At 33.6% G+C, this 249,043-nt stretch overlaps 3 protein-coding genes, 1 long non-coding RNA gene and 1 pseudogene across 6 annotated transcripts; 3 read left to right on the top strand and 2 right to left on the bottom strand.

Moving 5' to 3' along the window:
- Positions 1–9,821: 9,821 nt before the first annotated feature.
- LOC140051751 (lysosomal alpha-mannosidase-like) lies at positions 9,822–153,205 on the bottom strand. The gene is made up of 24 exons (XM_072097051.1): positions 153,103–153,205; positions 119,687–119,795; positions 117,773–117,946; positions 97,361–97,554; positions 91,393–91,596; positions 78,587–78,658; positions 76,793–76,909; positions 76,392–76,592; positions 70,840–70,909; positions 70,610–70,649; positions 66,698–66,767; positions 65,105–65,218; positions 62,354–62,470; positions 61,201–61,327; positions 57,140–57,225; positions 50,498–50,719; positions 49,289–49,407; positions 47,380–47,481; positions 46,883–46,970; positions 46,483–46,563; positions 32,669–32,896; positions 32,341–32,490; positions 13,252–13,375; positions 9,822–12,990 (listed from the first exon to the last, which is right to left on the bottom strand). The coding sequence occupies exons 1-24, from the start codon at positions 153,193–153,195 to the stop codon at positions 12,896–12,898; spliced, it is 2,997 nt and encodes a 998-aa protein (XP_071953152.1). The 5' UTR covers positions 153,196–153,205; the 3' UTR covers positions 9,822–12,895.
- Positions 15,377–20,279, bottom strand: LOC140051717 (uncharacterized; annotated as a pseudogene).
- Positions 33,181–34,482, top strand: LOC140051504 (uncharacterized). 2 transcript variants are annotated; one of them, XR_011845528.1, is made up of 3 exons: positions 33,181–33,482; positions 33,843–33,962; positions 34,121–34,482. It is a non-coding gene; the product is annotated as an uncharacterized lncRNA (long non-coding RNA). The 2 variants fall into 2 exon arrangements; XR_011845529.1 differs by having other exon boundaries at positions 33,184–33,482; positions 34,153–34,482.
- Positions 153,206–165,556: 12,351 nt separating the features above from the next.
- On the top strand, positions 165,557–248,198 carry LOC140052322 (glucosidase 2 subunit beta-like). The gene is made up of 12 exons (XM_072097830.1): positions 165,557–165,720; positions 206,387–206,503; positions 213,770–214,041; positions 214,647–214,710; positions 217,024–217,174; positions 217,271–217,349; positions 217,664–217,759; positions 218,007–218,292; positions 218,597–218,756; positions 219,185–219,259; positions 223,318–223,417; positions 247,464–248,198. Exons 1-12 carry the CDS (start codon positions 165,615–165,617, stop codon positions 247,617–247,619), a joined length of 1,662 nt encoding a protein of 553 aa, XP_071953931.1. The 5' UTR covers positions 165,557–165,614; the 3' UTR covers positions 247,620–248,198.
- On the top strand, positions 181,159–184,069 carry LOC140051312 (uncharacterized). 2 transcript variants are annotated; one of them, XM_072096482.1, is made up of 5 exons: positions 181,159–182,130; positions 182,356–182,567; positions 182,670–182,912; positions 183,012–183,203; positions 183,319–184,069. In XM_072096482.1, the coding sequence occupies exons 1-5, from the start codon at positions 181,860–181,862 to the stop codon at positions 183,523–183,525; spliced, it is 1,125 nt and encodes a 374-aa protein (XP_071952583.1). In that variant the 5' UTR covers positions 181,159–181,859; the 3' UTR covers positions 183,526–184,069. The 2 variants fall into 2 exon arrangements, with proteins under 2 accessions (XP_071952583.1, XP_071952584.1); XM_072096483.1 differs by having other exon boundaries at positions 183,326–183,430.
- Positions 248,199–249,043: the final 845 nt, after the last annotated feature.

Raw genomic sequence — 249,043 nt, 5'->3', positions numbered from 1 at the left:
GTTTGTGCCGGCTATATGTCAAAGATCAAAATTAAGGGTTAATTAATGTATATGCTCACTGACTACAAAGAAAAACCGAAAAAATACGTAGGTGAATGTGACAAGAAGTTTGTGGACTCCTTAAACAAATTTTTCTGCAGATTTGATGATGGTCAATATGAAACAGACATGTTGGCTACCAGTGAGAAACTTAACAATCTTAAAGATAATGAATATAATAATAATAATAATAATAATAATAATAACAATATTGGTAATGATGAATAATAATGTTGTTGTTAATGAAGACGAGGTTTTAAGAGAATTTGCACGTGTAAAAGTCAATAAGGCAACTGGACCAGATGGGATTTCAAACAGAATTTTGAATTTTTCAGAATTTTTTGTGCAATATCCAACTATGTCCAATTTTTACTCATATTTTTAATATTATTTTTAGAAATGGTACTGTTCCACGCATATGGAAAACTTCTATTATATATATATCCATTGCCTAAAGTTAATAAACCTAGTGTACCAAAAGATTTTAGACCAATTGCAATTACTTCAAATTTAATGAAATGCTTAGAAAGGTTGATTGTTTCTAGACTTAAGGAAAATATTGGTAATGCAGATAAGAATCAATTTGCATACAAGAAAAATAGAGGGGTTGACGATGCTGTTAATTCTTATCTCCATGATGCATATCATCACCTTGATTCAAAAAGAAATTATGTACGGTCTATATTTTTCGATTTCTCCAGTGCTTTTAATACTATTTTACCACATGTTTTAATTGATAGATTATTAAGTTTTAATGTCTCACCTCAGCTCGCCAAAGCTATATATAGTTTTTTGATTAATAGACCGCAGATGGCTAAGTGCAATGGTATCCTATCCAACAAAGAATCTATCAGTGTTGGAGCCCCTCAAGGATGTGTTATTTCTCCAATTTTGTTCTCTTTTTATTCTAGCAGTTTTAATATTTTAAGTAAAGATTGCAATATTGTAAAATACGCTGACGATACTGTAATTAGTGGTTTTCTTTGCGATAGTAAGCATAATGTAAATGAATTTGTTAATGAAGTTGGAAGATTTGTTAATTGGTGTGAAGATATGAACTTAATACTTAATATTACTAAAACCAAAGAGATGATAATAGATTTTCGTAAAACCGCAGTTGAACATAATGTAATAACTATTAAAGAAACCGAGGTTGAAAGAGTAACCCAATACAAATACTTAGGTACTATAATTGACAACAAATTAAAATGGGAGTCAAACTCTCTCATGATTTCCAAGAAGGCATCTCAAAGGCTTTACTTTCTCAGAAAACTCAAGCAAATTAGAGTTGATAACACTATTTTAATTCTATTTTATCAAAGTATTATTCAAAGTATTTTATCTTTTAGCATTGGATGTTTTTATGGTAACTTTACTGAAAATTATAAGAAAAATATTGAGAGACCACGTAAAATTGCACAACGTATTATTAAAGCTGATCTAAGGCCTTGTTCATTTATCTATGAAAAGAGTATTCTAAAAAAAGTAAACAATATTATGAAAGACCCCACTCATCCGTTACATTACTGTTATAACTTAAATAGATCAGGCATTAGGCTATGACCTCCAAGAGCAAATCTTTGTAGAACTAGAAAATCCTTCGTTGTAAATAGCATTCATATTTTTAATTCTAATGTAAGACGTTAATGCAATTTTTAATAGTTTTACATTTTTAACAGTATTTTTAACTTTTTATCTTGTATTTTTAATCTGTTATTATACTGCACGTTTTTAAATTGTTGCAATATTGTTGTTTTAATCTACCAAGCAAAGTGAATTTCCATTTTTATGGACAAATAAAATTTCTTGAATCTTGAATCTTGACAGTTTTATGATTTTTATTACATTAGAACAAATATTAACATATACTTTGTGAGTAATTTGAGACCACAATTATCACTTTCTGATGAGACATTCATATGGCCAATTTCTTGATCAGTGGTCAGAGTGGGGGTTTCTGTCCAATTTTCCCATTAGAGTGAATAGAAATATGGGTCTCCTGAGTAAAAAAAATATATATAAATAAAAATATTCCAATACACCCAGTAGTTACCAAGTTATATAAAGTCTTAACTTTGACCATAGTGACCTTTTGGCCCCAGTACTGACCAAGCATCCCAATTTTTTTTCGCCCAACAGCAAAAAATTTATTTGTATTGATATAAAGAAGCAAAAAACATTGTTGGCATAGTTCGCTTTCTGGCTCCCTAACTAATGTTAATAGAGTTCTGGGGTGCTGGCGTCACGACGGTTGCTAGCCAACCAAAAATGTGTTCAACCTGCCTGAGTGACTCCAAGGTCACCAATGGTTTGGAATAGGCTTATTGAAGTACGGTAGTCATTTTAAAACTTAATAATTTTCAACAAAACTAAAATTTCAAAATATTACTATTTGTTTTTAATATTTATCTATTTATTCTTCAACTACAGTTTAAGTTTAAAAAAATCAAGCTAAGATACATAATTGATATGTAATTGATACATGATAGAAATACAGATCTATACGGTTTTTCTATAATGTATACATTAAGAAATAAAATTGAACAAACAATATGGATAATAAAAAAAATCGTCTTTCGTTTGGTTTCCCAAGGTGAAACTCAATCTTGGTACCTTGAATGGCATAGACCACCGAGCCATACACAATTGACTAAAAGTTGTAGAAAGATCCCTCCATGTATTTACTATGCAGTAACCACTTTGGTGCAGATTATTACATACCGCAATGAATTATAATTTTTTACTATGATGACATCTTTAAAAATTTAAAAAAATGATGCACTGTCAAACTATATACTTTTAACTTTAATATATGAAAATTATAAGGAAGAAAGTTAATGTTAAGTTTGTTATTTCGCCCTTAGAAAATGTTTGATTGTCGAAATTAATTATTTAAAATTTAATATGCAATTAATGACGATTTAATCAACATTTGTTCTCTTAATTTCATAATAAATCATAAAGAAATGAAAAATAGGTGTTCCCGAGGATTCTGACGATCTATAATAATTTAAAAATTTCGCATATTTTTACCATTTTGTTAACTTACACATGCATTACATAGCCTGTCACTTTTGACGTGCTCATGTACCGCAATTTCACGTTGAATTAAAGAATTATTAAAGAAAGTTTGAAAAACAGAAATCGAAAAAAAATAGTGCGCGACGTTTAAAGCACGTGCAAAAATCTGCGCACTTATGGCAATTTTTTAAACGTTTAAAATTGCATGAAACTTACTCCAATTTCATCGAAAATAAATTTCGACAAACTTTTAAGTGCGCTGCGTAATATGCGCTACGCACATAATTGTATTGCCATATGATGAAATATGACCTGAAATTTATAAGTACCAACATTTTGTTTAATTGTGATTCATGCTTGTGAAGATATGATTACAAACGTGATTTTGTTAAATCGCGCGTAGTAAAATCAAATGGATGAAATAGTTATATTTCTTTATATATAGTCCGGTGGCAGGAGGGGGTAATCACCACCAAAAAGAGGACAAATTGCCATCCAATTTTTCTAGACCAGAATTTTCCGTAGAATATGGAAGGTAATTGATCAGGATAGGAAGCGTTTTCTAGATATAATGGGTCAAAGTTCAAAATTGACCAATTACAACAATGTATTATGTATATAACAAATTTGGTCTTTTATTACATTTTTATGATTATAAGTGTCTATTCAATCACCTTATAAAAAAAAATCCTTTGTGATTAAGGGTCAAATGTCAATATTTACCAATCATAGAACTAAATAAAAACTAATATTTAATAAAAATTGGATGGTTTCTCATCTACTCAAGTAGCTACAGTAGATCAACTTTCGTATGCACTTTGAGGTCCAGAGAATTTGACTTCAGAAATTGGTTAAGGATGGTCAAACAATCATTATTGGCTTGGTTACACATTTTGAAAATGTGGCAAAAGGTCAAAAGGTCAGGGTGAAAGGTTATAAAACTAAACACCAATAGGTCCTTAAATCTTGGCAACCACTGGTCACAGCGAGGTAATTTTGGTCTCAAATTGATCAGAAGGTATACATTTATATTCAGTCTAATGGGACATTTTAGTCAAAAATGACCGGAAATGCCATTTCTGACCTTTGACCCACACTCCAGGGCATGTGTATCTCCGTAACTACTGGTCATAGACACTTGAATTTGGTCTTAAATTGTTTGAAGAAAACATTTTGTTATTTGTTGCACATTTTTAAAAATGTTACAAAAGGCCAAAGGGTCAGGGTCAAGGGTTATCTGAACAAATAGAAGTAGATACTTGTATCTCGACAACCACTCGTCGCAGCAAGTCAATTTTAGGCCCAAAATGTTCAAAAGGCATGCATTCTTATTCAATCTAATGGGACATTTTAGTCAAAAATTATCAGAAATGCCATTTCTGACCTTTGACCCACATATCATGGCATCTTCATATCTCTGTAAGTACTGATAGTAGAAACTTAAATTTAGTATCAAATTGTTAGAAATACATATATTTACATTCATTCTAACAGAAAATTTGGATAAAAGATGATCAGAAATACTATTAATTACTAATGTTTAACGAAAAACATATCTCTTTAGTCTTACCCAACTTATCCTTAGACAGTAATGTTATGCAATAATTGATGCTTAATGATTTCATTATAGGAATTAAAACAAATCCTTTACTGTTTGTAATAATTGTACTTTTGCTTATAATAATGCTAGAAAGTATTATTGACCCCCGAGAACATTCAAACATTTTGATAGAAACGTCGAGCTCAACAGTTAAGAATGCTAGAAGTAATTCTTACCGTAGTTACCCAAAAAGCCCCGGGCATTTATTTATTTAGGGAAGGCGTTTATTTTGTTTAGGTTTAATAATGCGGTAACATGTATAATCAAATAAATACACCCCAGATATAAAAAAAAATTAATATAAGAATAATAACTGGATTAAACCTCATTCTATCCTGGTGCAAGTACAATCATGTAATAAAAGGTATCAGAGACAACTATAATAGACCAATTCATTGTCATTATTCTGTAACACTGTTGCATAATATTTTTGAATGTCACCGACAAAACTTATACATATACACGTCTGTTCCCAGTGTAGATAATAAAACAATATATTTCTGGAGATTTATTATCAATGCCACTAGAAACTTTGACTTGTTTTAGGTACGGAATGCATTGACAATAAAAGCATCAAAAGTTATCATGATAAAATCATACTACAACACTGTACTACAGTACACAAGGGTGTTTTCAGGAAAGTTGGACATATTGTACAATAGTAATGAAACTATGTATTGGCATTTAAAAATATGCAAATGATTGTTGTCAAATTGTAGTCACAAACAAACAGATGATAGAATGAAGATCCATTATGAGTGCAATCGTGTCAGGATAATGATGTGTCATTGTTATCATTATACTGGCACCTAGATGAGAATATCCATTTAAATGAATCTATCAACTTTATTCTAAAAGACGGAAACATTTCGTTAAAAAGCATAAAGAGGAAAACGAATCATGTAAAGTACCTTTTATCAGTTGAGAAACGAAATATAATTATTAAAATTAGAGTACTTATTCGAATAAACACCCGCTTTGAATAAAAGCCTCCCTCAAGTAAACGCCAGCATTCCCTCCAACAGAACATCATGTGGAATAAACGCCCCGTCATATGCATTTACACAATAATTGTATCACGTCAACACATTTCATTAATTACCATAATCTACAATTTACCAAGCATTTTGACATAATTTTATCACTTTTTTATATTAATTGTGCTGTATTTTTTTACATCTAGGTGGTATTTATTTGATTATACATGTTACCATATTATAACCCAAATAAAGATGCCTCCTTTCCCCCTAAAAACCCTTTTGAACAATAAATGCCTGGGGCATTTAATCGGATACATATGGCAAGTTACTTCTAGCATTCTGAAAAGAACTGTTGAGCTTAACGTTTCTATCGAAATGTCCTCGGGGACAACAATAACTAGTACTTGAAATTGAAATTAAAGTATCAGTTTATTGCATAACATTACTGTCTAAGGATAAGTTGTGTACATATGTTTTTTGTTTGAAACATAAGTAATAGTATTTCTGTTCATCTTTTAACAACATTTTCTATTACAATGAATGTAAATATGTATATTTCAAACAATTTGATACCAAATTTAAGTTTCTACGACCAGTACTTACAGAGATATGAAGATTCCCTGGTATGTGGGTCAAAGGTCAGAAATGGCATTTCTAATAATTTTTTACTAAAAAGCTCCATTAGACGGAATATAAATGCATGCCTTCTGAACATTTTGAGACCAAAATTGACTTGCTACGATCAGTGGTTGCTGAGATACAAGTACCTTTTTTTATTTGTTCATATAACCCTTGACCCTGACCCTTTGACCTTTTGTAACATTTTTCAAAATGTGTAATAAATAACAAAATATATATTTCGAACAATTTAAAACCAAATTCAAGGAGATACATACATGCCCTGGGTTGTGGGTCAAAGGTCAGAAATGGCATTTCTGGTCATTTTTTACTAAAATGTCCCATTAGACTGAATATAAATATATACCTTTTATTTAAGACCAAAATTACCTCGCTGGTTGTTGAGATTTAAGGACATATTGGTGTTTGGTCTTATGACCTTTCACCCTGACCTTTTGACCTTTCGCCACATTTTCAAAATGTGTAACCAAGCCAAAAATGATTGTTTGACCACCCTAAACCAATTTCTGAAGTCAAATTCTCTGCACCTCAAAGTGCATACGAAAGTTGATCTAGCTACAGGAGTAATCCTGTTAATCAATCATACGCAATGTAAAAGAGCGCATACATCATTTCATCAGTTGACATAAGGTCAATTTCATCAGTTGACATAAGGTCAAAGGTCAACATTTTAATACGCGTATTAGTTAACAAATAAATGCAAAGTTGTCCAAACTATGATATTGATGGTTTTACAAGTAATTAAATCATTTGATTAGTAAAGTTATGTTATTTGGTTATCCGCAACGAAGTTGCAGGATAGTGATTGTACGAAATCAACATCATCTTTTTATTTGTCTACTTTCTTTCTGTATGATTTTTGTCTAACGCTTTTTTCTAAAACTTGCAAACATAACATTTTGCTAACTATCATTGACATTTACGTAACGTCGTCAAGCGAAGCTTTTCATGACGTTTACAATTGCGCAACGTGACTTATGCGCGATTTAACGATTTTCTCATTTTTAACATCGGTCCAAAACCAAATAACATTTCAAATTGAAACTTTGCAAAAGTTTAATTTATATCATGCGCTAACTTTCTGTAGAAAAAAAATTGCATGTTTTACACAAAGTTACGCGTGCAGTCGCATTTAAAATTTCAAAATGCGCAAAACTAATTTTCTACGCGTTTCATGTCGTTTTAAGCATGTAAAAAATTCCCGCGTGTGCGCAAATTTTTACGTGTGCGGTGCGCACTTAGCATTAAAAACATATTTTTTCGCGTGATTTGTTTTACCAGCCTTTTCTAGTAATTTTACCAACTTTTAAACAATTTTGACTTAAAGTTACGTCATACGAGCATGTCGAATTGGACAATTTGCGCGCGTTTTTGATGAAAAAGTTCAAAAATTTGTCAAAATTATGCCTTCAGTCTCAATTTCTAAACTGCACGGTCAACTTTTTGTGGATGACATATTCTGGAAGTTGATGAGTTGTAGATATAGGATCATGTATTAAAATGGCTAAGCGGACATTGTGACGTCATCACGTATTTAAATTTCTTCTACACGTTAATATGTTATTGCTGAGATAATTTCCTTCCGAAATTGCTACCTTCGCGTTTCATTTTGAAACCGTCAACATGTTAAAAATTGCAATAAATAGCGGGTCCCGTAATTTCACCTATTCTACACTGTATGTGATATGGATACAGATTATACTGTGCATAATATATATGAATCAAAATAATAGAATTCAGCAATAACCAACATATCATATTCTTCAGTTCAGGTCATAATGCCAACGTGAACACTTCCTTTTGTCCTCAACCTAACCCCTTAATGTTAAAAGGTACGTCGTTACACGTTCATGTTGCACCACTTGCGTGGCGGATAGCCAAACTCGTCAAGGTGACGAGTTTCATGTCTAGTTCATTACAATTTTTATTAATATAATTATAATACTGTATTTAATCAAATCAGACTTCGATCAGGATAGGAAGCGAATAAAGGGTCAAACTTCAAAATTGACCAATAATAACAATGTATTATATACATATGTATTATAAGTTCAATTTGGTCTTTTAATACATTTGTATGGTTATAGGTCTATAAAGTCGCCTTATAAAACAAATACTGTACTTTGCAATTAAAGGTCAAATGTCAATATTGACCAATCACTAAATTAAACATTTAAGACAAAATGTTATGTTTTATCATTCTGTTAAGACATCTATCAATCATACACAATCAAAAGAGCACATTTATCATTACACAAGTTGACATAGGTCAAAGGTCAACATTTGAACAAGTGATATACTAAATAATGCAAAGTTATTTAAACTACGAGATCGATGTTCATAATGTAATCACGTTATTTGATCAGTGAAGTTATGGTATTTTTATATTTTTTCTAGTGTGCATTATTTTAAATGTATTAATAATACTGTGAAATAAATAATAAAATTAATATTACGACGGTTGAAATGTTATGTTAAAATGTTACGCTGACCTTGAATGATTTGCCACTACACAGTTGCATTTATTAGGGCTACAATATTCGTTTTTGGAAAATAAACTACTATTCATCAGAACCAGAGAACACCAATTCGTCTACAGGATAGGGCATTGGCAGATCCAGGTCGCCAAACTCAATCCACAACTCACTACACAGACAGGCCACCATTTTTATATAGCCACAGATAGTTTGGCCCATACAGGAAAGAGTTCCCTGTACACACAGGATTCTAAAATAACCCATATGGATTTGCCCGAACGACCCTGTATTAGAAATTAATATGGAGTAAATAGTTCATAGATGAACTATGGAATAAAACTAAATGTGCACCCTCAATCTTTAAATAACATTTATGGATTTGCCCAAATGAACCCAAGGGTCGATCCTTCATGGACCTTTCGGGGTTCTCTATGTGGGGCTACAACAGACCCTATATTGGAAGTACTGTATGTGGGTTCATAGAGATATAATAAATATCCCTGTGCACCCTCGATCATCCACCATAAGAAACATTTTATGGATTTGCCCAAATTAACCCAAAGGCCGGTCGTTCTCCATGGATGGACATTAAGCCCCATAATGGAAATATAAGGGGTGACACTGTGAGTTCATATAGACAGGCACATGGAATAAAGCTGCCTGTGCACTCTCGATCCTTAAGAAACCCATTTGGATTTTGCCTAAAATGAAACAACAGCAGGTCATCTATTTAGACCTAGTCTGGGCTCCAGACGGAGTTTTGTCTTAATATTAGTAAAAATATAAATATTTTTGCACATATGGCGTTTCATACGTGTATTACTTGAGTTTGGATACTCCGTCTGGGGAAACACGCACAAGTCACGTGGTTTGACACCAAGAATTCTTGGTGCATACGATTATCCGGTTGACTAGTTTCAGCTGCATGTGATTGGCTACTCACTCGTACACTGTTTTAATATTCATATTTCAGAATTTCAAAGACTCAACATCTAAGACGATGCGCATGCGCTATATTACGTTTAGACAATGTGCACTTGTTGGGTACATTGATGACAGTTTCTGAAAGCTAGAAATGATTTTATATGCCTAGTAGTCTGGTAAACATTTGATGGGATTTTTCCCAAGAACATGAAAACTCGTCTTGATATGATAGGCTAGCTTCTCCGCAAATCAAACATTGAATGGATCATTTATTATGCGGAGATAATTTAATTTATTTCCCACCCAGCCATACCCTGTCCTGTTCTGTATGGTGGTGTAGCCCTGTTGTGTGCCGGTGTAGCCCTGTTGTGTGCCGGTCGGTGGTGGTATGTACTTTATTGGCGTTCTATTTGGCAGGTCATACGTACGAGTTGAGTATCCCTACGAAGGAGGCCTAGGCCAGGACTAAACAATTAATAAACAAAACAACTTGGCAACACGATTTTATATTTCAACAGTTGTTCAGTCTCGATCGTACATTCAGCACTGTACGTACTCTATCTTTTTCATTTTGAAACAAAATGATCATTGGTTGATTCGAAATCCATATTTACATACCGCCCGCCCCATATAGCCAAATACGGTATGATAACCTACGTCATTCTTATCGGATGTTTGCGGTCTCCAAATCGATTTCTATACGTGTTTCACAAGTCTGTATTTTCAGAGAAAAATCACGGTCGAAACAAAAATAAATAAATATAAAAAAAAGACAATAAATACAGACTTGGGGCAAGTCTAATTTAGACCCTTCTGTGGTTCTCTACTGTATGTTCAGTTCTACATTTGTCCCCTGTATCGGATCAATGTATTTGGCTACATTTAAAATAAGAAATATATCGGGTAACTAAAACTGTAGGTTCCAATATTAAGCCATGGGAAAAGCCTGTCTGTGCACCGTCAATCGTTTTAAATGAAACCCAGATGGATTTGCCAAAATGAACCAAGGGTAACTTCTAAATTCTCTATGAGCCGTAAATTCCGTTATTGGAGATACATGGATACCTGATTGAAATTGCTCAAATGTTTCTGAAAGACATTGTACTGTATAGTAGTAGTATTATTCCCCTTCCACACCGCTTTGAATTAAATCCGCCCCGATAAGCTCTTATGTACAGGATTTCAAAGCAATATCACACTTGTATTTTTCTTTTAGATTGAATAAAAATATCTATTATAAACAATTTGCCGTTAGAAAGCTCTATGCCATGTCGTTATTTAGATGAGAAAAACAGGTCAAAGGTTAAAATTACAGAAAAATAGGTGTTTCAGTCACTTTTTGAAAAAAATGTTGCATTATGGCAAGTATAAACATATATTGTGAACAATTTGACACCAAAATTGGCTCCTTACGACAAATATTTATTAATTTATGTTTTTATAACTTTATTCAATTATGTCAAAAGTTAATAACCACACTTCAGGTCATTTTCAAGCAATATCATCTGTTACACTGAATATAAATGTATATCTTGGGAACAATTTGCTCCTATTTTTAATTCCCTTCGAGCTGCCATTACAGAAAAAAGAGGTCAAAGGTCAAAATTGCTAAAAATGGGGTTTCCGGCCAATTTTACAAAGAGAGTTCTGTTAGAGCTAATATAAACATATACATTGTGAACAATTTGAAACCAAAATTATCTCACTACATCCAAAATTTCTAGAGATATAGCATGTTTTATAAAAAAATAGCAGCCTTTTTGTTTATGGTAATTATGCAAATTGCTCAATGCTGACAGCCGTCCAGTAAAAAAAATCTTCATTCTGATGGTATCGAGAATCAAAATCCTTAAAAAAAAAAAATAGAAAACATTGCAAGGTTAAACCCATTGGCTGCTGGACTATATGTACATTCTATGATTGGTCAATATTGACGTTTGACCCTTAATCACAAAGGGATTTTTTTCATAGGTGATTGAATAGATACCTATAATCATAGAAATGTAATAAAAGACCAAATTGTGCTTCAATACATAATACATTGTTGTAATTGGTCAATTTTGAACTTTGACCCCTTATATCTCGAAAACGCTTTCTATCCTGATCGATTACCTTTCATATTCGTAATCTACAAAAAATTCTGGTCTAGAAAAGTTGGATGGCAATTTGTCCCCTTTCGGGTGGTGATATCCCCACTTTTGCCACCGGACTATTACTATAATTGTGTGTATGTATTATTATGTGTCTAGACTAGCCTGTACCACCAGTAAATTATTTACTGAAAATCTCATCACATCATAGAAATAACTCCCCCCTTTAGTGGTAATAGAATAATCTAATTCTAACCAATAAAAAATTAATAAAAATACATTACCCTTGATATAATGGTACAACCCACCATTAAAAGATAATCTTAGTTTTCTAGATCTACAAAACTAAAGCCTGGTTTCCATTAAAATCGCTACACGCGCAGATGTCGCCGACGCAATCGGAAGGCTTCCCGATTCATCGCAGTCAAATCGGCAAAGTTCAACCATGTTCAACTTTGCCGATTTTGTCAGCAATGAATCGTATACAAGTACCAAAGAATATTTAGCGCTCGCGTACGAGATCCCAGATAAATTCTAGCGTTTCCATAGAATCGCTACGCTCTGTCGTGTAGTGATTTTATGGAAACTAGGCTTAAGATATCTTAGGTCTTAGTTTACTAGACACCCATGTTTGTCCACCAAATACCTTCGTTGAACAGTGATTTAAGATTTAATAAAAGCATTGAAATTCCACAAATGGCTTTGTTGTAATAAAGCGTTAAAATCCACCAACTGGTTTTGTTTAACTTGGTATGGTAAAAACAAAGCAAAACACAGGGTACCACTTAGAAATGTTATAAACAGTTCTAGCGGAGAAAACAATACAAACTGCATCATTAGAGGGATGTAAATCAGGTTCAGTACTGTATAGAACTAGAGTAGTAAGAAATCCTAGTATGTATGTTGAAGAATGTAATTTGTTACAAGGAGTGATTGTGGTAACAGGAACGAGAGTAATGGTTGAGGGCAGCAATAAGGATACATAAACTTGTTTATTACTACATTGTTGTGCATATTTGTGGACACTAGATGTCCCTTAATATTACATATCAAATTTTAATTAGATGCCATAAAATATTGCATTTGATGTGAGCAGGAACAACTCCCTGATTAGAGATTTTAATATTAATGTCCTTTTATAGTTGCTAGGAAACTTCTAATTTGCATAGGAGACAAAAGTACATTCAAGGTTTTTGGTGAAACTGGGATGGGCTTTTTATCTGAAAAAAAAACAAAAAAAACAAGAAAACATAATGTACTGTATGGTTATCAATAACATAATATAAATACTAAAATATTACACCAAATGTTTTACAATTCTAAAGAAATTGATTATAATAGTCATTATTAATCATGAACAGAAATAATATTTTCCTATATTGTGTACAAACAATCAACAATTTTAATAAATCAAATCATTTTCTTATTATTATTATTGTGTAACTTCATCATCAACAAAAACACAAGCATTGATAACTTACTAGATGGCATCATCTGATCACTGTCCATCACTTTCCATTTTAACCTTGTAGCATCCTCCGCAAATTGGTTGGCTGACAGTGAAACTTCTCTCACAGATAGAACATCAAATGATACAAATAGATTCTGCAAAATGAATTAAAAATTTTTTAATAGTAGTTGTTTAATTTGTAACAATGACATTATATTTGTTACTGTTATATTTTAACCCCTGCAGTACAAAAAGCCGTAGACAATTCAACTGCAATACGTAATACAGGGTGAACCATCGATAGTTTATTTTGGATACGGTCTTTTGTTTTAAACTTCACTTATAGTAAGATAATTGTAAATTGTACACACACATATGGGTAATACCAGGAAACATTTACCATCACCACATATTTTTTATCTGTAATGAAATTTGCATAAATGATTATGTAGCAATGTGCCACCCACTTCTAACCATCCAAATATTTGTAGCCTATCAATTGAGCAATGCCTATAATTTACATGGGAGGAGTAAGTATGATAGAGCACACTCTTCCCTGATAAAAGTACTCTGACAAATTATTAAAAAAAACAAATTGCATCTAGAAAAAATTTGGAACAATTTACAGCCATTGATTTTGTTATTACCGTATACACAAAATATTCCTTCGCTTTGAAATATTTGTAAGTTTAAAAAATTAAAGCAATACTGGATATGGAACTTTATTTTATTAAGCACCTTACGAAACTAAAAGATGTACATTTTGAATAGGATAGCAAGAAGTTGATGAGAGACATGCACGTTGCTTAAAACATTTCAATGATTAGAATATGGGAATATCTACAGCTGCTTACGAACTTGAAATCAACACAATATCTATATATGTCCAAAGGCAATGTATATAGATATATGTATATAAATCCAAAGGCAAATTACTAAACAAATGACAATGCTGTGGGTATCAGTGGCTGGATCTCAATGGAGATACAAAAAAAAAAGAGAAAAGCTAAATCAAAACGATAAAGTAAAACAGCCAGAAAAATTAGCAGAGCTTTCGGGCAACACTAGCCCTTCATCAGTGCAAGTGAAGGAATTTGGATAACACCATAGTATAAAAACTGGCAAGTGCTGCCTGGGTGGACAGACGTTCCAACCTAAATGAATTAAAAATCGGGAGGGTATACCGCCACCAACGTTAACACTGTGAAGTCTGTCGCCAACAACGTTCAAGAATAAAAGTATACTGTACTACCAACACGAATCTTTGCAAATCAGAGGGAGATATTGAAGTTGACGCATTGTATATGCATGTACGCACGTGTATCGTAATTAGTATTATTTTTATTGTTATATTATTACATCGGTGACAGTACAGTATTTCAGTTATAATGTATTATTTATTTATCTGTAATAATAGGCCTTCAGTATCATTTAACCACGTCACCATTACTAGTTACAATCAAAATTAGAAAGCCACTCCGAGAGTGCATACCTCCGCCTACTGTAAAATTCTCCTACATAAGATTTCTCCGGGAAAAAATATATATCTGTGTGTGTCTTAATGCTGTTTGTGATTTAGGATAATTTCACTACAAGCATGTGTATGCGAGTTTGGTGTAATGTAACAAGCCTTTCAATTAACAATAGCTTCAGTTGACTAACAACAGAACAGCAACGCGAAAATCAAATGAGTGAATTTGAAAAGAAATAGGTTTTTTAAATGACTCGCATCAAAAAAGGTGCACATTAAATCAAATTATGTTTTAAAATTACAACTCGCCAATTATAACTCTTGCCTCTTGTACAAAAATGAAGTTTTTTGGACAAGTAGTTTTCGAGAAAATGCAATTTCAGTTTACTTAATACTGCTCGCCGGCTTTTGAAAAATTCTGTCCTATCTTTTAACACTAGCAGGTTTGAAAAGTATACTAAAAAGTTGTTCAGAATTGGGACCATGGTCCCAAATGGTCCCAAAATTATCCCACATATCTATCTGTATATTCATTTTGGTAAAGATCTTGTAATTACTTTTTGAGTAATCCTGCTAACAAACAAACAAACAAACAGACAAACAAACAAACGCGATCGATTACATATACCTCCTTGGCGGAGGTAAATAACAATTAATAAAATAAAAGAAACGATCTTATTTTTCTCTATTCATTTATTTTTAAACAACAAGAAACATCACAATTTTTGTGTGTATAATTTGATTTTGAAACATCTATGCGTGCTGTGTGCTCGGTTGTACTCCATACATACATACATTTTTGCAGGAGGTCTTCAGATGGTTTGAAGCTATGGCAGGGCACAAGACTGGAGGGCATATTCATTTTAATTCGAACGATTGAACTCAGCGATCTTTCAAGGTCTAGTGTAGGCGGAAATCGGTTTTATTTTTTCTGATTAGCGAAAAAACTCTTTCCTCACCAGCGTTGCTATGAGGAATTGTTAATACCGATAACGCAACTTGACTCAAAATTGGGAGTTTCCCTTTAATATAACCCCATACAACATCCATTCGATGGAATGTTTGGGTATCTCCACTTTCTTCGTCTGGTCTTTCCATTACCTTGGAATCTAACCATATACCAGCCGGAATATCTGCGGTAGACATAGCCTGATATGCAAGAAATTCTTCTTCCAGTTCATCCATGGTACGCAGGTCGTTAATCAGATCTTTATGAATGTGCTCAAGTGATGTTAAAACATGTTCAACGTTATCCATGCTTTGATCCATTCTTTGAAGGAAGTCAATGAAAACACAATTTTTCATTAATGGGTCATCAAGTGGAAGCCACTCAGAACAGTATTGGAATGCTGTACTATAGAAGCTTCTCACGCCATCATAAAAAGCGTCAACTTGTCTGACATCGATGTCTCCATCCGCCAAAAGCCGTCTTAGTTTCGCTGATAGAGAGACTTTCGTCTGGCTTCTGATTTTCAAGTGAAGTGTTCAAGTATTTCAAAGTTCCAAACTCTTCCCTGGGCTTCATAACCTCCTCTAGCTTTACAAATTTAACTGCCAGCTTATTCATAAAATTTTCCATCTGCTCATGCAGGAGATATATAAGCGGGTCTTCTCTTTGAAGAAACCGATTAAACTTAGTAAACATAGCTATTGTAGACTGAAAAAACAAAAGGTAAACCTCACTGATTGGCTCACTGAATGCAGATTTTAATCTGCCATCACATTCGCTTTCTGATAAAAAGTATGACTTAAGACCATCAAACTTCTTAAGTTCTCTGTTTAAGCAACGCTCCAAAGAAAGCTACCTAACAGAAATATACTTCATTATCTCAGCATACTCCATGTCACAAAATTCAAAATATTCTTTTAGAGCTCCTTTTCTTTTGGTTGACTTGTCAAACCAGTAAAACAGATCAACGCAATGATCTTCGACGTCAAATTTGGTTGCAACGGCGAAGGCACTTGATGCTTTGCCTGCTGCATTGTGTACCGTATGACATGGGCATCCCGCAATGACAATAGGTGGTTCTTTTTCCAACACACGACTTTTAATTGAATTGTGTTCTCCGATATTAGTATTGGTGTTGTCAACACCAAGTCCGGTGACCGAACTCCAATTAAGTCCCTCTCTCTGAAACAGAGCATCTACGTGCTCGTAGATTGTTGCAGCTGTAGCACTTGTACGACCTTCTATCAGATTGATATCCAGGAACTTGGTCATTACTGTAATATAATGTTTGCGTTGTTGAGGTACTAATGAAAGACTCTAACTCGCTTGACTGTCGTAACACTATATTGTTTATTCAGTATAATACTTCAGTACAATATACAACTATAAGTATAGATAAGGAACGCGGAGGATCAATGATGCTGTCGGTGAGGTGTGAAGTGTGTAGGTCTGCCGTGAGGTGTGTGCTCCGTGAGGTGGCTGTAAGGTGTGTCTGGGCCCTTCTGAAACTTGGGAGTATATTGGCTCAGTTCATTTGCATAATGTCATTACATCATCTGTGAGGGTAACGATTGGTCCTAAGTTGATCCAGGGGTGTTTAAGTGGGAGTGATTAACGGTATAATAAGGTATTTCTGTGATGGATGACACTGTCAAATCTGTACTTAAATAGTGTCGATCACTCCTGGTTTAACGATGGGAAAGTCACAAAATTAAGCTAAGTGTTTTCTTTAGGGATTCTATTATAAACTAAATGGTCATTAAAACATCTGGACAAACTCTCCTTTGGACTTTCTGGGTCAAGTTTGTGAACCTATTTGAATTCCGATACAAAGGTCGATTTCTTAAATATAACAGTATATCATTATATCACATCCCTCTGTTTCCCTTTTTTTTTTCTAATCTATTTAACATATAAAAATGGTTGACTCCGAAGTGTAACCTTATCACTTTCACTCTCTCTCTCTTCTCTCTCTTAAAAAAAAATGAAATTAAAAATGAATTTGGTATAAAAATTCGCGTAAATCAAACATAAATCAGTTAAAAATAAAATTACAAAACTTAAAAATAGTATGTTACATTGAACATACGTCAAATCGTGCGACAACTCATCGCGTTCTAATGGTCTTCAAACATAAATCATCAAATTAAAACATAAAACTCAAGAAACTGTGGCTGATTAGCCTAAAATCAAAATATCAAACTCAATCACTTAAAACTTTAAAGAATGTGTGTGTCCCGTTGACACAAACTTATCCACAATATATCGTTATCGTCACAACTTTATCGATTTAAGCATTTATATTCACAGGTAATTACGATTTCAATCAATCGACAAATTCGACTTTTGTACTCAATGTCAACAAAATTACAATTAAAAGTACCAAGAAAATCTCCTGTTATTGTATATCAATTAATTAATGCTTGAGATTAACGACTCAAAGGTTAAACAAAATATTTGTTACAAAATGATTGTCGTTCTTTTCAATATCTCAATATATCGATCATCAAAATTCAAAATTAATCTTTATCAAAAAACTCGTTACAAAATCAATACATAATCATAATTTCAATTCTCTTTTAACTGAAATCACATTATTATTAAACAAATCTCATCAATAACGTAGACTATGCTATCGTTAATTTAGCAAATGTCGTAATTAAAAATAATCTTGCAAAAAAAAAATTAAATCAGTAACTTGTTGCATTATACAAACGTTTTATGAATCGTTTTGGCGATCCACTTATCGGTATCTGTTTATCATTAATGATCTCTTTAATTAATTTATCTGTATCGTTATATCTGTCAATATTCCACCAAAATTTGCGATCATTAGATTCGTGTTTTGTTTTATCAGTGTTGCGTTTGACTGAAGTCGGTTTAGAATACGAAACTAAAACTTGGAAATGTCCTGCTTTAAATCTACCTCGGTTTAATGTCATATTTAAATCATTAGGTGCTGTCATAATTAGATTAGTTTGTTCCTTGATTTGTTCTTCTTTCATTTGGAATGGGGCTGCTAATCCCATGTTATTCTCTACACAGTCAATGTAAGGTTGCAAGTTAAGGGGTTCTATCCTAGTTGGATGTGTAAGGGTATCTGATTGCAATTGGGCTGGTGTCCTGTCATGTTCGTCGATAAATTAAACATTGTTTTCGTTATTTACTACGTTAACGGTGTTCTGAATTTTCTCATTATTATTATCGGCGGGTTTATTCAACAATTATTTTAACAATTTAAAAAACAATTTTAGTGTGTATATATGTAAACTCTCACTTTTCAATCAAGGTTACAAATCAAAATTCAAAATGGTTTTGACTTACCCCAAATGCTTCGGATCCAATTAAAAATGAATTAAAGGAATGCAAAAAGTGTTCAAAAATGTTTAAATGTTCAAACAACGAATTAAAAAAAATGCGAAAGGTGTTCATCAATGTTCAAAAAAGTAAATGTTAAAAAAAACGATCGAAAAAAAACGGCGTGAAGTTGAAAGTCTCTAAACGAAACAGTTCTTGTCCGCTTGCTTCTGTTTTGATTCTTCTTGGGTCTTCCTCGATCATCTTCTTTGTCTTTATCCAATGGTTATAATTTGATAAAATTTCTGCTTGTCTCGATCTCATTCAAATATATAATTTCAGCTTGTCTTTTGTGTCTTCTTCGATTATCTTCTTTGTCTTCATCCAATGGTAATAATTTGATAAAATTTCTGCTTGTCTCGATCTCATTCAAATATAATTTCAGATTGTCTTTTGGTTTTCTGGTTTTCTCCTTTCAAACAAATATGGTTATTTTTGTCTTCGTCTTCGTGTCTTGTTAAGTGTTTATTTCTTGTTTTCTCACTCCGTTCCTTATGAAATTTGGGTCTTCCACCATGTAATATAATGTTGGGTTGTTGAGGTACTAATGAAAGACTCTAACTCGCTTGACTGTCGTAACACTATATTGTTTATTCAGTATAATACTTCAGTACAATATACAACTATAAGTATAGATAAGGAACGCGGAGGATCAATGATGCTGTCGGTGAGGTGTGAAGTGTGTAGGTCTGCCGTGAGGTGTGTGCTCCGTGAGGTGGCTGTAAGGTGTGTCTGGGCCCTTCTGAAACTTGGGAGTATATTGGCTCAGTTCATTTGCATAATGTCATTACATCATCTGTGAGGGTAACGATTGGTCCTAAGTTGATCCAGGGGTGTTTAAGTGGGAGTGATTAACGGTATAATAAGGTATTTCTGTGATGGATGACACTGTCAAATCTGTACTTAAATAGTGTCGATCACTCCTGGTTTAACGATGGGAAAGTCACAAAATTAAGCTAAGTGTTTTCTTTAGGGATTCTATTATAAACTAAATGGTCATTAAAACATCTGGACAAACTCTCCTTTGGACTGTCTGGGTCAAGTTTGTGAACCTATTTGAATTCCGATACAAAGGGTGATTTCTTAAATATAACAGTATATCATTATATCACATTACTCTGCCAAATTCAGGATCGAAGATACGTACGGTTATCGGGTACATTTTTGCAATGCCTGTGTCGTTGCTACCATCAATCATTATACTGAATGGTTGCTTTTTCATTTCAGTAACAAGCTGTGTTCTTAGCTCAACACCAATGCAATTAACAATTGCGGACGTTTTTGTTCGTGATTGATAATTTTTGTTAGTTGATCAGAAATATTGAAGAAAGTATTATGATGAACTATCATGCCATCTTTACCTCAGCCTGAATAGAAGGGTGAAGAGTTGGCTGATCAATTGGTCGTTGTTTTAAAAACCGTCGCATTGAAGTATTTCTGATCGATTTTTCATTCAAATTGTGCTTCTGAGTTCCTTTAGTAAGATAACACAAAAAAGGAACTTAATTGATGATGATATATTTAAACCTTATATTTTACTAACTTTAATAATAATTATGTTTGTAAGGCCTAAGTATTATTTATTGCATTAATAAAAGTGAACTATTGGCTGATTGCTTTTTGAAAACTATCGTAATAAATAAAGTGCCTTTTCTGATTGATTTTGCAGTTACGTTTTGCTTTGAGTTGAGAGATACAATTAATACAAACAAAAAGAAAAGAACTTGTTTGGTGATTATAAATCAAACTTTATTTACTAACTTTATATTGTTGTATACCCTTACAACTTTCTTTACAACTTTCTTTAGTCTCTAAAACTACGCTACTACGTTTTTCCGACACACTGTAAAACCAGAAAATTTCATGAGTGATTGCAATTCGCGAAAGTATGTACGCAAAATACAGTACTACAAGTACTTTTCCGGTACATGCGCAGTGAGAATACATACAGTACTGTACGATGGTACGATCGATGCCTGGGCATTGGAATTGGGTCAAAGAACTTGTAACTAGCAATTTCAGTACACGCGCGCCTACTACTGATACTGTAGATTCATCGCGTACTGTCGGTAAACACAAAGGACGTCGCATACACAGCAAAATTTGAAATTCTAAGCAAGAAAAAAAAATCTTGTTTTAAGAAAAAATTCTTAAAATAAGTATTTTTTTTCTTGTCAAGATTTAAAATTACTTAAAACAAGAAATAATTTTCTAGAAAAGACACATTTTCTTAAATTAAGTTTTGCAATATTCTTGAAAATGCTTATTACAAGAAATATTTTACTTAAAATAAGAAGTCAATATCATTCTCTTCTTATTAAGAATAGTTTTGCTTAAAACAAGATTTGAAAATACTTAATTTGAAAAGTATTTTACTTAAAATAAGAAATCAATATTATATTTATCCCTATCAAGAATAATTTTTCTTAAATCAAGATTGATGAATTCTAAAAATTACTTAAAACAATAAATATTTTTCTAGGTAAGACAAAGTTTCTTAAATTAGGTTTCGCAATATTCATAAAAATACTTATTTTGAGAAATGTTTTACTTAAAATAAGAAGTCAATATCATACTATCTTATCAAGACTATTTTTGCTTAAATTGAGATTCGCAATATTTTAAAACATACTTATTTTGAGAAATGTTTTACTTAAAATAAGAAGTCAATATCATACTATCTTATCAAGACTATTTTTACTTGAATCAAGATTCGCAATATTCTTAAAAATACTTATTTCGAGAAATGTTTTACTTAAAATAAGAAGTCAATATCATACTATCTTATCAAGACTATTTTTGCTTAAATTGAGATTCGCAATATTTTTAAAAATACTTATTTTGAAAAATGTTTTACTTAAAATAAGAAGTCAATATCATACTATCCTATCAAGACTATTTTTGCTTGAATTCAGATTCGCAATATTCTGATTTTGAGAAATGTTTTACTTAAAATAAGAAGTCAATATCATACTATCTTATCAAGACTATTTTTACTTGAATCAAGATTCGCAATATTTTTAAAAATACTTATTTTGAAAAATGTTTTACTTAAAATAAGAAGTCAATATCATACTATCCTATCAAGACTATTTTTGCTTGAATTCAGATTCGCAATATTCTGATTTTGAGAAATGTTTTACTTAAAATAAGAAGTCAATATCATACTATCTTATCAAGACTATTTTTACTTGAATCAAGATTCGCAATATTCTTTAAAATATTTATTTTGAGAAATGTTTTACTTAAAATAAGAAGTCAATATCATACTATCTTATCAAGACTATTTTTGCTTAAATTGAGATTCGCAATATTTTTAAAAATACTTATTTTGAGAAATGTTTTACTTAAGATAAGAAGTCAATATCATACTATTATCCTATCAAGACTATTTTTGCTTGAATTGAAGTCAATTCTATTTTAATATTCTTAAAAATACTTATTTTGAGAAATGTTTTACTTAAAATAGATTGTCAATATCCTTATATTCACACAACGGTAGAGCAGTTAGCACTTCAGTTTCAACTGATGAAAGAATCTGGGTAATCAAACTGTTTGTGCTTTGAATAATCGATTGCACTGCAACCTAAAGAAAATAATATTGATTTAATATTTTTTATATTCAAGTTTTAATATGTTTAAAAACTAAGTTGTGCTTTAGTTGGGGAGCTATGCAGCCTAACAAAAAAAATGTTATTTGTAACAATGAAATTGGTCACAAAAAAATGCAACATAAACTTAGCATGTATAATGCCTAGGCCTAGTACCCAAGTCCTATAGTTACTATTATAGCTAATAGTCCTGTATAATAACAGTACCAGCAAGGCCTAGGAAATAGACGTATTTCTCTAATAAAAAATAGTTTAAAATGCATAATTGTTGTAATTTTAAAGCAAAATGGCTTACCTGTGGAATCTTGTTTCTCTCCTTTAATTTTAGTAGAAAGAAATCAGCATTTTTTATACTATTATCTGCTTGTTCATCCTCTAGTTAGTAGGCCTTCTTGCTGAGCATCAACAAGATCATTAATATTAAACAATCATTAACAGTATAACAATACTAGAATTATCACTACTACTATCGTCAGTTGATAAATCATCCCCGTTATAATAGTTTTTTTCTTCATTAACTTCGTCAGTCTCCTAGTCTAGGCCTAGTTCTACTTCATCCTCAATTGGCATCCTCGTTTTCTCCAGGCATACTTATATACTGATGTTTCCATCGTCAACAGCAGGAGGTTGCCGATTGTTATACTCGTCCTTAAAATGGCGTCTTATGACATGCTTGTAAAACGAATTGTAAATTCCAAAGCTTGCCGGGCAGCGAACCACCAATTCCACATGTTACTCGAAAATTCGGAGTATTTCCATGAATTGAATTATAATGCCTTAGCAAATACTGTACCTACTTCAGTTTACTGGCACGAACTTATCGCTTTTTTTCGGACTGCAACAAACATGTGTCATAATCAAACAATTAAACAAAATTTACATTTAATTGTATGATTGTTATTATAAACATTGATACGGAATAAAAACATCAATCAGGATTGAGCACCGTTTTGCGTATTGTCTTCCTAAATAGTAATATTAAAAATAAATTTAGACCCTAATAATTTAACTAAAAATAATAGATACAGCCAGGCCTGTCTTTGGGATCGGTATAAACAGGGCAAAGTTTGTGATTAAAAAGTTCAAATGCATATTCCACCCACCCTTATGTCTTATAATGTAAAATTATTCTTACCACCGTTCTAATATTGCGTCATGTTTTTGTGTTTACCGCCCCAGATATAGGACTCTAAAACCACACCGTACCCAATTAGTTGATGATGTTACACATATTTTAAATACAGTAATAACTAAAACTATATTAATCTCTTTTCATTTTTAGGAACATGAATAAAGATCCAGAATCCTGGTCTTCACGCCGATCAGGTAATATGCCGGTATTGCTTTTGGACACAGAAATGGCCTACATTAAAGTTTAGCAAACAATTCTAACTACAAAGAAAGCAAAATTAGATGAGGCTCTAGTTACTCTCCTCTCCACTTTTTACCTTCTGGATTTCGATTATCCAAAATGAAAAGAAGTAGGCATCACTATCCTTTAACAGTTACTGATTTGTGATGAAAACACACCTGTACACTTGACAAAGGCTGTTGAATCATCATTAGTATACATTAATAAATTTAAGGACACCTATTAGTTTAAAGCCCAGGTGCGGGAGAAGAATTTTACGAAATTTGTATTTTACCATTTTAATGTTTTTAAGTTTTCTTTTGATGGCATTTTATTATTAATAAAAACAAGTTTGTTTTAAAGAAGTTGTATATATTATTGTACCTAATGTCATGTAAATTGTAGTTCTTAATGAAAATAACAGTAGTATTGTTAATATTATGTTTTATAACATTCTTGAATTTATTTGTTTAAGTAAAATATTTCTTAAAATGAGTATTCATTTATCGTTCTTAAAATAACTTAAAATAAATTTTTAATGATTTATATTTTATAGAATTCTTGTTTCAAGCAATTTTTTTCCCAATATAAGTAAGAATTTACGAATTTTAATTTGATAGAATTCTTGTTTCAAGCAATACTTTTCTTAAAATAAGTAAACATTTACTGGTTTTTATTTGATAGACTTCTTGTTTACTTATTTTTAAAAAAGTTTTGCTTGAAACAAGAATTCTACAAATAAAAATCGGAATATTCTTACTTATTTTAAGAAATATATTGCTTGAAACAAGAAAACTAAAAATATAAATCGGAATATTCTTACTTATTTTAAGAAAAATATTGCTTAAAACAAGAATTCTAAAAAATACAAACCGGAATATTCTTACTTATTTTAAGAAAAATATTGCTTGAAACAAGAATTCTACAAATAAAAATCGGAATATTCTTACTTATTTTAAGAAATATATTGCTTGAAACAAGAATTCAAAAAATACAAATCGGAATATTCTTACTTATTTTAAGAAAAATATTGCTTGAAACAAGAATTCAAAAAATACAAATCGGAATATTCTTACTTATTTTAAGAAAAATATTGCTTGAAACAAGAATTCAAAAAATACAAATCGGAATATTCTTACTTATTTTAAGAAATATATTGCTTGAAACAAGAATATTAAAATTAAAAATCGGAATATTCTTACTTATTTTAAGAAAAATATTGCTTAAAACAAGAATTCTAAAAAATACAAATCGGAATATTCTTACTTATTTTAAGAAAAATATTGCTTGAAACAATAATTCTACAAATAAAAATCGGAATATTCTTACTTATTTTAAGAAATATTTTGCTTGAAACAAGAATTCAAAAAATACAAATCGGAATATTCTTACTTATTTTAAGAAAAAAATTGCTTGAAACAAGAATTCAAAAAATACAAATCGGAATATTCTTACTTATTTTAAGAAAAATATTGCTTGAAACAAGAATTCAAAAAATACAAATCGGAATATTCTTACTTATTTTAAGAAAAATATTGCTTGAAACAAGAATTCAAAAAATAAAAATCGGAATATTCTTACTTATTTTAAGAAATATCTTGCTTGAAACAAGAATTCAAAAAAATACAAATCGGAATATTCTTACTTATTTTAAGAAATATATTGCTTGAAACAAGAATTCTATAAAATACAAATCGGAATATTCTTACTTATTTTAAGAAATATCTTGCTTGAAACAAGAATTCAAAAAAATACAAATCGGAATATTCTTACTTATTTTAAGAAATATATTGCTTGAAACAAGAATTCTATAAAATACAAATCGGAATATTCTTACTTATTTTAAGAAATATATTGCTTGAAACAAGAATTCAAAAAAATACAAATCGGAATATTCTTACTTATTTTAAGAAAAATATTGCTTGAAACAAGAATTCTATTTTAAAAAATCGATAAATTGTTACTTATTTTAAGGCAGATACTGCTTAAAACAAGAATGAAAAAAGCAATTAAATTCTTGGTAAGAATATTGTTCTTAAAGTATTATTTCTTGGTAAGAATAATTTTCTTGATAAGAATTTGTGTGATTCTTGTTAAGAATTTTACGATTCTTGGTAAGCCAAAAAGTATTGAAATACGGACAAGTCAAAATTTACTTGTTTCAAGAAATATTTTGCTTGAAACAAGTTTTTTTTTTCTTAAAACAAGAATCAGAATTTTGCTGTGTAGTACTACTACTACTACACTGACAATGATGCCTTCCCTGGGCATGGGAATTAGGTCAAACTTGTAACCAGGAAAAAGTTTCAGTACACGTGCGCCTACTCTACTGATAAAGCGATACTGTAGCTTTATCGCTAAAGGTAAGAATCGCGTACTATCGGTAAACACAAAGGACGTCGCCTTACAGTACGCTGTACTATGCTATACAATCTTTACATACATTACATTTTCGTTGTATCATACGGGGTGGTACGTACGATGTGTGAGATTAAATTAATTTGTAATATTAACTTTCGTGGGAAATAATACTGAATTTTATAGAAATGTGTGAAATCGGGAGATATATTTAAAATTCGGGAGACCGGGAGGTGATGTTAAAATTCGGGAGACTCCCGGATAAATCGGGAGGGTTGGAACGCCTGGGACAGGAATAAAAGAAATACAACAAAATGTGACAGGGTGGAGTCTGAATAAGAGTAGAGATATAAACAATTTTGGAGTGAAACTAAAAAACAGCTTAAATGGTGGTTATTGAAACTTAAATTTTGGGAGTTTTTTCCTAATGTTAAGTCCAAAAGGTTTTGTGGTTTTAAGTTGTAATTCCCAGTGGTTTTCTTTGTCTTTGCGAGTTTTGTCGCTCCATTTGACATCATGACCTATTGCAATAACTCTGAAATTTTTTGTGTTTTTTGTTTCAGTTTTGTTTTGGTTAGACAATTAATTGATTGTCTTATCCGAAAAATGCAGCCAGTTTGGTTACTCTTAAATTTGTCAGCAGTAAACCAATGAACAAGTTTTGCCGCAAAGGTGACTGCCCAATTTTGAGAGTTAATTTCATTCTTAAATTTGGATCTTACTAATATATCACAAAGGTTGGGAGGTCTACGAAATGCAATAATGGGTGGTTCTGGAAAAACAGTCCTGAGATGTTCTATAGACTGTAGAATGGGCATATGTTTCTCAATAATAGTCCGTAATGGAGGCTACCTATGGTGATAGGTTGTGACTAATGGCACTCTGGTCGATTTTGGCTGACGTGGTTTGTACGTCAGTGTCCGACATCGAGGAATATCTTTTGCTTTCTTTATAGCAGTTTCAATGTATTCCTTCTTGTAATTTCTATTCCGGAGATGTCCGGTGAGTTCTGTACGATTCTGAAAATCTAAATCTGAAGAACAGATATGTCAGATACGTAAATGCTTGACTGTACGGTATGTTTTTAGTACAGTGTCAGGGATGACAACTGCTAGGTAGCAGGTACATATTTTTATCCGTAGGTTTACAGAATAAGTCAGTTTTTAGTGTACCATTTTCTATGGTCACTATAGGGTCCAAAAAGTCAACGCTACTAGTGGATTTAGTAGCTGTAAATTTGATAGTTGGGTGGGCTGAATTAATATTCAGAAGAAATAAATCCAGATTATCTTCACCATGGGTCCAGATCATGAAGATGTCGTCAATGTATCTAAACCAAACAAGTGGTTTATTAGGCTGGAGGGACAGAAAATTGGCCTCAAATTGTCCCATAAATAAATTTGCAAAAGATGGAGCCATTTTTGTGCCATGAATTTGGAGGTAATGGTCATTGGCAAAAATAAAATTGTTGTTGGTTAAAATCAATATGACCAGTTCTCGTAAATGAGCTTTAGGAGTTTTGCCAAAAATTTGTTTGTAATTTAAAGTGCATGGGTCGGCTCCTTCTTAGTGAGGAATATTAGTATACAACGATGAAACATCTAATGTAGCCAGAACAGAATTATTAGGTAAATTTTGAATTTGGTTAGTTTTGCAGATAAAGTCCGTGGCGTTCTGATAGTCCGGTGGCAGGAGGGGGGGGGGGGGGGGGTATCACCACCCAAAAGGGGACAAATTGCCATCCAACTTTTCTAGACCAGAATTTTCCGTAGATTACGAATATGGAAGGTAATCGATCAGGATAGGAAGCGTTTTCGAGATATAAGGGGTCAAAGTTCAAAATTGACCAATTACAACAATGTATTATGTATATGTATTATAAAAAATTTATTGAAGCACAATTTTGTCTTTTATTCCATTTTTATGATTATAGGTATCTATTCAATCATCTTCAATCATAAAAAAAAAAAAACCTTTGTGAATAAGGGTCAAATGTCAATATTGACCAATCATAGAACGTACCTATAGTTTGGCAGCCAAGGGGTTTAACCTTGCAATGTTTTCTATACTTTTTTTGTTGTTGTTGATGGATTTTGAATCTCGATACCATCAGAATGAATATATTTTTTTACTGGACAGCTGTCAGTATTGAGCAATTTGCATAATTAGCATAAACAAAATGGTCGCTATTTTTTTTTATAAAACATGCTATATCTCTGGAAATACTGGACGTAATGAGATAATTTTGGTGTCAAATTGTTCAAAATGTATATGTTTATATTAGCTCTAACAGAACTTTCTTTGTAAAATTGACTCGAACCCCCATTTTTAGCAATTTTGACCTTTGACCTCTTTTAGCTATATCTAAGTAACGGCAGGTCGGAGAGAATTAAAAATAGCAGAAAATTGTTCTCAAAATATACATTTATATTCAGTGTAACAGATGATATTGCTTGAAAATGACCGGAAGTGTTGTTATTGACCTTTTACATAATTGAGTAAGGTTATAATAACATAACTTAATAGAGATATAGATATATTTTGGTGTCAAATTATTCGCAATATATATGTTTATACTTGCCATAATGCAACATTTTTTTCAAAAAGTGACTGAAACACCTATTTTTCTGTAATTTTAACCTTTGACCTGTTTTTCTCATCTAAATAACGACATGGCATAGAGATTTCTAATGTTTATAATAGCTAATTTTATTCAATCTAATAGATGTGATTATTGCTTTGAAATCCTGTACATAAGAGCTTATCGGGGCAGATTTAATTCAAAGAGGTGTGGAAGGGGAATACTACTATACAGTCTTTCAGAAACATTTGAGCAATTTCATTCAGGTATTATTTTTATCCATGTATCTCTAATTAAACCGAATGTACGGCTCATAGAGAATCCAGAAGTTACCCTTGGTTCATTTTGGCAAATCCATATGGGTTCCTTTTAAAAGGATTATAGGTGCACAGACAGGCTTTTCCCATGGCTTAATCTTGGAACCCACAGTTTAGTTACCCGATATATTTCTAACACAGTAACTTAAATGTAGCAAAATGCATTGATCCGATACAGGGACTAAACATACAGTAGAGAACCACAGAAGGGTCTAAATAGATGACAAGTTGTTTCATTTTAAGCAAAATCCATATGGGTTCCTTAAGAATCAAGAGTGCACAGCTTTATTCCATGGGCCCCGCCTGTCTATTAACCCACAGTGTCACCCCTTATATGTCCATTATGGGGCTTATAATGTCCATCCATGGAGGATGACCGGTCCTTGGGTTAATTTTGGCAAATCCATAAATGATCCTTATGGATGATCGAGGGTGCACAGGGATATTAATTATATTTCTATGAACCCACTTTTTCACCACACATACAGTATTTCCAATAGGGTCTGTTGTAGCCCCACATAGAGAACCCCGAAAGGTCCATGAAGGTCGGCCCTTGGGTTCATTTGGGCAAATCCATAAATGTTATTTTAAAATTGAGGGTGCACATTTAGTTTTATTCTATAGTTCATCTATGAACTATTTACCCAATATTAATTTATAATACACGGTCTTATGTAGCACACCACCAGGGAAGAGTTAAGTGACACAACATAGAGTTTCCAAAAGGGTCCTTAGAGGGTTCATTCGGCCAAATTTATATGGGTTATTTTAGAATCCAAACTAACTGTGGCTATATACAAATTGTGGTCAGTATGTGTAGTGACCTGGATCTGATTATTCTCTGGTTCAGATTAATAATATTTTATTTTTCAAAAACGAATATTGTAGCCCTAATAAATACTGTGTAGTGGCAAATCATTGAAGGTCAGCGTAACATTTTAACATCATAACATTTTAACAGTTAATATAATATTAATTTTATTATTTATTTTACAGTATTATAATACATTTAAAATAATGCGCACTAGAAAAAATACCATAACTTCACTGATCAAATAATCTCATAGTTTGAATAACTTTGCATTATTTACTTGTTCAAATGTTGACCTTTGACCTATGTCAACTGGTGTAATGATGAATGTGCTCTTTTGATTGTGTATGATTGATGATTTGTAATTGGTCAATATTGACATTGACCTTTAATTGCAAAGTATTTGTTTTATATAAGGTGACTGAATAGATACCTATATAACCATACAAATGTAATAAAAGACCAAATTGAACTTCAATAAATTGGTTATAATACATATGTATATAATAAATTGTTATAATTTATCAATTTTGAACGTTGACCCCTTATCTCTTCCTATTCGCTTCCTATCCTGATCGAAGTCTGATTTGATGAAATACAGTATTATAATTATATTAATCCAAATTATAATGAAATAACATAACTTTACTGATCAAATAATATGATTACTTGTAAAACCATCACTATCATAGTTTGGACAACTTTGCATTTATGTGTTTTTAACTAATACGCGTATTAAAATGTTGACCTTTGACCTTACGTCAACTGAGGAAATTGACCTTATGTCAACTGATGAAATGATGCATTCACTCTTTTACATTGCGTATGATTGATTAACAGGATGAGAAAACATCCAATTTTTATTAAACATTAGTTTTTATTTGGTTTTATAGGTCAATATTGACATTTGACCCTTAATCACAAAGGATTTTTTTTTTCATAAGGTGTTTGAATAGACACCTATAATCATAAAAATGTAATAAAAGACCAAATTGTGCTTCAATAAATTTGTTATAATACATATACATACTTTGTTGTAATTGGTCAATTTTGAACTTTGACCCCTTATATCTCGAAAACGCTTCCTATCCTGATCGATTACCTTCCATATTCGTAATCTACGGAAAATTCTGGTCTAGAAAAGTTTGATGGCAATTTGTCCCCTTTCGGGTGGTGATTTCCCCCTCCTGCCACCGGATTATGAATGTATGAAGGGATATTACATATGGTCTAAGTATCATCCACATATTCAGAAATTTTCTCTGTAGCAGTGCCATTGCCCGAAATAATGGGTCTACCAGGATTGCCTGCTTTGTAGATTTTAGGTAAGAAGTAAAATCTGCCTGGAACTGGATTAACCCGTGCCAAATGAGGTCCAATCTTAGGATCGATGGAGTGTTTTTTTACCATCACAAAAACAGATTTATACATATGTTTATACATATTTTTGTCTGTACTATATCTGTTAATTTTAGTCGTTGTTTTTTAGTAGGAATGTACATTTCCATTTTTTTAATTTTTTTTATTGTTATATTTTGTTTCTTTGGACGTGCCTCCACAAGTTGAAGTGTGCCACTGATTAAAAAAGTGCAGTGCCAATAAATTATTATTATTATTATATTTCAGAGTTTTTTGCGGTGTATTATTCACATTTACCTATAGATAAAACAAAAAAGTAGACATAAATCCTATGAAAAATACATTGCTGCGGAAACACAACCAAAATCATACAAATGACCTCATATTGCTCACACATTGTTATATTTATTGTTAATTAATTGTTTTCTGTAAATGTGGTGGTAATAGGTACATGGTAAGTTGTTTTCATGTTCAACAAAAATCAAGCCACTTGCATTTGTTTTGTTTGTGTGTGTTTATTCATTTACATTTTTAAAAATGTCAATGGTTTTGATATTTTTTTTGTCGGAGCTTTGTTATCTTATTTCCTACTTTTGTAATTAACTTGTGGTATAGTTTTGTTGGTAGGGTTACTTTTATAATAGTTAAGTAAAATATTAGGGTGTCCCTTTCCTTTAAGCGGTGATACTTTTTGTTTACACGTTTTGCAGATTCAAACTCGACTATACTGAGCATTGATATCAATGGCCACAGCATTTTACTCACTGAGATACTGTAACAGTGAATTATGAAATGCATTATGTTCCAGGGATACATGTAATTAATTAAAACTCCAACGATGCGATCAGTTGATACGGTTGGCCGGCTAAACACTGTTTAAATGTCTGCAAGGTAGATTTTTTGTAGTTGGTACTGTAAATACATTTTTTTTACAAACTAGCTTTATTGTAATTACCTTGAATGACACAGTAACATTTGTTGACAAGTCTGGGTCTTCATCCTTCTCATACTGATGCTCAAGACGAATAAGTGCAGTGTTACTATCCCATAATTCAAGAGTCAAAAGATGCACATTAGCAGGAAGATTTTTATGCAAGAATGAACCCTGTAAAATGACAAAATATACATCGCACAATGTATTTAATTACTGGTTTAACATAAAGAATTGTTATTTTTTTATATTAGAATTCTCAAAGGAATAGAATTGAAAAATATAAATATATATATTTTTATTATTGTAATTTGTTGACTTTTACTATTCAAAAAGGTTAAGAATGACTCACACTTAAATTGTATTTTATTTGCCAATCAGCAGAAGCCTTAAAGAAAGATATAGATGGTGCCATGTAAAGTTGTTCAGCTAAGTTACGATGAAGACTCGCTGATTTAGCCGGTGACGACAACAATACAAAGTGTTTGCCACGTATGATTAGACCATCTCCAAACTGTCCAGTCTCATTTAGTGGTTCACCAACACCTCGTCCGTCATCATGCTGTATTCTACGATGAATCTACATTCAAGACATAACATAAATAAAATTATATTTCGCTTTCCTTTCAGATTCGATTCAGTTTTTATGACAAGAATTGATACATAAATACTAAGCCTATATTAAAAATCAAGATTAATAACTAGAATTTAATTGGTCACTTTGACGAATTATAGGTGATAATTTTTTATAATTTTACTGACATTAAATTTTTTAAAACATACACATATGTTAAAGATGTATTGTCCCCCAAAAAATGAAAAATAAAGATGAAAAAAATCAAATTTTGAATAGACCCTTTTGTAGTTAACATAAAGTTATTCACTTCCACCAAAAAAAAATCCGAAAAAAATATTGATTTCGCTTATAAAAAAATCAAAATAAGTTTACCATTTTTTCGAACTCATCGGCTCAGAAATTAGGCCGGTAGAGCTAACTCATACATATGCATGATATGTTAATGAGCATCCACACAGCAGAGATCTGATCTAACAATGGACGATGCACGTTGTATGTACAACACCACCACCAGAGATCGACGCGACTCGACTGTGGGTTTCCCTGGCCTGATCGTATAAATATGTAAAGCTGAGCTGTTAATTTGTCGGTAAGTAGGCCTAGACGGTTATTTTAAATATAATAATATATATAACGCAATAATAACAGGAAGGTAAATTAATTAACTTAGCCTGGGATTTTTTCAGTTCAGGGCTAGGCCTAGAATAATTAATACATGCTGCTGCATATTACTAGGCTAGTAGTAGCAAGCAGACTGTGACAATCGGGTCCCTGCAGAATATGCCCAGCTAGGCCCTATACATTGTACTCTTCATAGACTGGCCTAGGCTATATGCCATCAATCTTAGCTACATTCCGAAAATACAGCCAGCTTGCTGTACCATATATATTTACAGTTGAAGCTTGTTTAACTAATTTTTATGATAAAAATAAAATAAACATTTTTCAGGGAAAATGGTTGCAATACAAGCCTGAAATTGAGAACCTTTCAGCAGCACTGTACAAGTAGACAGAGGGGAAAAGCCAGCTTAGCCATTTTACAACACAAACAAATGTTCTCTGTACTGTAGTAAGTCAAATGTTTATTTTCTCTTTTTATAAGTTATAACATTATAAGTAATGTGTTTTAATTACCATAGAAAGGTAGTATACTTATTTGACTATGTCAAAGTAAGCAATTTCACTAGCCCAATTTTGCACTAAATATGCATGATCTATTTTTTCCAGATTTTCATACTTTGCTTTTACTTTTTTTAAAGACGTTGAGCTGATGAAGACTGGAACAGAGGTCACCCAAAGACAACAATGATAGACTCGGTATTGGAATATGATTGGATATTGCAGGAAAAATATTTCCGACTCTCCTGCTGCATTCGGCCAATATGTTCTTGTCCAGCTTGTAAAATATTGTATAATTTTTTTTGTATTATATGTACAGTATATTATTTTGTAAACATAACATTCAATAAATAAAAAAAAACTACTACAACAGTACACAGGATAAATTCTTCAAATTTACTTACACTTCATAATTTTACTGTAAATATTACAGTGCAAAAGGAGTTAATAAAATATATATATACAGTATATCTTATTGAATTCCTGTATTGTTTTTTGTGTCAATTTGTCTACTAATTATCAATGTGTTGATTGTGGCAGTAATTACGACAGCTATAGTCTTCTAAGATCGCTCACATCCATTACAAAGTGTCATTTTAATAGTAAGAAACGTTTCAATAAATTGTGAATGTTGCCACTGTACGATACATTTTATGTTTCTCACTACTTGCTCTTATTGTTCAATCAATCAACCTAAAAAAAAAGGAAATTTGTGTCAAAATATCTGCATAAAATGTTTATTTGCGGAATGTTAATTTGAACCTATTGCATTTGATACAGAAAATATTTTTAAAATATTGCATCAGTAAAACATCCAAAACAATATTTAGATTTTCTTCTTTTTTTTAATTTTCACTGCCGAATAGATAGTTGAAATCTTTAAAAATTAAACCAATTCATTATGATAGAAGCAAAAATACATCCCTTCTGGTGGTGGTCTACTGTAGCCCTAGCTAGCAGTGTACTGCCTAGGCCTACTACACTCTACTTCTAGAGACAGAAGTAGGCAGCAGTTAGGCTACTCGAGACTGTCAGTGCTAGTAGTAGACTAGTAGTACAGTAGCAGCAAATTCGGGCCTAGGCCTTGCTAGGCCTCTCCTGTTAGCGAAACTCACCTAAATGAATAAGATTCAACATCAAAGTTACCAACTGTAATTCTAACTTAGCATTCTGCTAGCTATAGTTTTCGTGTTTTCTTCAAGATTCGTCTCGCATCACTACTCGACTCTCTCGCACGCATGCATTGCTATCGTTGTTGGCTGTTGATTTGGAAAGCATCATCATCCACATGATGTATCCATACAATATGAATATTTATGAGCTAACTCAGGTCAAGGGTTAAATTAAACCGGAACACATTTGTCTTCCAGACAAATAGCTTCCGGTTGGTTAATTTTTGCATTAAATTGCGATTTTCCCGTGTAAAAAATTATTTTTTTCAATCCAAATTGAGGTCAAAGTGAATAACTTTTATGTGCAATTAAAATGGCCTATTCAACAAAAATATTGAAAAATTTTTTTTTTTCAGGGGGACAATACATCTTTAAGATACGATTGATAAAATAATGTTGATTTATGCATCCTATGACCTGATGCATTAAAGCTTATAGTGCTGAGTTGTGCCTATATGCCATATAGAATATATACAGTATACCTATACAGTGTAACATTGGTGAAATTATGGGACACACATCATGTTCAAATTTTTTGGTATGATGAAATTATCAAAAAAAACTTGAAGATGACAATTTCGAAAGATAATGAATTGAGCAAATAAATATAAGAATTGGAAGAGAATTTGGCACGTAGAAGCGGAAAAAAATAAAAAGTAAAACCTTAATTGGAAACCTAAACGAAGGTGGAATTAAAATGCCAGATTTTAAATTACATACAAAAGCACTTAATGTCACATGGCTAAAAAGGTTGTTACATGAAGATGAAGCAAAATGGAAATTTATTCCAAAATTTTATATTAATAATTTATGTTCAGAAAATATTCTTTTTAACATGACAGATGAAAACCACTTTATACATAAAATGCCTATGTTTTATGAGAGTATGTTGAAAGCATGCATAAAGTATAATAATTGCTATAAAAGAAGTGTAGACACATATGATGATATAATGAATGAACAGTTGTGGGGTAATAAGTTAAGAGCCATTGTCTGTAAAAATCAAAGATTTGGTGGCAGATGTAAAAAAATGGATTTCTCTCAAATTTTTACCATGAATAGACATTTCAATAAAAAGCATATCTACAACATTCATTTTAATTTTTAGCCTCCGTTGCCATGACAACGGTCAATTATCCAAATTTTGATGTTTTTTGCCATTTTTCACAGATTTTCTATAGTGAAAAAGTACAAACTTGTATACTTATTTTAACCAAAAATACTTACAGTATACAGTTTTTGTTTATAGCAGTGTAAACAACATGTATTGAGTTCCATTTAATGTAGAAAAAAATAAATTACAAAATGGAGTTTGGTTGATACCATTATTTTAAAAAGGGGTGTTTTTAAAAAGTATACCTCATAAACGTACCTATAACTTCCAAAGTGGTGTTTTTAAATCAATGAGGTTTTTTAATTTGATAGTCAATAGGTTTTTCAACAATAATCAGGAAAAAAACACTGGGGTAAATTTCGTACATAGGTTTTGTGTTGCCAGGAAAATACGAAAAATACAAAAAAGATAACCAAATATCAACAAACAAAACACATGAAACACAATTTAATTATGGCTAATCCAATAATAAAATGTATATGTGGCTTGTCATAATGCAACTAGAGTCATACGAATAGTTTAGATAAAATAGGAGAATGTGTTGCCAGGTTTATTTCAATTAATTGCCAGAAAAACAGTATTTTGCATTGAAATATTTAGTTGTGGAAAATAATGTTAAACTTGGAAATAATTGCGTCAATGGTTTTTATAAATTTTTAAATCAATTTTGTGTAAAGAGATACAGAAAGACCTCCCAAAAAATCTGACCTTGTAAATAGGTCATTTGAGGTCAAAAGGGGTCAGAATGCAAAACAGGACAGGTCCCCACTTTACTACAACTATTAATGTTTTATCAAAATTTACAAGATAGTTCATAACAATTCTCAACAATTTTCATATTTTACCTATAGTGTTACCTTAGCAACCATTTCTATGTGTAACTAAGGAAAGTAATTTTTTTTTAAACGTAAAAAATGGCGTTTTTATAAATACGAAGAATTGATTGCATTTGTAATTTTTCTCAATTTTACTTCTACTGCATTCCATTAATGACAAACTTGACCTTGTAAATTCATTCATTTTGAGGTCAACATTTTACCATAGTAACTGTTTCTATGCGAAAATTTCAAAAAAATAAGGGGTTTTTCATAAATACAAAACATTTTTTCTACATAGTTTTACATTTCTACTTTTTGCCAAATTTACTTTAAATACTGAATCCTAATAATCTCAGAAAGAAAGTCTTGAATAAAGGTAAACCTGTTTACGTAACTAATGATATTTAAAAAAAAAAATTAAATATGGAGTTTTCATGACAAAAAAAATATTTTACATATTGAGGTCAAATGACATCAACATTTTACCTATAGTGTATTGTAGCAACTGTTTCTATATGTAACTAAGTACAATATTTTTAATATGGGGTTTCATGACTACAAACAATTAATTACATAGCTTTACTACCTTTTCCCAAATTTACTGAATCCCAGAAAATGTCTGATCTTGTGAAAGGGTCATTTGTTGGGTCAAGTTATGTCAAAATGTATTATTTATGTTATCTTAGAACCTGTTTCTATGCGTAACTAAGGATAATTGTTTTTTTAAATACAGTTGAACCTCCCATAAGTGGCCACCCTCGGGACCTGGAAAAGTGGCCGCTTATAATTGTAGGCCTATTATTATTTATAATCAGGTGGTTTAGTATTTTTTAGCTTTTCAGACAAATTTTAAAAACTTTTATTATATGAAAAATGGTCGGTCAAAATTTGAGTAGTTTTCTCATCTCTTCATTTTAAAACCTCTTTAAAATAAAGCTATAAAGAAATACAATAAACATGCACCTCTAATTCATAGGTCCATGCAATAAGTATCACATTTTTCGATTGGCCGCTTACAAAAAATCTCATTTTTTGTATAAAAAAGGTGCCCGCAGCTGCTTATACGGTAAGCACCAAATGCACTAATTAGATAGGAAGAACAAACAGGCTTTTCAAAGTGCGTCCGTTAAGGGAGGTGGCCGCTGTAAATAAAATATGGGGTTTTCATGAATAAAAATAATCACAGAAGAAAGTGCTTACGAATATGACCTTGTGAAACGGTAATTTGAAAATACAAAATAAGGCATGCCTGCTAATAATCTACAAATTTAAATTTGTATAAGATAAATATGCAAAATCTAAAGAATATCTCAATTTTAGTTACCATAGTAACTGTTGCTATGCATAACTAAGGGAAATTAAATAATTATCAGATAATTTATTAATTAATAATTACTACTGAATCCAACCATCACAGTAAAAAAAATATAGAATTTAAAACCAATATTTAATAATAAAGTGTGATATTTTACATGCTGACCTTAAATGAAATGAAATTTCAAATCAGGGCTTCAATATTTGTTATTAGCATTAACATACCTGAGTATATCATTGACTTTTGATTGGTTCTATTTTGGGGAGGGGAAAGTGGTGGATCCAGGACTTTTAAATAGTTAGGGAGTTGAAGGCGAGGGTCTAAAAACTTAACTTTATGTCTTATCTTTTGCATTGCAATTTTTAACTTGGGGTGGGTGGGGGCTTGGAGAAAGGGGGAGGGGGTGGGATGGAGGAGTTTGAATCCGTCTATTCATTGGGGCGATAGTAGCGGCAGTGTGGGTGGTGCTTGAATGCATGCATTTGACACTCTATAGTGGATGATCGACCAAAGTGTTGCAGTTTATCTTTTTGTGGTTATAGTCGGGGTGGGGTGGGGAGGAGGGGTGGTAGTCGAAAGTGGTGGTGGATGGGCATGTGGGATCTGCTTAGGTTAGCAAATAAAAGAAGTAAACAAATGAAAGAGGAGCTTCAAAATAAGAGAGGAGTAATCTGTTGCAAAGATTAAAATTCACAACGATCTGATAATTTATTCAACTTTCCAGAGGATATAACCTATAAAATGACATTAAAACTGGGAATTACAGAATCTATAATTAAAATTTTTTTTTTCTCACAACACAACTAGAACTATATAAAAAATTAAGAATTTTTCTGACCAATGAGTTTCAAATCAAATAATCAAAGAAAATAAAATGTTTTTACTAATATACCATGTTTTTTTTTTATAAAAATGCCTATGTTTCTCGCAACACTGCTTGTAGATTTTAAATTTACCCCAGTATTTTATTTTAGAAATCAATTAGTAAACATTAGAACTACCTATTTGTAATAAATCAGCTAAAAAAATACACCACTTTGGGCGTTATGGTGAAGTAAAGTTTAGTTGCATTGAACAATTTTAAAAAAGTGAAAAACACCCCTTTTTAAATAAATGGTATCGCCCAAAGTATGAAATAAAAAAAAAAATAATAATTTGAAACAGGTACACAATGCATTGTTATTATGCATACACTAATTATTTTTTATAATCAAATGAACAAAACAAAAATATCGTTCATCAAAGTAGTACCAATATCCATTTTAAAAAACCTTAAAAAAGGACAAAATTTGTCAAAAACACAAATTTGGCCGTTGCCATGGAAATATACGTGTGAAATAAAAAATACTTCATATTTGATTTCTCTCAACACATATATAGCCATGTGCAAAATTTGAAAGAAATCCATTTTTTAGAGTCTGCCACTCTTTTTGATATTTCTTTGATTCTTACAGACAATGGCTCTTAATACAACTTAAAAACCAATCACTATGTTATAAACATTGGATTGAATGTGGTATTATTTTAGTGAAGGATATTATAAAAGAAAATAGATTCATAACTTCAAAAGAATTGTTGGTAAAATTAAAGTACAAAGCAAACTGGTTAAATGAATACATGTGCTTATTAAAAAGCGATACCAATACAATGGAAAACTATAATCAAATACGAGAAAAATTGTTATTATAATATAACAGAAAATGTCGTTAAGAATAGATATAAGGACATCACAACAAAGAGTATTTATCTCTGTTTTGTGGAGGAAATTGTTGTCCCTCCGGTTTGTCAAGGAAAATGGGAAAAATATTTTCATAATTTGAATATTGATTGGAAGTCATGTTGGTTGTCTAAAGTTTGTAAAATGAAATATAAAAAATTAATACACTTTAATTACAAACTGTTAAATAGAATTTTAGCAACAAACAAAAGGTTGTTTATCTGGAAACTAAAAGATACTAATATATGTGGTAGATGTGGAGAGGTACGAGATGAGGAGCATATGTTTTTCACTTGTAAATTTATTCAAGGTTTTTGGACAAAAATAGAGATTGTTTTAAAAGTACAATCATATAAACATGTCTTTTCAAAATCTGGTAATTGGAACAAGAAATATTCTTACTGATTTTATATATTTATAAACAAAAGATACTGGGTGATGTTACAAATAAAAGTTATTTTAATTTATGGAAATCTTTTAAACAAGGAATTCTATTCAGAATGGAATGTGATATAGTGTATAAAAGAGAGGAAAGCATAAAGAAATGGGAAAAAGTAAAAAATATTATTTTAGCAATGTAAAAATGTATAATTGTTAAATAATAACAGGCTAAAAACACGAGAAAATATTATTACGACACAATAGCCAAGTCTCAGTCTTCAGTCTCTCCCACAGCGGATGTGCTTGACCTGAATGACTTGGCAACACCTGGGCTTTTCACTGTACGGTTAGAATTGTGACCTATTCTTACTTTCTGCAGGACATTCTGGTTTATTTGGTTAAAAACACACATTTTGATTTGCAGTATAACACTGAATTGTATCCAAAATTCACAAATAGGTTAAAAATTTGACTATATATTCAAATTTTAAAACAATAGGTCATCAAACACCAACATTAAAAAATCACCATAAAATGCAGTTATTAAGGACAGTATGGTCGGTTTACAAAATCTTTCTATGCAAAAATTGCTGGAGTGTAAAGTGAGTCCAGTGGCCGATTCGTGAGGAATAAATGCATGGCCTTCTTTCTCAAATTTTATAGTAAGTGAATGCTGACGAACATCAAGTCTAGTCAAATTTATTATTTCAAGGGCTGTGATTATGAAGTATAATGTGTTGTCTTTGTGGCAAGTTTCATGCTTTGGTAATAAAGTGAACAACTTGGCTATTTTTATGGCGTTAACTGCTCTACTGTCTGGGCTCCAGACGGAGTTTTGTCTTAATATTAGTAAAAATATAAATATTTTTGCACATATGGCGTTTCATATGTGTATTACTTGAGTTTGGATACTCCGTCTGGGGAAACACGCAAAAGTCACGTGGTTTGACACCAAGAATTCTTGGTGTATAGATTATCCAGTTGACTAGTTTCAGCAGCATGCGATTGGCTACTTACTCGTACGCTGTTTAATATTCATATTTTAGAATTTCAAAGACTCGACAACTAAGATGTAGCGCATGCGCTATGTTACGTTTAGAGTAGACAATGCGTGGAGACGTACACACGTGTGTACTTTTGTACATTGATGAAAGTTTCTAAAGGCTAGAAATGATTTTATATGATTGCCTAGTAGTCTGGTAAACATTTGATGGGATTTTCTCCAAGAACATGAAAACTCTTCTTGATAATGATAGGCTTCTTCGCAAATCAAACATTGAATGGATTTATTATGAAGAGATTATTTAATTCCCACCCAGACCCTGTCCTCCTAGCTAGCCTGTCCTGTCTGTGTGGTGGTGTAGCTCTGTTGTGGTATCTACCTTATTGACGTTTTATGGCAGGTCATAGGCCTACGTACGAGTTGAGTTATCCTACTTAGGAGGCCTAGACAATTAATAAACAAAACAACTTGGCAACACGATTTTATATTTCAACAGTTGTCCAGTCTCGATCGTACATTCAGCACACTGTACATACTCGATATTTTCATTTTTAAACAAAATGATCCTTGGTTGGTTCGAAATCTATATTTACATACCGCCCGCCCCATATAGCCAAATACGGTATGATAACCTACGTCATTCTTATCGAATGTTTGCGGTATGCAAATCGATTTCTATACGTGTTTCACAATTCTGTATTTTCAGACAAAAATTATAACGACGATGTGTGGAGCAAGTCTTGGTGTTATGGTGTAAGGGCAGACAGCTTGATCCAGCTTTGGCACCTGTAACATCTGGGTGTCTACATTTCAGCAAGACACATAATGGGAGGCCAATTAGTCAGCTGGAATTTTTAATAGAAATCCTCCAAAATTGAAAATTTTGTTTAGCAAAATTGCTAATCAAACTGATTTTTTAGTCAAGAAATATAGTTTTGTATTGTATTTTTTGCTACACAATTGTAGAAATGTGTAGCAAAAAGGTTGTTTTGTATAGCTTTTTGCTATGCTACACTGGCGAAATTATTCCCTGATGTCCCTACCACCGGTCTTACAATTTTTACGTCATTTTATGCTCTAGATCATCAACTTTCTTGCAAATTAGCATTCCTTTTGGCTCTTGTTACTCTAGGTAGGACATCTTTTTTTATCGCAAGTCAATTTCCCTTTGCATTTTACCTAGCTCTTCGCCAAAGCAGGCAAGGGTTGGACACGGTATCCATTTGATTGAAATCCCAGTTTTTTCCACTTATTCACTATGCCCTGCAAAAGACAATGGATCATCACAAGGAACCAGCTATTTATAAGTTACAAATCCCTTACAAAAAGGTATGCTGTCACACACATGTCACCTGTTGAGTGAGAGAAAGCAGGGGTAGACACAACAAAGTTTAATCATGGATTCTCCTTGCTGGACATCATGCAGGCAGATGGATGGGTTTTAAGGATAGACTTTTTTCAGATTCTATCATAGGCCAGTCTAATTCCATACTTCGAATGGCTCATGATGGGTTTTGAAGTCGAATATGATATTGCGAAAGAACGGTAAAATACCCCAAAAAAAAAAATCACTGAAAAGAGAGAAGATGGAGCCAGATGGGAAAGGGGTTTGTTGAGTAACTAAGTATAAAATGGAATAGGGCTATTAGAAAATTAGTTTGTCAGCATTGCATGTTCTACCGTGTAACTGGGGTCTGGTGGGAGGAATCAAATTAGCAGAATGATTTGTAAAGGCAAGATTTTTGGCAAATTTAAGACAATGGTCTGTGACAAGACAATGATCTTAGGACAAGGGCTCTGGCATGATCATAAGATTGAAATCTTGTCCCCATAATGATAGGACTACTCTCTTATACAACACAGAAGGAGCTCAGTTCATAAGGAATAAATATAGTATTATTGTGTTTTTTGTGTGTACTCTTGTGTTGGATGAGCGATATTTTGACCTTGAAATTGACCCTGTGGAACAAGTAGATAACAGATTGTAACTAGAAAGCCACTCCGAGAGTGCATACCTCCGCCTACTGTAAAATTCTCCTACATAAGATTTCTCCGGTAAAAAAAAAAATATATATATATATGTCTTAAATGCTGTTTGTGATTTAGGCTAATTTCACTACAAGCATGTGTAGTGAAATGGTTTTGTGTAATGGTTGTATAACAAGCCTTTCAATTAACAATAGCTTCAGTTGACTAACAATAGAACAGCAAAGCGAAAATCAAACGAGTGAATTTGAAAAGAAATAGGTTTTTTAAACTATTCGCATCAAAAAACGTGCACATTAAATCAAATTATGTTTTAAAATTACAAATCAAAAATTATAACTGATCTTGCCTCTTGTACAAAAATGAAGTTTTTTGGACAAGTAGTTCGAGAAAATGCAATTTCAGTTTACTTGTTACTTTAAAGGCCAGGTGCGGGCAAAAAATTTCTATTGATCATACATTATCGATCTATAGTTTCCCCTATGTTTCATAATTTTTGGGATTTTATTTGTGTTACACAAGCTTGTTGAAAATAAGCACTTTCTTATCAGTGGGGGGATAGTTCAAATTACACAGTAAAATCTCTATTCTTTTGTACACAAATTTTGTAAATAGAGAGGCATTTTAAAAAGCTATGAAAACTAAACAGTGTGGTAAAAAATGTTATCAGATGACTAAATATAGGTAATATAACTTGAATTTTACATTTCTGGTATTTTTATTCAACTTCAGATTTTTATTTTCATGCTATAGCAAAAATTATCCACCGTATATCCACCATCTTTTTTCACCTTCTAGGGAGTCACCAGACATGTTATTACATTAGGTTAACCACCCAACTACTGAAAAAAAGTCTTCCTGGTTTTTATGGAAGAATTTTGCCAAATTTTGTATTTGACGATATTAAAGGAAATTCATGTTTTTTCGTCTTGATTTCTGTACAATTAACCAACATTTTTATTAAAATGTCATGCTTGAAGACTGCTCGCCGGCTTTTGAAAAATTATGTCCTATCTTTTAACACTAGCAGGTCTGAAAAGTATACTAAAAAGTGGTCCAGAATTGGAACCATGGTCCCAAAATTTAATGGAATGGTCCTTGACCACATATCTATCTGTATATTCATTTTGGTAAAGATCATGTAATTACTTTTTGAGTAATCCTGCTAACAAACAAACAAACACTCAAACATACAAACAAACAAACAAACACACGCTACCGATTACATATACCTCCTTGGCGGAGGTAAATTAAGCATGTTCATCTGGTTTTGGTGATGTGTGGTGAAAACCAGGATTCAGTTATAATTGCTACGTCAACTTTAAAGAACCTAGGACATATTTTGAGATGAGAGGGTTATACCCTGGTATACTAGTACTGTACATCAAAGCCTCTGATCATAACTGGGCCCTCTGCGAGACCAGTCTAAATAAAAATTTCAATTAAATTCTCCTTTTTAAGGTTTAATTGTAGTTTATCAGGTTAATGAGCATTACAAAGAATGGTAAGAATTTCCGATGTTGATTTTTGCACGACGCCATCTTGAATTTAAAATTGGTACAATTAGAGTTTTAAACGGTTTCCTATGTTTATTCTGTGCTGTGAAATTTGGCTTTTTCTTCCACCATGACTCAAAAACAAGAAAACATTAAAAATACAAAACAGAATCAGGAAACCAAGGACAGGAAAAACACAAGCGACAGCGCTTAGACAGCACTCATAGATAAGCGAACCAAATATAATATTTTGCTCATTGTACAAGCAAAGTACACAGGTGCGTCCCAGGTTGACTTGGTATTTAAAACATTCAGCAAACTCACTTTCATGTGGATTAGACATAAATATTATACAACAGATATTCCCTGCTTAGAGGTAAAATATAAGATTTGACATCCCGAGGGAATAATATTTTGCTTGAGGGAATATATATTTCCCGAAGCGCCAAGGGAAATATAATGCTCGAGAGCATATCATCATCTCCCGAGGGGATGTCAAATCTTATATTTTACCAATATAAAAGGCAATGTCTGTTATATTACATAGCCAACAACAAGTAAAATAGCTACTGGGTTGAGTAGCTAGGCCTCCTTTATGTAAGAAGCCTGGCTAGTTAGGCATTGCATTCACCTTATCTTGCGAAGAATAATATACAGATAATTACTAATTAATGATTCCTTGGCAATAAAATATTCATTTAGGCCTAGGTCTTTTAAATTAACAGAAGAATTTCCATCAATAAACCTACAGTAATAATAATATTATTATCAGGTATAGCCGAATAAATAATAATAATTCGTCTTCTTCGAGCTGAATCACCGGATGTTCAGCACGCTGCGCATACATGAGAGTATTGACCAATCACAAACAGTCTTTCATCGCATCTATAGAGGGTGAATAACAAAATGGGGGCGCTATGTATGCATAGTTTTAATAGTTTAGTTGAATTATTTTTTCAAGCAAGTTACTGTACATGGCGCGGCATGTGAAATGTAGTCATGTGATGACGAGTTTGAGTCCCAGTAGATGACTTTTGTTTTATGGCCAAACGCGAGTGTTGCCACATGCAAATTACACAGTCAATATCAACTCCTTGAGAATTTACTGGATTTTATATGTTTAATGACAGGGACACGATAATCACGCAAAAATTACTCAGTCAATCTCATCATACTCGAGGAAATATATGATTTCAATCCTCGCAGCAGTAGTCATGGGATGCAGTTTCAACCCATCATGTTCACGTATTTACATAGGCTATTAAATATAAATAAATATATCATGTATTCAAAGTAATACATAATTATTAAAAAATGATAGATCAATACAGGCTGCTTTGCGTATAATGGGTGATGTCAGTCATCCCCTAAACAATCCCAAAGTGGTAGGCTCTGTGTCCCTAAGACAAGAACAAACCGATCCTGTTACGCCTTATATATGACTTTTATTTATATGAAATATGTTTACCATTAATTCTATGGAACCTTCTTGAAGGCTGCTTCCACCTTGTGATCTGTCAGTCAATATTGTCATCTGCTTCTTGTCATCCTGTTTTCACACAAAATAAAGATAAAATTGATTATTATGATTGAAAATTATCATTATATCATTATTTAAATCTATATCAGTCTTTGTGCATTTAATTATTTAGAATTCATGCGATGCCATATAACTCGTATCACATTGCCATGGATTTTTATTTATCGGGTGATACATTTTATTTGGTGTAATATTTAATGTAAAATGTTTGATATTTAATTGTGTACTTTAGTCAGTTAAAATTATTGGTTAAAGAATATAAAAGAAATTATTGGTTTATACTTTATCATTTCACTTCAGTTATTTAATTGATTTTTACAAACATTACCTTTATGTATATTCGACTGTTGACTGGGTAATAATTACCAGACACTGGTTCAGTAACATTGTAAAACCAAGTATCACGGTGATCTTTACTATAAATGGAAACAAATAATATTCCACTGCATCTCATAGTAACGAAAGCATTTTGGGAACTTTCTTTTCTATAGAAGTCAAGGGTGGTGGGTGGTGAAGAAATATTCAGAGGCCATGTCCGGTATGTGGAGACTTCTTTTGGACTTGAGGTTATCTTTTTAGTAAGTTTTATTTAGCAGGAATTTGCCTAGGGATTGATGTTAACTTATATAATATGGACAGCAGATGGGATTTGCTCTGTTACTTCTAATAAAACATAAAAATAGTGAGTAACTTTATTCAAATCTAAAGTTATTTATTATATTTAGACATTTTAATATCCAAATTATTTCAGTTAGGCACCTTGAATGAATATCACTTTATATAATTATCAACATCATAAGAGTAATAACGCATATAATTACTTACACTCTTTCTAGAATTTCTCTTCCATTTGAATCAGTGAAAAATTGTTTGCCAGATTTAATATCCGAATCAAAACGTGTTATGATCTCTTTTCCAAATCCATCTCTTTTGGTAAAAATACAAATATACAGTACTGATCATCAGACTTTCCACATCCTCTTGTGTGCCCACCGGGTGACGTGCCCACCGGGTGACGTGCCCACCGGGTGACTTGCCCACCGGGTGACGTGCCCACCGGGTGACGTGCCCACCGGGTGACGTGCCCACCGGGTGACGTGCCCACCGGGTGACGTGCCCACCGGGTGACGTGCCCACCGGGTGACGTGCCCACCGGGTGACGTGCCCACCGGGTGACGTGCCCACCGGGTGACGTGCCCACCGGGTGACCTGCCCACCGGGTGACGTGCCCACCGGGTGACGTGCCCACCGGGTGACGTGCCCACCGGGTGACGTGCCCACCGGGTGACGTGCCCACCGGGTGACGTGCCCACCGGGTGACGTGCCCACCGGGTGACGTGCCCACCGGGTGACGTGCCCACCGGGTGACGTGCCCACCGGGTGACCTGCCCACCGGGTGACCTGCCCACCGGGTGACCTGCCCACCGGGTGACCTGCCCACCGGGTGACCTGCCCACCGGGTGACGTGCCCACCGGGTGATCTGCCCACCGGGTGATCTGCCCACCGGGTGATGTGCCAACCGGGTGATGTGCCCACCGGGTGATGTGCCAACCGGGTGATGTGCCCACCGGGTGATGTGCCCACTGGGTGATCAGCCACTGAATCTGATCACAAGCAATGACCTAATATTCATTCATAATTGATGAATGTTGTGACCATTTTTAGATTTAATGATTTCAACATTCTATAATCAGTTTTTTCCAAACTTAAATTCAAATTATAGGCTCTTCAACACAAATAATAGCCTAAAAGGCTTGTGACCAAATACATCGTCATATTTATCATATCATATATCTATCTGAAATAATGTTTGATCAAAAACATGTGAGGAAAGTTAAGTAATCATATACAGTATTTAATCAAAGATTGAAATCTACTTTGCATTCAGAAAACTAATGATCCTTACGTTTGTTACATGGGTAAATTATCAAACATATTACGAAGCATAATTGCTTCATTCAAGGTTATAACTAGAAAGCCACTCCGAGAGTGCATACCTCCGCCTACTGTAAAATTCTCATACATAAGATTTCTCCGGGAACATATAATATATTTGTGTATGATTTAGGCTAATTTCACTACAAGCATGTGTATGCAAATTTGGTGTAATGGTTATGTAACCAGCCTTTTCAACTAACAATAGATTCTGTTGACTAACAATAGAACACCAACGCCAAAAACAAACGGGTGAAATAGGTTTTTTTAAAACTACTCGTATCAAAAAACCTGTAAATTAAATCAATTTATGTTTTCAAATTACAAAGCACAAAGTACCTCTTGAACAAATATGAAGTTTTTTGGAAAAGTAGTTCTTAAGAAAGTTTAGTTGTTACTTTAAGACTGCTCGCCGGCTTTTAAAAATGTGGTCCTATATTTTAACACTAGCAGGTCTGAAAATAATACTAAAAAGTGGTCCAGAATTGGAACTGTGGTCAGGATTGCATCCAAAGTTTAATGGAGTGGTCCTTGACCACATTATATATCTGTACTTTCATTTTGGTAAAGATCTTGTAATTACCCTTTGAGTAATCCTGCTAACAAACAAACAAACGTGATCGACTACATACCTCCTTGGCGGAGGTAAATAAAAAGTATACATAGTTACAATGTTCAAGCTTCCCAAATCCAAAATTATGGAGCATTTTCCTTTAAACATGTTTACATTTATTTCTACATCTGTAAAACTGACTTATTTATCTGTATTTTAAATATATATTAATTTAGATGACTTACTGAAATGGAATTGGACCAACAGTCCATTCAAATTCTGCATGCCTCTGAGCTTTATACAATCGTACAACTTGGGTCAACCATGGACTGAATTCTTGATGAACTTCTTGAATAAGGTTACTCTAAAAAAAATCAATACTATAATTAGTGGCCCAGTTTTATAAAAATGTCAATACTTTCTACTTTAGTATACCTTTTTATTTTTTAAGGCAAGATATTATCATCAAAGTCATAACACTAAAGCCAACCCCTATTAAACGGGAGCATTAATACGGTTTGACCTAGACAAAATTAGAACAGAATTTATTTTTGTTGTATTACTTCCTAAGACCTATATGAACAACATATAAAAAATGGAGAAAAAAGAGAGATGAAGAAAAATTGCTAATTTGCATATATCTAAAATGGCCGTTTTCTCAAATATCAGTATTAAAGCATCCGATTTTTGCAAATATTTGTTCAACCACAGTCATTTAACATATTTCGCAAGAAACTATCACTGGAGATAATACAAATAAATTGTTCAACTTTTAAAAATTCAAGATGGTAAAAATACTTCAAAACGTCTTCCATTTTTCTCAAAGGAAAAAGTTTGCGAAAATGTAAACAGATGTATATAGTAGTCACTTTGACTGCCAAACACAGAGATCATTTGCTATTAATTTGTTCTTGGTACCATTGTAAAGCTAAAATATTTATAATTGTTTTAGTCTAAATTACTTATCAATCAAACATACGTAGTTTTAATCAAGATTAGTAAAAACATTGAAATTGGTTATAAACAGTCAAAGTGTTAAACCTGATTTATTAGAAAAAAAAATGGATTTCAGTGAACCTTATAATTATTTATGTAACTATTTAGGCATCAAAAGATTATGACTTGACGTCTTAAAGTTCCTTGTATTGAAGTAAGTTTTGCAATTGCATTGAATAACCTTTAGAAGAGAATCTGGAGCTGATTGTAAATCTGCTGGGAGGGGTTGAAGATGATTCTTAGCTTGAACATATGCCTAGTCTTGCGGATTCAAGTTGACACCTTTGTGTTGTCATTGTTGTTCAAACTACCACCGGAGTGGGGAACTGAAGTAAGATGATTTCAGAGGCATACAAAAATAAATTCTGTTCTAATTTTGTCTAGATATACCAATTATTTTTTACCGGACCGGACTATGTCCTGTAATTCCTTAATCAACTGGCAACATTATTTAGTACCTGATAAACTTTTGTTAAAACATTATTTCTTAACATGATTGGTATTGGATTAGTACGGTTTGGTCTGAAAATGTATGCACCGGATGCCTGAGAGGAATCTGGTGTTCCTGTACTGCTGTTGTACCATAAAAATGTTTGCTTAACCATCATTGTCAGGTTGGATACTGTGTCTATGACAGTGTCAAGTAAACCAGTGTTGTTATCAAAAGTGATTTTTAGGAACTACAGTAGAAAGGAAAGGAAAAAATATGGTTAAAATAGTATATGATTTATGACCAGCCACTTTTTACAATCACTTTCACATATTATGTTTATCACTGCTTTTTAGTATCTATATATAATTATGGTTAATTCTGACATAGACGAGCACAATGCAGAAACTTCGGTATAAATCTCCGCTTTGGATACCTACCTTATCTCTCTTAGATGTACCGCGAAACGTAGATTTGATAACATTAGTTTTCAGTACTACGCTATTGTTCCCTTTTTGTCTTTTTTTACGACAAAATTTAGCGTTACCTATCGAAATTTGTGGATATCGCAGGGTTATTTTCACACACTCGCGCTGTTTTTCAACTGGCTTCCGGGTCCGTCACTTCCAGCAAAATGGAAGTTGGTGGCGACATTCAATATTAAATACAAATATTTTAGTGGTTCAACATATCGTCGTGAACTAGGCCTACTGGAATTAATTTGTTTTAGATATTCAACTAATCAATTATATTGATTGAAGGCATTTATGTGAAATACAATTTGTTTAGTAATTTAACTATTATTGAAGGCCTTTACTTTTACGTGAACTACAATGTGATTTTAGTGATTCAACTGAATCATGAACAACAATTTATTTGTTTTAGATATTCAACTATTCATTATAAAGGCCTTTACTTTACGTGAAATACAATTTGTTTTAGTTATTTAACTAATTAATTATGCTATTTAGTAATCATTTTATCAAATTTAGGTGCGATTCAATGTTACTATAGGAGGCTAATTAAACTAATTATTTATGCTATTTATTAATCATTTAATCAAATTTAGGTGCGATTCAATGTTACTATAGAAAGCCTGGTAGGCCTACCAGGGAAAAACCTTTACTGTTTATATTATCGATTATTTCTGTTGCTTGTTGCTCTATTTATAATTATAAATGGTGTCTACGACCGATATATAAGTAGGCTACGAAAGTTGTTATTTGATCATTTTGTTCCAAAATTTACAAGATGCTGTCATGATTGTGATACAAATGTTAAAGCCCCGCTCACTGTCACCCACTTTGATAAACATGCTTTTGGTCTCTATTGGTACGGTCACGTTATAGACTGTTTCAGTGATTTATGACCCCTATTAACGGTTTCCTCCTGTGTGTAACGTTCAGATAATATATATAATAATATAATACGTATACTGTTCTTTACAATTATATTATTTGCATCTTATGTTCTTACTATATGATTAGTACCAATTACTCATCAGTCATATGCATAGGTGTCAATCGGGCCTCAATTTCCAGAGGCGTTGGTCATGTTTTCGAGGACCATTCGGGTACACCCACTAGAGGGTGCAAGAGTGAAGCGAGCGAACCCTCTAATCTATATATAAATTATAAACGTGTGCCGCTGATACAAAAGCGTTTGTTCAATAAATTTATCTTATCTTATCACAGTCAAAGTAATTTCCAGGTTCATGATGAGTTCACCTTGCAAAAACCTGGTTTCAACTATTTTCTCTCTTTTATACACAAGGGAGCAGTTAAAATAATTGATTTGACCCTAAAGGTGACTGGAAACAGGCACTTTCCATCAATCAGTCCCTTTGGAAGACTGAAGAAAAAAATCAATAGTAGGACTGGAGCTTAAGTTGCCCATTAGTGGCTATAGCCATTTCAATTTTTTGTTTATTTTAGGAACAGACCGCGCCTGTGAAGGTACAGTAATTAAAAAATAAAAATTATACTGCAAATTAATAAAGATCAAATTAAATATATATAAGAATCGGAATATATTGTGGGGAATAGTATTATAAAATTACATAGGGAGATTTGATGATAAAGACATTTTGTTTAAAATCGAGTGAAATCCCGATAGCCAAGTTTAATTGAGTAAGCTGGCAGGAATAACTGTAGGCTATCTGTGTCCCGTTAGGACCGAGATGTCTGCCCCATGTTGCAAGCCGTACTGTATCTTAACCTAGATGCATATCATGAATTGTTATATTACATTAACTTTTCTTTTTTTTAACATTCAACTGCGGTTTCTTTACCAGTGTAAATTTTTTTATTTTCCAAACTTTTTTATTTTTTTATTTTCAATCTTTCATTTTAATAATACATTATCTATATTCAATTCAAGTTATCATTTATTTCTTTCAAAACAAAATAAAAATAAACATTTCTTTTAATTTACAAATATCTTATGAAATTAAAACAGACTGGAAAAGAAAGAAGTGTCTTAAAAAAAGTCCCAAAAAGTAAAACCAAAAGGAAAAACCAAGAGAAACTTGTGTTCGGCAAGCCATAGATATCAAAATAACACTCTTTCATATGCAGTAACACAACAAAAACAAACAGAACATACAGTACACACAAATACTGAAACACAAGACACAAACAGAAAAGGGGCAAAACAAAGGCAGTTGATCGATTGCAATGAGTAGAGGTATTTATTTTTCACTTTTTCTTTATAATTTTATAAGTTGAAATAATATGGCGTGGAATAAATTACAGAATTGGGGAGGGTATAATGCAGTGGTTGAAGAAAATTATTTTGTTGAAGTATATTAACGTCTTTAAGTTTAAGTAAATTGAGAGATGAATTGGTCAGTGTGGGCTAAAGGTGGAGCGCCAGTAATAATGCGAACCACCTTCTTTTGCTACTAATTTTGGATTGATAGGTGTTGCATCAGACAATATTGCAGTAATTTAGGTATGGAAGGATTAGGCTACAGTAAAGGGTACAAAGGATATGGCATGGAATAAAGGAAGAAAATCTACAAATAATACCAATGTTCTTGGAGATCTTATTTTCAATTTCTTTGATATGGTTTCCATGTAAGACCAGAGTCAATGTTGACTCCCAAAAATGTGGTATTATTTACAATAGAAATTATAATTTTGTTTATTTTAATCTGTCCATGCTCAAAAGGAATATGCTTATTTGGAATACAAAAAAAATTGCACAGGGTTTTTTGGTATTAACTGAAAGCTTAAAAACATTGAAAAGTTCTTGATTAACAGTTTCAACAAGTGACTGAAAGTTCTAATTGCTATAAAGGGCGGTGGTGTCATCGGAAAAGGAAAAAAGTCTGAGAGATAACATTTAAAGAGATTGTTAGTGATTCCGCGAATTTCATAATTTTGAAATTTAGCTAAAAGTATTGAATGGTCTATGGGGTCGCATGCCTTTGAAAGATCAATAAAAGTACCAATAGCAACGACCTACTCACCCTTTATAAGCAGAACACAAACATCGTCCCGGACAATTGAAAACCAAGAAAGACATCAAACAACTTAAAGAACTAGCCCATGAAAGATCAGATTGGAAGAAACTGGTAAAAGAGATTTACGGAGCAGCCCAAGCGGAAATGTCGGCAGACTTTTCAGCGGAAAGGCAGTAATCATCATTATCATCATAGCAAATTCATTGTTTTCGAAGGCATCCACAATATTATTGGTGAGTTGCAAGAGGGCCATTGAAATTATTGATTCTCGCAGAGAATTTTGTGTTTTGGGATGAAGGAATACGTCTTCATAAATTATGCGTTCAAAGGTTTTAGCAAAAATTAAAAGAACGGAAATAGGACGGTAATTGTTAACATTAGATTTGTCTCCATATTTAATAAATGGTGTTATTTTGGCAAGTTTTAAGTTGTCGGGAAATACGCCTTGGGAAATGGACAGATTAAAACAATGAATAGGTTCAAATAAAAAGTCAATAAAATTTGCTTGGCATGTTTTGTTGGCAAGGGAAGAACCAATTTGTGCAAAAAAAGTATTAAAATGAATTAGAGATGAGAGTTGGGTTGGTGGATAACTTATCGTCACAGTTTATGGTTACGTCGGTTTCATTTTTCTTAGGTTTATTTAGTAATGAGTTTATAATTTTCCAGGTACCTTTGATATCATTTTTATGCTTAGAGAACGAATTCTTAAAGTGGTCAGCTTTTACGCTCTAAAAAATTGTGTTGAGTTTGTTAACAATATTGCTTGTATTTATCTTTATTCTTGTCTGATAGATTATGTAAATATTTGCCGTACAAGAACTCCAAAGGTTATGTTGTACGGTGAGCTAGCGAATTGTAAAAGATCCAAAGGACGTCCACTTTTGCGTATCAAAGATGCATGTAAAAGAGACTTAAAGGCAATGGACATCAATGTTAACACCTGGGAAAAAAAGGCTGATGACCGAAAATCATGGAAAGATTGTATTAAGGCAGGACTTGTACACAGTGAAGAAAGATATCGTATGGAAAATGAAGAAAGGTATCTGAAAAGAAAATCTAGATCAGCCACTGGAACCCACACAGACTCACTGGAAAACGGATGAAATTCTCTCCAATGTCGTCTCCATAGTCAATCTTGACTGAAGGATGCCTGATGAGTTTGCGTTTGTGTTTAATCGATTTTAGGAGACCATCGCTCATCCATGATTTCAGTTAATTTTGCGTTTAGATTTTGGAGGGTGTACAAGAGGGAAATGTTTATCATAAAGGTGTTTAAAATTTGATTCAAATGAAGTGAGAAAATAGCAAAACATACAGATAATAAAGTTTGATACATTAAATTGAGGAAATATCAAAACATACAGATAATAAAGTTTGAATCTGATTACATTATCTACAGTATATGAGAAAATAGTAAAACATACGGATTATAAAGATAAATTACATTTGATTACAATATCTGGAAAAATAGCGAAACATAGAGATTATCAAAAAGTGATGAAGGTACAGTATTTGATTACTGAAGGTTATCCCAGGCACTCCACTCTTTCCATTCCTCAGCTCTATTATTTATCATACAGCTAATACTTTTTAATTATAAAGTTAATCTTTTACAAACTTATTAGGCCGGTGGGTGAGAAGAGGAGAAGAACTTACTCTTGTATATAACATTTCAGTATCGACAAAAGTAAATTAATCTTGTTTGATTGTGTAATACTGAAAAGCAGTTCACTTTCAGATACATCTTTTAGTCAGTTGTGTATGGCTCGGTGGTCTGTGCTCGTGTCTATGGCATTCAAGGTACCGACATCGAGCCTCACCTTGGGAAACGAAACGAAATAAGGATATTTTTTTTATTATCCGTATTGTTTGTTCAATTTTATTTCTTAGTGTATAGATTATACACTGATTTATAAGGAAATCTAGATAAAAAGTAACTTATGTCTTTATTATTATGTAACAAATGTGGTATTTGAAATTGAATTGAAATATATATTTATACTGGGTAACCTCTTCAGTCAAAGACTGGTCTCCCAGAGGGCCCAGTTGGTGATCAGTGGCTGTGATGTACTAATACACCGGGGCAACCCCCTACTCGTCTCGAAAGATGTACTAGGTTCTTTAAAGTGCACACGAGCTAGATGTGTACACTGGACCTCTGGTTTATAGTCCTTATCCGAGAAGACTCGTTCTACCACCAGAACCATGGAGTGAGTGAGCTTCGAACTCCTGCCGATGTTATGGCTACGTAATTACGGTTCCACTGTCTTAACCGCTCGGCCACTCACTCACTCACTCATAATTTGACATTATACGCAGAAGGATCTTTGGTCGGATTGTGATACCGGCTATTGTATTTGCGTTAGCAAGATCCTATCATATATTATAAATAATTAAAGATTCTGAGAAAATCAATCAATATATGTTTTAAAAATCAATTATCTTTATTTAAATCAATGCATATAACCTATATAATTTGTCATAGTGACAAATTAATTCTAGTTTAGTACTTATTGCTGTACCCAAAGGATATCTAGTTGTAATTGCATCAATTAATCAATTATCGTATATTTCGGTGTATAAGTCGCACTTTTGATTAAATTAAGGCTAGCCCACACACACGTACGTGTTACACACGCAAACATGGACTCGATGTTGCGGGTGCGAAACTCATGAATAACAAGTTAGAAAGAACTTGTTGAGGCTGGGCGCGGCCGAGCCTAGGTAAGAAAAAACCTAAATAAAGGACGCCGTTGTAGATATAACAAAATGATTATTACAATAATATTGATTACAATTTTTAAAAAAATTGTTTTTACGAAATATAATGTGCGTCTTATACATCGACGATATAAAAAATACCGATATTTTACTCTCTGTTAGGGGGTGCGTCTTATACACAGGTGCGACTTATACACCGAAATATACGGTAATTATAGAGTTGTTTAAAGTTTTTGTAACTAAGCAAGGTTTCTCAATCTGACATTAGATAATTTAGAACCTTAATACACCACTCTCATAATAATTGAAGAAAATTGGAGAATTATTTATTACAATTGAATCATTAAACCATATTAATTCTTTTAATACATTATAGTTGGAACCATATTCAAAGATTGATTTCCATTTTTTTCTTCTGTATTTTGTACTGTTATGCTTGAATAATTTATAATTAAATGTTTATCTTAAATGTAAACTTACTTCATTTTCGATGACAATGGGAGATGTTGACAGTGCTTTTTCTCTCATAGGCTTGCTAAATACCATTTCTTGAAACTTCTGTGTAACTACAATGACAGATTTAATTAATTTTGGCTTTCAAAATGGTATGCAGGAACTGGGTTCTAGAAGCCACCATAACAAAATATTAAGAGAGCCAGTCACTAAAAATCAAACATTAGGTGGCAAGGGTCAAAATTTCGAATTGGCTCATATTTTGCACATTGGTAGACCTTGATCTAAGTAAACCTGATGTGTAGATTGTTTGGTAAAATATCGCTTAGTTTTCGAGAAAATCGAAAAATAACGATTTTCGGCCAATTTTGTTAATTTTTGGTGTATAATTTACATTAAGTTTAACAGCCTCTGGAAGCAAAACGTAGCAACCTAGCGTTTTAATATTTTACACTTGCGTTAACTAGCATCTTGACAATAATTTAGTAAAGTTTCAAAAAATTTGATGAAATTTTAAGATTTTGACTAATTAATTACTAATTAGCATATATAAAACTCTTAAAAAGTAGGGTAAAAACAAACGGTTTTTTTTTCATGTGCGACGAATTTTTGTAAAATAAAAAAGTCATCAATCTAAAGTTTAGATACTAATATTTATGAATCAAGTAAAAAAAATTTGGAGAAACTATTTTGCACTCCGCGCCAGAGCCACAAAGTTGTAAGAAATTCAAAGATTTTATCTGTCGGCAAGATCAATCAGATGTACCTATTGTTCTCTATTTAGCAATCTAAGTCGAGTTAAGCCAAACTTTTATTACGAGAAACAAACTTGAAAGATAAATTTTGAATTAAGTTGCAATTTAAACACAAACTAAAAATACGTTTCTGGTAAAATTTCAATTACTAACCAATATACGAAATTAAGCAATTAACTAAAAATCACTCGCTTATTCTTTGTCAAACCACATTATTATAAATTATTCCATCCTCTCATAGTTTATAGGATAAAACTGAAAAACAAATTTGTTTTAACTTGTTATCGTTTTCCTGTTTGTCGAACCTGGTCGAACTTACTCAACGAGAATGTTTCAAAACATTAACCACAGTAGACAAAACACTTTACTGGGTATATTCGATAGATAACGATATCTTCATTGACGTTGACAACGGAACAGATCTGTTATCCATTTTAGTTTATGTCTTACAATGTAAAGACGTGTTGAAAATAATTCTTATATATAATTATTGTCTGATGGCTTTAATGGAGATTTCATGTTCTTTTAAATCGGTTGTCGGCGGAGCTTGTGGATTCGATAGAAAAGACCGCAAACAGAGCACTGAAGTCCTACCTTTACAAGCATGCCAGAAGGAAATCGCTGCACACAGATACATGGTTTACGGGCATCGATAGTGAGTGGTACTATTTGTGCAGCAGGGAAATGGAAATAAAAGGCGTGAGTCACATCAACAACATAGAGTATGGAAGCAGGTCCATGAAGGTGTGGATGCCGTATGGTGTTGGTGCAGGACAAAATCTACTTTTGAGTAAATTCTGTGTGCCTTCGAAGCTACCCAATTTAATTCATAACTAAGATACAACGTCTGATTAAAATAAATCAAGTATCATCTATTGCAGTAAAAGCAAGAATACAAGCCAAGACATCTCATGAAGAACAAGCTGATATAAATGACAACAAACAAATAGAAAGAGAAGAAAGTCCTGGCACCCTCAGCAAACTGTTCTTTTGTCGCGAACAAGGTTGCATTAGGTCATATCAGAGGTACTCTTCCCTAGAGAAACACTTAGATTATGAAAATCACAAGAACGCACTAGAACATGAAACACTTTATGACAGGGCAATGAAATTAATCAACACAACTAGAAGAGGGTACTTCTAAAAATCCAGAACCAACAAGAACCAACGATTTGCCACGGTTTGACATTGGCCCCAAACTGCAAATGGGCTGGGCGTTAAAGTCCTCTGCAAAAAAACCCCGATTTTCTGTACCACAGAAAACCTACCTTATTCATGTTTTTGACGCTGGAGAGCAGACGGGACAGAAAGCTGATCCATGTGATGTCTCACGAGAGATGAGATCGGCCAGGCACAGCGATGGTTCACATCTATTTAGTAGCAAGACTGAATTTTTAACAGCAGATTGCAAGTTTTTTCTCACACTTGGCTAAAAAAAGGAGGACAGATGCAGCCGTTCATGATGATGATGATGACGAAGATGATGATTACGATAGTAATGAAGATGGTGACGAAGTCGAAGAAAATGGAGACGATTCAAAAACGGAAAAGGAAAGAGAAATTCAACTTTTGTCGCAAACCGTACTGGACACAATAGGCTTGCAGCATCCAATAATGTTTGAATGCATAATATTTGTGAACTGAAAGCTCAAGAAAAACTCTCCAGATTCTCTTTGCCAATGTTGCAAGAAATGTGTACTTCTCTTGAACTTGATACCACAGATATAACCATAAAGCGCAAGAAGCCATACATTGATTTGTTGGGAAAGATGGTTTCCATGTGCAGTTGCTCGAGTGATTAAGGTAGCAATGAAGGTAAAACTATGTCTGTAAGAATTCTTTAAAATAACAATTTAATATGTGGGACGATTCTGTAAATTTTTAATAAAGCGAAGGGATGAAACAATGGTTTACAAGTTTACAAACAATTTATTGTTTAGGCTACGAATTATTATGAAATTTCGCACGAGCACATGAACGTTATCGGATGTCACCATTCTACTCATTTGCATAACAACAGAGTTCAGTGAACATTTGCGTTAACGTACTTGCTCGTTTTGATTTCGCGCTTCGACGGGAAGTGTAGAACGCAACGCATGTGTAGCACACGCAACATACGCCACACGTATTAAAACAAATCATGGAATACCTTGGGTTTATAGAGACTAAGCCTAGCCAGGCATGTTTAATCATGTTTTGGTTAACGTTTTCATTTACGCTATTTTTTAAAAATAAGGTTCTCGACGCACGTAACTAAAGTTTTTCGTAATGCTTGCGCACGCACAGCAAGTTGTTTACAAAGTGGGCGGAGCTTGGAAAATAACGTTAACGTGCTTGTGCGAATACTCCCTATATGAGAAGATAAGAACATTATCAGCCTGTTTTCCACTAGGCGAAATTATTCGCGCAAATCAATAATAATCAAAAATAAACTGCGCATGCGCGCGTATAGTGCAAAAAATAATAATATTATTATTATTATATTATAATAATAATAAGAATAAATTCACCTAGTGGAAAATATAACAGGTGATGAAGCTAGCGAGTAATAATATTGAGCTCAGATAGTAATTGCTTAATTTCATGGGTCAGTCGTTTAAATTTGACTAGAAATTTATTTTTAGATGTTTTTATATTAAAACGTAATTCCAAATTATTCAGGACCTTTCAGTTTACCTTTAAAGTTTGTTTCTCGTAGTAAAATTTACCTTAAATCTGTAAATAGAGAACAATAGGTACATCTGATTGATCTTGCCGACAGATAAAATCTTTGAATTTCTTACAACTTTGTGGCTCTGGCGCGGAGCGGAAAATAGTTTCCCCAAATTGTTTTTACTTGATTCATAAATATTAGTATCTAAACAGTAGATTGACGATTTTCTTATTTAAAAAAAATTTGTCGCACATGAAAAAAAACGCGTTTGTTTTTACCCTACTTTTTAAGAGTTTTATATATGCTAATTAGTAATTAATTAGTAAAAATATTAGAATTTCATATAATTTTTTGAAACTTTACTAAGTTATTGTCAAGATGGTAGTTAACGTAAGTGTAAAATATTAAAACGCTAGGTTGCAAAATTTGGCTTCCAGAGGCTGTTACACTTAATGTAGATTATACACCAAAAATTAACAAAATTGGCCGAAAATCGTTATTTTTCGATTTTCTCGAAAACTAAGCGATATTTTACCAAACAAACTATACATCAGGTTTACTTACATCAAGGTCTACCAATGTGCAAAATATGAGCCAATTCGAAATTTTGACCCTTGCCACTAAATTACGAATATGTCTGATTTTTGGTGACAAGCACTCTTAAATAATAAAATTCTTACACTTTGCCCTATATACCATATAGGTATTGTAGCCAAGAGCAGGAACTGTTGCCATAAATACTAACTCATGTGTAGCTGTCCCCCTGCTACGCCTTACAGCTTTTGTTGATGCAGATACAATTGAAATCTGAAAGCATAATTAATAAGTTACAGCTAAACTTAAGAGAAAAAAAACACGAATTTCTAACAATTATGTAAAAAATGAATTCCAATTTAGCTTTTAGAATGTAAAAAAGTTTTTTTCCAACTTTTGAAGTAAACATAACAGTAAATTACTAGTCTTAATAGGGAGTTTTCGCAACCTTACGAATACGATAATGAAAACGAATACGTCACACATTTGTGAAACTTTTGAGCTGATCCCCATTTCATATTCGTGAAGCGTATTCGTGTTGACGAATATCACCAGTCATATTCGTGACTACAAAACGAGTATAGTTTTTGATCTATTTTGCACATTTTTGCATTTGAATCAGGAATGATTCATGATTATAATATAATTATACTTTTATTGAAAGTAATTTATTAAAGTAATTTACTAAAATGCCAGGTCAGTTTTGATAAATAGCAGTTTTTAAAGTCCTCACTCGCTTTGATGTTACGCTAGGCCTAGGCAACCAAGCACCAAGCAACACGTACCTGCGCTTTGCTCGAATTTACCGCAGTCATATTTTGGACGGCGGCCTCAATATTTCGTTGCCATGCGAAACAGATTTTTACTGGCTTACCAAAAACGAATACGTATCCGTTTTCGTTATCGTATTTGTAAGATTGCGAAAACTCCCTAATAACCAAGCCAAAGGAACATTAAATCACAATAAAAGAAAAACAATGCATTTAAAAAATAATAATGAAAGATTTGGTAGAATAACTTAATTCATTATCTGTAATTCTGTTGAACTTGGTACACTATTCGCAAAGAATAGGGGATCGTCTAATGGTGTGTATTTCTGGTAGGTGCTGCACTGCTGGCTGCTGTGGGTCCGTGGAGGGCCTAATCTGAATTTCCTCAGTTTGAGGACAAATATTAATACCTTTTACCTTTGTTCATTATTGATCATATTGAAGGTGAAGAGGTAACGTTTTATGTGTCAAGATAAAATAAATATGAGAATAGGAATTTTAGATTGTTTTTTATTATTATAAAACTTACTATACTTGTGATTGGATTTCCATCGGGGCCTTCAACAAGGAAATTATCACCATTGACTGGAAAACGTACAAATTGCGTCACTACTCGTCCAATTGGATTATAAACCACAACAGCAAACTGTATTTTAAAAATACAAAGAAAAATGATTGTGTAATATATATTAGGTGATAAACCACTTATCGGTGAGTGCAGTGTCACATTTGAAAACTATAGTCTAGTATAGCGCCCTCTCTAGAGTGGTAGGTATAGGACCCTAGAATATGTCAAGGTATTGTTGCGGTGGCAAAATTTGCATATCGCTTGCCCGGTGAGGCGAAGCGTCGTCTAGCGTGGCTTGCGAAATCTCTCGACATCACTGCATTGAGTCATAAATTCCCCCAGCCAATTGTGCGGGACATATAGGAGTGATTGTTTAGAGCTTATTTATCGTGGGGCGCAGTGTGCATTGGTTGCACCTAACTGTATAAAGCCTGGCCTTTTATAAGAATTGGTAGAACCATGATGCTCATATTATTGTAGTTCAGTTATAAACCGACGGACTGGGGTGAGCGCAGTATCGCGGATTGAAACTTCCGACAAGGCTCCCAGCTGAACGTGCATGAACTTCGTCGTCTCCTATGATAGCCTAAGCAGTCTTTGGCAGTGGACATTGTGAGTATATAAGTTATACCTAATAGTCGCTTGATAAAAATGTATGTTTCTTATGATAGTTCACCATAGCATTTGTTAGTATTGTTTATATATGTCTGATTTAAATATAGTGTCATCTACGTTCAAGTACACGAGGTTACACTTAACATGTAAATTGTACAACAGGAGGAAGTCTGGAAGCCACAGCCATTTTAACCATGTTAACCACTGGAAGAAGAGACGGCTAGCGTGTGGAACTGTAGCTGACACTTGGACATTCGAAAAGATAACTTGGTGTTGTAAATCCACAGTATCAGAATAATAAGCAGTAGTATATTTCTATATTATTTGAATTGCGTTGGGTAATAACAGTTGATTGTTGACACTTAAGTCACATAAGTACCACACTGGAGCTAGTATTTACTCCGTATAAGCCCTGACCTAAGACAGAAGCTAGACCTTCGGTCTAAATTGTTCATTCATGATTTTCATGGTGACATGCAGCACCTATTATTATATGCTTTCAATTTATTTTTCTTTATTCTTTCTCTTTTTTTAAAGCTTATAATGCATAAATAATAACTTTTAAATAAACACGGCAACTTCTATGTAAACATATTTAACTTTTATGTTAAATGTGCTGTTCCATTCCGAGTGGTGCAATTGTTTGGGTTTTTTCTTCTGTTTCTTTGTTTGAGTAGATCATCTAATTAGTCCACTTAAAGCTGCATTCATATCACGCCCAGATTGAGCACAAATTCGGTTGTTCGTGTCATATACATTTATTTTGAAATTAACCAAGTGGAACGAACATTGCAATTTGCAATGGAAATCGTTGACAACGTTTTAGCGATGATCTTGCAATGCTAAGCCTTTGGCTAAACAAAAAACGCGAATGACAATGGGTCAACATTGTCAATAAAAAAAGAAAGACGCATGGTCAGTTCGAAACTTTAGTCAGAGAGGATCTTGAAGTGAATCCTGACAAATTTTTACTTAATACTCAATTACTTCATTAACAAACACACTTGTCTTTTGTTAAACTCAGTTTGGATAAGCTGAAGACTGAATGGAGAAAAACATTAATCCCCTGTCACTTATGAAAAATAGGCACTAGGGTAGGTACTCATCTTGGCTTCTTCTGTATAGCCTGAATTAGCCTATAGGCCAAGGCCGATTAAACCAAAAATGAAAGAATAAAAAACAGTTGATTAATCAAAGACACTAGACCTAGGCTAGAAATAATTTAAATAAGCAGGCTTATCATTTTATTTAACAAAGGTGGTCTATCCGGGTGTCATGAAACCCAAGATCACGAAAGCAAAGACCCCATAAGACCTAAGATCACAAAACCTAAGACCCAAGAAGTAAGATTAAAATACAATAATAATTAGACATGAAAAAATAACAGTTGACATAATAAAAATAAATTATAAATAAAATGCATTTAAAATTGAAGCCAACTTGAATCTACTCATGTAATAGACTACTATTACTAATACTATCTAGCCTCTCTGGCCACCCAGCCTAGTCCTAGGTAGTAATAGCAGGCTAGGTTGCCTATTAATTACAGCTTACAAAATTATTAATAAAGACATCCATTACTGTATTAACAAGTAGCCAGGGCCTAGTAGTAGCCTGACCCTACCTAGGCCTAATAATTCTATTTGCAGTTTCCTTGTTAAATTTAATTTATAAGCATAGGGCCTAGGCCTACCTTTTAGATACAGAAAACCAAAATTCATGTCGCACATTGATTTTATGATCGGGGCGCGGAAAAAGAGAGCAGACAACTCTCGCCTCACAAAAAAGGTCATTCATGCTCGCTTTTTGTTGGTCGAAAGAAAAAAAGCAAAGGAATGGCTTCGTGATCCATCGGTACGAATTCGGAACCCGAATCAGGTACGGATTCAAATCGTACAAATTTGGTGTGAATGACCTTATGCTTTACAACTGAACCCATTTTCCACGATCATTTTCTCAGGCCACCGGAATGAATCCGGGCGCGATGTGAAAGCAGCTTTACTTCTAAGTTTAATTTATATAATATAATTTAAAAAATAAACACAGATTACAGCACTTCCAAATTAGCTTTCAATTTGAGTAGTTTATTGTACTTACTGATTTGGAATCTTCTGTTACTGGACAAACACTGATGTTCAGCAAAGTACAAAAGGTAAAAGATGGAGGTGATGTTGCCGACAAAAATGATCCCAGAGATACATTTACTAAATTCTATAACATAAAAAAAAAAAATGAATTGGTGTATAAAACAAGAAAACAAGTTAACCATTACCTTACCCTTACTAATCAGAATTGGTAATGATCTGATTTTTTAATAGTTCAGAGAGATTAATAGCTATCTTTATCATAGATAATTATTATGTGCATGCATTATTCATGATTCTGCTATCATAACGTGGCATAATGTAGGCCTCTCTTGAAGATTCACAACTTAGTAGTCAGGGGCAATCGCAGGGGCATTTTAAGGAGGTGTTCCAAGAGTCTAGGGCTGTAGACACCAAGTATTTGAGCCGCATGCTGGGACCTGTGGCGAAGCAAAATTTGTTCAATGACACCCCTAGATGGCTGGAAATAATACCTTTGCATGTAAAATTTATGTTAAATGGCACCTCTAGCTCACCAGAAATGACACTCTAGCAAACAGCAATACGATTGTAGCCTTTATTTTCCGCTGATAAAACACACATGACTAACAATTGGATAACATTTTTTGCGTTCAATACGAACGTCGGTGGGAAATCCCAATAAAGGTACTTCCGGTATGGTAATAAATTCTAATAATTACAATCAATTAATGCAAATTAATTATTATTTTATCAATTAATAATTTTAAAAAGTTGGACAAAATGAAGCTGCTGCTAAAATAAAACGTTAAATTTTATTATTTTGAAAGTGCTAAACTTGTCGGTAAAACCACAATTTCCAATATTAATTTTCATTTATCCACTATAAACTGTACAACACTGTTGGTTAAACCACACTCCAAAATTGAAAAAAAATATAATAAGAAATTTCCAGAAAGAAGCAAAAACACTGTTATTTCAAAGTTTTGAATGTCAATAATTACAAAACAAATACAAAACTACGCACAATGATTTGATGATTATGATTTGGTCTTAAATTATAGGAAACCCCAGCAAGAATTGTTACATTGTACACAGTATTGCTGACTGCTGTTTTTTATGCTGCAGTCTTTCAGTTTACAAATATTCTTTTCCAGCCCTGAAATTCAATAACATTATAAAGGATATTGTTGATATAAAGTTTGCGGTACACCACATGTATTAGTTCTGTTGAGTTTCTCTATGTTTCGATCAATATACTTTGATCGTCCTCAGGAGTGAGAATGCAGAAAGTCCAGGAAACTTGGAATATAAGTGGAAAGGGTGGGACTGGTGTGAAAGCCAGAAACAATGGCAAGTTCACACAGTGGGAGGGATTGAAACTAGCTATAGCAGAGCATTGTTTCTCAAGAACAATAGTGAATGGAAACTTGCTATAGAAGAGCATTGTTTCTGGTGTGAAAAGCAGATTCCATTTCATCGTATATTATAATATTGAAATTAAGGATGTTTTGTCAATTTTTGGCTAAAAATGTTGTTTTCGCTATAAAACATACTGGGATACCCATGGGGTGAACATTTCAGTTGTGGATGAAAAATAAAACAAAGCATCTTCCTTCTGGCATACCTGACAGTGACTTGAACCAATAGCCAATCTCTTAGCGTAGTCATCAGCCACATGCTGTTTTTCAGTGCCACTGTTAAGAAAGAATGACAAATATTATATATATAATTGTTGTCTTTAGACGTTCTAACAAAGAATCTGCACTTGTTTATGGAACAAGAGAATCTATAATGCAATTAGTCCAGTCAATTTAATGATATACCCACCACAATTTGCAATAGTAACAAAACAATACTTTTGAATTCCATATAAAGTGTAAAAAAATGTCACCGAAAATCAAAGGTAATTCTAAGTTAAAATTAATATGGACCTATATATACATATATTATAAACACAACAGGCAAAAAATATACGTACATTATTACATATAATATATTGAACTAGTATTTGAAATACATTATATTCAAGTGTGTTTCATGTCATTTTCAAAAACACAAATTTTGGCTAAAAGTTTTTGCTGTAAAACATACATGGGAGTGAACATTTCAGTTGTGGAAGATCTACATTCCAGTTTTTTTTTCAGATGGCATGTTTGTTGCCATGGTTATATAATTTATATTGGGATGTATGTATAATATTTTAACGATTTTGTAAGTTTTACCAGTAGAAATACAAAGATGTTCAACAGCAGTTTGATAATGGCCTCCATGTTTTATGACATTCGGACTGGACTAGATTGTCAACACACCTGGTGATTGAAAAGGTTGCTACCTGTATGAGAAGCCTTGAATTGAAGACAACCAGAGGTTTGACAAGAGGTAGATGAATGAATACTTCCAGACCAAATCTTCCCTGATATGAATGTAATGCCTTGCAAGAGTATCAGGGCGTTGAACAATCCATTTGGTTATGACTCGGAGTCTTCATAGCATTATTAGGAACTTTACGAAACAGGACGGGAAGCCATAGGACAGTGATCATGAATAAATGTATGCATGAGCTTTAACAAAGTGGCGGAGCTTAGCAAAAATTCCACCATCTTACTTTTTTTAGGACGATAAAGTTGGCATTTTACCGTTTTCGAAAAACGACTAGAAATAATGGCATACGTTTTGTAAAGTCTATTGACACAATAGGTTAATATTGACAATGTGGTATTAAGCATTGAATATTTTGGATGGTGTTTAGGCCAGAAGGTCTTGCAATGTATTCAGGATAAAGTAAATAAATTCATCTGTACATACAGACAATGAGACTGTGTGCAGCGATCCTACTGTTCCAGCGCCTTGCACATAGACTTTGTTATCCACCAGCAATACTATCAACGTACTACTTGCAGCCAATAAATCAACATGATAACTTCCTTCTAAATAGTCTAATACATTAACTCACTGAATGATGTCCAGAGGCCTACATCCTAGATGGTGGTACTCTACTGCACAGAATTTCATGGAATTGAGACTTATGATGTAATCTGCAAAAAAGATTGCTCTGCCATCATAGTCTTTGATGGTTATAACAGTGGCCAATCCACTAAAGATGGCGCACATGGTAAGTGGGTCAGGTGGAGTGTCCTGTACATTTTACCAATGACATGATATGTTTCACAAAAAAGGATCACTTTATGTAATAAATAACAATTTATAAGTCTTCATAATTAGCATTTTGAACAACATGACAATGAGGTATTACATGCAGCTGCTGATGCAGATGTTCTTCTCAAAAAACCATTAAAACAGCAAACACCTGTCATTATCGAAGATGACACAGATCTACTAGGGCTTCAGTCAAACATTGAAAACCTCTTGTGATATTCTTTAGATTGAAACTGAGATGCTGGAATATCAAACTGGTTCAAACAGTATTTTGGAGGCGTATGGGTTTGTTCAGCAATAATGGTGACACAACATCCAGAGTCTTCGAAATTGGAAAACAAAAAAAGCTTGTCATACACATATTTTTGAAAATAGGTTGTAGTCTTCAGATGCAGACTAGCCATAAAGGATGACATCGTGGTAGCTAGAAAAAATGTTTGTCTGTACAATGGACGACCTAGATAAACGTGGAATGCCTTTGACTCCATCCTTTCTACAAGTACAACCTTTAATATCGCCAACATCACTTTAGTAGATAGATAAAAACTTTATTGCAATTTATAAAACAAAAATTGAAATACAAATTGAAGTTGAAAAATTCAACAAATTAAGAAAATATATACAAAATTAGGAATTATATAAGTTATAAATAAGGGAAACAATCAATATAAATCTAAAGTATAAATCTTAGTACCCGATTGTGCAAGGTTAATAATGAAGTTCTTTAATTATTTGTATTGCATTTTGGTAGAGGAAATTCATTGACTGATCTAAATTTATATGGTACATAACGAGGTTGTGGAAGTAGGTTGTGGAGAATATGGCTAGGAATTTCAGTTTTCGAAAGTATTCCTTGCACAGTCAGGTACGTCGGTCCTCAAGCAAAGGATTATATTTAAAAAAAAGTGCCTCATTGAACGAAAACCATGGGAGTATAACTCTAAAAGCCCTTCTCTGAATTTGTTCAATAGCATTGATTTGTAAGTGGGTCAAACAAGTAGTCCACACAGGCCGGACAATACTACAATAAAAAAAAACTTAATACCACAACCAACGTACTTAACATCATGTTCGGCAATGGAGTGGAATTTATATGGGTACTGAGGATTGAGGATGGAAGATCAGTCATGGAAACATGGTTCCTCTACACACAGACCTAAGCCAGCACTTGAATATCTCCTTGAAGCCGACCAGGTATAACTAGACCTGCATGTGGTGAATGTACTAATGTGAATCTACCTGAACAAGAAAGTGATACTGATGACATGACAAGTTCTGAGTCCTTTTCTATTTGAATAATTAAACAATCTATAGGCTATAGTAAATCAACCCCAACAACAATTGTTGATTCCAAATTATCAAGACTCATTAATGAACAACAATAAATAAATAAAAACAGAAAAATGTAACATAGTAGAAGAACATTGAAATTCATTACCGGTATGGTAATGAATTTCAATGTTCTTCTAGCTAGCATCATTTTTCTGTTTTTTTTTATGATAGGTACAGGAAAAACATTATTTGAACTAAATATATCCAAAATTAGTTTTATGTTATTTTAAGAAAAATTGAGTTTTTGTAAAAGGTCAATGACATTATGACCTCTATAGTTACATAACAACTGTTAAAGTAGGAAATATATATTATACACATTGGTAGTTACAGTATTTAGATATTATTGGCAGGCATAAATGTTACCCACTACCTAAACCTACTACTACACTACCTGTTGTTCATAACATTTGATCAAAAAGTATTTTCAATAATATAATACATCATTAATTCAAAATACATTTTTCCTATTTCATATGACGATAGGTACAGAAGGAACACAATTTTCATTAATATAAATGCATCCATAATATGGCAAAAGATATTGCAGTTAATCATTTTGACCTTTGACCTAGTTACGTAAATAACTGTTGTATTAATTGTTTTTTAATGCATATATTAGTAGGAAAATAATTATAATATACTCTACAGATTTATTTAGATATCATTATAAAACCATAGATAATAGGCTTCTTCTTCTAGTTAGTATCATTTTTCCATTGGTGATAGGCACAGAAAAAACACAATTTTGATGAAATGCATCCACAATTATGGCATACAACATTGCAGTTAAAAATCAATTGTTGTATTATTTTTGTAAAATTGCATATTAGATATATATATTCTACACATTGATATCAAGATTATTGAGATTGGATCATAAAATTACGGTTATGGGCATAAATATTTGTAGATAGTTGTTCAGATTATGTAAAAAATAATGTGTTTCAATTTTCGGTGACATTTTTTTCAGTTCCACAAAATGGGTTTACTTTTCTCATAATTGAACTGCAATAAACAGAAAACCATGTAACCTATAATACATTACCTCACAGCATCATGATGTTGGGCTACTGCCATAGCTCTTTCTGAGAATATGATGAAATAGGTTTAAGTTCACAAAAGTAATAATAATCATGGCATTCTAATATAGTGCTGTTAAAGAATCTTTTTTTTTTTTTAATTTTCCCAAATGTTCATAACATTTAAAAAAAAACGGAAATAACATTTTTTTTAATATAAAATAGACTGACGAAATATTTCATGCTCATGACTTACTTAATGTTTTGGATTCTGATGTTATATTAATTTGACGATTTCCTGCTAAAACTTCAAGTTGTTTACAAATCTAAAAAAAATATGTACTATTTAAAACAATGTCCAGAACAAAATTCAATGTATGTTCATAACTTTCAGAATCTTGATTAAAATGTTTAAATCGTAATATTGTCATTGGAGCTGATAAGTTTCTAACTTAACTAATTGAACCTTATAAACGTATCAATCCAGTTGTATATGGACTCAATGTGTCAGGACCCCAAAAAACACAGAGGTTAAGTATTAACCAGACTGTAAACAAGATCAACAGTCTACAGCACACTGAAGTGAACTTTCGCTTGCGAAACGTCGTTCTAAAGTACCATATTTAGCACTTTTTGATCTATTGGATCAACAAAAAAGAAAAAACTCTCTTCTATAATATGCATTATTTCTAGTCTGAAATGGCAAATCATTACCATTGTTCAAAGGTTTTTTTAAAGAGCGTTCCTTCGAGAGGACATTTATCAATATGTTTGTGATTTCCTGTGGTTAAAGGGTGTTTTTGACTAGGGCCCTAGTGTTTCTGCTGCCAAGTAAATACCGTATTTAATACAGTATGTTTTGAATACCATATATATACGGTATATTTTTTGCAGCGTATACAAAAATTAAAGTGTTTGTATACCATATTTTCCCCATAAATACAATATTTACAAATTTATACCATATTTTCTGTACCCATTTCTGCCGCCAATAAAAAATACTGTTATTTTTTGACCTGTGACATGAGGTCAACATCGTGTTGTGTTTTGATTTTCTGTCCCTGTCAGCTGTTTTACACACATGTATAGTATAGATATATTCGGCGAAAATGTGGAGCAAAGACGTTACAGTATTTACTATAAATCTGTGGGGGAAGCTAAAATGTCCAGACAACTAAAAGGCAATAAAAGACATTTCTAAAAAAATAAAGTAGGATTATGGAATAGACTTAAGAAATATCTCCAAAGCAAGTAAAGCAGTACAACATTGCAAAAGACATAACTCAAAGTAGGTATCCCAATGTAAAAATTCAAATTAATGATGGTAATTTTTCTTTCAGTTAATCAAAAGGAATTTACTGAACATAAACTTTTGCAATTTAAATGATCGGAAATCGGATTATCCATTGAAAAGTTATTGTCCGTTAAAGTGCCCAAAAAATGGCATTTTTTCCAATTATATTTGGAACCATTTTTAAAGGGTTATAACTTTTATATTAATAACTTCAAAGTTCTTATTGTTGCCAAACTCATAGATATAGCAGCGTTGTACAAGACCATTTTTTTTGGGGTGTCCTCAACATTTTTTTTTTTACTTATCACCCTTCAAAATTAATCCAAGGGCCTTTTGCATCATGTTTTTTCCCAATGTCTCAAAATTAAAATGTCCACAAATTTCCCGTCTTTAAATGATTCGTAACTTTTGAACCAGTGTGTGAATTGGTTTTTTTTTTGCATTGCATAGAATGTAATATGTATTTTAGTAAGATTATTTTTGAAAGGTATGTATCTCTGAAATACAACATAAAATATTGTTTAAAAAATGCTAAAATGTAAAAAAATATACATATTGTGTTAAAAAACTGTGTGGGTATTGTTTCTTTTCATAAAATATTATTTTTCGTAAGTATACATTTTTTTATAACTGTAATATTTAAATTTATAATTATAATCATATATTATTTTAATTGATTTTCGAACCGGCAAAATAAGAATTAAGCCCATGTTTATTATGTGTTCGATTCCACTTTGAGCGCCAAGTCAGAGGTAGACTCTGCCGCGCCTACAAGTTAAGTTATACATAGGCCTATAAAGCCTAAAACACTAAATTCTGTCTAAGAAATTTTGGGAATTAGAAATAGACACATTTTAAATTTAACTGTATTTAATTGTGTTTAAAGTAATTACCTCAATAGTATAGTTGTTTAATTTTTATTTCCCTTTCGATTATTCTAACGGCAATTAGTTGCACTAAATTGAAATATACGGAATAAAATTTAGGCCAAGAAACAGCGTATACAACTCTGACCAAAGCGAGTTTCGGCCGCGGGTCCTCCTGTACCAAGACCTGTCAATTTAAAGTGTTAATTTAACGAAATATGATATATATAGACTTCTAATAGCATTTCCAACAATAAAACCTCAATTTTAGCGCGATATAGACACCAACAATTTTAAATAATCGACAAGCTTCGCGTTCGCGAAACAAACTGAGTTGATGCATACATTGCGTCACAAATGTCCGTATTGCGTCAACTAGTAAGAACTACCAAGACCTGTCAATTTAAAGTGTTAATTTAACGAAATATGATATATATAGACTTCTAATAGCATTTCCAACAATAAAACCTCAATTTTAGCGCGATGTAGACACCAACAATTTTAAATGTAGGCCTACGACTAGCTGCATCGTCGAGTGTCAGTGAGCCATACTAGTTGACGCAATACGGACATTTGTGATACAATGTACAGTATGCATCAACTCGAAGAGAAGCTTATCGATTATTTAACATTTTTGGAGTCTATATCGCGCTAAAATTTAGGTTTTATTGTTGGAAATGCTATTAGAAGTCTATATATATCATATTTCACACTTTAAATTTACAGGCCTTGGTAGTTCTTGGTAGTTCTTGGTATTTAGGAGGACCCTCGGTCACCTACATAGGTTACGGCCGCTGCATAGAAAATTCAAAGATTCTTAAATTTCTTCGGTACATTTCTTCCTAATGTACTTGCTTTATATAGTAGATTGATAAATATTCCACTTCAAAAATAATTTAATAAATCGGTAAAATTAATGTTTCGAAGCAAATATTCCATGAGAGGTGACACTTTTCGACATGCCTTGTGTGCGGAAAAGACTAGTTCCAAAAATGGAACAGTCCATTGCGGGGTATCCAACCATTAATTAACACGCTAATACATGCATACCATGCACATGCACATTGTAGGGAAAATGGTAAACACTGATATTTATGGTAGGGATTATTTTTTTCAGTGGTTGGTCTTGTTGGCCTCTTTGCATGAGGTACACGCAAAGTAAAAAAAAACAATGTGGTTTAATTATCAAACAGAAATATAAATTAGCTTCAATTCAATACTTAGCCAGATTTTGGAAATTCAATTTTTATCGTTAAAATTGACATTTGAGGCATAATAACCGATTTACATATCAAAGTAAACAGTATTTAAAGCCTGATAACATGCAACAAAAATTACTCCACCACCATGGACCTCGTCCAATCGTGTTTAGAAAATGGGTAGGTGCTTTCCAAAGTTATTATAAGCGTGCGGATTTCGGCTCGCCGGCTTTTGTACATCATTTTTAACTCGCGTTTTCCATTAAAATATTTAATAAACATAGATTAAAAATATATAAAAATAATCCCTTAAAATGGACCTGAAATGGATTTTCGATTTTTTTCATTTTAGAATGATGTTTTGGGGGGGGGCTATTAGGTGTTGCTAGAATGTATATTGTTACAAAATATAAATTGGCCCTTTTAGGGAAAGCCCTATTTGAAAATCAAAAAAATTCGCGGGTGACGTCACTTTGCGAATATATTCCTATCCCTCCAATGGACAATTTGCAGTTTTTTGGCTATAACTCTTGAAATCTATGGAGTATTTTCTAAAAAATGCTTGTGCATTTGCAGAAACGTATTTAGAATTTTTTTGGATAAAATTATTACCGTATAAACGGTTATTCATCGAGTAAATGACGATTTAAAATCTTAAAAATCAACGGTTTTTTTCTGGCAATACCGAAGTTGGCCTGGCAACGTTGTCCGGGATACAGCTCCGTGCGCAATGATGCGTATCCATATTTTCCGTTCGTGTATTTTGTATATCGTTCGTAATTTATACTGCTAAAATGTGTTAGTTTCTTTAGTTTTTAGTTTAGCAGAATTAAATTAGTAATATGAGATGATAATTTATTTGTCACGAATCAGGCAGTTCGAAAACGAATTTTATTCATATTTTACTTTGGCTTGACAATGAGCGCAGCATGTTGTTGATATCGCTTTGGTCCTTGGAGGCACATGAAACGGAGCCTCGCCGCATGATGTGAGTGGTGGATCGACTCCGCGTGCTGGATTGGGGGCCTAGCCTAGTAAAGGTTTGGGAGGTAGGCCTTCTAAATTCGGGTTTTAGAACAAACGAAGTATATTTTAGGGACCTATATTCCAGGCCGTCGATCAATCACTGACTATCGGGCGGCATACATGCTCTCTCGTGCGTATATGTGACGTCGTGAATATAGAGGCTTCCGACGGCCGTTGAAATAGAATATTGCAATGGCGTGAGTAATTTTCGCTAATTTACCATGGTATCTTAAAATTTCGTTTTTAACTCAAAATACTATACATTTTGTTTTTATTTGTATGGGTTTGTGTTAATTTGATACATTTAAATAACATGTGTGAATTTCTTGAAAATCGAAAGTCCATTTCAGGTCCATTTTAAACAAGATCTTACCAGACATGTAACTTTTTATTTGCATGGGTACATAAGAAATAGTATATTTTTAAATTTTTTGAAATTTCATGAACGTGTTTAAATCGCGGTAATCAGAATCTGCAATTCATACCTACTCTAAGTCAGGGAGGGAATGAATTACTTGTCCCCATTAGGACGTTTTGGACTGGATATTGGGCCATAGTCGCCCCTCATTACCTAATGGATCGGAACCAGGTAGTAGAAAGTGAGCCGTAAACATTTCTTCATTGCGAATTTTAATTATCAACAAAAAAAGTGAAATCAAAACTATGACGTTGTTCCCTGTTCTACCATGTTTGTCGGGAAAGCGGAAAATACAAGCACATGTGTACGTGCGTGTGGAGATCATGATTTCAAGTGGGGGAATTCCTTGAAAGTGGAGTTACAGTGCGCTCGCTGCTCAGTATACTTAGGTCAAACACAGACTGCCGGCTCATGAATGGCAGTTTAGGTAAAAAGAATGAATTTTAGCACGACCACCCAAGAAGTATTTTTAGCAGAAATGGGGTACTAAAAGATATGGTATAAAATATACCGTACTTTATACTGCATTTTTAGACCGTATTTTGAGCAGTTGAAGCAGACAGGCCCAGGTCTGCAAATTTATAAACCATTCATTATGCTATAATTTTGGAGGACACATTTTATCCTCCTCTGAGCCCTTAATTTGCATGTTAAGTATAAATAGTAAAATGTTATAGATATGACAAGAAGAAAGAATAACATCATAGTAGAGAGACGTATAGAGTAAGACAAGAAAGGTCTGATTGAAAGTTTGTATTAGTATTAATACTGGACGGACTACAAGAAAAGTTGTTATCATTGAATATACTTCTGTTGTATGCATGTGGAGGGGCGTTGAAATTGATAAAGGCGTTATTTCGCGTTTATTAAAAATGATGTTCTATGGAGGGCATTTATTCAAAGAGGCATTTATTCAAATAAATATGGTATATCAACATGTTGAGATAACTTACTCTTTGCTTTCACATCCAGTTTTTATGCCAGAAACAAACAATAAACATTTACCTGGAGAAGATTGTTTGAAACGCGTTCATAGTACTTAAGGGCAGGTCTGCTTGAGAAGTACCCTGTCCAGTAGCTGTGTGGTTGATCAGCATATGGGAAAAAATCATCACTCTTTGTTGGCCAGGTTTTGCCAGCTTCATTCAAGCTTTTTACATAGCACGAAGGGGTTGAATACAGTACATTGATCTTAAATTCGTTTCCCTAAGAAAGAAGTAGTAGTAGTATTCAACATTTTATTATTAAGGTTTGGCTCATGAAATCACATATTTTTCTGTTGGATACAAATGCAAAAGTGTTATAAAACCAGCTTAGTAATTATTTAAAGAGTACATACTGTAGAGCATGTTCATGATTGGAGCAATGATTCCATATTTTGGTTAAAAGTAATTTAATACACAAACCTTTTGGTTGACATATGAGATGAGCTTATCCATGTTTTTAAACCAAGGAATGGCATTCTCATATTGGAAGTCGGAGCCCATTGTCATCATAATGTGGTTTGTCTTAAAGCTCAATGACTAATAGAAAGTGACAAATAATACCAAAAAAATAAATTAACTTTTGAACATTAACAAAACAGAATATATGATTATAGGAACGCACAAAAAATTAGCTAAAATAAATTATTCTTAATTAAATGTCAACATTATTGTGTTGATCACTGTAAACACTGATCTCTATTACCTAAAGAAAAGCAATTATTTTTTACCCTAAAGCATTTTTATTATTGTAATGTAGATGGGAAAGATGTAATGAAACACATAAAAATATAATACATTTGTATTCCAATCAAGAAGGCTACGATGGTTCTGCTGTTTGCTAGGGCGCTATGAAGTGTAATTTCCGGCCAACTAGAGTCCCACTGACGAGTAGGCCTAGTTGTAATTCATCAGGAACTTCCCCTTGACAATCGTATTGATTGAACGCAAACAAAAAATGTCTTATCGCGTATGCTTTTATTACTATGTCCATTTAAAATTTTGAAAACAATTTAGACCTTCTCCACTTTAAATATCGCCATACGAACACGTTAAATTAGACAAATTGAGCGCGTTTTTGATAAAAAAGCTACAAAAATTGTAAAAATTATGTTTGTTTTTTTCAGTCATAGTTTCTAAAGTAAACCGTGAAATTTATTTTTATTACAAATTCTATAAGTTGATGAGTTCTAGATACCGAATCATGCATCAATAAGGCTAAAACGCATTTTTTGGTGAAATGTGTTCAATTTCAATATATTTTGTCACTGTTATTATACAAATAAAATGTTAGTGTTGATGTACACGGTTTCGTTAACTTTATGAATAAAATTGACAAATTCATCATCCCCCTTAGGGGCCTGGGTAGGTAGTGATTTTTATTTTATCGATTAATATTCTTTGAAAACAGAACAGTATCAGCAGTAGCATATTACAGCATTTTTATTGACAAAATACCCTAACGCATTCCACCAGTTTTTAGCTCTCTATTATTGTTGCTCTTTTGTGTGGTATTCAGGATAAAGTTATTTAAATTAATTTGGAGTCAAAATACAAGGCAGGTGCGAAAGGGATTTTAGGTTTCGTGATCTTAGGTCTTTAGTGGTCTTAGCTTCCGTTCAGTGCTTCTGTGATTAGATATATTCGTTTCATAATGTTTATTTTATAATCATGTATTAGTTAGAAAAATGAATAAAAAAATCCAGATTTTATATTATCTATTTGGTGAACTAGGTATTCTACTAGGCCTACAGTATGTAGAGTAAATGGTGGGGGCGAGATAAAAACGTATGCATTTGTTCCCGCTCCTCTTCTTTTAATTATATATTTTTCAGAAATATTTTATGAATCAAAAGTGCAATTTATAGACTAGACAACAGCTATTAGACAGCCGTGGTACCCTAGTTTTGTTTTCAAATCTACTGTATATGTAAAAAAAATAATTTGTATTCCATATTTGTATAAAAGTTAACGATTAACACGTCTAGTCAGCTGAACTTAAAAATTAATTATATCTCAACACTCAAGATCCTGTAGCACCAGTTTGAAAAGGGAGCATCCGTAAATGCTTCACCTTTTTTCAAAAACAAGTCACTAATTTATTATATACATGGAGCTATCCTTAAAAATAAGAAGTACCTCATTCTAACATTACAAATGATCTAAAAAACAGCAATTATCACTATGCACAGCTAAAGTTATTTGCAGTGAAATTACCTGCATCTTGGCATAGGCAATAAACTTTTTTACTTGTTCATCCACATTATAGTCATATAAATCTTGGTCATCCTAAACAAATTAAAAAAAATATTTTTTAAATTATGAAATAACAAAGCCCACTGAAAATAGTAACAATATATAGATACAAGACAATATGATAATGAATATGTACGTACCGCAGGACTATAAATACATTGTCGTTTTCAGAAACAAATAAATAGACACGATGATTAATGTAGTCAACTAAAAGCCACCTGGGAATTAGGCCTACATCCGAAGGAGAAACTTGTCTTAAAAATGAGTTCAAATTTTTTTATTTGAACTCATTTAAACAAACCTAATTTTATTTTTGTATAACATTAGAGTTGAGAGATGGGGAAGAGGATGGGAAGAACAATTTTTAAATATATTCTTTATCCACTCAGAAACGAAATATTGTTTTAAATGTTTTTATAGGCCTATCAATAATATACCACTAAACAGTAAAACATTTACGATTTAATACTTTTTTTAAACTGTCCCTGTTATAGTCTATTGAAATAGTAAAAGTACATCGATACACACCACTACGACATTTTTTATAATTATTAATTAATGCAAACGTTGAGAAGCAAACCTGTCAGTAATAACGTTTTTATTTGTATATTATGTGTTTATATACCCAGAAGTAGAGCCTACCCACAGTCACAGTAATAAATGTTCTGTGTATAGGTGTTTATATATAATTCACAGTAAGAAATCTGACCAAATCGAACATGTCCAAAGAAGAGTGTGTAACATAATATCCCCCGATGGTACCTCGTATGCTGATACCCGCAGATACCTTAACATCATCACTCTATCTGAACGCCGCGAGAAGTTGTCAAGAAAATTCTTTGATAAAATGAAAAAAGAAGATCATAGATTACACTCTCTCTTACCTAAACCTCCCACACAAAACCATCAGCTCCGACGCGTTAGATCGTTCACCCTCCCCAAAGTCAGGACACAACGCACAAAAAACTTCATTACTTTCCACAGAGTTTTCAATGATTGGTGAATGATCAGAAACTGAGTTATGATAAGCAAATTGTGAACCCCTTTTGGTTTGTGTTACTGGATGTACTATGATGGCTGATTTGTGATATATTTTAGTAACTTGTTTGGTCTGTGTTATACTATGTTTTTTTTTTATATATTTATTATTATATTTATGTCAACTTCATCACTGTTTAATAAAAAAATAAATAATAAATAAAAAATATTTCAAATGGCGACCAAAAATGGTTAATACGTATTTACAATATTGTCAAAGTATTGCAATACTATATCTCAGTTTTAAATTTATTCTCCAAGGGCCCATAAATTTACCTACTTGTGTTAAACCAACCTACCTACATTTACCCTACCTGGGAGTCTGAGAGATTGGAATGTTCCATTCATCGCAAATCAATAGATTTTTACAAACGTATATTAAATCTATCAAAATAGTATTTTTTTAAGAAAATCGGCCTGTCTTCAACATTATGATACTGTACTCGAGCTCTTCAACCGGTTTTCAGCTATTAAAAACAATTATTGTAGAAGGAGATAGGAAAATGCGAAGCATCCTCGTATTATTGTGTGCAGGTATTTTTAAAGAGGACATCCATTAGACAGTGTATACCACGATCGGAAAACACCCTTATTTGAGGCAAATCGTTTTAATTGTCAATAACTAATTATCTAACTAAATTTAGGTGGTGTTGCGCAAGAGGGTGAAGCTTTCCAACAATTTCTTGCTGGATTATAACCAGCATTGCAACTAAAATCTTACGAACATGACAGCGCATTAAAAATTGCACAACAAATCGAGAGTGCAAATGAGGCTCAACTTCTGTTATTAACTCAGAACACTATTACTAACAATTCTAGGTGGCATCCCAATCAAATTAGTCAAATAATACTAATCTCATGTGACAAACCAACCATGCTATTAATTTGAATCCACTAACACAGAACACTACGGTAATAACACTATATGTGGTATCCCCAACAGGCAGATGTCGGTTCATTCACCAGTAAAGTAAGTGATTTATCTATTCAACCAAAGGTAGATGCGATGACAGTTAAAGAAGTGTCAGATTTGAGAGCTGTTGTTGTAGAGTTAAAAGATATGGTTTCTGCCATGCAAACAAAATAGATAGTACTTAGTAGTGAACGTGAAGGCAGACAGAGAAAGAATTCCAGAACATAATTATCACTCGAGATACCACAGCAAATCTCCAAACGTTCAATCTGGTGAATACAGTAGACACAGGGATCACTCACAGGGTAGTATTGACCGTGAAAAGAGATAATACTCCTGTAAGGCAGCATGATTACTCCAGACGATCTTCAGCTGGTGGTCAGCTTTATAACCAGAGTAAGTCTTCTTAGATTATTCTAACATTTCTAATCCACGACACCAGAGTCCATACCGTAGTAGCATAAGATGACACATGTTACAAACGCTAATGTAGAAAATGCCAGCTAATGTCAAAACAACCGTTAATGTAGAACAATCCACCGCTAATGTAGTAAAATTCCTCCAGCTAATGTAGTACACCAACACCAACAGCTTATGTAGTAAATAAAAATCAACACCAGGTAATGCAGAAACGGTCAACAGGTTATGTAGTAATGAAAATTGCCTCCCAACTTATGTAGTTAATATCACCAGCTAATGTAGAAAATGTTATATATTTTACAAAAATGCATCGATCTTTACTTAGCGATCAGTCTTTCCACCTCTCGTAAGCAACCAACTTTCTAAAACTACCACACATCGTAAGCAACCATCTCTGGTAAGGTACTGCTTCTCATAATCGACCACCTCTCGTAAGGGATCACCTCCTTTCATAAGGGACCGCTTCTAATAATCGACCACCTCTCGTAAAGCAACCACCACTGCTAACGACCACTTCTTTTAAGGGACCACAAGCTCTTTCTCTCTATTAAACAACGCTTCTCATAATCGACTATCTCCCTTCAAAACGACCTCTGTAAGTGACCACCTCTATTGAACGACCACCGTCTCTTTTAAGGAACCACTTCTCATAATTGACGGGGACAGGCCTGATAACACAACAATAGAAATAGCATAAAGGCTTGTGTGTCTAGACCAGACCGGTGCAATTGTTAAAGGAAATATAACCATCAGTTTGATTTAGCTATCAAAGAATCCATGGGAATTGCCATGATAAATTGTCACATATAATTATTCCAAGGAGCTTAGTACGACAAACCTGGTTAACAATACATTTATTAATAATTATAGGATTAAATACCAACTTATTTTTCTTACAGCTCACAATTAATTCACATGTTTTATATGTTAAGCCGAGTCCATGCATGGGCCGAGTTAGCTTTATTTTGTAAGTTACTAGGACAGTTTAGACAGCCTTTCGAATACAGTAGTACCATCCATAAATTTTACGCATGGATTACCATTTAAAAGGTCATTAATCAAAATAATAAACGTAATAGGACCAATCCACGACCAATGGGGTATGCCTCCATTTGGAGATAGCCATTCACCAATTTTAACACGTTGTTGTCGGTTATACAGGAAGGCATTAGCCCATCGGATCAGGTGACCATCAACCCCCAGCGCAATGAGTTTGTTTAAGAGAATTTTGTGATCAATCATTTTGTGTAAAGTTCATGCGTAGAAATCAACGGGAGCCGATGATTCCACATAAAGTTCCTATGAGACCATGGGCTAAGCTGGGCGCGGATATATTTACATTCGCTGGCAGAGATCATCTTATTGTAGTTGACTATTTTTCCAAATACCCTGAAGTAGTTACACTCACTAGCAAAACGGCTGGGGCGATCATCAAAAAATTGAAATCCATATTCTCAAGACATGGCATCCCTGAAACATTAATGACTGATAACATGCCGTTCGCTAGCTACGAGTTCAAACAGTTTGCTAACCAGCGGGGGTTCGATTTAGTGACGTCCAGTCCGACATATGCCAGAAGTAATGGGCAAGTTGAACGTTTCGTACAAACCATTAAGCAACTCATGATGAGGTCCGTTGATGAGGGAAGTGATTTTCATCTTGCTCTACTAGACTATCGTGATTCACCAATTGCAGGGTTGAATTGTTGGGGGTGTAGAAAGCGACGACCTCGAATTGGACGACCCCAACGACCCGGGCGACCTCGAATTGAACGACCTCGAATTGAACGACCCATAACACGAAACCGACGACCCCTATAGCCTAGCCTAGCCTAGGCCTAAGTGTGGTATAACATCCCAAAGCCGAACATAGCCAAAGATCTTTAAACTATACCTTATTATATAATACTCGCAAGCAAGCAATTGATTGAAAAAATACAGAAATATCGCCATTTGATACTGATTGTGTCGACACGAACAAACGAAAAGATATGGAACGGCAAGAGTGCATCATTAAAACTGCATTCGACATATTAAAAATAAATTTAAAAGAAATAAATATTATACAATACATGGTTAAACCATGGACGTATAATTACATCTCGTCTTCTTATAACGAACACTATAGGCCTACCAAGCAGCGTAACATGTGCATGGGGGGATATGACCGGTTGGGCCGCCGACAAGTTGAGCCGCCGGTAATTTCTATGAAACGGCCAGTGCGTCTTTTACGACATTTCGCGTAGTGATAGAGTTGTGTCCTAGTAGGCCCTACATAAGTTCATGGTCTTTAGGTTTATTGTGTCATGAAAATAAATAATAATTACATACTACAATTTTGTTGGTTTGAAACAGCAAAGGAAAGTAGTCATATTTAATAATTTAATTGTTTTTAATCTTTCAAGGTAAAAATGCAGTGCACTCCATAATATTTTTCTCGCGTGTATGCCTACCACGTAAAATCACGTTGTCTCTCAGGACTAATAGAGTATTGATATTCTTCGAATGAGGTTAAATAATTATTATTTTTTATTTACTATCTTTTAATATCATATTTTATTGAATTTTACAATGTTAATACACAAAATATTTTACTAAAAAACGGTGATTTTATGCAATTATTTTACTTCAACTGCCGCCTGAGGGGGCAACATGTTTACGTCATTTTTGGCTAAAAACGATCATTTTCGGTCATGTTTTAGGCCTTATATTTTGGAATCTACAAGTCAGATATTCATAATTATTTCTCTTTAATTATAATATTTAATAATATATACTAAAAACCGTGATATATAAACTTTGGAATATACATCGTTATATCTAATAATTAATATAAATAGAACTTCTATTAAATAGAAACGAGCTCCGGCGAAAGTAAGCATTTGGCGTTTCATAGAAAATAACGTTTTTCTGGCGGCGCCTCAACTTGTCGGCGGCTCAACTTGGCCTAATCCTACATGGGGCGAGGGCCATAAGAAAGCTTTACATTTCACACATGCATTGTATACATTCAAACCATGGAGGTATAACAATATTTTTATACCTCCATGGTCAAACCATGGAGCTGGTCAAACCATGGAGTACCTCCATGGTCAAACCTTACCTGCCGCTGAAAAAGGGGCCTGATTTGCCATGTTTATGATATTTCGTGTGCTAATCGAGTCGAATGCAGTTTTAATGATGCACTCTTGGCGTTCCATATATGTTCGTTTGTTCGTGTCGACACATTCAGTATCAAATGGCGACATTTCTGTATTTTGTCAATCAATTGCTTGCTTTCGAGTATTATATAAGGTATGGTTTAAAGATCTTTGGTTATGTTCGGCTTCGGGATGTTATACTATACTTAGGCCTAGGCTAGGCTAGGCTATTATAAGGGTCGTCGGTTTCGTGTTATGGGTCGTCCAATTCTAGGTCGTCCAATTCGAGGTCGCCCGGGTCGTTTGGGTCGTCCAATTCGAGGTCGTCGCTTTCTACACACCCTGAATTGTTCTCCTGCTCAGTTGTTGATGAGCAGAAAGTTAAGGTCAACACTTCCAGTCACACATACATTGCTGCAACCACAAGTTATTGTCGGAGCTAGAGATTGCCTTCAGTCACGTCAACAATCTATGATAAAATATTATGATCGTGGTACACGTGTATTGACGAAATTAAGAAAAGGGGACAACGTGAGTATATTGAAAGGACGGCAATGGGAACCTGCTTTTGTGGCTAAGGAACATGAGCTACCCCGTTCATATGTAGTGATGACCGAAGATGGAACGTCGTACAGACGGAATCGACAACATTTATTAAACACTCAACAACCGGATACTTTGCAGAAGGGTGTACCAACTTTGCAGAAGATACCAGAAGCACCACCCTTACGTAGAAGTGATCGTGTTAGTCGTCCACCGGATCGATTGGATTATAAATAAATGTATCAATAATTAACTTCATTTTATGTTTATTTTGCAGATATCATGTTTATTTTTCAAACCATCCTATAATAATGTATGAAACATATGAATGTGATCTAAGAAACAATTTGAAACATATGAATGTGATCTAAGAAACAATTTATGTTTAAAGAAAAGTAATATTATTTATTATGACAAATGTGATATATCGTGTCTAATTTACTTTTGATATTGATTTAAAAAAAAAAACTTTAGAAATTTATTTTGTTAGAAAAGGGAAGATGTCACATTGTTCTGTTAATATGCTAATTGTAATTGTTTATTATTTGCTAATTATGCAAATTACGTTACGCTTGGTGAATTAATAAAACAGTTGAATTAAAAGAACCGTGTTGACGAGTCACACTTGTAATAGAACAGATTTGCATTTTCATGTTATCATTATGTAGTGTATGGATTTCTTTATTGTAATATACTTTTTTAAAATGAATCGAACATCTATTGACGTCTTTAGAGGTTAAAATGTCAATGACCTTTAATCAAAAATGCAATTTCTTCTAAATTAACTTATACATTTCAATTTTAAATACAAACATATATTGAGATCTTATGTTAATGTTTTCCTAAACCTATATAGACACAATGAACAAGAAAATTTAAATTTAACGAACAAATATTCTGTGAATTTATGAAGACATTTTGTCCGTTAGAATAATTTGTTATTAACAATTATAGGGCTAAAATTTTTGCTAATAACTTTGTATTTAGTGATCAAATTTGCTTTTTGTTGTATTAATATGTACTGTGTAGATTGCCTAATTGTTATATTCATTTTGAAAAAATAAAACGTAAAATATATTGACATCCGTTGTAGGTCAAACAGTCATTGAACATTAACAAAAAATGCAATTTCGTTCAAATTTAACATTCATAAAGTTTGAATTTTAAAAAATACAACAAATCTAATACAAACTGATGTTTTTTTTCCAAACCTATAAAGACAATGTACAAAAAATTGAAGTTAAAGATTAAATACAAATAAACATGTATAGGCCCTAACAATATAAAGAATTTTGACCGTATTAGTAATTTGTAATCCTTAAAAATTATAGGGTAAGGGGTAACATTTTTGCTAATAACTTTGAATTTATTGAACATATTTTGCATTTCTTGTTACCAATAAGTACTGTAGGGTACTGTATAAACTATTTAATTAATAATTGTTACATAAAAAAATTATGCAACATTTTGATCTCAAATATCACCAATAGTAATATATGTATTTAGTGTTCTTGTGGCGTAAAAATTAGTAACATTACTGTATGCATGACTTTTTGGAGGGTATACATTATTTTATTTATTGAAAAAAAAATGATTTTGTTTTAATATGACCAATAGAGCTTTATAAAAACAGTTATTTTATCGTGAAATTACAAGATGGATAAACTATTTTATAATTTATTGTGTGTATAAACTAAGTCTCATTTGAGGATTAGGGAGTGGAGTTGAAAGAGTAAGTTACAACCCTGGCACTAGTTCAGGATTAAACCATGGACCTTTTTTTTTAAATGATACTAGGGCCTACCAATTAAATTTGTATTTAAAAGATATTCTTTTCTATAAATGTTTATCTGACATTTTCCTTTGTCTCGGTTTACGAAAATGAACTCATTAATATGTAAATGTTTCAGATCTGTATATCAGCTGCAGTTTAGCAATTCACTCTTTAGGAATTAATCCTATTATATTACATCGTCAAATTCCAGTGGAGCCTCCATCATTTAAAAAAAAAGAACTGGGTATATATGGAATATCTTAAAAAGACATGATTTTATTATTGCAAACTGAAGTATGCTCTAGTGCAATGTTCCTTGACATTTTGGAATATGATACTACAAATTTGGCCACAATGATCTATGCCTCAAAAGCTCGGATGAGTTCGAATTTGAGGGGGAAAGGACATAGGTCAAGGTCACAACTAACACAAAACTATTTTACTGCCTAGAGACCATAGTTTTTATCCAATTCTCACAAAACTTAGCCACAATGAGCAATGACATCATATAAGTGTGGTAAATTTTAAAGGGTCAAGGTCAAAGATCAAGGTCAACAAAAACAAACAAAAAAGAAATTAAAAAAATAATAACAAAAAAAAACCTCAGTGGGACTTGAACCAGAAATCTCAACTGTGAGAGGCTGGATACATAACCATTAAATCAAACTGTCATCCACAACTTTGTAGTGTGCAGTTAGCCTTTACACTTGCAACTAATAAAAACAAATTTTAAAAATATATATATTTTCCAGGAACATTTTATGTAGGGGAATTTTACAGTAGGCGGAGGTTTGTACTCTTGGAGTACCTTCTAGTTCTTAATATTGTTATGCATGTTTATTCGTTATTGTTTGTTTGTGTGTTTGTGATTCAACTTCAATTTCTTGTCCATTGTCTTTGTAGGTTTTAAAAAAACACAAGTTTGTTTTAGATTTTGTTGTATTTTTGTGTTAAATATTGAAACTTTATTAATCATTTAGGTATATTTATTCATAAAAAGACATCAAAATACAACGGCAGCCAAAAGGCTGAAAAGTAGTATTTTACAAAATTTGATAAAAATATATAAATACATTATGTATAAAAGGTAAAACTAGTTTAAAAAAAAAAATAATAATTTACCACATTAAAATTGGTCCACCTGTAAGTTAAAATAGTGCCAGCCTATTCAATATTCATCATTAATGAGTCGGACTAAAAAAGGGACTGGTGAAGATCTAAATCTTTCTGTACGACCAAACGGAATTTTGAGTAGAGGCTTACTCGCAGACCTCAGGGTTCTGCTAATGTCACGAACAGGTGGAAGAATGCTTCTAAATGTATCGGACTTTATTATTCCTTTACCAAATTTCAGTAAGAGTTGGACTCTTCTGTTAACTAGCGATGGAAGGTCTGACAATTTAAGAGCAGACTCGTAGGATACATAGTTCATGCCATAAATGATTCGTAGAGCTCTTTTTTGAACTCTTTCTATTGACTTAGTTTGGTCTTTCGTAATTGAACTGTGCCACACAGGGCATGCATATTCAACTAAAGGACGTATATAGCAAGTATATACTTGTAGTAAATCTTTAGAAGGCGCCTTGGCTTTCTTAAGTATAATCAAAGTGTACAAACGTCGACATGCTTTAGCAACGATATCATGAATATGCATCTTCCATTTAAGGTTATCCTGCAAGGTGACACCAAGCAGTTTAATGTGATTTACACATTTAAGATCATGGCCATTTAGATTGAAACTGGGAGGACAGTCGGACTTTAGGAAGGAAATACGCATCACATTGCACTTGGATGGCTTGGGGAGGACTCTATTTATCAAACACCAATCATCAAATTGATTTAAAGTGTGCTGCAACAATTGGCTATCACTACTTCTAACTACTTCACTAAGAGTGAGGTCGTCCACATATTTCCACCGCCTGTCAGTTCCCTCAGCAACATCATTGACTAATACCAAAAGGAGAAGGGGGCCCAACTTCGTGCCCTGGGGCACCCCACAAGTAATATTAGAATTTGAAGAGGTGGCTCCCTTAACTTTGGTATTGCATGTGCGATTTAAGAAGAAACTACAAACGGTAGGAAGAATGGACGGCCTCACTCCTATGGATATTAATTTATTTATGACAACATTATGATCCACACGATCGAAAGCCTTCGTAAAGTCTACAGCACATAAGTTTAAATATTTGCTACCCCCCTCCAGGTCAGATACAACAGAATTTATCAAGTCTACGAGGTAGTGTGAAGTTGACGAGCCTCTACGACAACCAAATTGCTTACTATCTAAAGAATCTTTTATATCATTAGTTACCCACTCCGCTAAAAAGCTTTCAAATATCCGAGAAAAAATGGGTGTTAGGGATATAGGCCGAAGGTCATTACAATTATTAGCATCTGGAACCTTAGGAACTGGTATTATAGTAGCCTTTTTCCATTGTTCAGGAAAATTACCTTCATTTAAAGAAGAATTAAAAATGTCCGCTAATGGATAAGAGAGTTCAAATGAGAATTCCTTAATTAATCTGATCGGTAGATCTTCTGGGTGTCCTGCTTTTTGTATGTTTAACTTATCGATTGCAGATTTCACTTGTCCTGGGTAGATAACGGGTGGGGGTTCCGATGCTGGTAAGTAACTTGGTAGTTTTGTAATGTCAAGCGCTGAAAGTTCACTACAAATCGTGGCAAAATGTTGGTTAATTACTTCAACAGCCGCTTGCGTTGATAGACCAGGGATGTTAAACGTGTCATTTTTCTTTAGATTGCAGAGATTCACAATTCCTTTGTGCCATCTAGCAGGGCTATTGCTTTTTAGACACTTTAATGAGGTCGCGTAAAACTTCTCCTTCGCGTGCGTAATTGCTCTTTGTATGGAGTTACGTATCCTTCGCCATTGTTGGGTATGGTTACTAGAAAAGGCCAACTGTCGTTCTACAATCAATCTCTTGATTCTTGGCGTCATCCACGGCTTATCGGTTTTCTTATGGCAAATCGATTTCACGGGGAAAAAATCTGCAAATTTCCCATTAAGCACAGTAAGAAATTCATTTGTTTTAACACTTGTTGATTCGCTATCAAGAACATGGCACCAGTCATGGGCAGTTCTCCACGATCCAAATGATCTAACCGACGAGTTACGATACGGTTGGATAGTACAAGTGGTGTAGTTAGAGGTAGGTATAACATGGATTGGTTTCAATAGTATACAACAATGGTCGCTACGTCCTAAGGGGGCCAACTTAGTGGCTTTACTGTATCTCTCCGGTCGATTCATGAACACTTTATCAAGGATGTTATTTTTCCTATGGGTAGGAAAATCAATCATTTGTTCCATACCTAATTCAGATTGCATATAGGTAGTGTTTAGATGGTTGAAGTCACCAAGTACTATGATATTTGCCAATCTATCCATTCCATAAATACTATCAATTACATTTCCAACATGCTCTAAAAGTTGGTTGGGGTAGTTGGCAGACGGCGGGTAGTAAATAGCTCCGATATATATAGAACGCGTGTTGCTGTTCTGTGTAGAGCGATAGCTAATTTTTGACCATAGGCATTCGAATTTGCAATCAGTATGCGTAACAATCGGATGGATTTCCAGGTGGTCCGCTGCAAAGCATGCTACGCCACCGCCGATTTTATCAGTTCTGTTTTCAAAAACGCCTTTATAATCGCAAAAGTTAACAATACCTTGTGTTTCCTCTGTTAGCCATGTCTCAGTGACTATCGCTACATCTACATTATGTTTCTTTAAGGTACAGTGAAATTCGTCTGCTTTATTCTTTAATGACCACGCATTCGTATACATAATTGTCGGTGCAGCTAAATCCCCTGTGATGCATGGGATCAAATTTCCAATATTACGACCTTGGGTCACCTTATTTCCTACTGAACGAAAAGTTACCCTTGTATCAATTTTCCTTCTTAGCTTAACACCTCTGCGTTTCCTTCTTGGTCGTTTTCTAGGCCGAGAATCGCTACCGGTATGCATACAAGCCGGTCTATTGTTTACCTCCACCTGTATATGCAGTTCCTTTGTCATTGCGTACCGTACCGTGTCCAAAAAAAAAAAAACAAGACCAAACCGGCGACAAGCACAAAAACGGCTAAATTATGAACGTACAAGCACAAAAATCCATCAAAATTCATCAAAATATCATCTAAACCAACAAGCAACACTTAGTAATCGCTAAATAAGACACATCAACAAGTTAAACAACGAAAATAAGGAAAATAGAGGTGTCTTGCAGATAGCTCAGCGACACACGTCTACACGCTACAACGTCAAATATTAATTAATGTTAAATGTGGACGGTAATATTTCGATACTAAATGGATAAAGAATATTTCTCTTTGCAACCACCCTCTTTCCCATCCCTCAACCCTAATACAAAACACAAATTAGGTTTGTTTATATTTGACTCAAACATTTTGACTCATTTTGTGAAGTAATTCTTTTGGAAGTAATTCCCATGGGGCTAATTTTAGTTGACTACATAAATCACCATGTCTATTTATCCGTTCCTGTATTAACGACATGTATTATTGTCCTGCGGTATGTACATTTAAAATCGCCAGTTTTTTATGCTGAAATTACTATGTATTCGAGAACCATCTGTGGGCACGACCTAGATGGTATGCTCGCATACTATCTATTACTAATTTTTCTTCGAAATGGTTCAAGAAATGTAATCGTCCAAAGAAAAAGCCATCGTAATACATATTAAAGTTACAATAAGTTTGGTACATAGCCAAGTGTAAAGTTAATTTAAAATTGCAGCCAAACATGCAAGAAATTAATAAGTGAACAAATATATTAAAACAAAATATAATATTAAAAAGAAAAAGTATGAAAAGATAGGCATAATATTAGTCATATATCCACAACACATAAAACAACAGTGATACAAAAGAAAAGTTCTAGTAAAGGAATACAATACCTGGATTGGGGGATCGTTACAAAACTGATCATAGCAAAATCCTGGAGGTGGGTTATAATGGGCGTAGAGGGCGCCAAACAGCAAATCTGCTGTATTTCCTAAACTTGAACTGCCATGCCATATTGCTTCCATTTCTTTTTGTATCATTCGATGCTTTTTATCAGCATAATCCAAACGGGCAAAGAAAAATCCATCAAAACTCATCTAAAAATATATTAATTATATATTAATAACATTAGCAAATTAAAAAGAGCGTTAACATTAATAGTTTATTTTTAATGTAATAGTGTAACCCTCCAAATATACAAGACATAACGTCCGATAGAGGGCGACAGAGAAAGAAGATAAATAAGACCGAGCACATGTGTAGATATAAAAGGAGTGAGAATAAAACATCTAAAACCACTATACATATTTGAAGTGTGTATTTTCATTATTATTGGAGTCCGGAACATAACATAAAATATCAAGTATATATTATATGTTATAATAGTACAGTACTGTATTATAATCACTTTATATTACAGGCCATTATGTTACAACCGCATTTTTCCATAGACATACCACCAATCCTATCAAATTATGCGGTAGGCTACCGATTTTTTACCTTTCCTTCTGCTTACCGATTTAGTCCAACTGTTTCTACCTTTCTTTAAAAAGTATCGGTATTTTCATACCAGTTTAAAAAAATATATATTATCACTATTCCTACCCTTATATTAATTAATAAATAATTAAATATACGAATTAACATAATCTAGCCTATGTCTTATATATTTTATAAGCCTTATCAACCACTGTTTATGTTGTTGTGAATTGAGAGTATAGTTAAGGGGAGCCAGAAAGGGTTTACCTGCACCGTACCCACTAGCAAACTATGTTTCTTTGCTACCTTATATCAATACAAATCTAATTTTTGGTGTAGGGCGAAAAAAAATTGTGATGCTTGGTCAGTACAGGGGGCCAAAAGGTCAATATGTTCAGAGTTAAGACTTGCCGTAACTTGGTAACTACTGGGTGTATTGGAATAGATTTGGTGACAAACTACACAGAAGACCCATATTTCTATTCACTCTAATGGGCAACTTTTGCTAAAAGTGGACGGAAACCCATTTTTTGACCACTGGTCAAGAAATTGGCCATATATCTCAGCAGTCACTCATGGACACAAATTACTCGCAAAGTATGTTTATATTTGTTTTAATGTAATAAAAATCATAACAATTTCAATAAACCCCTAATTTTGACATGTGACAATAGCCGGTACAAACATTTTTGGCTTTAGTTAGCACACTTTTCATATCTCAGAAATTGTTGGGCGAATATGGTCGTAGTCATGGTGTCAAAATACTCAGAAGATACATATAAACTATTCACTCTAATGGACTTTTACCAAAAATTACCAGGAAACATTTTAATACCATTGGTCAAGAAAATGGAATACACAAAATGTTCAAAAAAACCTTATTTTGACATTTAACCTAACACGATAATCACTTTCATGAATTTTATGGATAAACACTAAAAAATGGCAAAAAATAATAGTCAATTGATGTCTCAGCGGCCATGTTTAGCAAGTTGTTATGTCACATATCAACTACGCAATTTCATCTATTGTGACGCCTCAATGAGGAGATGAAAATTTGACCATCACATCTCTGTCACTCATCCCGATGAGATGCAACTTAGCTTAAATATGCAAATTAGGGTGAAATTACAGAGTAACCATATCTCAAAAACTACTAGTCAGAGAGACTTGATTTTTTCACTGATTTATTCAAAATGTATATATATTTACTCTAATAAAACATTTTACGATAAAATGACCGGAAGTACATTTGACCATCGACTCCATTTCTCAATTTTTGCATACACAATGTGACTGAAATGTATGTAGAGACTACATTTTGTCCTCAAATGACTCAGACATACTGTAGGTTCCTAAAAGCCAGCATGGACCACTTTAAAATGAAACTAAAATGTCTGTAGAGACTTTGTTTTGCCCTCAAAAGACTTGGATACAGGTTTCTAATAGCCAAAATAGGACTGTTTAGTAATCTAAAAATCACACCTGTATCACTACCTTAAAAACCTGTATCCCAGTCATTTGAGGCCAAAACAAAGTCTGTACATACATTTTAGTTGCTAAATAAGGTATGCAAATATTGAGAAATAGGGTCGAGGGTCAAATGTCATACTTTCAATAATTTTTTCGTAAAATGTTTTATTAGAGCAAATATAATATGTACATTCTGAATACGGTAAAGCTTTATGGTCACGAACTCCCTTTACGCAAATTTCCGAGCGGTTGAAAATACTTTAAGAACTCCCTTGTGACATAAAAGTATACACAAAAAAATCCATAAAGTTGTAAAATAACTCAAAACAAAGCTTTTTAATTTCAATCATCTTCAACTTTCAACAATCCAGTAAGCACTTTAAACAACAGCTTCACAATAACTTTTACAATCGAATATCCAACAACTAAACATAAACAAATATATAAATAAACTTTATTACTGTGAGTGTGGGTAGGCCCTACTGTATACTATTATATATATATTATTATACTACTTATAAACACATAATATACAAATAAATAAACTTTATACTGACAGTTGCTTCTCAAAGTTTGTATTAATTAATAATTTAAAAATACTAGAGGGTGAGCTCGTTTCGCTCGCTCCCCCTCTAGGAAGTGTAGACGAGAGTTCTCGGAATGATAATGTTCTCCTTATACGTTTTCTGTCGGTTACCATTATTGAAAATGCTTGACATTCGTAAAACTAAACTACTTTGTTTCACAGTGTTTTAGATGATTAATAACATTTTAAGGTATAGTTTTTATTGTTTGGTAGGGCCCTTTGGGGAGGCGGAGTTCATTTGAGGGAGGTGTTTATTCGAGGGATATATGTTAAATTTTTTAGTTTTAAGAATATGGTAACATTTATAATCAAATGAAATCCTCTAATAGATATGAAAAGTGGTAAAAAAGAATAACGAATGCATGGTAAATTGTAGATAACAGTGCGATGAATTCTACTACAAATAGTATAATTGTGTTATTATAAATGTGGATGGATGTTTATTAGATAGTTGGGTTGGTGTGGGGGGAGGGGGAGGGGGGGTTATTCAAATAAATACCATCCTAATAATTATTAATACATTATTTAATTGAAACATCTTTTGAAACTAACTGCCATGACAGAGTGGGCCCAAGAAAGAAGACATTACGGCTTGCAACATGGGCAGACATCTCGGTCCTAACAGGACACAGGAAGATAGCCTACAGTTATTCCTGCCAGCTTACTCAATAAAACTCAGCTATTACCGTACTGACGCGGGTATAAGCCCATACTCGGGTATAAGCCCACCCCCGACTTTTGACTAATTTTCATGAAAAATGAGGCACTCGGGTATAAGCCCACCCATTAATTCGAAGATCTACAGTGTGTGTCTTAATACATTATTTTGTATTTGGCGACGTCCATACACCGAATACACCTACCTTTGATCATAATCAAGCTAGGCTAATATACGCTAGGCCATATGAGGCCTAGCGGTCCTGTTTTGTTTACACTCCATCGCGGTCGAAGATCGCTTCACACACGACGCTACAAGTCGCCAAAACAGAAAACCACTATTTAGTATCGGCTACCATAAACAAGCTTATTAAATTTCTTTGGTACATTTCTATTTAACGAACATTGTATACTTGCTTTTCTGCTTGATAAATTCTTGTTCAATTGATGTTTAAAATAAGATATTCTACGATAAATTACACGAACTATAAGCTTAATTTTCCGACACTCTACACCTCGTGTATTTAGAGCCAACGTCTTACATGTGAGGGCGCTCGCTCACATGGTGGAATACACAGTGTATTACATGTGCTGTTTTTGACGATCTGCATTTTTGGATCCTCGGGTATAAGCCCACCCCCCAAACTTGACGTGATTTCATGTTCAAGGGGGGTGGGCTTATACCCGCGTCAGTACGGTATTAGGATTTCACTCGATTTTAAACAAAATGTCTTATCAAAGCTCCCTATGTAATTTTATAATACTATTCCCCACAATATATTCCGATTCTTTATGGCGTATATTAAATTTGATCTTTATTAATTTGCAGTATAATTTCTATTTTTTAACTGTACCTTCACACACAAGCGGTATGTTTTAAAATAAACAAAAAACTGAAATGGCTATGACTAATGGCCAACTTAAGCTCCAGTCCTACTATCTGATTTTTTTTTCATCTTCCAAAGGGACACTGTATTGATTGATGGAAAGTGCCTGTTTCCAGTCACCTTTAGGGTCAAATCTATTATTTTAACTGCTCCCTTGTGTATAAAAGAGAGAAAATAGTTGAAACCAGGTTGTTGCAAGGTGAACTTATTGTAAACCCGGAAATTACTTAGACTGCGAAGAATTGAAATTGAGTTGAAAATCTACTGTTGGAATCATAAATTTTGTTAAAAAACTCTTTATAATATCTTCCTAAGATAGGAAATGGAACAATAGCGTCGAACTGAACACTAATGTTATCAAATCTACGTTTCGCGGTACATCTGAGATAAGGTAGGTATCCAAGGCGGAGATTTGTACCGAAGTTTTTGCATTGTGCTCGCCTATGTCAGAATTAACCATAATTTATATATAGATATAAACATTGTAGTGGTGTATCGTTACAAGTATTTTACTATTTCAATTGACTATGACTCACAGTGAGAGTTTTAATTAACAAAGTATTAAATTGCCACTGTTTTACTGTATTTAGTGGTATATTATTTATAGGCCTATAAAACATTAAAAGAATATTTTACTGAGTGGATAAGAATATATTCAAACATTTTTCCTCTTTGTATCTATCCTCTTCCCCATCTGTCAACCCTAATGTTACATGAAACACAAATTGGGTTTGTGAAAATGAGTCCAAATAAAAAATGTTGTGACAAGTTTCTCTTTGGAAGTAATTCTCAGGGTGCTAATTTTGGTTGACTACATAAATAAATTACTGTGTATTCTGTGGGCACGACCTAGATGATCTAGTAATCTAAATTTGTCATGCGACCAAACCATGCGCGTGCGCATTAGGAATGCGCATGTCTCTAAATCTAACCGATGTCGATTGATATTGTAGACCGCCCATTTTACATTGTAATTTAAGTTTTGTTAGAAATGTTGAATAGTTCAACAAATAGCTTTTCTATTTTATATAGAGGTACACAGGATATCACCTGGATTTATGTCAGAAGTGTAAACGTACTGCTATGTTTGTGGCTATATGCACAGCGGCTGTGTATATAATGACAAAATTGTATTATATCACATTGAATAAATACCATCACCAAAAATAATGATCACCTAATAAGAATTAAACTAATAATTACTAATATTATTATTATAGCATATTTTTCTATATTTTTTGTTATAATCTCGGTTTTATTGTATCGTCCTAGTAATTTTTAATTTAAGTAAGCATGTTTTACCTTTGGCCTACAGTACAGTATGTCATATAACTCTGTAACAAACTTTAAATACGTCTCAAATTAATCTAAAGGTATATGTTTCTATTCAATCTAATCTAAGAATTTTGATTTCTTAAATGTTGGCAGGTATGCATAGAGATATTTTAAAACATCTTTAGCTAGCATGCAAAAAAAAGTAAATGTTTTTTTTTGTCTATATAAATAAAATAGTAATAAATATAAAGTATTGAACATTCAGTCGTTACAGAAGGGGCAGCTGACAGAAAATTGCATTATAGTACTTAGATTCACATCGCATGAAACACACTGCCACTTCTCCACTAATTACGGCCATCATGCTTTAACTAAAACTAAATAACATATTAAAAAACAAAGAGGACAGCATGGAACTTGCATATCTTGTGACCAGAACTAAAGTTGGATGTAAATTGTCTGCATAATCAGAATGTACATGCTTTAATGAAATTTGTCTTTTACCTGTGCAAATATGGAAGCTTGCTCTCTGGAATGACCAAATGGATCTATATGCCATGCCACAAGAGGACGACCACAACTTCCAAATGTATCGTTGAGGAAACGAAGACCAATCGTCATTTGATCAATGATTGAATTATAGTGTGTTGATGCCTCATCATTCATACACCAACCACCATTGATAAATTCAAGACGACCTAGGAAAAATTATTCAAAACAAATTGTAGTCAAGTATTTTATCATAATAACCACCATAATAATATTTTGGATGTTCTATGTGCTCTAATGTGGCCAGCGAGTGCATTTCATATTGCTCACGAAGATCTGCTAAAAAAATAAAGGTTAATATTAGAAAGCCTTTGCCCATTGGTTCCAGTAAACAGGGCTTTATCCTGCCTATTACATATTTTTAAACCACAATTACTAAATGCTTTCTATGATTTTGCTGTTAAGTAAGCATAGTTTTAGGATAATAAATAATACATGTATAAAATGATAATATGTATGTAGAAGATACTGGTATAAATTAGTTAAATTTCAACAAGAAATATTTCTTACAAAAAACGCTGCTCGACATTTTAAAATTAATTATTGTTCTTTCTTCAGATATATTTATGATTAATTATTAAAAAGATGTCCTTTAATTGGTAGTGCTAAAGGGGAAAATGAAATTTGTGACCTATGGCGTCAACATTTCTCCGATTTATTTAATAGTATTGACTCATATGAGCATAAGACTTTTGTTAATGAAACTCTTGAAAACTGTACAGACGGTGAAATTGATGTTTCACCCCATAATATTAAGCTATTAATTGACAAATTGCCCAATGCTAAAGCAGCGGGATATGATGGTCTATGCAATGAGCATTTCAAATTCGCTTCTGAGCGACTTACAGTAGTATTATTTTAAGTGTATGTTTTAAGGCTATGTTTGTTCACGGGTTTGTTCCAAGTAATCTCACAAAAGTCACACTTGTGCCGGTAATTAAATCTAAATCAGGGAATATCACTGATAAAGGGAATTATCGGCCAATAGCTTTGGCATGTGTAGCTTCTAAACTTCTAGAGTCTGTAATGATACAACATTGTGGTAATTCACTGGACTCCCATGACAACCAGTTTGCCTTCAAATCTGGTCACTCAACCGAATTGTGTATATTTGCTCTTAAACAGATTATCGAGCATTACAACAATCATGGTAGCCCAGTTTATTGCCGTTTCTTGGACGCTAGCAAAGCCTTTGATAAAGTGAACAACTGGACACTTTTCAAGACCCTAATTGACAGGGGTACATGCCCCTTCACCTATAGTTCCATAACGAAATAACTAAGTAGATTTAGATAGTCTTTAATAGAAATAGCTCTATCCTTAGTAGGCTTAATAGGCCGTTAGTAGTTTTTTTCTCTTGGCTACTAAGGATTTTATCATGATTTCTTCGACTACTTTCTGACTACATAAAATAGATAGGTGACATAATAGGTACTACCTATTAAAAGTACACAGTAAGTAGTTGTATCATAGTTGATGTAGCACTATTTAAAGTAGGCCTTTAAGCTACACCATTGTTAGTAGTTTTTAATAGATATTTTTCACCTTAAGAGTTTTTATGTAGACAGGGAGTAGTCTCCATCTATCTATATATAATAGATATTTAGTAGGTATGAAAAAAAAGTTAAATGTAGTTTGTTAATAGGTTATAGATAGCTGTTGTCTATCTATTATAAGTAGACAGTTGATAGATAATACAAAACTGTGTTACTCATAGATTTCTAATAGACTTGTAGTAGTCTCCATCTATCTATATATAATAGATATTTAGTAGGTATGGAATATAAGTTAAACGTAGTTTGTTAATAGGTTATAGATATCTGTTGTCTATCTATTATAAGTAGACAGTTGATAGATAATACAAAACTGTGTTATTCATAGATTTCTAATAGACTTGTAGTAGTCTCCATCTATCTATATATAATAGATATTTAGTAGGTATGGAATATAAGTTAAATGTAGTTTGTTAATAGGTTATAGATAGCTGTTGTCTATCTATTATAAATAGACAGTTGATAGATAATACAAAACTGTGTTACTCATAGATTTCTAATAGACTTATAGTAGTCTCCATCTATCTATATATAATAGATATTTAGTAGGTATGGAATATAAGTTAAACGTAGTTTGTTAATAGGTTATAGATAGCTGTTGTCTATCTATTATAAGTAGACAGTTGATAGATAATACAAAACTGTGTTACTCATAGATTTCTAATAGACTTATAGTAGTCTCCATCTATCTATATATAATAGATATTTAGTAGGTATGGAATATAAGTTAAATGTAGTTTGTTAATAGGTTATAGATAGCTGTTGTCTATCTATTATAAATAGACAGTTGATAGATAATACAAAACTGTGTTACTCATAGATTTATAATAGACTTGTAGTAGTCTCCATCTATCTATATATAATAGATATTTAGTAGGTATGGAATATAAGTTAAATGTAGTTTGTTAATAGGTTATAGATATCTGTTGTCTATCTATTATAAATAGACAGTTGATAGATAATACAAAACTGTGTTACTCATAGATTTCTAATAGACTTGTAGTAGTCTCCATCTATCTATATATAATAGATATTTAGTAGGTATGGAATATAAGTTAAATGTAGTTTCTTAATAAGTTATAGATAGCTGTTGTCTATCTATTATAAGTAGACAGTTGATAGATAATACAAAACTGTATTACTCATAGATTTCTAATAGACTTGTAGTAGTCTCCATCTATCTATATATAATAGATATTTAGTAGGTATGGAATATATGTTAAATGTAGTTTGTTAATAGGTTATAGATAGCTGTTGTCTATCTATTATAAATAGACAGTTGATAGATAATACAAAACTTGGTTACTCATAGATTTCTAATAGATTTGTAGTAGTCTCCATCTATCTATATATAATAGATATTTAGTAGGTATGGAAGGAAAGTTAAATGTAGTTTGTTAATAGGTTATAGATAGCTGTTGTCTATCTATTATAAATAGACAGTTGATAGATAATACAAAACTGTGTTACTCATAGATTTCTAATAGACTTGTAGTAGTCTCCATCTATCTATATATAATAGATATTTAGTAGGTATGGAATATATGTTAAATGTAGTTTGTTAATAGGTTATAGATAGCTGTTGTCTATCTATTATAAGTAGACAGTTGATAGATATTACAAAACTGTGTTACTCATAGATTTCTAATAGACTTGTAGTAGTCTCCATCTATCTATATATAATAGATATTTAGTAGGTATGGAATATAAGTTAAATGTAAAATGTAAAATGTAGTTTGTTAATAGATTATAGATAGCTGTTGTCTATATATTAGTGCGTGTGTATAACAATTGTTACACCCAAATTCCCGCTTCTTTTTTGCAGCAGCAGCAGGCACGATGCAGATGATCAGAGAAAAAAGGAGCATTCGCTTGTTGTAGGCCTTTTCGATCAGACCATGAATGTTTATTTATACACAATGTCAGTTTAGTGGTAAGTGAATCAATCCATATCTTTACATTTTATTTGTTAAAGTTAAAGTGTTCCTTTTTGATAGGCTAGAAGCTAGGCTAGTAGGCCTCTAGTAGGCTCTATAACCTAGCCAGGCCTGTATTAGTTAGTAGGCCTAGGCTAGGCTACTAAGCTAGGTAGGCCCTAGCCTAGGCCTAGTCTTTTTTAAATTGCACTAGGCATTTTTCATTCAAGTTATAATTATAATAGCCTAGCCTAGGCCTAATATACTTTATAGCCTAGGCTTATAGGCCTACTACTAGTTAGCCTATAGGCCCTACATTGCCTGTTTGTTGTTCAAAAAACATTTATTTATTCAACAATGGCATTATACAGTATAATATAATTATAGGTGTGTACATAAATGAAAACATAGTAATAAGCCACAAGTTGTAGGCCTACTTCCCAGGGTTCAATTATAAAATAGATTTTTTAGTTTATAATATTAATACTAAATAGTTATACTGGGCTGCCTAGGCCTATTATCAGTTTGTTAATAGGCCTAAGCCTAGTCTATTAATAGGTTATTATTATACATAATTTTAAACACAGTAGGTTTCATTTATTACCATAAATATAATTTAATACTACCGCAAAACATAGATAAACTCACATTATTTTCGCCCGTTGAGTAAATGTATATTTTTACTTTACAACAAACAAACTTGACGGGTTGTTTGTTGGTATATATTTACTCCATTGTGTTGGTTCAGAGGATGTTTTTCTTACGCACCTGCCTTTCTTGTATTTTGACTCCAAATTTGTTGACTAACTTTATCCTGAACACCACACTTTAAAATTAGGACTTATAAGTACTTTCAGAAGGAGAAACACATAATAGCAAATAAATAAATCCTTTAAATTGATGATTTTACAGATGTGTTTCTTTGTATACTGTAATGTAACTCCTCGAGCTCCCCATGCTCAATGTTTTTGTTTCTATGGAGCGCCAAAAGAGCAACAATAATAGTACAAGTATAAAAACAGAAAGAAAACGAAACAAAAATACTTATCATGATTTTTAAATTAAAATTTATTTGCTAGTATTTATTTCTTCGTACTTGCATGAGTATACTATTATCATTACAATTTTAATTTTACATTGTTCCATCCACACTGTAGATGGACTCCACAGAGTTTTCAGCCCTCTATATAATTTTTGCTCTTTTGACGTTCCATAGAAACAAAAACATTGAACATGGCCCATGGGGTAGGCCTACTGTACTGTAGGCTAGTCATTTTGTGTGCGAGAAAAACGTCTGTAAAATCATCAATTTAAAAATGTATTTGTTACTTTTTATGTGATTCTTTTTCATGAAAGTGCCAATTCTAAGGTGTGGTATTCAGAATAAATGTTGGGAGTTAAAATACAAGGCAGGTGCGAAAGATAAATATTTGTAATCTAGGTGTTGGGTCTTTAGCTTTCGTGATCTTAGGTCTTAAGGGGTCTTAGCTTTCGTGGTCTTAGGTTTCGTGACACCCATTGTAAGTATGCAGTTGATAGATATTACAACTGTGATATTAATAATAGATTTCTAATGCAGTATCTAGGCCTAGAGGCCTAGGTCATCTAGCTATATCTACTGTATCTATTTGTAATAATTCTTAGTAGGCCTAAGTATATAAAATAAATAGTTTATTAATAGTTACTGGCTATTATCAGTTTGTTTATAGTCTGTTAATAGGTTACTGGTAGGTAGCCCTTGTATAGCAAAATTCAAATGGCATATTCAACAAAAAAATGTTTAAACAATTATTTTTTCAGAGAGACGATCTTTAACCTATACTAGTACAAATTTGATGGTCAAGTGCAAAGATGATTAATTTATGGTGAAGTGTGCTTTTGCGTAATTAATTTTTCATGTCAATAGTGACAATATTTGGTGCATTTCTTATTGTCTGGTCTAATTCCATTCAGGAATTGTTTTGAATTTTGAAGTTTAAATAAAATGTATACTGTATATTTGGATACTGTGTCTTGTTTCATTTGATAAGTCTAGATTGTTACAAAAGTGATGAGTGTTGCTCTGTTGCTCGGTATTCTTCCTGTCACATGTCCAACTGAGTTCAAACATGTGCAATGTTATGGTTAAGATATTAAGGTTTACAAATACTGTACTATCTTAATTTTTTGTTAAATAAATTTATAAAATGTATACTGTATATTTGGTTACTAATGTCTTGTTTCACTTAATAAGTCTAAATTGTTACAAAAGTAACTGTTGTTGTTGTTTGGTATTCTTCCTTTTACATGTCCAGCTGAGTTAAAACATGTGCAATGTTATGGTTAAGATATTAAGGTTTACAAATAATGTACTATCTTAATTTTTTGTTAAATAAATTTATAAAATGTATACTGTATATTTGGTTACTAATGTCTTGTTTCACTTAATAAGTCTAAATTGTTACAAAAGTAACTGTTGTTGTTTGGTATTCTTCCTTTTACATGTCCAACTGAGTTAAAATATGTGCTTAAAGTTTTCGGACTCGCATATGTATGGACAAGATTAAGGTTTACAAATACGGGAAAAAAATTAATTTGTTATTTTTTTAATCATTATACATTTGTTATTTGCCAATAAGATGAATTATTGTTCTGTATCTGTATTTTAGCCAGAAAAGATTAGATTTTTAATTTCTGTAGATTTTAAGTATCTAAATTAACATTTGTTAATTTATGTAGATTTTTAATAGCCAATTTATATGTAGATTTTTAATAGCCCAATAATATCTATATGTAGATTGTTAATAGCCCAATAATAGTTATATGTAGATTTTTAATAGTCCAATAATATCTATATGTAGATTGTTAATAGCCCAATAATAGTTATATGTAGATTTTTAATAGCCAATTATTTAGTAGATTTTTAATAGCCAAATAATGTAGATATTTAATAGCCCAATAATAGCCAATTTATGTAGATTTTGAATAGCCAAATAATGTAGATTTTTAATATCCCAATAGTCGCCAATTTATGTAGATTTTTAATAGTCCAATAATAGCCAAATAATGTAGATTTTTAATAGCCCAATAATAGCCAAATAATGTAGATTTTTAATAGCCCAATAATAGCCATTTTTAAGTAGATTTTTAACAGCCCAATAATAGCCAAATAATAGTGTAGATTTTTAATAGCCCAATAATAGCCAAATAATGTAGATTTTTAGTAGACAAATAATAGCCATTTTTAAGTAGATTTTTAATAGACCAATAATAGCCAAATAATGTAGATTTTTAGTAGACAAATAATAGCCATTTTTAAGTAGATTTTTAATAGACCAATAATATCCAAATAATGTAGATTTTTAGTAGACAAATAATAGCCATTTTTATGTAGATTTTTAATAGCCCAATAATAGCCAAATAATGTAGATTTTTAGTAGACAAATAATAGCCATTTTTATGTAGATTTTTAATAGCCCAATAATAGTCAAATAATGTAGATTTTTAGTAGACAAATAATAGCCATTTTTATGTAGATTTTTAATAGCCCAATAATAGCCAAATAATGTAGATTTTTAGTAGACAAATAATAGCCATTTTTAAGTAGATTTTTAATAGCCCAATAATAGGCAAATAATGTAGATTTTTAGTAGCTGAATAATAGCCAATTATTTAGTAGATTTTTAATAGTATATTAATAGCCAAATAATGTAGATTTTAAGTAGACAAATTATAGCCATTTTATGTAGATTTTTAATTGCCAAATAATAGCCAATTTATACAGATTTTTAATAGCCCAATAATAGTCATTTAATTAGTAGATTTTTAATAGCCCATAAATAGCAAATTAATGTAGATTTTTAAAAGCCAAATAATAGCCAATTAAGAATCCATTCTAGATAGATTATTGGTAGTCTAATAATAGTTGTATTTAGTAGGTGTCGCCTACTAATATCATCGCGAAATATGCTAATGAGGCAAAAATCTACTAACGACTATAAAAAATCTATCAAATATCTATCTACTAGTAGGTGATAAATAGGCGACAGCTCTATATCTACTAAGCCGGATAGACTATAAGGCTAACCGCTATAGAGCTATAACTACTAAGACTTTTTGTTATGGAAAGATACTGAGGTCATGGTATAGGAATCATGAATTTGTTGTCAGGTGGGGTAGTTCCGTTTCCGATTCTTTCACTGTTCGTAATGGGGTTCGCCAGGGAGGCGTTATGTCCCCTCTACTTTACAATGTGTACACTGATCCGTTAACTGTTGAACTGACTAAGTCAAAAGAAGGTTGTGAAGTTAACAGTCTTAAACTGAATTGCCTAAGCTTTGCCGATGACTTGGTCCTTTTGTTTACAAAGCCTAATTGGACTCTGAAGGTTTTGCTAGTGACCATGATATTACTTTTAATGAAACCAAATCCAAATGCTTGCTATTTTGCCTGAAAGTCCGCAACCTCAAAGGTGTTCCACATATTACCTTAAATGGGGCACATCTAATCGTTGATAATTCAATAACCTATCTTGGTCATGTGATCAGTAATAATCTGAGTGATGAAAGTGACATCAAACGTCAAATATCGATCTATTTAAATTAGGGCCAACTCTCTAAATAGAAAGTTTGGAAAATGTTCTACTAAGACTAAATGTTATCTATTTAAGAGTTACTGTGTCAGCATGTACTGTTCAACCTTATGGTGTAGATATAATAACAGCACTCTGAGATAACTGAAAGTATGTTATAACAATGCCTTACGTTTGCTGCTGAAGCAGCCTAGACATTGTAGTGCAAGCATGATGTTCGTCTTAAATGACGTCTCATCCTTTGATGAGTTCATTAGAAAATCTGTTTTTAGTTTTAAAAATCGTGTGAACGCAAGTAGTAATTCCTTGATCATGGCCATTAATTGCCACGTTTTTAATGTGTCAAGAATGCACATGTATACAAAATGGAATTCTTTGTTGCATTGACTTTATATATTTACATATCTTTGTTTTTGTTCTATGAGCTGTTAGATTAAGATTTTTTTTTTCTCTCTTTTGCTATGGATATAATATTATGTCACCATGATATTCCGAAATAAAAAGATAAATGAATGAATAATTGCAAAACGACATACAAATCAAAGATAGCTTTTAATTTTAAAATGGTCAATTTTGAACTTTAATGTGCTGTGTGTGTGTGACCTCTAGAGACAACGTGACTTCACAGCGGTACAAGTGAGAAAATTTCTTTCAGTCTGTTGAGACGCGTCAACCAATCAAGAATCCAAAATTGTTCAACCGTGAGCCCTCATAGACTCTCTTTTCCCAGATGTTTTTTTGGGTCCAGCGGCTGGGATCTATAAATTATAGTCGAGTTTACAAAGTCGCAAAACTGTCTGCCTTAGATACTGTAACGGCTGCTGCTTGCTTTAGCTTCTGAATGAGTAGTCCTTAAGCAGCATTATAGGCAGAATTTGTTTTTTTTTTCATATTTTTTGCCAATAGTTAGGGCTTGTACAGTAGCAAATTGTTCACAAATCTAGGAATAAATTGCTTACCAATAGCTTTTTTCGCCAAAGTGTTCAGATACATGTATACTAACATATATCAATTAGTTCCAACTCAACACCTAGAGGAATTTTTTTGGCAGCCATTTTTCAAAATGACCGCCAATAACAACAAATTCTCATATATTTCGGTAACCAATAAAGATAGAGATTTATATTTGGTCTCAAAATGTTCATAATTAGACATTTATATTTACCCTAATGGAAAATTTTTTCCAAAAAAGACTCGATTTATTGTTTCATGACCAATTGACCCTTGACCTGACCTAATCAGTATCTCGGTAACTGCTGGTCATAGACACCTCAAACTGGTCTCAATTTGTTCAGAATATTCATTTTTATATTTACCTTTACAGAACTAACTAGAAATACCAATATTGACCTTTGACCCAATCCATGGTCAATTTAGGTAAGTATTGGTCACAGACACTCAGTCTCAAATTTATCAGAACATCCATATTCATATTTAAACTAATTTAAACAAAATTAATGGGAAATATCATTTCTGACAACTGACTTGGCATTGTAATTAAAAGGACCTTAGATCAAAGTTCTATAAGGTAAATAAAATGTGTTTATAATATGACATTGTATTTATAGCCATTCAAAAAACATGTTTAGAGAATGGTCGCTCAAGTAAAATAGAGTACAGCTTGTAACTAGTAGGTGCACATGTATCCGAAATCATTCCTATAGTAAACTTGAGCCTTGACAAAATGGTAGCTGATAGCTAGAACAATTTCAAATAATGAGAATACTAAATAATAGACCTGTCACCTATACAAAAAATACAATAGCATTGAACCAACTATGAACACTATGTAAATTATCCTTTATAAAATGTAGTTAGCAACAACCTAAAATTTAATACATTAATATAGCTTTAGCTGTCTCACATTTTTCGTGACATTTACATTTATGTAAATGTCACGAAAAATGTGAGACAGCTAAAGCTAACCAAGATAGTCATTTCCACAAAGGTTATGAATTGTTTCTCAGAAGCATTTAATCAACATTCAAACATTCATTTACAGTATTTTATTAAAATAAATCTACTGTGAGTGTGATTCTTCTACTTATTTGATTCTTCCAAAAAGTTCCTCACTTCTGTCTTCATTGGCCTGGTTGATGTTCTGGCAAGTATTACCATGACAGTTGCTGCAAGGAGATATACATAATTATGACTCCTTGATTTATCTGGTGCAATTGGGTCTTTAGAAGAAACAGGTTCGTAACCATTGAATACTAAGATTCCATCCATACAGCAGGACATTTAATGATGAGCTTTGTAATACCATCCAATCTCTTGTTTGGAGGTAAGCACGAAGAGAATGCTGTGCTGCAGCTCCAGTTGTTGGGGGTTTTTCTGGTCTGATACTCTCAGCAGCGGCTCGTTTTATAAATATTGCAAATCTTATTTCTCCCAAGTCTTGGTGGAATTTTGAACGGAACGGGAGTAGGCCTACAGTATTTGGAATATCTTGCACCCAGAGTTGATGATATCGTCTTTGTTGGCTCTTATGTAAAAAAAAACAACCATTGCACTCTCTGCCACATAAGTGCTGCATAGCATGTTTAAGTTGGTTTGCTAAACCCAGAAATTGCTGCAACTGTTTGAACTAAAAAGCCACTCCGAGAGTGCATACCTCCGCCTACTGTAAATTTTCCTACATTTAAGATTTCTCCGGTAAAAAAAATATATATATTTGTGTGTGTCTTAATGCTGTTTGTGATTGAGGCTAATTTAAGCATGTGTATGCAAGTTTGGTGTAATGGTTATGTAACAAGCCTTTCAATTAACAATAGCTTCAGTTGACTAACAATAGAACATTAAACGAGTTAATTTGAAAAGAAATAGGTTTTTTAAACTACTAGCATAAAAAAACGTGCACATTAAATCAAATTATGTTTTGAAATTTCAAATTATAACTCTTGCCAAGTACAAAAATAAAGTTTTTTGGACAAATAGTTCGAGAAAATGCAATTTCAGTTTACTTGTTACTTTAAGACTGCTCGCCGGCTTTTGAAAAATTCTGTCCTATCTTTTAACACTAGCAGGTCTGAAAAGTGTACTCAAAAAGTGGTCCAGAATTGGGACCATGGTCCCAACATTTAATGGAATGGTCCTTGACCACATATCTATCTGTATATTCATTTTGGTAACGATCTTGTAATTACTGCTAACAAACAAACAAACACACGCTACCGATTACATATACCGTATATTTTGGTGTATAAGTCGCACCTGTGTATAAGACGCACCCCCTAACTGAGAGTAAAATATCGGTATTTTTTATATCGTCGATGTATAAGACGCACCTTATATTTCATCAAAACAATTTTTTTTAAATTGTAATCAATATTATTGTAATAATATATTTTGTTATCTACAACGGCGTCCTTTATTTAGGTTTTTTTTTACCTAGGCTCGGCCACACCCAGCCTCAACAAGTTCTTTCTAACTTGTTATTCATGAGTTTCGCACCCGCAACATCGAGTGCATGACCGTGTGTGTAACACGTACGTGTGTGGGCTAGCCTCGCTCGATCATTTCGAGAGGGCGCACGTTTTCACGGACAATCGTATTCGATTAGTATCTATGTATCCGAGAAGTGTGTACGCTAGGTCCATGCTATAATCACCTGGTAGTAGAGCAGTTAACGCCATAAAAATAGCCAAGTTGTGCACTTTATTACCAAAGCATGAAAATTTCCACAAAGTTTCTTTGATGTATATAGATTCAAAATATCGGGGGGTGCCAAGTGTCCAGTATGGCGGCCATCTAGATTTCAAAATGGCCACCATAAAAACAAAAAGTGTTCATATCTTGGCAACTATAAACAGTAGAGACTTGATTCTGGTGTTAAATTGTTCACAAACCACATATTTCTATTTGCTCTAATGAAAAGTTTCGTCCAAAAATGACCGGAAATGACGTTTCTTCCAGTTTGACCTTTGACCTCTTATCTGTATATCTCAGTAACTACTGATCATTTTCAATCGATTTTGGTGTCATTTTGTTTAGAATATGGACATTTATATTTGTAGTAATGAAACATTTTCACATAAAATGACTGGAAATACAATTTATAACCTTTGACATATATAATTATGTGAACATACTGTATGTGGTTAAATTGGTATAAATGCACCTAATTTTTTTACCGAAATAAATGACACGGAATTATTATTCTGAATTTTTAACTTTTGATGTGATAGGATAGGCATAAAGTATGACAGATCACTGAGCTCATCTATGCCGACATGTTTGCTAAACTGTGATGTGTCAATCGTTTTTTCGTTGCATCTAAAAAAATGTACTCCATTTTTACGGTAATGGGCCTTTGCTGTAAACCTTTCATCTGAATCCTTTTCCTCGATTTTCTCTAGTCATTGATTTTTGAGCAAAATCCGAACTAAATCAATTCGTAAAAGACATCTCAATATAATTATTCAAGTAATCCTCAAATTAGTGACATGGACCTACAATATACTGTTCTGTACAAGACCTGTTTAGGCATCCACCTGTGGACTTTCACTTTAAAGGTCTTGGTTTCCTAATCATACAAGAAACAATGTCTAATTTAATCAATCAAAGTAGTGGGTCCTGACAAAGAAGGGGGTGTAAGACCATCCACAGACAAAGAAGGGGGTGTAAGACCATCCACAGACAAAGAAGGGGTTGTAAGACCATCCACATACAAAGAAGAGGGTATAAGACCATCCACAGACAAAAAAGGGGGTGTAAGACCATCCACAGACAAAGAAGGGGGTGTAAGACCATCCACACACAAAGAAGGAGGTATAAGACCATCCACAGACAACGAAAGGGGTGTAAGGCCATCTACAGACAAAGAAGGGGATGTAGGACCATCCACAGACAAAGAAGGGGGTATAGGACCATCCACTGACAAAAAAAGGGGTATAGGACCATCCACAGACAAAGAAGGGGGCGTAGGACCGTCCACAGACAAAGAAGGGGGTGCAAGACCATCCACTGACAAAGAAAGGGGTATAGGACCACTTACAGACAAAGAAGAGGGTATAAGACCATCCCCAGACAAATAAGGGGTGTAGGACCATCCACAGACAAAGAAGGGGGTGTAGGACCATCCACAGACAAAGAAGGGGGTGTAGGACCATCCACAGACAAAGAAGGGGAGAAGACCATCCACAGACAAAGAAGGGGATATAAGACCATCCACAGACAAAGAAATAAGACCATCCATACACAAAGGGGTGTATAAGACCATCCACATACAAAAAAAGGGTGTAATACCATCAACGGACAAAGAAAGGGGTGTAATACCATCAACAGACAAAGAAGGGGGTATAAGATCACCCACAGGCATATATAGGCATACACATTGTAGGCCTATTTACCTAATATATTTATTCACTCTGATGAAGAAGTGTTTCTAAAGCTAGGTATTAAATTTTATATCAATGTCCAATGATAAACAATTAAATGGTAAATAATTAAAAAAAGTTCAATTGATTTGATGATAATAAAAACATTAAAATAAAAGAAATAAAATACGGGTAGCAGATAGATAAATTCCAGGTACCTAAACAATTCCAGGTAATTGAAACACAAATTTGTATTCCAAAGCATATAAATATGATTCATTTGCACTTTCTATAAAGATAACATTACATTTTATATGTTAATTCGTATTAAATCTTAATTTTACAATCATATTATTCTACTGTTATAATAGCCTATTTCCTATACAATAACTTTCCGTATCCCTACTCGACGTGCGAGGCGCCCTTTAAATTTAGCTCCATGTTGTCTCGCTTTTATTTGCATTGAACGAATAGGAAGTGTAACATCTTCCTACTACACTATCTTTGATAAGATGCACCCTTAATTTAGAGGTCAAATTTGGTTGTCAAAAGTGCGACTTATACACCGAAATATACGGTACCTCCTTGGCGGAGGTAAACAATACAAGTGTCGACATCGTCAGTGCATTGCTTCCTATGAGGCAAAAGAATATCCCTGGAAATGGTGTGACAGAGAGTGCAATGGATGTCTTTTTTTAAAAGAGAGCCAAAAAAAGAGGATCAAAACTGAGTGCAAGATATTCCAGATACTCTCTGCCATTCAAAATCACAATTAACCCTATATTGGGTCAAAGGTCAATAATGAGATTTCTGGTTAATTTTTTTTAATAAGGTAAATATAAACATATACATTCTGAACAAATTGAGACCAGATTGAGGTATCTATGACCATTAGTTACTGAGATACTGATAAGGTCTAGGTAAAGGGTCAATTGGTCATAAAACGATATTTCTGGTCATTTTTTGAAAAAATATTCTATTAGACTAAATATAAATATCTATATTATGAACATTTTGAGACCAAATATAAGTCTCTACCTTCATTAGTTACCGAGAATATGAGAATTTGTTGTTATTAGTGGCCATTTTTAAAAATGGCTGCCAAAAAAATTCCTCTTGGAGTTGAGTTGGAACTAATTGATATATGATTGTTAGTATACATGTTGCTGAACACTTTGGCGAAAAAAGCTATTGGTAAGCAATTTTTTCCTAGATTTGTGAACAATTTGCTACTGTACAAGCCCTAACTATTGGCAAAAAATAAAAAAAAAATTTGCTAACAAGCCCAAGTTCGAATTTTTGCTTTCATATGTTTATTGATACCATAAGAAAATTGTTCAACTTGGTGTCCAAACATTTTTCATCCAATGGGGGCGCTTTGAAAAATGATTGGCAACAGCTAGTGTGGAGTGTGAAACTGAGCGGTGTTCATGTAAGAAAGCAAAACTATCCTGCACTGACTTGTGTAAATGTGTTGACTGCCAAAATGTGAGCAGTAAACTCTGATCAGGTTGATGCTAGCAATGAAGACAAAACGACAATGATGACAGTGACCTAGAGGATTTTAAATGTTAATCAAACACGTCAACAATATTATCAACGTTAGATTTAAAATTGTACTTACTGTATATGTCGATTTCGATCCAAGTCGGCCCTAAACCGTCTCGGCCAAAGTCAAGTCGGCCCCAAGTCAAGTCGGCCCCAAGTCAACTCGGCCTCACGTCAACTCGGCCAAAAAATAATCGGTCAACTCGGCCCCGTTAAAGTATGGAACGCAAAAAGTGCAAATGAAGGGGATTGATAAAATAATATTTCTTCACAATTTTTTAACTATAAATAATTCTGACTTTTAATGAATATTAATATTTAGACAATAATATATTTAGCAAAAAAAATAGGAATGATTTCACCAACTTTCCTTTATTTACGTTTAAAAAAATTTCAAATTGCACAATTGAAAACAACTCGTACTGCGCCTCCCTGCGCCTTTGGCAGCTTTTTCGATATCTACTGCTACGTGTTTTCACTGACCAGGGGATTCCCCTTTTTTTTTAACGCAAATCATGGACAAAAACGATGTACGATCATTTTTTCTATGGCCAAATAGTGGAACGTAGGCGCGCCTCCGTCTTCGATAACTAAAAATGCGGTACCTGCACATGTTTTTGTAACACGCGGGTACTTATATTCATGTCGACAATGAGTTCATTTTTTTATATGATATTATTTAATTATATTATTTTTTTTATTTCTTCATTTTTTTTAAAGCGTGGATAGTAAGAATCATAATAATATTAAGCATTTTTTGCGTTCCATACTTTATTGTGGCCGAGTTGACCGATTGGTTTTTAGCCGAGTTGACGTGAGGCCGAGTTGACTTGAGGCCGAGTTGACTTGAGGCCGAGTTGACTTGGGGCCGACTTGACGTGGGGCCGACTTGACTTTGGCCGAGACGGTTTAGGGCCGACTTGACCTGCACCCGTATATGTCAGTGTACAAGACACACTTTTGACATGCAAATTTGACCTCTAAATTTTGGGTGTTTCTTATACACAGGTCAATTAAGGTCAATTGTCATCCTCTGTATTAATTAATATTAACAATAACAGTACTTGCATGAGATATTCTACCCACCCAGGTCTAGTAGCTCTCTACACTCTGAACTCGCGCGTGTGTATTTTTAGCAGCATCCCATTCCCATCACCAGCACAGTACTAACAAAAACACATTTATGGAAGAGTCCATTAATTACGGTGGAGTCACATTTTTATTACACAACTATTTTCCTTGATCACGGTGGTTAATTTTATTACATATCTTTGTCAACAATCACATATTTTTATAATCATGTAGGCAATAGTTCGTATGTCGAACGACATCTAACATGCAGAGCATGTTGTTATTGTGTAGCTTCGAGAAATACAGCCCCTTCGTCGCGGTTGATTGCGACACCCACCCACTACACTAAAAGCTAGGGGTCATCAGAACATTCATTTATCTGTCAATGAGTCTATAATACACTGTTCCGTGAACGTTTAAATTGTAAGGCATTTAGAGAGAGCCATGCCTAAATCACTGTATTATTTAAAAAAATTATTTTCGATGTATTTTATAATAATGATCAAAACAATGTTCAAATTCAGCATTCACATAGTTATCAATTTAATAAGAAACAATTTACAGTTTTCTGAAATCCCCTGAACTCTATATTATTTTTGTTTTTTACGCATATTTGATTTCGATAAGATTAAGACGTCATTCATCGAAGATGCTATAATGTTACAACTGGTACAACGAAACAAGTTGACGAAAAATGGAGCTTGAAGTCAACAACATGATAACGAACAAAATAAATGCTTGGAAATCGACAAATGAACCTTTTAGTAGGACTTTCGCCAAAATGATTATTTGATTATCTATTTTATCATATGTCATCGCCAAAATAGCTAATTTAGCCGTTTTATTTTTCGCCAATCTGGAAACGTTTTTGCCCATGGCGATTTGGCGATTGGCCAGTGCGAGCCAAGGAGGTAGATAAGAAAGAAGATGATCAGGAATGCACTTATGGAAAGAACACCAAAAAGACACTGAAAAGGTGGTTGCCGATCGCAAATACACCAGGGCAACTAGAAAGGAATCAACATCCAAAATCCACAAAATCACAGACCATGCAGCTCCTCAGGAAAACCACATCGATGCGAAGGGGGTCAAAGAGGCAATCCAAATCAGAAAGAGGGGGCTAACGCAATTAACCGCAACGAAGGGCTGTATTTCTCGATCACGTATACACATTATTGCTACAAAAAGTATGACGTCACCTAGAAACAACAACAAAAGATTTCTAGGAAGTAGCAGTGGACTGGATCAGTTGTGATCAAGCCATCAGCAAGGATGGCAAAAGGTAAAGAATGTGAGTAAATTCGTTACTAGATTTGTCAAACAAAATGATATATAGCCGTATATAAATACGTGAACGTGATTGGTTGAAACTGCGTCACATGACTACCGCTGCGTGGATCGTAAATCGTATATATCCTCGAGAACGATGATATTGACTGAGTAATTTTCGCGTAATTATCATGTCCCTGTCATTAATCCTATAAATTCCCGAGTTCGATTATATTGACTGTAATTTTCGTGTGCAACACTCACGTTTGCCGATAAATAAACAAAAGTCATCTACTGGATCTTGAACTCGGGATGGAATTGTCACTCCATCACAAGACAACGCTTCAACCGCTGCGCCACGGAACTTGCTTGAAGAAATTAATCTTTTAAACTATTTAAGCTATGCATACATAGTGCCCTCATTTGTTATTAGTCCTCCCTAAATGTGATGAAACACCGTTTGTGATTGGTCAAAACTCACGGTAGTAACCTAGTAACTAGTACGCGCTGAACATCCGGCGATTCGGCTCCTCGAAGAGAAGAAGACGAATTGTTTATTCGGCCTACCTGATTATATTATTATCATTAATAGGCTTGATGGAAATTCTTCTGTTAATTTAAACGACCTAGGCTTAAGTGAATATTTTATTGCCAAGGAATCATTAATTAGTAATTATCTGTATATTATTCTTCGCAAGGTAAGGTGTCTAGGCAGGCTTGTTTACATACAATACAAATACTATAGGAGGCCTAGCCTAGCTTCACCCAACCCAGCAGACTTGTTCTTGGCTATATAATATAACAGATATCGCCTTTTGTATCGGTAAAATATAAGATTTGACATCCCCTCGGGAATGATATTAAGTTCTCGGGGAATATATATTCTCTCAAACTTAATATCATTCTCTCGGGGATGTCAAATCTTATATTTAACATCTAAGCAGTCAATATCTGTATAATATATTACACATAGAAATGGTTGCTAAGGTAAAAAATGAAATTTGAAATAAACCTGGCAACACATTCTCGTATTTTATCTAAACTATTCGTATGACTCTAGTAGCATTATGACAAGCCAAATATATTATTATATATTAGTCCTATTTAAATTTTGTTTTATGTGTTTTGTTTTTTTATAATTTTGTTTGTATTTTTTGTGTTTTCCGTATTTTCCTGGCAACACAAAACCTATGTATGTAATTTACCCCAGTGTTTTTTTTTTGTGATTATTGCTGAAAAACCTATTGACTATCAAATTACAAACCTCATTGATAATGATATAAAAACACAGACAATGGCTCTTAACAAGGCATGCTTGCGGTAGGTTGCGTTAGAGAAGATATGCTTCAATGAGCACATCTTGCCTATTGCTCATTAACGCAGATAACGTCTCTAACGCGGTGAAATCTTGTGTACCGCGGTGGGATACTTTGGAGACGCTCCCTTAGCCACTCGGCTCGAAATTAATGAAAAATAAGACAGCTAAATGTGACCCTATCTGACTAAACCTTACTTTTGTCAAAAATGATAATTTCATTTTCAATTAAGTTTCATTTTTAGGTTATATGCATTATCATGCATATAACCTCTTGATTCTGTCAAAATCTTTATTTATTTATTCTTTCCTTAGCACTATTTTGTCCGTGAATTATCTTGATATCAGTTTCATCTATCTAAGTCAATTTTTCAGAGTATATTCCTTATGGCCAGGAATCGATGTGGTTATATTTTCACGATGCGTAATCAAAAATTACGCGGTCTACGCGCGATTTTACGAAATCACGTTTGTAATCATATCTTCACAAGCATGAATCACAATTAAACAAAATTTGGTACTCATAAATTTCAGGTCATATTTCATCATATGGCAATACAATTACGTGCGTAGCGCATATAACGCTTGCGTACGCGCGCTTAAAATGTTCAAAATTGTCAAAATTTATTTTCGATGAAATTAGAGTACGTTTCAGGCAATTTTAAGCGTTTAAAAAATTGCCATGAGTGCGCAGATTTTTGCACGCGCACTGCGCGTTATACGTTAATGCGCACTCTTTTTGTCCGATTTCGGTTGTACAACCTTTCTTTAATAATATCATCATATTTTATTCACTTTTCAACGCGTAATTGCCTTATACGAGCACGTCAAAAGTGACAGGCTACGCACGTGTAAGTTAACAAAATGGTGAAAATATGCTAAATTTTAAAATTAATATAGATCGTCAGAATGCTCGGGAACACATATTTTTTATTTAATTTTCTTGAAGTGTATGTATCTTATGTATGATTTATTATTAAACTAAGGGAACAAAAGTTGATTAAGCCATAATTAATTGCATATTAAATTTTAAAAAATTCATTTCGACAATCAAACAAATTATGACATTTTCTTAGGCCAAAATAACAAACTTAACATTAACTTTCTTCCTTCAAAAGTTCATATATTAAAGTTAAAAGTATATAGTTTGACAGTGCATCATTTTTGTACATTTTTAGAGATGTCATCATAGTAAAAAATTATAATTCATTGCGGTATGTAATAATCTATCTGCACCAAAGTGGTTACTGCATAGTAAATACACGGAGGAATTTTTCTACAATTTTTAGTCAGTTGTGTATGGCTCGGTGGTGTGTGCTCGTGTCTATGGCACTCAAGGTACCGAGATCGAGTCTCACCTTGGGAAACGAAATAAATTTTTTTTTTTATTATCCGTATTGTTTGTTCAAATTTATTTCTTAGTGTATATATTATACACATGATTTATAATGAAATCTAGATAAAAAATAACTTATGTCTTTATTATTATGTAACAGCAAATGTGGTTTATGACATTATACGCAGAGGGATCTTTGATCGGATTGTGATACCGGCTATTGTATTCGCGTTAGCAAGGTCCTATCATATATTATATATTATTTAAAGAATCTGAGAAAATCAATGAATCAAAATATCTTTTAAAAATAAATTATCTTTATTTTAATTATCAATGCATATAACCTATAATTCGTCATAGTGACGAATTAAATCTAGTTTAAATTTATATGTTTAAATTTTCCTTTATTTAAAATTGCCTTTAACCTGCTCAAAGTGTAATCTTAATTGTGACATTGTAAACAACACTTACCTTCATTGACCAGCTTTTTGACATTTAACTTCATTTCATCATCTTGTTCATGCCACCAGCGTGCAAAGAAAGCGATTTCCACATAGATGAATCGCTTTTTTGGATCTTTTAATAGCTCTGAAACAACAGAATCAAGGATGTACTGTACTCCTGCATGTTGAATTTGATTTTTAGCTACAAAATAAAAGATTAAGATATGTCATATAGTATATATTTGTGGAGCACTGTGGCGCAGTGGTTAGAGCATTGGACCTGCAATCAAGAAGTTGCGACCTTTATAGTATAATATACCTTATAGTATAATATACCATATAGTATAAAATATAACTATGTTTGAACTCGTCACGGGCTATCGTGCAACGCATCGTAACATGCGAAAAGAACCCTGCCACTACATTACTGAAGAAACTGATAACGCTTATAGTCTACAGTAGGCCAGACCACAATGTTTGTACAAACAGCATAGCATCGATCAAAACCGTTAAACAAGCGTCAACAGTTGACAGTATTTGGATTGTAAACGGATTATTTGACGGTTAGTTTTTATTTTACACCACTTGCGTTTATTCAATTGTTTAAATATGATGAGCTTTTCAAATTAAAGTGAAGGAGAATGTTTTGAGACTTAATAGCATTATTAAAAATTGGTAGAAACTGATAACGTTTTATGAGATATGCACTCTATTGAATGCAACGAACTGTGTTGAAAGAGATAAAAATCAAATTTTTAAAATTCAGATGGCCATTAGGCCAAAAAAAAAAATTAGTGTGTTGGCTAAATCCTAAAAATTGGTATGTCGGCTGCCGGCAAAAACAATTTACACAAATGATAAAAAAAGACTTTAAAAACACTTTTCATAGCACCCTAGGCTCAGGCTAACTATAAATATTGTTTCAACAAACGTTTAAAAAAGGTTTATTAAATAAACGTATGCCTGAAGCTTTGTGAGGCATAAGTCTATGGCTGCTAGGCTATAGCTACCAGTACCAGTATCGAAATAAACTATTTACGTGTTATATGCTACATTACGCGAGTTAACATATTATTTCAGATGAAAAATATTGAGTTTTATATTGTTTTATCCATATGTAATTACACTGGCATTAAAAGATATAACATTAAAATTTAGGCCGTTTATGAGCTATATTTCGCCGATTTCTTATCGCGGGGAAATTCCCCATCGATCGGCCAGGAGTAGGTGCGGCCTAGACTAGATGCCTAGCATGCATGCTGGAACGGGTGGATTATTGCTATGTATATAAATAACAAGTTTGAACAAAAGAGCTTACGACAATCTTAGGTAAATTTTATTAAACATATAGGCCTACTTGCTTGGCGAATCCATGCTTTTTAAATAATTAAATTTTTCGTAATCGGATCGTACGTAGTACTGTACAGTAAAACCAAAAAACACCGCCTCAACAACCTTGTGCGATGTGCGATCTGTTCTGTTTGTGCGTACGCGCGAAAATACCTATGTTCAAAATTTTGCTGATGATACAGGAAGATTACCCTTGACATGAAGCATACATGTTTCCAAGTTTCATTTGAAAAGGCTGTTAGTTAGTTAATTTAAAAATGTCAGTAAATCGCACGTAGTTACGCTACGCGACCATATTTTGATTAAACCAAAGTTTATTGTACAACTAAATATATACGCGTGTCTGCTGGCCAAGTTACAAAATAACAGCTTTCGTCGTTTTAGAGATCTGCCACTAACAAAAAATGATCCAAAAAAATATTTTTTGACAATAACAATAGGCTATCGCTCTCAATCTCATAGAGTGATGATAGCCTAAAAAAAAGGAGAAAAAAAGTGCCATATTGTGAAATTGAAAAGTGCTGTGTTATAACGGTTTAACAATATCATTGGAATCAACCAAAAAAAGTGACAATCAAACAAATTAACTTACATCCCATATAGTACTGGTCAACAGTTTTTAGCCAGCCCACATCATCATGTGTGTGAGGAACTAGATGTACATTCAATACGTATGGATCAGAAATGGTAGGGTTACAAGCCTGCAATAAATACAAACATGGATACTTAAAAATACTATAATTATATTTTTTACATCTGTTTTCACCTCCCTGCCAAATGTTTCCATTTAATTATTTATTACATACATTTTTAACAAATTTTCTTAATAATAATTATATTTGAAATATGGGCTCTAAAACATCGCCTACGGTAAATTAAATTTCTGATGAAGGGAAAATAAATGCTCAAAGTAAAATTTACCAATATAACCTGATTCAGGGTTAAAACCTTTTAAGTGGTTAGGACATTTCTATGGAGGTCATTTATATACATGAGCTTCTTGGCATTTCCTGTTTGGTATGATACCTCTACTACTGATCATCATCGTGCTGAACATGCACTCTCCTTGACTAGGCTTAACAAGTGTAATGCAACCCCCCTTATATAAGGCCCAAAAAAATTTATTGTGTTGGCCACGTTTTGGGTAAATCCAGACCAAAAATGTGTTTCCGGCAAATGATACAAAAAGACTTTTATAAACACTTTTCATAGCACCCTAGGCTCACGCTAGCTATAAATATTGTTTCTACAAAGGTTTAAAAAAGGTTTATTAAATAAATGTAGGCCTAGGTTTTTTAGACATAGGCCTGCTACTAGGCCTGCTACCATTTTTAAAGCCAAAAACTATTTCTGTGTTATATGCTACATTACGTGAGTTAACATTATTTCAGATGAAAAATATTGAGTTTTACATTGTTTTAATTACACTGGCATTATATATTAAAGATATAACATTACATTGCCATTTGAAATACCACAAATAATTGTCAGAAGTGTGAATAGGAAAGTTTTGATGAGTACACACCCCCAACGCACCCACCTTACTCAATCATTAATTATGATTGAGTAAGGTATATTCAGTTCTAGATTTCCAGATGAATGGAAACTAGCTAAGGTAACACCTGTATATAAAGATGGGGATATGTCAGACCCTTATAATTACCGCCTAATTTCCGTTTTACCCATACTTTCAAAACTCTTAGAACGTGCTGTGCATGATCAATTATACTTGTATTTAAGAACTAACAACCTTATTAATCCCTCCCAATCGGGCTTTAGAAAAGGTCACTCTACAGAAACTACTCTTTTAGATGTAACTGATTATATTTTAGATAACTTTGATAAAGGTATTTCTTCTGCTGCTTTATTTCTTGACTTGAAGAAAGCATTTGATACAGTTAACCATGAAATATTATTTACCAAATTAAGGAATTATGGCTTAAATGATATTGCACTTCACTGGTTTAAATCATATTTAAGTGGACAATCTCAAGTTGTTTGTATAAATTCAACAAAATCTGACACCATGAATGTTAATATTGGTGTCCCACAAGGATCAATACTGGGACCTTTACTATTTATTTTATACGTAAATTCACTTCCTGATTTTTTATCTTGTAAGTTGTATGTGTGATGTATGTAATCAACTCAATATCAATCAAAACAAAATTATAGAATGGTTTGACCATAATCAACTCACACTAAATCTTAATAAGACCAAGCTTATGGTTTTCAGCACAAATCAGAAAACGGCAACATTTAAGAATATAACTTTACTTCATAATAATGATACTATTGAAAGAGTTGATTCTTTTAAGTATATTTAGGTGTCATTTTTGATCCTCAACTAAATTGGAAGGAACATATAGACAAAATGTCTTGTAAAATAGCTAAACGTATCGGTGTGATTCGTCTTATTAAGATGTATCTTCCTATGTATACTTTAAAAATGTTAGCAAATGCTTTAATTATTCCATTATTTGATTATTGTTGCTGTGTTTGGTCCAATTGTAACATAAGTTTTTCAGATTCTCTTCAGGTTTTAATCAACAGATTAGGTAGAATATTGTTATCTGTAGACATGTATACCCCTATTAATGATATTGTAACGAAAATCCACTCTCTCGGGTTCGTTCCCTTTTGGAGGGAGGGGTCTGCGGTACCACGGCACACTCGAATGAAACAAACAAATCAATTACATTTACTGCACATCCACGTCAAATAGTGATAATGGGAAATTAAGTGTTCCGAGAGCCTTTTTAATTTAAAAGTTAGCCAGAGCCTTTTTCGATAGGCTTTAAATAGAAAGTTACCGAACATTACGAGCGACGCGAGTTCTGACTTCCGTATTTTATAGGCTGTCTAAATTTCCTTTTTAACTCGTTTATATTAAATTATATTGCTGTTTAATTGATTTCTGTGTATTAGGAACATTTATATTAAACAAAAACCACAACAGTACCAATTTTTGTTGATTATGGATTCATTTATTCGAATTCTAAGATAAACGTCTAAGCCAAGTGTAAGCGTAAACAAAGCGAGTCATACGACGAAAACAAGAAAGTGAAAACTAACTAGTTTGTTAAAATAGTTAACATTAATTTGGAATTTTTAAATGAAATTCTGAAAACGGTATAATATAGTCTTATATGTATTTTCTATGATTTCCAAAAATAAGCTTGGTGTTATTTTTCAAACAAATTCTATAAGGAGTTGAATATAGGTCTGTTTTAAGCGAAAGCACGTTGCGCGTAGGCCTAGGGAGACGCGGCAGGGCTGGAATAATCGTTTTCTTAGGCGAAGAGAATGAGGGAAGATGCGCTTCATCATTGGCCCCTCGATTGTTATTCTTGTTAAGTGGCTGATTCATAATCTTAAAATATGAGGACAAAGGGCTTATAAATTTTGAAATAAAGTGTTGAACTTTCATTTTTCTTAAAATTATTAAGAAGTGGGTGGGGGGGGTCTGCAAGCTAGGCCTGGACTGTTTAAATTGGTAAAATACTATAAAATCAATACATTCTTGGGGCTAAATAATTAATGACATTTCACGATTCCCTTCTTTTTATTATAATAATGGAGCAATAAATGAAATACACACCATTTAACATAAAACCTTTAATATTATCACAAATTAGACAACAAGTTTTGTACATCAAATTAACATCTTTTGTACTAGGCCTAGGCCTTTTTCGATTTATATTTATAATGATTATTTATTGCAGATTTGGAAATCACATTTAAACTTTATAACAATTACCGCACAACAACAAACCTCCGCTTGAACCTTTATATAAGTAAATTAGGAAAATATCAAGTTTAAAAAAATTAAATGTCCTTTGGCAATAAAAAATCTGTAGATATCCATAAAATTACTGTATGTGTTGTTTCACATATGCCGGTAAATTAATGAGAAATTGTTGTTGATTAATGCTATTTCTATTGTATTGAAGTATGCAGACACCATAAGAACATCTCTCTGTGATCTGTAAAAAAAAAAACAACATTAAATTAATAATAATCATTATTTAGTTATATTTGTAATCATTTATTTTTATTTCCTTAGGCCTAGGCCTATAAATACGCGCGCCCGCCAATGAACACGCGCCAACAATACACGCACTACTCCACTATAATAACAGGCTAAAGCCTAGTAAACTAGGCCTAGACTATATTGATTTTTAAATAAAATAAAAGAGGCTTTGTAAAGTTTTATGATTAAAAACATCTTTCCTATATATTATATAACGTTCTTATTATTTTAAAAAGCAACATTTTTAATCCTATGGTGTAAAAAAATGATTTTAGCTACAACCATGTGTTCCATTTTCAGCAGTAAAATAACCAAAAAGGCACATGTTTAAGCAGCCATTAAAAAAAAAATAAAAAATAACACCAACGAGATTTTTTTATTATCTACTATTGAAAAATTAAATATCCAGAAAATATAAAACCCACCTTCTAAAAAAATTAGGTTGTTTTATTACAGCCTCAACAAATTAGACGAAATTTTAACATTCGAATACCCTAAAATTGTTTAAAAAACATCGGTGTAATTCACCCTTGTTTGACACAGATATAATGGCTTTGTCGATAAAAAAACAATATCACGTGGTTCGTAGATGCTGTGTTAAAGGTTTTCATGAATTATTCATTAGTAAATAAAACCAAAAGTTCCAATTGGCCAGTTTGCAAAAACTTAATATTTATTTTTTAAAACAAAGTTGCTTCCGGGTAATTGTTCACACTGTCTCGTGTGCAAAAACGATTCGCTGCCGATAGAGGGCTCACTACTTTTTTTCCCTGGTGAATTGAATGTGACTGGAGTGACCTCCTTTATTCTTCTTTGATTCCAAATTATTGGTAACAACCGATTATAATAATTAACTAGAATTTAATTCGTCACTTTGACGAATTATAGGTGATCATTGTTATCATTTTAATGAAATTAACATTTTTTAAACATGCACGTACGTTAACATACGATCGTAAAAAGTTGATGTACGCCATCCTATGACATGATGCATACACTTATATCGCTGAGTTGTGCCTATTAATTATATGAAATTACGGGACACACATCATGTTCTAATTTTTTGGTATGATGGAATTATCAAAATAAACTCAAAGATGACAATTTCGAAAGATAATGAATTGAGAAAGTAAATATAAGAATTGGAAGAGAATCTGGCACGTAGAAGCGCCGTGCGCGCTCTTTGAAATTTGTATAACTTTGACGAAAAAGATGAAAATACTACTTTTTAACTTCAACTGGCCATATGTTAACGTCACAACATCCGATAGGCTTGGTTTTTATATGAATTCATATCTACATTTCATCAGCTTCCATAATAAATTATAATCATCAAGGTAACCTTCAATTCTGAAGAGCTGTAGGATATTCAAATTTACGGCGAAGGTGAAATTACACGACCTACGTTATTCAAGTTTTTACGCGTGATGACGACATCAAAATGAAAATGTTGACAACTCATGAGAAAGATAAGTAACTGAGCAAGCACATACTAAAAGTTGTGCGAAAATCGGGCTCAAATAGCGGAGATGCGCTCTATTGAATGTGACAAACTACACAAAACGGAAAAAAATCCTAATTTTTAAATTGAAGTGGCCATTTGATGACGTAATACCATTTTTGTACGTCTAATGTGTATATACATTTGTATCTACAACTTATTGGCTTCCATAATAAGTTAAAAAAATTGGGGGTCACCTGCCATTCTGAAGAGTTATATTCATTTTAAAAAATCCTTATTTTTTACCATTTTTAGCACTTTTGTACAATTAATGAGCGCATTTTGTCATGTTTAACGTGCTCGTACAGCGTTATTTTAAGTCGGATTGGACTCAAAATCGGAGAATGTACAAAGGATTGTGAGTAGAATGTGATGTATACATTAAATTTTATTTTTTACGCATTTTAAGAATCGCGTGCGCAAAAATGTGTTTTTGCGCAGTAATTTTTTGAAACACGCAAATGGCCTAATTCATGCTCTAAATTGATCAAAACGTAATTTTGACCTTTTTAAAATTTCAACGCGCGATTTCACGCGCATGAGCCTACGTGCGCGTGTGTTTTTATTTGCTAATATTTTTACCCTTGACCTGAAGTTTACGTGTAGTGAATTTCATAAATATGTGATAATAAATTATGGATATATGATTGATAATGTGATTTCACAAAATGGCGTATACGTGACGTCACGGATGAGTGATCACGCTGAAAAGCTTATTATGGCTAAGTTAAAGTATTTGAAAGACGTTGTAAAATTTTTGTGATCATTGCTATTCAACTTTTTGAGATATTTGACGAACAAAAAGTGTACAGAAAGAAGAATAACTAGACATGAAACTCGTCACTTTGACGAGTTAGTTATCCGCTCGACAAACGCCACGTGCACGTCATACGTTGGAATATTGCACACAGATAAAGATTATGGCATTATGACAAGAACTGAAGAATATGATATGCTGTTAGTGATGAATTCTGTCAATTTTGTGTCATATAGTATACATGCAAACACTACAGTATAATCTGCATACATATTACATACAGTGTAGAAAAGGTGAAATTACGGGACCCGCCATTTATTCCAATTTTTAACATGGCGACGGTATCAAAATGAAACACTTAGATAGCAATTTCAGAAGGAAATTATCTTAGGAACAACATATTAACGTGTAGAAGAAATTTGAATACGTAAAATATAGATGCGCACCCTTTTAAATGTGATGAACTATTACGCAAAATATGAAAATACAACTTTTTTTATTCAACTGGCCATATGATGACGTCACAACATCCGATTGGCAAAATGTTTACATGAATTCGTATCTACAATCCCATAGCTTCCAGAAAACGTTTAAATCATGATTATCACTTTTTATTCTGATGAGCTATAACAGATTGAAATTTACTGTAAAGATGAAAATAAGTGACCCACGTTATTTACAATTTTCGACATGATGACGTCATAAAAATTAAAATATTTTTAACTCATGCGAAAGATAGTTCATTCACCTAGACAATATCAAAATCGGGGTGAAAATAAAAAACGGATAAGTGGAGATGCGCTCTATTAAATGTGATGCGCTATGACAAAAGATATAAAAATCCTATATTTTATATTCGCGTGGCCATACGATGACGTTATAATGTCCGATTAGCCATATTAATGCATGATTCCATATCTACAACTCATCAACTTCCAGAATATATAATTTAAAAAAAGTTCACCTCGTAGTTTAGAATCTATGAATGTTTAAAAAAAGGCATAATTTTGACGAATTTTGACAAATTTTTGAACTTTTTCATCAAAAACGCACGTAAATTATCCAATTGGATGTGCCCGTATGACGTAATTTTAGGTCAAAATTGTTCAAAAGTTGGTAAAATTACCAGAAAAGGCTGGAAAAACATGAATCACGCGAAAAAAATGTATTTTCAATGCTACGTGCGCACCGTGCGAGTAAAAATATGCGCGCGCGTGGGAATTTTTGACATGCTCAAAATGACATGAAACGCGTAGAAAGTTGATTAGAAATTGATTTTTCGCATTTTGAAATTTTAAACGCCCGTGCGCGCGTAACTTCTTGTGAAACATGCCATTTTTTTTCCACAGTCAGTTAGCGCAAGATATAAATTAAACTTTTGTTAAGTTTCAATTTAAATTGCTATATGGTTTTTCGATCTATGTTAAATACGCGAAATTCGTTAAAACGCGCGTAAATCACGTTGCGCAATTCTGACGTCATTCACAATAGGAGGTGCACAATTTCACGTGAATGCCCACATGTTGACAAAGTTATAAAATGTTTGTTTACAAGTTTTTGAGATACGCGAGACACAAAATTGACAGAAAGAAAGAATAATACAGAAAAAACTAGATTTGAACTCGTCACTTTGACGAGTTCGGGTTATCCGCGCATACGCAACATGCACGTACTTTAAACTATATGAACCTCGACAATTATTATGCCATCCTTTGACATGAAATAAAAATGTTTACAGTGCTGAATTGTACCTATTATGTAGCATACACCATATTACAGTATTTTACAGAATAAACTGTATTATATATGTTATATACAGTGTAGCATAGACGGAATTACGAGACCCATCTTTTAAATCCAATTATTAACACGATGACATCATCAAATTGACATATAAAGATAACCACTTTAGAAGATAATTATCTAAATAATTACATTGAAACAAATTTGAAGAATTTTGGGAACGTAAAAGTGAGATGCGCTCTCGTTTAAACGCAATGAACTTTGACGCAAGAGATGAAAATATGACTTTTTTAATTCAACTGGCCATATGATGACGTCACAACATCTGATTGGCAAAATATTCACATCAATTCATATCTACAATCCAATAGCTTCCAGAAAACATTTTAATCATGATTATCACATTTTAATCTGACGAGCTATAACAGATTGATATTTACTGTAAAGATGAAAATAAGTGACCCAAGTTATTTACGTTTTTAGACATGATGACGTCATAAAAATTAAAATATTTTTAATTCATGCGAAAGATAGTTGATTGACGTAGACAATATTACAATTTCGGGGGAAATGGAATACGTATAAGCGAGATGCGTTTTGTTGAATGTGATGAGCAATAACGAAAGAGTAAAAAATCCTATATTTTACATTCGTGTGGCCATATGATGACGTCATAACATTCGAGCGGTAAAGGTTCGGCATGAATTCATATCTACAACATATCTGCTTACATATTAAATTCAAAAAATTGGGGGTCGTGGATGATCCTGAGGAGCTATAATAGATTAAAAATAGGCATAATTTTGACAATATTTTGTAACTTTCGCATCTAAAACGCACGCAAATGGTCTAAATCAACGTGTTCGTATGACGTCATTTTAATTTGAAATGATGTCAATCTTTTTTAAAATAACTAGGAAAGACTGTAAAATTATAATTCAAGAGAAAAACACATGATTTTCATGCTCCGTGCGCACTTTACGCATATTTTTTTTCGCGCGCGTGGGAATTTTTGACATGCTTAAAATGTCATGATCAGCGTAGAAAGTTGATTAGAAATTAATTTTGCGCATTTTGAAATTTTAAATGCGCGTGCGCGCGTAACTTCTTGTGAAACATGCCATTTTTAATCCATAGAAAGTTTGCCCTTGATATGACTTAAATTTTCACCACGTATCAATAAAAAATGACTTTTGGTTTTTAATCTATGACCAATCATTGAAATTCATAAAATCGCGCGTAACTTACGCTGCGCGACTCTAACGTCATATAACGAAGTTTCTTGCACATCTACAGCTACAGATCAATCTTTTGACAAAGTTATACAAAGTTACGTTCACAAGCAATAGGGGATATGCGACACACAAAAATCTGGGAAAGAAAGAAGAATAACAAAGAAGATGAAGATGAAGAAAAAGATATTTACAATCACAAGGGTTATCCGCAACTTTACAAGTTGCGGATAACCAAAAATAAAAAAAAAAGATGATTTCATACAGTTACAAGGAGTTATCCGCTACTAAGCGGATAACTAATAAAGAAAAAAAAAAAAAAGATCCAGGACGATTACAAGGAGTTATCCGCTACTAAGCGGATAACTAATAAAGAAAAAAAAAAAAGATCCAGGACGATTACAAGGAGTTATCCGCTACTAAGCGGATAACTAATAAAGATTTTATACAATAACAATAGGTGATCATTTTATTCTAAATGATCACCTAATTAGATTAGTTCTGCTATTACGCCGGACTTGAAACAACAGCGTAACCACCAGTAATGACGTAACCTCCAATAGTAGCGTAACCACCAACAACGGCGTAACCTCCAACATGCAAGTAACCACCAACACAATGGTGTAACCTCCAACAGCACGTAACCACCAGCAATGGTGTAACCTCCAACAGCACGTAACCTCCAATAATGGTGTAACCTCCAACAGCACGTAACCACCAACAATGGTGTAACCTCCACAGCAACGTAACCACCAACAATGGTGTAACCTCCAACAGCAACGTAACCTCCAATAATGGCGTAACCTCCAACAGCAACGTAACCACCAACAAGGGTGTAACCTCCACAGCAACGTAACTACCAACAATGGTGTAACCTCCAACAGCAACGTAACTTCCAATAATGGTGTAACCTCCAACAGCACGTAACCACCAACAATGGTGTAACCTCCACAGCAACGTAACCACCAACAATGGTGTAACCTCCACAGCAACGTAGTAACCACTAACAATGGTGTAACCTCCACAGCAACGTAACCACCAACAATGGTGTAACCTCCAACAGCATGTACACCAACACAATGGTGTAACCTCTAACAGCAACGTAGCCACCAACAATGGTGTAACCTCCACAGCAACGTAACCACCAACAATGGCGTAACCTCCACAGTAACGTAACCACCAACAATGGCGTAACCTCCACAGCAACGTAACCACCAACAATGGTGTAACCTCCAACAGCACGTAACCACCAACAATGGTGTAACCTCCACAGCAACGTAACCACCAACAGCAACGTAACCTCCAATAATGGTGTAACCTCCAACAGCACGTAACCACCAACAATGGTGTAACCTCCAACAGCAACGTAACCACCAACAATGGTGTAACCTCCACAGCAACGTACACCAACACAATGGTGTAACCTCCAACAGCATCATTACAATATCTTAAGTACTCTTGGATGGAGTAGACTTACAGAAAAATGGAATGAAAATATTCTTATAATGCTATTTAAATGTTTAAAAGAAATAGCTCCAAGATACTTAACAATATTATTTCAATTTACTGTAGATAACCATAATAAATGCACCCGCTCCCAAAGTAATAATGACTTATCTATTCCATTATGGAATAACTCTCAGGGTAAAAGAACGCTGCTTTTATTTATTTTTTTACAAGTACAATACAATGTTTAATTTTTATTAAGTACATAAATACGTAAATTAGTTATGATATTAGATAGCTTGAATATTATAACATTAAATGTTTGTGGATTAGGCAGAAGAAAGAAAAGTACTTTTAATTGGTGTAGAAACACAAAAGCTGATTTACAGTAATACTACTTTAAGAGACTCAGCTCCCGGAAGAGTCCGAAAATACTTCGCAGCATGCAGCATGAGTGGGTGGGAAAATTATATTCTCGCATGGTGAAACAAAGAGTAGAAGTGTAGCCATTGTCATTCGAAATGAGGATGATTTTAATACATTAAAAATATTTATAGAGATGAAAACGGGAGAGTCCTGATTACCGAAATATTAAAAAATTATTGTAAATTCATGATAATTAAAATATTTACGCTCCAAATACGGAAGAAATGCAGATACGGTATTTTAACAATTTGAAAGACATAATGTTTGAAAATCAAACCAATGACTGGGGGAGCATTATTTTTTATGGTGTCAGGAACTTCCTTTACGTATGTTTCCGAGCGGTTGAAAATACTTTAGGAACTCCCTTGTGACATAAAAGTATACACAAAAAATCCACAAAGTTGTAAAATAACTCAAAAAACAATGCTTTAATTTCAATCAACTTCAGCTTTCAACAATCCAGTAAGCACAATAACTTTTACAATCAAATATCCAACAACCAGCTTACAATAGTTTTAAATCCCTACATACAAGATGTTCCTATCCTTCTAGATCGTTTTTTATACCTTTTATTCTTTTCTTAATAGGCACAGATTCAGAAATAGCCTTGTTTATATTGTTCATTATACTATTCCAAATATTATTAATATTTTAAAATATAAAACAATTTTCCCAATTAAAATTAATTAATATGCTTTTCATCTTTTCAAAATCTGCATTTTTTAGTGCATATACATAATGTTAATAATGTGACATTTATCAATTAAAAGTGGATTACTAACAAAAGCCAAGTCCAAAAAGTGCCCATCCCCATTTCATGTTACATACTGTAAGAAGGCAGATCCATTATTTGCACTAGTCCAGTTGCCATTGTTTCTTCTACCAAGCTTCCTGCCTGGGCGAATAAACCATTGTTCACATTCAAACAATTCCAATCAACATGAATGTCGCCTATGTAATCAACAACTTTTGCTTGAACTTTATCTAGATTATCAATAAAGGAATTTAAATATTGAACATTTGAAGAAGGCGGCCTATAAAACACTCCTAATACAATTTTATCTATATTTAATACTATGAAATTCTATCCAAATCAGTTCAAGTGTATCAACATTGAGATCTGTGCATAAAGATGGATTTAAACATGTTTTACAAGCAAAAAACCTCCCCTCCATGAGAATTTCTATCCTTTCTAAAAATGGTATATATCATTGTTTAAAAGCTGACTATTATTTATATACTGTGCTATCGAGCCATATCTTTGATAGCAATGACGTCATGAGATAAAGAAGAAAATCTAGCATTGAAATCTAATAATTTGTTCTTCACACTTCTTATATTACAATAAAATAAACTTAACATTTTACTTGATCTTGTGTTACCTGAATTTACTATATTATTGCTATCATTACTATTATTAAAACTAGAATCACTGTCAGTGTCATCAGCACTCTTCATCTTAGCTACATTTATTACGGCTTCATCTACTTTGCCATTTTTTCAGTGTTCAACTTGGCAAAATTTTGCTTTATGTCCTACTTATTTACAAACACACAACCGCTTTTTCATGTCTGCAAACTCATTGTACATGCCCACTCTCGCCATAGAAATGACAATTTGCTAAAGGCAAGCTTCGATTATCTCTAGTGTGCGTGCTTCCAGTTCTTCTATTTTTCTTTGGTGATATTATTGACAGTACATTATTAATACACTTAACCAATGTACCTTTCAAGTTAAGATGTAAACCACGACTTGTAAACTTTGATGAATCCACTCCATATCGTCTAGTGAAAGCTCAGCTGTGATCATTATCAATATTACCGAAAGAATACTTGCGTCAAATACGCGTCTGTTTAATGAAAGATCGTCAAGTCTTGGGCAAATGGCTGAGATGAAAACCGTGCCTGTTACCCTCGTTTTAAGCCTTGATATCATATCAGTGTTCTTTATCCTATCCAAGTCAAAGTTGATATCGCAACAGTCATTTGTTCCAGCATGAATGACAAAATTTTCTACATTGGTCAGATCGATCTCACTTAATGTATAGTTAACTTGTTCCACAGTTGCTCCTCTTAATGTTCTCATAGATGTTTCACATAGGCCATTCGTCTTAATATGCTTCAGCATAGAGTCACCTATTATTAGATTTCTTTGTTGCTTAGCTGGAATTTGTTTAGCTGGAATTTGCTTGGCTTTCTTTGTATGCTTTGGTGTTACATTATAAGTAATGTTCTGCGAATTTTCTTCAAAGACTTTCACTAGTGATACTGAGGCAAGGGTTATTCAATTCAATAGATGTTTGAGTATTTGATTTTGCACTTACTTGTACCTGTAGTGCAATGACTTGACTTGTTCCTCTAATACAGCATTCCTATCAATAATTTCCTTCTACGAGGAGGAGAGATGGGCAAAATTTGCACGAACATCACGATATTCAGTTAGTTGTTTCCAGGCGTGGATTTAGGCGGGGGATAAACAGGCTTTAGCGCCCCCTAAAATTTATCAGCCATGTCTTTTTAAAATAAAATGACTATTTGAATGATTATTTTTCTGCAACCCGACGGATCGTTTATCATTCAGGCCCTCGGGCCTAGTTTAGTGAAGTTATCTTAAACGGTGGCTGAATAACGAACGTTGTGTGTGATTAACATGGAGTAGTAGACCAACGTTTGAAGACAACAAAACTTTATTCACAAAAAACACAGAGGGCTCTCTCTATACTATTCCGTTTATCATGTGGCGATATCGCGGGAAGTATATCGCGAACACGGAGACGGCGATTAGATCGTCGACCTCTCCGCGCTTGAGAGAAGATCGTCAGAGGAGGTAGTGACGCGCGGTTTTATTATGGAATGTAAACAATTACGTGTTTCGATATTGTATCATTATTGTAACATTATACTTTTGGCACTTTTGGCCTTTCATATGTCGCACGTCCACTCGACACAAATGAAGCTCGTTTGCCAGTAGTTACATGTCATTTGTCTTATTTTTGACATAATTACACATGGTGGCAGCGGTTATTCGAACCGAAGTATATTAAAGTACTATTGTCTTAGAGCATTCTCATATTTGTGTGTACATTTTTAAGATAAAATGTCTTTGCCTGATGCACCTGTTGCTGATGGGGACTCTCAGGTTGGCCCCCAACCTACCGTACAACGACCCGGCCGGAAACGCATCAATGTATCGCCGCCAGACAAAATCAAAGCTGATTATGGTCCTGACGAATGGCATCTATGGAAGCAATTGTATTCTAACAATTGCGTCTTATCTCATATCTCTAATGAGGATACACAGTACAAAAAAGCGATGTTACTGCATGCTTTGGGGCCTGAAGGCGTAAAAATATATAACGGTATGAATTTTAGTTCAACTGAGATTGAGAATTCTGATACTATCTTGCAAAAATTTGACCAGCACTTTTTAGGTCAAACTCGTCAATAAACGAAACCAACAACAAGGAGAAACCATAGCTCAGTATGTAGCAGCTTTACGTACTCTCACAATAAACTGTTGGTTTTGCAACTGTATGAAAGACCTCCTGCTAATGGACAGAATATTGCTAGGTGTCTGTGACCCCAAGATGCAGGAAAAAATGATGGCCACCCATGATTTTACCCTTCAAAAATCAATTGAGATCTGCAAAGCCATTGAAGCAGCCACAACTCAAATGCGTTCTCTCAGCAGTAGTAGTGAAGTCCATGCTTTTAAAAATGACAACAAAGTTGGTCATAATGAAAGGAAAGTTGAACGTAAGTGCAAATTTTGTTGTAAAATTCATCTCATGGACAAATCAAAATGTCCAGCATGGGGAAAAAAGTGTGCTACATGTGGCAAACGTAACCATTTCAAATCCTCACAAGTTTGTGCGAAGAATGTTAATTGCACTACACAAGATGACTCTGATTCTGCTGAATCCGTCAGCTGTATTGTTCAAGTTAATTCAATAAATGATAACAGCATACATTGTAATATGTTGGTACACAATGTGAAAGTGCAGTTTCAGGTCGACTCTGGTGCTACGGTTAATTTGCTACCAAAACGTTATCTAATAGCAACTGATACTATTTGCATTGCGAATGTGGAACAAGTCCACACAACCCGCACTAGGAAAATGTAGACTAATCGTAAGAAACCCCGCTAACAACAAAAAATACAAGATAGATTTCACCATTGTTGATGTTTCCTTTGTTCCAATTCTTGACAAAACTGCTGCAGAAAAAATGGGACTAACTGTTAATTACAATTCAATGGATGTTGCACATGTGTTGAAAGTAAACACCGATTACAACATCTTCGCTGAGTTTCCTCAGGTATTTGATTCTAAAAGAGTTGGTGACCAGGTGAACCAGTTAAATTAGCCATTTCAGAAGGTGCTAGACGTGTAATCAGACCAGCGAGAACACTTCCAGAAGCAATCAAATGTTCAGTGAAGGCAGAGCTTGATGATATGGAATCCTGTGGCATCATTGCAAAGATTAGTGAGCCTACCGAATGGGTTAACCAAATGTCTGTTGCTCAGAAAAAGTCTGGTAAGATTAGGATCTGTATTGACCCGCGTTCACTAAATGATAACCTTATGAGGGAGCATTATCCTTTGCCTGTGTTAGATGACATATTACCTAAGTTATCTTATGCTAAGGTCTTCTCTACATGTGATCTTAAAGAGGGATATTTGCATTGTAAACTTTGACTCAAGTATACTAACTACTATGGCTACACCTTGGGGTAGATATAAATGGCGTTGCCTTCCGTATGGGTTAAAAGTAAAACCGTCAATTGAAATTTTTCAGAAACGCCTTAAGCAAGCCCTTGAAGGTTTAGACAATGTAGAATGTATAGCTGATGATATCATTATTTGGGCTAATGATGACAAAAGTCATGATTTATTTTTACGTATATTTCTAGAAAGATGCCACTGCCAGGATATAGGCATCATCTTAAACAAAGATAAGTGTAAATTCAAGGTTAATGAAGTTAGCTTTCTTGGTCATGTAGTAACAAATACTGGTTTGAAGATCGACCAAAGCAAAGTTGATGCAATTCACAACATGCCTAAACCTAAATGTAAAGATGACATTGATCGACTTCGTGGTATGGTAAATTATTTATCTAGATATTTACCTAGCTTCGTCAATATCATGACACCTAAATAATCTTACCCGTAAGAATTCTGTCTGGGTATGGGATGCTGTCAATGACAAAGCTTTTTCTATTATTAAGAAACTGATAACTGGAGCCCCAGTGTTGGCATACTATGACACCAATAAAGAATTAATCATTCAATCTGATGCAAGTGCCAATGGCATATGTGCGGTCATGGTTCAAGAAGGTAGACCCATTGCATGGACAAGCTGAGGGGTCACAGAGGCTGAAGTCCGATACTCAAGTCATTGAGAAAGAAATGTTAGCCATCGTCAATGCTTTGGAAAAGTGGAATTAGTTCACTTTTGCTAGGCCAGTTAAAGTTTTAACTGATCATAAGCCTCTTGAATGTATTGTAAATAAGCCTCTTGACAAAGTTCCTAAGCGCCTACAAGGCATGCTCCTAAGAGCATTGGGATATAACATTGATGTACACTACATAAAGGGTAAAAGTAATGTTCTTGCCTACGTATTAAGTCGCTCATTCTTGCCACATACTGGCACACAAGACGAATTTGATGTTATTAATGTTATTATATAGGCCTATACTGTAGATCTACCAGACGATCAACTGATCGAACTAAAACAACACACAAATGACGATAAATCTTTTCATGCTCTGAAACGGGTAATATTACAAGGCTGGCCAGAGCGCAAATGTGACTTAGACCCCACAATTGTACCATATTTTAGTTATAAGGATGAGCTTAGTGTAAATAATGACCTCATATACAAAGGTGAACGTATTGTTATTCCGCAGTCAATGAGACCTGCGATCAAAAAAACGTTACACGTTGGCCACAATGGCATAGATAGCACACTACGACATGCAAGAGAGTATGTTTTCTGGCCCCAAATGACACATGAAATCAGTGATTGGATTCAAACATGTGAGATATGCATGGAGGATTCCACTTCTCAACCCTTAATGTCGCACGACATACCAGAGCATGCATGGGAGAAGATTGGGGTCGATCTTTTTGAATACAACAAAGTACAATATCTAGTAACTGTATGTTAAAGGTCAAATTTTTGGGAATTGGACAAACTATCAAAAACCACAACCCAATCAATCATAAATAAACTCAAGGTTCATTTTGGAAGATATGGGTTACCAGACAGTATTGTAAGTGATAATGGGCAACAGTTAGCATCTGTAGAGTTCAATGATTTCTGCTCAAAATATGGTATAAACCACTTAACAACCTCACCATACAATAGCAAGGCTAATGGCAAGGTAGAGTCAGCTGTTAAGGCTGCAAAAAAGATGTTAAAAAGGTGCGGCCGTTCCAATCAGGAGCAATTTGTTGCATTATTTAACATTCGTAACACCCCTAGTCAAGGGCTTGACAGCAGTCCTACTCAGCGTTTCTTTCTGAGAAGAACAAAAACTATTCTTCCTACTACAAAATCACTACTGTTAGCGCAACATACCAGCCATGATGACAATGCAAAACTTGCACGTAACCAGAAACGTCAAGCACAATACTGTATTTTGACAAACATACGTGGTCAGGATGAAGCCCTTCAGACAGAACAAGATATGGGAAAAGGCAACAGTCTCAAAAAGATTAGATGATCGGTCATATGAGGTAATACAAGGTGATGGTGCTTTCAGAAGAAATCGAGAACACCTCAGATTGTCAAAAGAAAAGGCAGATCACAGTGTTGATGTTGACATAGACATCCCTGAGCCACAAAATGAAAACATAGTGAATCAAGAACAAACAGAGGAAGTAAGAGAACCGATTCCTGAGCATGAGCTTCCCATTAGAAGGTCGGAAAGAGAGCGAAAGGAGCCAGCAAGATTTGATGATTACGTTCGCTATAAATAGTTGTGTATCATGCTCGTGGGCAAAATAAACCCAAAAGACCGGAGGTAGTCCACCCGATGATGGTCAGTTTCTTGCTTTTTAACATTGTGTTAATTAGAGGTTGATTAAGCATTCAGTTTTGTTTTTACAATTGTTAACTTGTTAGTGTTCTTTAAAGACCCCTTCCCTGCAATTTTGGACGTTTTTTGGAAAATAATACATATATATCACTTTAAAAACATTAAACCATGTCATTCCTTGTCTTAAATGTACGTTTTATGGTAAATTATGATAAAAAGTGAGAAACAATGCACTACCTAAGTAGCTCGCAGCGATCGACCTCTCGTGGACGGTCTTAGGCCTAGCCTAGCTAGGCTTAGTTTTGTAGGCCTAGCTGGTAAACATCGGTAACGTACGAACATCGTACGCTACCTATATACCTAGCCTGACGTTGTATAGTTGCTGCATTAATTGTCTTTCTATTTTTGCCAGACTCCGTTGATACAAATTGGGGAAAACCCGGTATTTTCGCTGAAAAGTTAGGAGTCTTCCATTTGTTTTGGCCTCACGATCGATCGAAAAGTGGGCGAATTACAGGTGAAAAACAAAAATATCAATCCGCGCGCAATGCATTTTGGGATTTATAGCGGGCCGCTATAATTATTAGAATCGACTTATTTTTCACATTTTTAACCGTTTAAAGACGAAAAAAGTTATCGCAATAGGATCATATAGTATTATTTTTACATTAAATATAGTTTGTGATCTTAAATTAGATCTAAAAAACGTAGGGAATGGGGCTTTAACTTTAATAATATTTTAAGACTTTAACTACAAAAACATATAATAGAAAGGATGTATCATTATTGTAACATTATACTTTTGGCACTTTTGGCCTTTCATATGTCGCACGTGCACTCGACACAAATGAAGCTCACGAAATAAATATTCATCTCGTTTGCCAGTAGTTACATGTGATTTGTCAGATATTTTCGCGCCTCTTTGGTTGCGTGTACTGTGTGTCTCGTGGTTATTACAAAAATTTTAGGAAAGTTTCAACCGGATAGTATGTACATGGAACCTGTAATTTTATGTGAAAAGCTAGGCCAGGATATGCTTACCGTAATTATAGCAAGAATGCACCCAACCTTACTGTGGCCGGTGGTATGGTGATGCCTACATATCTGAGTTCCAGTTCAACCGGCCTAGGCCTAGAATTTCATCGTACTTTCGTGAGTTATACCTTCAACATAGTGATAGCTTTCCGTGGTCAACTATACTGTGGCTTCTGCCTGGTTGTTGTTGCTAGAATTATTAGATCAAAACAGAAACGTAGATTTCTCGGGAAAGCTATTTCGTATTACTCAAACGATGTACGTATCGGTATGTTCTATGTCGAGATCACCTTATGCCGAGACATAGAACTGCCTACAGTAGTGCCTTCAACAACAGAAAGCAGAAGGATGCAATAACAGTCTACTACCAAAATGTTAGAAGTGTTAAAAACAAAATGGAGACATACATCAGAGTTGCACAGTCATATGTTCACTAAATATTTAGACATGATAGCCCTTACTGAGACATGGCTAAATGACACTGTTCCAGATATGAATTATAATTTATATCGTAAAGACCGTAATAATGGACGAAGAGGTGTTTTACTTTTGGTCAGCAACAAATTTAGATCCAGTCGTCTTGAGCATCTAGAAACTAATAACCATGAACTGAGTTTCTAATTGTTGGCATCTACTACAGACCACCCTCCGCGGCAAGAGACTCAATTGAATGAATTACTTTCACAATCGATTAACAATGTGCAATATGAATTTCAAAGTTTTAATCATGATATTTTATTGATGGGTGATTTTAATTTACCAGAAGTTAATTGGTCTAATAATATTAATAATGATTTAATTTGTAATGCACCTGTAAATACAAATGGCAAATTATTTATCGACAACATTTTTAATAATTTCAATAATTTAAGAAATCAATATGTTAATTTTCCGACATGTGCTGATCACACTCTTGATCTAGTTTTGTGCAATAAGACATGCAATGATGTTTCACCTGGTCAGGATATTTTTGATTCAGATCACTGTGCAATCAATTTTAGTTATCCAATTAATTTTCTTTCTTCACAATGTAATTATGACTCTCGTCCCCTCTACAATTTTAAAAAACTGAATAAAGTTGATTTCATTGAGACGCTTACTCACATCCCATGGGATATTCTTGATTTAACCGATGATGTTAACGATGCTAGAAAATTATTTTATGATCTTGTATTAGCTACTGTTCATGATTTGGTACCTATTTTTAAACCCAAAAGAAAATTACCTCCTTGGTTTGACAATGAATTGTATGGTGCACTTAAGCTTAAAGAGTCTTATTTTAAAGATAAGAAAAGAAATGGTAATCGGTTGAACATTGAGAATTTTCGTTTTGCAAGATCTAATTTTAAGAAGCTATACAATTTTAAATATCGTAATTATGTTGATTCTTTATGTCGTGATGTTGTAATTAATCCTAAACGATTTTGGTCATGGCTCAGATCTTCCCATAAGTCTTCAAGTATTCCTTCTGAGCTTCATTTTAGTGGTAAATCTGCACATTTACCAAAAGACAAAGCCAATTTATTTGTTTTTTTCATTCTGCTTACAACTGTAACGACGGAGTTCAAGACCATCCGAATCTCCCTGAATATCCCATTGACACTTTTAATTTTGTAAATATTGAACAAAATCAAATTCAGAAGCTTTTGAGTGAAATTAATGTACATAAAGCCTCGGGTTGTGATGGCATCAGCAATGTTATGTTATCTATGGCTTCTCAACCTCTTTCTATGCCTTGTAAGAAATTATTTGAAAGATCTCTTAATGAAATGTGTTACCCAGACATTTGGAAGAAAGCCAGTGTCTGTCCCATCCATAAGGGGGCTCCAAGTCTGATGTTAAAAATTACAGACCTATTTCGTTAATACCTTCGTTGTCCAAGATTTTTGAAAGAATTATCCATGATCAAATCTTTAGCCATGTCTGTTCATTACTGACAAACAACATGGATTTTTTCCAGGCAGGTCATGTGAGACTAATCTTTCAGTCCTTTTGTCACATGCTTACTCTGCTATTGATTCCAAAAAGCAATGTGAAATCATCTACACAGATATGGCTAAAGCATTTGATCAGGTTCCAGAGGTCCCAACTTGGGAAAGTCCATTCGCAGGAAATTTTGTCGTGAACCACATTCAATTCGTCGGGGCGTCGAAAGTCAACGCGCGGGGAATCGAAAATCAACACGCGTGTCGTTTACGTCTCTTAATTAATTAACTAAATATGTTACATATACAGTATATACAATATTTACACATAAGTTTACTTAATTTTTACATAGGTTTATCCATCAGTATTTTTACATTCTTATTTTTTTTATGGACACATCCTCAGTACAAAGAATTAAAAAAATATATACTGTATTTTAACTAAAATTCAGTATATAAAATAATTTAACTTAATTACATAGGCACAGGCCTAGCCTAGGGCTTCTACTAGGCCCTAGCTAGCTACCATTTTAACCCCCCCCCCCCCAAAAATAATAATAAGAAATAACTATTCCGAATCCGTCTTATGCTACATTACGCGAGTTAACATATTATTTCAGATGAAAAACATTGAGTTTTATATTGTTTTATCCATACGTAATTACACTGGCATTAAAGATATAACATTAAAATGTAGGCCGTTTATGAGCTATTTCGCCGATTTCTTATCGCTGGGAAATTCCCCACCATCGACATCGATCGAGGAGTAGGCCTAGGCTAGAATAGAGGCCTAGCGTGCATGCCGGAACGGGTGGATTATTGCTATATAAATAACAAGTTTGAACAAAAGAGCTTACAACAATCTTAGGTAAATTTTTATTAAACGTAGGCCTACTTGCTTGGCGAATCCATATGCTCGTATTATCGGATCGTACAGTAAAACCAAATAAAACACCGCCTCAACAACCTCGTGCGATGTGCGATCTGTTGTTCTTTGCAGCGGATCAACATTGGTAGAGTCCATTAATTATGAGGGTGTTTAAAAATGTAATAACTATTAAAAACGTGTCTCAATCACTGTGTAATCAAAGCGTTTATTTAGTTAAAACTTGGATCCTCCCAAAATTGATAATCGCGTATTCCGGTGACCACGTGATTGATTCACGGTTGGTTGCACGCTTCTTTTTTTTCTACGTCCGGCGTGTAGTAACCGTGCATGTTTATATTATTGTTACGGTTTAACAAAGGCAGTGCATACAAATAAAAATACAATAATAGACCACAGAGACTGCATGAATAGACATTGTTTCAACATCCTGCCTCACTTTTGTCTAGTTATTTATTGATTATTGTTGACCTGGGCTGAGCCTGGGTGTAACCGTAAATCAATTTGGCCAAAAATATGGGGAAATTTGAAAATGCGGTAAAAAAATCAAAATGCGGTAGAAAACGTCGAGATAGCGGTAGCGCGGTAGATGGGTTCTAAAAGCGGTAGACTACCGCGAGTAGCGGTAGACTTGGGACCCCTGAGGTTCCACACAATTTTTTAGTTCATAAACTTTTACCTTAATAACCAGTTACCACCTTAATAATAGACACCAGAAAGTTACAATTGACGGTTGCTCATCTGAATGGCTTCCTGTTTTGTCTGGAGTCCCACAAGGTTCTATTCTGGGTCCTCTTTTCTTTACTATGTTTATTAATGATTTTTCTTCTATTCCACATCATTCTAATTTTTTATTATTTGCTGATGACATTAAACTTTTTCGGACTATTACAACTGATAATGATATGTTGCTTCTGCAAGCAGATTTGGATGGTCTTGTTCTCTGGTGTTACAACTGGGGTATGTCTGTTAATGTCTCCAAATGTAAATCTATGTCTGTTACTCTTAAGAAAAAACCCATTCAATTTGATTTCAAGATTAATAATATTGTTCTTGAAAATGTTTCTGTTCATAAGGATTTAGGCGTTATGATTGATTCTTCTTTATTTGAAATTGAGTGCATGTTTTAAACGCTTTATCAGGGGTTTCGTTAGTAGCCGGCAACCGGCGCGTTCGACCGTCTACTTTGACATTTTCGCCGGCAACTTTCTTTCTACCTAGGCCTGCACGGCCTAGCCTAGGCTAGCTCCCGGCGCGAGTACTTTTATTAATCAAGAACAATACGTACGTGTTTGTTGTATTTATTACGTTCTCGCGACGACACGATGATGATGGATTAAAATAGGATTGTAATTAAATATTTAATCAATTATTTTACCATGTAATCTGTACACGAAAGGGACCTAAAACTCCCTGACCTATCTATGGAATTTTCCTTTGAAACTTTTTGCACTGTGTGTGTACGTGTGTAGCATGCGTTTCCGAGGCATTGTTAGAATCCTTCAACAAAATGACATCATATGATGTACTGATATTAATTTTCTGTGGTTGAGCCTCTCAGAATTTCACGAAAATTCTTTTAAACATGTAAAAATTAGATATTTTTTATGATACGATTTATCTATAAACAACTCGAATTATAAACTACCTAATATTTCGAGAAAATAAATTGTACCCGGAAGACATTTAAAAAAATGTTTTTGTGGGCGGGGTAGGGGGGGTGTGGTGATTTGTGATGTCATTTTTGATAGGGCTCGGGGTTGTAGGCTATCGAATTGTAAAATTATACTACAAAAGTTTTACAGCATTTTAATTATCCTCAGCAAGGCGTATATTTTATTCATTAACCAATATGACACCGTATTCATTTACACATTTAGCAAAGTACTTTAACCATATCCAGCTATGTATCGGTCTCTTGGATTGTCTCATTACAGACATCCGTTCCTGTGTGAACATAACGTTGTTTACTGCCTCCAAGGAAAAAACGTAAATTGTGCGAGAGTGGGGTTGGGAGTTGGGCTTCAGGGCATAGTCGTGATTTTGCCAACACCACAATTGTGGTTGGAAAATTTTAAAGTATTTAATTATCCCTGGGAAGTGGCTGGGAATTTGGGGTGGGGATGTAGGCCTAACACCATGACCGAAACTGTATTTGGAATGTTTTAAACTACATTTGAAAACTGCCACTTATTATGGGTTGGGAGTGATAATAACATAATTTGTACTGGAACCGTCTTCAACACATCACCCAGTGTATCTGGGGTGTGTTTGTAGGGGGAGAGGAGGAGCGAAAATACTAGCGTAAAGTAGCCTATATGATTGGAATTGTATAGGAAAAGTTACTATATTTGAACTGTCCAGGGAAGGAGTTAGGTTTGTTGATGGTGGCTGGGGTGGTGAAAGGAGAAAGAAGGCTGGGGGACCGCAGTATCTAAATTAGATATTTCAATTATCAGCCAATATGACACCTATTCATTTACACAATTTACAACGTACAGTACTTCAACCAAAGATTGTAACTGGGTGAGACCTTTGTAATCCATAGACGCCATTCCGGCGGACAAGTTTGAACCGGAATAAAGTCGTTGTCAAGGCAATATCCACGATGTTTCGGTTAAAGAACGAAGTTGTCTAACCAAACATATCAATGTAAACACACAGAATTAATCGGAAAGTGTCCAGATCCAAAAGAAACTTTTATTTTACTTTGTTTACATAATTTCTTCCCTTTTCCATGAATCAATCATAAAGATGGTTAACCACAGATACTTCGAGGCGGACCGCAAAATTTAAACCATTTACATTTAAATCACAATAATAACCTGTCCGCCCGAATGGCGTCCATGGATTTACTGGGCGCGTAGTGTTATAAGTTAGGAGCTTGGCAACAGTTACCTATCTTGCGCCGCGTAGCGGCGCTATATAATCTTTGCTTCAACCATTATTAGACCCATCATAGCTATGTATACTCCTCTCAATTTGAAGCTTAGGTTGAATTGAATTTGTCCATCACTGGGAAGAATTTGTTTTTAAGAAAGAGTATGAGGGTGTTATTGAAGAGGGGTGGAGGTTGGTGAGTATAGACAGATACTGGCGTCGGGTGTTATGTACTGAGAAGGCTGTAAACTAATTTTGAAACCCGCCCTGGGGCGGGTATAATTGCTAGTATAATATAATAAGCCAATTATTAAGAATAATATATATATTTTTTCCATAAAGTATATCAAAATATATATATTTGTTATTGTATATTAATATATTAGTAACTACTGTAAGTAGTACGTGTTCGCAAACATAATTTAAAAACAATAACATGATGACATCAATTTATTTATTTAATATCCTAAATTGTTTTATACCTTCAGATATAAATATTGATCAATTTAAAATGAATAAAATACTAAAATAAGATGCAAGTGTCTGTACGGTACGGTAATTAATTACGCGAAATTCTGCTAATAACTCGACTGGCGGCCGGTCAGGAATAGTGCTATAGAAGGTCGCGTTTTCGTCTCCACGTTGCTTTATTGAAAACACAAACAATGTATTACAATGGAATAACACTTAAATGTATAATAACACACCCTATTACTACTAATAATAAAAACCAAGATTCGATGGTATGTAAATGAGATATAAAGATTCGGCAATATCGTACGTAAATTATTAATGCACTACTGTATGAAGATTCGATAGTATAAATGAGATATAAAGATTCGGCAATACCGTACGTAAATTATTATTGCAATACTGTATAAAGATTCGATGTAAATGAGATATAAAGATTTGGCAATACCGTACGTAAATTATTAATGCAATACTGTATAAAGATTCGATAGTATGTAAATGAGATATAAAGATTCGGCAATATCGTACGTAAATTATTAATGCACTACTGTATGAAGATTCGATAGTATATAAATGATATACAAAGATTCGGCAATACCGTACGTAAATTATTAACGCAATACTGTAAGATTCGGCAATACCGTACGTAACTTATTATTGCAATACTGTATAAAGATTCGATGTAAATGAGATATAAAGATTCGGCAATAACGTACGTAAATTATTAATGCCATACTGTATAAAGATTCGATAGTATGTAAATGAGATATAAATATTCGGCAATACCGTACGTAAATTATGAATGCAATACTGTATGAATATTCGATAGGAGAGTGCTCAAGAAACGTCGGGTCAGTTCAACGTTATTTTTTCCCTTCACTGCCAATGTATTTAAAAAAAAGAGATATAAATAAACAAATAAATAGTACGTAAATGAGACATAAAGGTTCAATAGTATGTAGATTATGATGCAAACGTAAATTATTAATGATTCGATAGTATGTAAATATATTTACTTGCTTGATAGTTGCTTGATGTTATGGGTCGGTTAGAAAGCTAAATATAGCTTATATGACCCTTCCTGTCTTCTTATGACTCCGGGTGTACACATAATGTTCCAAAGTGATTATAAATATGAAAAGGTAAACTTGCAGTCAAGGGACTTCCAATGACCATAGAGGAGTGACTTGAACAGATTTAAATTTGGAGCTTTTACAACATTAGATGGTAAGTTATTCCACGAGTCCACAACTCTACAACTGAAGGAAAACTTCCTGGAATTAAGCCTAAACTTGTTTTTATATAGCTTTTTTTCATGACCTCTAGTTCCATGACAATCAACAAAATGTAAAAAACTTTCTGCATTCAATAGCGTCAAGACAATTATAATTCTGAAGATTTGGATCATATCCGCTCTTTATCGTCTGTACTCCAGTGTAGGTAAACCCAAAAACTTCAATCTATACGGATATGCCAAATGTTTTATTTCTGACAATGATTTGGTAGCTCTTCGTTGAACCGACTCGATTTTCTTAATCAGTCCAACTTGATGAGGTGCCCAGACACAACAGTTAAATTCCAAGATAGGGCGGACGAAATATTTGTATAGAATAAGAAACATATCCTTATCGTTGTAACAAAAAGTCCTTTTGATGAGACCCACTATTTTATTTGCCTTAGCAACACAGCAATTTATATGTGTACAGCCACATTAAAACCAGGCACTTGGTGAAATATATATTTTTTTAGTTGATACTATAATGGTATTCCTCACAATATATCCTTCAAAATGGTGTTTGGATCATTTAAATCAAGCAAATTTTCCCAGAGTTATGGCAATAAATGTATATAGCATTTATACAACAATTTATTTGTAATTACTGAGTACGGTAATTAACAGTCAAAGTTTAATGACAAATCAGACAGGAAGTTGCCCCATGCTGTTACAGATTGAACAATTAACACCTTAGCAACACTACCTTCTAGATAAACAATCATTCTGAAATTTGGCACACTTATTCAATATAGTGTTTTCTGATATTCATGAAAATTTCATCAAAATCCGAGGTGATTATCATAGTTAATTATGACGATTACAAAGTACCACTAATTTACGTAAAATCTGTCAAATTCATTTATAATAGTGTAGTGTAAACTGTAAGAATAATACAGTAGGCCTACTAGTAGGTATTCAGGAAGATTGCCTTAGCTTATTATTAGTTCTAAACAAATTTAAAAAAAACAGCAAACATTTTATTAATGAACTTTATTCAATTTTATTTCTCTTTTTACTTTATTTTATCTGCTTTTTGTTCAAAATGGCGCAGGGCACACAATGTCCCTCGTTTCTGGTAGGCAAAATTCAATTACAAGTATTTTATTTGTGAGTGATTTGTATTGTACTGGTTTTTAGTGTTAATGTTATGTATGTAAGAGAAACTCAACAGTTCTTTTCAGACTTAATATACGTGGTGTACCGCAAACTTTATATCAACATTTGATTTCGCCATGCAAACCTTCAAACAATGTTATGTATTCTATTGTTGAACCAGCACCATAACAGATAGCCACACAATGTTTTTAAGCATGATGAATAACATGAAATTTAGCCAAGGTACCAGTATTTTATTTGTGAGGGATTTGTATTGTACTGGATTTTACTGTTGTTAATGTTATGTAATACGTCTATTGTTGAACCAACACCTGGCCTGATCATGACAGATAGACACACCTGTTAGCTTGAACAATGTTTTTAAGCATGATGAATAACGTGAAATTTAGCCAAGGTACCAGTATTTTATTTGTGAGGGATTTGTATTGTATTGGCTTTTACGGTTTATGTTTTGCACACACTCCCCACACACCCAACCCATCATTGGCAATTTTTAAGCATAATGAAATTTAACCAAATTGAAATAAATAAAATAGCCCAGCAGTAGGCCTAGTAAGTAAAGTAAAGCCTTCCAGGAGGCTAATTATACTATAGAGAGGAAAACTCTATCTTATTTTAATTAGGCTAGGCCTTGTTGTTGTTATTACTATATTATTATTACTAGCTAGCTAGGCCTACTATGCCATGCAGCCTATCTAGGCTAGTAGCCCAGCGTAGTAGTAGGCCTAGGCGGATCTCCGCCTAGTCTAGGCCTATAGTACTAGGCCTAGTAGAGCCAGGTCTAGCCTACTGTACCTAGCTAGGCCTAGTGCCAGTGGATTGAGAGTTACATTGCTAATATCAACTCTTACGATAAATAACTTAGCTAGGCCCTTTACTTTAGTATGTTATAACTTATTGTTATCAAGTCTGAGTCAGTACACGTCACTTTAGTATTACTGTGTACAGTACTTAGATGAACTATAAAAAATATATTTTTCTCGACAAGCGTGTACTAGCGATAAGATTTTGTTGACCTGGAATTTTCCATGCTGGATGGGTCATGTGACAAAATTAAACCAATCACATCGCTTCTTTCAGCGTTTTCGTAGCAACAAGGCCGTTTTTGTTTACACTAAAGGGTTCTATAAAATCGGTTTTTATTGGTCTATATCGTACAATCTGTGACATCACTCATTTATTTTTAGATTCATGAACAAAATACCTATCGAATGATACCAAGCTTTCAGGGGTTATCTACAAAATTACGGCGTAGGAATGACGAAAATAACTGCTTTTTTATAACGAATTACCACGTTCTTTCAATCGAAACACGAGGATAGAGGCTCAGATTTATGTAATTTTTACCACCTTTCCATTTGAATTAGTTAATAAGATATATATTTTTGAAATCTACGGTAAATTTCCTATCAGATAATGGTAAAAAAACAAAATGGTCAAAATCATTCAAATGCATTTTACACAAATCCCTATCTAGCGACAAGCGCCTGGTTTTGATGTGGCTGTACACATATGATAATCAAAGTTCAATTTATGATCAAAGTATACTCCGAGATCCTTTTCTATAGCAGTCTCTTCAATTTTAACTTTATCTTGTACATTTACAAAATACTCATTCTTCTCATTTGTTTTCCCCATATACAACATCTTGCACTTGTTGGCATTGAAAGGTAGTTACCATCTGGTCGACCAATTAAACATATTATCAAGTGAGATCTGCAATTTTTCTTTGGATTCCCCATAATCATAAACTTTAGTATCATCAGCGAACATCTTAACTTCTGATACTGCAACTTCAGGCAAGTCATTGATAAAGAGTAAGAATAAAATCGGACCAAGCACACTTCCTTGCGGAACACCACTTATCACATCCGACCATTTCGACAGAATCCCATTTAACATTACTCGTTGTCTTCTACCTTTTAAGAAGTCTTGAATCCAATTATAGACGTTAGCGGAGATACCATAAGCTTCAACCTTCCTTAACAGTCTCATATGAGGTACAGAATCGAAGGCCTTTTGGAAGTCCAAATATACCACATCAATATCACGCCCATCATCTAAAAGCTTAGACCAATGTTCTACTATCTCTAATAGTTGCGTTGTTGTGGATCTACCGGACCTAAAGCCATGTTGATGTTCCGATAATAAGTTATTGTTGACAAAATGCTTAATTAAAGAATCTCTAATAATGCTTTCCATAACTTTACAACAAACAGCAGTCAAGCTAACAGGCCGATAATTATTTACTTCCACCCTGCTTCCTTTTTTAAAAATAGGTACAATATGAGCTTCTTTCCAATTCCGAGGAACAATACCTTCTTTCAATGAATTAGAAAAAATTTTACTTAGCGGCTCAGAAATATAAGCTCTGCACTCTCTTAAAATCATAGGGTGAATACCATCAGGTCCTGGACTCTTAGTCACATTTAACTTCTTTAAATATTTTTCAACGATTTGGGGTGATATTTCAACTTCAGAACAAACTGTATCAAAAACTCTTCTTTGAAACTCTGGTACGTTATCAATATCTTCCCTTACAAAAACTGTAGAGAAAAAAGTATTAAGTATCTCAGTCTTGGACTGATCATCACTGTGTGCCACATTGTTCACATCTTTCAGGGATGGTAGTCTCGCTTTAACTTTGGTTTTGGAGTTACATATCGCCAGAATGATTTGGGTTTCTGTTTTATTTCGGAAGCAATCATTTTTTCAAAGTTCCAAATGGCCTTCCTTTTCATGGATGTTACTTTATTTCTAGAATCTTTAAATTTTGCTTTATTAGATCTGCTTGGACAATGGTTATACTTAAACCATGCTTTTCTTTTAAGCTTTATCATTTTCTTCATACCCTTGTTTATCCAAAGAGGCTCTTTGACCTTACTGTTGTCCCCCTTTTTTGCCTTGGGAATGTGTCGTCCACTAGTTTCTGCAATAATTTCACTAAACAAATTCCAACACTCTTCTGTTCCACCATTTTCAAATTTCCCCTTCCAATCAATCTTTTTTAGTTCTTCATTTATTTGAACATAATCACCGTAATGATAATTTGGTTTTAACAAGATATTGTCTTGCGACTCAATGTAACAATCAAATTTAAATGTTAATACTGCGTGATCGCTTTTACCAAGTGGTGCACTGTAACAAATGTCATCGATCATGTCCTCTTCATTTGTAACAACTAAGTCTAAAAGACTAGGATTCTGTCCATCTCTAAATCTAGTTGCTTGTGTATGTTGAAAGTAAAAATGATCCTGAACCCAGTTCATAAAATTTGTTCCATCATGACTATCAGAGTATCCTGATGCTTGATTAATCCAATCAATGCTACCAAAATTAAAATCACCAGTTATTAATAAATGTGAAAAGTTATTGCAGCATATATTACTCAACTTATCCAAAAATAAAACGTTCTGCTCCTGTCTATTACTAGGGCTCCTATACGCACAAACTAAAAGTAAGGAATCATTGTTTTTCAATGAAAGTTTCACATAAATAATATCTCCAATATCTCCACTGGATGATTCTGTCACATATCCACATAAATCTTCTTTTAAATAAATGGCAACACCTCTACCGTCAAAATTTGTGGAAAAAAATACTTGATATCCATCCAATTTTAAATCAATCTCCTGTATTAAATTCTTCTTCTTACTTGGATTCTTTGGGAATATCTCAGTCAACATAATTATACTTGGTTTATTAATTGAAATCAAAATCTCCGTCTCATTCTTTTTACTTAAAAACGAGTCAACGTTAGAATATACGACCTTAATAGAATTTTTTTCAAAACAGTCAGGGTCTCTTGCACCATCAAATAAATTACTTCTAAAATTAATGTTTTCTTCTTCCATTGTATAATTTGCATTTACAGGATCAGCAAAAATTTTCTTGGGGTCTTTGTATAATTTTACCCCTGGAGATAAATAGATTAGGTTCACCTGCACTAATTCGCTCCTGCAACTCTACTCTCAGCTTTCTATTGGTTTCTCTTTGTTGGAATGTTAAATCCGGTGAAATATATACATTGTTTTCCCATCCTTCTAGTTTCTTATGATTTTTAGCTCTTGATAGAATTTCTCTTTTAGTTGCTATTTCCTTACACCACACTCTTATCATTCTTGACCTTCTGATATTTTTATTCTGACCAGACACGTCCTTGGGTGTTATTCTTGAAATATGCATTTCGCTTGGTTGAAGTCTTAATTTATCAAGAATACAATTTATTTTATCCTGGTCATGACTAGATTTTTCCTCTTGGGAAACACCAACTGGAGCCTCAGGGACTCCTTTAAAGATCAAATTATTAACTCTCTTATCCCTTTCTGGATGTTCTCGCACCACAATCTGGACCTTCTCCTCAATTAATTTTTCTATTTCAACTTTTCTAACTTCTTCTTTTTTATTAATAATATCAACTGCAGAAGCCAAGCTATCCAATTTGAGCATTATTGTTGATACTGCTTTCCTAACACCAGACAATCCAGTTCCCAAAGATTCTTTGCTAGGGCTACCCCTACCCAGGCCCATCTGTGCTTCCACACATCCATCACACATCCAAATTAGATTTTTATTTCCCTTTTGTAAAACATTGTATTCTTTAGCGGACATCGACTTTGTACAGCTTAAATGGACCCAAACATTACAGATTTCACACATTAATGCTTTGTCCCCTTCATTTACCGTGTCTTCACATGTTCTACATTTTACCTTAGGCCCACTTTCGCTACTGCTGGGATCGGCCGAAACACCTGCATCAGGCAGAAGAGAAGCCTCGTTGGACCTTTTTTTATTCATATTTAGATAGGCCTAGGCCTAGCAGTAGTCCAACTAAAGAAAATGATATATATCTGGTTCAATGGTTCGCGAAGTATTTAGTTTAATGTTTAAACAATTAAACAGAACTTCGATGCTAACTCTATAATAGATTGTATTGTAGATTTTAGCGGATTTTCAGAAACAGTCTTCAGACGAATTCGAATACACGTCCGACCCGCGTGCCCTCTCTTATATATCTCTATAAGACTATCATTATTTAGTTAGTTAAAGCCCCATTCCCTACGTTTTTTAGATCTAATTTAAGATCACAAACTATATTTAATGTAAAAATAATACTATATGGTCCTATTGCGATAACTTTTTTCGTCTTTAAACGGTTAAAAATGTGAAAAATAAGTCGATTCTAATAATTATAGCGGCCCGCTATAAATCCCAAAATGCATTGCGCGCGGATTGATATTTTTGTTTTTCACCTGTAATTCGCCCACTTTTCGATCGATCGTGAGGCCAAAACAAATGGAAGACTCCTAACTTTTCAGCGAAAATACCCGGTTTTCCCTAATTTGTATCAACGGAGTCTGGCAAAAATAGAAAGACAATTAATGCAGCAACTATACAACGCCAGGCTAGGTATATAGGTAGCGTACGATGTTCGTACGTTACCGATGTTTACCAGCTAGGCCTACAAAACTAAGCCTAGCTAGGCTAGGCCTAAGACCGTCCACGAGAGGTTGATCGCCGCGAGCTACTTAGGTAGTGCATTGTTTCTCACTTTTTATCATAATTTACCATAAAACGTACATTTAAGACAAGGAATGACATGGTTTAATGTTTTTAAAGTGATATATATGTATTATTTTCCAAAAAACGTCCAAAATTGCAGGGAAGGGGTCTTTAATATTAAAATACAAATAAAATATACATTGATTTATCGGCAGCCCAGGCAAACTTAATTTAATATTATAGAAATATAAAGATTCGATAGTACATGATTTGGCTTATATTTATTGGTTTGACCATACATCATACAGCTGTAACTCAATTCACCATATAGGCGGCGTTGACAACGACAATCAAATATTAAAGCGCACATGGCGTTCTATACAAATTACGATATTAAACTGGCGGCCGCTTCGACCATACTCGGCTCCCTAGGTAGGCCTACATATTTTCATATTTTTCTGACTTTAATAGTTAAATCGAATAATTATTTTTTAATTTTCCGAGAATGTTTTGGGCCCGATCGTCTTATTCATTGGGCCCGATCGTCTCTGGTCCCGATCGTCTTTCTTGATGGGCCCGATTGTCTCACGATTTGGGCCCGATCGTCTTGAAGTGGGCCCGATCGTCTGTGGTCCCGATCGTCTGATAACCAGGCCTAGCCTTGGAGGCCCTATTTATTAGGCATATAATTTGGGCTATAGGGTTAATGTACACCAAACTAAATCAATAGAACTTACATCGTATCCACATAATGTCAGAACAGAAGGAAGTTGAAAAACTACGTTTAAGAAGGTAAAATAAAATGACCGTACTACATTACGCCTATCCATTTTCCTCGGTTCGCACCACCAGTGTTGCCAGCGATAAAATTTAAATTATGCCGTAGTCGCGGCTCTCTGCGCCAAGTAGTGTAGTACTAGTAGTTGTTAGAGCGCGCCTGCTGTGTTGGTCTAAAATAATGCCAGATTGGGAAAAATATCTGAGGTGCGAAAATGGTAATTGCAAATATGTCACCAAACAACCACCGCACCAAATGTCACAAAAAATTTGAAAAAAAGAGCTGCTCGATGGCCGGAAATATTAGAGTCTCTAGGAGGACCTGGGGCTGAAACTGTGTTTACCGACCAACCGACCGACATAATCGCGTTGGTTATCCACACTTCGCGGATAACCCCTTGTTATTGTCAGGATCTTTTTCTTTCTTTCCACGAATTTTGTTGTGCGTGTATCTCCCAATCATCTCAACATAACATTGTATTATTACTATATCATAAGATTGACCTGGACCTTTCTGAAGATGTCGTAATTAGGTTTTCGGTGCTGTCCAAGTTGCACAGCGTAACATACGCGTGATTATATAATTTTTTTTAATTTATCTTAAATTCAGAACCAAAAAACATTTGTTATTGAAACTTAAGAAAATGATAATTCATATCAAGGGTCAAATATAGAGTAAAAATGGAGTGTTGCGCGCAAAATTAGGCGCGCACGCGTGTTTAAAATTTTAAAATGCGAAAAATCAAATCTGCTCTAGTACTCTATCGATTGGATTCTCTCAGCTATACTAGCTGGGGTTCGAGTCTGTATGCATTTTTTTAAATATGCATTTTTTTAAATAATTATAAAATGGGTTTTTTTTATTTGAAAGAGAGATATTTAGAGAGTCAAGTTAATGTAGGATAATAAATGTAAAAGATTAATAACAACATCAAATTCTTCAGTGTGGCGTGTTGACCACCAATCAATTCAATGTGAGAAAAAAAGGAATTATTATTCTCTTCTTTACGTGTTTAGAAAAGAATTTATATCTCCTTGTTGGTATGTCGGCGTTGTTATGCAAATGAGTTTGTGCAGGTGTAGTGGGAAAGATGGTATTGTTAGTCATTCGCGGTCAACACGCCACACCGAAATTTAGATTTTTGTGCTATAATATAACATTTACAATATCAAAAATCGAGTGGCGAAAGCCACAGAAAAATAAAAGATGTTATCGTGTGCTCTTCCGGCCCACCTCAGCACTAAGGCCAATTGAAGCCAAATTTGCTCCTTCATTTTTTAATATTCTTGGGCGGGCTTCTTTTCCAGATTTACTTCTTTTCGAGATTACTTTCAAACTAAATGAGGGGATCTGCTAGGTTCCTGTCCGAAGAAATTGTTTTTTTACAAGATTTGAATAATCTTCTAATGTAAAGATCAACAACATCAACATTCAACAGTGTGGCGTGTTGATCGCAATGACTAACAATACCATCTTTCCCACTAATCCTACTCATAGGTCTGGGAACCTACCTGATCTTATAATTTCTGATTGTAATACTCGCATATTTGAGTTAATAATCTTGGTTTTTAGTCGCGTGGAAGCGACTCTATAGTTCACTATGTCGGTCGGTCTGTCGGTCTGTCTGTCGGTCCGGTATCACTATGCGTTTTATCGCTTTCTGACCTTATCTTGATATCAGTTTAATCTAGCTAAGTCAATTTTTCACAGTATATTCCTTATGGCCAGGAATCGATGTGGTTATGTTTTCACGGTGCGCAATAAAAAATTACGCGGTCTACGCACGATTTAACGAAATCACGTTTGTAATCATATCTTCACAACCATGAATCACAATTAAATAAAATTTGGTACTCATAAATTTCAGGGCATAAATCATCATATGGCAATACAATTACGTGCGTAGCGCATGTAACGCATGCGTACGCGTGCTTAACATTTTCAAAATTTATTTTCGATGAAATAAGAGTACGTTTCAGGCAATTTTAAGCGTTTACAAAATTGCCATGAGTGCGCAGATTTTTGCGCGCGCACTGCGCGTTAAATGTTATTGCGCACTCTTTTTGCCCGATTTCTGTTTTCTTGAATTACTTTTCAACTCGAAATTACGTTATACGAGCACGTCAAAAGTGACAGGCTACGCACGTGTAAATTAAAAAAATATAACTGTTTTTAAACATTTCAACATTTTTAAACATGTTCAGTAATTTCGGTCAGTTGGTAGGTTGGTCGGTCGGTCGGTCGGTAAACACTAAGCACGCGACTGCAGCCATTTATATGGCCTTGTTTGTTTAGTGATCACTGTGTCGTTGAGTGTAAAGTTAATGTAGACCGAACAGTCAAAGGAAAAAATGAACCACCTGCACAGCGCATTTAAGGCGTCGTGACATTAGGTCCATTGATAAGTTACATTTCTGTAAATGAGTTAAGGATTTTGAAAATGGTATTGAACAAAATAGATCGTTACTATCAGTTAGTCAGCTTAACTCATTAATTAATAGCAACTTTATCTGTATTCTTGATTTGTTTGCTCCTGAAAAAAGAAATTCGTATCCGAGAAAGAAGTAAAAACAAACCATGGTATAATAACAATCTCAGAGCAACAATTATTACGCAAACTTGAACGTCAGTGGCGTAAAACAAAATCTTTTTCTGATAAGGATAAGTTTGCTAACCAACAACGAAAGTTTAATGCTAAATTACGTAATGCTAAATCAAAATTCATCTCTTCTAAAATTGATAACTGTAATGGTGATCTTAGGAAATTATTTAATATTATTGATACATTTTTTAAAGGTATTTTTAAACAAGTCTTTCCGAGTAATTCTAATATTTTCCATCTGGCCGAACAATTTTCTGATTTTTTCCATAACAAGATTGCTGCTATTCGCACTAATCTATCCCAAACCCCCACTGACCATGCTGTCGTTACTAACATAACCACCACTAACACTGCTACTCTCTGCTCATTTGACTGGGTTGACCCTATTGAGATTGCTAAGCTAATGTCCTCCTCATCTTCGGCGTCTTGCTCTCTTGACCCCATTCCCACTCCACTTCTGAAGACTTGTAAAGAGGCTTTTGCCACCATACTTTCTTCCCTTATTAATTTGTCCTTGTCCACCACTGATATTTTTCCCGACCAGCTAAAATCCCCATCTTAAAAAAACTATCACTTGACCAGGAACAATTCCAAAATGTTAGACCTATCTCAAATTTACCTTTCCATGCCAAATTAATTGAGAAAGTTGTCTCCACACAGTTAATGTCATACCTTATTCATTTTAATTTGTTAGACCCTTTCCAATCAGCATATAAAGAGGGTCACTGTACTGAAACAGCTCTTCTTAGGATACTAAATGACATAACAGTTGCTATGGACAGTAAGTAAGCAGTTGCCCTTGTAATGCTTGACCTGTCTGCTGCCTTCGGACAGTTGACCACCAAATACTTCTTGATCGTCTTCATTCTTATTTTGGCATTTCTGGCTTTGTTTTGAACTGGTTTATTTTATATCTTCAAAACCGTACACAATTCATTGAAATAAATGGTGTTAGATCGTCGCCTAAATATATGGAATGCGGAGTCCCTCAAGGATCCATCCTTGGTCCGATTCTTTTCTCTTTATACATATCTCCTTTATCCCAAATTATCAAACGTCACAACATCTCTTATCATTTCTACACTGATGATATTCAGTTGTATATTCCTTTTGATCCCCATAATCTACTTATTGTTATTGAACGCCTTGAAAATTGCCTTAAAGACATCCATACCTGGCTTTCGACCACTCTCCTTAAATTAAACGATAATTAAATCTGAATACATCATTTTCTGTACTAATCATATTCGTACGAATCTCTAAACATGCAAGCACACATCAGTTATATTACTAAATCAGTAAACTTTTATCTTCGCAATATTGCACACATTCGACGTTTTCTTTCGATACGCTCCACATCCTCTATCATTCATGGTTTTATCTCCTCTCGTCTTAATTAATACAATTGGCTACCTGAAAGTGATGGTTTATGTAGTCTTTGCAATATGAAACGTATAGAAAACGTAACACACTTCCTATTTGAATGTCCTGCTTACGACGACATTAGAAAAGAAGAAACCATGAGATTAAAACTACAATTGCAATCTTCTAACCTTAATCATATTTGGGACTTATTCATAAACACTTGGAAGTGACTATCATGTGTTCAGTAAAGAAACCCATCTAATACTTGATAAATTTTGCAAAATATATGCCAAAAGAGCATGGAAAAAGCGCTCCGCAATTATCAATTAATAGATCTAGAGATTGTACCAGATTTCCGTTCTGTATTGCAGAGTAAGACTTGCATAGTGTAAATTTCTGTTGTTGTGGTTTTTTTTTTGTATCAGTTGATTTTAAAATGCCTTGTCATTCATTTATTTCTTATGTTTAACTTTATAATGTAATTTGTTAATTTTGCAAATGTAATTTCTGTTCATTTTAGGCCTTTTATTTATATCTGTATTTTGTATCATCATTGTAAACAACACTTAACTGCTGCATGGAGACTTTAAAATTTACAAAATCAGGATTATAATTTGAGGTATAATGGTTAATAAAACACTAAAAATAAGATTAAATATTAAAATTAGGAAAATCGAAATAATAATAAAAATAATACTACTTTAACTAAATAACAAATAAAGATCATAACTCATAACATAATTAAATGATATACAGAACATAAATAATAAAATAATAATAAACAATATAATATTTAAATTAAATGACATTTTTAATAATAGGTCTAATAATATTTTCTTTAAAAATAACATATTAAAAACATTGACTCCAAACACTCCATCAAAGTTAAGTATTGTACTTTTTGCTCTTTAGTTTCTTTTTGTACAATCCGTTTTCTTTAATTTAAATCTTTTTTCTTTTATTTTCTCTTTATACTTTTATTTAGCCTTCAGGCTAACATAATGTATGTAATATATGTAAGAACGTTATATTGTATATATATATTGTTTATTAGAAGAACGTGTGCCGCCGATTTTTAAAGGCGTATGTTCAATAAAGTTATTATTATTATTTATTGCAATTCTCTGTTCTATGCCCTTCCGTATTTTCAAATTAATCGTCTTCAACGACTACAGAACTCGGCTGCTCGTATCATTACGTTCACTAACCGTCGCTCTCACATTTCACCTGTTCTTCGAGAACTTCACTGGCTCCCCATTGACAATCGAATCAAATTTAAAATCTTGCTCCTTACTTTTAAAGCACTTCTTTTCAACCAACCTGCTTACATCCGTCAATTAATCACCTTTTATGTTCCTGGACGGACACTTAGATCATCTGATGATTTTTTACTTTCTGTTCCACGCATAGCCACTAAAACCTTTGGTCATAGATCGTTTTCTTTTGCAGCACCCACACTCTGGAATTCACTCCCTCCCCCCCCCCCCACAAATTAAACACTGCTCTTCTGTTGCCTTATTTAAAACATTGCTCAAAAACTTTTTTCGACCACTAACATGCCCAGCGCCTTTGATTTTGTACCTCGGTCTTTGAGTTGACGCTTTATAAATATTGATATAATAATAATGATATAATTTATTCATGCTCAAACACAGTAAAAGGTAGTACATGGTTTGAAATCCTTTTCGTTTGTTCAAAGTTAAAAATTCACAACAAATTGTGAACATTATTTATTACATAATATGTTTTTAAATAAATAGAGAGAATGCAATAGTCAGGCCTGGCATCGGCATCTTTACACATTTCTATTTATTTGTTCCTAATTTTCTGACATAACTTAGGTGTTCTTAAAATTGAGGGCGCCAAACATAAAATTTACGAGATCGGAAAGAGGAAGCTCAGAGCGTCATTAATTGACGATCGAGCATTCTCTACTTCTACAGAGCGCCATTTATGCCTTTATTTACTTCCGAAATAGAAATAGTACTACGGTAACTGGTCCAGTGGACCAAATTTAGCACCGGTGGAACACAGTGATATGAAATAGAAAATAAGTCACTAATTTATTATTCTTTCGTATGTTAATACATTGTGCTCAAGTGGACACAATTTGGCGCCGGTGAGGAGCACAGTGATATAAGTCACTGAATTTTAAAATCTTTTCGTATGTTAATAAACTGTGCTCAAGTGGATCCAAATTGGAGCCAGTGGAGCACAGTGATATAAAATAGAAATAAGTCACTGAATTTTAATATCATTTCGTATGTTAATACACTGTACTCAAGTGGACCCAATTTGGAGCAAGTGGAGCACAGTGATATAAATAGAAATAAGTCACTGAATTTTAATATTTTTTCGTATTTTCGATGAAGTTGAAGACAAAACAGAAATTATCTTGCGAACTTTCTATTAATCAATGTTATATTCATTTTAAGAACCTATTTAAAAACGATGAGTCTATTGGTAGCGCTGAGTTGCCAAAAATCACAGAATGCCAACAGAATGAAGACGATGATAATTTAGACCACGACATAACGTTGGATGAAATAAAAAAAGCATTTAATTCTCAAAATAGTGGAAAAGCTCCCGGCATTGATGGAATGAATTTTTAATTTTTGCTAAACGCCCCCAACATTATTTTTGATATTTTAAAAATTCTTTTTAACGCCATTTTTTTAGTTGAAAAATTTCCCAAACAATGGGCAACAAGCTTAATCGTTCCAATTTTTAAAAATGGAGATAAAAACAAACCTGAAAATTATAGAGGTATTTCCTTAATTCCAATCCTAGGAAAAATATTTTTAAATATTCTTAATTCTAGGTTAACACAATTTACAAATAGTAAAAAGTTAATTCATGAGGAACAAGCAGGCTTTCGTAAGGGATATAGAACGACAGATAATATATTCATTTTAGATACCCTCATCTCTAAATACTTAGATAAAAAGCGGGGTAGGATTTTTGTTTGTTTTGTTGATCTAAAACGTGCCTTTGACTCTATAAATCATACACTTTTACTACATAAGTTGAAATGTATCGGTGTTTCAGGCAGAATGTTACACATAATAAATTCCTTATACCAAAACTTATCTGCTCATGTTAAAATTGGCAACAAACTTAGTCCATCTTTTAATTGTTCGATTGGAGTACAACAAGGTTCTCCGTTGTCGTCTTTACTCTTTAATATTTACATTAATGATTTGAGTGGTATACTTAATCAGGTAAACGATTTCATTCAAATTGGAGATTGTCATATGAATCATCTTCTTTATGCAGATGACTTAGTGCTTGTTAGTGATACGGTGAAAGGTCTCCAAAAATTAATAAATAAACTTGAACTTTATTGTGATACTTGGAAACTTACTGTAAACACTACAAAATCCAAAATTATGGTTTTTAAAAATGGCCGCAATTTAAGGAACATTGAAAAATGGAAGTATAAAAATATTCAATTAAAAATTGTTAATTCGTATAATTATCTTGGTGTTATTTTTAGTTCAAATGGTGCATGGAACAACTCAATGCAACATAATCAACAAAAAGCAAATCAAAGTTTATTCTGCTTAAAATCATTCATTTATCGTAACTTATCTTTTCTTCCAATTAATACATGGAACCATATTTTTGATGTGAAAATACTTCCTATTTTAACGTATGGAAGCGAAATCTGGGGAATGTCAGATAGCACAAACATTATAGAAAAAACACATACTAAATTTTGTAGATATTTATTGCAAGTTGGAAAAAATGCACCAAATGCCGCTGTTACTTCTGAGTTAGGTAGATTACCACTTTCTGTGGATTGTTTAGTTACAGTTATAAGATTTTGGTTACATATTATTACTTTAGATCATGACAGATTCATTTTTAAGTGTTATGAGTTTCAACTTAGAAAAGTTAACCGTAATGAGAATTGTTGGGCACAACAGGTCAAACACTTACTCTTTTCTACTGGTTTTGGTTATATATGGTTACAACAATATGTTAATAGTAAAGGTTTATTTTTTAGAGAATTTAAGTTGCGCTTATGTGATATTGAAAAACAAAAATGCATTCAAAAATTTAGTTTACATAATAAGTTAAGGCTCTTTTCTCTTTATAAAAAAGAAATATGTTTAAGTTATCACTTGACCAACATCATTAATTTTAAACAAAGAAGATTATTAACTAAGTTACGTTTAGGGATATTAGAGCTAGAAATTGAAAAGGGCAGATGGGAGGGTGTAGAAAGATATAAGAGAACGTGTAAATTATGTAAAAAGAACATTGTTGAGGATGAATATCATTTTATTTTGCAATGCACATTTTACAATGATTTAAGAAAAAGTTTTATTCCAAGATTTATTCGTGTTTTTCCTTCTATTAATAAGCTTTGTTTATTACTTTCCAACACAAATTTTACTTATAATTTAGGAAAATACGTCTACTTTGCTTTTGAAAGAAGAAACCATTATCTTAAGTTATAGTTTATTTTTATTTGTTTGTATTAGGGCCAAAGGCCAATATACTTTGAACCAATAAATTCCCTGAAAAGGGAAAGAAGAAGAAGTATTAATATACTGTGCTCAAGTGGACCCAATTTGGCGCCAGGGGAGCACAGTTATATAAAATAGAAATAAGTTACTGAATTTTAAAATCTTTTCGTATGTTAATACACTTTGCTCAAGTGGACTCAATTTGGAGCCAGGGAGCACAGTGATATAAAATAGAAATAAGTCACTCATACATTTTAATATCTTTTCGTATGTTAATACACTGTGCTCAAGTGGACCCATTTTGGCGCCAGGGGAGCACAGTGATATAAAATAGAAATAAGTCACTGAATTTTAATATTATTTCGTATGTTAATACACTGTGCTCAAGTGGACCCAATTTGGAGCAAGTGGAGCACAGTGATATAAAATAGAAATAAGTCACTGAATTTTAATATCTTTTCGTATGTTAATATACTGTGTTCACGTGGACCTAATTTGGCGCGCGCGCAAGTGAGCGCAGTGATATAAAATAGAAAAAGTCACTAAATTTTAATATCTTTTCGTATGTTTATACTCTGTGCTCAAGTGGACCCAATTTGGCACCAATGGGAGCACAGGGAAATAGTCACATACAAAAACATCGAGAAAAAATACTTATGAAATTAAAAAATATTTCAAACTTGGTATATATGTTCAATATCGGTTACTCCATCCGTAAACCAAAAGAAAAAAAAATAGTTCCATAAGTATTATATTAAGTAAACGCAAGTTATTAAAATCACTGATGTGGCTTGAATTTTTTTTGTCTTTTTCGGGGTTGTAGAGAGTCCACACACGATTTAAAAAATGTAAAACCTCTAGATGGTCGGCAATGGCACTCTCACGTTATAAAAAATTGATATTTTGAATCTGAAAACTGAGGTACTAGCCTATTAAAGTGTGGCATTTTCCCTATTATATAGGCCTATTTTGAGTAAAAGCGTCACAACAGGGCGTTTCGCGCAAGTCGGCGGGAAAAGGTGCTTTTCCAGGGCCGTCGACAGGCCGTACGGTACATCTAGTGGAATGTAATAATGCTTATTATAGCTCAATAGGCCTATTTATTTACTTCAACTTGTTGAAGAAATTAAATATATAAATAGGTATTAATACAGTTGGGTGGGTGGCCTAGAAAAAAAATCAGTTGCTATAATGTATACTATACAGTACACAGTTACCACAGTTAGTGTAGGCCTACGATATTATTATTAACATATCCTCTATGATGATAATCTGTAGGTAACCACGGCGTTCCATTTTTGACGTATATATATATATATATTTTTTAAATTTCATTTTAACACATACATAATACAAAATCAATAGATAAAGGTAACGTAACTATTAAACAAATAAAAAGAAACACGATATAATACTCTCTTAAAAATAAGAGAGTAGGCCTAATGAAAAAAAATAATGTATCGCAAAAATACACTTTATAATAATCATTTTGTAAATAATAATGGTTGCCTTGTATTTTTGGTAAATGTGAATTAAATGATTATAATTAAGTAATTGTTCTTTGATTTTGCAACTTTGTAATTAAAATTAGAATGTTTGCATCACTGAATCGTTGTGCCCCGATACAAGTATGGGTACGATACACGCGTCAATATCATGTTACATCCAGGGACCAAAATGCGTTTATCTTTCAGGTGAAAATTTCTTACAAATTTACAGACAGCAACGGCAATGGTGACCTCTAATAAAAATTATTAGCACGGCGCTGAAACAATGTATTTTAATCAAAAGTGAAAGTACTTTACTCTTTTTTACGCTTCTTTTCCCGATTTTATCCAGATTTATAGGGGGGGGGGGTGGTATGTGCGATGGGTGCGCCCCTGGATCCCGCCACTGCATATGATCTCCCATTCCTGGGCCTATACCCCTCCCCACTGTCACCACCAATGTTGTAATATATTGTTATAACAGTACAAATGTAAATGAACTGATTTATTAGACACGCGTTTTGTATATTATAACGTTACAGATATATCTAGATACTTAAACATTTGTTTTGCGGCCATTTTCATTTAACAACACTTAAAAATAATGTGTATATTGTAGTTCAGATCTTCGAACTGTCAAGAAATATATAAAGCATTCTAAAAACTGTTATAAAGTGGTAATTAGATCTATCATTTATGTTTTTTTTGTCCTTTTTTAGGCATTTTCGCCTTTGGCGGCCATTTTGTTTAAAACAACCTATTTGCAAGGTTGCTAAAATCCCCAATATACAAGCAAAGTGGGAAGTCGAGTTAAGTAAAAATGAAATAGACTGGGACAAAACATGGTACTGTAAAGTTCACAATATGAAACATTTACCAAAAGTCGCCCAATTTAATTTTAAATTATTACATCGTATCTTAGCTTGTAGAAAAAACTTAAAGAAGTGGAATCTTTAATAAAAGTGATTGTTGCGAAAAGTGTTGTATAGAAATAGAAAGTGAAAAACATATGTTGTACACCTGTAATAGCATTCAATCAGATTTGAGTAAGTTCCGTAAACTGATGTATTCCGACTAATGAAACACTACGACCAGGTTTCCCCGAATGGTCAGACATAGTTATAGGAACTCAGAACACGCTTGTTAATGAACTCATCTCCTTATTTACATTTATTTACAAATCTTGCATTATTTATAAAACAAGCAAACGGATTATCACTTGGAATTTATTTAAGATAGAACTAACAAATTTAATTTCAAATGAATACTTATGTAATCTAAACAAAGCAGAAAGAAAATGGAACGACGTTAAAGAAAAACTCCTTGAATCAATTATCTAAAAAGAAAAATAGTTAATAAAATTTAATTTAATTAAGAAATACACAAGAATAAACATAAACGTAATACAGTATATTTTTTTTTATTTAGATCAATTGTTAGTTTACCATCATTATTATATTTTTTTTTCTATGAGGCGCCCGAGTCCTGGATGACCGAGACGCAACTGGTGCTAGCAATAGGGTTGGTGAAATATGTCCATAATAGGTTACTTTTCTGTCCATAATAGAGGACTTTCTGTCCATAATAGGGACTAGAGGGCGCTGTTGTTTCACAATTGGCTGTCCAAAATATAATAGGTGACTTTTTGTCCACACTAATAGGTAATTTTATTGGAGTAGTGCGCCATCCATTGTGTTGTCCAATAGGTGATTTTGTTGGCGTAGTTGTACGTTCGTAGTTTATTTCGCGAGTAGAAATAGTTAATACTAATTTGCTTTCCTTCAGACTTCGAGGCTACCGGATCAGGATTTAAACTAGAACTATAAAAATAAACCTGTCTAGCGACGAGGGCGTATCCTCATACTTCGGTTTAGGTTTAGCTTTGCAATATTTATTAGTTTGTTATTTTATCATATAAATGATAAAAGCAATATTATGTTCAAAATGTAAAACTATACAATTTTATCAAAGTATTCAAACAAAACATAATATTTTATCATTATTATATCGAATCTATTTTTAATACTGAATATCAATCTTTTTATCGTTTTAGCTCTGTAATATAAATTTTCTCTGTATACATATTTGTTTTATCTAGATTTCAACACAATATCGAAATATTTTATATAATCTTTTAACCTCTGTCTGTCTTGTAATATCACTTAAATATTAATTGATAAAAATAGATAGATATAGACATACTGTAACCTTCACCATATTGTTTATCATTGCAATAAAAGTGGGGTTCCCCCACAAAAGAGGAAACAAAATAAAACAACCTATTTCCCCTACCTGGATTTTCTAGACTTTTAATATGTTCATATAGGGACCTTATAGAAATGCATTGTGGTGAAATAAATTCTGCTGCAATTTTTTGTAACCATTTTTTAAAAGTTTTCCTACCTGTACTAACTATTGAGGGCGCGCTACTACTTCATTGGCGATATTTTACACGTTTTTACATTTTTGCAGCCCCCGCATAAGTAATGTAACGAAGATAAAGCCGGCTTTTTTTCTGTTTGAAATAAGTTTAACGTTAACAATGAAGACTTATCCGACTTCAGTGTCTGTATTGCCTTTATGTTTTCTATTTATTTTTCAATGTTTATGCTGCGACTGCACAAGATTGAGAGGTGTTTCAATATCTAGTAAGTAAAGTAAAGTCTAGGCCTAGGCCCCTAGCTAGGCCTATTATATAGGATGGAGGATAAGCAAGCCTCCCGGACCCTGCGAGCTACAGCGATTTTAATTGCTTTTGCTTATCCTTGCCTCCTTAGATTTCCACCTGTCTTGTTTTCGTTACCTTGTTTTAAATGTATTTCGATTTTAAAGGCTAAATAAAGAATGAATGAATGAATGAAGTAGGCATAACATAGGCTAGCCTACTAGAGGCTATGTAGGAGGAGGCCTAGTTAGGGTAGCGGGACGATTCGGCCCTGAGACGATTCGGCCCTGAGACGATTCGGCCCTGTGACGATTCGGCACACTTACTTACATTTATCGGCTTTGATATGCATTTATAAGCATAAAATAAGCTTTTTTCCCCAAACTTTATTTTCAGAGAGACTATGGGGTAGCACTACTAGTAGGGATAACGATGCAAAATTAAAAGTTGTTATTTTTAAACCAATTTAAATATTATATGTTAGTATTTTGTTTCAATATTCCAATAAAGAAAGAATTACGAAAATCTGACTTGTAGTTTTCGAAATATAGGGTCTAAAACATCGCCGAAAATGATCGTTTTTGGCCACGAACGTTGTAAAAAAATTGCGCCCTCAGTCGACAATTGTATGAACCACACCGTTTTTCGCTAAAATAATTACATATAATTACGTTTTATAGTAATTTATTTTATATATCAACATTGGAAATATCAATAAAATATATTATTAAATGTTTACAAAATATATAAAGTTGTTTATTTAACGGAATTCGTACAAATTCATTGCTCTAAATTTGTGTAGTAACGATCAGTACAGACAGACCATGTGACTTCGCAGTACACGCGAGAGAAAACATTCCGCTGTGGGTGATTCGCGTCCACCAATCAAATAGCCAGAATCCAAAATCATTCAACCGTGAGCTCTGCCGATCGCGGGAAATCTCAGCTTTGATTGGATTACGATGACATCATATCACAAAATGGTGGTTTTGTAGTTGAGCCTCACGTAATTTTCACAATTTTATTTCAAAAATGAAATAAATAGACCTTCTTTATGGTATGTCTGATTTTTCTCTAAAAGATTTGAATAATAAAGGCTTCATATCGAGAAAAAACCGTTTTTTTGGCACTTATAATAAATATTTCTCAGAGAAAAAAGCACATGGCATGTAGAACTATATTATCTTGGCGTAGGAAGACAAACAAATCCCAGGTCATGAGAGGCTCAACTACAAAAACAAGGTTGAATAGGGTAAGGTCACTGGACCGTTTGAAGGTTTTTGAGTAAACAATCTACCGCGTATGGTCGTACGCGCTAGACAGTACGATATTTTAAGCACATTTTTTACATGTTTGGTTGAATGTAATGAAGATAAAAAATAGTTGATCTTATGGAATGATATGTAAATAAATAAATACTCAAAAGAATTATGTTTACAGTTCAATTATTTTCAGAATAATACTACATAAAAATGTGTTTACCAATGGACAAATAATCGCGTCAATGACATAGCGCGCATGGTAACGTACGCGGAGTTGAATCGTGGCAATAACAATGGAGTCAACTCTCGGTAACCCTACTACTAGGGATAAAGATGCAATAAAGCAAACATTTTGAAAACATTGTGTTGTCGAAAATGATCATTTTTTAGTCACCCGAACGAAACGTTTTTTTTGTAATTTATTATATATATTATATCAACTTTGTCAATATCAATAAAATACGGATTGTTAAACACCTTTAGGCTTTAAAAACTTGATAAATTCTAAAAAAAATGAATATGAATTTGGTCTAAAGTGAGACGTTTCGGCCCACAAAGTGGGATGTTTCGGCCCAAAAGTGGGCTGAATCGTCCCACCAAAAGTGGGCCGAATAGTCCCGGGCTGAATCGTCCCTGAATCCTAGTTAGGCCTAGGATACGATTGACAGACGATCCGGGCCGCGATTTTTTTTTTCGTATACAAGTTGGGGACCCCTCATGAAACGTCACAAACTAAACATGAATAATTCATCAGTTAAATTTGTTGTTCCGTGTGCACTCAAGCGTATAGCAACAAGTGATTACACCTTTGATACGATTCTTTCTAGGCCTAGGATTCTAGGTCAATTCACATGATTGCCTTCGCGCACTCTTCTTCAAACACACCACTCTATGCAAAATGTGTCGAGGCTAATCGACAGCTAGGCAAGACACATTCAACTAAGTAGCAATTGGACATAGCCCAAAGAAAGCTTTATTATACATTATTGTATACAAGCTTCAAAATAGTGATTATTACAAATAAAGATGGATTTTAGACGTTTTTACGTTGTAGGTTTAAGCCTAGATTCATTCAATGCGCCTGTCGCGTTTCGAACGGCGTGCTTCGAAAAACGGTTATATTTTCGAATTATATTTTCAAACTAACTTAACTTCAACAATTGTTTTTATATATTTAGAAGCATATTTTTAAAGTTGTGAGTATTTTGTATAATTTGTTATCACGATTCATGCACATCAAACTGCCCATGTAAATTCGATTTATTTCTTTTTTTTTTGACAATTTTTTTACAATGACCTTGACTTTTAACCTCATGAGCACTTTAGGCGCTTATCGTGGTGAATCGGTTAAAGACACCTTACCTACGTTTTTTAGATCTATTTTAAGATCACAAACTATATTTAATCTATATTATAAGTGAGAGAGTTTGTACGTCTGTCTGTTTGAAATTTCTATTTCTGCATGTAACCATACATATGGGGTATCAAAATGATCGCAATTGTACTGGGAAGGTTTTAAACTACATTTCAAAAAGTTTGAGGATTTGGTGGGAGAGGGGGATTGGGAGATAGGGTGTGAGAGTTAGGGTGTGAGAGTTGGGGTTCAGGGGATAGTGGGATTTTGCTTAGGCTAGGGGTAGTAGGCTATCAAATTGACCAGAATTGTGGTAGGAAATTGTTACAGTATTTTAATTATTACTGGCAAGGGGCTGGGAGTTTGGGGTGGGGATGTAGGGCTTTTCACCATGACTGAAACTGTACTGGGAATGTTTTAAACTACATTTGAATACTGCCACTGAGGGATTATGGGTTGGAGTGATGGCTAACATTATTTGTACTGGAACCGTCCTAAACACATCACCCAGTATCTGGGGTGTGTTGGGAGGGAGGAGGGGGAGCGGAAATACTGGCGTAATCAAGTATGTGATTGCAATGCAATTTTTACTAGGAAAAGTTACTATATTTGAACTGTCCAGGGGAGGAGTTAAGGTTTGTTGATTGTGGCTGGGATGGTGAGAGGAGAAAGAAGGCTGGGCGATTGCAGTATCTAAATTAGATATTTCAATTATCAGCCAATATGACACCTATTCATTTACACAGTTTACAACGTACTTAAACCAATATTAGGCCTATCATACCTACGTATACTCATTTCATTTTGAAGTGTGGGGTGTTATTGAAGAGGGATGGAGGTTGGTGAGTATAGGGAGATACTGGCGTGTGTGTTATGTACTGAGAAGGCGTCTCAAAACTAATTTGGAAACCCCGCCCTGGGGCTAGTGTAAAAATAATACTATATGGTCCTATTGCAATAACTTTTTTCGTCTTTAAATGGTTAAAAATGTGAAAAATAAGTTGATTCTAATAATTATAGCGGCCCGCTATAAATCCCAAAATGCATTGCAGGGCTGCAAATTAACTTCCGGTAATTTATAGGTTGTTTCAATCGATTTCTGAGGACATAAAAATTCCGCCCAGAAGAATGCAATTATTTTGGATTACGCACTAGTCCTGATGCTCCGCTAATTATATTCACAAAAGATCTATTCTTACAGTACAGAAAGAAATTACTGCTTTGTATCTACGCGTTAAACCTTTCGTAGCCTACGCGTAGGTAGATCGTAGGTCATGGTTCTCTGTAGCATACGTATGAAGTATTGTTTGTAGCAGCCTACGATGTATTGTTTATGAAATGATAATTATCTACGCGTCGATCGTAGGGTGGTTCGTAGGTTTAGTAAACTAAACACAAATGCCATCGCCTTTAGATACAATGCAAACAAAAATGCTAATTAAAATCCTTGTCAATTTGTGTAGCCGCCCTATGCATCGGTTATCCGAATTTATCAGGACATCCGCCGACGAGACGATATCGAGCCGGTGTCCCTCAGCTCACGCAGAGAGAGTTTCGGTGGCCTACACTATATAAATGATTTAATTCTACGGGTTAGAGAATTATAAAAACAACGACACCTAGGCTAGGACACCAACAAAATATATGCAAAATAAATAAGATTTAACATAGGCTTTTTAAATTATTATTACGACATGTGTAAATGAAAAGGCCCGAACAGAATTTGGAGGGGATAAACATGCAAGCCGTTGGATTTTGGGAACAGTTTTCATGTCATGTGACACAAAATCCAGGCACACACTGTTTTGTACAGTAGCCACCCCTGAGTAAAAAAAACAAGCGAGGTTTGCGGTATTAAAACAGAGAGTATCGCGTTTCATGCCAATATGACCAAAAAAACTAGGTCTGTATTAATTACGGTCTTCTGTCGGGAAGTCTTTTTGCGCGGCCAACTGAACGTTCTGATACTATATTTAGAATGAATTTTGTACGATTTTTTTTTTTTGCATCGCTTGTGGATCGACTGGACGTTCGCTATAATTATTATTTTTATTAATTGGCCTAGTTCATTGTGTTGGATCGTGTCTCTATGTTTACATCGTAGGAAATTTTATTTCGCTATTGAGTAGGTAAACATGCATGAAGGAAACTGTTACGATTAAAAAATATTATATTGCAGACAGTATATATTTTTTAGTAATGTACAACTTGGTCCTACAGTACGCCAATCAAAATTAACCCATTAATTTCCACACCTTGTTACTTTACTAAGAACATCGTAGGGTTGTTGTTACGAAGCCAAACAATGTAACCTACAATCGAAGTCAACAACGAAGCATACGTTCTATTTACGAAGCTACTTCATAGGAAAAGTTGCAGTATTTTCTCTGATATATAATTTTCGATAATCAAAGTCTGGAAGGTAAAGTATTAAAAATCGACTGATAAACAATACTGCTGTTTACTAAATTAATCTATTTAATGAATAGATTTATTACAATTATTATTATCATTAATTACATTTTATAGTAATCATTATTTGGTAATAACTATAGGCCTAACCATTTATTTATACTGCCAAAAAAATTCTGATGGCTGCGCGGTGACAATCCTCCAATCGTATGCAGCCTAGAAAGCTTGTTTGTGCGCCTGAAAATTGTTAATTAAAAATATGCCTTATTTGAATCGATTATAGCTGAGCTTCAGGATGGCTGGTGACCCCCTATTTTTTTAACTTATTATAAAGCGCAATGAGTTGTAGATATGAATTCATGTGAAATTTAGGTCATAAATATGTTATGACGTCATCATATGGCCATCTAAATTTAAAAAATTGGATTTTTATCTCTTTTGACACAGTTCGTCACATTCAATAGAGCGCATATCGTGTAAACGTTATCAATTTTCTTCCAATTTTCAATAATGTTATTACTTAAAACATTCTTCAGAAACATGAGCTTTATTTTTAATTTGAAAATGTCATCATATTCAAACAATTAAATAAACGTGAGTGGTCAACTAAACCGTTTACAATGCCAATACAGTCAACTGTTGACGCTTGTTGAACAATTTTAATCGATGCTAAGCTGTTTGTACAATAGTTGTGGTGCAGCTTACTGCAGGCTAAGACTAATAAATAGCATCTGTATGTTACGATGCATTGCGCGATAGCCTAACTCGTCCCTGTGACGAATTCAAATCTAGTTTTAAAGACGATCGAGTACCAACGCGCGTGGACATTCGGGCCAATATAATTAGACCATCGGAGCCATTATTATAAAAATAAAAGAAAGACTAGATTTAATTCGTCACTATGACGAATTATAGGTTAAATGCATTGATTTAAATAAAAATAATTGATTGATTGAAGATATATTGATGATTGATTTTCTCAGAATCTTTAAAGATGTATTGTCCCCCTGAAAAAATTTTTTTTTTCAATATTTTTGTTGAATAGGCCATTTTAATTGCACATAAAAGTTATTCACTTTGACCTCAATTTGGATTGAAAAAAATAATTTTTTACACTGGAAAATCGCAATTTAATGCAAAAATTAACCAACCGGAAGCTATTTGTCTGGAAGACAAATGTGTTCCGGTTTAATTTAACCCTTGACCTGAGTTAGCTCATAAATATTCATATTGTATGGATACATCGTGTGGATGATGCTTTCCAAATCAACAGCCAACAACGATAGCAATACATGCGTGCGAGTCGAGTAGTGATGCGAGACGAATCTTGAAGAAAACACTATAACTATAGCTAGCAGAATGCTAAGTTAGAATTACAGTTGGTAACTTTGATGTTGAATCTTATTCATTTAGGTGAGTTTTTGTTTCGCTAACAGGAGAGGCCTAGCTAGGCCTAGCCCCGAATTTGCTGCTACTGTACTACTACTACTACTACTAGCACTGACAGTCTCGAGTAGCCTAACTGCTGCCTACTTCTGTCTCTAGAAGTAGAGTGTAGTAGGCCCAGGCAGTACACTGCTAGCTAGGGCTACAGTAGACCACCACCAGAAGGGATGTATTTTTGTTTTAATCATGATGAATTGGTTTAATTTTTAAAGATTTCAACTATCTATTCGGCAGTGAAAATAAAAAAAAAAAAGAAAATCTAAATATTGTTTTGTATGTTTTACTGATGCAATATTTAAAAAATATTTTCTGTATCAAATGCAATAGGTTCAAATTAATATATTGTGTTTTGCCTTAAAATTATTCAGAAACCCTTATTAAATAAATTTAAAGATGGTCTGCAGATTTCAATTTCAGAGGTAATTCCGTCACTGTAATTCCGTCACCGGACCATGTGTCAAATTATTACTATATATCAAAAACTGAAACTTTTTTTTAAAAACAAAAACTTATGTTCAATACTACATTAAATAATGGCTAAATTGAATGAATTAATTTTTTTAATTTCCAGTACAATTCACAGAGTTTTAATGAAATGTTTAGGGATAAAAATGAGGTGGTTTTTCTGCGAAATTTCGTCACGATATATGTTTTATGATATTATAAAAAAATATGGTTGGTTTTTTAATTTTTTTTTTTGTGGAAATAATTAATAGAATCACTAGCTATTAAACCAGGGGTTGCATTAAGGTTTTAAGTAGGAGGAGAAAAAAAAAGTAACAGGAGAAGTTTGAAGTCATAAATAAATAACTTTGTGAGCAAAGTCCAGGGGCCGAAGGCCCCCGGAAGCTCTGGCTTTCTAGAGCTATATAGGTCATTTAGACTAGTTTACAGACACATAAATATATGCTTAATTTGAAATAAATATATTAATTTTTATTGCATTTATGTATATTAAATATTTGAGGAAAAAAAACCTGCATATTTGTGTTTAAAAAAAAAAAATAATTACAAAAAAATAGCATAACAATAACAACATATATTACGCACAAATCTTTTTTGGCCCGACATATTTAGCAATTATTTTACTCCCATTTGTTATGTACTTTATTAATTTAAAATGCGTGGTTCTTATTTTATGACGTTAGGAAGTTCAATAATAATATTATATATTATTAATAATAATAATATACAGTAGGGCCTAGGCTAGGTCTATTATTAGGGAGTCCGAGAGGCACGCGTCCCAGAACAGTATTTTACTTTCCACGATTCAACTACGATACGTTATTATGCACGCAATTTCTTTGACGTGCTATTTTTCTTCACTAGGCCTAGTAAACAATTTTTGATTATCAATTACTTTGAGAATAAATATACTATGAAAAAAATTACTTGGTGTCTAATTATTAATCTAAAAGATCATAAAAGTTTGATTTCCAATGCATCATATTAACTATACAGTTAACGACACGAACCACACAAGCCCGTACAACAATTTTCAACGCAAAACGGTTACATGCGGTCCAGGAGGGGACTTCCCCCACTATACCTTCAGCGTGGTTGAGCCTCTCACAAATTAAAATTTGTTTTCCTACGCCAAGATAATATAGTTCTACATGTTATGTTCATTAAATCTATAAAAAAAAATTCTAAGTGCTAAAAATGTTTTATTTTCTCGAAATATTAGGTAGTTTATAATTCGAGTTGTTTATAGATAAATCGTATATCATAAAAAATATCTAATTTTTACATGTTTAAAAGAATTTTCGTGAAATTCTGAGAGGCTCAACCACAGAAAATTAATACCAGTACATCATATGATGTCATTTTAAGCGAATCGCGTTGGTGTATTCGCCGTTGACGGGTAGGTCATCACGGTTGAAGGATTCTAACAATGCCTCGGAAACGCATGCTACACACACACACACACAGTGCGAAAAGTTTCAAAGGAAAATTCCATAGATAGGTCAGGGAGTTTTAGGTCCCTTTCGTGTACAGATTACATGGTAAAATAATTGATTAAAGTGGAGGTGTACTCAGGGCTTTTCCTTCTGTTATTTACTCCAGTATATTAATAGACTAGGCTATGAATGAGGTAGGTGCCACCCGGAGAGGTAGAAATTCTCATATGACTTTTCTAGACCAGTTTTTTCTGGGGAATCCAAATATATTGGGTAAACGGGCTGTAACCTGAGAACTTTCGCGTGAGGGCGCTTTTTTCAAAATGGCTGCCAGTTACAGTAGACTATGATATCTTGGCAACCACTGGTCATAGAGAGTTGATTTTGGTGTCAAATTGTTCGGAATGTACATGTTCCTATTTGATGTAATAGAACATTTTGTCAGAAAATGACCGGAAATACCTCTATTGACCTTTGACCCAATATCTAACAGATATCATATCTTCGTAACTACTCGACACAGAAAGTTGTAATTGGTGTCAAACTCTCCAGAATATAGATGTTTATATTCAAACTAATAGAACATTATCTGTAAAAATGACCGGAAATAACGTTACTGACCTTTGACCCAAAATGCAAGACATTTCTCCCATCTGATCACGTTAATCTTGTCAATTAATTCATTTTGTGCCAATTGGAGGTTGACATTCTCATATTATTTTCCAGTTTTTTATGTGCAATCCGAATATATGAGATAAATAAGCAAACAAGGCCAAGAATTTAATTCTCTTTTACTACATACATGCTTCCCTTTAGTGTTTCAGACTGTATGTCGTGTATTAATCTTCAAGATCGCTCACATCACTGCAATCTGAAAAGTCTTCATATTCATTATGTGTAAACAGTTCCTGGACATCAGTGGGAATCACTGTCTCAATCCATTTAGGCTCCATTTGTTCGTTCCATCCATTGTGTGTACTGTTGTTGACAAAATCATTGACGTCTGCTGATTGCCATTCTTTAGTAATGAAGTTTGCTCCAAGTATATGAAACTCAAGGGTCTGCTGACATAGTGGCAGTAATGATATATCTGTAATCTTGTTGTGTCTGGAAAACTTTCTGTTGAAGGTATCATATCTTGCTTGATTTACACTTTTCCCCTTCACTCCATACAATAGTGAAACATACTCTACAAATTCCTCATACAACTCTTTTGATGGAACATCTGACACTCCAAGGTTTCAGAATGCGTCAACAAATTTTGCTTTTGATTCCAAGCTTCCAGCAGGTACGTTTTCCTTTCCGAAAGAAAGCGGAGTTATAATCGTTACCTGTGAAAGCATGGAATCCAATAAGGGATGATTTCTGCGCTTTTGTTAAATCAATGTCACTCAATTTCAGTACCTTTCGGTATTTCCCAGTGTTTGTATCAATACTTACCCTCTGCCCATCATCTATGAAATGAGATAGTGCAATGACTGGAATATCAATGTCTCCAGAATGGGAACGAATTATTGCTACGCCTTGATTGTTATTTGTTAAAGCATGCTTTGCATGCAGGATGACTTTCGTGTAGGCTTCTTCTTCCGGCTACTATTAAGCTCCGGAACCAATACAACATCTCAGTTAGTAACGTAGATGCATTCTTTGTACGATGAAAAGTAGGTAACATCAATCCTCATATCTGTTAGAATGCTTTCTTTCTTTGACACTAGTACACAGCGAATAAGCTCAATCAATCTGGTCTTGTTCTCGCCGTTGGCAAGGAAATTGTTGAAATCACGGCCAACTTTGATATTGTTGAGCTTACAATTACTTTTGGTGCAATACCGCGTATGTTTCTCTAAACAGACTTAATGCTTTTTGGCAGGTATGCATCGGTAACAATATCAACACGCTTGTATCCTTTAGGGATGCTGTTGAAAACCTTTGCTACAAGATCCTCGTACGTATCAGGGTAAGATGTAAATGTTCTGATTAATGCCATCAAGTCAACAACATAGGCAATGACAGTAGCCTTTGCTGGCAGTGCCCGACCAGGATCTATAACATCTGTTGAACTTTCGATGAGAATTTCCATTAGGACACTTTTCTGAGTTGTTCGTCTTGTCCCATCTGCATTAGCAAGGCTTAGCGGGACAGGGGTAAGTGGATACTCAAAGGCTTTCTTAAAGTCAATTATTCTACCATGCTTTGTTGAGGTGGCAAGAAGCTTTCCTAAAACATCCCGATTAGCTTATATTACTTTTACTTTCCCATTTGCCTTGATTTCTAGTTTTTTCCCACTATTCGAAAATAAAGTGAGATGATGTTATGGATCCTGGTCGAGCACTGCGAGAAACAGAACGCGGTATTGCACCAAAAGTAATTGTAAGCTCAAAAATATCAAAGTTGCCCCGTGATTTCAACAATTTCCTTGCCAACGGCGAGAACAAGACCAGATTGATTGAGCTTATTCGCTGTGTACTAGTGTCAAAGAAAGAAAGCATTCTAACAGATATGAGGAGTGATGTTATTTACTTTTCATCGTACAAAGAATGCATCTACGTTACTAAACTGAGATGTTGTATTGGTTCCGGAGCTTAATAGTAGCCAAGAAGAAGCCGACACGAAAGTCATCCTGCATGCAAAGCATGGTTTAACAAATAACAATCAAGGCGTAGCAATAATTCGTTCCCATTCTGGAGACATTGACATTCCAGTCATTTCACTATCTCATTTCATAGAGAGATAATTATTGATAAAAACACTGGGAAATACCGAAATGTACTGAAATTGAGTGACATTGATTTAACAAAAGCGCAGAAATCATCCCTTATTGGATTCCATGCTTTCACAGGTAACGAGTATAACTCCGCTTTCGTTCGGAAAGGAAAATTTACCTGCTGGAAGCTTCTGGAATCAAAAGCAACATTTGTTGACACATTCTGCAACCTTGGAGTGTCAGATGTTCCATCAAAAGAGTTGTATGAGGAACTTGAAGAGTATGTTTCACCATTGTATGGAGTGAAGGGGAAAAGTGTAAATCAAGCAAGATATGATATCTTCAACAGAAAGTTTTCCAGACACAACAAGATTACAGATATATCATTACTGCCACTATGTCAGCAGACCCTTGAGTTTCATATACTTAGAGCAAACTTCATTACTAAAGAATGGCAATCAGCAGACGTCAATGATTTTGTCAACAACAGTACACACAATGGATGGAACGAACAAATGGAGCCTAAATGGATTGAGACAGTGATGCCCACTGATGTCCAGGAACTGTTTACACATAATGAATATGAAGACTTTTCAGATTGCAGTGATGTGAGCGATCTTGAAGATTAATACACGACATACAGACTGAAACACTAAAGGGAAGCATGTATGTAGTAAAAGAATTAAATTCTTGGCCTTGTTATGGCTTATTTATCTCATATATTCGGATTGCACATGAAAAACTGGTCCAGAAAATAATATGAGAATGTCAACCTCCAATTGGCACAAAATGAATTAATTGACAGGATTAACGTGATCAGATAGGAGAAATGTCTTGTATTTTGGGTCAAAGGTCAGTAACGTTATTTCCGGTCATTTTTACAGATAATGTTCTATTAGTTTGAATATAAACATCTATATTCTGGAGAGTTTGACACCAATTACAACTTTCTGTGTCGAGTAGTTACGGAGATATGATATCTGTTAGATATTGGGTCAAAGGTCAATAGAGGTATTTCCGGCCATTTTCAGACAAAATGTTCTATTACATCAAATAGGAACATGTACATTCCAAACAATTTGACACCAAAATCAACTCTCTATGACCAGTGGTTGCCAAGATATCATAGTCTACTGTAACTGGCAGCCATTTTGAAAAAAGCGCCCTCACGCAAAAGTTCTCAGGTTACAGCCCGTTTACCCAATATATTTGGATTCCCCAGAAAAAACTGGTCTAGAAAAGTTATATGAGAATTTCTACCTCTCCGGGTGGCACCTACCTCATTCATAGCCTAGTCTATAATATTAGTAGGTACAAACATAAAAAATCATATCAAAATAAACAGTTTCTGAGAAATCAGAAAAATGAAAAAATGTTTAAAAATATCGAAAAATCGCTGTGTATTTTTTTCAGCAGTTAGGTAATGACCTTAGTTGTAAAGGTCACGTTACCGTGTTATGTTACGTCACGTCTCCTCTCTCTCTCCTCGATATCGCTTGAGCTGTCAAGTCGCGCTACTACACGTGTATCATTTTCCTCTCATCACACATCCGATCGAACGAACATTTTATTATTGTCTTGCATTTTGTTATTACTTTTTGCGTCTACTCTTAGCTTCAAAATGAAGCACTGTATGGTATATAAGTGCCATAACAAGTCACATAGAGATAAGGACGTCAGTTATCATCGCATGCCGCTGAAAAACAAGCAATTGATGAAGAAGTGGCTTGAAGCCTTGAAACTTAAAAATCCGCCACAGAACAAAGAGTCAAGGATCTGCAGTGCCCACTTCACGGAGGATGCCTTCAAGCTATACGGAGACAAGGGTAGAAAGACGATTCGCCCTGATGCTGTTCCAACACTGCATCTTGGCTATAAGATTCAATCGAGGCCGGAATCTTTTCGAACATCTAGCGTCAGCAGGCTTATGCCTAGGCCTAGTGCATCATTATTTGAAGAAAATATTGAGGTATTTACTTTTATGTTTTGTTTATTAATTATAAATTTATAATATAATAAATAATAATTTCACGCTGATGGTAGGTATCTAATCTACTAGCCTATTTAGTATTATAATGGATAGCTAGGGCCTAGGCCTAGCCAGTATAGAAGAGTGTTGACAAAGTGCGAGGCAGCGAGGCAAGCGAGGCATGCGCGGCATGCCAAATATTTGTGCGAGGCATCATTTTATCATTTCCAAAAGTGCGAGGCATGCGAGGCATATAGTTTACAATTTCAAAAAGGTGCGAGGCATATCTTAACGTGCTATTATGCTATATTATAGGCCTAATAATCAATCGATACAAGCGTATCTAAATAGATTCGTGTATACACTCATCATGTTGTTTATATTTATGTAACGATTGTTTTTTCATTCAAGTCATAGGCCTATCGTGTCAAATTTTACTTTTACAAAAGTGCCCAAACTACGGTTCAAAAATCTGAACGACAGTCTTCAACTTTCGACAAACAATAATTGTTATAGCGACACACTCATCAAATGACTGCAATGTTTGTTGGCATTTCGAGCGTGTTCACTCGACCTCACATGTCTCTCGAACATAGCAGAGTGAAAATAATATTTTGTCACACTCCTGCGCCTAGATCCGGTAGACCCGAGAGATGGAAAATCCCTCTTTACTATTTAGCAGGTAGCGGAATGATTCAGCCCTCAGCTCAGAGGATTGTGGTGCATTCCCCTCCTATAGCACGTGGTTTCAGCAGCAACGCACAGACTTCTCTCTGAGCGGCGTGCCAAAGACATTTTTGACATTCCATTCTCTAGGAACAACACGTGTACCTCTCTCGCAAATAAGGTGAACAGCGATTGCCAGGACAAGTTCAATAACTGGCGGTGAATAAAAGGTAACTGATATGCCGATCCAATAACATGCCGCAAAGAAAAAAATTGCGACAGAATTCTGGAGCGCGTGTGAAAAAAGACTTACGTCCGACAATTGTAATACTAGGCCTAAAATTAAACTTTAGCTAATATGCTTAGCCCTAACCTAGATAAGAGGCCTATGTAGAAAATAATTTAATCAATTTTGATAAAATAATAATTGGTGTAATATTTAATAATGATACACTATTCCTGTTTTAGTAAGCTAGGTATATTACGAACGATTTTTATTTATTGTTGTCCATGTACGTACTAATAAACCTGGCGCTAGTTTCCGATCGTTTGTATTTTTACTCCAAATTTGATAACTAACTTTATCGTGTGAATACCACACCTTAGAAGTATACCTCATGAGTACTTTAATGAAAGAATCACATAAAAAGTAACAAATAAATCCTTAAATTAATGATTTTACAGGCGTGTTTCTCGCACACTGTTCGCGAATTTCACTTATTCAATGTTCAATATTTTTGTTTCTATGGAGCGCCAAAAGAGCAACGATAATAGAGGACTAAAACTCAGAGGAATGCGTCAATTTCTCATGCATTTATTGGTGAAAAACACGTTTTATTTCAATATATTTGTTAATTTGTCAATAAAAATGTTGTAATATGTTACTGCTGATACTGTTCTGTTTTCAAAGAATAATAATCGATCCTAAATCAACATCACTACCTAGTCTAGACCTAGGACATCCTACTAAGGATATTATGATGAATTTTTCTATTTTATTCTTTAAAAGGTTAACGAAACCGTGTACATTATAATATCAACAGTAACATTTTTCCTTACTGACAGTGACAAAATCTATTGAAATTGTACTTGATTTTCACCAAATAATGCGTTAAATATAAATGGATTCCACAGAGTTTTTAGCCCTCTAATTAATTTTGCTCTTTTGGCGTTCCATAGAAACCAAAATATTGAACATTGAGTGTGCGAAATGCGAGAAAAACAACGTCTGTAAAATCACCAATTTAATGGATTTATTGTTACTTTTATGTGATTTTTCTTCAATAAAGTAGGCCTACTAATTCTAAGCTGTGGTATTCAGGATAAAGTTGGTTAAAATACAAGGCAGGTGCAAAAGGAAACTAGCTTAGCGGGCCTAGGCCTAGAAACTACTTCAATTTCGGTGATTTCCTGCCTTGCAATTTTGAGAAATGATAAAATGATGCCTCGCATTTTTTGATGATGGTAAAACGATGCCTCGCATAAATTTCTGACTTGCCTCGCATGCCTTCCCTGCCTCGCGTGCCTCGCTGCCTCGCACTTTGTTACTACCCGTATAGAATAGTTAATATAGGACTAGCCTATATTATACTATAATACTATACTACTCACTTGTCGGCCAGCTAGGCCTAATAATATAATACTATAATAATAATAATATTATTATTATTTTTATTATTATTGATAATAGTACTACTCTAGGCCTAGTACTACTAATACTATTCTAGCATTCATCAATATAAATGCTACTGCTGGCTAGACTAGAGAGGGGTAGGTTCCATGGTAGGCCTCTCTTTGATATCAAACACCATGAGAGATGCTGATCTCTTTTTCTTATGGTTATTATACTATACTCTATGGTTGACCTTGTTAATTACACTAATTAATTGATTAGTCTAATCTCTCTGTTTGAGACAATGGAAGGGCTGGAAGTGGGATGTGTTAATTATTATCACAGGCAGTATAGCCTATTCTGTGAAACTGTTTACTCTATGCCTTATCATGCACAAGTTGTTTATCATTTATTTCATCACAATTATTAGTATTTCAGGTTTTAAAATTGTTTTAATGGGCAAGTGATTTTTGAGATTTAAATAGAACACTTTTATCTGTTTCAGGAAATAGAATTTGTTCCAAATGTAACATCTACGCCCACAAAGGCAGTTACAAATGATTCCCTTGATGCTTCTCTTGATGTTACACCACAACACGAAGATGATCCAAGTTTCCATTTGGTTAGTGGGAGCAGTAGTAGTAGCGACAGTGATGAGGATGTCTGCCAGGTAGAAAAAATTATACAGGCAAACAAGTACATTGTTTTTGAAGATGAACTACTTAAACTGATAAGGTGCCAAGAGGAAAAGTGTTGTGCACCGGTGCCTGAGCCAAAACAGCACACAGTTGGTAGCATGCTTAGAATAACGGGAACATGTTTATCTGGCCATGATTTCTATTGGACATCACAGCCTATGTGTGAAAGCACAAGGCGACCAGCTGGAAACATTGCTATAGCTGCTGCAACCCTCCACACTGGCAACACGTATACAACAATGAGTGAAATATTTGAAGAAATAAAGCTTGCGACGATCCATAAAAGTGCATTTTATAAAATTCAACGTGAGTTTCTTCTTCCAAATATTGAAGAGATGTATGAATCACACATTGAAGATGTCCGGAAAAGTAAGTTCCATTTATAGTATAGTCATTTCACAATTTTGGTAAAAATAGTAGTTACTTTACTAAACTGAATTTATTGATATTAAGTTGATAATATTGTTATTTCTGTATAATAAAATAGTATTACTGTAATGTAATGGTAATCAAACAAAAAGCAATGCAAAGCCATCCAGAAAACAAATATACTGGACATTATTTAAATGTTGTTTACATACTTTTGTTCCCCAGGATATGACAACCTACAGGGAAAGCTGATTGTAGCTGGAGACTGTAGGCATGATTCGCCGGGCCATAATGCGACATTTGGGACCTACTCTCTAATGGATACAGATACCGATCTGATATTGGCCTCTAAGACGGTATCAGTAAATGAGGAGGGGATACCAAATTCTCATCATCTTGAAAATGTTGGTTTAAAAAGATGTCTTGAAGAATTAAAGGTTTGAAATCTTGTGTTTTTCTGTGCTACAGTAGATGTCATGTTTTCAGTAATTTTTGTTTTGTATAATGTAGAAAATACATACATGTTTATTGTTTTACAGGAACACAAACTGAATGTTGATATTATATCCACTGATCGCCACCCAATGATAGGAAAGACTTTACGTGAAAACTACCCAGAGATAAAACATGAGTATGATATATGGCACCTTGCTAAATCTGTGAGAAAGAGAGTTGCAGCTGCTGGAAAGAAGCACAAAGAGTTGCAAGTGTGGGAAAAAGGCATCATTAACCATCTGTGGTGGTCAGCCGAAACCTGCCAAGGAAGTGTCACACAGCTCATGGTAGGGATTTATTAATGTAGAATGTTTAATAATTAATCTCAAGCGACAGCAGTTTGTTTTAATCACTAATAATGCATTCTGAAATATATTTAACAACAGGAACGTTGGACCTCTATTGTGCGTCACATAGTTGACGAACATGATTGGATTTGCGGCTTCGAGTACATGAAGTGTAGTCATCCTCCACTTGAAGCAAACATGACAAAACCCTGGCTAACACCAGAAAGTGATGCCCATAAAGCACTACAAGATATTGTTACAAATAATTTACTTCTGCGTGACTTGAAGAAGGTGAGTTATGCATTATGTATAAATAAATAGCTTTTCAGTATTGTGTGCATTCACTGGAGGTATTATCATTAAGATAAATTGAATACAATTTTTAATTTACTGTATTTCTATTCAGGCAACAGAATTTTGTCACACTGGAAATTTAGAAGGATTCCATAACATGATGCTGAAGTACATGCCCAAACGTAGCAAGTTTGAGCACGAGGGAGCAATAGCTCGTACATATCTGGCTGTCATAGACAACAACATGACATCGAACAGATCATATGCAACATTGGCCGATGGTGAAAGTCAATACCGTTTGGAGTGGTCCAAAAAATAAAAAACAAATTTTATCAACTGCTAAGAAAGGGACTAAAATTGTTTATTTAACAATAAAAATTTTCCATTTTTAGTACAGTAGACAGAGAGGTAAGATATTTCGTAAAAAGAAATGCTTTAAAATGCTTTATTCAGCAGAGTGGACAAGGCTCAAATCTAGGGTAGCGAACATCATCTCGTACATGACACAAACCGGTCCAAGAATTGATTTTTTTATAATTGTTTATAATAATTACAAACCCCAATTTAACCAATGCCAAACATATAGGTTACGTAAATTTATATTGTGTTTAACTTTATTAAAGTATTGTATTGTCAAAGGTTTCATCGATGTACTCAACCATGCTAATTAAAATGCTAATTAGTGCTAATTAGTGGCTTTCTTAAGTGGACTAGGTACAGGAGTTGACACTTACTGTAAGAATGACGGATCTTCAATTAGACCCTAAAAATAAACATTTTATTCTTATTCTTTATTCCAAGCCAACAGTGTAAAACACCAATAACAGGTTGAAAATAAATAACTAAACTATAAATATATATATATATATATATTTTTTTTTTTTAAATTAAGAGAAATTACAGTTAAATAAAGATATCTAAAGAATTATTTTTTTAAGACATGAATTGTACAAAGACGAGAGTCTACAGAAAATACCATTTTTACAAACATTGACACGAGAAAATTTAACATGCTAATTAAATAAAATTTTGGGGTATTTTGAGCCCCTCCCTAGAGTTGGTACAGGGGCGGGAACTTAAGAACGGCCGTTTGATGGTCCCAGGACCCTACTTGACATATTCTATGCCTCAGACCTTTTGTACTCGCAATGCTAAACAAATCTTCATGGGCTCCCGGATTAACATGATTTATAATGAAATCTAGATAAAAAGTAACTTATGTCTTTATTATTATGCAACAAATGTGGTTTATGACATTATATACGCAGAAGGATCTTTGATCGGATTATGATACCGGCTATTGTATTTGAGTTATTGCAAGATCCTATCATACATTATAAATAATTAAAGATGTATTGTCCCCCAAAAAATGAAAAATAAAGATGAAAAAAATCAAATTTTGAATAGACCGTTTTGTAGTTAACATAAAGTTATTCACTTCCACCGAAAAAAAATCCGAAAAAAATATTGATTTCGCTTATAAAAAAATCAAAATAAGTTTTTTTCGAACTCATCGGCTCAGAAATTAGGCCGGTAGAGCTAACTCGCACATATGCATCATATGTTAATGAGCATCCACACAGCAGAGATCTGATCTAACAACACGTATGTACAACAATACCACCAGAGATCGACACGACTCGACTGTGGGTTTCCCTGGCCTGATCGTATAAATATGTAAAGCTGAGCTGTTAATTTGTCGGTAAGTAGGCCTAGACGGTTATTTTAAATATAATAATATATATAACGCAATAATAACAGGAAGGTAAATTAATTAACTTAGCCTGGGATTTTTTCAGTTCAGGGCTAGGCCTAGAATAATTAATACATGCTGCTGGATATTACTAGGCTAGTAGCAAGCAGACTGTGACAATCGGGTCCCTGCAGAAGATGCCCAGCTAGGCCCTATACATTGTACTCTTCATAGACTTGCCTAGGCTATATGCCATCAATCTTAGCTACATTCCGAAAATACAGCCAGCTTGCTTCACCATATATATTTACAGTTGAAGCTTGTTTAACTAATTTTTATGATAAAAATAAAACAAACATTTTTCAGGGAAAATGGTTGCAATACAAGCCTGAAATTGAGAACCTTCCAGCAGCACTGTACAAGTAGACAGAGGGGAAAAGCCAGCTTAGCTGTTTCTGTGTACTGTAGTAAGTCAAATATTTATTTTCTCTTTTTATAAGTTATAACATTATAAGTAATGTGTTTTAATTACCATAGAAAGGTAGTATACTTATTTGACTATGTCAAAGTAAGCAATTTCACTAGCCCAATTTTGCACTAAATATGCATGATCTATTTTTTCCAGATTTTCATACTTTGCTTTTACTTTTTTTAAAGACGTTGAGCTGATGAAGACTGGAACAGAGGTCACCCAAAGACAACAATGATAGACTCGGTATTGGAATATGATTGGATATTGCAGGAAAAATATTTCAGACTCTCCTGCTGCATTCGGCCAATATGTTCTTGTCCAGCTTGTAAAATATTGTATAATTTTTTTTGTATTATATGTACAGTATATTATTTTGTAAACATAACATTCAATAAATAAAAAAAAACCTACAACAGTACACAGGATAAATTCTTCAAATTTACTTACACTTCATAATTTTACTGTAAATATTACAGTGCAAAAGGAGTTAATAAAATATACAGTATATCTTATTGAATTCCTGTATTGTTTTTTGTGTCAATTTGTCTACTAATTATCAATGTGTTGATTGTGGCAGTAATTACGACAGCTATAGTCTTCTAAGATCGCTCACATCCATTACAAAGTGTCATTTTAATAGTAAGAAACGTTTCAATAAATTGTGAATGTTGCCACTGTACGATACATTTTATGTTTCTCACTACTTGCTCTTATTGTTCAATCAATCAACCTAAAAAAAAAGAAATTTGTGTCAAAATATCTGCATAAAATGTTTATTTGCGGAATGTTAACAGAATACTACTAATTTTAATAAACGTTTTCAAAATGCAAAGGTAAAACGTCTTTTAAAAGCATAACTTAGAATCTTTATCTTTATGGGGCGTTAATGCTAAATAAGTCTATAAGTATATAAAGTTTATAGCATATATAGTCATGCTAATTTCCTAATTAGCAGCTTTCTGAAATTAGTTGACAGAAGTTGCCATTTAAGGAAGATAAATCTGTGTTAGATACTGAAAATAAATATGTTATATAATTTTCTTCAAAAGTTTAGGGCTACTAAGTACAGTATGCATAATCAAGTTTTTTTTAAACAGAAACAGACCTTTGACCCTTTCTTAAGGGGTCATGGTACAGGATTTGGCACTTAAGAATTACGTTTTCTCGGTTGGGCAAACATACTTATTGTATTGCCGAATCTTCCACTGATGTTCTCGATTGTGCTAATTAATAGCTTTCTTAAGTGGACTAGGTACAGGAGTTGACACTTAAGAATGATGGATCTTCAATTAGACTCTAAAAATAAACATTTTCCATTGGTTTTACATGTGTACTCATGTTAATTAAGTATAGGCGAGACATATAGTGACCTTTGACCTTTCTTAAGGGGTCATGGTACAGGATTTGGCACTTAAGAATTACGTTTTCTCAGTTGGGTAAATGTACTTATTGTATTGTCAAAGGTTTCATTGATGTACTCAACCATGCTAATTAAAATGCTAATTAGTGGCTTTCTCAAGTGGACTAGGTACAGGAGCTGACACTTAAGAATGACGGATCTTCAATTAGACCCTAAAAATAAACATTTTAACATTGGTTTCATTTATGTACTCGATTATGCTAATTAAATAAAATTTTGGGGTATTTTGAGCGCCCTTCCCTAGAGTTGGTACAGGGGCGGGAACTTAAGAATGGCCGTTTGATGGTCCCTGGACCCTACTTGACATAATAATAATAATAACTAGAATTTAATTCGTCACTTTGACGAATTATAGGTGATCATTTTTATCATTTTATTGACATTAATTAATTAATTACTGAAAATAATTTGTTTTAAACATGCACGTACGTTATCATACGATCGGAAAATGATGATACATTCCATCCTATTATATGTATAGTGTTGAGTTGTGCCTATTACCGGTATATGCCATATATATACAGTATATACTGTATATCTATATACAGTGTAGCATAGGTGAAATTACGGGACACACATCATCTTATAATTTTTTGGTATGATGGATATATCAAAATAAACTCGAAGATGACAATTTCGAAAGATAATGAATTGAGCAAATAAATATAAGGATTGGAAGAAAATTTGACACGTAGAAGCGCAATGCGCGGTCTTTGAAATTTGTATAACTTTGACTAAAGAAATCTAAAAACTACTTTTTAACTTCAACTGGCCATATGATAACATCACAACATCCGATAGGCTTAATTTTAATATGAATTCATATCTACATTTCATCAGCTTTCATAATAAGTTATAATCTTCAAGGTCACCTTTAATTCTGAAGAGCTATAAGATATTCAAATGTATGGTGTAGCTGAAATTACACGACCTAGGTTATTCAAGTTTTTACGCGTGATGACGTCATCAAAATAAAAAATGTTGACAACTCATTAGAAGAATAATTAATTGAGCAAGCACATACTAAAAGTTGTGCGAAAATCGGGCTCAAATAACGGAGATGCGCTCTATTGAATGTGATAACCCACACAAAAAGAAAAAAATTCATAATTTTTAAATTCAAGTGGCCATTTGATGACGTCATACCATTTTGTACGTCTAATGTGTATATACATTTGTATCTACATCTTATTGGCTTCCATAAAAATTGGGGGTCATCTGCCATTCTGAAGAGTTATATTCATTTTAAAAAGTCCTTATTTTTTACCATTTTTAGCACTTTTGTACAATTAGTGTGCGCATTTTGTCATTTTTAACGTGCCCGTATAGCGTTATTTTAAGTCGGAATGGACTCAAAATTGGTGAATGTACTAAGGATTGTGAGTAGAATGTGATTTATACATAAAATTTTATTTTTTACGCATTTTAAGAATCGTGCGCACAAAAACGCATTTTTGCGCAGTAATTTTTTGAAACGCGCAAATGGCCTAATTCATGCTCTAAATTGATCAAAACCTAATTTTGCGCGTTTTAAATTTTTAACGCGCGATTTCACGTGCATGACCTTGAAACGCGCAACTTTTTATTTGCTAATATTTTTACCCTTGACCTGAAGTTTACCTGTAGTGAATTTTATTAATATGTCATAATGAATTATGGAGATATGATTGATAATGTGATTTCACAAAATGGCGTATAAATGACGTCACGGATGAGTGATCACGCTGGAAAGCTCATTAGGATTAAGTTATATTATTTGAAAGATATTCTGAAATTTTGGTAATCATTGACATTAAACTTTTTGAGATAATTGTTACACAAAATAGTGTACAGAAACAATAAAAAGACTAGACATGAAACTCGTCACTTTGACGAGTTAGTTATCCGCACCACGACAAACGCCACGTGCACGTCATACGTTGGAATATTGCACACAGATAAAGATTATGGCATTATGACAATAACTGAAGATTATGATATGCTGTTAGTGCTGAATTCTGTCAATTTTGTGTCATATAGTATATACATGCAAACACTACAGTATAATCTGTATACATATTACATACAGTGTAGAATAGGTGAAATTACGGGACCCGCCATTTATTCCAATTTTTAACATGGCGACGGTATCAAAATGAAACACTTAGATAGCAATTTCAGAAGGAAATTATCTTAGGAACAACATATTAACGTGTAGAAGAAATTTGAATACGTAAAATATAGATGCGCACCCTTTTAAATGTGATGAACTATTACGCAAAATATGAAAATACAACTTTTTTTATTCAACTGGCCATATGATGACGTCACAACATCCGATTGGCAAAATGTTTACATGAATTCGTATCTACAATCCAATAGCTTCCAGAAAACGTTTTAATCGTGATTATAACATTTTATTCTTACGAGCTATTACAGAATAAAATTTACTGTAAAGATGAAATTAATGACCCACGTAATTGAAATTTTTAAGCATGATGACGTCATAAAAATTAAAATATTTTTATCTCATGCTAAAGAAAGTTGATTGACCTACACAATATATAAATGTAGGAGAAAAAGGAATACAGATAAGCGTGATGCGCTCCATTGAATGTGATGAGCAATAACGAAAGAGACAAAAATCCTATATTTTACATTCGTGTGGCCATACGATGACGTCACAATGTCCGGTTAGCCATATTGATTCATGATCCGATATCTACAACTCACCAACTTCCAGAATATGTAATTAAAAAAAAGTTCACCTCGTTGTTTAGAATCTATGACTGTTTAAAAAAAGGCATAATTTTGACGAATTTTGACAAATTTTTTAACTTTTTCATCAAAAACGCACGTAAATTATCAAATTCAACGTGCCGGTATGACGTAATTTTAAGTCGAAATTGTTTAAAAGTTGGTAAAAGTACTAGAAAAGGCTGAAAAAACATAAATCACGCAAAAAAAATTGTTTTCAACGCTACGTTCGCACCGTGCGCGTAAAAAAATGCGCGCGCGTGGGAATTTTTTACATGCTCAAAATGACATGAAATGCGTAGAAAGTTGATTAGAAATTGATTTTTCGCATTTTGAAATTTTAAACGCGCGTGCACGCGTAACTTCGTGTGAAACATGCCATTTTTTCTCCATAGTCAGTTAGCGCAAGATATAACTTAAACTTTTGTTAAGTTTCATAATATATTGTTGTATGGTTTTCGATCTATGTTAAATACGCGAAATTCGTAAAAACGCGCGTAAGTCATGTTGCGCAACTCTGAGGTCATTCAAAATAGGAGGTGCACAATTTCACGTAAATGCCCACATGTTGACAAAGTTATGAAATGTTATGTTTACACGTTTTTGAGTTACGCGAGACACAAAAATGACAGAAAGAAAGAAGAATACAGAAAAAAAAAAAGATGATGAAACAGGACAGTTACAAGGAGTTATCCGCTGAATGCGGATAACTAAAAAAAAATAATAATAAAGATTTCATACAATAACAATAGGTGATCATTTTATTCTAAATGATCACCTAATAAACAGTATTTATATAGCGCCTAATGGATCACTGACCCCTCTTAGTAGGGCGGCCAATGTGAGCTTTTTCATCATGGGGGGAATTTTCTGTTAATAGCAGGCAACCATGTGGAATATATCTCTTATGGGATGACAAAAAAGATAGGGGTGGATGCCGCTCTCAAATTTCAGGTAAAAGGTCATTTTCAAGGTTATAAGGTCAAATATGGTAAAATAGAGGTTTAAGCTGTTTTCAACAACATATAAGCTAATTAAAAGAAATGTAACCATTATTGTATCATTATTGACATATTGCTGTAGATGGTGAAGTTCATCAATTTTTCAACTTACAAGTTTAAAGGTCATTTTCAAGGTCATAAGGTCAAATAGAGCACAGACCTGTTAATTATCGATATTAATAATTGAAATAAATATAATTTTCATGATAGCCTGGGGATGATGGTTATAGTGTGGTGTCAAAAAGACCAGAATTGTACTGGGAAGATTTTAAACTTTTTGAGTCACTCCTGGAAGGTGTTCAAGGAATGGAGAGGATGAGTCCTAAAGTATCAAAATAACCGAAATTGGAGGCCTACTGGAATGTCTTAAATTTCATTTAAAAACGGTTACAGAGGGTTTGTGGGTTGGGAGTAATGGGCGGCATGGGCACATGCCAATATTCGAAATTTTTCTGGGATGGAAGGAGGTAACGCTCTGAGGTGGGTATTTCTTCAAGCACTGATATATAATGCCTACTGGCCATCTGGGTAACCGCAAACGATTGAATCACAACCACATATGCATGCTTTCTGTAACAACTATGATCGGCTCTTTAGTTTACATACACATGTAACAAGTTCCAAACTGACAACTGGGTTAGGGGCTTCCAAACGACCCGATTCATTTAGGCCACATACTTATCTCTGCCTGATAGTTGGCTCGTATGTTTAGGTTCTATGATGTCTGTATTCACCATAGGTGAGTTTTTTTAATTTTAAGTGTTTCCCGAAGTAGAAATACAGGTACTTAAATATTTATTGAGTGAAGTGAAATACTTAATATTTAAGGGAAATATATATCACTAGTGTTAAGGTATATGGTCACTGAGTCTAGATGGAGGTAGCACCAAAGAGTAGTCTGTTATTATACAGTTATCTGCTCAAGAGTACCATATATTTGGCAATATTAAACTTTAGTGTACGCTGTACGTGGAAAGTCTTAATCTTAATCAATTCCATTTACAAGGAGTGGATGCGTTACAAATGATTTCCAGTATGATGATTTCCAGTATGACCTCTTCCCATAACCAGCAAATAATGACGTGCTGCAACCTGTAATGGCATGGAAGCTGGTTAGATTATTCTTAATAGGTTTTCAACCACTTTATTGTTCACTATACCAGACATCAAGTGCATATCATTAATTAACATCAACTTTCATGTATAATTGAAAGCTCTTTGTTATTGACATAAAGAATGTCTAAAAACTTTGTGATATTTGTTCTCCTCCAAACCGATGAGTGTGGCCCAAAACACATACGGAAGTACAGATTAGTACATTGGGACTATCCTTTCAATCGTGTCAATGCTTTTATCCACCCCTTTCCAATGTAATGACTAAATAAATACAACAAAATGACGAAATATCTAGGTAACTTGCATAAATACTTGCATAGTCACCAAATGTTTACAGCCATGTTTACTGCATCCTATAGTGCATCATGTTTTTACTGTAAGTTTTCTTTTGGAACATCTGTGGGTATTTCAACGCCATCCATCAAGATATGTGAAGTCATATTTGGTTAAAGATATTAAAACTGGGCTATGATCATACTCCAACGGTTGATCAGCAGATTTTCTGTCAGTTTTTATATACTTTATCGAAACAGTTGCCTTATAGAAATCCGCAAAGGTTTAGAGCGATTCTTTCTCAGTGGCTCATGAAGTTCTAAGTTCTACTGTTTTTTTTTTTTCAATAAGTTGTTACTTTAAATATAAGTAACAACTTATTGATATATATCAGTTCGAAAGAATATTGTGTATTATGTGTGATTCGTGATCAGTCTGACCATGTCATGCAGAACCTATCAATGAATTACAGCATTTCTTGTTATACCAATGATTCTATTTTGAATTGATCAATCATCCACTCAGTGTTTAGAATATTGGTTCTGATAGTTTAGATTTGTTTACCCTTTTAACATCATTTCTACAACAAATCCAATCTGTTTTTAAATGTGTTGGTGGTTTCAGAAATGACGACTTTGGTTGGCAAACTATTAAAATATATAATTACTAATTGTGAAAAAGTCGATCTCCTATCAGTCCTTTGTGAAATTTAGATTTAAAAAGTCTAAGCTGATTTCCTTGTGTATTTCTGCTTAGATTGCATCTCATTTGAAGGAAGTCGATCCTTGGCTACACCCTCGAAATCTTTTGAAAATTTTCAATCAAGTCACCATGAATTTGTCTGTCATACAGGGTTGTTAGGCCAAGAAACTTTAAACGATCTTCATATGAATAAGAATGGATAGCTGGAATTTGATTTGTCGCCTGACGTTGTCCTCTTCAAGTGCGTTTATGTCTTTTTGGAGAAATGGATTTCATACCTGGACACAGTACGTAACGTAATGTTTGTAAATAATGTTAAAACCGTCTTTATCCATGTGTATAAAGGATTTCTTAATTACTTAAGGATCAGTTTTATATTTGTTATCACCGTCAGCCATGATAGCATAGATGCGAAGGCCTCAAGAAGAAGTCCCCAATTACCACTCCTTCCAACCTTGATAAAGTCCAATAGTTAGGGTTTTTGAAAACAAAGACTCGATACCCAGGTTTCTCTTTCTAGATATCTTGAAACAACAAACTTCAATAAAAACTTGTATCATTGAAATAATGAAAAAAATGTTTAAATAATTACATTATAGGGGGTCTCTGACCCAAACAAAAACATCTCGACATTAGGTCATATAGGGGGGTCTCTGTTTTATAAAAACAAATTTTTAAATATTATTACATTATTATAGGTAATGTTAATAATTTTTCTAAAAACCAATTTCTAAATATTACTGTATTACATTAATATAAGTAATATTAATTTTATAGTAAAAGACTAATCTTTTGGCACATATGGCGTTTCATACATATAACACTTGACCTATTTTTTCCGACAAAAAAAGAAAAGCCTATTAAAAAACTGTGTGTACTTTACAGAAATATGTGAAAACAACATTTTGAGAAAATGACACTTTTATATTTAATTTCCTATGTTTTTATTTGTAAAATTAAATGTTTATCTCATAATTACTATAATGTGAAGCATCAGTTGATCTTCAGATATACCTTTTTGGATAGATCTGATGATGTAGATGATTTTCCGTGAATAAAAAAAAATCATATATTTTGACCTTGTTTGACCTCTTGACCACATAAACTGACCTTAAAACCTAAAACTGAAGATGGCATCCACCCCTATCGTTTTTGTCACCCCACAAAGGATACATTCAACATGGTTGCCTGCTATTAACAAAAAATGCCCCCCAAACTTTTTATAGAGGACTTTTGTGTATTTGGCCTCTCTACTACAGTATCTAGGTGCTTTACATTAGACCTTAACTAATGGTAATAAACTATCCCCCGCCGGACACCATTCCGGTATTTCTTAGTCGAGGTTTCGGGGATGGAGACAATCAATAATGTGAAAAAAAAAAAAATATGTAACTAAGCTTAACTATGCTTATATTCTATGCCTCAAACCTTTTGTACTCGCAATGCTAAACAAATCTTCATGGGCTCCCGGACTATGTGTATAATCTATACACTAAGAAATAAAATTGAACAAACAATAGGCCTACGGATAATAACGAAAAATCTCATTTCGTTTTGTTTCCCAAGGTGAGACGACTCGATCTCGGTACCTTGAGTGCCATAGACATGAGCACAGACAACCGAGCCATACACAACTGACTAAAAGTTGTAGTAAGATTCATCCGTGTATTTAATATGCAGTAACCACTTTGGTGCAGATAGATTATTACATACCGCAATTAATTATAATTTTTTACTATGATGACATCTTTAAAAATTTAAAAAAATGATGCACTGTCAAACTATATACTTTTAACTTTAATATATGAACTTCTTAATGAAGAAAGTTAATGTTAAGTTTGTTATTTCGGCCTAAGAAAATGTTATAATTTGTTTGATTGTCGAAATTATTATTTTAAAATTTAATATGCCATTAATGATGACTTAATCAACTTCTGTTCTCTTAATTTCATAATAAATCATACATAATGATACATACACTTCAAGAAAATAAAATAAAAAATACACTAGGTGTTCCCGAGCATTCTGACGATCAATATTAATTTTAACATATTTTCACCATTTTGTTAACTTGCACGTGCGTAGCCGGTCATTTTTTACGTGCTCGTATAACGCAGTTTCGCGATCAGAAGTGAATAAAATATGATGATGACCTTTATTAAATGACAGTTTGGCACGCCATACATCAGGAAATTTCCAAATAAGAGGACATATTCCTGGTCAACTTCATGACATACAAATTTATTATTATTTAATGAAGAATAGAATTTGATTAGAATGTATTTTTGTAGTCGTCTATCAGTACTGTTTCCAAAATAAATTAAGATTATGAAGATGTTGACATTAATTTTGTTATTGTCTCTTCCAATTGGACAATAAACACATTCTATTGGATAAAAGTTGTTTGCAGACCTAAAAGTAGCCACCTTTAATTATGTAATGAAACGTGTTATTAGGTATCCCAATGTAAAAATTCAAATTAATGATGGTACTTTTTCTTTCAGTTAATCAGAAGGAACTTACTAAACATAAACTTTTGCAATTTAAATGATTGAAATCGGATTATCCATTCAAAAGTTATGGTCCGTTAAAGTGCCCAAAAAACAGTGATTTTTGCTTGAAAAATGGCACTTTTTCTAATTATATTTGAACCCATTTTTGAAGGGTTATAACTTTTATACTAATAACTTTAAAGTTCTTATTTTTTCCAAACTTATAGATACAACAGAGTTGTACAAGAATATTTTTTTTTTGGGTGTCCTCACATTTTTTTTTATAGATATCGCCCTCCAAAATTCGTCCGAGGGCTTTTTACGCGTGATTTTCCCAATGTCTCAAAAATGCCCAAAAAGTTCCTGTCTTTAAATGATTCATAACTTTTGAACCAATGTGTGAATTAACTTCTTTTTTTTTGCATTGCATAAAATGTAATATGTATTTTAGTAAGGTTATTTATATTGACAGGTAGGTAATTCTGAAATACAACATAAAATATTGTTAAAAAATGTTAAAATGTGAAAAAAAAAATATTGCGTTAAAAAACTGTGAAGGTATTGTTTCTTTTCATTAAATATTATTTTTCCTAAGTATACATTTTTTTTATAATTCTAGTATTTAAAGTTATATTTATAATCATATATTATTTTAATTGATTTTTCGAACCGCCAAAAATAAGAATTAAGCCCGTGCTTATTATGTGTTCGATTCCATTTGGAGCGCCGGGCCGAACGTAGACTCGGCCGCGCCTACTACAAGTTAAGTTATATAGGCCTCTAGGCTTTAGCTAAGGTCTAAATAAAAGCCTGACGCTAAATTCTGCCTAAGAAATATCGGGAAGAAATTTTTTATTTAACAAAGTACCTCAATGGTATAATTGTAACATGTTTAATTTTATTTCCCTTTCGATTATTCTAACCGAAAGTTGCACTTTCAATTGAAATATACGGAATAAAATTTAGGCCTAGAAACAGCGTAGACATACAACGGCAACACAGGCCAAAGCGCGTTTCGGCCGCCTACATAGAATGGCTTACGGCCGCTGCATAGCAAAATCAAAGCTTCTTAAATTTCTTTGGTACATTTCTTCCTAACGTACTTGCTTTATATAGTAGATTTATAAATATTCCACTTGATAAATAATTTAATAAATCGGTAAAATTGACGTTTCGAAGCAAATATTCCATGAGAGGCGACATTTTTCGACATGCCTCGTGTGCGGCGAAGACTAGTTCAGAAAATGGAACAGTCCACTGCAGGGGTTATCCAATCATTAATTAACGCGCTAATACATGCATACCATGCACATTGTCAGGGCGACGGTAATTTAGTAATAAGCGGAGAACTGAATCCCCCCGTAAGGAAAATGGTAAACACTGATATTTATGGTAGGGATTATTTTTTTCAGTGGTTGGTCTTGTTGGCCTCTTCGCACGAGGTCCACGCAAAGTCAAATAAAACGATGTGGTTTATCAAACAGAAATAAATTCAATACTAAATTAGCCAGATTTTGATAATGAGAAAGACTAAAAAATTCAATTTTTATCGTTAAAATTGACATTTGAGGCGGATGTACATAATAATAATAACCAATTTACATATCAAAATAAAGAGTATTTAAAGCCTGATAACATGCAACAAAAATTACTCCACCACCTATTATGGACCTCGTGCGATCGTGTTTTGAAAATGGGTAGGTGTTTTCCAAAGTTATTTTTAGCGCGCGGATTTCGGCTCGCCGGCTTTTGTACCTCATTTTTAACTCACGTTTTCTATTAAAATATTTAATAAACATAGATTAAAAATATATGAAAATAATCCCTTAAACAAGATCTTTCCAGACATATACTTTTTATTCACATGTGTATATAAGAAATAGTATATTTTTAACGTCAAAGACACGTCACTTTTTGAAATTTCACGAACGTGTTAAAATCGCGGTAACGAAAATCCGCTTCATTGGGATACCTAGTGTTATCAGACACTTTTTTTTCATTATTTATCAGATACTTTACATTTTACCACTTTGTTTGACTTTTTTCTAATTTGAGAATTGTTAAGAATTCTCGCATTATATGTAAATTATATTTAAATAGGGGTCAAAGGTAAAAAATGACATTTATTGTCAGTTTTTGAGGATAAATCATCATTAGAGTGGATAGCATGTATATTCAAAAGTTTTTTATAAAGTCTGTAATTTTCCCTTTTTTCTCAGCATGTTATTTTATTTACATCTTTTAAATTTATTTTTACTTTAAAACAGAAAAAATTCTTACTGTATGAGAATTCTGTAGGTGTTAAATGTGACAATTGATAGTAACATTTATGATCATTGTTTTAAATAAATATTCATTAGAGTGGATAGAAATATGTATGTTTTGAACAATCTAAGACAAAAAAAAATTTGTTACCGAGATATGACCCTCGGGTGAAAATAAGGTCAAAAGTTGTATTTCATTAAATGTTATATAAATATGGATATTCTGAACAATTTATGACAAAAATAAAGTCTTTATGATAGAGATATAGGTCGATTACAAAAATAGTCTAAATTATTGCGAAAATTGTTATGCTATAATGTCAAAGGTCAAAAATGATATTTCCCGTCAAATTTAAAAAATGTTCCATTAAAGCTAATATAAATATGAATATTCTGAACAATTTAAGACAAAAATAAAATCTTTATGACCAGGGGTTACCAAGATATGACCCTTATGTAAAAACAAGGTCAAAGGTCAAAAGTGGCATTTACGGCCATTTTGAACGAAAACTTTTCATTATAGTACATAGAAATGTGCATATTCTGAACAATTTAAGACCAAAATCAGACCTCTATGATCAGTCTTTGTCAAGTACCGTCTATATTTATGATTTTGATAAATCCAAGATGGCCACCAAAATGGCCCCCAAAAAACCCCATGGGGCAATATTTTGTCTTGGGAACATCAAAAAATGTTAATTACATATATTCAGGATTACAAAAATGTACATTAAAAATACATCATGGGGGTGCACGGTAACCCCTCCTTCCTACCCTTGTACTAAAGTGTTTCACAGATATTTGCAAGAAAAAAATCTTTTTTAAAGCTCAGGTACAGGCATGAATTTTAAATATAATATTTGGTTAATTGTACATAAATCAAATATTTGTAACAGAAATCGAGACGAAAAAACATGAACTTCCCTTAATATGGTCAAATACAAAATTTGGCAAAATTCTTCCATAAAAACCAGGAGGACTTTTTTTCAGTAGTTAGGTAGTTAACCTAATGTAATAACATGTCTGGTGACTCCCTAGATGGTGGAAAAAGATGGTGGATATACGGTGGATAATTTTTGCTATAGCATGAAAATAAAAATCTGAAGTTGAATAAAAATATCAGAAATGTAATATTCAAGTTATATTACCTATATTTAGTCATCGGATAACATTTTTTACCACACTGTTTATTTTTCATAGCTTTTTAAAATGCCTCTCTATTTACAAAATTTGTGTACAAAAGAATAGAGATTTTACTGTGTAATTTGAACTATCCCCCCACTGATAAGAAAGTGCTTATTTTCAACAAGCTTGTGTAACACAAATAAAATCCCAAAAATTATGAAACATAGGGGAAACTATAGATCGATAATTATTGGAATGTATGATCAATATAAATTTTTTGCCCGCACCTGGCCTTTAAAGTAAAGTCCTTTTTTCATCTCATGGGTGGACACCGCCTGACTCTATTGACACATATTCATTGTTGCATGTGACATATCAATACAGCTCAACGAGATGTAATAAGCAGATGGCTAGAGGGCACTTTTTCAGACTGAAAAGTGATTTCAATAGGAGGGTGAACCAAATATATGGCGGCCGTAAATGTGTTCAAAAGCATTATATTTAACATAGAAAATAATAATCTAATATAATAATACATTAAGACCACATAAATTACAACACATATTCTTGTCAAAGTACAGTAAAGTTTTTTATAAAAATATATATATTCTTAATCACAATGGAATGAATAATTTCTTGGTAATCTAGCATTTTTTGTATCTGATGATCATATAGAATGCGTTCGCCTTTATACGCTTAACACTTGCGTTGCGTATCGTTCTCACGCAGATAGGCTTAACACAGGTGTAATAGTGAGTAATGCATAGGGCATATCTGATTGGTCGATTGCAGCCACCATCTTGTTGGTTCACTCACCATGAAGAATCACTTTTTGAACTGTTTTAACATTATAGTTTGCCATCCAGCCTTCGGCTATATATCACTGATACAGCAATAATCATTATCACGATTAACATTATGTGTGATTTTGACTTGGCAGTTGATGGATGGCTGTTAATTCGTGAAACAAAGCCCTAATATATGTTTAAATACTGCGCGTCATTATAAGCCGTGCCAAGAGTGATAATTGTGAAATAACATGTTTGTTTTGTGAAAATATTGTCTAATTCCAGTTATTTTAGATGCTATAGCCCTAGGCCTAAATCGTCCAGATTTTCGAGGTGTCTAGAAAAGATCTCAGATCTAAGTAAAACTCTGATATCTGACTTTTCTAGATCTAGAAAACTCAGATATCTAACTTTTCTAGATCTAGAAAACTCTGATATCAATATCTGAGTTTTCTAGTTTCAAAATGGAACTAGAAAACACAGATCATCAAATGGATCGTTCCATTATTATTAGAGGGTAGCATATTTGAAATACTACACAGTATTATACGTTTTCTTACTAATAATAATAATAATTATTGTAACGTGTAGTTGCAGTCTACGACTTAAATCATAAAGAAATAAGTATACTTTACACCTTTTAAATTGTGGGCTTAGCATTTAGGCCTAGCAAAGTAAACTCAATTCAAGGCTCAAAATGTGGGCGCTATCGCGATGTATCACGAAGTGTAGGCTTAAAAATGAGGTATGTACGAGTCGGTGTGGGTATGAGTTGGTTGAAGCTAGTTTTATCATGTGATATCTGAGTTTTCTGGTCCTACTAGGCTAGAAGTGGTCAACTCGTACCCAAAATAACTCGTACCTATTCCCACCTTGGCTAAAAACTCGTACCTCAACCAACTCGTACCCACACCAACTCATACCCACACCAACTCGTACATACTTCATTTTTAAGCCTACATTTTAACGGTAACATGCACTGTATTTTCTTTATGATTTAAGCCGTAGGCCGCTTCTACACAGTAATTAGTTTTAATAATACTCTAGTATTTCACATGACCTACCTTCTGATTAATAATGGAATGATCCAAATGACCTACCAACCAATCATGTGTGATGATCTGAGTTTTCCATATATCCATATATTGATGTTTTCTAGATCAACGAAAGTCAGATATCTGAGTTTTTTAGATCTAGAAAGGTCAGATATCTGAGTTTTCTAGACACCCAGATTTTCGGGGGGAAATAGCCAATTTTCAGGTAGGCGGGAATCTGCATAAAAAATCTGGAAAAAAACGCAAATTTCGGGGAACTTAGACCTCTGATCATCAGGGATGTCACCACGCTGGTCGGCGCTGGTCGGCCCCGACCAGCACTCAACATTTCCGACCAGGATTTACAGGCTGCCGACCACCACTATTATTTATTAATCATTTACGATATTTATATTAGGCCTAGGCCTAACTAAAATTCGTACTAAAACATTTTACCTAGCACATCGTTAATAACAGACAAGCTAGCCTCATATAGATAAGACAAAAGACTACAGCAAATGTTTCCGTGGTTACGTACGTTACTTTATTTGTAACACAATACCAGGCCTACCCTGCCCTGGTATTCATTGTTACAGCTTGTGAGTCATGGCGAACAACGTGCTACACAGCACAGTGTACAACTACAAGTTTAAAGTTCACATAGCGACCATTCAAGCGTTTTATTTTGCACAGATTAAAAATACAAACAAGTACGCAGTAATCAAAAATGTACAACTACATAGACCCAAACAAAATCATTTTTAATTGCTGAATGTTTTGTCACCCTGCTTTAATTATATTATGTTACTAGTTTTACATTTTTGTACTCTACGAACTATTAAAAAAAATAAAAAAACATGCGCATGGTTCAGTGAGACCGGGCAAGTTCGTTCGTTTATGATCGCCGAGCATGGTACAATAATTACACGTCCCTGGGATAACTTCAGGTTGCTGAACTTCAGTTAACCCATAAACACGTGTCTGTTCTTGCCGGCCATGCACTACATGCTTGCCGCACAGTTGTGAAACAAAAAATCCGGAATTCGCGAATACGCTAAAAAAACTCTCGCGCAAAAGAACACGAACATTATATCGAGCAACAAGTAGTAAGGTCTAGGCTAATAATTTATCTACAGTATTTGATTAGGGATTAAGCCTAAATAAGGAAGCGCCTGTTTTTGTGGAATTCAGAATTTGGGGCATCTATCTAAGCCTTGGCTAGGCCTAGTGGTCGTAGTGTCTACAAGGCTAGGCCTAAGCCTGACGCGATCTATTGCTATTCATTTCGTAAGCGTTTTTTTGTTTTCGCGAATAATAACGGCGACTCCCCGGTGGTACAAGGTTAGGCCTAGACCTGACGCAATTTGTTGTTATTTATTTTCATAATTCTTTATGTTTCGCTAAAATAACGACAAACCCCGGGGGGGGGGGGGAGATAACCCGGGGTCCCGGGAAATTTTCCGACCGGCACTCCAAAAAGCTGGTGACATCCCTGGATCATGTTATCTATATATAAATTATGGTTAATTCTGACATAGGCGAGCACAATGCAAAAACTTCGGTACAAATCTCCGCCTTGGATACCTACCTTATCTATCTGAGATGTACCGCGAAACGTAGATTTGATAACATTAGTGTTCACTTCGACGCTATTGTTCCATATTTCTATCTTAGGAAGATATTATAAAGAGTTTTTTAACAAAATTTATGATTTCAACATTAGATTTTCATCTCAATTTCAATTCTTCCCGGTCAAAGTAATTTCCGGGTTTAAGATAAGTCCACCTTGCAAAACCCTGGTTTCAAATATTTTCTCTCTTTTATACACAAGGGAGCAGTTAAAATAATAGATTTGACCCTAGGTGACTGGAAACAGGCACTTTCCATCAATCAATACAGTGTCCCTTTGGAAGACGAAAAAAAAATCAGATAGTAGGACTGGAGCTTAAGTTGGCCATTAGTCATAGCCATTTCAGTTTTTTGTTTGTTTTAAAACATACCACGCGTGTGTGAAGGTACAGTAGTTAAATAATAGAAATTATACTGCAAATTAATAAAGATCAAATTAAATATTAAAAAAATCAGAATATATTGTGGGGAATAGTATTATAAAATTACATAGGGAGATTTGATGATAAGACATTTTTCGAGTGAAATCCCGATAGCTGAGTTTTATTGAGTAAGCTTGCAGGAATAACTGTAGGCTATCTTCCTGTGTCCCGTTAGGACCGAGATGTCTGCCCATGTTGCAAGCCGTAATGTCTTCTTTCTTGGGCCCACTCTTTCACGGCAGTTAGTTTCAAAAGATGATTAAATTAAATAATGTATTAATAATTATTAGGATGGTATTCATTTGAATAAACGCCTCTCCAATAAAACATCACTTTGAAAAATAACCCAGAGTTGACTGTGGTCCCAAATGGTCCTTGACCACATATCTATCTGTATATTTATTTTGGTAAAGATCTTGTAATTACTTTTTGAGTAATCCTGTTAAAAAACAAACTAGCCCTCGCGCATGGCGTGATACTTGGCCAAATCAAAATTGGCCTCCTCCATTCGATTTTCACCAAAAGGGTGTGTCCTGATGCTGTGTGATTTAGGCTAATTTCACTACAATCGTGTGTATGCGAGTTTGGTGTAAAGGTAAGTAACCAGCCTTTCAACTAACAATAGCTTCAGTCGACTAACAATACAACAGCAACGCCACAAACACGGGCGAATTTGAAAAGAAATGGTTTTTTAAACAAAAAACGTGCACATTAAATCAAATTATGTTTTAAAATTACATATCACAAATTATAACTCTTGCCTCTTGTACAAAAATGAAGTTTTTTGGACAAGCAGTTCTCGAGAAAATGCAATTTCAGTTTACTTGTTACTTTAAGACTGTTCGCCGGCTTTTGAAAAGTTCTGTCCTATCTTTTAACACTGAAAAGTATACTCAAAAAGTGGTCCAGAATTGGGACCATGGTCCCAAATGGTCCCAAAATTTAATAGAATGGTCCTTGACCACATATCTATCTGTATATTCATTTTGGTAAAGATCTTGTAATTACTTTTTGAGTAATCCTGCTAACAAACAAACAAACACTTGCTACCGATTACATATACCTCCTTGGCGGAGGTAAATTAATGAAGTAGTTGCCGAGAAAATGCGATTTAAAACGGTTCGTAACGAAAAGTCTATTTTTGTGACAAAAATTCAATTTTGAATCACCGTTTATGGAAAAATATTATGGGTTTTGGCATTAAATTATAGCTAAATCTACATTGAAATTGGTAAAACGAATGTGCGAACTACATTTTAAATTGGTAAATCCCCTTCGGAAAATTTAACCATTATAATCCGGTGAATATTGTAATAGTAAAATAAATAAATAATAATAATAATTAATAAAATATTTGCGTGTTTGTTGTGTTAGTTAAATACATTAATGCAGCATATCAGCGAATGGTACGTTCCGTATTTTGGACATAATTATTGTTTAGTTTTCCTCACTCGAATTTGCGGACCAATAATTTTGAAAATAGGTTTCGTGGAGGCTCTATAGGTTTAACAAAATTCAAAACTTTTTACTGATTATTGTAAAAGTTATATAACCTTTTAAAAATTCTTCCAATTTTAACTGCAAAAAAACACCAATTTTAAGCAAAAAATCGTATACTTTAAATAACCATAACTTTAGAACGGGTAATCGAATTTTAATCATTGAAATTGCAAAATGCTAATTACATTAGAAGTTCTTTTGATTAATTGAAAGAAAAAGTAAACAAATTAATCTGAAAATTTCATTGGGATACCTATTAAATGATTTCAAAGGCATGGATTCGCCAAGCATACAGGAGGGCTATACGTTTAATAAGAAAAAACCTGAGATTTTCGTAAGCTCTTTTCTTCAAACTTGTTATTTATATAGCGATGCCTCTAGCCTACTCCTCGATCGATCGATGTCTGTGGTGAGAATTTTCAATCATACAACAAGTTCAAGAAACTTGGAGCGAAACTAAGGCCCTGTAACGGCTTAATCAGTCAGCAATAACCCTGACCCAAAGCATTTTTGATCGCAGTAAAAGACCTTTGAGCACTGTATACCTTTTCGTAAATAAAAGTTGAACAAGAATATTGCACTCTGAAATAAGATTAATTAATTAATCAACTAGAAAGCCACTCTGAGAGTGCATACTTCCGCCTACTGTAAAATTCTCCTACATCAGATTTCTCCGGTAAAAAAAAATATATATATATATATAATATTTGTGTGTGTCTTAATGCTGTTTGTGATTTACGCTAATTTCACTACAAGCATATGTATGCGAGTTTGGTGTAATGGTTATGAAACAAGCCTTTCAATTAACAATAGCTTCAGTTGACAATAGAACAGCAACGCGAAAATCAAACGAATGAATTTGAAAAGAAATAGGTTTTGTAAACTACTCGCATCAAAAAACGTGCACATTAAATCAAATTATGTTTTAAAATTACAAATCACAAATTATAACTCTTGCCTCTTGTACAATTTGAGTTTACTTGTTACTTTAAGACTGCTCGCCGGCTTTTGAAAAATTCTGTCCTATCTTTTTAACACTAGCACTGTAGCAGGTCTGAAAAGTATACTAAAAAGTGGTCCAGAATTGGACTGTGGTCCGAAATGGTCCCAAAATTTAATGGAATGGTCCTTGACCACATATCTATCTGTACATTCATTTTGGTAAAGACCTTTTAATTACTTTTTGAGTAATCCTGCTAACAAACAAACAGACAAACACACGATCGATTACATATACCTCCTTGGCGGAGGTAAATTATATGTCCATTGATACCACAATCCTCCAATCAAATGACAATTGTGTAATAAATCCAGTTACCATAAATATCCTTGATGTCATTTTGGAAAAAAATTGTAGTCATCCTTGTATAGGTGTAGTAGTGCTTATAGACTGTAGTTAGTTGCTTTTTAATCCAATAAGTTTTTCTTATAAATTTCCTTAGTAGTTATTCAAAAATTTAATCTTTTAGAAAATTATAATATTTTATATGCATCATGTCAAGCATTCATTCTGTGCATGTACACATTTTCTGAGCTAGCCAGCATGGTGCGAACAAGAAAAAAAGAAATTTGAGCGTTTCGTGGTGGTGTGAGGAGACAGCAGAGATGTATTACTAGTAAACACATGTTTACTGATGACTATGATTTAATCATCAGAGTTGTGTTACCACTTGATTGGAGGATAAACAAGTAAAGCAAGAAAACCCTTTCTACGCTCAAATTTCACAAAATTCATTCAAAATTTGTGATTAAAATACAAATAAAACATGACCGCATTAAAATATGTTAGGCCTATGTACTGCAGCCTCACCGGCCTGACGCGATACCAGTCGCCACGGCTATGCCACAGTCGAGTCATGTATGATCGGCGTCCGACCTCTATCAATTATCAGCATATGCAGCCTGCCTGGATAAAGTTATTTATCACAAACAATATAAAAAAATAAATAGTTTTCGTTTTTTCGAAAACATCGTAACACACACCACAAACGAACTACGACGTTGGAATGTCCATGCAGCATGTTTGTTATTGCGCAATATTTTCACCTATACACATGCGCAGTTTCTTTGTTTGTAATTACAATTACTGCGCATGTCTATTTATAAAATAAATTCTCCTTAGTACTGTACATTTACAGATAACTGTAATTTACAACTACTTGCCTGTACAATTAATAAGCCTCCTACCGAAAAACTTACTTTGTTTGATTGACGCGAAAAAAACGTTTTTGATGGCAAGTAACGCTACATCGCTGTGACTAATTATAGGCTGGTGCGCGACGGCAGTGAAGTCGTTGTGGTTTACATAAATTGTTAATATTTGAAGCCTAAGCAGACGAATTTTGAGTTTTTGCGAATGATATAATTTTTTTTTCGCAAATTGACATCTCCAATCGCAATTTGTGAAAACGCGAATGGTTAGCGCGAGCATAGCATGTGGTTTTTTAAACCTAAATATTTCATTTTTACACCCTCCATACAAATTTTGATAGTCTTTTTGTTTTTTTTAACAGAAGAATCATTTTACAGTGACTCACCATGGTTTACTTGTATAGATGGTTCCGGTAAGATTCCATTTAGTAAAGTGAATGATGATTACTGTGATTGCAAAGATAGCTCTGATGAACCAGGTAAGCATCCCATTCTATATACTTAACTTTTATTACTAGATAGAATGTAAGATTGAAAATATTATAATAATATAACATATGCGGCACATGCAAGCAAAATCGGACATAAGTCGCATGTGTTGATTTGTAGAGACAGGCAAAAACAATAAAAGGCTGAAAATTTTGATTTTTTTTAAATTTTTACAGAAAATGATAGCTGAACCAATATTTATTTACATTACCTTGAGGTTTTTCCATTTTGAGACAAATAAATGCATAAATCTTAACATTTTGTGTGGTATGTTGGTTAATAAAATGGTGAGTTGAAAGTGTTCTAGTGGATTGTTTTTGATAAAAATAATGCATAATATTTAATAATAGAACAGTAGTTAATTAACAAAGGTGCGAAGATTCATTGAAATAAAACAATTAGAATACCCTTTTGCTAAGGCGTAAACTTAAATGCCCTGTTTATTTTTTTGTATTTGTCATTTCCTGTTACTTAACTTTAAAAGCAATTTTCTCAAAACACTGATTATATAAACAACCAACACTTTAGAATCTCTGGAAGTAGACATGGTATCAAGATATTTTTTTCAACATTTTAAATCTTGGATTATGTCTAATTGTCAGTATTTGTAAAAATCTCAATTGTGAAAATTCCAACTTATGTCTGATTTTCCTTGCATGTGCCACATATTATTTAGAATAAATTGCTGATGAGCAGTAATTGTTGTTAGAAGAACTTATAGTCAGGTTCCTCATGTATGAAAATAGGGGTTCTGTAGGATTTTAATGCCCAAAGTGAGATTTCACTTGATTTTACTTTATTATGGTGCTAGGATACCAAAAATGCTAGGTAACAAATTTTCACGATCCCGTAACCATGGTAACAGCCCCAAATTCAAAATGGCGACCAAACGACCATATTTCCATAACCCTTTGGTCTATTGACGAGATATTGGTATCAAAATACTCGGAATATATATATTTATATTTGTTGTAATAGAATATTTTTACTAAATGCAACCGGAAATGTTTTTTTTCTGTACTATTGACCCTTGACCTTGACTTTTACTGTATCCTAAAAATGGCTGGTCATAGAAATTTAAAAATGGTCTCAAATTGCTCAGACCTTATATATTTATTTTTATTGTAATGCAATATTTTGTTAAAAAAGTCCGGAAGCAAAGTTATTGACCTTTGACATAGAGAATAGCTTACAAGGATTTTTTATTCCGTAGTCTCTGGTCATATCTTCATAACCCTTTGGTCTATTGACAAGATATTGGTATCAAAATACTCTGAATAAATATATTTATATTCGTTGTAATAGACCTTTTTGACTAAATGTAACCGGAAATGCCTTTTTTTACTAGTGACCTTTGACCTTGACTCGCACTGTATCTAAAAAACGGCTGGTCATGGAAATTTAAAAATGGTATCAAATTGCTCAGACAATACATTTATTTATTTATTTATTCATTTCCCAACCAACAGTGAGCTCATGGTTCACCACTTACAGGAGGGAACACAGACAAACACGTACATATACAATAACAAACATTAAACTAAACTACTAACAATGTTACAAAACTTACGGAAATTATTACTAAAAATATCTAACTCAGGGTTTCTTAAAGTAAAAGAATTGTAAGTTTGCTAATAAAACCATTTTTTAAAACATTTACTCTACTAAAAGGAATATGAAAAGTAGTATTTCTTCTAAGACGACGACTAGGGACTCTAAGATAAAAATTGCTAACTAAGTTACAGTCAAATAAAGAATTAATACATTTATACAAAAAAACAAGATCAAAAAAGGTTCTACGAGACTCAGGAGATCGGACATGGAAATGAAAGTCAGGATTCTGGTTGTGGCTGATGTAGCGTAAAAAACGGTTATGCAGACGCTGAATGCGCGTAGACTGAGTTTTCGAAATAGAATTAAAAATAACAGAACTGAAGTTGAGAATGGGATGGATAATTGAATAATAAAGGTGGATTTTGGTTTGCCTGTCAAAATGTTTACAATTACGCCACATCAGCCCAAGCAGTCTATTGCACTTGCCAACAAGATAATCAATATGAAAGGAAAAACAAAGGGAACTATCAATAAAAACACCAAGATCTTTTTGCGATTGCACCCTATTAATGGGATTGTCATTAATTAAATAATTATAAAATAAAATGTTCTTTTTCAAAGTAATAGTTAAAATATTGCACTTTACTGGATTGAGGGACATTCCCCATAAAGCAGCCCAATAACATAGCTTGTCCAAATCCACCTGAAGCCTGTCGGCATCCTCAACACTACCAATAATTCTGTATAGCTTAACATCATCAGCAAACATAAGACATCTGGAGTGGGTGAAGAGTTTTGGGATATCATTGACAAAAAGATTGAAAAGGAGAGGACCAAGAATCGATCCCTGAGGGACACCGGACTGAATAGGAAGCCATTCAGAGGATATACCCTCAATGACCACTCTCTGGAACCTACCATTAAGATATTACTACGAAACCAGGAGATAAAATCATTATGAAAACCAAAACGTTGTAATTTTAATAAGAGTAAATTATGAGGAACAAGATCAAACGCCTTAGAAAAGTCAGTGTAAATAATATCACATTGCTTCCTGTCATCAATGGCTTCGTAAACTGTGGTCAACAGGGTGGCAAGGTTTGTTTCACATGACCTACCAGTTACAAAGCCATGCTGACAGGAAGCAATGGCAGGAGAAATATGAGTCGAAATATGGTTAAAAACAATTTTTTCAAACAATTTAGAAATGGTAGGCAACAGAGAGATAGGTCTATAGTTAGAAATCAATTTCTTGGTCCCCCCCTTATGAATAGGAACAATATTGGAACGTTTCCAAACGGAAGGAAATTTACCGGTTTGAAGAGATTTATTAAAGAGGAAAGAAATGGGAATAGAAAGAGGACGAGAACAAACTTTAAGAACATGGTTACTGAGATTATCACATCCAGATGCCTTATGAGTCTGAATGGATGACAGTAACGAGTTAACAATTTCAGATTGAATTATTGGAGCATTGAGAATGCCGACAGAAGCCTCAGGCAGACGTTGGTGTTCATCAGTCACAGAAGGTCCAGATCTAAAAACTGAATGAAAATAACTGTTAAATAAAGCAGCCTTATCATTAGTTGTCTCCGCGACCTTGTGCCCATGCGACATAACCGACGGATAAGAAGACGATTTAGTTTTGGTCTTTATCCACGACCAGAAGCGTTTGGGATTTGCTCTAAGATTCCCAGAGAGTGATTGCATATAACTTTTATATTTAAGTTTCATAAGGACTTTAAATTCTTTTCTGGCAACGGAAAAAGCATGTTTTGATTCATGTGTATTAAGTCGTTTAGAAATACGAAAACATTTCTCTTTGTTTTTAAGAGCGACTCTAACTTCATTATCAAACCATGGCGGCATTTTTCTTTTAGGTCTAACAATAGGCACAAGATCACGGAGAGCAGCATCAACTAAATCATAAAAAAGAGAAACACTATCGTTAATATCATTGCACATATGGATTAAATCAAAAGGTATAACATTAAAAGCATTCAAAAGATCATCATTATTTACAGCCTTGAAACAATATAGTTGTCTTGAATCCCTAGAAAAGTGTTTTTGAATAGAAATTTTAAGAACAAATGAAATTGAAGAATGATCAGATTCAAAAATATTCTGACCAGCAGAAATATCCGAGATTAAATCAATTGAATTATTACACAAAATTAAATCTAAAACATTATTATTGCACGTTGGATTGACATTGCACTGAAACAAATTATGTCCATTAATAAAACAGTCAATAAAAAGTTCACCCAATGAGTTAGCAGGTGCAGTTCCAGATCCATCATTGGTCCACGTGATTTCAGAAAGATTCAGATCTCCAATAAGAACAATATGATGCCTTGAATACATGGCTGATGCATCTTCAACTGATTGCGCTAGTTGCAACATGACATCTCTTCCGCTGTTGGGTGGCCTGTAAATAACAGCAACCAGCACTCGTTTTGTCTTGCTTAGCTTAATTTCAACCCAGAGGATTTCAATATTTGGTTTCTCAAGGTGCTCCAGACGTCGAGACTTATACTGATTAGAAGCTAGGAAAAGAACACCACCACCTCTTCTGCCATCGTTCCTGTCCCTTCTATGAATTGTAAAACCATCACAGTAAAGTTCGGAGTCAAGAACCGTTGAATTTAGCCAAGTCTCGGTAAATGCAACAAAGTCGAAGGTATTATTAATGAGGTGCACATTTAGTTCAGAATGATATGTGTCCATCTTGTTTTTAAGGCTTCTTATATTTTGGTAATAAAATGTTGGATTATTACTGTTATTACTTGTGTTTGTGTTATCTCTAGCCCTGTCCTTGTTTTCCTCTGCGGGGCCTGGAGTTTGTTCAATATCACCGCATAAGGAAAGTTCCGGCTGAAAACTTGATGAACAATAATAACTTGAATAGTAAGGAACCCTAGCTCCACTGTATTTAATAGCATGTTTTCGTTTACCTTTAGGCTTTGTTAGATAGGCAAATGCTAAAATAGACCACTTAGGCCTAGTAAACAAGGTACTGAACTGAGCCCATTGCCTTAGTCGATCCAGGGCTACAGTGCACTCCACACCATGCGAGCACTCGCAACATAATGCAGAAGTTGAGCCTAGCAAATTTGCGTCCAAAGTATAACATATTTGTATAGAGGTATTGCACTGAAAACTAAACTGTGGGTTCCAGGTCCTACTTAAATTCGATAGACAAGGTTTAATAACACCAATAGTTGATGCAAAACACAAAAAGAGACAAATAGCAGTAAAGATACGTTGAGCAGCCATCATTCATTACAGCACCTGATTTTGGAGCACCTGATATTTATATTTATTGTAATGCAATATTTTGTAAGAAAATGACCGGAAGTAAAGTTATTCACCATTGACATAGAGAATATTAGCTATTTACATTACAAGGATGGATAAATATTGGTCAGATATTTTGGCCCTACTATGACGTAATTTTCACTTTTACTAAGAATACATCATTAATACTTAAGTAATGTGGGACAACAACCTCCAGATCACTAGCCTGGCGTTCACTAGGATAATTGTGTTATGCATTCAGTTCTTTTCTAAACTCACATTTTCAAATATTGTTTTCAATTGCCATTTTGAACCTCTATAAACTTATTAATTGAAGATTTCTGATTTAGCTAAAAGTAGTAAATGTCAGAGTGAGATTTGATGGTAATTATAACCTATAATATTAGAAAGGTATCTTGCAGATTTGTTTTGCCCATGACTGGTTTTCATTTATATGCTCGTCCGATACATTGCCATCTAACACACAAATGACCAGCTTGGCTTGATGTAGATGACCCAATAACAGTGAATAAAAGATTGTAATTAATTTGAATGTAAAGAAATAGTGCTCTTTACCCGGATCAGGCTCTAGAACAGAAGGAAAACCAGTTAAAATGGGTTGGTGATCTTGTTGGCATTACTTAGGAGGAGGAAATCGAACTAGATATCCCATCGAACTCACTCTTCAACACAAAACACACAAATACTTCAAGATTTCATAAAAATACATTCATAACAAAATCAACACTTTTTTAAAACTTTGTCTTAGTAATAATTTCAAACGAAGTAAAGAAATATATCTTAAACAGAGATAATAAAAAAAGGAGTTGAAGCTTTTTGAAGTTTGTGAGCAAAGTCTGGTTGTTGTGGACTACCTGAAATGAAAATGAAACTAAAAACATGAAGGAGATAAAATCATAAGATGCTGTAAACATCAAAAAACCTCTTGGTCACTTCTAACCATCTCACTCCTTAAATTGGTCCGTTGGCTTGGCGATATGACTCACAAAATGGCAGTCAATGTTAGCATTGAAAGATTGCTTCCCATATCTCGAAACATCTAAGAAGAAAAACCAAGGAACGTCTAACCACGTAATAATGTATGGCCGGCAGCAGTTCAATGTATGAGAAACCTCCATTATATGAAAATGTTTCAAGAACAAGCATTAAAGGTACACAAGTTGAAGAATCAACCACTCTCACTCCTTGACTGTCTTAATGGCAACAAGGATGCTGACACAATAAATGCATAGTACTGATGTAATTAAAGATGTTTTAATCCAATTTTGGAGCTCCAGTTTCTTGGAGCTCCAAAATGTAAAAGGTATAGCAATTAACATTTCAGGAAAAGTGCAGGAAGAATCAATTTGGCTACGTCATTTTAGTGAAGTAGATGAATGAATGAATTTCTGCTGTCATTTTTACTATTGTCCAAAGTTGTTTACATAGATAAATGTGCTTACACTATAAAGTATATACTATTTATAAAATATATAAAAACTAAATATGTGATTAGAAATTAAATATTCAAATGATGATATGTATAAACTCATTTTTTTAATCCTTACCACAAACAATTGACTATACATGCTCAAATAGATAAATGCTTATATACATAAAGTTCATGTTTATTAGGTCAAAGGTCAATAACTTTACTTCCGGTTATTTTCTAACAAAATGTTCCATTAAAATAAATATAAATATGTATGGTCTGAGCAATTTGAGACCATTTTTAAATTTCTATAATCAGCCGTTTTTTAGATACAGTTCGAGTCAATGTCAAGGGTCAATAGTGCAGAAAAATAGCATTTCCGGTTACATTTAGTAAAAATGTTCTATTACAACGAATATAAATATATATATTCCGAGTATTTTGATGCCAATATCTTGTCAATAGACCAAAGGGTTATGGAGATATGGCCATTTGGTCGCCATTTTGAATTTGGGGCTGTTACTATGGTTACGGGATCGTGAAAATTTGTTACCTAACATTTTTGGTATCCTAGCACCATAATAAAGTGAAATCAAGTGAAATCTCACTTTGTTTGGGCATTAAAATCCTTTGGAAATACACGAGGACCCTGACTATTATTGCTTGTGTTATTATTGATATACCATACAGTAGATAACATAGTACGGAGGTATCGCCAGGAGGTAGTGCCAGGTGTGCACATTCTATCCTGTCACACGGTCACAATGATTTAAATTATGAACTTTTTTCTATCATTTTTTACCTGTATTTTCAATAATATTATTTGAAAGTTACGTAAAGTAAATGCTCTTCTTTATGTAACGTTCAATAAATTTCACATCTTTTAAAGCTAATACTGTACATTCACTAAAATTAATTTGTTTAATGACTAGGAGTTAAAAATCTAAATTTGACCATAATGCACTTATATTAGGTACCTCTGCTTGTCCTAATGGAAAATTTCACTGTACTAATGCTGGACATCGACCTAAGTATATACCATCGTCATGGGTGAATGATGGTATATGTGACTGCTGTGATGCTACTGATGAAAACAAAGGATCAACACAGTGTGTAAACACTTGCAAAGAGCTTGGAAAAGCGGATAGAGAGAAACGTCATAGGGAAGCGTTACTACAAAATGAAGGTTTTGACATACGGCAATCTTACATAGTAACTGGCCAAACAAAGCGTAAAGAAAGAGAAGTAAAAAGATGATTTTGTTTTGTTAAATATAACAATAAACACATGTATGGGAAAATTGATTGACATATTTTTAACATAATTCATACTTTTAATATTTATAGATTTCATACATACGGAGACTTGATTTTCTGTCAATCATCTTTATAACTAAACTGTCTTCCCCCACTGTCAATGCTTTTGTCATCTTCATCATCATGTTATTGAACATTGGTATCATTCTCACGCTGCTTTTCAATCATCTTTATAAATATACTGTCTTCCACCACTGTCAATGCTTTTGTCATCTTCATCATCATGTTATTGGACATTGGTATCATTCTCACTCTGCTTGTCAATCATCTTTATAAATATACTGTCTTCCACCACTGTCAATGCTTTTGTCATCTTCATCATCATGTTATTGGACATTGGTATCATTCTCACACTGCTTTTCAATCATCTTTATAAATATACTGTCTTCCCCCACTGTCACTGCTTTTGTCATCTTTATCATCATGTTGACACTTTCTCCATGGTCACTTTATTATCATCCTTTATTTATATTGTCACGTCGCCACCAATGTAACATTTTCTTATCTATTCAGTATATTCTTATCTTTTTATAGGAACAATTACAGCATCTAAAAGTTGAATTACAATCTGCTGAACAACTAAAAGAAGACAAGGAAGGTACAGTATACTAAAAAAGCAAAAACAAGATAAAAGACTATATATAAATAGGCCATTTTTCAGTTTTAAGAAAGTTATTCACTTCTGTAAAAAAATATTATTTCACTTATAAAAAGACAAACGAAATGGTTAACGTTATCGAAAAACCATTGTTTGACAGACAATTTAAATATTTTTTGCTTTAAATTCCATTTTTTTAGGTAAATAATTTTTTTCTTTGATCCAGTTTTTGGTCAAACTGAATAACTATTACGTGACATTAAAATGACATATTCAACACAAAATTGAAAAAAATATACATTTTTTATGGTTACATAATATCTTTAAATATTTAAAATGTTTTATGAATTCAGATAGATAGACATTTTATTTCACCAATTTAATGTAAGATCCTTAATAATGTCATTTAGTTCTGAAAAACTTAGTGATTTAAATGCCTTGTTGTTTTTCTCCTATTTTAGTGGATTTGAATTTCTTTTCATGGTCTTTTTATATTTTTATTGTTATTTTCATCATCATCAGTCGGCTGCGGAGCAGGCGACTACAAGCTTTCTCCAGCCACAACGGTCCTTGGCAGCTTATCAGTTGTAATTATGCCTCCTTCATCCCCTAAAAGCTGTTGGATGTATCTCAGAAAGTTGGTTTTCTGCCTTCCTCGTTTTCTTTTCCGTAGGGCGTACTCTTTGCATGGTTCGTCATCAGGCATTCGAACTTTAATTGACGGGATCTAATATTTTCCACTAGCGGTCTGGTCTTGGTTAGGTCATAGATAGAAGCATTTGGCACCTTATCTGTTCTCTTGATATTTAGCATGATTCTATAGCATGAAGTGCCAAAGGCGTTGATTTCACTTTCTATCGCCTTAGAGAGGATCCAAGACTCGCAGCCATACACAAGGACAGTAACACAGGTTGTATTGTACAGCTTTACTTTGGTGGAGATTGGGATGTTAAAACATCTCCACAAACGTTCTAGCTTCCAAAATGCTATCCAAGCAAGACCCTTTCTTCTTTTAAAATCCCCACTGCTAGATGCCATCATGGAGCCGAGGTATTTGAATTTGGTTGCATGGTTGATTGCATTTCCATAAACTTCAAGTGGGGGCTGTGAACAGCAGTTGAATACCATATACTCCGTTTTAGGGGCACTAATGATAAGCCCTAGGTCAGCGGTAGCATTGGCAGTTCTCGTTAGCTGTGATTGGGCACGAGGTATTGAAGACTTTCGCTGGATACCTTCTTGATTTTCGTGGGCAAGTCACAACTCCTGAGTCGCATTCTGATGACCGGAGCAGCAGATAATCCACCAAGATAATAAAAATAAATGGAGCCAGTACATCACCTTGAAATACTCCAGTTACACTAAAGGAGTTTGAGATGCTACCATCAACCATGACTCTACTGCTAGAATTGGTATACAGTACCTGAATAGCATTTACCAAAGGTTCTGGGATGCCATAGTGACGTAGGACTGTAAACATCACTGACCTATTGATCGAGTCGAAGGCTTTCTTGAAATCAACAAAGGTGACTATTAACGGAAGTTGGTAGTCTCTGAAGCCTTCCATAATTCTTCTCAAGATGTGTATTTGCTGAGCACAGCTGCGGCCTGGGCGAAAGCCTGCCTGATTCTTCCGGAGCAGCGGATCAATGTGAGGCTGAATGCGGTTTAGAAGGATTCTGTTGTAAACCTTCGCAGCTATCAACATGAGAGAGATGCCCCTGTAGTTTGTCATAAGTGACAGATCACCTTTCTTTGGCAGTGGGATGACGACATTTGTCAGCCACTATTTAGGAGGCGACATTTTTTAGTACACCTCCGAGCTAAAGGCATGGATGGTATCAATCATCTGGTCACCACCTCCTTGGAGGGCTTCTGCCGTAATAGCACAATCGACGCCAGCTGCTTTGTTTGTTTTCATAGCTGTGATAGCTTCTGCAGTTTCTTCACGTGTGGGAGGGTCAGTGCAGATTGGAAGATCGTCACTGGCAGGAGCAGGTAGATCTGATGGGGCCCAGCCACTGTCATTATTCAGAATAGAGCTAAAGTAGTTCTTCCACTCTTCAAGAAGGTGTTCTTCGTTCTCTGGTGGCTCGCCATTCCTCAGTTTCACTTTGATCTTTTTCTTGGTATTTTTTCCGGACAACGTGTGTATTATGTTCCAGGTTATTATTTTAACTTTTTAGATTTTTAAACAATTTCATGTATAGCATGTTTAGCTTATATTTTTAACATTTTTCAATATCGCCGCAATAAATAGATACTTTTAGACAAAGTTTCTAGAGTTGTATCTAATTGTAATTTTGTTTAAAGCAATAAAAATAAGTGCTGAAGAACCAGAGAAAAAATCAAAAGAAGAGCATGAAAATAAATGGAAAGAAGAGGTAAAAATAAGAAAGAAGGAATTGGAAAGAGAAACCGCAACTTCTGCTTTTGATCAACTGGATGCTAATAATGATTCCATGTAAGTTTATTAATGTCTTTCTAGTATATAACAAAGTTTCAAGACTATTATTACATTATTATTATCATGTCCTTTTATTACATTTTTATTTTGTAGTTTAACCAGTGAAGAGATTATGAAAGTTCAAGGTTTTGACACTGATCATGATGGTGCTGTGTCACAGGAGGAAGCCATGGTAACCATTCTGAAGAATTCAAATTATTATGGTTTTGCTTTTACCTTTCCTCAAATAAATAAAACATATGGTCAATGAGCTAACTTATGGTGATTGTATCGATCAAGAATTTGTATAAAATGTACTGATGTAATAAGCTTGTTTACCAGCGTAATAATTTGGCTCACTACATTGCCCGCAGAATTCATTGGGCCACCCTCTTTGATCATGGTTGCCGCTGACACTCAACATACTTAGCTCTTATTAAGATATAATGTTATGATGTAATAATAACCTATATACAATAAAATAAAATTATAATGTTTTTTTTTTAGAATATACTTGGTCAAGATCAGGTAGATAAAGAATCATTTATTACAAGACTTTGGACTGATGGTGGATTTAAAATCATTTTTTCAGAATTAAATAAGGTAGATGATTATTTTTTTGTTTTAAACTTTGTATTATTAATGTATTGTTAGTATTAATTTTCTCAAAGTAAAATGACTGGTAACATGCAACATGAATAATACAGATACAGATATGTACACATCTCTACCAGTTTAATTCTATCCCTAATCATGTGTTAAAATAGCCAACTAATCATAGATTATAAAGCCTTTAAAAACATTATAGTGCAATATTTAGCATAATGTTGTTTCTATTGCAATATTTTAGCAAAATGAAAAACATGATGGGGAAGACATAGAAGCTATAGACTTACCACCACCTGATGTCGCCTCAACACAACACCCAGTGAATGATGACGATGTTGATGATTATGAAGATTATGATGAAGACGAACACGAACACGATCATGAAGCCCATGAAGATGAGGATCTAAGAAAATCACAAGAAATTAAGGATGCTGTTAGAAGAAACAAGGAAAGAAGAGAAAAGATGAAACAAGATGAAGAAGGAGAAATGCCAGATTGGAATGAAGACACAAAGAAACTTATAGAAGGTAAGCCATTAGATTCACATGGACTATGGCTGGTGTAGCAGTTTGACCATTTGAGAGAGGATTTCACATTGGTATGGTGCAGATATATTACAATGTTGATAAAATTAAGATAATAATATTCGTCCACAATGAAAATTGATATTTGAGGCCATATGTTTTAACTCCTAGCTGAACCTTTGTGTGCAAAATGTCAGAAAGAGAGTAATATTTTACTTGAATTCAGTCTTTTTATTCTTTCTTCTCAGATAAAAGAAGTCCCACTTTGTGAATAAAATGATTTTCAATCTTTCATTCAATTTTTCAGTGGCTGATAATGCTAGACTTGAATATGATGAAGCGAATAAGAAGTACAATGATATCAATAATCAAATCAGTACTTTAGAGAAACTACAAACCAAAGATTTTGGGCCTGATCAAGAATTTGCCATTCTTCAAGATCAGTGTTTTGAATATACAGATCGAGAGTATGAATATAGTTTTAAATTCACAATATGAAATATTATATACAGTACAATAACAATTTGTCAGATTGGCTTGATACGATTGTGGACTTTTACATTTATAAGCTTACACTATATTCCTTGTATAAGATACATTGAAAAATGATTGAAACTCAAGTGTACTTTTCCATAGATTCCAACTTTTTTTATCAGGATTGTTTCTACTTGGCAACCAATCTTTTGAGAACATTAGTCTTCTTAATTGTCCAGACATACATTACTGATTCAGTGTTTCACACTTTTGAACACCTTTCTATCAGAGGTTGGAATTAATTATAAGCTATTGACACTGCCTTTACTATACAACATTTACTCCAAAATCTATTTCTGGAGTCGTAATGCCTAAGATAATATTAGTATTTATTATATTATAGTAATTTTTTAAATTGTAGGTATACTTACAAATTATGTCCATTTGATAAATCAACACAAAGACCTAAAAATGGTGGTGCAGAAACATCATTAGGGTAAGTAAATTTGAATTGCATTTTAAATAAATCCCTTTGTACACAGTCATATAAACACCTTCCATTAGAAGGTAATGGCAAGCTGTAATCTCTCTGTGACCTTTGTGATGTAGGAAAAAATGATGAGAATTCCTGAAAATCTTAATGGATGAAAGAGTAATTAAAAGCAACCTCAGCTCAAACAGTACTATAATTTTCGTGTTAGTGTTGTAATATGTTCTGCTTTAGTCTATTCTGTTTTTCATTGCTATATGTTTATTTCAGATTTTACATAATGTCTAAAAATTGTATTATTTGCGGAGCTTTCAGAAAAACATGAATAAATTTAAGTTTTAATATCCACTATGTTGCCTACCAATATCAGATAGGTATATGTTGTATGCTTCCTTATTACACTTTTTAGGTACTGTAATATAATAATAATCAATAATTAAAATTCCGTAGAAAGTCAAGACTAAAATTACTAAAATATACTATTACATTGTGGATTTTACGAATATCTTTACCTGGAATAGTATTCATATACTATTTAACATCGATATTGATACACAAAACGTGAGTTTCCAGTTACTGATTGTATTTTACAACACCTTTCTTAGCTAGGCCTACGCGGCAAGCTGGTATCCAGGGACGCTACATTGGTAGTCAGGGACTTTTATGTCATCGGAACTCTGTTTGTACACTCGTATGGAAGGCAATCGCCGCCAAAAATACAAAAGTAAAAAAAACAACGTACTTTCACAAACGAACAACCTACTTTCACAAACGAACAACCTACTTTCACAAACGAACGATCTAAATTAAAACAAAGAACGTACTTTTACAAACGAACAACCTACTTTCACAAACGAACGAACAAATTTAAAACAAACAACGTACTTTAAAAAACAAACAACCTACTTTTACGCGAACAACGTATTTTTTACAAACGGACAACGTACATTGATAAACGAACAACCTGCTTTACCAAACGATGTAGATTGCCGAATGAACTAAGGACTCGTCCATTTTTTCGTTCGTTTGTGAAAGTACGTTGTTCGTTTGTGAAAGTACGTTGTTTGTTTTACTTTTGTATTTTTGGCGGCGATTGCCTTCCATATACTCGTCTTGGAATTTATATGGAAACATCAACCACTGACAATTAAAATAAGAAAGTAAAGAATGGACACTATACTACTTTTCTCAATAGGCCTATGTCTACTTCTGCAATGTTATGTGCATAATACACAAGGTACCGGAGCCATATGTATTTCTCCTACGGGAACTGAGATAAGTAATTGGTAAAACACCAGTTTTCTACATCAAGAAAAATCAAGTACGGTACCGTATGCGCATACTACAGTAACTCCACAGCTACGTTACATATTACCCTTCTATCTGCGGGTGATAGAGTCGAACAGTGAAGAACCCATGTTCAGTATGTGAGAGACCTGTTGCAGTATCACATAGGTATATAAGATGTACTGATTGCAACATTGACTGCCACATAAAATGTGGACGAGTGTCTCCAACCGAATATAAGAAAGCAAGTTTCACTACTTGGATTTGCCCAAAATGTCTTTTTGTGCACATACCCAATTATATAAATGAAGTTGTTCCGAATCACCCACCATCACGTCAGAAAATAATCACTGATGGTTTTGATCCCTCAGTGGATCTTTCAGTTTTCAAAAATAAAGGATTAACATTTCTTCATCTAAATGCACGATCTTTATTACCAAAGCTATCAGAAATCAAGTTGATTGCGGAAAATACCCAAGCTGATGTGCTGGCAGTCACAGAAACCTGGTTAAATGCAACGGTGACATACAATGAGATTCGAATAAGTGGTTATAGTGCTGTTAGGCAAGATCGTCTAAATGACTCACACGGAGGAACCCTCTTATATGTAAGCGATCAACTTGCGTTCAATGAGAGATCAGATCTACTTATCCAGGTTCTAGAATCCATTTGGATAGAAATTATCTTGCCTTATTCAAAACCGATAATTGTTGGATGCGTATATCGACCACCAAAATATCACAGCTTCATTGACGACTTCAACAGCGTTATTGACCTAATAGGTAATGATTCTGAATGTTTTGTTCTTGGCGACTTTAACATCAATCTTTTTGATAGCAAGAACCCATTGACCAAACAGTATAAAGACTAACCTTAAGTAGCTTTGGTTACAAAAATAACTTTAAAGGTGATTCTAATCTAGTTCTCAAAAACGAAAGGGGTGACATTTTACATGATCCCAACGACATTGCAACTTGACAACCTTAAAAAAAAACCTTCCTCCTAGGAAAAATTTATATAACCCACATTCAGCAAAATTTAAAAACTATTATGATAAAAACATAATTAGATTTAAACTCGAGCCTGTTAGTGATGATTTTGTACATGCTGAATTAAGCAGATTAAATGTTAGTAAAGGTGCTGGCCCTGATGAAATTCCTGCTCGTTTCTTACGAGATGGGGCAGGTATCCTCAAGCTTCCACTGACACATGTAATTAATGCATCAATTGTTAGTGATAATGTACCTGATGACTTTAAACTGTTAGCGCTTTATGCACTGCTTCTAAAGTTCTTGAAAGGGCAACGTATATCCAACTAGCTATTCATCTTAAAAACAACAATCTGATATATAGCCTACAATCTGGCTTCAGAGAAGGTTTCTCAACTGAGACCTGTCTCATTCATCTCATCGACCATGTTAAATCAAAAATGGCTAATGGTCAACTTACCAGGATGATTTTGTTGGACATACGTAAAGCCTTTGATTCAGTTGATCATGGTATTATATGTGAAAAATTGTATGATATAGGCTGTGATTCCACTGGCTGGTTCCGGTCTTATTTATCAGACAGAAAACAATATGTTGCTGTTAAGAATGCAACATCGGGTCATAATAGCATAGAACATGGGGTGCCACAGGGTAGTATTCTGGGCCCCCTACTTTTCTTAGTGTATATTAATGACATTGTTACATCAATTGATCCTCAATGTAAACTTTTTCTTTATGCCGACGATTGTGCTATTTTGTATAGCGATCCAAATCCTAATATTATTGAAGCTAAATTGAACGATTGTTTAAATAACTGCAATGACTGGTTAGTTGACAATATTTGGTACTAAACGACGTCTAAACAATGTTAATTTTAAATTAAATGCATTAGGTCAAGACATTGTAGCCAGCAAAGATATAAATTATCTAGGTGTAAAAATAGACCAACAGGCTTCTGGTGACCTAATAGCCAATTCTATAATTAATAAAATAAATAGCCGCCCTAAATTTTTGTACAGGCAAAATAAAAATCTAGATAAGTTTAGTAGAAAACTACTATGTTCCGCTTTACTCCAACCGCTCTTCGACTACGCTGCCCAAGCATGGTGTTACGATGTATCACAGCCTCTAAAAAATAAACTTCAAACATCTCAAAATAAAATAGTTAGGTTTAATAATCAATCTAATGTTAGATCTTATGTTGGTCAGTCGGAACTTCAAGAATTAAGACTTTTAAATATGGTAAATAGGGTTAAATTTTTAAGTTTATGCTTTGTTTTTAAGATTTTTAACGACACTGCTCCATTGTACCTAAATGAGCATTTTACACTTATCAGGAGAGTGACCAGAAGTAGCACTATGTGTAATTTCCGTATCCCAATAATTAAAGGATGTGGTAGCAAAACGTTTTGTTTTAACGCTATTAAAGCATGGAACAATCTTCCTCTTTATATCAAGAAATCGTCGAACATAACCTCTTTTAAACAGACTCATTTTATACAAATTTTAAATATTATACTATTATATTTTAAAATATTTCGTATTTTACATTTTGGATTTTAACTGTTAATCTAATCTCTTTTTAGTATAAGGAATCTGTGCAATTTGTTTCTCTGTGTTTCTGGACCCCAATGGAAATAAGTTTTTTACTTTTTGGGAGATCCTTTTAACTTGAGTCTGTTGTACTGATTTTAATTGTTTACATTTTTTTATTGTATGTATCTGTGTTGACTCGAGTAATAAAGAAATCAATCAATCAATCAATAATGTATTTTTTGTTTATTATAGAACATGGGGAGAATGGGATGGACCCCCAGATGATAAATATAGTCTAATGAAGTACACACGTGGAAAGGGATGTTGGAATGGCCCAGATCGATCAACTAATGTAAGTCATTTTATTTACCAATTCTTTGCTTTCCATGCATGCAAGCATGTAAACGACTTTCAATAGCCGTTCACATGCCTCTCGAGCCGATCCTATCAAAAGTTTATCGTAAACGGCCCGTAGTGGGCCAATCTCGATTTAAACTTTAGTGTCCGTTCACGGCTTGACCGATCCAAGATATATAAGGTTGATAGTTCATAGTTCATTTTATTTGTCCATACGGAAATTCATGTGACATACAATTGCTCAAAGTTAAAAGGTTAATACAATAAAACTACATAGCAACAAAATTCAACTACTTAACAACGGCCAGATCTCAACCATTGAAAATCACTATAGAGCGGATGACTCCCATCTTTTATTATGGCAATGACCTTATCATAGATTTTGATGTTACAAACATCATCAAATCTAATGATCTGTTTACTTATTCTGCACGCCTTGTTTACTAAACATTGAACATTCTTTAGGTCTGATTTTCTAAAACTACTGAACCATATCAGACAACCATAAACTAAGACACTTTCCATGACCGACTTATAAAATAGACCTAATATTGTGTTGTCAACATTAAACAAGTTTAATTTTCTTAAAAAGTACAATCTAGAGTTGCCCTAAAGGCCAATTTACACAGATGAGTGGTAACGGTAAGCGGTAATTGTAAGCGAAAAACCGCGTGGCTTTTTCCATTCACACAGCGCGCGGAGTTTGCGAACGTAGTGGTGGAAAGTAGGTGCGTGTAGGCCTCAAGGCTAATGCATGTTACAGTCACTGCTGGCCTGGATGTGACTGACTGTCAGTAGGCCTAGCACACACAGACCTAAGTTTTATAGGGAATTGTTGCCTAATAACATACTAAAATGTATATTTTCTTTTCACTATCCTTATACGAACATTAGTCACGTCGTAGGTGTTTGTATTTCTGAATAAAAAGAAGTTGCAAACTAGGCTAGGCCTACTACGGCATTCGTATATACTGTCGTCTTTCACTCGATGGACGCAAAAAAAAGTTGTTGATAGATGACGTCATATCAATTATGTCGGCCAAAATCCATAAATATATTTTCACAAAATCGAATCTGTTTCGATCCTGAGCGGATTTTCGCTCGTTCGCTCCGCGTTCTGTGTAAATGGTCATAAGAAATAACATAGATTCTATTTTTGCGTTTTCCGCTCAACTTTACCGCTTACCGTTACCGCTCGTCTGTGTAAATAGACATGTTCACCCCAATTAAGCTTGTTGTCGATTACCATTCCAAGATATTTATATTTGGACACAATATCAATATCAACTTCATTGATTTTAACCTGAACATAATCCGGTTGATTAGAACGATTTCGGAAGTCAAAAATCATTTCTTTAGTTTTACTTTTGTTAATAACTTAACGATTATCTACACACCATGTAATAAATAGATTCACTGAGTTTGTATACAATGTCTCGTCATTCTTATCAATTAAACCTAATAAGACTGTATAGTCGGCGTACTTAATTAATAAAATAATTGTCCGGATGAGTAGATTTACAATCATTCGTATACAAAACATATAATAATGGCGAGAGAACACAACCTTGTGGGGATCCGACATTAGTTATCTGTTTATCCGAAAGAATCCCCGATACTCGCACACGTTGTACTCTATTACTTAAAAAGCTACTAAGGCGTCATCTACAAATTATTTCAGACCACAGAGACGCGTCTGATGGGTTGCAAGTTTTCAGACGCGTCTGTCCAATGCTGAACCTCATTAACGATCTATTATGAATATTCATGAGCTACCCAATCGCGGCGAAGACGCGTCTGTGTGATTAAATCCCGTCTTCACTGTTAGTAGGTAAAACAATAGAAAACGCGTCTGAGTGATTAAAACCCGACTGTATTGCTTGTATGGTGAAACAACATTGGTATCATTTCACAGAACCAACAAATCTGAGACTAGGCCTAGGTTATCCTAATTTGGATGGAAATTTGCCGATGAGACGACATCGGGCCTGTGGACCTCAGCTCATGCAGAGAGAAAGAGAGTCTAGGCTAGCCTAGTTTCGGCGGGCTACACTAGGCCTATAAATATATATTCCATATTAAGATTTAACATAGGCCTAGGGCCTAGGCCTTTTAAAATGATTACGATATGTGTAAAGAAAAAGGCTCGACCAGAATTTGGAGGGGAAAAAACATGTGAGCAGTTTAGACCTAGAGAGAGAGTATTATGTTTCATGTCATGTGACACAAAATCCAGGTACACGATCTTAATTACCGTTTTATCGTCGTCAGACGGCAGCCACCAGAGTATCGCGTTTCATGCCATGTGACCAAAAAAACTAGGTCTGTATTTATTACGGTCTTCTGTCGGCAGTCTTTTTGAGCGACCGACTGAAAACGCACAAAGCGTAAAGAACGTCATTTTTTTGCGCAAATTATATTTTTTCAGCCTTTTATAGTCATTTTACGAAATTTGGAACCATTTCGACTATAAATCACGTCATACGAGCACGTCGAATTACACAACTCGCGCGCGTTTTTGATGAAAAAGTTATAAAATATCGTCAAATTTATGCCTTTTTTTAATCGGTCATAGTTTCTAAACTAAACGGTCAACTTTTTATGGATAACATATTCTGGAAGGTGATAAGTTGTAGATATTGAATCATACATCAAAATGGCTTAACGGACATTGTGACGTCATCATATGGCCACTTGAATTCCAAAATTGTTTTTTTTGCGATGACGTCATCAATTTTTACAGTCATATACGCGTATCTCGCTTATTTCGTGCTCAAATATTTTTCTGATTTTGGTATGTTATAGCTTAGACCAATGTCTTTCCGGAAGGTGATTTTTTATTTTATGACGTCATCACGTCAAAGAATTTGGATGATATGGGTCACCTATTTTCATCTTTGCAGTAAATTCCAATATGTTATAGCTCCTCAGAATAAAAAGTGATACCCATGAATAAAACGTTTTCTGGAAGCTGTTGAACTGTAGATATGAATTCATGTAACCATTTTTTCAATCGGATGATGTGACGTAATCGGATGATGTGACGTCATCATATGACCAGTTATATTAATAATGTCGAATTTTCATCTTCTGCGCCATAATTCATCGCATTTAAAGGTGCGCGCATCTACATTTTACGTACCAAAATTTCTTCAACACGTTAATAAGTTGTTGCTCAGATACTTTTCTTGCGAACTTGCTATCTTTGTGATTCATTTTGATTACGTCATCATATTAAAAATTTGAATTAAAGGCGGGTCTCGTAATTTACCCTATGCTAATACACTGTATGTAGTATGTATACAGTTGCACTGTGTATGACACAATATAGACAGAATTCATCACTAACATATTATTTGATTCAGGTTATAATGGCATAATCTTTTTCCATGCGCAATATTCTAACGTAAGTTACGTATGATTTGCACATGGCGTTTGTCGTGCGGATAACTAACTCGTCCGAAGTGACGAGTTCAAATCTAGTGATAACATTAGTTTTCACTATTACGATATTGTTCCATATTTCTATTTTAGGAAGATATTATATAATATATATATATATATAAATAAATGATAAAGACGCTAGTAAATTACCAACTGAACATTTTATTGCACTACAGGCTGTTTCATGAGTATGAACTCAATCTTTAGGTGCTTGGCTCTCTTTATATAAAGAGTTTTTTTAACAAAATTTATGATTTCAACAGTAGATTTTCAACTCAATTTCAATTCTTTGCAGTAATTTCCGGGTTCACGATGAGTTTACCTTGTTTCAACTATTTTCTCTCTTTTATACACAAGGGAGCAGTTAAAATAATAGATTTGACCCTAAAGGTGACTGGAAACAGGCACTTTCCATCAATCAATACAGTGTCCCTTTGGAAGACAGAAGAAAAAAACCGATAGTAGGACTGGAGCTTAAGGGCCTGTTCAGACCTACGGAGTTATGCTTTCGTATTGTACGCGACGTACAAGTCCATAGGTCTGAACCAGGAAAAGATTAGTGGAAGCCACCTCGTACGACACTGATATTTCGTACGCTACGAAAGCTCAAGGTATGAGTTTAGTGGACGTCGCTTACAATACGAAAGTCACGCATCGATGAATATGACCTAGGTTAGATATCTAGCCAATCAAATTACAATATTCGCCACATCACATCGTGACATGTTCTCCTCATCGTATAGCCAAGCTGATCCATTTGTTGTGATCGGTGAACGTGCGAAAAAATCATACCTTTTGTTGTTACACTATACAGTATTATTATTATTATATTAATTAATTTAAAATGTCATCAAAGCGTGCGCATTGGCGAGAAACCGAAGTAAAATACCTTATTTCATTGTGGGGAAGCCCTGAGTTCGGAGATCGGTTGGAAGTGAAACTGGCGTAAAAGCACCGGTGGCAACAAGATGTCTGTTTTCAACGACATGGCGGACACGTTAGCAGATGGGCCATCCTCATAAAGAAGGATTTAATATCCAAACGAAATTGAAGGGGTCGTCGTATAAAGCGGCGAAAGACCGAGTAAATAAATCTGGAGCCGGTGCAAGTACGGGATTTGAACATTTTTCTGCCATAAATGATATTTTAGGTCATAGACCAAATATAAACCCAAACCCCAAAACGATCGGCTGGTTGGTATGCCTGACAACCAGTCGATAATGCCGAGCCCAAGTGTTCGGTCTAGGCCTGTAACTCCTAAACCAACCACTACTACTTTTAATAACAACGAAGGTAGGTCTATGCGTGCGTTAGAGTTTGGTTAATCGCCAGCGAGTGACATCATATCCGTTTGTAACGCAACTTTGTTGCAATGAATCTGAACACTTTGCTCTTACGACGCTCATTAAAATATGACCTTGGCTGTGATACAAAAGCATAACTCCGTAGGTCTGAACATACCCTAAGTCACTAAGGTGCAGGATTGGTCATAGCAATAAATAGCAAACAAATAGCTTGCAATTGCTATAATTGATACAGCAAAAATATCAATTAAATCGCTGTGTAATTGCTATACCTGATAATACAGCATAAATAGCAATTAAATAGCTTACAATTGCTATACTTGATATAGCAAAAGTAGCAAATAAATAGCTGTGTAACTGCTATACCTGATATAGCCATGAATAGCAAACAACTAGCTGTGCAATTGCTATACTTGATATAGCCATAAATAGCAAACAAATAGCTGTGCAATTGCTATACTTGATATAGCAATAAATAGCAAACAAATAGCTGTGCAATTGCTATACTTGATATAGCCATAAATAGCAAACAAATAGCTGTGCAATTGCTATACTTGATATAGCCATAAATAGCAAACAAATAGCTGTGCAATTGCTATATTTGATTTTGCCATAAATAGCAAACAAATAGCTGTGCAATTGCTATACTTGATATAGCCATAAATAGCAAACAAATAGCTGTGTAATTGCTATACTTGATATAGCCATAAATAGCAAACAAATAGCTGTGTAATTGCCATACTTGATATAGCCATAAATAGCAAACAAATAGCTGTGTAATTGCTATATTTAATACTGTATAGCCATAAACAGTAAACAAATAGCTGTGCAATTTCTTTTGATCAGCTTTAACAAACAGGCTGAAAATAGCCCTGAGATAGCTGTTATATTATAAACAGCAAACAAAGATCTGGCAATTGCTTTATCACCAGCTATTACAAACAGGCTGAAAATAGCCTTGGGAAAGCTGTTTATTACTTTCCTACTGTGACACATTGGTCACTTGCCTGAAACCTCAGCTATAGCTGCTATAGTAGCTATATTTCAACTATACCATACCATGTCTGAATGTAGTCATAGGTCGTGTTCGTACGGTGGTTAAAATAAGCGCTTAATTTCACCCATGCCTCGGGTTATAAATTGAGCGTTGTTCGTACTTGAAATATTTAACCGCTTAAATGCTTAATCGACGAATCACAAACCGGAAATTACGTTATAAGGTCAGTTGTCTTTACAACCTACGACCCCATTTTCGCACGCTAGTTTCGCGTTTTGTATATTTTTTACTCGCGATCTTTCTTTACAATAACAATTACTTGCTACCTTTTACACTGCTTATCCTTGCGACAAACCTTATGCCTCTTAACGCCGATAATCCTGCCGAAATATACCTTCTCCTGACGACCATTATTTTACTCATTGACGAAGAATTTGAGCCCAATGTTACACGACGGAAACACCACCGACCAGCTAGGCCTACTAAGCGGTCTACACCAACAAGGACAGCACCAGCTGACGATCGCTCTCGAAGCGTGTATGGAAGAGCTTCGTAGGAGAAATGACGGGCCTAGGCAGCGAACGTTTGTCAAAATTTGACACATTGCCTCTATCGGAGATTTATTATCCTCGAAGGTCGAGTATAATTGGATTATCGCTGAAATAACCTGCAAATTTGGTGAACATTTTGCCTCGAATTTTTTGTAGCCTGAGGCAAAAGTTAATTGGATCACGCGAACGGAAATCGGGAATAAGCTGGTATTTTCAACCCCTACGAACAGGCCCATAGTGAAAGCCAAATAATATAACAATTACACAATGCTACACTTAAAGCTCAGGTACAGGCATGAATTTCAAATATAATATCTGATTAATTTCAATATAAAATTTAATGACAAAAAGAGAGATCGACGTTTCGGTACCATCATAGAACCATTTTCAAGATCAAGTGAATACAAAACAATAATAATTATGTGCACTAAGCACCAAAGTTGGTGACAGGAAATGCTAATTGAGGGCTAATTAAGTAATTAGCTCCTCCTACTTAGTTAGATAAACAATTTAGCTTTGATGGAAGGGTTATCTCTTTGATCCACAACATCTCCTTAATTAGGCAATCAAACTTATTGTTACATTTAGATAAGACTCTAAAGTATTCTGAGATATCACCAGATTAATTGTAAATAAATCAAATATTTGTAACAGAATGACAAAAAACATGGTCAAATACAAAATTTGGCAAAATTCTGCCATAAAACCTTATGTAATAACATGTCTGGTGACTCCCTAGAAGGTGGATATACAGTGGATAATTTTTGCTATAGCATATTAAAAATGAAAATCTGAATAGAAGTTCAATAAAAATACCAGAAATGTAAAATTCAAGTTATATTACCTATATTTAGTCATCTGATAACATTTTTAGTCGCGTGGAAGCGACTCTATAGTTCACTAAGTCGGTCGGTCGGTCTGTCTGTCTGTCTGTCTGTCTGTCTGTCGGTCTGTCTGTCTGTCTGTCGGTCCGGTATCACTATGCGTTTTGTCGCTTTATGACCTTATCTTGATATCAGTTTAATCTAGCTAAGTCAATTTTTCACAGAATATTCCTTATGGCCAGGAATCGATGTGGTTATGTTTTCACGGTGCGCAATAAAAAATTACGCGGTCTACGCACGATTTAACGAAATCACGTTTGTAATCATATCTTAACAACCATGAATCACAATTAAATAAAATTTGGTACTCATAAATTTCAGGGCATAAATCATCATATGGCAATACAATTACGTGCGTAGCGCATGTAACGCATGCGTACGCGCGCTTAAAATTTTCAAAATTTTTTTTCGATGAAATAAGAGTACGTTTCAGGCAATTTTAAGCGTTTACAAAATTGCCATGAGTGCGCAGAATTTTGCGCGCGCACTGCGCGTTAAATGTTATTGCGCACACTTTTTGCCCGATTTCTGTTTTCTTGACTTAATTTTCAACTCGAAACTACGTTATACGAGCACGTCAAATGTGACAGGCTACGCACGTGTAAATTAAAAAAATATAAATGTTTTTAAACATTTCAACATTTTTAAACATGTTCAGTAATTTCGGTCAGTATAGTTCACTATGTCGGTCGGTCCGTCTGTCTGTCGGTCTGTCTGTCTGTCTGTCTGTCAGTCTGTTTGTCTGTCGGTCCGGTATCACTATGCATTGTAGCACGCGACTTAATGGCTGTTGGCCTTGTTTACTACACCGTTTATTTTTCAGGCTTTTTAAAATGCCTCCCTATTTACAAAATTTGTGTACAAAAGAATAGAGATTTTACTCTGTAATTTGAACTATCATTTTCCGACTCGCAACTCGCATTTTCCGACTAGCAACTTGCATTTTCCGACTCACAACTAGCATTTTCCTACTTGCAACTCGCAACTCGCAGAAAAGAAACCCTCCAAATAAAATCCCAAAAATTATGAAACATAGGGGAAACTATAGATCGGTAATTATTGGAATGTATGATCAATAGAAATTTTTTGCCCGCACCTGGCCTTTAAACTGGGTATACTTAAAGGGTTAGGTTTAGTTGACACACAGTTCATACTGATTATTTAGAGGGTTAGGTTCAGTTCATAGCTGGGATTATTTAGAGGTTTAGGTTCAGTTCATAGTTGAGATTATTAATAGAGGGTTAGGTTCAGTTCATAGTTGAGATTATTTAGAGGGTTAGGTTCAGTTCATAGCTGAGATTATTTAGAGGTTTAGGTTCAGTTCATAGTTGAGATTATTTAGAGGGTTAGGTTCAGTTCATAGTTGGGATTATTTAGAGGGTTTGGTTCAGTTGATAGTTGAGATTATTTAGAGTGTTAGGTTCAGTTCATAGTTGAGATTATTTAGAGGGTTAGGTTTAGTTCATAGTTGAGATTATTTAGTGGGTTAGGTTCAGTTCATAGCTGAGGTTAAATTATGAAAAGGGGTGATTCAGTTGATACTTGAGATTATTTAGAGGGTTAGGTTCAGTTCATAGTTGAGATTATTTAGAGGGTTAGGTTCAGTTCGTAGTTGAGATTATTTAGAGGGTTGGGTTCAGTTCATAGCCGAGGTTATTTAGAGGGTTTGGTTTAGTTGATAGTTGAGATTAGGTTCAGTTCATAGTTGAGATTATTTAGAGGGTTAGGTTCAGTTCATATTTGAGATTATTTAGATGGTTAGGTTCAGTTCGTAGTTGAGATTATTTAGAGTGTTAGGTTCAGTTCATAGCTGAGGTTATTTAGAGGGTTTGGTTCAGTTCATAGTTTAGATTATTTAGAGGGTTAGGTTCAGTTGATTTTTTAGATTATTTATGGGGTTAGGTTCAGTTCATAGTTGAGATTATTGAGAGAGTTAGATTCAGTTCATAGTTGAGATTATTTAGAGTGTTAAGTTCAGTTCATAATTGACATTATTTAGAGGGTTAGGTTCAGTTGATAGTGGAGATTATTTAGAGGGTTAGGCTCAGTTCATAGTTGAGATTATTTAGAGGGTTGGTTCAGTTTGTAGTAGAGATTATTTAGAGGGTTAGGTTGAGTTCATAGTTGAGATTATTTAGAGGGTTAGGTTCAGTTCATAGCTGAGGTTACTTAGAGGATTTGGTTCAGTTGATAGTTGAGATTATTTAGAGGGTTAGGTTCAGTTAATAGTTGAGATTATTTAGAGTGTTAGTTGATAGTTGAGATTAGGTTCAGTTCATAGTTGAGATTATTTAGAGGGTTAGGTTCAGTTCATAGTTGAGAATATTTACAGGGTTAGGTTCAGTTCATAGTTGAGATTATTTAGAGGGTTTGGTTCAGTTCATAGTTGAGAATATTTACAGGGTTAAGTTCAGTTCATAGTTGAGATTATTTAGAGGGTTAAGTTCAGTTCATAATTGACATTATTTAGAGGGTTACGTCAGTTGATAGTTGAGATTATTTAGAGGGTTAGGTTCAGTTCATAGTTGGGATTATTTGGAGGGTTAGGTTCAGTTTGTAGTTGAGATTATTTAGAGAGTTAGGTTGAGTTCATAGTTGAGATTATTTAGAGGGTTACAGTAGGTTCAGTTTGTAGTTGAAATTATTTAGCGGTTAGGTGGAGTTCATAGTTCAGATTATTTAGAGGGTTAGGTTCAGTTCATAGTTGATATCATTGAGAGAGTTAGATTCAGTTCATAGTTGAGATTATTTAGAGGGTTAGGTTCAGTTTGTAGTTGAGATTATTTAGAGGGTTAGGCTCAGTTCATAGTTGAGATTATTTAGGGCGCGTTTATACAACACGCTATTACACGCATATTCTACACGCCTACGAGAAGTGTGTTGTATAACAACAAAGAGATTCTGTGTAATGAGATTTTAATTGCAAAAAAGGCTACTTGGCTGAATCCTAAAATTTGGTGGATTCCCGGTCGCCGTTACCGTGTTGGAAGTGTCCTCAGGGTATATTTTGACCTCTCGTTAAAACAGGTCGTAATTTCAATCATGTCATGCGATTGCGACGTCTAACAAGATTGGGCCCATTTATTGCTGCTTTGCTGCCAGCAATCATCCTCCTACCACGTCTTACGCCTAGCCTGGTAGGGCCAACTCGTAGTGGTAGTAGGCCTCTATAGACTATCGTTTCCCACTCCAAACAGAATAAAAAATAACATCGCAAAAATGGCATCTTCTTCCATAGTGTATAGATGAAACAATGAAACCCTTAAAATAACTTTTATTAATTTAAATGAACCGAGATCAAAATAAACAACAATGCAAACGTGAACGAATACAATAATGAAAACGGTAAAAACCGCGAGAATACATCGGACAGCGAGGAGGCGACGATGATTTGTTGACAACCCAGCCAACAATTCAATTCAAGCGATCAACGATTTGACCTTTTATCCTAGCATGCACTGCGTGTTGATGAAACTTCCGGTACAACACGGTATCGTGATTTCTAGTATAACAGCAAACGTTAAGGTGGGTTGACCTCGGTCCGAACAACACGCTAAAAATTAAAGCCGTGTTCAAATTTAGGGTGTTGTATAAACACGACCTTAGAGTGTTAGGTTCAGTTTGTAGTTGAGATTATTTAGAGGGTTAGTTTGAGTTCATAGTTGAGATTATTTAGAGGGTTAGGTTGAGTTCATAGTTGAGATTATTTAGAGGGTTAGGTTCAGTTGATAGTTGAGATTATTTAGAGGGTTCGGTTCAGTTCATAGTTGAGATTATTTAGAGGGTTGATAGTTGAGATTAGGTTCAGTTCATAGTTGAGATTATTTAGAGGGTTGATAGTTGAGATTAGGTTCAGTTCATAGTTGAGATTATTTAGAGGGTTAGGTTCAGTTCATAGCTGAGGTTATTTAGAGGGTTAGGTTCAGTTCATAGCTGAGGTTATTTAGAGGGTTTGGTTCAGTTCATAGTTGAGATTATTTAGAGGGTTAGGTTCAGTTCATAGCTGAGGTTATTTAGAGGGTTTGGTTCAGTTCATAGTTGAGATAATTTAGATGGTTAGGTTCAGTTCGTAGTTGAGATTATTTAGAGGGTTAGGTTCAGTTCATAGCCGAGGTTATTTAGAGGGTTTGGTTTAGTTGATAATTGAGATTATTTAGAGGTTTAGGTTCAGTTGATAGTTGAGATTATTTAGAGGGTTAGGCTCAGTTCATAGTTGAGATTATTTAGAGGGTTAGGTTCAGTTTGTAGTTGAGATTATTTAGAGGGTTAGGTTCAGTTCATAGCTGAGGTTACTTAGAGGATTTGGTTCAGTTGATAGTTGAGATTATTTAGAGGGTTAGGTTCAGTTCATAGTTGAGATTATTTAGAGGGTTAGGTTCAGTTCATAGTAGAGATTATTTAGAGTGTTAGTTGATAGTTGAGATTAGGTTCAGTTTATATAGGTTTAGTTCGTAGTTTAGATTATTTAGAGGGTTAGGTTGAGTTAATAGTTGAGATTATTTAGAGGGTTAGGTTCAGTTCATAGCTGAGGTTCTTTAGAGGGGTTGGTTCAGTTCATAGTTGAGAATATTTACAGGATCAGGTTCAGTTCATAGTTGAGATTATTTACAGAGTTAGGTTCAGTTCATAGTTGAGATTATTTTGAGGGTTAAAGATGTTTTGTCCCTTTGACTAATTCCCCAAATTTTTTTTTTTATATTTGGAAAAAAAGTGGGTCATTTTGAAGTATCATAATATAATATTTACTTTCACCAAAAATTATTTGAAAAAAAAATAATTTAACCGAAATACGGATGTTTTTTTGTTTAAAAAATAACTTTGACTTCCAGTAAAAGTTTTGGATCAAAACATATCTCATAATGCAACGCGCTTGTTTGGCTACTCTGTATGTATAATCATAAAACTTCCTCGCGATCTGTGTGAAAACAGCTTCTCAACCGCGACGAGTTGTAAACAATCCTAATTAGCATCATTCATAATGCATACTTGTGGTTTGAAATCTTTGTTTACTTTCACTTGTGACGATTTTCAAAACGAAATGTAATCAAATTAATTTACCTGTAATTACGTAAACTTGTTGTTTTTGCCTCAAATTTTCGACTTAAAGTGAATAACTTTAATATTACTCTCATATGGCCAATTTAAATTTAGAATATTTTGATCTTCATTTTTTGTGTTTCAAGGGACAATACATCTTTAAGTTCAGTTCATAATTGACATTATTTAGAGGGTTAGGTTCAGTTCATAGCTGAGGTTATTTAGAGGGTTTGGTTCAGTTCATAGTTGAGAATATTTACAGGGTTAGGTTCAGTTCATAGTTGAGTTTATTGAGAGAGTTAGGTTCAGTTCAAAGTTGAGATTATTTAGAGGGTTAAGTTCAGTTCATAATTGACATTATTTGGAGGGTTAGGTTCAGTTGATAGTTGAGATTATTTAGAGGGTTAGGTTCAGTTCATAGTTGGGATTATTTAGAGGGTTAAGTTCAGTTTGTAGTTGAGATTATTTAGAGGGTTAGTTTGAGTTCATAGTTGAGATTATTTAGGGGGTTAGGTTGAGTTCATAGTTGAGATTATTTAGAGGGTTAGGTTCAGTTTGTAGTTGACATTATTTAGAGGGTTAGGTTGAGTTCATAGTTGAGAATATTTACGGGGTTAGGTTCAGTTAATAGTTGAGATTATTAAGAGAGTTCGGTTCAGTTCATAGTTGAGATTATTTAGAGGGTTAAGTTCAGTTCATAATTGAGATTATTTAGATGGTTAGGTTCAGTTGATAGTTGAGATTATTTAGAGGGTTAGGTTTAGTTCATAGTTGAGATTATTTAGAAGGTTAGGTTCAGTTTGTAGTTGAGATTATTTAGAGGGTTAGGTTCAGTTCATAGTTAAGATTATTTAGAGGGTTAGGTTCAGTTCATAGTAGAGATTATTTAGAGGGTTGATAGTTGAGATTAGGTTCAGTTCATAGTTGAGATTATTTAGAGGGTTAGGTTCAGTTCATAGTTGAGATTATTTAGAGTGTTAGGTTCAGTTCGTAGTTGAGATTATTTAGAGGGTTAGATTGAGTTAATAGTTGGGATTATTTGAGGGTTAGGTTCAGTTCATAACTGAGGTTATTTAGAGGGTTTGGTTCAGTTCATAGTTTAGATTATTTAGAGGGTTAGGTTCAGTTGATAGTTGAGAATATTTACGGGGTTAGGTTCAGTTCATAGTTGAGATTATTGAGAGAGTTAAGTTCAGTTCATAATTGAGATTATTTAGATGGTTAGGTTCAGTTGATAGTTGAGATTATTTAGAGGGTTAGGTTTAGTTCATAGTTGAGATTATTTAGAAGGTTAGGTTCAGTTTGTAGTTGAGATTATTTAGAGGGTTAGGTTGAGTTCATAGTTGAGATTATTTAGAGGGTTAGGTTCAGTTTGTAGTTGAGGTTATTTAGAGGATTTGGTTCAGTTGATAGTTGAGATTATTTAGAGGGTTAGGTTCAGTTATAGCTGAGGTTAAATTATGAAAAGGAGTGATTCAGTTGATACTTGAGATTATTTAGAGGGTTAGGTTCAGTTCATAGTACAGATTATTTAGAGGGTTAGGTTCAGTTCGTAGTTGAGATTATTTTGAGGGTTGGGTTCAGTTCATAGCTGAGGATATTTAGAGGGTTAGGTTCAGTTCATAGCTAAGGATATTTAGAGGGTTAGGTTTAGTTGATAGTTGGGATTATTTGAGGGTTAGGTTCAGTTCATAGCTGAGGGTATTTAGAGGGTTTGGTTCAGTTCATAGCTTAGATTATTTAGAGGGTTAGGTTCAGTTTGTAGTTGAGGTTATTTAGAGGATTTGGTTCAGTTGATAGTTGAGATTATTTAGAGGGTTAGGTTCAGTTATAGCTGAGGTTAAATTATGAAAAGGAGTGATTCAGTTGATACTTGAGATTATTTAGAGGGTTAGGTTCAGTTCATAGTACAGATTATTTAGAGGGTTAGGTTCAGTTCGTAGTTGAGATTATTTAGAGGGTTAGGTTCAGTTCATAGTACCAAAGATAGTGTAGTAGGAAGATGTTACACTTCGCTCAAAAATTAGAGAACCGCTCGAGATAGGGCGCCTCTCACGATGAGTAGGGATAGACGAATCTGAAACATGAGGAGCGCAATGGCAAAGCCCAATGAAAATGGTGTTTTCGGCAATAAATTGTAAAAATAAGCCACAAAAAACAAACAAAAACTTCTTTTTTGTCTTTATTATACAAAGTTAAAAATTAATATGATGTTTTCATACTGTTTTTGGATCTTTTTAATTGTTAATACATTTATTTGGAGTGAGTTTTGTCATGACATGACTGTAAACACTGAGCTAGGATCAGGAGGAGGCTTACGCGCGCCTGTAGACGCATTCATGAATGGATGGTGGTCATCTCGTACCCAAACCAACCCGTACCCAAACCAACCCGTACCCATAAAAACTCTTACCTATCTTGGTAAACCCCAGTTAAGTCTGAAGTCATAATGCTAATTTTAAAGTGTACAGTATTGTTGTTGACAAACAATATATGATTTATGAATAAATTATAGCAATTCTTCTGCAATTTCTATAAAACTCTAGGGGTAGAATCTGTAAATTCGTTTCTATAGAAATTATCTGTTTCTATAGATTAACATAGAATTCTAAAACTTCTATAGATAGAACATTTTTTGTAAGGATAGTATAATGAAAGGGGGGTAAAGTAGGCCTCCCCGCGGATATTTTTTCCTTGATATAACCTTACCAATAATGAACTCATTGGCTTATAATTAATATTATCAATAATGTTAGGCGTTACATAATCAGGGCATATACAATTACGATGAATGCACGAAAGTTCGGAGTGTTACAAGCATAATATAATAATTAGTTACAGTATTATTAAGTTATTAAAATTAATAGATAATTAACAATAATTGTTTTTTTTTTCAGTAAAAAAACATACTCGTAGTCCTAAATTCCTATAATGTTCAAGCCTACTGGTACCGTATTCAGTTTATGCAGATCGACTATTTGTATAATATTATTGATTATAATAAATATTGATTGATTGATTGATTATTGATTACATGCCATACTACCTATTCTCTTTTATTACCCTTAGAAATAAACCATACGTAATGGATTATTATATAGGCATACACATTGTAGGCCTATTTACCACTACTAGGCTCCTAATATATTTATTCACTCTGATGAAGAAGTGTTTCTAAAGCTAGGTATTAAATTTTCTATCTATGTCCAATGATAAACAATTAAATGTAAATAATTTTAAAAAGTTCAATTGATTTGCAAATAAAAACATTAAAATAAAAGAAATAAAATACGGGTAGATAAATTCCAGGTACCTAAACAATTCCAGGTAATTGAAACACAAATTTGTATTCCAAAACATATAAATATGATTCATTTGCACTTTCTATAAAGATAACATTACATTTTATATGTTAATTCGTATTAAATCTTAATTTTACAATCATATTATTCTACTGTTATAATAGCCTATTTCCTATACAATAACTTTCCGTATCCCTACTCGACGTGCGAGGCGCCCTTTAAATTTAGCTCCATGTTGTCTCGCTTTTATTTGCATTGAACGAATAGGAAGTGTAACATCTTCCTACTACACTATCTTTGATAGTACAGATTATTTAGAGGGTTAGGTTCAGTTCGTAGTTGAGATTATTTAGAGGGTTAGGTTCAGTTCATAGCTGAGGATATTTAGAGGGTTAGGTTCAGTTCATAGTTGAGAATATTTAGAGGGTTAGGTTCAGTTCGTAGTTGAGGTTATTTAGAGGGTAAGGTTCAGTTCATAGTTGAGATTATTTAGAGGGTTAGGTTCAGTTGATAGCTGAGGATATTTAGAGGGTTAGGTTCAGTTCATAGTTGAGAATATTTAGAGGGTTAGGTTCAGTTTATAGTTGAGATTATTTAGAGGGTTAGGTTCAGTTGATAGCTGAGGATATTTAGAGGGTTATTAGGTTCAGTTCATAGTTGAGATTATTTAGAGGGTTACTGTAGGTTCAGTTGATAGCTGAGGATATTTAGAGGGTTAGGTTCAGTTGATAGTTGAGAATATTTAGAGGGTTAAGTTCAGTTCATAGTTTAGATTATTTAGAGGGTTAGGTTCAGTTTGTAGTTGAGGTTATTTAGAGGATTTGGTTCAGTTGATAGTTGAGATTATTTAGAGGGTTAGGTTCAGTTACAGTATAGCTGAGGTTAAATTATGAAAAGGAGTGATTCAGTTGATACTTGAGATTATTTAGAGGGTTAGGTTCAGTTCATAGTACAGATTATCTAGAGGGTTAGGTTCAGTTCGTAGTTGAGATTATTTAGAGGGTTAGGTTCAGTTCGTAGTTGAGATTATTTAGAGGGTTAGGTTCAGTTCATAGCTGAGGATATTTAGAGGGTTAGGTTCAGTTCATAGTTGAGAATATTTAGAGGGTTAGGTTCAGTTCATAGTTGAGATTATTTAGAGGGTAAGGTTCAGTTCATAGTTGAGGTTATTTAGAGGGTAAGGTTCAGTTCATAGTTGAGATTATTTAGAGGGTTAGGTTCAGTTGATAGCTGAGAATATTTAGAGGGTTAGGTTTAGTTCGTAGTTTAGATTATTTAGAGTGTTAGTATAGTATATACATATATATATATATATATATATAGTATAATGAAAGGGGGGTAAAGTAGGCCTCCCCGCGGATATTTTTTCCTTGATATAACCTTACCAATAATGAACTCATTGGCTTATAATTAATATTATCAATAATGTTAGGCGTTACATAATCAGGGCATATACAATTACGATGAATGCACGAAAGTTCGGAGTGTTACAAGCATAATATAATAATTAGTTACAGTATTATTAAGTTATTAAAATTAATAGATAATTAACAATAATTGTTTTTTTTTTCAGTAAAAAAACATACTCGTAGTCCTAAATTCCTATAATGTTCAAGCCTACTGGTACCGTATTCAGTTTATGCAGATCGACTATTTGTATAATATTATTGATTATAATAAATATTGATTGATTGATTGATTATTGATTACATGCCATACTACCTATTCTCTTTTATTACCCTTAGAAATAAACCATACGTAATGGATTATTATATAGGCATACACATTGTAGGCCTATTTACCACTACTAGGCTCCTAATATATTTATTCACTCTGATGAAGAAGTGTTTCTAAAGCTAGGTATTAAATTTTCTATCTATGTCCAATGATAAACAATTAAATGTAAATAATTTTAAAAAGTTCAATTGATTTGCAAATAAAAACATTAAAATAAAAGAAATAAAATACGGGTAGATAAATTCCAGGTACCTAAACAATTCCAGGTAATTGAAACACAAATTTGTATTCCAAAACATATAAATATGATTCATTTGCACTTTCTATAAAGATAACATTACATTTTATATGTTAATTCGTATTAAATCTTAATTTTACAATCATATTATTCTACTGTTATAATAGCCTATTTCCTATACAATAACTTTCCGTATCCCTACTCGACGTGCGAGGCGCCCTTTAAATTTAGCTCCATGTTGTCTCGCTTTTATTTGCATTGAACGAATAGGAAGTGTAACATCTTCCTACTACACTATCTTTGATAGTACAGATTATTTAGAGGGTTAGGTTCAGTTCGTAGTTGAGATTATTTAGAGGGTTAGGTTCAGTTCATAGCTGAGGATATTTAGAGGGTTAGGTTCAGTTCATAGTTGAGAATATTTAGAGGGTTAGGTTCAGTTCGTAGTTGAGGTTATTTAGAGGGTAAGGTTCAGTTCATAGTTGAGATTATTTAGAGGGTTAGGTTCAGTTGATAGCTGAGGATATTTAGAGGGTTAGGTTCAGTTCATAGTTGAGAATATTTAGAGGGTTAGGTTCAGTTCATAGTTGAGATTATTTAGAGGGTTAGGTTCAGTTGATAGCTGAGGATATTTAGAGGGTTATTAGGTTCAGTTCATAGTTGAGATTATTTAGAGGGTTACTGTAGGTTCAGTTGATAGCTGAGGATATTTAGAGGGTTAGGTTCAGTTGATAGTTGAGAATATTTAGAGGGTTAGGTTCAGTTCATAGTTTAGATTATTTAGAGGGTTAGGTTCAGTTTGTAGTTGAGGTTATTTAGAGGATTTGGTTCAGTTGATAGTTGAGATTATTTAGAGGGTTAGGTTCAGTTACAGTATAGCTGAGGTTAAATTATGAAAAGGAGTGATTCAGTTGATACTTGAGATTATTTAGAGGGTTAGGTTCAGTTCATAGTACAGATTATCTAGAGGGTTAGGTTCAGTTCGTAGTTGAGATTATTTAGAGGGTTAGGTTCAGTTCGTAGTTGAGATTATTTAGAGGGTTAGGTTCAGTTCATAGCTGAGGATATTTAGAGGGTTAGGTTCAGTTCATAGTTGAGAATATTTAGAGGGTTAGGTTCAGTTCATAGTTGAGATTATTTAGAGGGTAAGGTTCAGTTCATAGTTGAGGTTATTTAGAGGGTAAGGTTCAGTTCATAGTTGAGATTATTTAGAGGGTTAGGTTCAGTTGATAGCTGAGAATATTTAGAGGGTTAGGTTTAGTTCGTAGTTTAGATTATTTAGAGTGTTAGGTTCAGTTCATAGTTTAGATTATTTAGAGGGTTAGGTTCAGTTCATAGCTGAGGATATTTAGAGGATTAGGTTCAGTTGATAGCTGATAGATTATTTACAGTGTTAGAAACATAACAAACTTACTTTGAACATGTTGAATCCTAATTGTCGCATGAATATCAGAAATTGAATTAAAAATAACAGAGGATTATTCTAAATTAGGTCTAACAAGCGTTTTAAACAAATTCACAAGGAGTTTGGGGTAGCTAATTTTCAGTGCCTCCAAATAAAGTCAACCATTCTATTACTCTTACTAACAATGTGGTCAATATGCTTGGAAAATAAAAGTTTGGAATCAAGAATATTCCCAGATCCTTATGGTCTTGCACTTTTTCCAAGTTCTGATTATTAATTTGATAAAATAAATGAAATAGTTTCATACCCTAAGAATTAAACCAATGCACTAGACCATCCAAATCCTACTGAAGAAATACTGCATCGTCGATAAAAGAAATAATACGATATAATTTATAATCATAATCATCCACAAATAAAAGTAACTTGGAAAGGTTATTGGAATGTTTCATTATCTATGCTATTATTGAAAACAAGGTACAAGTGTATTGTCCTTAATAATGCAATCTTATTTCAATGCAATATGAGTAACTACTTAATTAATTTTAAAGTTAAAGTAAAATTTTTTATTTAATGATCATTGCTATTTGTTCATCACTTATAAACAACCTTATATTATTTGATGTTTCTCATAATAGTCTAGGACCTGGGTCAGATTTGTATGCATTTAATTTAGGAGAGAATATCTCAACTGTTATAGGATAATTTGACCCCAACGAACAACATGTAATGTGTGCCAAATTCGCTATCTGGGGCGAACATGCCCAAAACCAGGGTCAAAGGTTAAAAATGTGTGGTTCTTATACAGTATCTCGACAACCACTTGTCGTATAGATTTCCTTTTTGTGTCAAATTGTTAAGAATATACATATTTATATTCGGTTTAACACAAATTTTAATGAAAAAATGACTGGAAAAGCTTTTACTTACCTTTGAACCAAAAATGACAAAAAAAAACATTTTCAGGTTAAATTATTCTTTAAAATGCCAATGGACAAACTGCATGGTATCAAATGAAGGCATACACAATATGCTACCCATTGCTACCCAACTTGTATTGAAAATGTTTAAGTATGAAGCTAATTGTATGGAAAACAGTTTAACTATTGTAATATTGTGTGGGGCAGATCAAATAAAAAAAATACTAATAAACAACAAATGCTACAAAACAGAGCAGCCAAAATTATTACAAAAACAAGGAAATACGACTCAAGTACACAAGCCCTGCCAAACTTAAACTGGATAAATCTTAATACTCAACTACATAATAATGAAGCCAAAATGTTATATAAAATATTCCATAATCAAGCACCACCATATCTAAACGAACTATTTACACCCAAACTAGACACATACAATACAAGATCAAAGGATGTATTAAAATTGAATAAACCCAAAACAGAATATAAAAAAAAAAGTTTTTCATATCATGGTGTTAGTTTATGGAATACTCTAAAAAAACCAATGCAAAATGCCACAAATTTAAATACTTTCAAAAAATTATTGGTGTGATTTATTATTAATTTTGTACTCTTATCACAAATGTAATTAAGGTTTCTGTTCATATATTTTTGTTCTCTAATTTGTTATTTTTAAAATTTGTTATTTTTAAAATTTGTTATTTTTAAAATTTGTTATTTTTAAATGTGTAATGTACTACTGTTAGTTGATCACGGCCTTGTAGAAGAACACCTTTATGGTGACACAAGCTTTTCCGTGTTAAAATAAAGTATTTATTATTATTATTATTATTATAAAATGTGCATATTTTGATTACTTTTATACAAAAAATGAATATTTGGTAGCGTAATTTTATTTTTATTTATTTTTATTTCAACAATATTTTATGAGGGTGGTCCATCCAGCATCAGCTGATCATTAGGGACCCTCAAACAAAACAAACAGTAAATACAAATAAACTATAAAAACACAAAATTAACAAAGATATAAAAAATATATATATATATATATACAAAAATACAGTATGCCAACAATGAAAGAAGGATAAAAAGAAATAAAATCAGAGAGAGAGAAACAGGTGTTTTTTCAAAAGAGATTTAAAGGAGGAGAAATTGTAAGAGTTACGAATGCTTAAAGGTAGAGAATTAAAGAAAGAAGGAGCATTGAAACTAAAAGAAAGTTTAAAGATTTCAAGGTAAGGACAAGGGATAAGAAGATCTCCTGTAGTAATTTGCCTAGTGTTCATACGGCCGTTGGAAGTTACTTTAGTTAAAAGCTGACAGATAGTAAGTGGAGCAGAGTGATGTAGAGCTTTGAAAGATAGACATGCAAGCTGAAAGAGGTATCGTTCATGGAAGGGGAGAGTCTTAGCACTGGAAAAGTGATGAGGAGAGAGATGTGTAGTGGGAGATAGATCGAGTAGAAGACGGACAGCTTCTATTTATGTAATGTTTATTTATATAATATTAAATAATTCAAGTGTTTGGAAGAACTGTTTGGTATCAAATGAAAGCCCATAAAATACTATCCATTTCTTCCCAACTTGTATTAAAAATCTGTAATTATGATGCTAGTTTTGTTTAAAAAAAAATAAAAAAAATAAATTATTTTTGACAAAAATATGTATACTAGATAGTGTAAATTTATTTTTGGTTTATTTATAATATTAAATAATTTAAGTGTTCTTTTGGTGTCAAATTGTTCAGAATATACATATTTATATTCGGTCTAACACAACTTTTAGCGAAAAAAATTACCAGAAATACTTTTACTGACCTTTGACCCAAAAGTTACAACAAAGACAATGGGTCTGTAGTTTCATGCCACCCTCTTTATACAATTAGGACCGAGATGTCTGCCCATGTTGTAAGCCGTAATGTCTTCTTTCTTGGGCCGTCACGGAAGTTAGTTTCAAAATATGTTAATAAATAATGTATTAATTATTAGGATGGTATTTATTTGAATAAACGCCTCTCCAATAAAACATCACTTTGATTAATAATCCACATTTATAATAACACAACTATAGTATTTGTAGTAGAATTTATCAAGCATTTGTTATTCTTTTTTACCACTTTTCATATCTATTAGAGGATTTCATTTGATTATAAATTTTACCATATTATTAAAACTAAAAAATTTAACTTATCCCTGGAATAAGCACCTCCCTCAAATGAACTCCGCCTCCCCACCTCCGCCCTTTAAGGGCCCTAACAAACAATAAACACTATACTTTAAAAGGTAATTAATCATCTAAGACACTGTGAAACAGAGTAGTTTAGTTCTATGAATGTCAAGCATTTTAAATAATGGTAACCGACAGAAAACGTACAAGGAGAACAGTATCATTCTGAGAACCATCGTCTACACTTCCTAGAGGGGGAGCGAGAGAAGAGAGCTCACCCTCTAGTAATACAAACTACAATAAAAATGATAAAATAAAGATGTTAGAAGAGCAAATTGAACGTCCCGCGTCGCTGATAAACAGCGCCACTTGTTTCAACTATTAATAATGATAATGATATGGCCTGATATTATTCTAAGGAATGTTTTGAATGGCCAAGAAATTACCTTTTACCAGTAGTACCAGTTTATTTGCAGGAAAGCATTTTATTATAGATCTGATAATAATATATTGTACAAATTATGAATTTCTATGAATTTCCACCTGACTCCACCATGATGAAATATTTTTAACATTAGAACATTTAATATATATCATTTATCGTCTATACTTTGTTGAAAACTGTCACTGTCAAGGGCCATAAATTTACCTACAGCTACTTGTGTTTAATAACCAAATAGTTATATTGGAATCTATCAAAATAGTATTTTTTTAACAGTATAATGCTGTACTTGGTCTATCATAGCAGGAGATAGGTACTGTAAATGCGAAGCATCCTTGTATTATTGTGTGCGAGTATTTTTCAATTAGACAGTGTATACTACGATCGGGGCAAATCGTTGAACCTAAATTTGTTTTAATTGTCAATAACTAATTATCTAACTCAATTAATTAGTAAACAGGATTACATCGTGTGGTTAAAATCTGTACCGAAAGTATGAACCAACTTTATATACCATCAAGTAAAAAGTAACGCGCGATTTACATAAATTTATATATAGATACCTACACAGAAACACCTTGCCGATATTTTACCATTTCAAGCTGTACTGCTGTTTAAATTAAGAATGATCTAATATTCTTTAAATTCTCGCCTATAATCTAATGAAAACAGATTTCTGTTGATTTTGTATTACGTTTCCCTACTGGTACAGCCTAATGTCTGTTGATTTTATAAATACCAAACATGATTGCAGGTATCTAAAACTGGTAAAAGTATGTTGTTTATTTGTATAGTGTCAATATCATAACAGCTGTATATTTGATATGAAAAGAAACTGGGCTGTTTTACACAAAAATATTTATATCTTAAAAACTGTTGAAAGGTGTCAATATCATATAGCAGCTGTATATTGATGTTAAAAGAAACTGGGCTGTTTTACACACTATTTTTAACAAACTGTTTTATTAATTATAATTTTAATAAAAGGTTAGTTGTCATTGAACATAAATAAATTCTCTGTAATTATGATCAGTTTAAATTTCATTATATTGAATAAGTTATATAGCCGATTGTAGGGAGCTTTAGCACGAGCATGTAAATGTTAACTTTAATGGATGACTTCAACATTCTACTCATTAGCATAACAGCGTAGTTCAGCTAAGTTACGTTAGCATATACTTGTTATATTTAACTTTGCTTTGACCATTTTATTGCCACATAATAGTTATTCACTTTGACAAAAAATTGGATCGGGAAAAAAAATTATTTACCTGAAAATATCAGTTTTTTGTAAAATGTGACTGTTTATTTTGTCCTTTTATAAGTGAAATCATATTTTTGTTATTTTTCTCAATTAAAGTGAATAACTTCAATTAAATTGCACGATGGTCTTTCAAAGTCTGATATTATAAATCTTTATTTTTCATGATTTTTCAGAAATAAGATCTTGACGTCTCGACTAAGGTTATTTAATACTTGTGCACACGCTGATCGATTTGTTTGTGCGGGGCAAATAGAGTTAAAGTTAACTAGTACCAAAACTTTAACCTGCCTTGTCTTGTTTCTGGTTTTCATAACTCTATTGAGATTGTATTGTTTATAAATTTTCTTACAGGTGAAGATGACGTGTGGTAAAGAGAATGCAGTTTTATCAGCGACTGAACCAGAACGCTGTGTCTATCAGTTTGAATTTACCACTCCAGCCTTATGTAAAACACAAATTAGTATTAATGAAAACGAGCCATTACACCCTGAACATACAGAACTTTAATGTAAGCCATTTAGTAGTAGGTCTCTATAATGGTATTTCTTAAGAAAATTACCACAGAGAACATATTTTTGTACAGTTATTCAACATTTCTGCAAGCAATATATAAATCTCAATTTGTTGAGATTGATTTGTTTAGGAATTAATGCGATAGTACTGAATTGAATTTTGTACAATTATTTTTTGTTTTCTTTGTTTATTTATAGTATCCTTTTAAATACAATTGGTATAATGCAACGTAAATATGACTATCGGCATACAAGATATTTAGTTGCTACTAGTGTGTCGATAACGATAATGATAAAATACTTTTAAAGATAACAATAATGATAAAATACTTTATATAATATCAATATCGTGTCAATTTCAAAGCAGTTTTGTTCATATTGTAAAACACTTTTATTAATTACTTTAAGGGAACATACCACTAATAATGTTAAATGCATTGCATGTTTACAATGCAGCTACAATATTGTTTATAGCCTAGTGTACTATTGGATGTTTCAATGTATTATTGGCCATATTCTACCAAGTAATAAATGTTTAGATAATGCTGGAAGAGAATAAACAAGTAAAATATTATGTTTATTGTGATTTTTCTCATGTATCCTAACTTAAGCCAATTATACAATAGGCGAATGATTGTTTTAAAATAGGTATGCCACTTTATTAGTGTGAACAGTTAAGTATGTAATACACAAAGTGAGATGAGTAGGCCTACAATACTTATGGAAAATAATTGTGTATTTCTATGAGAATTGAAATTATCTCTGACGCGTTGCCCTAATCAATGATTTATATATGATATATATATATAAACACAGTAGGCAAAGAACATTAATTCTAAACCGCCCGGTGATATACTGAAATTTAATTATATATATAATATATATAATATATATATATATATATATTTATTTGGGGGACTAAATTTAAAGCCTTGGCTTCCGTCCTCCACAAACAATTATATCTATTAATTTATGTTCTGTATTATATTGTATTGAAACAATAAACTCAACTAAAAAAAAATCCTTATTAAAGGCCAGGTGCGGGCAAAACATTTCTATTGATCATACATTCCAATAATTATCAACCTATAGTTTCCCCTATGTTTTATAATTTTTGGGATTTTATTTTTTAATTAACCAGATATATTTAAAATTCATGCCTGTACCTGAGCTTTAAAGGCCAGATGGGAGCCAAACAATTTCTATTGATCATACATTATTTTTTCTGTTTATATAGGCTTTCTGTCACTAATTAGAAGCTTTTTTTATGCGTGACGTCACAACAATTTGTTTTAATGAGGCCAAAACTAGTTTTGGAAAATCATAATTTAATGCCAGAATTTCATTTTAAAAACATCTCCAATTTTTTACCCACTTTTATTCATTCTTTTTTTCTTTTTCATTTCATGCACCCACCTT

This window comes from Antedon mediterranea, chromosome 6, assembly GCF_964355755.1.
Source record: "Antedon mediterranea chromosome 6, ecAntMedi1.1, whole genome shotgun sequence".
NCBI lineage: Eukaryota > Metazoa > Echinodermata > Crinoidea > Comatulida > Antedonidae > Antedon > Antedon mediterranea.
Note: the sequence above shows the minus strand (reverse complement) of the source record. Positions and strands in the feature narration are given on the sequence as shown.

Coding starts and splice junctions, on each gene's coding strand:
- LOC140051751 (XM_072097051.1), bottom strand. CDS start 153,195: ATGGATAGGCGTAATGTAGTACGGTCATTTTATTTTACCTTCTTAAAC. Junction 70,650..70,839: donor ATCAGAATCCAAAACATTAA/GTAAGTCATGAG, acceptor TCATATTCTCAG/AAAGAGCTATGGCAGTAGCC. Junction 57,226..61,200: donor TATGGTATATAGGGCAAAGT/GTAAGAATTTTA, acceptor CTGTCATTGTAG/TTACACAGAAGTTTCAAGAA.
- LOC140052322 (XM_072097830.1), top strand. CDS start 165,615: ATGAAGACTTATCCGACTTCAGTGTCTGTATTGCCTTTATGTTTTCTA. Junction 214,711..217,023: donor ACTAAAAGAAGACAAGGAAG/GTACAGTATACT, acceptor TTTTGTTTAAAG/CAATAAAAATAAGTGCTGAA. Junction 217,175..217,270: donor GATGCTAATAATGATTCCAT/GTAAGTTTATTA, acceptor TTTATTTTGTAG/TTTAACCAGTGAAGAGATTA.
- LOC140051312 (XM_072096482.1), top strand. CDS start 181,860: ATGCTTAGAATAACGGGAACATGTTTATCTGGCCATGATTTCTATTGG. Junction 182,131..182,355: donor CATTGAAGATGTCCGGAAAA/GTAAGTTCCATT, acceptor TTTGTTCCCCAG/GATATGACAACCTACAGGGA. Junction 182,568..182,669: donor GATGTCTTGAAGAATTAAAG/GTTTGAAATCTT, acceptor ATTGTTTTACAG/GAACACAAACTGAATGTTGA.